General features: G+C 51.2%; 2 protein-coding genes, 1 long non-coding RNA gene and 1 pseudogene across 5 annotated transcripts in view; all 4 read right to left on the bottom strand.

Annotated features, from left to right (window-relative positions):
* Nucleotides 1–74,292: 74,292 nt before the first annotated feature.
* On the bottom strand, nucleotides 74,293–93,480 carry LOC139263086 (E3 ubiquitin/ISG15 ligase TRIM25-like). 3 transcript variants are annotated; one of them, XM_070878622.1, is made up of 7 exons: nucleotides 92,825–93,476; nucleotides 91,904–91,999; nucleotides 89,634–89,864; nucleotides 89,400–89,422; nucleotides 76,809–76,942; nucleotides 76,165–76,299; nucleotides 74,293–76,016 (listed from the first exon to the last, which is right to left on the bottom strand). In XM_070878622.1, the coding sequence occupies exons 1-7, from the start codon at nucleotides 93,383–93,385 to the stop codon at nucleotides 75,487–75,489; spliced, it is 1,710 nt and encodes a 569-aa protein (XP_070734723.1). In that variant the 5' UTR covers nucleotides 93,386–93,476; the 3' UTR covers nucleotides 74,293–75,486. The 3 variants fall into 3 exon arrangements, with proteins under 3 accessions (XP_070734723.1, XP_070734724.1, XP_070734725.1); XM_070878623.1 differs by lacking the exon at nucleotides 91,904–91,999 and having other exon boundaries at nucleotides 92,825–93,480; XM_070878624.1 differs by lacking the exon at nucleotides 76,165–76,299.
* Nucleotides 74,293–206,639, bottom strand: LOC139263087 (uncharacterized). The gene is made up of 2 exons (XR_011593039.1): nucleotides 206,494–206,639; nucleotides 74,293–74,964 (listed from the first exon to the last, which is right to left on the bottom strand). It is a non-coding gene; the product is annotated as an uncharacterized lncRNA (long non-coding RNA).
* Nucleotides 206,640–245,037: 38,398 nt separating this feature from the next.
* LOC139263084 (uncharacterized) overlaps nucleotides 245,038–288,358 on the bottom strand; it is a 192,003-nt gene continuing 148,682 nt past the window's right edge. The window contains exons 5-6 of the mRNA XM_070878621.1: nucleotides 245,433–245,567; nucleotides 245,038–245,283 (exon numbers count right to left, since the gene is read on the bottom strand). Of these exons, the coding sequence (XP_070734722.1) occupies nucleotides 245,240–245,283; nucleotides 245,433–245,567 (179 nt within the window). The 3' untranslated portion in view covers nucleotides 245,038–245,239. The remainder of the gene's footprint in view (nucleotides 245,284–245,432; nucleotides 245,568–288,358) is intronic.
* Nucleotides 265,884–278,518, bottom strand: LOC139263083 (E3 ubiquitin/ISG15 ligase TRIM25-like; annotated as a pseudogene).

Below are 288,358 nucleotides of genomic sequence, written 5' to 3'. Positions count from 1 at the left end.
TCAGGCAGCAGGAGGGGAGAACGGAGAGGGACATTCACCCAATACCTGTGGCCCTGGGGCTTAGCCCGGTCAGACAGCAGGAGGGGAGAACGGAGAGAGACATTCACCCAGTACCTGTGGCCCTGGGGCTTAGCCCAGTCAGGCAGCAGGATGGTGAACAGTTTGTGGGGTAGATGGGGACAGTGCACCACCACCTGTGGCGTCGGGTTGTGACTCGGCTTGGCAGCAGGGAGAGGTGGGAGTGACACCAGTACAACAAGGGCCGGGACCAGGGCCGATGTGCCCGGTACGGCAGCAGAAGTACGGTGCGCCCACTCTCGGTGGGGCAGCAGGGCCCCTCGAAAGTAACTTCGTGGTCCCCACAGCACCCAGCAGCTTCGAACCATGGTAGCCCACCTGGACAAGCTCACCCATAAAGGGGACCCTTCGGTTCACTTTATGGAAATAGACCAAGCGGCAGGCATCAAAGAGTGCGACGACTCCAAAACGGCAAAAATGCTCCTATTCTCCCTCGACAGTAGATTGTACCAGTCTCTCTCCACAAACACCAATAGGGGGCAAAGTACATCTGCGGCCATCCAGGAAGAAATCGTGGAGGCTATGGGCCTCAACGATGGTCGTCCCTTCTCCCGAATGGAGAAGACAATGCAACAGGCAGGGGAAACCCCACAAGCTTTCTCAGACAGGCTGTGGCCTGTCTACAAGAGTGCCTGCAGTGGGACACTCAACCATGATCACTTGACCTGGGATGAGAGGGCACACTGGTTCCGGAGCCTGGTGGCAAACAGCTTGCCATGAGTAAGGGCCAAAGCCGAGCTGTGATTCGATCCTAGGGATCCCAACACCACCGAGGAGTCAGTGATTAGGCAACTAACTCTGGCTTTTAGGAGCGGCCGAGGGACGGAGGAGAACCCACCCAAGGGGACGGTACTTGAGTTAAGGCCCCACCAAGCAAAGGGGGAATGGCACCAGGAAGGGAGTATCTCTTCCAACACCAAACATATCTGCTTTGGGTGAGGGAAAAATGGGCAGTGGAGAAAGGATTGTAGGTACCCTTGGAAGGATAACGTTGGGGGAACAGTGGCGGGTGACCCTCCATCTATGAGTGTGGCCTTGGTGGCGATGTGTTCTGGGGACTGCGCCTTGCTACAGTCTGCTCCTTCCGGCTCGTGGCAGTTGGTGCCATCGGGTGCCGGAGAGATGGAGCCGATCAGGGGCAGGGTATCGATACCGGTGCCATTGCCCTGCTGAGGTCACTTGCTCTGCAGCTCGTGTGTGTCGGCTGTTTGTGGCCACACTCCATGGTGCATGACTCTGGTCCCCGGGACACAGGCTACAGCATCGGGTAGCTCGCTGGACCTGTGTGCTCCCGATGGGTGTCTACCCGCTGCATTGGCTGCGTACAGTTGAAACTCTGTATCGCACAACTTTTCGGTACTTCTGCTGGGCACTTTATGGGTCCGAATGCGATCGCGCGACTTTTTCTCGCTGGTTGTATGTGCACAGTTCAGTTCAATTACACATTTTACATAATCAATTACATTTTTTCCTCTGACTTACAATTACTGTTACATCGCTTCAGTATGTGGAACTGTCCCTTTAGTTGCAGTGGGTTGCAGGCCTCCTTTAAGAGAGCCTTGCTTTTTTTTTACCCCAATCCGCTTCTCCGTTTGGTGCCACATGTTGCTCCATCAGCGCTGCACCCCGTGGTCTGACCGCGGCCATCTTTGTCTTTAGCGCCTCACCTCGTGGTTTGGGCGCCATCTTTGCTCCATCCACAATGTCGACTGCAGTGATCCTCTTCTCCCCAGGTTCTGCCTCTGAAACTGGGAAGTCGCCTTTGGATCCGATTTTCTTCCTCCGGAGTCCTGACACTGGAGCCTGGAAGGTGCGTTCGGGTCGTCTCAGCTGGATCATCTCCCCGCAGTCGTGCTGAGTGGTCCGTGCCTTGGGTGCCGTGCTGGTCTGCTCTCCGGTGCCGGGTCCACCCTGAGGTGAGGGCTTGCTTTGTTTCTGAGCGCATAGGACGTCGATCGGTAGAGGGGTGAAGTCTTCGCATTTCCAATGGATCTTCTCCATCCATCTTTTGCTGAGCAGAGTTGGTCCATCACCTGCAACAATCCACAGGGGTAACTTGTGCACCGCGCCATCATGGAGTACATTTACATTTGCACTACCAACGACTGGAATAATTTCATCGGTGTAGGTGCGCAGCTTTGCCTGAACCGGGACCAGCTCGGGTCGTTCAGCCTGATTGTCCCATAGCCTCTCAAAGGCTCCTTGGTTCATCACTGACTGGCTCACCCCCATGTCCACTTCCATGAAGACTGGAACTCCCTCTATCTCGACTTCCATCTTCAGCGGGGAACACTCGGTGGTGCAGGTAAACATGCTATGTACCTCCCCGTGGGACAGGGTTGCCTCTCTGACTATCGATTCATAATCCATGCTGGATTCATGGCCATCTGCAGACTCTTCATCAACACAGTGAGTCATATTTCTTTTACACATTCGCTGGAGGTGGCCCTTTGTGCTACAGCCTTTGCATACATAGTCTATAAAATGACACTGGTGAGCCCTGTGATTCCCTCCGCAACACCAGCATGGTGCTACTCGATTAGCCCCCTCGGCGGACTCGGGAGCCTGTTCTCTCTTCCCTGAGAGGGTTTGCGCTCTACAGTCCAGCCTCTAAACGGCGCCATTCTGTGCACAGTACCTACTGGGTTTGAGTCCTGAGGGTAAGACATCTGCCTGGAGCCGCAGGTCGAGGTTGTGAATGACTGGCTCACAGAGATGGCCTTCTGCAGTGTGACTGTGGTATCTGCCAACAGTAGCTTATGAAGAAGGCCCTCGTGGCCAATTCCAATTCCTCCTGACCCGCTGCTGAAGTTGTATCACAGAATCATACAGTACACAAAGCCATTCGGCCCATCCTGCCTGTGCCAGCAGCTGTTGACACAATAGAACTTTACAGCTCAGATTGTACCCCTCACGTTTCTGTTCACTACACAATGAGGGATATTATGACCAAGAATCCCCCTCCCTACACCTCGAGTGTCCTTTTACCGTGCAGTCCCACTTCACTGAGTGCCCGATTGTTCTGTCCCGAGCTCCCCAACTTTCCACATGTTAAAGTCTGAGTGTCCGAGCTCTGGCTCTAATTGGGCCGCGAGGCTGCACACCATGGAACCTTGGGGGCGGGAGGCACAAATGTAGTGAAGTCTCTGCTCTCAGTAAATGTCGCTGGTGCTCTCGGATCCAGAGGTTGTGGGTTAAGATTTATCCACCAACAAGGCAGCAGTGCTGAGAACAGCCCTTTCCAGCCCCGGCCCACATCATTCACACATTACAACACAGTCAATGAGAAACACAAGCCCACACAGTGGCTGGGCTTCATGGGCCGGATCGCCAGGGCTGACCATCCACATTCCTGCCATGAAGTAGTAGACTGGTCCCCCTGTGTTAAAGAATGTTTCTGCCAGTTCAATATTACTGACAGCTGCTTGTTTCTTTAGGAACGGCACCAGTCTGATTTCACTCATCATTCCTCCCAAAGACCAGATCTCACCAGCAGCAAAGATGTTGACAGATGAGTTTATCACTGCCTCAAACATCCAATCTCGAGTGAACCGTCTGTCTGTGCTGGGGGCCATTACGTTTGTGCAGCAGCATCTTAAACTACACAGTAATGGTCAGTTTACAGCGTTATGTAAAATTCTCCTCGGGGTTGGTGTGGTTTATGGTGGGTGATTGGAGCTCCGGGTTCCAGTGACCCTGTCAGCACCAGCAAGTGCTCACAGTATGTGTTCACATTAAAGTCAGCTCTTGTGTTGGAAGTTACTTAAGTCCCTCCCCATGGCTCAGTGGGTAAAGTGTAACTGGCCTGATGTGTTGTCGGTGAGTTCCACATGGCCTCTTGTCATTAAACTAGGGCAGGAACAAAGACTCAGTCAGTGTTAAATTTCCATTTATAAATGACTTGGATGAAGGAACAGAGAGCGGTATATCCAGCTTTGCTGACCACACTAAGTTAGGAGACACAGTAAACAGTGGAGATGGGAGCAGAAAGCGGAAGGTTTGTTGAATGGAAGCTCAATGATTAAAGGTGAGCAGAAGGTGCGTGGTCACTGGTGTGGGGAGGACATCAGGGGAGGGCTGAGTCCGGCTCGGCTTCTTGGTATCCTGCAGGGGGAAGTCAGCCTCACGGCAGCCGTGTCTCTTTATCAAAGCCCCGGACCTGAGGATTAGATTGAGCATTTGGTGAAGAGTAAAGCTGGGAATGTGGCATTGGACTTGATGTCTCCAACATCCCAAGCTGGCTGGCACATTGCAAGCTCGTGTGTGGGGCCATTCCACCTGCTTCATGCAATGAATGAAACTCGGGGGCTGCTGCTTGAAGAATGGTCCTCTGAGAATGGCCAGTTTCAGAGGCAAGCAGTTAAATGCTGACGCTCCGTCACTCCCAACTGGTGGGTGTGATGTGGGCCCACACGACTGTAACCGTGCATTCACACCGATCATAGTGAGTTCTGCTGTTAACTGACGCTCGCACCGAGCTCCTGTTATCGGCTGTTTGCCCAGCGAGGGCTGAAGCCCACGCTTCTCAGTGTCCAATCACCAGCTAGTGACTATCTTAACAATATAAGAACATAAGGAGCAGGAGAAGGTCATACAGCCCATCGAGCCTGCTCCACTGTTCAATAAGATCACGGCTGGTTTACATCCTCAACTCTACTTTCCTGCCCGATCCCTAGATCCCTTGATTCGCCTAGAGTCCAAAAATCTGTCTATCTCAGCCTTGAATATACTCAACGACTCAGCATCCACAGCCCTGTGGGGCAGAGAATTCCAAAGATTTACAACCTTCTTAGAGAAGAAATTCCCTCTCAGTTTTAAAAGTGTGGCCCCTTATTCTGAGACTATGTTCTTTCGTTTTAGTTTCCCCTATGAATGAAAATATCTTCTCTGCATCCACCTTATCGAGCTCCCTCATTATCTTATATGTTTCGATAAGATCACTTCTCATTCTTCTGAACTCCAATGAGTATAGGCCCAATCTACTCAACCTCTCTCCATAAGCCAACTCTGGAATTAACCTAGTGAACCTTCTCTGAACAGTCTCCAATGCAAGTATATTCCACCTTAAATACGGAGACCAAAACTGTACTTAGTACTCCAGGTTTCACCTCACCAATACCCTGTACAGTTGTAGCAGGACTTCTCTGCTTTTATAATCTATCCCCCTTGCAATAAAGGCCAACATTCCATTTGCTTCCTGATTACTTGCTGTACTTGCATACTCACTTTTTGTGTTTCATGCACAAGGACCCCCAGATCCCTCTCTACTGCAGCACTTTGCAATTTTTCTCCATTTAAATTATAATTTGTTTTTCTATTTTTTCTGCCAAATTATCCACATTATACTCCATCTGCCAAATTTTTGCCCACCCAATTAGTTTGCCCCCCCCCCCCCCCCCAGGGCACAGAGCCCCCCCACCCCAGGACACAGCCCACTCCCCCCAGGGCACAGAGATTTTTTGTGTCCTCCTCACAATCTGCTTTCCCACCCATCTTTGAATCATCAGCAAACTTGGCTACATTACACTCAGTCCCTTCATCCAAGTCATTAATATAAATTGTAAATAGTTGAGACCCCAGCACTGATCCCTGCGGCACCCCACTAGTTACTGTTTGCCAACCGGAAAATGACCCATTTATCCCAACTCTCTGTTTTCTGTTAGTTAGCCAATCCTCTATCCATGCTAATATATTACCCCCAACCTCATGAACTTTTATCTTGTGCAGTAACCTTATAGGCAGTGAGTTCTAGACTACCACCATCCTCTGGGAAAAGAAATTTCCCCTCATATCTCCTCTCAACCTCCACCCAATTACTTTAAATCTATGCGCCCTGGTTGTTGACCCCTCTGCCAAGGGAAACAGGTCCTTCCTATCCACTCTATCCAGACCCCTCATAATTTTATACACCTCAATCAGGTCTCCCATTTGCCTCATCTGTTGCTAAGAATACAGACTCAGCATTTCCAAGCTTTCTTCATAGCCAAAATTTATCAGTCCAGGCAACATATCCTCCTCACAGCTTACTGTCCCACCTAGCTTTGTATCTTAAGCAAACTGGGATACATTGCACTGGGCCCAAGTCATTAATATAGACTGTAAATAGCTGAGGCCCAAGCACTGTTCCTTGCAGCATCCCACTAGTTACAGCCTGCCAACTAGAAAATGACCAGTTTATCCATACTCTCTTTTCTGTCGATTAACCAAACTTATATCCATGCTAATATATTACCCCCAACCCCATGAGCCCTAATATTGCGTAGCAACCTTTTATCAAATGCCTTTTCGAAATCCAAACAAACTACATCCACTAGTTCTCCTTTATCTACCCTGCGAATTACAGCCTCAAAAAACACTAAGAATTTTGAAAAGAAGATTTCCCTTTCAAAAACCTTTGTTGATTCTGCCTGATCATACCATGATTTTCTAACTGCCCTGTTGTCACTTCCTTATAATGGATTCCACCATTTTCCCTATGACTGATGTCAGGCTAACTGTGCTACAGTTCCCTGCATTCACTCTCTCTCCTTTCTTGAATAGCGGTGTTATGTTTGCTCCCTTCCAATCTGCTGGGACTGTTCTAGAATCCAGGGAATTTTGGAAGATCACAACCAATGCATCACTATCTCTGCAGCCTCCTCTTCTAGAACCCTAGGATGTAGGCCGTCAGGTCCAGGGGATTTGTTGGTGTTTAGTCTCAATAGTTTCTCATGTACTTTTTCTCTACTGATAGTAATTACTTTAAGTTCCTCACTCTTATTAGCCCCTTGGTTCCCATTATTTTGGGTCTGCATTTTGTGTCTTTGACTGTGAAGAAAGATACAAATTATTTGTTTGAAGTCTCTGCCATTTTTTTATTCACCAATATAATTTCACTGTCCCAGCCTCTACGGGACCAACGCTTACTTTTGTTACTCGCTTTCTTTTTACATACTTGTAGAATCTTTTACGAGTAAGTTCCATTTGGGCTCGAGTTGGCTTTAACTTGACTTGCCTGACATTGGAAGATTGCAACCGGCAGCAATTGTTGGTAAAATCGACAATTTGCTATCTGGGCGCGGCAGTTGTAGTGAGTGTCACGCATTGGTTGGGAACTCGAGAACCTCTGACTGAAGTTCCTCCCTCCTGACCGCTGTCTCTGATGAACCAGATCCTCTCACTATCCAGGGAGAGGGAATTCCCGTCTTGGACTCAAGTACAGTTCACCACACCAATAAATAGATTGGTTTAAGGATGCGACTGCTGCCAACGAACTCGAAGTTGTGTAGAAACATTCTGTGTATGTGCGCTTCCGGCTCATTGAGGGAGCGGGCTGATTAAAAAACGTTTTAAATGCCGGGGGTGGGGCTCTGTGCCAAGGTGAAGCTCTGTGCCCGGGGGGGGGGCTCTGGGTAAATGCCGGTGGAGGGGGGGTTCTGTGCCCGGGGGGGGGGGCGCACAGTGCCCGGAGGGAGGATCTGTACCTGAGGGGGGGGCTCTGTGCCCTGGGGGGGGGGCTCTGTGCCTGGGGGGGGGGCTCTGTGCCCTGGTGGGGGGCTCTGTGCCCAGGGGGGGCTCTGTGCCCGGGGGGTGCGCACAGTGCCCGGGGGGGGCTCTGTGCCCTGGGGGGGCTTTGTGCCCTGGGGGGGGGGCTCTGGGGGTTCTGTGCCTGGGGGGGGCTCTGTGCCCAGGGGGGGCTCTGTGCCCTGGGGGGGGGCCGGGGTGGGGGGTGGTGCTCTGTGTCGGGGGGGTCGGGTGGCTCTGGGGAAATGCCGGGGTGGGGGGCGGGGGGTCCTTGTGCCCGGTGGGGGGGGCGGGGGTGGCTCTGCGGAATAAAAACCCGATGTTTCCGGTCTCAGATTGATGCGCAATCGCTTCGGTGCAGCTTCTGGTCATTGGCAGCAGTCACTCTGTTTGTGGGAAGAATTGATTATTTATTTAGCCTCAAGTTTCCTCATGTAACCGAATCTCACGTCAGGTGCCCGAGTTCAGGATCGACAGCCATACGACAAAACAGCCCACTGCACAGCATTAATAGCCACATTTTCCAGTTTACCCGCACCCACACGATCGACTCGGGTCAGCTGACCCAGTCAGGAGGCTTCATCGGCACAGACTGCCTCAGGACTGGTTTATGTCCCATTTTCCTTCGCACCAATGTCCCATCATATCCCACAATGCCATTTCCTGATTAAATTCACTCAATTCCTCAATCGTAAACCTTAGCCTGGGGCTTTGTCCATTACACATTGACTTCTGTGGTGTTCAAAATCCACCAGTTCCAGTCTGGCCTGCATTCTCATTCTGCACTTATTCAGAAATCACCCTCAATGTGGTTAGTCTGGTCTCAGTTCTTACACCCTGACTGGGCCTCCGTCACGGAACATGTTTGTTGGATATCTGTTTGTTCCTGTCAGTTTCCACAGCACTCGGGAGATTACAGTCAGAGGTTTGTCCTGCTGCAACAGGAAGTGGCCTTTGCTAAATCTGTCACTGCAGCTTTGGTTGGTATCAGGAGGAAATGAGTAGAGGCCACGTTTTACATACATCCTGTGTAGGTTAATGGGCCGATTCAGCATCTCTCAGAACCACTCAGATTCTCAGAGGAACAAACAAAATACAGCACCGAAAGTTTAGCTTGGAGATCACTGGAAGGCTCATTTGGTAAAGTCAGTATTTAACTCAAATGTACAGGAAGATCCCAGAATCTATTGCATGACAAGCGAACTGATAATGGTCCATGGTTCAGCCTGCCTGGCTGTAAATGGGACTTTGAGTGGTAAACCTGTCACTCAATGCTGGCATTCGCCCACTTGGTTCCAGATAGTCCTCTCAATCCTTGCCCTAATGGTTAGGCTGGTCTTAGCTGGACAAGCAGCAGTATTGGTCCCAGTGCTCTGCTGGGGAGTTGCACCATTAACTGGTTGACTTCCAGCATTATCCCTGCGCACACTTGGGGATCTTTAAGCCTCGGCCCTGCCAGCCTTCGCCCAGCTCTGTGGACTGGAGTGAATGGGGTGTGTCCTTACAGGTAGAGTGTGTGCTCTCCATATCAGGCCCACAGAAACTGCCTGGGTGGATTCCTCAGTTTGGTTTGGAGACGCTTAACCATGGTGATTGGTTTCAATGTACATCAAATACTCACCTGCCCAAGTACATCAATGGAAATGTCACTCCATGATTTAATGTGACTGAGCATTTGGACAGGTGTGAGCTGATCAGAGAGAGCCAGCACGGACATGTAAAGGGTGCGTCATTTCTAGTGAACCTAGTTGCGTTTTTTTGAAGTGGTTCCAAATGTGGTAGATGAGGGAGTGTCTGTGAATGTTATTGATATGGAATTCCAGAAGACATTCAACAAGTTCCCACATAAGAGACTTAACAAAACTGAGCCGCAGGGAACTGGAGGCACCCTACTAGTTTGGACAGGGAGTTGGTTCGAGGGTAGGAGACAGAGCGTAAGATAATGGGCATGCTCTCAAATTGGCAGGGTATGATTAGTGAGGGCCCCAGGGATCTTCCAAGCTTCTCACTATATGTAAACATGACTTGGATAAAGGAATAGAGAGCCACTTATCCAAGTTTGCTGATGACTCTGAGTTAGGTGGTACAGTAAGTAGGGCAGATGGGAGTAGAAAGTTGCAAAGGGACATTGAGAGATTACGCGAGTGGGCAAAACTGGGGCAGATGGAGTTCAACGTGGAAAGTGTGAGGTCATCCACTTTGGAGCTAAGAAAGATGGACCAGAGTATTTTCTAAATGGCGAGAAGCTAGAGACTGTGGAGGAGCAAAGAGATTTAGGGGTTCAAGCCCAGACATCACTAAAAGCTCGTGCATGGGTACAACAATAATTAAAAGGCTAATGGAATGTTGGCCTTGAGCTTGAGGCTGCAATACAAAGGCTGGAAGTTATTTCCAGCTGTGCAGAGCTCTGGTTAGGCCACATCTGGAAAACGCTGTTCTGTACTGGGCACTGCATCTCAGGAAGGATACATTGGGCTTGGAGGGAGTGCAGTGCAGATTCACCAGAATGATACCGGGGCTAAAGGGTTCAATTATAAGGACAGGTTGCACAGACTAACTTTATATTCCCTCAAGCATAGAAGATTGTGGGGTGATTGAATCAAGATGATTAAAGGATTTGAGAGAGTAAAAAGCAAAGAAACACTTGTAGTTAGATAACGTCTTTCATGACCACCACACACCGGACATTGGCTTTACAGCCAATGAAGTACTTTGTGAAGTGTAGTCACTGTTGTAATGTAGAATACACAGCAGCCAATCTGTGAACAGCAAGCTCCCACAAACAGCAATGCGATAATGACCAGATAATCTCTTTTTTTTGTTATGTTGATTGAAGGATAAATATTGACCAGGACACTGGGGATAACTCCCCTGCTCTTCTTTGAAATAGTGCCATAGGATCTTTGATGACCGCCTCAGTTTAACATCTCATCCAAAAGACAATACCTCTGACAGTGCAGCACTCCCTCAATACTGTACTGGAGTGTCAGCCCAGGGATATGCCTTCTGCTGGGGGAGTCCAGAACAAGGGGGCACAACAGTAAAATTACAGCTAGGTCATTTAGGGGTGATGTCAGGGAGCATTTCTTCACACAAAGGGGTGTGGAAATCTGGAACTCTCTCCCCCAAAAAGCTGTTGAGGCTGTGGGTCAACTAAAAATTTCAAAACTATAATTGATAGAATTTGTTAGTCAAGGGTATTAAGGGTTGTGGAACCAAGGCATGTCGATGGAATTAAGATACAGATCAGCCATGATCTAAATGAATGGCAGAACAGGCTCGAAGGGCTAAATGGCCGACTCCTGATCATCATCATCATTATAGGCAGTCCCTTGAAGTGAGGATGACTTGCTTCCACACCAAAAAGGAATGAGTTCACAGGTGTTTCAATGAAGGACCTAATATTCCAGATCCCGAACTACATCTTCGAGGGTGGAAGATGCCTGTGCTTGGATTTTTTTAATGTGTGGTGGCCGTTGCACACCAGCCACCACCTGGGCTTGACAGAGCTAGGTCTTGGTCCAGTGGCAAGGATTACCCAGGACTAACTGGAGACCAGCTCTGCTGCACGGACCGAGCGCGCACACATATCGCAGTGTGGGCTGGCCTGTGCTGCCCCTGGGCCCTCACACCTTCTGGGCCCCAGACTCATGCCTCTCCTGGGCCCCGGTCACTTCCTTCATAAAACACTTGCGCACCTTCGCCCCTCCTGATCCTATGGTCTTATGAACTGCCTCCTTATCCCCTTGTACTACAAGATGGACATAAAGAATCCCACAGCACTATTCGAAGAAGAGCAGTGAGTTCTCCCCCATGTCCTGACCAATGTTTATTAACCAACATAACTAAAACAGATAATCTCATTGCTGTTTCTGGGACCTTGCTGTGCCCAAATTGGCTGCCACGTTCCCTACCACTACTTCAGAAAGTATCTCATTGGCTGTAAAGTGCTTTGAACATCCTGAAGCTGTGAAAGGCATTGTGTAAATGCAAGTCCTTTGTTTTTTGTTCGAAACAGATATCCTGCCATACCTCATGGACTTTCAAGGTGTGGAATACCAGGGAGAGGAGGACCACTTTCCTGCCTGGATGAGTACGCTGTGGCCTAGACTTGGTCTGGCTACAGGTGCTGATCCCTCCAGCATCAACCCAAGGAGTGAAGATCCACAGCGCAATAATCAATCCCTGCCTTAGCACAGACAGTTACACACCTTGTGATACTCGAAATACATTGGAGAGGGTGAATTTAAATATAAAATAACTGTTTGATTTGTCAGTGTCAATACAGCAGCAACACCAAACCACATTGTTCCTAATGCCAGTTTGGACTCATCTTTGGAGACATTTTATTTCAAATAAAATTTACTTGAATGGAACTTGTCATTTATTCGAGCTTTTAGTGATGAAGAATTGAGATTTCTTCACCTCCATATGTAGAAGCAAATAATAAAAACGGATTGCTATCGAGCTTCCTTTTTGCAGGCAGAATGGATCTGCGGCTCTGAGCTCACTGTTTCTCTATTAAAACAAGTCAGTGTGAGTGAATTGTGCCGTGTATGAGCCCATTGACATGGGGGCTATTGAGCTCTGACTGTATGTGAGGGGGACAGGGGAGAATAGGCCTTTGGCATGTAAGTCATTTCAGTTAATCTCTGAAATAAAGCAGGGGAACAAATTTTCTGATTTGTGACCAATAATTTTATGGCCTGCACCTTTGTGGAGGGAGAAAGGAAGGCTCCTTCACAAGGTATATATATCAAACAAGGGGGAGTTTTAAATAACATTCTTATCATGTATCCAACATGGTTACTGCTTGTACTATTACAAGGTGTGCCACCAGAGGGCACCGCAGTGGGAGACTTGCAGGTTACCTGTACAGGTGTGCCTGCCATGGTATAAAAGGCAGGCCACCAGGTGTGATCCTCACACTGGAGTTATCAATAAGGTCACTACAGTTCAAGTACAACACATTGCCTCATGGAGACATTGTCAAAGCATCTAAAGATATAATAATTAGCGACGAGATTCCGGACCTTCACGCAAAAATGGCTACCCTTGGCTTGTTGCAGCAGTTTGCCGATGGTGATGATTGGGACGCCTTTGTGGAAAGGCTCAACCATTTCTTCACTGCAAACGACCTGGCAGGCGACAATCCAGCCACACTGACCAATAAGCGCAGAGCTATCCTGCTAATCAGTTGTGGGCCCACTGTCTATGGCCTCGTCAGGGACTTGCTGGCACCAGCGAAGACAATGACCAAGATGTATGAAGAGCTTGTAACGCTGATCCAAGAACAACTCAAGCCCAAGGATAGCATCCTCACAGCCAGACACCGGTTTTACACCCACAGGCCGCCCGAAGGCCAGGAAATCGCGAAATACGCTGCAGAACTCAGGAGGCTGGCGGCACCGTGTGATTTCAGCGACCACCTCACCGAAGCGCTGCGGGATATCTTTGTTATTGGAATCAGCCATGAGGGCCTTCTTCATAAGCTACTGTCTGTGGATACCACAGTCACACTGCAGGAGGCCATCTCCGTGAGCCAGGCATTCATGACCTCGACCTGCGGCTCTAGGCAGATGACTCATCCTCAGGACTTAAACCTGGCAAGTACTGTGCACAGAGTGGCACCTTTTAGAGGCTGGACTGTAGAACGTGAGCCTTCTCAGGGAAGTGAGAACAGGCCCCCGAGTCCCTTAACTCAGAATCCGCTGAAAGGGGCTAACCGAGTAGCTCCATGCTGGCATTGCGGAGGGAATCAGCGGGCTCACCAGTGACACTTTAAAGACTATGTATGTAAAGGCTGTAGCACAAAGGGCCATCTCCAGAGAATGTGTAAAAGAAATATGACTCACTGTGTTGATGAAGAGTCTGCAGATGGCCATGAATCCAGCACGATTATGAAACAATAGTCAGAGAGGCAGCTCAGCCCCATGACAAGATATATAGCATGTTTACCTGCACCACCAAGTGTTCCGCATTGAGTATGGAAGTCGAGATAAATGGCGTTCCAGTCTTCATGGAAGTGGACACGGGGACGAGCCAGTCAGTAATGAATCAAGAAGCCTTTGAGAGGCTATGGGACAATCAGGCTGAACAACCCAAGTTGGTCCCGGATCAGGCAAAGCTGCGCACCTACACCAATGAATTATCCCAGTCATTGGTAGTGTAGATGTAAAGGTACTCCACAATGGCGTGGTGCACAAGTTACCCCTGTGGATTGTTGCAGGTGATGGACCAACGCTACTAGGAAGAAGGTGGATGGAGAAAATCCATTGGAGTTGGGAAGACTTCATCCCTCCAGCGATCGACGTCCCCCATGCTCACAGGCAAAGCAAGCCCTCACCTGAGGGTAGACCCAGCACCAAAGAGCAGACCAGCACCGCACCCGAGGCACGGACCGCTCAGCACGACTGTGTGGAGATGATCCAGCTGAGACGACCCAAACGCACCTTCCAGGCTCCAGTGGCAGGACTCAGGAGGAAGAAAATCAGATCCAAAGGCGACTTCCTAACTTCGGTGGCAGAATCTGGGAAGAAAAGGATCACCGCAGTCGACATCGTGGATGGAGGAAAGATGGCGCCCAAGCCACGAGGTGATGCGCTGAAGGAAAAGATGGCGGCGGCCAGACCACGAGATGCAGCACTGATGGATCAACACGTGGCACCAACATGTGGAGAAGAGGATTGGAGCAAAGATAGCAAGCTCTCTTAAAGGAGGCCTGCAACCCACCACACTTAAAGGGACAGTTCCACATTTTCAATCAATGTAAGAGCAACTGTGAGTTAGATGTAAAATGTGCAATTGATGATCAGAGTTGTGTACATGGAATAAGCAAAGAAAAATCGCGCGATCGCGATCAGAGCTTCAGGTTATTTACAATGAGTAATGAAACATTGTGCGATATTGGATTTCCACTGCATTCAGTCAATGTAGCGGGCAGACACCCATCGGGAGCACACAGGTTCAGCGAGCTACCCAATGTAGTAGCCTGCGTCCCTGGGACCAGAGTTATGCACCATGGAGTTTAGCCACAAGCAGCCACAAGCTGAAGAGCAAGCGATCTCAGGAGGGCAATGGCACCGATATCGATACCCTGCCCCTGATCGGCTCCACCTCTCAGGCACCCGATGGCACCAACCGCCACGAGCCTGAAACCACGCTAAGGCGCAACCCCAGTTCTGATCGCCACCAAGGGCATACCCGGGAACGAAGGGTCACCTGCAACAGTTCTCCCAAATGGGACCGGGCCCAGCCAGGATCCCAAACCAAATACTGGCCAGGCAAGCGAGCCAGCAGTTCCCCTTGCACTGCTAGCCAACTGCTCCTCAGGGGACAGCAGCGACCCAGGGCGTAAGGAAAGGACAGGGAGGTCACAGGCCAAAGGGTATAATTAGGAGGAGGAAAATAGAATATGAGAGTAAGCTTGCAGGGAACATAAAAACTGACTGCAAAAACTTCTACAGATACCTGAAGAGAAAAAGATTAGTGAAGACAAATGTAGGTCCCTTACAGTCAGAATCAGGTAAATTTATAATGAGGAACAAAGAACTGGCAGACCAATTGAACAAATACTTTGGTTCTATCTTCTAAGGAAGACACAAATAACCTTCCGGAAATACTAGGGGACTGAGGGTCCAGCAAGAAGGAGGAACTGAAGGAAATCCTTATTAGTCAGGAAATTGTGTTAGGGAAATTGATGGAATTGAAGGCCGATAAATCGCCAGGGCCTGATAGTCTGCATCCCAGAGTACTTAAGGAAGTGGCCCTCCTAGAAATAGTGGATGCATTGGTGGTCATTTGCCAACATTCTGTCGATCTGGATCAATTTCTATGGATTGGAGGGTAGCTAATGTCACCCCACTTTTTAAAAAAGGAGGGAGAGAGAAAACAGGGAATTATAGACCGGTTAGCCTGACATCGGTAGTGGGGAAAATGTTGGAATCAATTATTAAAGATGTAATAGCATTTGGAAAGCAGTGACATGAACCATTCAAGTCAGCATGGATTTATGAAAGGGCAATTAAGCTTGACAAATCTTCTCGAATTTTTTGAGGATGTAACTAGAAGAGTGGACAAGGTGTAGCCAGTGGATGTGGTGTATTTAGATTTTCAAAAGGCTTTTGACAAGGTCCCACACAAGAGATTAGTGTGCAAAATTAAAGCACATGTGATTGGGGGCAATGTATTGATGTGGATAGAGAACTGGTTGATAGACAGGAAGCAAAGAGTGGGAATAAACGAGTCCTTTTCAGAATGGCAGGCAGTGACTAGTGGGGTACCGCAAGGTTCAGTGCTGGGACCCCAGCTATTTACAATATACATTAATGATTTAGACGAAGGAATTGAATGTAATATCTCCAAGTTTGCAGATGACACTAAGCTGGGTGGCAGTGTGAACCGTGAGGAGGATGCTAAGAGGCTGCTGGGTGACTTGGACACGTTAGGTGCGTGGGCAAATACATGGCAGATGCGGTATAATTTAGATAACTGTGAGGTTATCCATTTTGGTGGTAAAAACAGGAAGGCAGATTATTATCTGAATGGTGACAGATTAGTAAAAGGGGAGGTGCAACGAGACCTTGGTGTCATGGTACATCAGTTATTGAAAGTTGGCATGCAGCTACAGCAGGCGGTGAAGAAGGCAAATGGCATGTTGGCCTTCATAGTGAGAGGATTTGAGTATAGGAGCAAGGAGGTCTTACTGCAGTTGTACAGGGCCTTGATGAGGCCAAACCTTGAAGATTGTGTACAGTTTTGGTCGCCTAATCTGAGGAAGGATATTCTTGCTATTTTGGAAGTGCAGCAAAGGTTCACCAGACTGATTCCCGGGATAACAGGACTGACATATGAAGAAAGACTGGATCGACTAGGCTTATATTCAATGGAATTTAGAAGAATGAGAGGGGATCTCATAGAAACATATAAAATTCTGACGGGATTGGACAGGTTAGATGCAGGAAGAATGTTCCCGATGTTGGGGAAGTCCAGAACCAGGGGTCACAGTCTAAGGATAAGGGATAAGCCATTTAGGACCGAGATGAGGAGAAACTTCTTCACTCAGAAAGTTGTGAGCATGTGGAATTCTCTACCACAGAAAGTTGTTGAGGCCAGTTCCTTAGATATATTCAAAGGGGAATTAGATGTGGCTCTTACGGCTAAAGGGATCAAGGGGTATGGAGAGAAAGCAGGAATGGGGTACTGAAGTGAATGATCAGCCATGATCATATTGAATGGTGGTGCAGGCTCGAAGGGCCAAATGGCCTACTCCTGCACCTAATTTCTATGTTTCTTTGTTTAACAGAAATCTCACGTGACACAGTTGCACAATCATGGTACCCTTGTTGACTTTGTCTTTGTATTCAACATGATTATTAAAATCCGGGTGTACCAGAGATAGCTTGGTCTTAATATCTCTTTTCATCATGAGTTCAGCAGGCGAGACTCCTGTGAGCGTGGGGGTCTTGTCCTGTAACTCGGCAGTATGCAGTCCAAGCGGGCCTGCAGTGACCCTTGGGTTACTCGCCTCAGGAAAAGAGTGTTTGAAGACCAGGCCCTCTAAACTGCCATCAACCTCATGGTCTACAGGGCTGTAGTAATACCAGCCCTCCTGTATGGCTCAGAGACAGGGACCATGTACAATAGACACCTCGAGTTGCTGGAGAAATATCACAAACGATGTCTCCGCAAGATCCTACAAATCCCCTGGGAGGACAGATGCACCAACGTCAGCGTCCTCACTCAGGCTAACACTCCCAGCATTGAAGCACTGACCATACTTGATCAGCTCCGCTGGGCAGGCCACATAGTCCACATGCCAGACACGAGACTCCCAAAGCAAGTGCTCTACTCAGAGCTCCTTTATGGCAAATGAGCCAAAGGTGGGCAGCAAAACACTACAAGGGCACCCTCAAAGTCTCCCTGATAAAGTGCAACATCCCAACCGACATCTGGGAGTCCCTGGCCCAAGACCGCCCTAAGTGGAGGAAGTGAATCCGAGAGGGCGCTGAGCACCTCGAGTCTCAACGCCGAGAGCATTCAGAAATCAAGCGCAGACAGCGGAAAGAGCGTGCGACAAACCAGTCCCACCCACCCCTTCCCTCAACGACTATCTGTCCCACCTGTGACAGAGTCTGTGGCTCTCGTATTGAACTGTTCAGCCACCAAACAACTGACTTCAGGAGTGGAAGCAAGTCTTCCTTGATTCCGAGGGACTGCCTATGATGACTCTCCTCATGCTTTGCTTGATAATTTGTACTGCAGGCTTGAACGGTGCTGACCTTACATGTTTTATGCCATTAAGTTTCACAAATTCCTGAAACTCCTGACTGGTGAAGCACGACTGATTGTCACTCACTACTATGTCAGGCAGACCATGTGTCGCGAACATGACATTGAGATTCTCTACGTTTGCCATGGGCATGCTGGATAACATGATTATGCATTCTATCCATTTCGAATAAGCATCCCCCACCACTAAAAACATCTTGCCCAGGAAGGGACCTGCAAAATCTACATGGATCCTGGACCAAGGTTTGGATGGCCATGACCACAGACTCAGCGGCGATTCCGCTGGTGCTTTGCTGAGCTGCATGCAAGTGTTGCACTGATGCACGCATGCTTCCAGCTCAGAATCAATTCCTGGCCACCATCCGTGGGACCTGGCGATGGCCTTCATCATCACTATACCCGGATGTGTGCTGTGTAACTCATGCACGAACTTCTCTCTCCCTTTCTTGGGCATTACAACGCGATTGCCCCACAATATGCAATCTGCTTGAATAGACAGTTCGTCCTTGCGACAAATGTACTGCAGGGTGACTTGGACAGGTTAGGTAAGTGGGCAAATGCATGGCAGATGCAGGTTAATGTAGATAAATGTGAGGTTACCCACTTTGGTGGCAAAAACAGGAAGGCAGACTATTATGTGAATGGTGACAGATTAGGAAAAGCAACGAGACCTGGATGTCATGGTACATCAATCATTGAAAGTTGGCATGCAGGTACAGCAGGCGGTGAAGAAGGCAAATGGCATGTTGGCCTTCATAGTGAGAGGATTTGAGTATAGGAGCAGGGAGGTCTTACTGCAGTTGTACAGGGCCTTGGTGAAGCCACACCTTGAATATTGTGTATAATTTAGGTCATTCTTGCTATTGAGGGAGTGCAGCGAAGGTTTACAGACTGATTCCCGGGATGGCAGGACTGACATATGAAGAAAGACTAGATCAACTAGGCTTATAGTCAATGGAATTTAGAAGAATGAGAGGGGATCTCATAGAAACATATAAAATTCTGATGGGATTGGACAGGTTTAATGCAGGAAGAATGTTCCCAATGTTGGGGAAGTCCAGAACCAGGGGTCACAGTCAAAGGATAAGGGTTAAGTCATTTAGGACCGAGATGAGGAGAAACTTCTTCATTCAGAGAATTGTGAACCTGTGGAATTCTCTACCACAGAAAGTTGTTGAGGCCAGTTCATTAAATATATTCAAAAGGGAGTTAGATGTGGCCCTTACGGCTAAAGGGATCAAGGGGTATTGAAAGAAAGCAGAAATGGGGTACTGAAGTTGCATGATCAGCCATGATCATATTGAATGGTGGTGCAGGCTCGAGGGGCTGAATGGCCTACTCCTGCACCTATTTTCGATGTTTCTATGTTTCTATGTACGGTTTGGCCTCCTCGCACATTTGCTTAGGTATGGCAGACCAATCCATCTTTGAGGATGCAACCCTTTACCACCGACAAAATCGGGTGCTGGCTGATCCAGGTCTTAACTTGTTGAGCTGTGACAGGGGTTCCTTCACTCTCAAAAGCATCCATGATTAACATTTGATCCGCCGGTTGTGACTTTTCCACCTCCGGTGTGGGCAACTGGCTCAAAGCATTGGCTCAATTCTCTGTGCCAGGTCTGTGGTGAATGACATAATCATAGGCAGATAATGTCAGCACCCACCTTTGGATGTGAGATGAAGTATTGGTATTGATACCTTTGCTCTCGGAAAACAATGAAATGAGTGGCTTGTGATCAGTCTCTAATTTGAACCTCAGACCGAACAGGTATTGATGCATCTTTTTGACACCATACACACATGCTAAAGCTTCTTTTTCTACCATGCTGTAGGCACTTTCCGCTTTAGACAAACTTTTGGATGCATACGCGACAGGTTGAAGTTTCCCCAATTCATTGGCTTGTTGGAGTACGCAACTAATTCCATATGACGATGTGTCACAGGCCAAAACTAAACGTTTACATGGGTCATAATGTATCAGCAGCTTGTTCGAGCAAAGCAGATTGGTGGCTTTCTCGAAAGCTTTGTCTTGCGATGCGCCCCAGACCCAGTTGTCGCCTTTTCTCAATAGCATGTGCAGTAGTTTTAGTAAGGTGCTCAATTTAGGTAGGAAATTACCAAAGTAGTTGAGTAGACCCAGGAAGGAACGAAACTGCATCACATTCTGCGGCTTGGCCTTGGTTTTCACGTCAGTAGGTCTGATGCCATCAGCGGCGATTTTCCTCCCGAGGAATTCGACCTGCGGTGCCATGAAGACGCACTTCGAGCGTTTCAGTCTGAGTGCCACTCTTACCAAACACAGTAGTACCTCTTCCAGGTTGTTCAGATGTTCCTTGGAGTCATGACCGGTGATCAGGATGTTATCTTGGAACATGACGGTTCTGGGAACGGACTTCAGTAAACTTTCCATATTCCTCTGGAATATTGCTGCAGCCGAGCGAATTCCGAAAGGGCACCTGTGGTAAATAAACAGTCCTCTGTGCGTGTTAATGCACGTAAGTCTCTTCGACATCTCGACCAACTCTTGTGTCATATAGGCCGACGTCATGTCCAGTTTTGTGAACGACTTCCCTCCGGCTAACGTCGCAAACAAGTCATCAGCCTTCGGTAACGGGTACTGATCTTGTTTTGAAATCCTGTTGATCGTAGCCTTGTAGTCTCCACAGATTCACTTTTCAGCACAGGAACAATGGGGCTGGCCCATTCATTAAATTTGAATTCGACCGGTGATATGATCCCTTCACACTGATGTCTGTCCAATTCAATTTCGACCTTCTCCCTCATCATATACGGCACTGCCCGAGCTTTATGATAGACGGGTCTTGCACCTGAGTCTACATGGGGCACCTTGGCACCCGTGAAGTTGCCGATACCCGGTTCGAACAGCGAGGGGAACTTGCTCAATACTTGGGCACATGTATTTTCCTCCAATGATAACGCCTTTATGTCGTTCCAGTCGCATCTGATTTTCTCCAACCAGCTCCTGCCGAGCAGCACTGGGCCATTGCCTGGAACAATCCACAGCGGTAACTCGTGAACCGCACCGTTATATGACACATTAATTTGTGCACTGCCAATCACCTTTATCAGTTCTTTGGTGTACGTGCGCAGCTTGGCGTTAACAGGGCTCAGCCTGGGCCTCACAGTCTTAGTATCCCACAGCTTATAAAATGCCCTCTCGTTCATGATCGATTGACTCACCCCGTGTCCAGTTCCATGGATATCGGTATCCCGTTAAACTTCACATTAATCAAAATTGGTTTACTCTTGGTTATGAAGAAGTACAGTCCGTACACTTCCTCCTCTGGCATCTTGGATTGCGTATCTGGATCTAGGCTAGTCTGACTCTCATCCTCCACGTGGTGTGTCGCAGCTCACTTGCTCATCTGCGGACACTTACGCTGGAGATGTCCCACTCTCAGTCTTTGCAACTATATTGCTTAAATCGGCACTGCTGGTGCCGATGATTTCCCCCACGGAGAAGTCGGATTCATTCCCGTTGGCAGACTTTGGGCAGCCACAGGTTTCGCGAACACAGCCGGATAGGCCCTGCCAAGTGCCGCTCTGCCGAATGCCGAATCAATCGCATTTACAGTACTTGCCGAGGTTCAGTTCTTTACCACTATTTGCTTTAGACACCTGTCCGTCGTCATGCATGATTGAGCGATCTGGATGGCCCTTTTTAAATCCAACTCCTCCACTGCCAGAAGTTTGCGCAGGATCACCTCGTAGTTGATACCGATAACAAAGATGTCCTGCAGCATGTCTGCCAACACTATCCCGAACTTGCACGGTCCTGCTAGATGTCTCAGGTCGGCAACGAATTCTGCCGTGCTCTGGCCCTCCGATCAAACGTGTGTATAAAACCTGTATCTTGAGATGATGATGCCGCCGTCTGGCTTGAGGTGCTTCCGAAACAATGTACACAACTCCTCGTGTGTTTTCTCTGTTGGATCACTAGGCATGAGTAGATTCTTTATCAGACCGTAGATCTTTGAACCCGCACACAGTGAGGAACACGGCCCGGCACCGATCTGCATCGTCGACCCCCTTCATTTTATTGGCCACGAAGTACTGGTTCAAATGACTCACAAAGTCTGCCCAACCTTCTCCCTCCACGAATCGCTCTAAAAATCCAATCGTGCTCATTTTGCAAACAAAGGTTCTTGTATTCTCGTCGCCAAATGTTATGTATGCAATAAAGGTTTAAACTGTGTACTATTTAAATAAGCAAGGTTAAACCTTGGCTCTGCTTTATTTAGGCCCAAAGTGCCTGACTCTCAAAATGGCTGGCCTTTTATACCTGAGCAGCACCATATACGTGCTGCTCAGTGGCCTCCAACAATGACACCGTCTGGTGGCTACAAACAGAATGTACATACATGATAGGTTTGTGTCGAGACAGTGCGAGGAAGCTGACATTTTAAACGCTGGGTTAATGATCCAGCAAACTGGACAGATCCAGTGTGGGGGTGGTGTGTGGGGTTTTTGCAGGCAGGGGGCGATTTTGGGGAGTGAGGAGGTTGAGGGGTTGTTTGTGGGTGGGCAGGGTGTTGGGGGAGCGGGGATGTGGGTGGAGTGGGGGAGCCGGGGCAGGGGGAGGTGTTTCTGAACCACAGCAATTGAAGAGAAGCAGCAACAAGAATGCGGTTGTTTTAAACAAATGGGCTGGATTTTCAGCTTTTGGGATTTGGGGGGCAGTAATGGCGGTGGGGCGATCCTGATGCCACCTGGGAAAAGTTTGCAAAATGAGGTTCCATGATCGGGAGCGTTAATCAGACGTTACACAACAGACTTTGTGCGCCCCAGCCGAAAAAAAGTTTTGTTGATTTAAGGAACTTCAGTGCCGCAACATAACGCTGTGTATTGTAGGGTTTTATTCTGTGGAGGGAGATCTTGTTACTTTGTTGCAGCAACATTTCTGATTCGTCCTTTGCCGTTGGTGCCTTGTGTATCATCCAATGCTCACCGGAGTGTGCCTTTATGGGGCAGATAGCGTGTTCAGTATTAGCTCCATCCCTCAGTTTCCTCCATTTAGGAGAACTGGTCCATTATGGGCGGTCGATGTGTGACTCTTGGTCCGGCAGTATCTCCACGCTGCCTCCCCTGGGGATCAGGTGGTTATCCAATGGGGGCCTCGCCAGGCTCCTCTTCCTTGTCCTCCTCCTCCTCCTCCTCCTGAAGTGGGCCTGCAATCCCCACTGGCAATGCCTGGCCCCTCATGATGGCCAAGTTGTGCAACATGCAGCACACTACAATAAATTCAGATACCTGATGATGGGAGTATTAAAGGCTGCCTCCAGAGCAGTGTGGGCATTGGTCTGCCTGTGGGAGATGGCATATCTCCGTCAACACTTCCTTTCGGAAGTGCAGCGTTCTCACACACTGCTCCTCAGAGAGCTGGAGGTCTGAAGGTTGGTGCCTGTAAACCCGTGGGGGGGTAAGCCTTCCTCCCCAGACATCTTCGGCCTCCACTCATCCATGGGCCGACATGGCCAAGAGCCCTTCTTCTAGCTTGACACCACCTGGCAATAGCATGGAGCATGATACGCTGGCGAACTAGTAATGCCCCCATTAAATGTTCTCACTTACCTTGTAAGGACACTATAATGGCAGATAAAAGTGCCGTTTGCAAGTCGGAGCTTCACGCAGCGTGCTGTGCACAACCGTTGCAATCAACGTGAGCTGCGATGTAGGATCCCCCTCCCTCCATTTAAAAATGCTGCCAATACCGCCTGCTGCATCCTGGGAATGCCTGGTTTTTCAGACATTTCCTGGGGCAGGCGTTAAATGAGGCATTGGGCCTAATTTTGCATTCAGGGCGCTAGCGGAGCATTGCACGACGATTGATGTCATGATCTGAGTAAAACTAGAGGGTGGGGAGGGAAGGTTTTCCACCACCGCAAACCATGAGCCGAATTTACCGGCTGGGCACTAAAAGCTGGACGCCCAACGTTAGGCCTGGAAACCCCATTTATCACCCGTCCGGGGCACAAACAGAGACACAAACTAACCGAAAATCCAGCCCAGACTACAGATCGGTTGAAATAGAATATTAAAATCACACAGGAAACAGAATCATTTCGCCTTGCAATGTTAGGCCAAGAAACAGCACAGAGTGGGCAGGATATCAGTCCTGGGACTGGTGATATAAGGGTCACAGCCCAGAGTGAGCAGGATATCAGCCCTGGGACTGGTGATATAAGGGTCACAGCCCAGAGTGTGCAGGATATCAGTCCTGGGACTGGTGATATAAGGGTCACAGCCCAGAGTGTGCAGGATATCAGCCCTGGGACTGGTGATATAAGGGTCACAGCCCAGAGTGGGCAGGATATCAGCCCTGGGACTGGTGATATAAGGGTCACAGCCCAGAGTGTGCAGGATATCAGCCCTGGGACTGGTGATATAAGAGAGTCACAGCCCAGAGTGTGCAGGATATCAGCCCTGGGACTGGTGATATAAGGGTCACAGCCCAGAGTGGGTAGGATATCAGTCCTGGGACTGGTGATATAAGAGAGTCACAGCCCAGAGTGTGCAGGATATCAGCCCTGGGACTGGTGATATAAGGGTCACAGCCCAGAGTGGATAGGATATCAGCCCTGGGACTGGTAATATAAGGGTCACAGACCAGAGTGAGCAGGATATCAGCCCTGGGACTGCTGATATAAGAGAGTCACAGCCCAGAGTGGGCAGGATATCAGCCCTGGGACTGGTGATATAAGGGTCACAGCCCAGAGTGTGCAGGATATCAGCCCTGGGACTGGTGATATAAGGGTCACAGCCCAGAGTGTGCAGGATATCAGCCCTGGGACTGGTGATATAAGGGTCACAGCCCAGAGTGTGCAGGATATCAGCCCTGGGACTGGTGATATAAGGGTCACCGCCCAGAGTGGGCAGGATATCAGCCCTGGGACTGGTGATATAAGGGTCACAGCCCAGAGTGTGCAGGATATCAGCCCTGGGACTGGTGATATAAGGGTCACCGCCCAGAGTGGGCAGGATATCAGCCCTGGGACTGGTGATATGAGGGTCACAGCCCAGAGTGAGCAGGATATCAGCCCTGGGACTGGTGATATGAGGGTCACAGCCCAGAGTGTGCAGGATATCAGCCCTGGGACTGGTGATATAAGAGAGTCACAGCCCAGAGTGTGCAGGATATCAGCCCTGGGACTGGTGATATAAGGGTCACCGCCCAGAGTGGGCAGGATATCAGCCCTGGGACTGGTGATATAAGAGAGTCACAGCCCAGAGTGAGCAGGATATCAGCCCTGGGACTGGTGATATAAGGGTCACAGCCCAGAGTGTGCAGGATATCAGCCCTGGGACTGGTGATATAAGAGTCACAGCCCAGAGTGAGCAGGATATCAGCCCTGGGACTGGTGATATAAGGGTCACAGCCCAGAGTGAGCAGGATATCAGCCCTGGGACTGGTGATATAAGGGTCACAGGTGGCTGAGACAGGAGGGGGAGGATTGTTCAGATGACAGTTTATCAGAAAGATTGTCTATCCATTTTAAGCTCAGAAATGCTGACATGGTAACCTGGAAGACCAGGAAAAGCTGACCAGCAACTTCAAAAATGCTGACAGAGCCTCAAAAGGCTGAGAACTCCGGAATGGCCCTAATTACAGCCCCTGACATGTGAAAACAAGTAGTTATGTGGGCTGTGGAACCTAAGCTGTTGGTATAACCAAAAAATACAATGTAGGAAATGAAACAGCTAACTCACCAGATAATCTGTTTCAAAAATTCTCATCCTTGTTTTCACATCTCTCCGTGGCCTCACCCCTCCCTATCTCTGTAATCTCCTCCAGACTCACATACCTCCAAGATATCTGCGCTCCTCTAATTCTGGCCTAAGATACCCTGATTCCAATTGTTCCACCATTGGTGGCCGTGCCTTCAGCTGCCTGGGCCCTAAGCTCTGGAATTCCCTTCCTAAATCTCTCCACCTCTCTTTCCTCTTTTAAGACGCTTCTTAAAATCCACCTCCTCTGCCCTAATAGCTCCTCCTGTAGTGTCAGATTTTGTTTTGTAACCCTCCTGTGAAGAACTTTGGGATGTTTTACTACATCAAAGACGCTATATAAATACAAGTTGTTGTTGTAGTGATGTTGGCTGAAGGCTAATTATTGGCCAGGATACCGGGGAGATCTCCCCTGCTCTTCTTCCAATAGTGCTGTGGGAACTTTTCGTCCATCTGAGAGGGCAGGTGGGACCTCGGTTTAATGTCTCATCAGAAAGATGGCACCTCCGACAGGGCAGAACTCCCTCAGTGCTGCACTGGAGTGTCAACCTGGATTATGTGCTCAAGTCTCTGGAGTGGGACTTGAACCCACAACCTTCTGATCCAGCGACGAGAATGCCAGCCACTGAGCCATGGCAAATGCCTTAACGTGTAAACATAGAGTAGATCAAAAATAGTCAACCTTTCCAAGCTGAGGAGACAAGAGAAGAAATGGTAAACCACATGCCAGGCCTGCCCACCGGAGAGAAAGGGCCCCTCCCCCATACTGAACAAATTAGGACAACTCTTGTTACTAGTTGCAGGGAGATGTATCCCCCATCCCGCTCTGGTTAACCCTCCCACAACCAACATGGGGACATCTGCCCATCAGAACGAGTGATGTTCTCCTTGGCCTGGGGAACTGGGGCAGTAACAGGTTACCTTGGGGCCTGTTCTCGAAGAGTCTCTCAGCACAAACTGGAACCAGAGAAGCTGCCTCGGTCCATCAACCTGCTCTGCTCCCAGTGTAGGAAGCCGGGTTTAGTGATACATTCCTCCCACAGGCACCGTGCAGTCAGGATGCACAGTGGCTCCGTGAAATATCCATGGACTCCCATTGAGTGTGTGGATTCAGCACCTGAATATGGAATGAGCTGTTAGAGTATCAGTGTGAAAATACCTTTCATTGTCTTTTGTCCCCTCCACAAACTCCGTTCGCTAGCCACTGACTCTATCCCTCTCCCTACCTTATGTCTGAGGCTGAACCAGACTGCTCACAACCTTGCTGTCATATTTGACTCTGAACTGAGTATCCAACAAATATCCACTGTATAACTAAAACCACCTATTTCCCCCTCTGTAACATCGCCCGTCTCTGCCCCTGCCTCGGCTCATCTGCTGCTGAAACCTTCATCCATGCCTTTGTTACTACGAGACTTGACTAGTCCAACGCCTCCCACATTCTAACCTACGGAAACTTGAGGGCATCCAAAACTCAGCAGCCCGTGTCCTAACTCTACCAAGTCCCGTGCACCCATCACCTCTGTGCTCGCTGAACTATATTGGCTCCCGGTTAAGCAATACTTCGTTTTCAAAATTCTCAACCTTGTTTAAAAATTTCTCTGTCAAGAATGTAGACGATGTATACTAACTGTATAGTGACACAAGGTGTGCCACCAGGGGGCACTGCGGTGGGAGACCTGAGGGTCACCTGCATAGGTGTGCAGGGCCCAGTATAAAAGGCTGCCCACCATGCTTGTGCCTCACTCTGGAGTTACAATAAATGGGACTAAGGTCACAACGACTCAAGTACAATACTAGACCTCGTGGAGTCATTCATAAGAGTATTAAAGACATAACACCCTCCATGGCCTCACCCCTCCCTATCTCAGTAATTTCCTTCAGTCTCACAACCTCCCAAGATATCTGCACTCCTCAAATTCTGCCCTCTTGAACATGACTGATTATAATTGTTCCACCATTGGTGGCCGTGCCTTCAGCTACCTGGGCCCCAAGCTCCGGAACTCCCTGCCTAAACCTCTCGAGCTCTCTACCTCTCTCTCCTTCTTCAGATGCTCCTTAAAATCTACCTCTTTGACCAAGCTTTTGGTCACCTGCCACAATTTCTCCTTATGTGTCTCGGTGTCAAATTTGTGTATTACAACACTGCTGTGAAGCACCTTGGGACCTTTTACTACATTAAAGGCACTATATTAATACAAGTTGTTGTTGTTAATTGTAAAATAATTTGATAAAACACTTTGCCGATGTACTGTTAGAGATTCAGATTGAGAGATAGTAAGTGAAACCATTGTACACAAAAATAATTACTTGTAATCTACACTGTATTCCATTTATAGATTATTTCTGTAGTTTAAAAAACGAATATTGAAAGACTGTAAAAGGCTGACAGTGGATCTGTACAAGGGGTGACATAAATTACATAGAATTTACCACAGAAACAGGCCATTGGGCCCAACAGGTCTGTGCCGGGGTTTATGCTCCACACGAGCCTCCTCCCACCTCACTCCATCTCACCCTGTCAACATATCCTTCTATTCCTTTCTCCCTCACGGACTTATCCAGCTTCCCCTTAAATGTATCCGTGCTATTCACTTCAACCACTCCATGTGGCCGTGAGTTCCACCTTCTCACCACTCTCTGGGTAAAGACGTTTCTCCTGAGTTCCTGATTGGATTATCAGGGACTATCTTATATTCATGGCCCCTAGTTCTGGACTCCACTCCAAGTGGAAACATCTTCTCTGCACCAACTCTATCGAACAGTCATTTTCCAACAGTCTATCGACTCTGGATCAGTTCCTATGGACTGGAGGGTAGCTAATGTAACACCACTTTTTAAGAAGGGAGGGAGAGAGAAAACGGGTAATTATAGACCAGTTCGACATCAGTAGTGGGGAGAATGTTGGAATCAATTATTAAAGATGAAATAGCAGCACATTTGGAAAGTGACAGGATCAGTCCAAGTCAGCATGGATTTATGAAAGGGAACTCCTGCTTGACAAATCTTGCAGAATTTTTTGAAGATGTAACTAGTCGAGTGGACAAGTGAGAACCAGTGGATGTGGTGCATTTGGACTTTCAAAAGGCTTTTGACAAGGTCCCACAGAAGAGATTGGTGTGCAAAATTAAAGCATATAGTATTGGAGGTAATGTACTGACGTGGATTGAGAGCTGGTTGGCAGACAGGAAGCAGAGAGTCGAGATAAACGGGCCCTTTTCAGAATGGCAGGCAGAGACTAGTGGGGTACCGCAGGGCTCAGTGCTGGGACCCCAGCTATTTACAATATACAGTAATGATTTGGATGAGGGAATTGAGTGTAATATCTCCAGGTTTGCAGATGACACTAAGCTAGGTGGAAGTGTGAGCTGTGAGGAGGACGCTAAAAGGCTGCAGGGTGACTTGGACAGGTTAGGTGAGTGGGCAAACGCAGGGCAGATGCAATATAATGTGGATAAATGTTAGATTATCCACTTTGGTGGCAAAAACACGAAGGCAGAATATTATCTGAATGGCGGCAGATTAGGAAAAGGGGAGGTGCAGCGGGACCTGGATGTCATGGTCCATCAGTCATTGAAAGTTGGCATGCAGGTACAGCAGGCGGTGAAGAAGGCAAATGGTATGTTGGCCTTGATAGCTAGGGGACTTGAGTATAGGAGCAGGGAGGTCTTACTGCAGTTGTACAGGGCCTTAGTGAGGCCTCACCTTGAATATTGTGTTCAGTTTTGGTCTCCTAATCTGAAGAAGGATGTTCTTGCTATTGAAGGAATGCAGCAAAGGTTCACCAGACTGATTCCCGGGATGGCAGGACTGACATATGAGGAGAGAATTGATCGACTGGGACTGTATTCACTGGAGTTTAGAAGGATGAGAGGGGATCTCATAGAAACATATAAAATTCTGACGCGACTGGACAGGTGAGATGCAGGAAGACTATTCCCGATGTTGGGGAAGTCTAGAACCAGGGGTCAAAGTCTAAGGTTAAGGGCTAAGCCATTTAGGACTGAGATGAGGAGAAACTTCTTCACTCAGAGAATTGTTAACCTGTGGAATTCCCAACTGCAGAGAGTTGTTGATGCCAGTTCATTGGATATATTCAAGGGGGAGTAAGATATGGCCCTTACAGTTAAAGGGATCAAAGGATATGGAGAGAAAGCAGGAAAGGGGTACTGAGGTGAATGATCAGCCATGATCTTATTGAATGGTAGTGCAGGCTCGAAGGGCCGAATGGCTTACTCCTGCACCTATTTTCTATGTTTCTATGTTTCTATGAACCTCGTCATCATTTAAAGAGCTCGATCAGGTCACCTCTCGGTTTCTCTTTCCTTTCCTGAACACCCAATAAAAAAGGAGAACACGAAAGAATGCAAACGGACAAAGAGCCTCGTGTTTCGAGGAACGAAGGACTGATTTGTTGTGTTCTGCACTCCATTCCAAACCCTGGGCACAGATATCTCCGGTCCAGGTTTTGTGTCTTCTTGGTAAAATAAAGGCTGGAATCTGTGTTCAGGCATTGCGACAGTGAGATTAATTTTAAACCCAAATACTGTGCACAAACCACAAAACAGCAAATTACTTCAGCCCCCCAACTATAGACATTTTACATCTTCTACAGAAACCCTGAGCTGTGGAGCTGTGTCAATGGACTGTTTCTGCTCTGTTCATGGCCCGATCTCAGGCTGTTTGTTTATAACCCCGGTGGGTAAACCTCTATCGGGACTGAGGCAAAATAACCAGACAGGCCGGGAGCTACAACAACTGCATTTATATAGCGCCTTTAACACAGTAAAACATCCCAAGGAGCTTCACAGGGAGCGTTATCAGACAACATTTAACATCGAATCACAGAATGAGACATTCGAACAGGTGAACAAAAGCTTGGTCAAAGAGGTGGGTTTTAAGGAGCGTATTAAAAGGAGGAGCGAGTGGTAGAGAAGCGGAGAGCTTTCGGGAATTCTGGAGCTTAGGGCTTAGGCTGCTGAAGGCACGGCCACCAATGGTAGTGCGATGTTAATCGGGGATGTACTGGAGGCCAAAATTAGAGGGACGCAGAGATCTCGAAGGGTTTTCGGTCTGTAAGAGGTTACAGAGATAGTGAGGGTAATTTAGGTGAGTGAGCACAGGGGTGATGGGGAAATGGAACTTGGTGTGAGTTCGGATACGGGCAGGTCAGTGAGCACAACAGTGATGGTTGAACGGGACTTGGTGTGAGTTAGGATACGGGCAGGTCAGTGAGCACAGGGGTGATGGGTGAACAGGACTTGGTGTGAGTTCGGATACGGGCAGGTCAGTGAGCTCAGGGGTGATGGGGGAACGGGACTTGGTGTGAGTTAGGATACGGGCAGGTCAGTGAGCACAGGGGTGATGGGGGAACGGGACTTGGTGTGAGTTAGGATACGGGCAGGTCAGTGAGCACAGGGGTGATGGGGGAACGGGACTTGGTGTGAGTTCGGATACGGGCAGGTCAGTGAGCACAGGGGTGATGGGGGAACGGGACTTGGTGTGAGTTAGGATACGGGCAGGTCAGTGAGCACAGGGGTGATGGGGGAACGGGACTTGGTGTGAGTTAGGATACGGGCAGGTCAGTGAGTACAGGGGTGATGGGGGAACGGGACTTGGTGTGAGTTAGGATACGGGCAGGTCAGTGAGCTTAGGGGTGATGGGGGAACGGGACTTGGTGTGAGTTAGGATACGGGCAGGTCAGTGAGCACAGGGGTGATGGGGGAACGGGACTTGGTGTGAGTTAGGACACGGGTAGCAGAGTTGTGGATGAACACAAATTTACGGAGGGTCGAAGGTGGGAGGCCGGGCAGGAAAGTGTTGGAATATTGAAGTCGAGAGATAACAAAGGGATGGATGAGGGTTTCAGCAGCAGATGAGCTGAGGCAGGGTGGAGACGGCGATGTTACGGAGGGGGAAGTAGTCGGTCTTGTTGATGGAGCGGATACAGGGTCAGTAGGTCATCTCAGGGTCACATAGTGAGAGAAAAGTACTTTCCGCAGGCTTTTCAGTAAGTTGTTCTTGTCGGCAGTGTGTGTAACTGTCCGTGTACACCGAGGGCAGGAGACATTCCGTCTACTGAGGTTATCTTATGTTCTGGGTCAGAGCCTGGGAACCTGGGCTGACTGTGTCTGCCTATCTGGGAATGTGGGAGAGTGTTTAGGAGGCTGCTTGGTGCGGGGAGACATTGAAATCTATTGACATTGAAAGTTTACAAGGCCGACGTGAAATCTCGTGTGTTAGAGCAGGGGTTCCCCACCGGGGGTGAGCGGCCCCCTGGGGGTCCGTGAGAAGGTGTCGAGGGGTCCGCCATAAAAAGGCTTCCACGGACTGAAGCTGGTGTTCCACATCAGTGAGTGGGCCCAGAATGGTGCTCCACCCAGTGGCTGCCCCGGGAACTGCAGCTATAAACATGTCCCATTGAGCAGAGTTTCAGTCTCTGGTTTATTCACTTTAACACAGTCCCCGAGTGTTCCTCGCCCTGAACCACACCGGGGTAGGGAACCCACCCACCCACAATTCCCCTTCAGTGGGCCGCCGATATGATCGGGTCTGGTGAACAAGGAGAAGCAGATTAAACTATCGCTCCATTTATATTGTGTTTCTCGAGGTCACACCTGATACTTTCTGCCTCGACTGCAAAATGTCCCCAACAGAACATTGGGATTTACAGTCACGGGGTGATGAAAGTCTCTGTCACACAACTGTTCAATCTCCCGAATATAAAGAAAAGCAGAACAAGAGTCTCCGAGCCCAGTGGCCCCTTAGAATCAATATTAAAGTCATGTGATACTGAGGGCAGCTCCATACAAAGAAAGGCAACATGTGGAGGGAGAGTAAAGCAGGAATTGGGACTCCTCAGATCCCTCGAGGAACTGTGACAGTTGAAGACACCAACACATTCATTTCGAGCCGGACACTGCAGTGCCGGAGCAGAATGGGGGAGGGATAACTGAGAGATCAATGGTTCCAGTAAACCAGTGTCAACAAACAAATACAGGCCCCAGATACGGATTCCAAACTCTCTCCCTGACAGACAGACTCACTGACCTGACTGCAGAGAGTTTAGGGGCATGTTGATAGAACCAGGTATTACGGACCCCCAAATGTGTCCAAGTGTCCCCCTGGAGTTTCCCCAGCGTCCCGGGATCGTTTCCCAGTACTGAGCACTGGGATGGTTCTCGCTGGTTCAGTCTCCAGGCAATGCCTCCAGCGGCTGTCCTCCCCAGTCTCAGAGTTTCCCCTTTAGCCATAAGATGGGGCAGCTGTCTTCAGCGCGGTGGGTGGGGTTACACAGGGCCGATGGCAGGGTGTCAGCCATCTTGGTGTTCTGGGTGTTTAAATCCAGGGCCATTTACCAGGCTCACTCACCACCAACTACCACATGGGAAATACACGGCCTCATGTCAGGGGGTTTAGCAGAGGGGTCCTCACCTTGGGACTGATTCTTCCTCACGGTTACTCTGTTATGTATGTATGTAAACCTCACCAATATGTAAGACTTGCCACTAGGGGGCACACCTGTGGGAGACCTAAGGGTCACCTGTGCACCCAGGGGCAAGCAGGTATAAAAGGTGATTCACCATGCTGCTTCTCCACTCTGGAGTCTGAATAAAGAGACCAAGGTCACAACAGTTTCAGCTTGTGGTGCAGTCCTGTGGATTTATTCTGAATATAACAAATTGGTAACGAGCAACGGATCACGAACATTCACGCAGTAATGGCTGCCATTGGTATTCTTGAGAGATTTGTTGAGGGTGATGATTGGGAAGCCTTCATTGAGTGCCTCGACCAATACTTTGTGTCCAACGAGCTGGACACGGCTGAGATGGCGATCAAGCGCAGGGCGATTCTCCTCACCGTATGTGGGTCTTCGATATATGGCCTCCTCAAAAATCTGCTGGCACCGGTCAAACCAATGTTCAAGACTTACACAGAGCTGTGCACAATGGTTCGGGAACACCTCAAGCCAAAGGAGAGCTCCTTGGTGCATGTATCACTTTTACACACACCATCGCTCCGAGAGCCAGAACGTGGCGAGTTTTGTCGCCGATCTAAGGCGCCTTGCGGGACAGTGCGAATTTGCAGGATCCTTGCGGGAAATGTTGCGGGACTTTTTCGTGCTTGTAATCGGCAACGAGGTCATTCTTAGCAAACTGCTATCTGCCAAATCCCTGGATCTGAGCAAGGCCATCATGATAGCCTAAGCCTTCATATCCACAAGCGATAACACAGAACAGATATCTTCACAGAATCGAAGCTCACCGGCAAGTACTCGGCATAAAATAATGTTTTCAACAGGCAGAACTGTAGAGGACAGGGCCCACATGACCACAGAGGCCAGACCTAGGCCTAGAGTGACTCAGAGTCCGTCGTGGGCCGTGAATGCATATCCCTTAATACCATGTTGGCACTGCGGGGCAGTCATAGAGCTCTTCAATGTTGATTCAAGCCCTATGTGTGCAAGGGCTGTGGAACAATGGGGCAACTCCAGCGAATGTGTAAACGACCTGCGACTCACCACGTGGCAGAGCCAGGGGAGGACAACCGATCCAGCGAGGATCACGCTGAACGAGCAGGAGAGGCAACTCAACGTGAGGATGAAGAGGAAGTATATGGGATACACACCTTCACCAAAAGCCCTCCAATAATGTTAAAAGTTAAATTAACGGCATTCCAGTCTCCATGGATCTGGACACAGGGGCGTGTCAATCAGTAATGAGCCAGAAGGCATTCGAGAGGCTGTGGGGCGACAGAGCACAACGACCCAAGCTGATCCCGATTCAGGCAAAGCTGCGCACCTACACCAAGGAACTGATACCAGTTATTGGTAGTGTGGACATAAGAGTATCCCATGAGGGAGCGATGCATGATTTACCACTGTGGATTGTTTCAGGTGAAGGGCCAATGCTGCTTGGTAGAAGTGCATGGGGAAGATTCGATGGAACTGGGAAGACCTCTGTGTACCTTCTCTGGCGAGCGACGTCTCCCCTTGCTCAAATGCTGAGCAAAGCCCCAGCTTCAGCTGAACCAGGCATCGAAGTGCAGATCCATTTGCAGATCCCCGAGGCACAGGCCGCTCATCACGACCACGAGGAGGTGAAGATCATCCGAGCAGCGGTACAGGCACGGTACTCACCACCCAAAGCCGACGACCTCTTCGCGATGATGGAAGAGGCTCCAGGTCAACCAAGCATAGTGGGACTCTTGCCGAAATGATCCGAATGCATCTTCCCGACGCCAGAGGCAAAATCTCTGGGAAGGAAGATCGCGGCAATCGGCATCACGGACACGGATGAGAATGCGTCCAGACCACGGGCGAGAGTGCGTCCAGACCACGGGACGAAAGTGTGTCCAAACTATAGGACAAGAGAACGTCCAGACCACGGGACGAAAGTGCGTCCAAACTACAGGACGAGAGAGCGTCCAGACCATGGGATGTCGCCGCAATGAAATAGAGGTATGTGTTGCCCAGCAAGGAAGACGACTGGGTTTGGAGCAAAGGTAAAGCGGTGGCCGCTGAGAAGGCCAGGAACCCATTACATTCCAATAAGTTGTTTGCACTACGTAACCCTTGTGAGCATTCTTTCATGGCCAATGATGCACTATCATATGGGGTCGGGGGTACCTTACAACAAGCCAAAGTAGCCGGCGAACCCCAACCAGTTGTGTTTGTATCTAACAAAGTATTTGTAGCAAGTGATGTGTTATCACACGGGGTCGGGCATGTTGTACAGCAAGCCAAAGTAGCGGGTGAACCCCAACCAGTTGTGTTTGTATCTAACAAAGTACTTGTAACAAGTGATGTGTTATCACACGAGGTCGGGCATGTTGTACAGCAAGCTAAAGTAGCGGGTGAACCCCAACCAGTTGTACATTATCCAATAAGTTAACCAAGGCAGTAGCTCGGGTTCACAGGACAAAAGAGACATACCAAAGAAGGTCCCAATATTTGCTCGAGTCAGACAAGCCGCCCATCCCACAGTTTTGGGAGAGCAGAGGCACCACTATTGATGCGTTGTTTCGAGAATGTTTAACACTGCCTGTGCACTGTAACATGATCCGCCACGGGCCAGGCACTGAGAACGGCGCTAATGTCCTCAGTTGGCTGGTGTTGCCCACCACTGGGGTGGAAATGGCGCAGCCTGCAGACCTACTCGTTGTCGTGGAAGTGCTAGAAAGTGAGGGGTCAACCGTAACGGCCCCCCAGTTTAGGACCTGGACCAGCCAGGATCCCACGTTACCGCCGACCAATAGTGAACCACCAGACGGGATGTTGCAGCTTATCCGTCGCAAAGACAAAAGGCTCATCCCATCAGTTTGTCCCCAATGGGGCAACCCTGCAATGTTGGAAAGAAAGGCAGGTGGTCCGGGGGCCTCCATACCATGGTCCAGGATCCACTGGGACCACGAGGCCTCCGCCACTACTGAAAGTCTCAAGGCCATATCGACCATCCTGGGCTTGCCAGACCTTAGGGTCAGCGACAATAGACCAGAGCAGGCAGCCCAAATCACAAAGCCAAGCACCACGTGTCACAGTAGACTCCCTACAGACCCGGCTATCTCGGGTGCTACACAGTCACCAGACAGAATCACTCAGAACCGAGCCCTCCGTATGCTATCAGCAGAGAATATACCATGATCGCACGGCTCCTCCACGCAACATCAGCATAAATGATGTAGTCCATGTTCAGGGCCCAGATAGGCCGCTAGCACTGTATTAGCCAAAGCGGCGAATGGAGTATGTGTGATGAAAATGGAGCATTTGATTGTGAAACCATGTACTGGGCAAATGCAGAAAGCATTTGGACCAGACCAAACTTCGAACTACAGATATCAGGAACCAGTGTGAAAGGACCTGACCCCCAGCGACCCACTACCACAATCAACCTCACCGTCAACCACGAGGATGAACCCACCATGTCAGGACTTCAACCCAGGCGATCAACCCAGGGGCGTGGGGCACCACATCACCTCAACTTGTAAATAACTTGTACATAAGACTTTGGGGGGGAGTGATGTTATGTATGTATGTCAACCTCACCTATATGTAAGACTTGCCACTAGGGGGCACACCTGTGGGAGACCTAAGGGTCACCTGTGCACCCTGGGGCAAGCAGGTATAAAAGGTGATTCACCATGCTGCTTCCCACTCTGGAGTCTGTATAAAGAGACCAAGGTCACAACAGTTTGAGCTTGCAATACAGTCCTGTGGATTTATTCTGAACATAACATACTCGATCACAGTTTGCTTTTCCCCAGAGTCTTTCCTCCATGAAACCAGTTCCCTTGTTTGCCTGAAATCTCCCTCCTAACTTGTCCGTGGGCTGGGTAAATGGAGCAGAGGGAGTCCTTCTCCTGTATATCTGGGAGTTCAGGTCTCCAGGCCCCGACAGAATTGTTGCTCAGCACCAGCAACAAGTTTCATATTCAGTTAGTGAAATAAAGAAAATAATAAATATATGTGTTTAATTGTGGAACTCATTACTATACAGAAACAATCCCTGTGTTGTCTTACAGGGGTCGGTGGGATGTTTATAACATCGGAGGGGCCTCAGCAGCAAAAAGGTCATGACCCCGTGTTAGAGGACTCTGGGAGTGGAATTGGATTCCCTCGAAGCAAGGCCGCTGCCAGATTGATCACCTCGTAACCTTGTGGCATTAGTCAGGTTGTAGACCCACAGCTCATTCACTGTCTCATTGTTAGAACCATTGCATTTTAACTCCATTCCTTCTTGTATTGTAGTTTGTGTAATACGTGTAATAAACATCTACACTTTGGAACAAGGCTCCCTCTGGGATCCGAGTATCACAGGCCGATCAATAGCCAACATTTGGGGCCCACGTGGAGCGAGAGGAGCTGTCCCAGTATCTGGGCCGTGAATGTGTTGGGTTTGTTATACCTGCTAACGTGTTGTTTGGTGGTGGAAGACCTGTGTAATAGTCCTGGGGCAGTACCGCTGTGGGTTTACCCAATCCCCGGGTGGGTTGTTTAACGGCTGACATAGATTCTCACTCACACACCCACGAGTTTATTTTAATATTTCAATCAATAATAAGGGATGGTGGATGAAGTTAATAGTTCGGGGAAGGTGGGAGGACAGGCTGGAACAACTCTGGGAGATAAAACAAATAAATATGTCCAGGAGAAGCGAGGAACAAAGCTGCCTACTTTGGGGAGCTTTTAAATCATTCAGTGGTGTGGGACTTGTTGCTGACGATACGTTTGTGGAAAGTTGGTTTCGAGGCCTGATTGATGAGTCCCCGATTGTCCAGTGACTCGCTGTAGAGGGTTTGGGAAACGCTGCAATCGGAGCTTCTCAACAGACAGACAAACACTGCGGTAAATTGGTGTCCTCAATGATACCGTGATTGACGAGATGTCCAAACCCAAGTATCTTATTGCCGTTGAGGCAATGTCCAACATTTCCAAGAGGTCAGAGGAAACGCAGTGACATTCCTGGGTTTTCTCTTCGGCCGGAATTTTAATATGGAGGAGGAGGAGCTAGAAAGTGATGGGGAAACCCGGGAGAAGGGGTTTCTCACAGGCCCTGCCTCATTTAACTGCAGAGCCTGGTTTGTATTTCAAAACTCTGCTTTCCACCGGCAGCCAGACAGATGGAGAGGCTGTGGGCGGGTAGGCGTGGGGCACTAGGCCGCAGAGAGGATGGAGGGAGGGAGTGGTTTTGGCGACGGAAGATGGGATTTTTTGGATGATTTAAAGCTTAAATTTTGTTGGTGAAGGATTCAGCCAGCCGACAGAGAGACTTTGGAAGTTTCTGACTTTGGAAAAAAGCTACAAAATCCGAGGTAAAATACAGCACACGGTGTGAACAGCTAGAGATTAAAATGACAGGTGTATTGGGACATTTGGGAGAATATAGACATGACCGGGAACATTTTAAAGCGTATGTGGATTGGCTAGAAATGCATTTCACTGCAAATAACATAATCTAAGTTTCAGACAATGCAGTCAGGAACCGGGCTTCATTGGAACATAATAAAGCGATCTTCTTATCGGAGGCAGGTCCAGCATATTCTTGTAAATCTGCTTGTGCTTGACGAGCCAAAGGACACAACGCTTAAAGAGATTTTAACGAAGCTGGAGCAGCACGATAACCCCAAACCGTTAGAAATTGCTGAAAGCTATCGTTTCGGGATTCGGAATCAAAAGGCTGATGGAAGTATCAGCGATTACATCGTTGCATTAAAGAAGCTATCGATGCACTGTAATTTTGTTTGTGGGGTGAAAAATGATGCGATCAGAAAGAAGTTATTGACGACGGATGACTTGACTTTTGAGATTGCTTGTCAGACAGCGAGGTCGATAAGCATGGCCGAATAATGTTCCCGAGAATTAAATAATAATTATGGTCGTCAGTCAACCGAGGTAAATCACCTGCAGGTTCAAAGTAAAAGACGGACATGGCCGAAAGTCTCAGAAACTGGAAATTCTACCAGAACATCGAAGTCGTGCTATAGGTGCCTGGGACAACACATTGCTCAAAGTTGTCCATACGTGAAGGCAGAATGTTTCTTCTGCGGGAAGACTGGGCATCTTGCGAAGGCATGCCGACTGAAGGGTGTACCAGATTTTAAAGCCAAGAGTCCAGCGTTCAAGTGGAAATCCAAAGAGACTACATAGCATGGAAGAACAACAACAGGACGAGGAGATGTTAGAGTTACACGTCATCAGGAGCACGTCATTATCGGAAAGCATCAAAATCCACATAGATGTTGCGGGATTCAAGATACCAATGGAAATTGACACGGGTGCATCCGTGAGTGTAATACCGGAGTCACTATGCCGTGACAAACTGCAGAAATCCAAGATAGAGCTGCGAGGCTACTCGGGAGAGAAAGTTCCTGTAGCAGGCCGTATCACCGTACCGGTGAAATATAAAGATTCAGTTTTGAGAAGATCTGACCACCTGTCGGTGTTGTGAACAAATCTTCTATATTCAGCAATGTATTGGGGACATTACCCTCTAGAACCTGGTTTACGGTTACCTTATAATCACCACACAATCTTACCTTATCATCGGACTTAGGTACAACAACAATGGATGTAGCCCAATTACATCGATCTATCTTACTTAAGGAAGGATATACTAGCATTGATGAACTGCCAGTCACAGCTGAAGAGATTGGTAGAGCAACCAAAGGTGACCCAGTGATGTCAAAGGTGTATGAGTATATTGCAAATGGATGGCCAAACCAGATAACAGACAAAGATACACATCCATTCTTCATTCGTAGGAATGAATTATCAGTCGATAAAGATTGTATCATGTGGAGTGCAAGAGTGGTTATACCAAATAAATTCAGGTCCAAATTATTAGGAGACCTCCATGACCAGCACCTGGGAATGTGTTTGACCAAGAGTTTTGCACGCAGTTATTTATGGTGGCCAGGTCTTGATAAAGATATAGATTACATCGTGAGTCAGTGTATGACATGTCAATCGGTAAGCAAGCAACCACCACCAGTACCATTACAGCCATGGAAATGGCCTCCCAGAGTGTGGCAAAGGCTACATATTGATTTTGCTGAGTTCGAAGGACAACAATTGTTCATTGTGATTGATAGCCATTCGAAATGGGTTGAGGTGTTTCCAATGTGGAAAATAACAAGTAAAACATTGGACATTTTACGAAAATGATTTTCTTCATTTGGCCTCCCTGAAGAAATTGTTTCGGATAAAGGACCACAATTTCATTCAGAAGAATTTGCACAATTCACGAGCAAAAATGGTGTGAAACATACCAAGGTTCCACCATACCATCCTGCTTCAAATGGTGCAGCAGAGCGCAATGTACAAATTGTAAAACGTGCCCTCATAAAACAAATGTTAGATCCAAATCCAAGGAAACGACAATTGTCATTGGATCACAAATTGGCTAATTTTTTGATTACATATCGAAATACTCCTCATACTACTACTGGTCGAACACCAGCAGAGATGTTTCTCAAATGACAGCCATGAACCAGATTCTCGTTGTTAAAGCCAAATTTGGCGCAGTCCGTAGAAGAGACACAATTAAGACAGAAAGAGAATCATGATAAAGGGAGACTAAAAGAGAGAAGTGTGAAATTAAACCAGAAGGTGAGAGTGAAAAACCATCACCATAAATGGTTAAAGTGATTACCAGGAAGAGTGCTGAAGATATGTGGTCCTCGCACATATTTGCTAAAGATGTTTGATAATGGACAGGTTAGGTTTGTTCATATTGATCATATTTTACCTACAGACATGGAAGGAGTTGAAGGTGGGAATGATTCAATTATTTCTGACTCATCAGATAGTTTTGATATTTCAGTAGCAAATCCTAAATCCAATATACTGGAAACAAATCCAGGAGAGAATCAGAATGAAAGTCTGAGTCCAAGTCAGGGAAACAAAGAGCTTGAAGTTAGAGTGAGTGCAAATGAAAATCAGGGAAATTCCGTGGTGGAAAACGTTCCTCAGGATGAGCCAAAATGAGTGTGAAATCGACACCATGCTTGGAAGGTTCTGTTCGAGAGCGAAGGTATCCTCTTCGAAACATAAAACAAGTGGTGAAGTTAAATTTGTAAATATGGAAAAAAAAAGTTTAGATCCTGTGTTATTTATAAACATGAAAGTTATGTATGATGTTTGTCATGATGGCTTCTTCATTAAGGAGGGAGAAATGTAATGTCTGTAAGCTTGTAATGTTTGTAGCTCCACACTGTGGATGTGGACGTATTGTGTACTGCAAGTGCAGGGTTAATAATAAACAGAACTGGGCAGATTTCAGGAGACTTCTGAGAAGAATAGCCTGCCATGTTAGAAGCTGTGTGTGCTGTGCTCTGTGAAGATATCACAGGGGACTAGAAGGGTGTCGGGGTGCAGGGGTGGGGTGAAAGTATTGGGGCCGGAGTTTTCGGGGCAGGGCGGGGGGTGAAAGGATCAGGGGCGGAGTATTGGGGAAAGGAATGGGGCTGAAAATAGGAGGTGTGGGGGGAGTGATTGGGGATGGAGCACCAACAACAACAACAACAAATATATATATAGCGCCTTTAATGTAATAAAATGTCCCAAGGCGTTTCACAGGATTGTTATCAAAGAAAACAAAAATTTGGCAGCGAACCAGACAAGGAGATGACCAAAAGCTTTGTTGAGGAGGTGGGTTTTAAGGAGGGTCTTAAAGGAGGAATGAAGTGGAGAGGAGGAGATATTTAGGGAGGGAATTCCAGAGCTTAGGACCCAGGCAGCTGGAGGCACCACCACCAATGGCGGAGCATTTCAAATCGGGATGTTCAAAAGGCCAGAATAGGTGGAGCACAGAGGTCTGGGGGATTATAGGGCTGGAGGAGATTTCAGAGATAATGAGGGGCGAGGCCAAGGAGGGATTTGAAAACAAGGATGAGAATATTAAAATCGAGGCGCTACTTATCTGGGAGCCAATATCGGTCAGCGAGCACAGTGGAGATGGGTGAGTGGGCCTCAGTGCGAGTTCACACACGGCCTGCAGAGTTTTGGAAGACCTCAAGTTTATGGAGGATAGAACGAGGGAGGCCGGCCAGGAGTGCATTGGAATAGTCAAGTGTAGAGGTGATAAAGGCATGGATGAGGGTTTCAGCAGCAGATAAGTTGAGTTAAGGACGGAGGCGGGCGATATTACGACGGTGGAAATGGGCAGTCAGTGTTAGAACGGATATGAGGTCGGAAGCTCAATTCATCATCAAACGTGAGACCGAGGTTGCGATCAGACTTGGTCAGCCTGAGACAGCTGTCGGGGAGAGAGGTCGCATCAGTGGAATGGAGTTTGTGACGTGAACCAAAGGCAGTGGCTTCAGTCTTCCCCATATTAAATTGGAGGAAATTTCTACTCATCCAGTGCTGGATGTCGGACAAGCAGTCCGATAGTATAGAGACGGTGGAGGGGTGAGAGAGGTGGAGGAGGGGTAGAGCTGGGTATCATCAGCGTACATGTGAAAACTCACCTTGTGTTGCCGGATGATGTCACTGAGGGGCAGCATGTAGATGAGAAATAGGAGGGGCCAAGGATAGAACCTTGGGGGACACCAGAGGCGACAGTGTGGGATCGGGAAGAGAAGCCATTGCACTTGATTCTATGGTTATGGCTGGAAATATCGGAATGAAACCAGGCGAGTGCCGTCCCATCCAGCTGGACGATGGTGGAGAGGTGTTGGAGCAGAATTTTGTGTCAAAGCTGCAGATGAGGGAAAGATTACTTTTGTCGCAGTCAATGAGGATGTGATGTGTGAGCGAGGTAAGAGCAGTTTCAGTACTGTGGCAGGGGCGGAAACCTGATTGGAGGGATTCAAACAAGGAGTTCTGGGAAAGATGATCACGGATTTGGGAGGTGACAACACGTTCAGGAACTTTGGAGAGGAAAGGGAGGTTGGAGATGGGGTGATAATTTGCAGGCACGGAGGGGTCAAGGGTTGTTTTTTGAGGAAAGGGTGATGACGGCAGATTTGAAGGAAAGGAGGACAATACCGGAGGAGAGAGAACCGTGAACAATATCCGCTAACATGGGAGCCAGGAAGGAACGTTGGGTAGTCAGTGATTTAGTAGGAATAGGGTCGAGAGAGCAGGAGGTCGGTCTCATGGACAAGATGACCTGTGAGAGGGCAAGAGGGGAGATAGGAGAGAAATATGCAAATTTAGGATTAGGGCCGGGGGAGGGGAGAGGAAGTGAGGTCCGGTGGAACAGAAGAGGGGAGAGGAAATGAGGTCCGGCGGGCCGGGAGAGGGGAGAGGAAGTGAGGTCCGGTGGGCCGGGGGAGGGGAGAGGAAGTGAGGTCCGGTGGGCCGGAGGGGGGAGGGAATCGAAAGCAGAAACAGGTGAATGGATGTTGTCGAACTTTTAACAAAGAAGTCCTGAGCTCCTCACATTTATTGTTGGAGGTGAGGGAGGAGGAGGCAGGGGAGGGTGGTTTGAGGAGATGGTTAGTGGAGAAGAGAAGCCTGGTGTTATTTTTGCCGCCTGGGTGATGTTAGAATAGTGGACAGTTTTAGTGATGGAGAGCAGGACCCGGTGGTGCTTTACATGATCTGCCAAATCTGGTGATGGATGATTAGACCAGTTGTTTGCCAAAGACGTTCAAGTCTGCGTCCCTTGGAGTTAAGGGAGTGGAGATGAGGGGTATAGCAGGGGGAATGACTAAGGTGAGAGAGTGTAATGATTGTAGTGGGACAAGGGCATGAACGGTGGTGGAGAGGGTGTGATTCAGTAAGTCAGTATCTGTAGAGATGTCTTGGAGAATAGTACGCCAAAGGCCAGGTAGTTGGGAATTAGAAAGTGCAGCGGTAAGGGACTTGAGGGAGAGTTTTTCCCAGGAGTGGATACAGAAAGAAGTGGGTTTCGGAGCAGGGAGGGGAAAATGGGTCGAGAGTGAGATAAGGAAATGGTCGGAGATCCCCTCATCGGTGATGGTTACGGAGGGGATAGCGAGGTCACATGAGATAATAAGATCGAGGGGGTGGCCATGTATATGGGTGGGGGAGTTGACATGAAGGGAGAGATTAAGGGAGGAAAGGAGGACAGTGAACTCAGAGGAGTGAGAGCAAGATGAGTTGAGATGGAGGTTGGAATCACTGAGGATGAGAAGTCGCTCGGTGCAGAGGCAGAGGGAGGAGAGCAGAGAAGATATCACATTGAGAAAATTGGTGTGGTATTTGGGTGGACGGTACAGAATAAGGATTTTAAAAGAGAGACGTGAGGGGTGGAACAAGGTGAGTTGCTCAAAGGAGGAGAAGTTGCCGGAGGAGTAGGGAGACAGACCGAGGTGTGATTTAGATATAAGGGCTACATCACCACCGCGGCGGTGTGACCGTGGAATATGGTGGTACGTATAGTCAGGTGGGGAAACTTCACTGAGGGGAAAGGTCTCATCACCCCTCAACCATGTCTCCGTCAATGACATGATGTCAACTTGATCATCCACAATACGGTCATGGCTGACAAGGCCTTTATTTACAAGTGAACATACATTATAAGGGAAATGTGGAGGGCGAGGGAGGGGGGAAATCAGAGACCTCGGGGGGTGAAATCGGAGGCCTCGTGGTGGGGGGGGAAATCGGAGGAATCGGGGAAGGTTTCCGATGGCAGTGGGTGGGTGAGGCAGGGACTATTGCCTTTACACTTACCTCCTGGATCCAGCAGTCCAAGCCTCACTTTAGCTGGTGGGTTACCTGAGGCCTGAGAAACCCCACCAGCCAGAGTTACATTTGAAATGGTGCTTAAAACCTCCCTCTTTGACCAAGTGTTTGGTCGCCTGTCCCAATGTCTCAGTGGTGATGGGTGAATGGGATTGAAGGCTGGGAATGACCACAATTTGGCCTGTGTGCCAGCATCACTGTGTACAGTGAAAGAAAGAACTTGCATTTATATAGCACCTTTCCCCACCTCCGGATGTCCCAAAGTGCTTTACAGCCAACGAGTTACTATATTCCCCACTGGATAGTCCTGCATTAGACAGGCCGACACTGCCAGAAACTGTGAGTGCAGCACTGTCAGACTTTAGCATTGATGCCCACAGCAGGGGGCTCCAAGATAAAGCACGAAGGGGCGAGAGAACTGAAAGGAAGGGAATAAATCCCGGAGAAGGAAAATCAGAAAGCCGCTGAGCAAAGGGCATTGGGCAGCAGTGGAACGGAATCCAGAGCAGGATGGGGACCAGCAGAAACCAGCAGATCGCAGCTAACTCAGCAGGGAGTGAACAATTCCCAGCAGGGGAACCGGAATCTGAAACCGCAGCAGGCTCGGCACTACAACAACAACTGGTCCTTGAGGAGACAACGTCCCGTCTTCAAACTGAGGACCCCCTCCATCGTGTGTGTGGCACTATATCCGTCTAGTTAGACAGCATCCAGGCTTGGGCTGATAGGTGGCAAGGAACATTCGCACCACACAAGGGCCAGGCAATGACCATCTCCAACAGAGAGTGTCCAATCACCTCCCCTTGACATTCAATGGCATTACCATCATCGAATATCCCATCAACATCCTTGACCAGAAAATTAACGACCAACCACAGAAATATGGTGGCTACAAGAGTAGGCCCGAGGTTTGGTATTCTGTGACAAGTGACTCAGCTCCTGACTCCTCAAAGCCATTGGCTGTTGGATCTCTTGGCTCGGCCTATAGCTTGCTACATACGCTGTTTAGCATGCACGTAGTCCTGTGCTGTCTCGATCTCCGGGCCTCACCGCTCCCCCTGCACCTGGGTCCCGACCCCGCCGCTGGTCTTGGGGAGCAGAGGTCGGGACCGGCGGGGAGTGGAGATCGGGACTGGCAGGAAGCAGCGGAGGAACGACGAGGTCGGAGCCCAGGATCGAGGTCGGGGCCCAGGAGTGGTGAGGTCGGAGCCCAGGATCGAGGTCGGGGCCCAGGAGCGGTGAGGTCGGGGCCCAGGAGCGGTGAGGTTGGGGGCTCAGGATCGAGGTTGGGCCCAGGAGCGGTGGGGTCGGGACCCAGGAGCGGTGAGGTCGGGACCCAGGAGCGGTGAGTTTGGGGCCTCTGGACCCAGACCTTACTCTGTCAAGCCCATGTGGTGGCTGGTGTACAACAGCCACTCCACGTTAAAATAATTCACACAGGCATCTTCCAACCTTCAAAATGAAGTTCGGGGCCTGGAATGTCAGGTCCCTCCTGGAAACACCTGAGAACTCTTTTGTTTTTGGTGTGGAAGCAAGTCACCCTGGATCCCGAGAGCCTGCCTAATACTATACTATACTAGTCCTGTGCTGTATTTTCACCAGATTGGCACCTCATTTTCAGGTATACCTGGTGCTGCTCTGGGCATGCTCTTCTGCATTCCTCACAATTTCACTGACCAACACCCGCTTTGAGTGAACCTTCTGGGACCTTCATGTGTGAGGCTGGGCCCCCGTGGACAGCGCGGTAACTGAGCTCAGTCCTTTCCTCACCGGCCATCCAGACAGGTGACCTTCCCAGCAGGAGTGGCCGGATAACCATCAGGAGAGGGGAGCCCCTGCCCGGGTTGGGTTTATTTAATTGGTCCCCAACCTCTCTCTGTACAGGCTGTAAACGGCCAGCTCAGCACAGATCAGCAATTGAAGCTGTAACTTTGCTGGTCTGTTGCTAAACTGGGCAATGTCTGTGCTCACTAGGCCGTGTTTAACATGGTTTACAAAGAAAGGCTGTTTTAAAATCTTTCTACTCAGTGAGTGAAGTTGCACCGTTACCGGAACATTGCAGCTTTCACTCAGAGAAGGAACTTTGTTTCCTTTTGGTTTTCACTTCGATCTGAATTTCTTTATAACCTTCAAAAAACACGGTGGAATTTGTAGGAGGATAAAATCCTGAAATCTGAACATCCTGAGAGTGAGTGATTGTGAAATCTGGAGCCCCAGTGGGTTTCCAGTCTCACTGTGAGCAGATATTGCTCTGGTTTTTGGGAGATCAGAAAGGCTCTCCTGTCTGTGGATGGATTCAGGTCACACCTGATCCACAATAAACCGGGGACACAACAGTTTCACTGGGCAGGGAATGGGCTTTGTGGACTGAGGGTATTTTTAAGCTACATGTTTATTATAATCTTTCCTCTCTCTCCTTTTCCCTTCCCTCTCTCAATCTTTAATGGTTCATTTCCACCCTCTTCCCCCTCAGAAGGCAATAACCCAAAGTCCAGTTACAGCCCAACAGGCCGTGGTTGCCCCAGTACCTCCCCCTCCCATGGCCAGCATTGACATGTCAGCTTGGACATCGAGGACTGGCAGGATATTGGACCGTGGGGAGCACCACAGCTGAACCCCAGCCTGTTTTTCTCTCTCTTTCACTCTTTCCAGATGAATGCCACACTCTCTATTTCTTTCCAGGCCAGCATCGCACTCTCTCTCTCTCTCGCTCACTATCTCACGATCTTTCTCCCGCTCTCTCTCGTCTCTCGGCTGAGACGTTAATTCGAGGTCCCAGCTGCCCTCTCAGGTGGATGTAACAGATCTCACAGCACTATTCGAAGGACAAAAATAATCCCTCAATCGACATCACTAAACCATATTATCTGTTCAATATCTTATTGCTGTTGGTGGGAGCTTGCTGTGCGCTAATTGGGTGCATTGTTTCCGACATTACAACAGTGACTACACTTCAAACAGTGTTTCATTGGCTGTGAAGCACTTGGGACATATAAGTGGAGTGGGACTTGAACCCACAACCTTCTGATCCAGAGGCGAGAGCACTGCCACTGAGCCGAGGCAAATGCCTTAATGAGTAAACTCTGAGCAGAACAAAAGTGGTCAACCTTTCTCACTGGGTAGACAGGAAAGGAAATGGTAAACCACATGCCTGGCCTGCCCACCAGAGAGAAAGGGCCCCCTCCCCGACACTGAACAAATTAGGACAACTCTTGCTACTAGTTGCAGGAAGATGTATCCCCCATCCCGCTCTGGTTAACCCTCCCACAACCAACATGGGACATCTGCCCATCAGAACGAGTGATGTTCTCCTTGGCCTGGGGAACTGGGGCAGTAACAGGTTACCTTGGGGCCTGTTCTCGAAGAGTCTCTCAGCACAAACTGGAACCAGAGAAGCTGCCTCGGTCCATCAACCTGCTCTGCTCCCAGTATAGGAAGCCGGGTTTAGTGATACATTCCTCCCACAGGCACCGTGCAGTCAGGATGCACAGTGGCTCCGTGAAATATCCATGGACTCCCATTGAGTGTGTGGATTCAGCACCTGAATATGGAATGAGCTGTTAGAGTATCTGTGTGAAAATACCTTTAATGGGACAATTACTGCACCAAGTGTTTTGCCGATGTAGTGTTAGAGATTCAGATTGAGAGATAATGGGCTGAATATTCCGGCCTCGCTGGGTCTGTACGAGGTGCACATGGACCCGGCGAGGCCTCGCAAAAGCCGGCTGTCGGGGCGCGAGGCGCATGCACCGAGAATCGGCTTTTCCCATCGGTCAAGATTTTGCTGGACAGATCCTCCTTATCCCCGGGAGAAGGACATCCGCACGGACTATTTGTCCAACTCATGCCCAGTAAATGTCCTTCAAACTTTTACACCTGGTAAAAGCAGGCGCATAGCTTACTTTTAGCAGTGTAAGAGTTTTCAAACATATAAAAGTAACATTTAAGCACTTATTTTTATATCAAAAACCCTGTCCATTAAGGAAAGTTTATTTTGAACCCTGTAAAAACACTAATAAAAATTCCCAAAAATATTTTTTCTTAAACATTTAATGAAATTTAATTTCTATTAATTTTAAATCTATGAGGTGTTTTATTTATTGTGCTGTGTTTTGGTGTTTTAGCATTTTTTCTCATTGATAGTAATGGGAGTCCGTACAAACAGAGCTCCCATTTTTATCAATGAGAATACTGCATCGTGATTGGTGGTCCAGGCCCTGACTCCGGCGTGTACGCTGTAAGGGTTACTAAATGCCTAGTCCCCCGTTACACGGTTCTTGATGTCAGGATTTATAAAGAACAAAATTACACACGGCAGTGTTTTGGCTCAACCAAAATTAGTTTGTTTTATTGAACCTACACACAACTCCCTCCCCAATATAAATCACTACGGTCTGTGGTGGGACTAACACACCCACAATACAAACCCCTACGAGAAGGTCACTTACATCGGCACAACTTGACAGGGTAAACCCCTCCGCGATTTGACTGTTACATATAAAGTGACCCAGACCCAATCACAAAGCCCTTCTCTGGCTGGAACAAACATACAATCACCAGTTCCTCGGTCGTCTTCTGAGCTTGCAGCTGGTGTCCCGAAGACTGGTTAATGGCTGCTTCTGTACTGCTGTGTTCTGCTGCTGCGTGCCTTCGAAAGTGGCTCTTCTTTATACCAAAAACCAACTAACCATCTTGGAACAGATTTAACACGATGGCCGCATCAAATGTGATCTCTTGATGGCTAATTGTTGCCCATCGAGAGTCATTGTTCATGATTGTTATGAGGTCCTTTGCAAGGCTGGTTTTCTATTAGTATTCATATCCGCGTGGCTCAGGGTCCGCTCCATTGTCTCGGCCGACCCCGATACCATCACCATCATCATCGGCAGTCCCTCGAAATCGAGGAAGACTTGCTTCCACTCTAAAAATGAGTTCTCAGGTGACTCAACAGTCCAACACGGGAATTACAGTCTCTGTCACAGGTGAGACAGACATTTGTTGAGGGATAGGGTGGGTGGGGAGTCTGGTTTGCCGCACGCTCCTTCCGCTGCCTGTGCTTGGTTTCTGCATGCTCTCGGCAACGAGACTCGAGGTGCTCAGCACCCTCCCGGGTGCTCTTCCTCCAATTAGGGCGGTCTTTGTCCAGGGACTCCCAGGTGTCGGTGGGGATGTTGCATTTTATCAAGGAGTCTTTGAGGGTTTCCTTGAAATGTTTCCTCTGCCCACCTGGGACTTGCTTGCCGTGTAAGATCTGTTCAACCTTCGTCGCCTCCAGGCCAGATCCAAGGCCGTCCCATCCTCTGTCGTCGAGCTACAACACTTGTGTCTGCGCACACAGAGGCTGAACTCCAAGTCACCATCAACATCTTCACCGAGGCATACAAATCATGGGCCTTACGCTAAACATCCGTAAGACAAAGGTCCTCCACCAACCTGACCCCGCCACACAGCACTGCCCCCCAGACATCAAGATCCACGGCGCGGCTCTGGACAATGTGGACCACTTTCCACACCTCGGGAGCCTATTATCAGACAAGGGCAGACATCGACAACGAGGTTCAACACCGCCTCCCGTGCACCAGCGCAGCCTTCGGCCGCCCGAGGAAGAGAGTGTTCGAAGATCAGGCCCTCAAATCTGGCACCAAGCTTTTGGTCTACCCTGATACCAGCCTTTCTGGAGCCACAGTCCAGGGTACATTCTTTAAACAATGTAACCCCTAAAGGTAAATGAGTATCTAAATGTTCCTGTATCTTTTCAGGCAGGAAACCATTGAAGGTGCGAATGTCTCTCTTCAGCTGCCATTGTCTGGTTCTCTACGTTGCTCCGGGACCACCAGGAACTTTCCTGGATTTTTTTCGGGTTGGAGGCGTTTGTGCGAAGGAAGCCTCCGGCCGCAATTTCCCCCATTATCTGATCATGATCACATTGCTGTTTGTGGGACCTTTCTGTGCACCATGTTTCCTACGTTAAAAAACAAAGCCTTGCATTTATCTAGCCCTTTGCCGCTATTGATATTGAAAGTATATAAGGCAAACATGAAATCTAGTGTGTTAGAGCAGGGGTTCCCCACCTGGGGGTCCGTGAGAAGGTCTCGAGGGGTCCGCCATAAAACGGCTTCCACATCAGTGAGCGGGCCCAGAATGTTGCTCCACCCAGTGGCTGCCCCGGGAACTGCAGCTATAAACATCTCCCATTGAGCAGAGTTTCAGTCTCTGGTTTATTCACTTTTACCCAGTCCCCGAGTGTTCCTCGCCCTGAACCACACCGGGGTAGGGAACCCACCCACCCACAATTCATCACAATCGGTCGAAGAGCTGACAGGGGAGATAAATTCGCCATTGCACACCAGAGCTGGGGGGCCATAATGAAAATGCCGGCGCTAAATGTAACCGAGTCAGTCGCCGAACTCCGATTCAGATCCTGGGATAAGCCGAGTCTTAAAGGTGCACCTAGTAATGTATCTATTAAAGTTTTCAAAATCACTTTTTCTCAAGCTGAACTCTTATGTCTGTCTGCCGCTGCAAACTGGGAGGCTCACCACCGTGCTGTGTGTAAACGTTGCACTGACTGTGACCTCCGAGGGAAGTGCTTCCTCATCCCTTTAAGTAGCCACCAGTTACTGACTCTGAAGCCTGGACCTACTGTTTTTACAGACGTTGTTCCTGGCGGCCGTTAAATGAGGCGGCCGCACCTAATTTACCGACCGGGGCACAAGTGTGGGTGTTGCACCAAGAATACGCCATGATCGGAGTGATCGGCAGCAGCTGGGCGTTACTGGTTTGTGCCCCCGGTGAGCCTCAAATGGATTTTTGGTCGGGGCGCTAAACGCTGTGTGAGAGAAAAATTTGGCATTAGGGGTACCAGTGGGACAAGCGTTAAAGTGCTGGTTCCTGCACCGACCCATAAGGAGGTAAAAGGCCTCGCTTTGGCCTTGTACATTCCAGTACCAAGGCTCCAGAAGTTATCACTTCAATAATATTCCGACAGGATACGATGTGAGAACCTAAACAGACATTGATAAGACCTTGCGAAGAGTCTCGAGGCAGACTCACGGCATCAAGGAGAATCAACAAATTCTGACCTAATGAAGTCATTCTAGACACGGCCTAAGGTGGTCACAAGGGTCTTGGCCTGTCAATCCAAAGTAGCACTAATATGGTAATCCAATTAGAGAAGTAGCACTGATAAGGTAGTCCAATTAGAGATCTAGGGAGACCTTATCAGGGAACGGAGGGGTTTTTGAAATGTATAAAAGTTGTATAATTGTGCTGTTCGGGGAGCATTTCCACACAGGCGGCTGTGATGAGAGGTGTTCCCGAACGTTCGTAATAAAAGATTGTTATACCTTGCCATCCGTCTCTGTCTGCTAACTCCGGGGGCTGGTACATGGGTTGGGGCGAGCGTCGACCCTCTATATCATGGTGCAGGGACAAGACATATTGACCCAAAGCGTGGCAGTACGAGTGTACGGAGCCAAGGGAAGACATATAGATATAAATAATGTCCTGCATACCTAACACGAATTAAAGGGAATGCCCAAGATCCTCATAGCCCTGAAGAAAATGGGTAACACGGCTATTCGTAACTACGTAATGCCATAAAAAAAGCTGATAGTGACTATCTTAAGTGACATATGGATCCAAAAAAAATAGAGTCGGCCAAACAATTAATAAGCTTTGTTGAATAAAAAGAGACTTTTGTGAATGTCTGTCGTTGAGTGAGAGTCCTTGTGTGATTTTTTTGACTGTGGAATGAATTTTTCCTGTATCTGAAAGCTTGTTTGGTGTTGTCCTATATGTAGGAAGTTTTACGTTAGAAAAGCAGGTGTGGAATTATTCGGATGGAGTGTGGAGGAAAGATGACAATGTAGTGGACCCGAAATAAAAGATTGGCATTACAAAATTTGAATTGGGATTTTGAGATATTAAGAGAAGGCACAGCAAAATACTGAGATGGATTCAAACTAAAAAAAAATATTAAATTAAATCTGATCTCTTAAAAAAGCTGGAGGAATAAAACTAAAAGGTTTGGAAACAATCTCGAAGTACCTTCAGGGATCAGGTCAAAATCTTGGGTGAGTAGCGAGCTATCTGCAAAGGTGTAAAAGGGACTTTTGAAAAAAAAAGTTAAAACGGCAAGCTTTAGCAGTTTAGAAAAACAGTTTACATTGTAACGGCCTTGAAACTGGAACATTTGAGATAACGAAAAGCAGCCCCCAAAGCCTACGGTCTAGACTCCGTTCTAGTTATGGAAAAAAAAAGATTAACTCACAACTTTGAAAGAAAACAAATTGAACAAATTTGAAAGAAAAAGTGTCTTCGATTGTCTGATGATTTTAAATTAACAAATTTATGGAGACACGAGCCCTCCGTGTAAAATGCAAAACCTAATTTGAAGAAAGGAGATCTGAAAAAAAAAGACGTAACGTACTAAATAGGTGCTGAAAAAAAGGGGGTGTTTGCGATGGAAAAAGACACAACTTACTAAATACTAGTTGATAACGGCTGCGAGAAAGATATTGGTTTAATTGAAAAAAAAGAATTTGAAAAGGTAAAAGACACTCTCCATTGATAATGATTTTAAATTACGAGAAAAGTTTCACTGCAGTTTGAAAGAGTTCCAAAATGGACGTTGTTAGCAAGAAAAGTCCCGAACAGTCTAAACAAGCAAGAGGGTTTTGAAAATAATGAGGAGAAAAGATCTAAACTATGTGAACTCAGCACAGAAAAAAAAACTGGGAATTAGAGAATCTTACTGAATTTTAAAATTCTTACAGAAAATGGAACTGGCACGGAAGTTTAGATTTTGTGCTGAGAGAGAAATAAAACACAAGATTTGCCCAGTGAACGGGACCATAAAAAAAAGTAAAATGTTGGAATGTATAAAGCTTGTGTGAGAATTGGATTTCAGTAAACAAAATAGCTATTAAAAATGTGTGGTCTCATTTAAAATCAAAAAAAAAATCTTTAGCAAGTACTTGAATTAGAAGTTAAGAAAAAATTGGAGTTTAATCTAAAACGCTGTCCTTCCTGATGAGAAGACTTTTATTATGACGGCTTTACTAATGATTTCTGCTGTTTTAACGGATTCCTAATTTCTAAGCAAGTTTTGAAGGCACAAAGACTTTAAAAAAATGATTATGCAAAGTCACGTAATGACATCAGGCCTTATTACAAACCTGTAAAGGAGTTAACCCTTTGCATTGACAGCTGTTTTATACTGGACATTATTAATTTGGATTTCATAATAGAATAAAAAAGACTCACCTGACAGACACAGGAAATGGTGGGATAGTCAGTATAAAAATAAAACAGAACTAGCCTATGTAATAATACTCGCCTGATACAAATAAAAGATACTCAAACAAAACAAATTCAAGAGTTAAAGGCTAAGATAAATAAGCTGGAAGAGATTTTTTTTAAATGGGACCAGATGGATCGTGCAATGTGCAGCCATAGCACCATCACCTATGGCAATAGAGCCAATGTACCCCACGGTGGGTAAGTGTAATCCACAAACCCAACCTAACCCTTACCTCCGATTTCACAGAGTGACCTCGACATGCATGGATAAAAGATGAGTAGACCAGAACCTAACACCTGGTGATGACCAGGCTATCTGTTTAAAACTTACAGATAAAACACTCACCGAGATAGGACCGCAGCGGCTACTTCGAACCTTACGACCCATGCAAGCATTAGATAATGCAGACGGACTAGGAGAGATATAGCACACGCAGGAAAGACACAGCTACATGAGATGGGGCTTTGTTTAATTTAATTGACAAAATATGCATCCCAGCAGCCAAGGACTGGAGCAAGGACAGAACTTATTTTAACGCATGGCTATGCTATGGGTGCCAGTAGATTCCGAGGACAGGAGCAAGTTCACAGGACCAAAAGGGGAAGGGCGCAGAAATCCAACTGGATGGAATGTCAGCTCTGGAAGCTCATGCCTGGGCGGATGAAGTTGCAAATCAAGCAGCCAAATCCACCCTGCAAGATACAGAAGGGTGGGAACAGAACGGAGCAAAAAGGGGGGTGGGACCCCAGGATGTTTAGGAAAACTGGCCAGTGGGATAAAATAAAGGTCCGGCTGGGACACCAAACACGCCCAAAGGAAGCCCTACCGCTGCCCCGACAACCACCCTGGGGACAACAACTCTTCCCAGCACAACCACGCAAGTCCCCCATAAGCCCGTCCATAAAGACTGGAGCCAAAGCGGGGCTAGTAATAAAAGAATCTAAAGAAAGGATATAATTTGGGATGGGTCAGCGACGACTTAACCTAAACCTAACGGATATCATTCTTCCTAGCTTCTGTGGTAATGAAACTATAAGTCTGTACCAGAACCTGACACAACGGATCCTCGAAGGCCCGGAATCCACTACCCTGAGATTTAATGTCAGAAAGGGAACAGGACAAGGTTGAACACAAAGGGGAATACTGGAAACACTAGGCACGGGTTATGCGGCAGGGGTTACGACGATGAATTCCAGAGACCTGTATGCAATAGACGACCGGGTTAACAACTTAACGTAAATCTTGAGGGGTTTACTGGGGAGGGAGTTGGATAACCAAGCCCTACAAGCGCGGTTGAAGATGGCGCGGAAGGGGAACTGTTACAGGTGGCCCATACATTACAGAAACATGCCAAGACAATAAATTTGATCCACGCAATGGGGAACGACATAAGTAAACGATTACAAGCTGAGATAGTTTGCTCCAGGTATGGGGCCTGGATTAAGTGAAGTACAACATAACTTGGAGCAACTCCAGAATGGGGACATACCAGATTGGATCCCAAACAGCATACTTAACAACTGGACTCTCGATAAAAAAATGAATAACACGTGCGAGGTACGAAGGAATAGTCACGCATGGATGTCAAATTTCAGATGTATTACTGGGCGTGTGAATATGATCGGATTTGTGTTGTCCATACCACAGTATGATGTAACAAAGGGAGACCCCTTATACCAGATCGATAATATCGGTGAAGTAAGAAACCAAACTCGGTTGCGTTATCATCAGCCTGCCAGACAGGTGATTAAAATTAACAATAGTACCAAGGGCATTGACATAACCGACTGCTATAAAATTAACTAAGTGGTTTTATGTTGAGGTACGCCACGAATGACGAATGATGATTGCAGATTCCACCAAACAAATGGATGCATGCTAAGTATCACTCCTCGCGAACACAATTCTGAAACAATCACTGCTCCACAAGGGAATGGAAATTTGGTGCATGAGCACAGGAGCAGCCAACCCGACGATTAAGACCAAGGGAGGAGTCACCCGCTGTGTCATCACCAACCCTGACTTCTGTTTCAGGCCCATGGGAAAATAGACATAAATGGATACCACATACATCCCGAGACAACGGAAATCATCCACGGAATGGTCACGGATACCCTCCGAGAAGGGTACAAGGAGGCAGTATGGGAATCGCAAGAAAAACAGATACCCGAATTAAGTGAGGAACGATTGGTGCACTATCCAGCTGATGGAAGAAATAGACAAACCTACAAAGAGACACGAGCGCGATGCTGGCCAACCAGCCTTGGTACTCAAAACTGTGGAACATTGGACTTAATATTCAGATCCACCCATGGATAAGAATTATATCACATGCACTTGTAGTAATACAAGGCCTGATCCTGATAATACTGGTAGGGCTAACCTGTGCACGAATTAAACAGGCCAAACGATATGTCAGGGCACACACTATGATTAACGCCATAAGGGATGAAAATTTAAGCAGTCCTACAGGAAGGACTTACCTTATATAACTCTGCGGGAAAGGTCTCAGGAGGTTCCGAAGCTTGGGAGATGGCCACCCAGGTGAACGGACCTATCTGGAACTTGCCTACAAGGAGATAGTTATCAGGAAATATGGCCAGCTTGGCGTATAGCCAAGGGCCAAAAGGGGGGAAATGTAAGAGAAATTTGGCATTAGGGGTACCAGCGGGACAAGGGTTAAAGTGCTGGTTCCTGCACCGACCCATAAGGAGGTAAAAGGCCTCTCTTTGACCTTGTACATTCCAGTACCAAGGCTCCAGAAGTTATTAATTCAATAATATTCCAACAGGATACGATGTGAGAACCTAAACAGACATTGATAAGACCTTGCGAAGAGGCTTGAGGCAGACCCACAGGCATCAAGGAGAATCAATAAATTCTGACCTAATGAAGTCATTCTAGTCACGGCCTAAGGTGGTCACGAGGGTCTTGGCCTTTCAATCCAAAGTAGCACTGATAAGGTAGTCCAATTAGAGATCTAGGGAGGTCTTACCAGGGAACGGAGGGGTTTTTGAAATGTATAAAAGTTGTATGATTGTGCTGTTCGGGGAGCATCTCCACTCACAGGTGGCTGTGATGAGAGGTGTTCCGGACGTTCGTAATAAAAGATCGTTATACCTTGCCATTCGCCTCTGTCTGCTAACTTCGGGGGCTGTTACGTGGGTTGGGGCGAGCGTCGACCCTATATATCAGAGGGCCCGCTCGTGGGAGGAGAAGCCTTCCTATTTTCCCCCTAAACGCTGCACTCCCGGTCGGTAACCTCTTACGTTCCCATTAATGCCCCCTCTGGGCACTAACTGAGGCGTTAGACAACTGAAAATCCAGCTCTTTGTGCCTTTAACACGGATCCTGTGGATTTATTCTGCCATCAAATAAAACTTGCACAAAGATCCGAATACAATTAAATTCTGGCAGATAAATTTCCGCTCCTCTTTGACTTTCAATTCTACAAACATGAGCCGTGAAGGCACAAAAATGACCAATTATTTTGCATCCTAAGGAATTGAAAACCTGTTAAAACAAGCAGGAATCCTCAGTAACATCACTATTAACATTCCTATTTCTGTCAGACAATTCTGTTGGGAGAAACAATGTTTAGTTTGTTCATCTCATGTTAGAAAGAGTCGGGTTTTCTTGGCCTTGTACCCACAATTCAGATTTAACCCCATTTAATAAATCATTGATCATTTATTTACGAGGGGACAAAACCCTTCATTTTATTAACTCTGAGCGAGTTAGTGCTGCCCAACCATAAGATGACTCCAGATTGTTGCCATAGAGACGGCGGGAGATCCTGGGATTCCTGTTGATTCACTTTTACCCTGACCACAGTCACTCACAGGATCAAAGGACGCTGTCAGTTTGCTAACGGCCGACACATTCCAGCACAACCAAGATGCCTTGGACTGAAATAGTCTTCTTAGATCCGAAACTTAGCACAGCTCCAGTCACATTAATTACTCAACATTAACCCCTTATCCACCTTAAATCACTGTCCCCGGCAAGCTGAGAAATTCAAAAAGGGCAAGGTTTTTTAATGTGATGGGGCCGAAATTCAGTGCAGCCAGAAAGCTGGTGGTGTTAAGGGTTTTTCCCCGATTAGTGCCACAAAGTTTGCAGCAGCCATTGGATCCAAATTCAGCTTTTTGACCACAAAAAGTGTTCCAGTCTTATTAGCCCTTCAAATCTGAAAGTTTTCAGTCTTAACTGGGCCTCTGAGCCATATAGGAGGGCGGGTATCACTACTGCCCTGTCGACCATAAGTTTGGTGTCAGATTTGAGGTCCTGGTCTTCAAAAACTCTCTTCCTGAGGTGACCGAAGGCTGTGCTGGCACACTGGAGGCAGTGTTGGACCTCGTCGTCGATCACTGTCCTCGCTGATAGTAGGCTCCCAAGGAATGGAAAATGGTCCACATTGTCCAAGGCCTCACTGTGGATTTTGATAACCGGGGGACAGTGCTTGTCACGGGGTCAGGTTGGTGGAGGACCTTTGTCTTATGGATGTTTAGTGTAAGGCCCATGCTTTCGTACACCTGGGTGAAGGTGTTGACGATGGCTTGGAGTTTGGCCTCCGAGTGTGCGCAGACACAAGCGCCGTCTGCGTCCTGTAGTTCGATGACAGAGGACGGGACGGCCTTGGATCTAGCCTGGAGGTGGCGGAGGTGGAAGAGATTCCCATTTATTACCACTCGGAATGAGCCCTGGATTGAGATTTCAGTTTTCTCTCTGTGAATCTCGGGATCTCTATTTCTCTCTCTCTCTAGTTTTTCCCCCTTTTCTCTATTCTTATTTCTCTCCCAATCCAATTTCCTCATTCTGTTTCTCATTGCCTTTCCTCACTTCTATCTCTTTCTTCTTTCTCTTTTGCTCTCTCTTTCTCTCCCTTCGCTCTTACACCCTCTCTTTCCCTATCCCCCTCTCCTTCGTTCTTTCCCTTGCTCTCTCCCTCTCTCTCACCCTCCCTCCCTCCCTCTCTCAGCCTCTCTCTTTCCCTTTCCCTCTCTCTCCTTCCCTCCCTCTCTCCCCCTCTCTCTCCCTCCCCTTGAGTGCGGATTCAGGGCTGAACTCCTCCGGCCCATTGAAGAGGCTCCTGGACTTGTTGCTGTGCAATGCGGAGCTGGCTCCAGGATCTCCCCCAGATGATCCCTTACCGGACTTCTCTGTCAGACCGACTCAGCTGCTATTACTTCGAGGACTCCGGGAGCTTCCAACCCATCCTCAGGTTTGGACCTTACCTTCTTGTCTCTCTCCGCTCCCACGGCTCTGAGATCTCTGCCATTCTGCACCGGCCCTAAAAGCTGGTGGGGGCACCGTCAGCTGAAGGGCCGGCTTTTTCATGCTGAAAATGGGTCTGGGGGGCAGAGCGACAGCGGTGCACACTTTTAGCGCGTCGCTACTGCCGCAAGCCCCACACCACCACGAGAGTCGGAGGTGGCCCACAACAATGCAAGACCTCGTGGGCCCAATCTAAGTCGGGGTGGCCAGTTGAGCCCAAAGCAGTGGCCGCCACAAACGGACAGTTTTGGTCCTTCCCGGGATCATAAATTTTGGTGCCATGATCTCATGTCCGTAACTGGAGAGTTTGCATATAATTTACAAGAACCAGAATTTCACCATGGCCACAATAAAAGTCTGGTTTTCACAATTTGATAGGTTAGTTAACCGCAATATCTCTAATTTAATTCAGCAATATCTTAAAAGTCAACACAAGACAGCACAGCAAATCCCCAGTAAATTACATCATCTTTCTTTGCGTTCTTTCTTCAGGCCCCTCTCCAAATGACTGCAAGAAATACTGAACATAAATGAAGAAAAAGTAACTGTCCACAGTGAAACAAAGTCCGTGTAACATTCGTACACAGAAGGGGTTAACAGGGGGCGGAGCTTCCCACTGAAACAGTTCATCACAGACACAGGCTTTTTACAGAAACACTCCACGGAAAGTGACAGAAACTGGCAGCCTTTTGCTTGAACCATTGTCTTCTCACAACAACTTTACTTTCTTTCGCTCTGTGAGGTTTTAATCTCTGTAAGGGGAGCTTGGGGTGTGGGTTCGAATCCACACTCCCCTTGCTTTCTGTACGTGTGATTTATGAGGGTGGGTGAGTAATGAGGCACCAGACACAGTGGGTAAGAGTACAAAATGGCTAATGTTGTTTATTTAGAATAGCAAACACAAAGATAGAGGGCATAGGAAGAGGTCATAAAATAGCAGTAATGGCAACATCTCATTCAACAACCCGAAAAATCTCGCAACAGGGAAGGGGAAAACAAGAGGTTAAAACATCCCACTCACACACAACCACACCTCCCACTCCCACCCTTCCTACCAATTCCTCTCCTAAATAGAGTCTGTGAGGGGGTTTGGCCTATACTCACAATCCTATCAACTCCGGGGTTCTGTAGCACTTATTTCAGCTCGGGGTCCCTCTGGGGTGGGTTTTATGTTATTGTTCAGTTTTCCTCTTCGATATTGCGTCGGTTTCTTCTATCTGCCTCTGGGTTATGGTCAGACTACAGCTGTGAATCCAGGTTATTGAACCAGGAGTCCAGGTCTGCACAGCTCTGCGTGCCCCAGCCTGATGCTTCGGCTATTCTCTCCCTGTCCAGTGTGTTCAGGGCTAACAGCAGCACCTGCTGCCACTTACCGACCAGGAGGTTGGCTCCTGGGTTTTTAGTCTCGACCAAAATCAAAGTTTGCAAAACTCTCTCAGCTCCTTCCCCCCAACAGCCAGCAGCCCTTTCAAGAACTGACCCCAAACTGTTTTTCTCCACAACTCCTGCAAGTCTTTTCCTCTCCACACCTTTCCTCCCCAACTCTGCCCAGCTCCTTTTTGGTCCACAACTCCCTTTTTCCACAACTCCTTTTCGGGTGGTTCTGTGTCCTATATTTGTATTCAATTCAGTTCTGGTCTTTTCGCGCTCAAACCCAGTGGGCGGTCCATTGTGTAAGTTTGGGCGGGGAGATAGCTTTGAATATTTAATCAGAAGATGTCACAGGTACACGCAGGTGTGAGGACCAGGGTAATGTTTCAGCGCACATAGGTGCCGGGAAGTCTGTGGGTCCTTTGTTATAGTCCTGGGAGTCAGTGGGCCATTCCTGCAGTGATCCATAGTTTGGATTCAGAGCTATTGTCCATATTAATTAGGGAGATAATGGCCCACATTCGTAGTTTGATTGGGGGTGGGGGAGGGGGAGTCATTTTCAAACTGGGCCGGGGAGTCCTTATTGGTTGAAGATTTCCCCACTTCAGGCCTGACTCGACCCCTGATTGGCCTGCCAGAATGCACTTTTCCCCCATTGGCCAGTGCCTCTGTCTCGCTTGTGAGCCAGACTCCACAATGTCTGTATCCACCCACACGTTTCCCAGCCTGCTTTTACTTGGCCAAAAATATTCATTTAGTATATGGAATGATCCCATGTTAGTTTTCTTGTCCTTACAGTGTTTCAAATGCGGCCGAGAATTTTCAAACCTAACACTCCCCCATTAAAACACTCTGTCTCAGGGTGTTTTCAAAATGTGGAGCTAAACCTTTTCCCTCTCACAGAGCCAATCTTCCCCAAATCTTACCTAAACCCACAATAAACATTAAAATGCACCAATGGTATTCATACATTTGGAATCAATACAATACTGAAAATGTAAAATCTCAACCAATGCCCTTCACCAAAATCATAATAGCACATAATATCACACATCATAGTATGACACTGTTTTTTTTGTTGTTGTAGGGTGAAGTAATATTTCTGGGATTTTGTACTGCTTTGAACAGATCTGTCAGGTGCACTGGTAAAACAAATGGATTGTGGTATCCGAAATGTGCTACATAATTGTCCGTGTTATTAATCATTGATGCCCCGGTGTTGAAACCAGTAAAAACATCATTCCAGATCCCTCTTCTGTGTCTTTTCGGTTTAATGTTGTCTCTGGGTTGTAGACGGTACAGCAAAGTCTTATTCAAATAGCCAAAATCGAGCTCGTAGAATGTCCTGAACATTTCTCGAAGGAGAGCCTGGTAGAGGCGTTCTGTCTCTTTTGGGCACCACTCAGGTAGGTGCACCTTGGTAAGGTTTAGGATGACGGAGGCCATGGCGTAGTGGACCCCCCGGTATAGCAGCTTGTCCGTGGGAACCAAAACCAAACCGTTCTCTGGTCCCTGGGTGGTGGTAGGGCATCTGCCCTTGTCAGTTGGTTCGGTCGGGGCTGTGGGCAGGGGTTGTCTGGGGTGTGCGCTTAACTCGGTGGCGTGGATGGAGCTGGGGTGGCTTACTATGCATGCGACCATGCTCCGGTCCCATCCCATCCCCTCCCCTTCATCCCGCTACTGTCGGGAGAACGCTAAGGAGATGCCTGCTGGGCATATCTTCTCTGATCCCCACCTGCACACATACACTCCTAACTCCGCCTCCCACCATTTATCCCAACACACATTCACTCCCCGCTGGGTGCCCGTGATGGTCCGGTAGGTGCTGTTGTCTAGTCTCTCCCAATCCGCTGTCAGGTTTCCCATGTCCTTGCTCAGCTCCATGAGCCACCACCACCTTCCCACCGGGATGTGCCCCTTACAGGTCAGGCAAACCCTCTTCCCAACCACTACCCTAACCTGGGATGCAGTCACCTCAATGCTGGGGCAGGAGACTGATGCTTCCCCATACGTGACCCCGGGATGGCTGGAGTATCGAGAGGAATTAGACCCCACCCACCCTGGCCACCTTCCCCTGTGGGTATGGTCGGTGCCTGCCCCCCTGAGCATCCAAAAACAATGCCTTCTTCAGTCTCTCCCCGGTAGCCAATGCACATTCTGATGTAGGTGCACAAGCACCAGATTTTCCTCATCTACTGTTCCTCTTCTGAAAGACAACATCTCATTTGGTTTCTGCACCTCACAGTACCCCTGCACGGGTTTAAACTGTGTGTGCTTATCAAGTCAAGTCATTTCAACTAATTGGTTGAACCGCAAACAGCAACAAACCCTTAAAAAAACAAACAACCTTACACAAAAGAGGAAGTGAGAAAAAAGTCAAGGGGTTTCACCGACTAAACCCTTGAAAAAACAAACAACCTTACACCAAAAGAGGAAATGAGAAAGAGTCAAGAGGTTCCACGCTCCCCCATCCTATTGGCTCAAAAACCTCACTGTAACACTCCTTATATTGCAGAGGCCACCTGGGCCCCACTACACTCGAGAAAACTTTATATATATCTGTACACACCTACTGCTCTCCTTTTTAATCTGCTTGCCACCCTTCCCGGGTGGCTGTGCTAATCCCTGGGATACACCTTGGTTTTCCTTTTATGCGGGGGAATGTAGGGGGAAGACCACCTCTCCTTTGGCCTCTTAGGCCGGACCGACCTCCGCGGCCCCTCTGTCTCTCCTGCCAAGGTGTCCCCGAGCTTCGGGTGGTGCTTACTGGGCTGGTACAGCCCCTCACCCCCTCCAGGGATGGCTCACTGCCCTCGGGAGCAACGAAAATCCCCCCAGCAGGCTCCTCACTGCCGGGGACTCCCGTATCCTCTGGGGTTGTACAAGGGTTCCACCCAAAACCACTCGCAGCTGATACTCTCACAGCGTTTCCTCTGTTCTTCCAGGGACCACTCGCTGCTGGGACCCGCCGCCACTATCTCGCTTGCAGGCTCTGGGCTGTCCGCACCGAAGGCTAGGCTAGCTCCAACAGGCTCCTCACTGTCAGCGGCCCCTTCCTCTCGTACAACCCCTTCCCTGTCAGGTGACCTTGGCTGCGGGGTCACATCCAGTGACTGGCTGCCTGCCCTGCACGGCCCTTTTCCCCTCGTATCTCTCGGGAAAGTAAAACAGGCTGCGAGGGACGGTGTCACCCTTGGCTGTGGAGTCCGAGCAGATCTCCTAACGGATGGAGGTGAGTCCTCGTCCCATATGTAAGGTGGGAATCCCCCTTCCTGTGGGTCCCAAATCTGTGGGTAGTTTGTACCTGTGAAGCAACTCACTGCTCCTTGTGGTGGGATCGGTGGGGCTGCAGTGGTGGGCTGGGGGCCTGGGCTTCCCGTCGGGATTATCCCTCTGGGCTGTCCTTTCCCACGAGGTTTTTCCTTGTTGAGGTTAAACAGTTCACATTGGTTAATGTGAAACCATTTAACCCGGCAGGGCATCTTGACCGCGTATACCATGGGGCTTGCCTTGTCGACAATGCTGTAAGGCCCCATGTATAGTGGCTCAAAGACTCCCATCCTGGCAAAGTTGCGGACCATGACCTGGTTCCCCACCTGCCACTCGTGGTGTTTGCTCGGTTCCAGCAGCAATCGGTTGGTCTGATGCTGCTTCCCCATGTTAGTGGCCGCCTGCCAGTGAATCTGCTTGAGGTGCTCCAACAGACTCTTGGTAAAGCGGTCCCTATTCACCTCGATTACCTGAGCTTCCATCAGGACCGGGGCAAGTACATGGGTGGGGGTTCGCATGGCTCTTCCAGTCATGAGCTCGTATGGGGAATACCCCGTGCTTTTCGACTGGCTGGCCCGATCCCCATCAAAACCTCTCCACCCACCTCTGCGGGGAATCCCCAATCTCCTTCCTGAGTTTTTCTTTCAAGGTCCTATTCATACGCTCCACTAGCCCCGAGGACTGGGGGTTGTAGGCGACGTGCCACTTTCCCTTAATCCCCAGCACCTCAAGGGTTGCCTGCATGACCTGTCCCGTGAAGTGGCTCCCCTGGTCGGACTCCACGTACTGTGGAAGTCCCCACCTGGAGAACACCTCCCTAACCAATATCCTGGTGGTCCCTGCTGCTGTGGCTGTTCGGCAAAGGAAGGCTTCAACTCACTTTGTGAAAGTGTCCACCAAAACCAGGCAGTACCGGTACCCTCCTTTAGCCACAGGTCGGGGCCCTATGTAATCGATTTGTATCGATTGCCATGGTCCCTCTACCCTCCTTGCATGTCCTAGAGACACCTTTCTTTTCTGGTGATCTGGATTATTGGTTGCACAGACAAGACAGTTCGCGCAAAATTCACGAGTGTCTTCCCGCAGCTGGGGCCACCACCCGACCTGTTCCACCCATTGCCAGGTGACCTCCAGTCCGGGGTGTCCAGCTCCAGGGCCTGCGTGGGCTAGCTGAAGGAACTCCCTCTGGTGCTGCTGGGGCATTATCCACTGCTCTCCTTTAAACAACATCTTCTCCCTAACATGGATGCCTGTGCCTCCGTACGGTCCTTCGACCTTTTCTCCCGCAGTCAGCTTGTCCATGACGGACTTGAGGACGGGATCTCGTGCCTGCACCTGCTGGAGGTCTGGGGCCAAAGCCACCCCTGTGCTCCCTTGTGTCCCTGTCCGCCCCGGATAGCTGCTATGGGGCCTGCCTCGAGTGGGTTCCACTTGGTTCCTGTTCGGGCTCCCTCTTTGGCCAGCTGATCTGCCTTTTGGTTCCCCGCAGCCCTAGGCTCATGTTTGTTATGGGCCTTTACTTTGTAAATGCAAATGTCTGCCCCGGTCCCTGCTGCCTGCATGATGTGACTAAAGTAAATGTTGGTCCCTGAGAAGATGAGAGGGGGGATTTAATAATGGGAAATGTGGAAATGGCTGAGACCTTAAACAATTATTTTGCTTCGGTCTTCATAGTGGAAGACACAACCATGGCAAAAATTGCTGGTCACGGGAATGTGGGAAGGGAGGACCTTGAGACAATCACTATCACTAGGGGGGTAGTGCTGGACAGGCTAATAGGACTCAAGGTAGACAAGTCCCCTGGTCCTGATGAAATGCATCCCAGGGTATTAAAAGAGATGGCGGAAGTTATAGCAGATGCATTCGTTATAATCTACCAAAATTCTCTGGACTCTGGGGAGGTACCATCGGATTGGAAAACTGCTAATGTAACGCCTCTGTTGAAAAAAGGGGGCAGACAAAAGGCAGGTAACTATAGGCCGGTTAGTTTAACATCTGTAGTGGGGAAAATGCTTGAAGCTATCAATAAGGAAGAAATAGCGGGACATCTAGATAGGAATAGTGCAATCAAGCAGATACAACATGGATTCATGAAGGGGAAATCATTTTTAACTAATTTACTGGAATTCTTTGAGGATATAATGAGCATGGTGGATAGAGGTGTACCGATGGATGTGGTGTATTTAGATTTCCAAAAGGCATTCGATAAGGTGCCACACAAAAGGTTACTGCAGAAGATAAAGGTACGCGGAGTCAGAGGAAATGTATTAGCATGGATAGAGAATTGGCTGGCTAACAGAAAGCAGAGAGTCGGGATAAATGGGTCCTTTTCAGGTTGGAAATCGGTGGTTAGTGGTGTGCCACAGGGATCGGTGCTGGGACCACAACTGTTTACAATATACATAGATGACCTTGAAGAGGGGACAGATGTCGTGTGACAAAATTTGCAGATGACACAAAGATTAGTGGGAAAGCGGGTTGTGTCGAGGACACAGAGAGGCTGCAAAGAGATTTGGATAGGTTAAGCGAATGGGCTAAGGCTTGGCAGATGGAATACAATGTCGGGAAATGTGAGGTCATCCACCTTGGCAAAAAAAACAGTAAAAGGGAATATTATTTGAATGGGGAGAAATTACAACGTGCTGAGGTGCAGAGGGACCTGGGGGTCCTTGTGCATGAATCCCCAAAAGTTAGTTTGCAGGTGCAGCAGGTAATCAGGAAGGCGAATGGAATGTTGGCCTTCATTGCGAGAGGGATGGAGTACAAAAGCAGGGAGGTCCTGCTGCAACTGTATAGGGTATTGGTGAGGCCGCACCTGGAGTACTGCGTGCAGTTTTGGTCACCTTACTTAAGGAAGGATATACTAGCTTTGGAGGGGGTACAGAGACGATTCACGAGGCTGATTCGAGAAATGAGGGGGTTACCTTATGATGATAGATTGAGTAGACTGGGTCTTTATTCGTTGGAGTTCAGAAGGATGAGGGGTGATCTTATAGAAACATTTAAAATAATGAAAGGGATAGACAAGATAGAGGCAGAGAGGCCGTTTCCGCTGGTCGGGGAGACTAGAACTAGGGGGCACAGCCTCAAAATACGGGGGAGCCAATTTAAAACCGATTTGAGAAGGAATTTCTTCTCCCAGAGGGTTGTGAATCTGTGGAATTCTCTGCCCAAGGAAGCAGTTGAGGCGAGCTCATTGAATGTATTCAAATCACAGATAGATAGATTTTTAACCAATAAGGGAATTAAGGGTTATGGGGAGCGGGCGGGTAGGTGGAGCTGAGTCCATGGCCAGATCAGCCATGATCTTGTTGAGTGGCGGAGCAGGCTCGAGGGGCTAGATGGCCTACTCCTGTTCCTATGTTCTTATGTTCTTATGTTCTTATGTTCTTATGTGCTGCAGTTGGGGTTTTATGGCCAGGGGCTTACCGTCTGCAGATGTATACCCGCGACGGGACCAGATGGCTCGGTACTCCGTGCAGGCATTGCAGGTGAACATACTATCTGAAAAGATAGTACAGGGCCGTGGGAATTCATCGGGGTGGGTGACTACATACATGACTGCTGACAGTTCAGCATGCTGGGCGCTCATGGTGGTTGGGAGCTTTATGGCCCTGGCAATGCCTGCCTGGGGATCATAAATTCCACACCCTGTGAGCCTTTTCCCCGCCACCACCGTGCTGGACCCGTCAACGTAGATCTCCCAGCCGTGGGGATGGATCCCCGCCCGGAGCCCTATGTCCACGTCCCAGACCCCCTCAACGGAGCAACGGTGGGCTTTCCCGGGGCATGTTGGCTGCCAGTCAGGGCTCACACATCCCTTTTACTCACAAATCCATCTGTGAGAGCAGGAGGGTCCAGCGAGCAATGCGTATGCTGCTCACTGTCCCATCCTTAATTCTCCCATCCAGCAGCATCTGAGTTGGGGTGTGATGAGTGAGGAGGGTGATTGGGGACACTCCTGTAAACACCTGCAACCACTTCACAGCCCAGTGGGTGGCCAGCAGATGCATTTCACTGTTTGAGTTACCCCTCTCAACCTCAGTGAGGACCCTGGAGGAGTAGACCACCGGCCTCAGCTGGCCGTGCTGCTGTTGCATCAGCACAGCTCTTAAGCTATTCCCGCTGGCTACTACCTCCAGGAAAAATTCCTCGCCCTCATCTACCGCTCCCAGGGCCGGAACTTTCTGCAGGTCTCCCTTGAGGCGGGTAAACGCTGCATCACAGTCCTCATCCCACTCCCACTCCACGCCTTTGCGCAGGAGCCGGAGTAGGGGGGCTGCAATGGCTGCGTAATCCTCAATGAAGTCCCTGCAGTAACCGGTCAGACCTAGGAATGACCTCACCCCTGTAACTGTAGTCGGAGCCAGTAACTCCTGAACTGCCCTCCTCTTAGCCTCATCAATGACTCTCTCCCCTGCCCACACAGTCAGCCCCAGGAATTTTACTTCTGTCTGGCCGATCTGTGCCTTCTTAGGGTTTACTTTAAAACCCTCCTCGTGCAGCAGTCCCAACAGCTCTGTCAGCAGGGGACCGTGCTGTTCCTCCGAATCGGAGAATAGCAGCAGGTCGTCCACATACTGGACTAGCTGTCTGGGTCTGCTGAACTCTTTCAGGCAGTTGGCCATACACTGATGAAAAATGCTCAGGCTGTTGTGGAAGCCCTGGGGAAGACAGTTCCAGGTATACTGCTGTCCTTTGAATGTAAAGGTGAATTTGTACTGGTCCTCCCACCACAGCGGGGTGGACCAGAACCCATTCGAGATGTCCAGCACTGTAAAGACGGCTGCGGACGTGGGGATGGCTGTGACTAGGTCGGCTACAGCTGCCACTGTGGGCGCACAGGCAGGGATATTTTTATTGAGGACTTGGTAGTCCACCGTGGCCCTCCAAGAATTGTCTGTTTTCCTAACCGGCCAAAGTGGAGAGTTCACATGTGTGGCTATTGGTCTCAACACTCCCTGTCTGACTAGATATCCCAATGCAACCTCTAGGTCTGCCTCAGCCTCCCTGGGAAAATTATACTGCTTCTGGGGCTTAGACATGGGGTCCCCATCTACTCTGACCTCGACCCCATTTACCCGTCCACAGTCGTGCTTATGCCTGGCAAATGCCGCCAGGTTGGCCCGACAAAAGCCTGATAGATCATCGGGGTGCCGTCTACCAGAGCGCCGAGGTCATATCCCTCCTTCGGCTTTACAATGCAGAGGGAACCCTTCCCCTGCTTCCCCTGGATGACTGCTGTACCTTCCCCCTCCCCGGTGTCAACTGTGCCCCACAGACAGTGGTTCCTCAGGTCGACCAGAATTTTCTGGCCGCTGAGGAAATCTGCCCCTAGGATGCCTTTACCCACTCCCTCCCATGGCAGAAGGACACACTTCCACATGGTGTGGAGGGTGCCTATGTGTATCTGCAGTGGTTTGGAGAAGAAGCCCTCGCGTTCTTCTCCAGTGAAGCTGGTTAGGCAGTAGGGGATCCCACTGGATAGGGGTGAGGTGGTCGGGTCGTCTACATGAACCAGGGTGCACGAGGCCCCTGTGTCCAGCAGATACTCCCCCCGGAGCCCCTCAACCCCCATCATGGTCTGCTCCATGCATCATAGGTGACCGGGCAGAGGTACACGGGTTCCTCGGGATCTAGTCATTGGGGGGTGTTGGTCTGGGCCTGAGGGACTTCTTCCCCGGTCATGGCTGTGACCTTCCCAGTTTGGGTAAGGAGTGCCTGCAGAGCTGCGAGGAGACCCTCGAGTGGGGCGGCAGGGCTGGGCACAGCTGGTTTGGGAGGGCTTGCGGCCGCGGGGACTGGGGCTGAGGTTGTGACCTGTGGACCTCTCTTTTCCTGCCTCGGATCCCGCCATTCCCTCCTCATGTGTCCTGTTTTCCCACACCCGTAGCAAACCACCTCTCTGCCTGCCTTCCAATTCCCTTCTTACCTCCACTCTCTCTTATCAGAGCCGGGGCGGATCTCACACACCTTCCCCTTGGTGGGTTTCTCCCCCCCGATTCTGTCATTACGAAAAGAGAGGGTCAGCTGCCTCAACACCGTCTCCTCTGTGGCTTGGGGGTCTCTGAAATCGAACCACAGGTTGGCCTGGGCGCGCAACTCAGGTAGGCTGTTTGCCACCAGTGCACGCAGCCAGCGACCATGTTGATGTGCATCCAGCTGGGTTCGGTCCAAATTTCCCCCATTGGCTTCCGCATACACTGGCCACAGTCGATCAGCGAACGCCTGGGGGGTCTCCCCTGGTCTCTGAACAGTGGCCTGTACCTGGTTGAATGGACAGCCATCGTTCAACCCCATGGCCTCCAGGATATCCTCCTGGAGAGCGGCCACTGTTCGCTGACCCCTCTTACACTCAGCAGAGAGAGCCTGACACAGGGCTGGGTCCAGTGAGAACAGGAGCAGTTTGCAGTCATTTATGTCTCCTACCTGCTCTACTTCCATAAAGTGGACAGAGGGGTCTCCTTTTTGGGTCAGTTTATTCACATGGGCTACCATCTGCCGCATCTGGGTCGCACTGTGGGGAACCACGTATTGATTGGTTCTGTAGGGGACCCTCAGCCTGACCCACTGTGGGTGGTCTGAATCTACTCTGCCTGATGGGGCACATTGGGGCTGGTCCCGGAGGTTTAGATTCCAGCATTTCACCCTGCCTCTCCACCAGGATCCCCAATGTGGCTGTGGGAGAGGGCCTGTAGGATTCTTCCTCCCTATCCTCCTCCCTACAGCCTGTTTCACTATGCTCCCCCTTCCGCACCTCGGCTGGGCTGATAAGGCACACCACTCCTTTACTGGGTGCCTTGCTTTCAGCCCAGCCAAGGGCTTTTGCCTCAGCTGGGGCCAGAGCTTTGGTGTCGGGCTGGGTGGGGATTCGAGTCTCGGGCACTTCCAGAACTTTTGCTCCGGCTAGAACAAGGGCTGCTTTGGCTTCAGCCAGAGCCAGGGTGAGCCGATCAATTTGTTCCTGAAAGGAACAATGATCCACCTCTGCCCTGCTGTGGCACGCCTGAAGCGCAGCCTGTAGCTGGAGACTCTTACCCTCTTCCAACCTTCCTGGTTCTGAGCCTGGGCAAGTTCCTCCTGCAATCCCCTGACGTAACCTTTTCCCTCAGTTACCTGGGACTGAAGGTACTCTCTGTGGTTGCGATAGCTTTCTCCATCCCTCTCTCGTTCCTGCCTCTCCCACTTGAAATCCTGATCCAGCTTTTCCCTTTCTTTGCTGGTCTTTACCAGCTCCTCTCTCTGCTCAGCTAACTCTGTCTGCAGTACTTCTACCTGCCTGTCCAAGACCTGTATTTGCTTCCGAAAGCAAATCAGCCACACTGCCTTTTCCACTGATCTTTTATGATCTTTACTCTAGGTCCACCTGGCTGCTGCGTCCTCAGGCCGTTCAGCCCTCAGCAGCGCCTGCACCCACTTCCTTGAGTAGTTTATCCTTGCTGTTACATACCTAGCAATCCTACCCTCCATTCTATACTCCTCTCCACCAAGACTGACTGTTCCTTACCCTCACTCAACGCACGTCCCCTACTACCTGGCTCACCATTGTAAGGGGAGCTTGGGGTGTGGGTTCGAATCCACACTCCCCTGAGGTTCTGTACGTGCGATTTATGAGGGTGGGTGAGTAATGAGGCACCAGACACAGTGGGTAAGAGTGCAAAATGGCTAATGTTGTTTATTTAGAATAGCAAACACAAAGATAGAGGGCATAGGAAGAGGTCATAAAATAGCAGTAATGGCAACATCTCATTCAACAACCCGAAAAATCTCGCAACAGGGAAGGGGAAAACAAGAGGTTAAAACATCCCACTCACACACAACCACACCTCCCACTCCCACCCTTCCTACCAATTCCTCTCCTAAATAGAGTCTGTGAGGGGGTTTGGCCTATACTCACAATCCTATCAACTCCGGGGTTCTGTAGCACTTATTTCAGCTCGGGGTCCCTCTGGGGTGGGTTTTATGTTATTGTTCAGTTTTCCTCTTCGATATTGCGTCGGTTTCTTCTATCTGCCTCTGGGTTATGGTCAGACTACAGCTGTGAATCCAGGTTATTGAACCAGGAGTCCAGGTCTGCACAGCTCTGCGTGCCCCAGCCTGATGCTTCAGCTATTCTCTCCCTGTCCAGTGTGTTCAGGGCTAACAGCAGCACCTGCTGCCACTTACCGACCAGGAGGTTGGCTCCTGGGTTTTTAGTCTCGACCAAAATCAAAGTTTGCAAAACTCTCTCAGCTCCTTCCCCCCAACAGCCAGCTGCCCTTTCAAGAACTGACCCCAAACTGTTTTTCTCCACAACTCCTGCAAGTCTTTTCCTCTCCACACCTTTCCTCCCCAACTCTGCCCAGCTCCTTTTTGGTCCACAACTCCCTTTTTCCACAACTCCTTTTCGGGTGGTTCTGTGTCCTATATTTGTATTCAATTCAGTTCTGGTCTTTTCGCGCTCAAACCCAGTGGGCGGTCCATTGTGTAAGTTTGGGCGGGGAGATAGCTTTGAATATTTAATCAGAAGATGTCACAGGTACACGCAGGTGTGAGGACCAGGGTAATGTTTCAGCGCACATAGGTGCCGGGAAGTCTGTGGGTCCTTTGTTATAGTCCTGGGAGTCAGTGGGCCATTCCTGCAGTGATCCATAGTTTGGATTCAGAGCTATTGTCCATATTAATTAGGGAGATAATGGCCCACATTCGTAATTTGATTGAGGGTGGGGGAGGGGGAGTCATTTTCAAACTGGGCCGGGAAGTCCTTATTGGTTGAAGATTTCCCCACTTCAGGCCCAACTCGACCCGATTGGCTGCCAAAATGCACTTTTCCCCCATTGGCCAGTGCCTCTGTCTCGCTTGTGAGCCAGACTCCACAATGTTTGTATCCACCCACACGTTTTTCCAGCCTGCTTTTACTTGGCCAAAAATATTCATTTAGTGTATGGAATGATCCCATGTTAGTTTTCTTGTCCTTACAGTGTTTCAAATGCGGCCGTGGATTTTCGAACCGAACACCTCTGTCTTCATTGTAACTTTGGACAAAGGGAGGGGTGAACTGACGCAGAATACAGGGGGATAGTGTCATCGGGGCACCAGTCGACAGTCCCAGATTACTGCATCTGTCCCCGCTGGTTCCAAGCCCAAAACCATCCCACATTCCAACCTCTGCCTACACTTACAATCATAGAATGGTTACAGCACAGAAGGAGGCCATTCAGCCCATGCGGCACTCTGCAAGAGCACTTCAGTTAGTCCCAATCTCCCGGCCTTTCCCCGCATTCCTGCAAACTGTTCCCTTCAGGTACTTATCCAATTCTCTTCTGGAAGTCACGATTGAGTCTGCCTCCAGCACCTTTTCAGGCAGTGAATTCCAGATCCTAACCATTCACTGCGTCAAAACAGGATTTATCACAAGTTTATAAATAACCCATGGACCGTTTGGCCCCTTTTGTATCATCATCTTCATAGGTGGTCCCTCGTATCAAGGATTACTTGGTTCCACGCCAAAAAGGGATGAGTTCACAGGTGTTTCAATGAAGGACCTAATATTCCAGGTCCCGAATTACATGTGGAAGGGTGGAAGATGCCTGTGTGTGGATATTTTTAATGTGTGGTGGCCATTGCACACCAGCCAACACACGGGCTTGACAGAGCTAGGTCTTGGTCCAGTGGCAAGGATTAACCAAGACGACTGGAGACCAGCTTTGCTGCACAGACTCAGTGCGCACAACATATCGCAGTGTGGGCTGGCCCTTGCTGGCCCCGAACTCACGCCTCTCCTGGGCCCTGATCACGTCGCTCCACAATCTCTAGCCGCTCCTTCGCCCTGACCTCGCCGCTCCTGCTGTACCTGCCCACGCTCCAATCACTGACCTGGGATATGGTGACATCCAATCCAGTCGCCCGCTTCACAACCGTCACCCTTCTGCACGAGTACACGCTATACCTTGCAGTGGTGTGCACCACACTGCTCCTCCTTTAAGGCCCCGACCTGCTGATGGTCTCTGCACCCTTTTGTATCAGACCCCTCATCAAAGGGACTCGAAGCCATTTAAATACATCTCTGTATATGACCGCGTCCAATGCAAATTGTGATGCTTGAAGAGCGAGGATACATTTCTCTGAAGTCTCATCTAGTTCAGAGTGTGATAATGGCCAGGGCAGAATAATATACTGTAACGCGGCAGTGTTAAATGTCAGAGAAATACAGGTCGCCATCCTAAAATCCCTGTCCCAAATATGCCCCTTGATCTGAGATGCCAACTGTTAGGGAATGGATGTTCTTATATATAAATTAATCAGATATTCCACGTAGTAATAGGGTTCAAAAGCATTTATTGACTTTCATACGAATTAAGCATAAAATGATTATTACCAATAATTACCCATATACAATGATAACTATTATTACCAATAATCACCTATATGCTTGAGACGCTTGTGGTACAAGACCGGAGAATATCACTGGGCCACAGGTTTCGAGCTCGAGGGGATCAGCTGGCCAAACCTTGTCGAATTCTGAAGTATCTATTGTAACAACCCTCTTTTTATCCCTTTCTTTCACTCTCGCTACGTGAGGGTCCACGTGTTTCAAAGTATTACTTCATCCAATTAGTTGCAGTAACTCCAGTTTTAACAAGAATAACTTCCCATAACTTGACTCACTCCCGGATTTTCCAGATCTGTGGCAGGTGCCTTTTCAAGGCTGGAACTAACAGAGAGTTTTGTGGCCTCTCCTTATCAGTGAAAACTCTGTCGGACTGGAATCCCTTTCACTGAACATTGCTCACAGAAACTCCCTGAAACCACAAGTTAATATGGAGAATTTAACTGTGATTGATGCAGTCCTGCCTGTCACTAGTATAATTCACGACTGATATTAACCCAGATGTGCTCATCACTATTGTGATTCATCACAGAGATTAAAACCACTACAATTATAGAACTAAAGTACTAAAATTCTACAACTGAAGGGGACAATCAATTGTAACTCTAGGAATTGCAGCAAACTGACCAAAAGCAGCTGTGTTTAGCGTCAGTGACAGACCCTTACAGAGAAAAGCACAAAGACCCCACGGATCCTTAAAAGCAGCAAGGCACCGAGCTCCTGACATCATCAGAGGGGGACCCGGGTATGACATCATCGGAGGGAGGGACCCGAACGTGACATCATCAGATGGCACCGGAAATGGCGTCATTGGGGGTGGGACCCGACTTGAAAGCATCAGAGATGCAGACCCGGAAATGACATCATAGAGGGGCAAGGCTGGAAGTGACATCGTCAGAGGGACAGACCCGGAAGTGACATGCAAGAGGGGAACAGGAAATGACAGCATTCCAACCCACCTCCACCGACCTAGAAGTGACATCATCAGAGCCACAGTTCTGGAAATGACATAATCTGTGACCCCAACCCGGAAATGACCCGTTGAGGAGGGCCACCCGAAACCGGAAGTGATATCGCAGTATCCCCGAAACCGGAAGTGACATCACCGAGTCTCCGATATCGGGATTAATTTAACAGTTTTAGGGATTTGTTCCGACAATAAAATGCTGGAAACACGGGTTCAGTGAATGTGGTGTGAAATGTGTGTAAATGTGTCAGTGAGTCAGTGACCTGGTGAAATGACACAGTCCCAGCCTCGTAGTCCAACTGAACCCGGATCCTGCTCCCAGACCGGAAACCTCGGAGTCGAGTGAACCGGGAATTGTGCCGGGCCCTGAGAGAAACACAAAGATCACCACAATAATATAAACCCCAGGATTTACTGCTGCCCCCAAGGTAAGACCCTCCCCCCTCCCTCTCTACACTCCCACACACAATCCCTATTCCCCAGTAATTCCCATCAGTCTCCACATCCCAGGAATGGGATCCTGAGGAGAAGCTCTGGGAGCAGAGGACTTGGGGTTGGTCTTTAAACCTCTCTGGGTGAGGTGGGTAGGGCTGTTTCTGTCCAGTCCAAGTTACTGATCTCAGATCATCAGACAGAACCAAGTTCCAGTTTGCTGTCTTTGGATCCAGGCCCATCGGTGACCTTTGCCCTGGAGAGGAGAGAAGAGATTGGTCAGACAGGGTTATTCCACTCAGATCAATGATTGACAGCTGCAGGGTCGGAGTGTCAGTATTTCCCAGACAGTGCCAGCCCCATATTACCAGTCAGTGTGATCCCGTTTCAGATTATAAACACACCTTGGGATATTCCCGTTCTCCCTCTGATCCCAGTCGACTGCTTGATGGCGATCAATGGGACAGGGGCTGCCCCAGAGGAGCTGTGTGGGGGAGGAGTTACAGTCGATGGGCCCCTGTATTCGGTGGAAGCTGGCCCTGTAAACAAAGCTCACGGTGATTGGGAATTATGACACAGCGAGGTCCCACCTCCTTCATATTGCTCGATGGGGGGGTTATATATTCCATACTTATATATTCCTACATTACAACAGTGACTACACGTCAAAATAGAACTCCATTGTCTGTAAAGCACTTTGGGATTCCTGAGGTTCTGACAGGTGCTATATAAATGCAAGTCTTTCCATCTCTTACTAAACTCTTTAATAATACTGGCAGCCATTGAGGGTCGGTGTCCCTTTAAGGGCCACTCTGATTGGCAGTGTGTAACCCCGCCCCTACCTGGCCCACGGTGGGTGAAGCTCTGGCCCATTACAGTGAGGAATGTTTAAAGCAGGTGTCACTGGGGACTGAGGATTAATCTCAGGCTCCTGATCCACAGACACAGGGAGCTGATATTAAAGTTCGGGATATTCCCAGCTGTCTGAACACAACTAACCCCACCTGCTCTCGGTGCCTTATATTGGAGAAAAGCTGCACCATCTTACTGATGATTCCCAGTATGTCTGAGTGGTACTTTTCCCATCCATTCAGCCTCTCCTGGATAAGTTGCGATATATTGGACAGGTTCAGGGCGAGCGCTGGAACATCTGGGTCTGTGACTCTCTGAGTCTCCGTCACTCTGGAATGAAAGAGGAGAGAATGTTTTATCAGTGGGGACATTTCACATCAGAAACCCAAAGGGGATCGAGTGATCAGTGCAACAAGCTGCCCCTCTTCTAATGCTCGGACTGACACCCCGCAGCAACCCATCTGGAAAATGGCAGAATCCCGGGATTTGCCGTCTCCCTACATTCACACTGATCTCCACACGTGCAGTGGGATCCTGGTTTGCCGCCATTTCAGCTCAGTTTGTGATTTTCAAAGCCGTCTGTGTTCAGTCCAGTTTCTCTGTACTGGAGCCTCATCTTTCCATTATTGATCATTATTATTATCCCGAGGGTCTCCAGTCTGTGCCCCCCCTCTCTGCAGGAACACACTCACTACAATCATGTGAAGTGAGGAGAGGAGAAGGAACAGCCTCCCAGGGACCTGGGGTGGGTGGAATTCCCTCACAGTCGTTTCAATTTTAACCTCGCGCCCCCCGACAGGCGGGAGAGGGTCGCGGCTTAAAAGATCAGAGTGACTATTTGCACCGTGTTGTTTCTGCGCCTGTGTCCTCTGGACTCTGCCCCCGACGCCTTTCGCACAGGCGCAGACTCCTCGGCCCTGGAACCGGAAGTGGGCCCCACAACGAGCACGTTGTGCTGCTGTGCTGCTGGTCTTCTGACGGGTCAGTATAGAGGCCGCTGCTCAAACATTTCCTGCCGCTGAAGCCTGGGGCTGGATTTGCTTCCAGCTGTTGCATTATTGGGAACATTTTCGTGGCCTTCTGTAGGAGGAGAAACATCGGCAGTAGTGTGAGAGAGAGATAGCGGGGAGAGAGAGACAGACACGGGGAGTGACAGAGAATGGATAGGGGGGGGGGGGAAGAGACATGGGGGGGTTGAGATAGACACACAACATGGGGGTAGGAGAGAGAGACACGGTGGGGGACAGAAACACACGGCGGGGAGTGACAGACACAGGGAAGAAGAGAGAGACACGGGGGAGAGAGAGACAGAAAGAACGGGGGTGAGGGAGAGAGACACGTGAAGGAGGGGAAGATAGACCCTGGGGGGGAGGGGGGAGAGAAAGAGAGGCACTGGGGAGTCGTGCAGCAGGGGAGTGAGACATAGGGTGGGGTGGGGAGGAGATAGAGACACGCGGGGGTAGAGAGAGTCATGGGGGGGAAGATAGAAAAAGGACAGGGGGACAAAGAGAGACAGGGGGGGGAGAGGAGGGGAGACATGGGGGGGAGGGGGAGACACGAAGGGGAGAAAGACACGGGAGGGAGGGGGAAACGGGGATGGGAGAGAGAGAGCGACAAGAGGGAGGGGAGAGAGAGAGACAAGGGGGTGGGAGAGAGAGTGATGGGGTTGGGGGGGGAGAGAGAGAAAGGTCGGAGGTACAGAGAGAGAGACGGGGGGGGGGGGTGGAGTGTTGAGAGAGAGATGAGGGCGAAGAGGGAGAGAGAAACACGGGCGGGGGGGGGCGAGAGACACAGTGGGGAGAGAGACAGATAGGACAGGGGGTACAGAGAGAGACGGGGGAGGGGGAGATAGACACGGGGGGGATGGGGGAAGAGAGAGAGGTGGGGGTGGGGGGGAGAGAGAGAGAGAGCCGGGGGTGGGGGAGAGAGAGAGAGAGCCGGGGGTGGGGGAGAGAGAGAGAGAGACACTGGGGGAAGAGACGGGCGACGGGGGTACAAGACACAGGGCGGTGGGGGGAGAGAGACATGGGAGGGAGCGAGAATTATGGGAGGGGGAGAGAGAGAGAGAGAGAGACAACTGGGGGAAGAGACTAGCCGGGGGGCAGAAACGGGGGGGAGAGAAAGAGGCACAGGATGGGCGAAGGGGAGAGAGACATGGGGAGGAGAGAGAGAAAGGACAGGGACACAGAAAGAGATGGCGGAGAGAGAGAGAGACAGGGGGGAGGGGGAGAGAGACACGGGCGGGTGGGGGGGGGAAGAGAGGCACTGGAGGAGAGATAGAGATACGGGGACAGGGGGGAGAGACAGGTGGGGGGGGGGGGTGATGGATGAAGAGACATAGGGAGGGAGAGAGCCACAGGGCTGGGAGAGTCATGGGGTGTGGAGAGAGCGACATGGGGGTGGGGGGTTGATAGAGAACGACTTGGTGGCGGGGAAAGAGAGAGAAAGGACGCAGGGGAAGAGAGAGAGAGACACGTGAGGGCAGTCGGGGAGGGAGAGAGACACACACTCAGGGTTGGGGGGAGAGAGAGACACATACACAGGGGAGGGCAGGGCGAGAATGGGGGAAGATACACAGAGAGGGGGAACAGGTAGAGAGACACGGGGGCAGAGATAGTCATGAGGGGGGGAGAGAGAGGAAAGAAGGTGGGGGGGACGCGACAGGAGAGAGAGACATGTGGGTGGTGGGGGGAGACTGACACGGGGACAGGGGTTGAGAGAGACGCGGGGGGGTTGGAGAGAGATCGACATGGGGGCAGAGGGGGAGAGAGACATGGGGGTGGGCGACGGAGAGACCTGGGGAAGAGAGAGAGACATGGGGGGGGTGCGAGGGATGATTTGGGGGGAGAAAGAGACACGGGTGGGGGGGAGAGAGACATGGGGGCAAGGGTTGAGAGAGATTCGGGGCGGGGGATTGGAGAGAGACACGCACATGGAGGGGGTGGCGTGGGGGGCGAGAGACACGGAGGGGGAAGGAGAGAAAGGACGGGGGGGACAGAGAGGGAAACGGGGGTGGGAGAGAGAATCATGGAGGGGGAGAGAGAGACGGGGGTTGAGAGAGAGAGAGATGGGAGGAAGAGGGAGAGAGTATGTGGAGAGAGAGAAACACGGGGCGGAGGGGGGGCATGAAAAAGTGCGGGAGGGCAAGAGACACGGGGGGAGAGAGACACGGGGGGGAGAGAGAGACACGGTGGGGAGAGGGAGAGAGACACGGGGGGGGAGGGAGAGAGAGAGAGGGTGGGGTGGGGGGGGGGAGAGAAAGAGAGAGACGGTGGGGTGGGGGGAGAGAGAGAGAGAGAGAGAGAGAGAGAGCAACATGGGGGCAGGGGTTGAGAGAGACACGGATGGGGGAGAGAGACAGAAAGAACGGGGAGGGGGAGAGAGAGACACCTGGAGGAGGGGAAGATAGACCCGGGGGGGGGAGGGGGGAGAGAGAGAGAGACACTGGGGGGTCGGGCAACGGGGGAGTGAGACACAGAGCGGGGTGGGGAGGAGATAGAGACACGGAGGGGGGGGGGGGTGGAGAGAGACATGGCCGGGGGGGGGGAGGGAGTCATGGGGGAAGATAGAAAAAGGACGGGGGGACAGAGAGAGACGGGGGGAGGGGAGACAGGTTGTGGTGAGAGAGAGACACGGGGGTGGGGTGAGAAAGCCATGGGAGGGAGGGGGAAATGGGGGTGGGAGAGAGAGTCATGGGGTGGGGGGGAGAGAGAGAAAGATCGGAGGGACAGAGAGACAGGGGGGGATGAGAGAGAGAGACACGGGGAGGAGAGAGAGAGACGGTGGGATAGGGGGAGAGAGTGACATAGTGGTAGGGGTTGAGAGAGACAAGAGGGAGGGAGAGAAAGACATGAGGAGGAAGAGAGAGACATGGGGGTGGGAGAGAGAGTGATGGGGTGGGGAGAGAGAGAGAAAGGTCGGGGGGGCAGAGAGAGACAGAGTGAGTTGAGAGAGAGATAGACACGGGGGAGGGGAGAGAGATGGGGGCGAAGAGGGACAGAGGGAGAGAGAGACACGGGGGAGAGAGAGACACGGTGGGGAGAGAGACACGGGGGTGGGCGAGAGACACGGTGGGGAGAGAGAGAGACACGGGGGAGAGAGAGAGAGACGGTGGGGTGGGGAGAGAGGGAGAGTGACATGGGGGCAGTGGTTGACAGAGACACTGGAGGGGAGAGAGAGAGAGAGGGAGACACTGGGGGGTCGGGCAGTGGGGTAGCGAGACACGGGGTGTGGGGGGGAGGAGATAGAGACACGGCGGGGGAGGGAGGGTTGAGAGAGACACGGTGGGGGAGAGAGACAGAAAGGATGGGAAGGGACAGAGAGAGACGGGGGAGGGGGAGAGACACAGGGGGAGAGAGACACAGTGGGAGGGGGGAAGAGAGAGAGAGAGAGACGGGGGTGGGGGTGGGGGAGAGAGAGAGAGACACTGGGGGGTCAGGCGGCAGGGGAACGAGACACAGGGCGGGGGGGAGGAGATAGAGACACGGAGGGGGGGGGGGTGGAGAGAGACATGGCCGGGGGGGGAGGGAGAGAGTGTCATGGGTGGGGGGGGAAGATAGAAAAGGGACGGGGGGACAGAGAGAGAAAGACGGGAGAGAGAGAGGCACGGGGTGGGAGAGCGACATGGGAGGGAAAGAGAATCATGGGGGCGGGCAGAGAGAGACACACATGGGAGGGGGGAGAGAGAGAGAGACAAGCGGGGGGAGACTGGGGGAGGACAGAGACGGGGAGAGAGAAAGAGACACGGGACGGGCAGAGGGGAGAGAGACATGGGGGAGGGGGAGAGAGACACGGGGGGAGGTGAGAGACACTGGAGGAGAGATAGCGATACGGGGGGGAGAGACAGGTGGAGGGGAGGGGTGGGGGTGGAGGAAGAGACATGGGGGGGAGAGAGCCACGGGGATGTGTGTGTCATGGGGTGGGGAGTGACATGAGGGCTGGGGGTGATAGAGAACGATTTGGTGGCGGGGAAAGAAAGAGAAAGGACGGGGGAAGAGAGAGAGAGAGAGAGACACGTGAGGGTGGTCGGGGGAGGGGAGAGACAGACTCAGGGAGGGGGTGAGACACACTTGGGGAGGGGAAGAGGGAGCGACGGCGGGGGAGAGAGACACGGGAGAGAGAGAGATGGGGGGGGGAGAGAAAGAGAGCGAGACACACACAGGTGAGGGGCGTGGCGGGTGGGGAAAGATACACAGAGAGGGGGAAGAGGTAGGGAGACATGGGGGGGGAGAGAGAGAAAAGATGGGGGTGAGGTGGGGCAAGAGACACTCGAGGGGAGAGAGAGACAAGGCGGGGGGAGAGACTGACACGGGGGCAGGGGTTGAGAGAGATACGGGGGGGATGGAGAGAGATCAACTTGGGGGCAGAGAGACACGGGAGGAAGAGAGGGACGCGGTGGGGGGGCCGCAGAGAGAGAGATGCAGGAGAGGGGGGAGAGAGAGATGCAGGGGGGTAGATATTCACGGGAGTGGGGGAAGAGAGACACGGGGTGGGCAGAGAGACACAGGAGCGGGGAGGGAGATATGGGAGTGGGGAGAGAGACACATGGGAGTGGGGGGAGAGAGATACATGGGGGGTGTTAGAGAGATACGGCGGGGAGAGTCATGGGGGGAAGAGAGAGACATGGGCGGTTGGGGGTGACAGCTAGAGGCAAACGGGGGGAAAGAAAGACACGGGGGCAGAGGGTGAGGCAGACACGGGGGCAGGGGGAGAGAGAGAGACATGGGGGCAGAGGGGGAGAGAGAGATATGTTGGCGGGGATAGAGAGAGACACACACTCAGGGTGGGGTGGGGGGATGTACGAGGCTTGGGGAAGAAGAGGGAGACATGTGGGGGTGAAATAGAATGACATGGGGGAGGGGAGAGAGAGACACACACTCGGGGCAGAGGAGATGGGAGGGATGTCGGTGGGGGGGGGGAGACTGAGAGAGACACGAGGCGGGAGAGAGAGATGGGGGGAACAGAGAGACACTGGGAAGGGGAAAGAGAGACACGGGGGGCATGGAGAGAGGCACGGGGGGGAGCGCAAGACACGGGGGGAGCGCGAGACACGGGGGGCATGGAGAGAGACACGGGGGGAGCGCGAGACACGGCTGGGCATGGAGATAGACACGGTGCGGGGGGGCGCGATACATGGAGGCATGGAGAGAGACATGGCGGCGGGGAGCGCGAAACACGGGAGGGGGTGGGGAGAAAGACACGGGCATGGAGAGAGACGGGGGTGGGGGGAAGAGACACGGGGAGAGAGATACAAGTGCGGGGAAAGAGACACGTGGAGGGGGAAGAGGAAGAGAGGCACGGGGCAGAGATCGTCATGGGGTGGGGAGAGAGACGGTTGGGGCGGAGGGGGGAGGGACTGACATCGGGGCAGGGGTTGAGAGAGACGCGGGCGGTTGTAGAGAGACCGACATGGAGGCAGAGGGTGAGAGATGCGGGGGTAGGAGAGGGAGAGACCTGGGGAAGAGTGAGAAGTGCGGGGGGGGGGGGCGGGGAGAGAAACATGGGGGGGAGGAGAGAGATGGGTGGGGGGGAGGGAGAGAGAGAGAGAGAGAGACAGACAGTGGCGGGGGGCGAGAGATGGGTGGGGGGGAGAGAGACACAGTGGGGGGGGGAGAGAGACAGCATGAATGGGGAGCGAAAGACATGGGGGAGAGGGGAGACAGACACGGGGGAGGGGGAGAGAGACATACACATGGAGGGGGTGGTGAGGGGGGGCGAGAGACATGGAGGGGGGAAGAGAAAAAGGACTGGGGGACAGAGAGAGAGAGAGACGAGGGAGGGAGAGGGGGAAACGGGGGTGGGAGAGAGAATCAGGGAGGTGGGGGGGGAGAGAGAGTGATGGGGGAGGGGGAAGAGAGATGGGGGGGCGGGAGAGAGACATAAGGGCAGGGGTTGAGAGAGACATGGGGGAGAGAGAGAGAGACAAGAGGGAGGGGGAGAGAGACATGGGGGGGGATGGGGAGATGGACCCGGGGGTGGAGGGGGGGAAGGGGAGATAGACACGGGGCGGGGGGAGGTGAGAGACACGGGAGGAGAGATAGAGATACGGGGGAGGAGAGACAGGTGGGGGGGGAAGGGCGGAGGAAAAGACATGGAGGGGGGAGAGAGCCATGGGACTGGGAGAGTCTTGGGCTGGGGAGAGAGCGACATGGGGGCGGGGGGGGGGGGGGGTGATAGAGAACGACTTGGTGGCGGGGAAAGAGAGAGAAAGGACGGGGGAAGAGAGAGAGAGAGACACACATGAGGGTGGTCGGGGGGAGAGAGAGACACACTCAGAGTGGGGGGGGGGACACGCACTCGGGGAGGGGGGGAGAGAGAGACACGGGTGGGGAGAGAGAGAGACACACACAGGGGAGGGGGAGAGGGAGATACACACTCGGGGAGGGGGTGAGGGGGAAATACACACTCGGGGAGGGGGTGGGGGGGGGAAGCGGGAGAGGCGGCGGGAGATGGAGACATGGGGGAGAGAGAGACACGGGGGGAGCGGAAGATAGAGAGACATACACGGGGAGGGGCGTGACGGGGGGAAAGATACACAGAGAGGGGGAAGAGGTAGAGAGACACGGGGGCAGAGATAGTCATGGGGGTGGAGAGAGAAAAAGGACAGAGGGGGGAGGTGGGGCAAGAGACACGCGAGGGGAGAGACATGGCAGGGGGAGAGACTGACACGGGGGGGGATGGAGAGAGATCGACATGGGGGCAGAGGGGGAGAGAGAGACACGGGGGGGCGGCGGGAGAGAGACAAGGCGGGTAGAGAGAGACACAGGGTTGAGAGAGAGACACGGTGGCGGTGAGAGACACGGGGAGAGCGAGGCACAGTGGGGGGCGGGGGAGAGAGACATTGGGTGGGGGAGAGAGACACGGTGGGGGGCGGGGGAGAGAGGCATGGAGTGGAAGAGAGAGTCATGGAGGGGGGAGAGAGATTGACATGGGGGCAGAGGTTGAGGGAGACACGGGGGCAGGGGGAGAGAGACACGAGGGAGGGGAGAGAGAGAGACACGGGGGAGGGTGAGAGATCGACATGGGGCAGAGGGCGAGAGAGAGTGACATGTTGGCGGGGATAGAGAGAGACACACACTCGGTGTGGTGGGGGGCGGGGGAGAGAGACATGGAGTGGGAGAGAGAGTCATGGGGGGGGGGAGAGAGAGTCATGGGGGGGGAGAGAGACACGGGGGGGGTGGGGGGGACAGCTAGAGGCAAGGGGAGGAGAGAAGGACACGGGGGCAGGGGGCGAGAGACACGAGGGAGGGGGAGAGAGAGAGACATGGGGGAGGGAGAGAGATTGACATGGGGGGCAGAGGGGGAGAGAGAGTGACATGTTGGCGGGGATAGAGAGAGACACACACTTGGTGTGGAGGTGGGGGGGCGCATAGGAGGCTTGGGGAGGAAGAGAGAGACACGGTGGGGTGAAATAGAATGACATAGGGGAGGGGCGTAAGAGAGACACACAGGGGAGGGGGAGAGAGAGATACACACTCGGGGTAAGGGAGAGGGAGGGGCAGTGGTGGGGGGGGGAGACAGAGAGAGACACGAGGAGGGAGAGAGAGAGACCGGGGGGCGGGGGGGGGGAACAGAGAGACACAGGGGTTGGGGAGAGATAGACACGGGGGCGGGGGAGCGCGAGACACGAGGGGCGTGGAGATAGACACGGGGGGGAGCGCGAAACTCGGGGGGGCGTGGAGATAGACACGGGGGGAGTGTGAAACATGGCGGTGGTGGGGAGATAGACACAGCGGGGAGAGAGAGAGACAAGTGGGGGAGAAACATGGAGAGAGAGACACGGGGGGTGGGGATTGGAGAGAGACATGGTGGAGAGAGAGACACACACACATGGAGGGGGGGGAGGGGGGCGAGAGACACGGAGTAGGGAGGAGAGAAAGGACAGAGAGAGAGACGAGGGAGGGAGAGGGAACTGGGGGTGGGAGAGAGAATCATGGAGGCGGGGGGAGACAAGGAGGGTTGAGAGAGACACACGAGGGAGGAGAGAGAGAGATGGGAGGAATTGGGACCGAGGGAAAGAGCCACGTGGTGAGAGAGAAACATGGGGCAGGGGAGGGGGCAAGAGACACGGTGGGGGAGAGAGGCTCATGGGAGGGAGTGACAGACACGGGGGAGGGGGGAGAGAGAGAAACACTGGGGGGTCGGGCGATGGGGGAGCGAGACACAGGGCGGGGTGGGGAGGAGATGAGACACGCGGGGGTGGGGAGAGACAAGGGGGGTAGAGAGAGTCATGGGGGAAGATAGAAAAAGGACGGAGGGACAGAGAGAGACGGGGGGAGGGGAAACGGTTTGTGGGGGGTGGGGGGTGGAGAGAGAGACACGGGGGTGGGGGAGGGGGAAAGGGGGTGGGAGAGAGAGTCATGGGGTGGGGGGGAGAGAGAGAGAAAGGTCTGGGGGACAGAGAGACGGGGGTGTTGAGAGAGAGAGACATGGGGGAGGAGAAAGAGAGAGAGAGAGAGATGGGGGCGAAGAGGGACAGAGGGAGAGAGAAACACGGGGCGGGAGGGGCGAGAGACATGGGGGAGGGAGAGAGCCACGGGGCTGGGAGAGTCATGGGGTGGGGAGAGAGCGACATGGGGGCAGGGGGGTTATAGAGAACGACTTGGTGGCGGGGAAAGAGAGAGAAATGACGGAGGGGAAGAGAGAGAGAGAGAGACACGTGAGGGTGGTCGGGTGTGGGAGAGAGACACACACTCAGGGAGGGGGGAGAGGGAGACACACACTCGGGGAGGGGGGTGGAGAGTGAGAGACACACACTCGGGAAGGGGGGAGGGGGAGGCACACACTCAGGGAGGGGGGAGAGGGAGACACACACTCGGGGAGGGGGGAGAGGGAGACACACACTCGGGGAGGGGGAGAGGGAGAGGGAGAGACGGCGGGGGAGAGAGACACGGGGGGAAAGATAGAGAGACACAAAGGGAGGGGAGTAGCGGGGGGGAAAGATAGACCGAGAGGGGGAAGAGGTAGAGAGACACGGGCAGAGATAGTCATTGGGGAGGAGGAAGAGAAAAGGTGGCGGGGGGTGAGGTGGGGCGAGGGACTCGCGAGTGGAGAGACTGACACAGGGGCAGGGGTTGGAGAGAGATCGACATGGGGGCAGAGAGAGAGAGAGACACGGGGAGGGTGGAGAGAGAGACACGGTGGGTGGGGAGAGAGAGACACGGTGGGTGGGGAGAGACATGCGGAGGGGAGAGAGAGACACGGGGAGGGTGGAGAGAGAGACATGGGGAGGAGAGAGAGAGACACGGGGGAGTGGGAGGAGAGAGACACATGGGAATGTTAGAGAGATATGGCGGGGAGAGTCATCGGGGGGAAATAGAGAGACACGGGGGGTTGAGGGGGGGGTAACAGCTAGAGGCAAAGGGGGCGCGGGAGAAAGACACGGGGGCAGGGGGAGAGAGACACCGGGAGGGGGAGAGAGAGTGACATGTTGGCGGGGATAGAGAGAGACACACACTCGGGGTGGTGGGGGGAGGTGATGGGAGGCTTGAGGAGAAAGAGAGAGACATGGGGGGGGTGAAATAGAATGACATGGGGGAGGGGGAGAGAGAGACACACAGGGGAGGGGGAGAGAGAGACACACACTCGGGGCAGGGGAGAGGGAGGGATGGCGAGGGGACGGTGGGGGGGAACAGAGAGAGACACGAGGGGGGAGAGAGAGAGAGAGAGAGACACACACACACGGGGAGGGGCATGGCGATGGGGGAGAGATACACAGAGAGGGGGAAGAGGAAGAGAGACACGGAGCAGAGATAGTCATGGGGCGGGAGAGAGAGAAAGAACGGGGGGACAGAGGGAGACGGGGAGTGGGGGGGGAGAGAGAGAGAGACACGGAGTGGGGGGGGAAGAGAGAGAGACATGGTGGGGGGGAGAGAGAGAGACATGGTGGGGAGGGAGAGACTGACACGGGGGCAGGGGTTGAGAGAGACGCGGTGGGGTTGTAGAGCGATCAACATGGGGCAGAGGGGGAGAGAGACACGGGGGTATGAGAGAGAGAGACCTGGGGAAGAGAGAGAGATGCTGGGGAGGGGGGAGAGAGAGACACGGGGGGGGTGCGGAGGGGGCTGCTGAGACGGGTGGCGGGGAGAGAGAGACACGGGGAGGGGAGAGAGAGACGGAGGGGGAGAGAGACACGGAGGGGGGGGGAGAGAGACGGAGGGGGAGAGAGAGAGACACGGGGTGGTGGTGGGGAGAGAGAGAGAGACATGGGGTGGTGGGGGGGAAAGAGAGAGACACGAGGTGGTGGAGGGTGAGAAGGACACACACACATGGCGGGTGAGTGAGAAGAGGGAGAGAGGCATGGTGAGAAAGGGAGAAAAAGGGCGGGGGAGAGTGACACAGGGAAAGAGAGAGAGAGAGACACAGTTGGGGGGGAAAGAGAGCGACATGGGGAGGAAGAGAGAGATACGGGGGACAGAGAGACACGGGGGGGGGGCGGAGAAAGACATGGGGGGTAGAGAGAGACACGGGGAGGGAATGATTGAGAGACGGGGGAGAGAGACACGGGGGTGGGAGAGAGAGAGACACGGTGGGGGTGGGGGAGCAGCTAGAGACAGGGGGTGGAGAAAGATGGGGGGCAGAGGTTGAGAGCGACATGGGGGAGGAGGGTAGGAACACATGGGGGGGAGGGAGAGACGGTGGTGGAGTAGAGAGACACGGGGGGCAGGGGGAGAGGGAGAGACATGGCAGGGTGAGACAGAGACACACGGTGAGGAAAGAGAGCCACATGGCGGCAGTGGGGAGAGAGAGACGGGGGAGAGAGAGAGACGGGGGAAAGAGAGAGATGGGGGGGGGGAGAGAGACGGGGTGGGGGGGGAGAGAGACACGGGGGGGTGGTGGGGAGAGAGAGACACAGTGAATGTTTTATCAGTGGGGACATTTCACATCAGAAACCCAAAGGGGATCGAGTGATCAGTGCAACAAGCTGCCCCTCTTCTAATGCTCGTACTGACACCCCGCAGCAACCCATCTGGAAAATGGCAGAATCCCGGGATTTGCCGTCTCCCTGCATTCACACTGATCTCCACACGTGCAGTGGGATCCTGGTTTGCTGACACTTCAGCTCAGTTTGTGATTTTCAAAGCCGTCTGTGTTCAGTCCAGTTTCTCTGTACTGGAGCCTTATCTTTCCATTATTGATCATTATTATTATCCCGAGGGTCTCCAGTCTGTGCCCCCCTCTCTGCAGGAACACACTCACTACAATCATGTGAAGTGAGGAGAGGAGAAGGAACAGCCTCCCAGGGACCTGGGGTCGGTGGGATTCCCTCACTGAGTGTCCAGGGACACTGCCATTACTGGGACATCTTAGCACCCACTCATTTCTCGGTTCGTGGATAGAATGAGCCAATCACAACACATTTTACTGTCACCCTGACACTGGGACCTGCCCCTCTCCTCATTCTCCATGGACTGGTTGATAGAACAAGCCAATCACACAGCACTTACTGACCCAATGGAATAAAGCTGTCACTGACACACATGGAGCCTTTAGGAAGCCTCGGTTAGATACAGGTCACTGCAGTTTTCTCTCTCTCTCACTTCCTGTCTAACAGCTTCCTGAGAAGCTCGACACACCAATGGAACAGCCCATGTCACTGCCATTTTCCACAGGCTGCCTGAGCCAAGAACCCCTCAGATCCCAGTTACACATCACTCAATATTCCCACCATTTGAAAGCTCCTTATCTGGGAAGGTTTCCAAGCCGTGATTCTACTTTCACTCTTCTCCCAGATACAGGTGAAGGTTCCCTATCAGCAGCAGGTAGTGTGTGATGGAGAGGGACTTACCTGGAAAGGAGCTGCTTCGAGTTCTGTGAATAAAGAGAGGAGATCAAATCAGTCAACGAACAAACCAACACCCAATGGAAGCAAACGGTGAATTTGGGATTGAGAGCAAAGAGTTCAGTGTGTAACAGTAGGTGGGGCCAGTCCCCAACAATCTTCAAACAATTCAGCCCTCACACCAGCCTCACAGAAAGGCCCCATTCCCCAGCCATGGCCCTGTTTATATTGAAGATGTACCTGAAGAAAGGAGAGAGGGTCCCTCTGTAGCAGACTCTGGGTTTCTCCATCTATTAATGTAATCTGTTCCATCCTCTTGTTTAATGCTTCAGAACAGTTTCTAATCTGTGCGAGAGCTCGGAGCCCCTCCTCATCGATCAGTTTCAGTGCATATTCTTCATCTTCTTCCAGCTGTCTCCTCCATTCAGAGAAGCTCTTCGATAGCTTTCCTTTCAGCTCCTTGATTCGTGTCTGAAACCCAAACCAATTCTCATTACAAACGGCCCTTCCACACAGTGTTACCCTGAGCACACGGCACTTTCCAGGGACGGGACAGTTTGTTTAGATCACCACTCGATCGCCCGTTAAAGATAGACAAGCAGTGGGGGTGTCTACTGGCAGTGGGGGTGTCTACTGGGAGAGGAAACAGAGTTTAACCAGTGTTACCTTGAGCCTTGAGCCTAAAAGAAGGAGCGCTGTGTTTAGACTGTGTGTGGCACTGCCACCTGGTCCACCCACACCTGGAGTGATGGCAACAGTTTTGGTGCCCACACCTGGTGAAGGAGATCGAGACTCTGGAGAGGACGGGGCCAGAATGACACGTAGTCTGATGGAGTTTAGTTCTGAGGATCGGCTCCAAGAGGTCGGGTGATTTAGAGAAAGGCAGGCCGAGAGGGACTTGATTGAGGTGTTTAAAATGATGGAGGGATTATTGGACTCACTCGTTGAGTGACGCACTGGAGATGGATCGGGATGGTAGGACTAGAGGGCCTGTGTATAAAATCCATAGGCACAGAGTTAGGTTGGAGGCCAGAGCCCTCGATCTCTGGACAGACTCCCTGAACATTTGGTGGGTATGGAGTCACTACCACCCTTTAAAAGGGAGCTGGGGAGGAATTTCCCCGAGCTTGTCCTAAATTGGCTGCAGGTGTTTATTCTCTCTCGGTTTGCCTTTCCCAGGTGAGTACATGGTTCGGGGTGGATCAGTGGTGTGTGTGATTGAACCCTGTCTGCATGGGGCAGGCTCGCTGGGGCTAATGGGCTTTTCTTCCTTTTCCTTTCTATGTTCCTATGATACAGGCTTCAGGGCAAGTCTTCACCTGCCAGCCTCTGGCTGTGTGTGTCTCAGTAAATCCAGTGCCCAAGTGATGTAATAATATTCCCTGGGAGGGGCAGGTAGAGTTAAGCAGCTCCCCTCACATCAAACACACGGGAACTCCGTGTAATCAGTGACTCGGCCCCAAAACAAAAAAAAACAGTTAAATCAAGTGCCCCCGATCTTGGGGACACTCCAAACACTTATCACGGCCCTTTTTATATTTTTTTTGTATTTTGTTGTGGTTTGTTTGGGCCCTAAAACTGTAAATTTACAAGTGCCCCCTATCAAAGGGGAGAGGGAACTAAAACCCGGCAATTAAAGCAAATTAAACTTGAAAACATATAAAATCAAATTAAAATTTGGTTGCCGGGGGTAATAATGCACTTCAGTCCCTCCGGCGCCCACCTCTCGCGGAAGGCCGCGAGCGTACCGGTGGACACTGCGTGCTCCATCTCCAAGGACACCCTGGCCCGGATGTACGCACGTAAGAGAGGCAGGCAGTCGGGTTGAATGATCCCTTCAACCGCCCGCTGCCTAGACCGGCTGATGGCACCCTTGGCCGTGCCCAGGAGCAGTCCTACGAGGAAGCCCTCGGACCTACCCGCTCCCCTCGGCACAGGGTGCCCAAAGATCAGGAGTGTGGGACTGAAGTGCAGCCAGAAATTGAGGAGCAGCCCCTTTAAATAATGAGACAGGGGCTGCAACCTCGTACATTCAATAAAAATGTGGAACACGGACTCTTCCAGGCCGCAGAAATTGCAGGCGACCTGGGAGCCCGTGAACCCGCTTAAAAATTTATTGCACGGGATTGCTCCGTGCACCACCCTCCAGGCCAAGTCCCCGATAAATAGTGGGAGGACTCCCGCGTAGAGTGCACTCCATCGGGGACCCCCGCCTCCTCCGGACGGCAAGATGTAGTGCCATGGCGTGTCCGGACGGCAGACGAGGATGGCAAAGTTGAGGGTGTGCAGGAGCAGCCCGTACAGGAAACCCCTCCGCACAGAACTGAAAGGCACGGAGGGGATTTCCCCGAGGCGGCTCAAGTTGTGAGGCGCCGGCTCCCGAGGGAGGTTTCGGGGCTTGACGCATCGGCCCCAACACAACCAGCCTGGTTTGGAAGCCTGTTTCTGATGTGTTCATTGACTCAGCGGGGAGACAAACCCTTTCTAAATCCAGCTCCACTTTTCCCGACCTTTATTTCAGCTTCTGATCTCCCCAAGTCTCGCTGTTTGCTGGAACAATTCTGCTGGACTCCCCGAAGCTTCTCGGTTTCTCTCTCCAATTCTTCCTGTAAAGGTAATTGGAAAACCGTTAAAACGGATTGAAACTGGAATTTAACCGGGAAATGATTGTGTTCCGTGAGTGAGCCCACTGGGGTGGAGTGAAAGTGGTTTGGGGGGGTCTCAGTATCTGGGCCCTGAGCACAAATATTGCCTTCTGTGGCTCTCAGTAACGAGGCGCTCCCTGCCCTGTATAAACTGAGTGACCACACACACACCGGCTTCTTTTCACAATGACACAGCGTGTGGTGCATTCTCACACGGACTCAGCTCCTCCATTTCCAGAATCAGCCCAGGGGAAAGGGAGACAGACTCAGACACACCAGCAGTTCTCAAACAGCAATTCCCTCTTGTTGTGAGGAACAGTTTATCTACCCACCCCCTGAGTCTCCCCCCATGGGTGTCCCTCACTCCCCCCACCGGTGATGGCCCTCTCCCTGCTGCTCAGGGGGCAGAATCCCCCAGCATTACCCAGGGCTACAACATGCTCTGCTCTACAGCCCTGTGTCATGGAGTGCCAGTTCTCACAGGTGCCCACACAGTGAATTACTGAGCTCTGCAGTGCCCTCCCCAGGAGGGGTTGAGTGTGGGTGAGGGGCAGTCACCCTGGGCCACTCTCACAGTCCTCCCATGCCCACCCTGTTCTCTCAGACAGACTGTAAGAGAAAGGGGAGGGAGCAAATCTGACGGACATAAAACAAACACCCAGACCTGGGACAGGAAGAAAACACTGGGCTCAATCAGCACTGTCTGCAATCAGTTCCAATTAATGTTGGTCATTAACAGGAAAACTCTCGCTCACTGTATTTAATATCAGAAATTGTGTCACTCACCTTAATTGCAGTGTGTGCCTGATCCAAACTCAGCAGTGTGTGGGATTTATGTTTCCCGATTATTGTACAGGAAACACACACACACTCTGCATCATCTTTACAGTAGAACTCTAGGATCTTCTTATGGTCCGGACACTGCCTCTCCGTAAGGTCAAACACAGGCTCGATGAGGGTGTGATCTTTGTAGGCCTTTTTCTGTAAATGTGGCTTTAAATGAAGGGAGCAAAACGATATTTCACATTTCAGACACGTCTTCACAGCTTGAGATGGATTATCATCACAGTATTCACACATGACATGGGCTGGATCAGCAGGAGGCTGTGATCGGTTGTAATTTTCCACGATATTACACAACGTGAAGTTTTTCTCCAGACTGGGCCTGGGGTTGAATTTCCTACGACATTGAGGACACTCAAACCCTGCTGGGCGTGCTGTCTGGGCCCAAACTCCCTCAATACATTTCACACAGAAACTGTGCAGACAAGGTAATCCCACAGGATCCTGGTACACATTGAGACACACAGCACAGGTTAATTCAGCCTCTAAAGCTTCAAGCTCCATTGTTACAGCTCCTGAAGTCGTTTCACGCAGTGTCGGAGAGAGTGAAGAACCAGAGCAGGAAGTAAAATACTGATAAACAAGCAGGGAGTGACAATGTTAGTTTCACTTTCATGACTCACTTTGGCTGAAGATCAACCTTTCAGGCCTGCAGTAGCAGTTCCCAACCACAATCAGAAAAACAAGATTATAATTTTACAATCTGGAGCAGAATACAGCAAGCTGGGCTCAGTAAACACAGACCCAAAACTGATCAGCTCAGACCAGACCCAAAATAGTTTAACACAACATAAGAAATAGAAGCAGGAGCAGGCCATACGGCCCCTCGAGCCTGCTCCTTCATGCAATAAGATCATGGATGATTCGATCATGGACTCAGGTCCACTTCCCCGCCCGCTCCCCATAACCCTTTATTTCCTTATCGGTTAAGAAACTGTCTATCTCTGTCTTAAATTTATTCAATGACCCAGCTTCCACAGCTCTCTGAGGCAGTGAATTCCACAGATTTACAACCCGCTGAGAGAAGAAATTCCTCTTCATCTCAGTTTTAAATGGGCAGCCCCTTATTCTAAGATTAGGCCCCCTAGTTCTAGTCTCCCCTATCAGTGGAAACATCCTCTCTGCATCCACCTTATCAAGGCCCTCAATCTTATACGTTTTGATAAGATCACCTCTCATTCTTATGAATTCCAATGAGTAGAGGCCCAACCTACCTTTCCTCATAAGTCAACCCCCTCATCTCCGGAATCAACCTAGTAAACCTTCTCTGAACTGCTTCCAAAGCAAGTATATCTTTCATAAATATGGAAAGCAAAACTGCACGCAATATTCCAGGTGTGGCCTCACCAATACTCTGTATAACTGTTGCAAGACTTCCTTGCTTTTATACTCCATCCCCTTTGCAATAAAGGCCAATATACCATTGGCCTTCCTGATCACTTGCTATACCTGCATACTAATCTTATGTGTTTCATGCACCAGGACCCCCAGGTCCCGCTGTACTGCAGAGCTATGCAATTTTTCTCCATTTAAATAATAACTTGCTCTTTGATTTTTTTCTGCCAAAGTGCATAACCTCACACTTTCCAACATTATGCTCCATTTACCAAATTTTTGCCCACTCACTTAGCCTATCTATGTCCTTTTGCAGATTTTTTGTGTCTCCCTCACACAATGCTTTTCATCCCATCTTTGTATCGTCAGTAAATTTGGCTACGTTACACTCAGTCCCTTCTTCCAAGTCGTTAATATAGATTGTAAATAGTTGGGGTCCCAGCACTGATCCCTGCTGCCCCCCACTAGTTACTGATTGCCAACTGGAGAATGAACCATTTATCCCGACTCTCTGTTTTCTGTTCGTTAGCCAATCGTCTATCCATGCTAATATATTATCCCCAACCCCGTGAACATAAGAACAAAAGAAATAGGAGCAGGAGTAGGCCACCTGGCCCTTCGAGCCTGCTCCGCCATTTAATAAGATCATGGCTGATCTGATCATGGACTCAGCTCCATTTCCCTGCCCGCTCCCCATAACCCTTTATTCCCTTATCATTCGAAAATCTGTCTATCTCCGCCTTAAATATATTCAACGACCCAGCCTCCACAGCTCTCTGGGGCAGAGAATTCCATAGATTTACAACCCTCTGGGAGTAGAAATTCCTCAGCTCAGTTTAAATGGGCAGCCCCTTATTCTGAGACTATGTCCCCTAGTTTTAGTTTCCCCTATTGTAAAACCCTGTCCCCTCAGTACAGATTCACACGAGGCATGTAGTGAAGTCAAGGTCACTCTGGACCTGCACCTTTATTTCACAGCTCTGGAATGCTGCACTTGCCTGAGACCTGTCCTTATATACCTCTCTCTTGCAAGTGCACCCCTGGTGGTAAGGTATGCTGGTGGTTACAGGTCATATCTTATTACAGTCATGTATAGCATGTTAGGATACAGTTATATATAATAATGTAAGATACATGACATCACCCTCCCCCAAGGTCTTATTGTCTTTATAGGTTCAGTCTCTCAGGTGGTCTACGCTCTCGCGTGGAGCGTCTGAGTTGTGGTTCAGTTGTTTGCCTTGGTGTCTGTTTTTCTTTGGGTGTGGTTGATGGTATCTCGCCTGGGCTGTCTGTTTCGATTGGTGTGATTGTTGTTGACTTGCCTGGGCTGCCTGTTGGGATTGCCCTTTCCTCAGGTTGTTCCCTCTGTCTGTCCACCAGGTGTGGTGCGAGTTCCACATTGTAGTCTGCCTCTGGTTCCGCAGTGTTGTTGGTAAATCTGCTTTTGACTTGGTCTACATGCCTCCGTCAGGTTTTGCCATTGTCCATTTGTACTACCAGTAGCCTGTTTCCTTCCTTGCCCGTTACTGTCCCTGCAAGCCATTTGGGACCCCTGCCATAGTTTAGTACAAATACTTTGACCCTATCTCATTCCATCTCCCCCTCGAAAATCCTGACATGGTACTCAGTCAGCTTACGGCGCTTTGCCTCAACGATTTCGTGCATGTCTGGGAGGATTAATGACAGCCTTGTTTTTAAAGTCCTTTTCATCAACAGTTGCGCCGGGGGGGGTCCCAGTCAGTGAGTGCAGACGAGATCTGTATGCCAGCAGCAGTCGCGACAGGCGACACTGCAGCATGGGACCTTGGATTTTAAGCATGCCTTGTTTAATGATTTGCACTGCTCTCTCCGCCTGGCCGTTGGATGCCGGCTTGAACGGTGCCGTCTTGACGTGATTTATGCCGTGGTCAATTATAAAGTCTTGGAATGGTGAAGCACGGACCATTGTCACTGACCAATATGTCAGGGATTCCGTGCGTTGCAAACATGGTTGCGAGGCTCTCCACAGTGGTGGAGGTTGTGCTCGAGTTTAAAATGGTGCATTCGATCCTCTTTGAAAATGCATCTACAACTACGAGGAACATTTTGCCCATGAATGGGCCCACATAGTCTACGTGCACCCGTAGTCTCCCTGGGGGCATTGCTGAGTTGGGCACAAATGGTGCACCTTCGGACACAGAGCTCCAAGTCCGCGTCAATACTAAGCCACCAGACGTGATATCTGGCTATGGCCTTCATGAGAACGATCCCCGGGTGCTCGCGGTGGAGCTCCCGGACAAATGCCTCTCTGCCTCGCAGAGGCATAACTACTCAGTTGCCCCACATCAGGCAGTCTGCTTGTAGTGATAGCTCATGCATGCGTCTATGAAAGGGTTTGATCTCCTCGGGGCAGGCATCGCGAGCCTCTGCCCAGTCACTGGTTAAGACACATCTTTTTACTAAGGACAACGTGGGGTCGCTGGCCGTCCAGGCTCTGAATTGGCGAGTCGTCATGGGCAAACCTGTGGACTCAAAGGCATTGATTGGGGCCTGGGTGCCAGGCGAATTGCTTCTGTTTTGGACTCTGTTGGGCGGATTCCATCAGCGGCAATCCTTCTGCCCAAAATTTCAACCTCGGGTGCGAGAAACAGGCACTTGGATTTCTTGACTCGTCGGCCTACCCGATCCAACCGCTTTCGCACTTCCTCCAAATTACGGAGATGGGAGTCGGTGTCCCTGCCCGTGATAAGTATGTCGTATTGAAATACATCCGTCCCCGGGATGGACTTGAGCAGACTCTCCGTGTTGCGCTGGAATATGGCAGCTGCCGACCTGATGCCGAATGGGCATCGATTGTACATGAAAAGGCCTCGATGTGTGTTGATGGTGGTGAGTAGCTTGGATTCCTCGGTCAATTCTTGCGTCATATACGCAGATGTGAGGTCTAATTTTGAGAAAAGTTTACCTCCAGCCAATGTGGCAAATAAGTCCTCCGCTCTGGGCAGCGGGTACTGGTCCTGTAGGGAGACTCTGTTTATGGTAGATTTGTAGTCCCCACAGATTCGTACAGATCCATCAGGCTTCATGACTGGGACGATGGGACTTGCCCAGTCGCTAAATTCCACAGGTGATATAATGCCTTCCCGCAGAAGCCGGTCTAGTTCGTGTTCAATCTTTTCCCTCATCATATAGGGTACAGCTCTGGCCTTGTGATGGACCGGTCTAGCATCCTGTGTGATGTAGATTTTGACTTTGGCCCCTTTGAAAGTGCCCACACCTGGCTGAAAGAGATGTTCAAATTGCTTTATAACTATTGAGCAGGAGGTCCGTTCCTCTAATGACATGGCATGGACATCATCCCATTTCCAGTTTAGTTTTGCCAGCCAGCTTCTCCCCAGCAGTGCTGGGGGGTCTCCGGGGACAATCCACAGGGGAAGTCGGTTCCCTGTCCCTTTGTGTGTGACAGAGAGCATGGCGCTGCCGAGGACTGGTACGATTTCTTTGATTTCGGTTCTTAGTTTGGTGTCGACCTTGTGAGTTTTGGTCTGTCTCTTTTATGCGGCCACAGTTGTTCAAATTGTTGAACGCCCATGAGAGATTGACTCGCTCCCGTATCCAGTTCCATGTTGACAGATATCCCGTTGAGTAGGACCCTCATCATTATAGGAGGCGTCCTGTTGTAGGAGCAGCGGCCATTGATCGTTTTGACCCATCAGTGTCCCGGGTACTGTCCCCACCATCTTCCGGTCCGCTTTCCGATCCATCCGATTCGTATACCAGCCAAGCTGCCGTTTTTTTGCACCTGCGGGCCAAATGCCCTGTATATTCACAATTTCTGCAAACAGCCTGCTGAAATCGACATCCCCTTGACGAGTGTCCACCCCCACACCTCCAGCACAGACCTGGTCCATTGTTCAAAGTGTTCCCAAAGAATGAGCTGCGTCTGGCTGATCTCTCTTGAGCTTCTCTCAGTTTGTAGTTGATTGCTCGCATTGTGGGTTGGCGAGGTGTGAACGGCCGTTCCTGTGGCCCTTGATGGCTTCTGCCTGCTGTCGAGAGCCTATTCTCCCGGTTTTGTCTGTGTGTGGGGGTAGCAGCTTATTTAGTGCTGTGAACTTCTTGTTCCGATATTTCGTTAGTTGCCGTACCTCCATTGTAAATCAACCTCGTTTCTTCTTCCCCTACCAAGAATGTATGTGCAACCAGTGCTGCTGCCTCTAAGGTCAGGTTCTTGGTCTCTATGAGCTTTCGGACTATGCCTGCATGGCCTATTCCTTCAATGAAAAAGTCTCTCAGCATTTCTCTCCTCAGTTCATCGGAGAACTCACATAAACTAGCCAACCTCCGAAGTTCCGCCACGAAGTCGGTATGCTCTGGCCCACACAGCGTCTGTAGTTGTAGAACCTGTGTCTGCTCGCTGGCTTCAGGTGGTCTCTTACCAGTGTGCTCAATTCTTCAAACGACTTGCTTGCTGGTTTCTCAGTTGCCAACAGATCCTTCATTAAAGCGTATGTTTTCTCTTGTCTGCCTTATCGTCGCCTAACCAGTCTTTGGTTACAAAGCTTTGCTGGAGCCTTTCTATAAAGTCCTCCCAATTGTCTCCCGCATTGTACTTTTCATCTGATCCGTTGTTCGCCATTCTGTGGATTCTGTAATCCCGTAACTCGTCGCCACTATAAAGTCCTGTCCCCTCAGTACAGATTCACACGAGGCATGTAGTGAAATCAAGGTCACTCTGGACCTGCACCTTTATTTCACAGCTCTGGAATGCTGCACTTGCCTGAGATCTGTCCTTATATACCTGTCTCTTGCAAGTGTACCCCTGGTGGTAAGGTATGCTGGTGGTTACAGGTCATATCTTATTACAGTCATGTATTGCATGTTAGGATACAGTTATATATAATAATGTAAGATACATGACACAAGACAATGGCATGTAGTTTTGGTATGAAGATGAACGGACTATAAGAAAAAGATGCAAAAATACACAAGGGTGTTGGAGGTTGGAGTTTTGGAGGTTGGAGTTTTGGAGGTTGGAGTTTTGGAGGTTGGAGTTTTGGAGGTTGGAGTTTTGGAGGTTGGAGTTTTGGAGGTTGGAGGTTGGAGTCAGCTTTTTGCACTGAGTTGTAGAGTTGAGTTAAGAAGGTGGGAGTCATTTTTCGTTGTGGTTGAGTTGAGTTCAAGTGGAGTTGAGTCAGCTCTTCACAGGGCGCTCGCTCTGGGGAAGGTATGCTTAACTCCAGCTTAGGAGCCAACCGAGAGGCAAATAGAAGAAACCGACGCAACATCGAGGAGGGAAACCGAACTGACCAACAACGTAAAACCTACCCCAGAGGGACTCCGAGCAGGAATAAGTGCCCCCCCAGAACCCCGGAGTTAATAGGATTGTGAGTATAGGCCAAACCCCCTCACAGACTCAATTTAGGAAAGGAATTGGTCAGAAGGGTGGAAGTGGGAGGTGGGGTTGTGTGTGAGTGAAATGTTTCAACCTCTTATCTTCCCCTTCCCTGTTGCGAGAATTTTACGTGTTCTTGAGTGAGATTGTGCCATTACTGCTATTTATGACCTCTTCCTATGCCCTCTATCTTTGTGTTTATTATTCTAAATAAACAACATTAGCCATTTTGCACTCTTACCCACTGTGTCTGGTGCCTCATTACTCACCCACCCTCATAAATCACACGTACAGAACCTCAGGGGGGTGTGGATTCGAACCCACACCCCAAGCTCCCCTCACAATGGCGAGCCAGGTAGGAGGGGACGTGCGTTGAGTGAGGGTGAAGAGACAGTCAGTCTTGGTGGAGAGGAGTATAGAATGGAGGGTAGGATTGCTAGGTATGTAACAGCAAGGATAAACTACTCAAGGAAGTGGGTGCAGGCGCTGCTGGAGGCTGAACGGCCTGAGGACGCAGCAGCCAGGTGGACCTAGAGTAAAGATCATAAAAGATCAGTGGAAAAGCAGTGTGGCTGATTTGCTTTCGGAAGCAAATACAGGTCTTGGACAGACAGGTAGAAGTACTGCAGACAGAATGAGCTGAGCAGAGAGAGGATTTCGTAAAGACCAGCAAAGAAAGGGAAAAGCTTGATCAGTATTTAAAGTGGGAGAGGCAGGAATGAGAGAGGGATGGAGAAAGCTATTGCAACTGTAGGGGAGGATGAAAACCACCTCATTTTACCCAGAAGGAAAAGGGCTGTGGGATCAGTCTGTACTGTGAATTGAAACCGATGGAAGGAAAACTTTGGGACATAAATGAATGGAGACCAGCCCCCGCCCCCCCCCCCCCCCGCCAGTGGTTGGACTCATAGGAAAGGGAATTTAATTTGGAACTATCTACCAGAAAGTTTGAAATCCTAAAGTGCACATGGAAGAAACTACGAACTTTAATCGAATTTGGGATTTTTTAAAAGGTGTATGTTGGGTCTGCAAGAAAAGGGGTGGAGTCAATATCAAAAGGGCCAGTTTGGACATTGGAACTAATCAAATTGTCTGGGAACTGTATACCCTCGAAACTTGCCCCTTGAAATATTAGCATTTAAACAATGCCACATACATATTCCAACACCTTTTTTCATCAGGCATAGAAATATCTGGCTCAGGCCAGACTAGCACAATGGCTACAGGAGGCCAATGCAATCAACACCTACTCAAACCTTGAGTAGGTTATCAGTGGAAAAAAAAACCCCAATCTAAAACTGCTGCATTTTTCAAATTCAAAAAGTCCACCAATGAGAAGAATCGACTTCAGCAGGAGAGGCGGACTGGATAATCTGGCTATAAAAAAAAGGGTTTCTGACGTAGTGAAAAAGAAGTGATGATTTTCCCTGTCCTCGTCATCCAACAACCACAACCAGCAAGCCTCTCGACACTGAAGGAAAACCAGTGTCCGAAGGCACCGAAGATAGAAGAAACAAACCACCAGACTGCGGAAGGCACAGTAGTGAGTATAACCTCTGGTCCCCAGAACTCCCAACTCAGTTAGGCCAGGAAAGGTGGGAGGTTGGGCATTGTACTGCTAAACTAGTGTAAAGATTTTCGTTGGGTCCGTTTTAGTGGGATTTAGGGGGATTGTTTTGTTGGTGTATTGCTGTTTGTTGAGTTACTCCTTGTCAAATAAATTGGAAGCCTAAAGTTCCTCTTGGAATCACCTTGTCTCAGTTCTATTGTATTACATTTCCTGATCGTGAGTCTTATGTCAGAACCGTGTAAGGGAAGCTCGGAGCGCCTCGAAAATGCTCAACTGTGTGTTACTGGCTAGGGAAGAAGGGGTTAGGAGTGTTTGACACTCACAGGTGCCTCACAGGCTAGGCATAAGCTGTGGGGACGCACGAGTCTCAAAACCCCCTTCATAAACTGTGGACACAGTCTCTCCAAGGGTGCTCTTGCAGCACTCAGGGTACCTCACACGCCAGGCATAAGCTGTGAGGGCAGAAGCCCAGAGAGAGACACCCAAGGCACAACAACCCCGTGAAAACCCCTTACAGAACATGGCGACCCAGATGGGACATAAGCAAACAGGAGATGTTAATATAACAAATGAGGTGATAAGAGAGGAAACTAAAATAGAGGAGAGAATTTCCTCATACATTTTGGGCAAGGTGAACCTCACCAAACCTTGGGTGCAAGCCCTCACTCGGGCAGAGCGCCCAGTGGATGCTGCTGCTCAGTGGACAGCAGGGAAGGACCACAACCACAGGGTGGAAAAGGCCATCTGGCTTATCTGCTTCACCCGCCAAGTCCGAAAGCTCGACCAGCGGGTGAAGGACTTGGAACAGAGTCTTCAGAAATCAGAGGAGCTCTCTGCTATCCGGGCTGTGGTTGGGGACAACCTGCTGGCCAAATTAGCTGGGGAGCAGCAAAGGAACCGGCAGTTGGAGGAGACCTTCTGAAATAGCCGGGACTATCTTCAGTGTCAGGTCACTGAGGGCAAGGGTAGTGAGGGGTCCCTCCAGGAACAGAACTCTCGGTACACCCAGAAAATTTGAGAACTGGAGAATAAATGAAAAGACGTACAGGCAGCCTATAAAGTGGCCAGTAGCAGTGAGTTTGCAGATCACGGTCCCTGCCAGGAGAGGATTAAAACTCTCACCCACGCTCTATCCCAGGCAAAGGGGATGGTCGCCCTGATAGGACCCGGAGGGTCCACAGGGGACAAAGGAGAGTATTGGGGGGTAGAGGAGAATCCAAAGGCAAGAGGCGCCCGACCACCTCCTGAGGCACCGGTGGTTTGTCCGGTGGGGTACCAGGAGGAGCGGGGCATGCAGGTAGTAGCATACCCAGGGCTGGGGGCAGGACCAATGTGTCCCGTTTGGCAGCAGGGATGTGAGGCTCTAGCCGAGGGTCAGTTAAGGGCTGGATCAGGCGACCAGGCACTGTCTGCTGCACTGGGTATGGTGGGACAGCCGGAGGTAGAGGGACCAGCGCAGAAAGATCCTGAACCAGGGCGGATGTGCCCGGTCAGGCAGCGCAAGTACGGTCCTCCACAGGGAGGTGGCCAAGGTCGGGGAGCGCTGGAGAGCGACTTTATTATTCCCCATGGAGTTCAATCACTCAGGGCCATGGTGGCCCATTTGGCCAAACTCAGTCGCAGCGGGGACCCGTCTATCCATTTCATGGAGGTGATGCAGGCAGGGGAAATTAATGGGTGTGACGAGGAAGAGACAGCCAAGCTGCTGCTCTTCTCTCTGGACAACAAATTGTACCAGGCCCTACCGGCAGAATGCCGGAGGGGACAGCATACATTTACTGAGGTCCAGAGGGCCGTCCTTGAGGCTATGGGCTTCGATGACAGCAGTCCTTTCGAACGGGTCGAAAGGACAAGGCTGCCCCGCCTCCAAGGCCGCCAAACCATAGAAGGCGGCCAAGGCTGGCGCCGCCGCCACCCCTCCCCCTATTTGCGTCCGCGTGCCGGGAGCCGTAGGTGCGCGGGCATCGTCGGGGGCCTTTCTTTTCATGGCCTCCGGCTGGGGGGAGGGAGAGCGTCCGATCGGAAAGAAGGCGCGGAGGAAGGCGAAACATCTTGAGGCGGGTCCCCTCAGTGCGCCAGACAATTTGATCACTGCGCTCAGCCCAACCCTGTTACCAGTGAGCGTGGGGTGCCCTGAGCCCGTGCCCGAGCCCTTGACCAATATCACAGAGGGGCTCGGGCGCGGGCAAGATAAGAAAAAGGGGGGAGTGGAGCGGGAGGCCTCGGCAGACATGGAGGTCTCCCTGACTCCGCACCCCCCCAGGAATAAAAGGAGGCGCCGCTCCAATGAGGCGGAGGGGGAACAACATCCCTCCGCGGAGGAGTCGGTGCCCGCCGCGTGTCCCGCGTCCCCCACCAGCGCCCCCAAACTGTGCCGTAGGTGAGAGGAGTCTGTCCCCGGGGAGGGTGAGACAGTCGAGGCTGCCCAGCCTCTGCCTCCCGGGGATGGCGTGGAAGATCTGCCTGTCGTGGGGGGCGTGGGACCAGCGGAGGAATGCGTTGCCGCCGGGTCGAGCGTCCCGGGGACTGAGGCGGGCGGGGCTGAAAAGGCCGAACCTGAGCCCGCCCAGCTATTAACCAACTTCCCCCGGGAGTCGCTCGGCCCGGAAGTAACAAAATATGTTAACAATTTTAATGATTCTGTATACGCTGGGCCGGGGGGTGGTGGCGGGGAGTGGGAAGAACAACAACCCTCACCCCCTACTTTGGAGCTGGGGTACTTAGAGGACCTGGAGAATTTCTTTGGCCGGGTCTCTCCGCGTTCCCCGGCTCCTGGGGCGGAGGAGGAACCCCTTCCGCTGTCGCTTCCTGACCCAGCACCACTTTTAAAAGATCCCAGTGGGGACTCCTCTGCCGACGATCCTGGGGGTGGGTTTGGGGCAGAGCCAGGGCCGGATGGAGCGGCCGGGCCGTTTGCCGTACCTCGTGTGGCCGACGGGCCGGCTGCTGGCGGTGACCTCCCGGAGGGGGACGGGGACTCGGTGGAGGACGAGGGAGAAGATCTCGAGTCCATCGCCAGTGAGGCAGTGGATCTCCTCGTGTCCGCCGCTGAGTCCCCCCTCATTTCTGCAAAGGAACTCCGGGACTTTTTGGTCCAGAGCCAGGGTCGCCGTAACCGAGCCCATCTGGCCCTGGAAAAATGGTCCGAGCCGGGGCTGCTCGTCGCGTCCGTCCGCGCCGCCGCTAAAACCATGGCCGCGGGCGGGCCCTTATCAAAGGCGCAAGGCCTTGAGCTGCGCCGGTCAAAGGGTTCCTCGCTGGGCTGCTGAAGGAGTGGAGGTCAACAAACGACTCCACTCCCCCACCCACAATACGTTAGGTAGAGGTTGCACTATGCTTTTGTCATGAAGATAACCATAGCCAGCCTCAACATCAACGGCGGCAGAGAGGCACGCCGTAGATTTAACAATTTTTCGCTCCTGTGGGAGGGGAAATATGTGGTGTGCTTCCTGCAAGAAACCCACACCATTCCGGGAGACGAAGCCACGTGGCTCCTGGAATGGCAAGGAGAGGTCCGCATGAGCTACCTCATTACAACTTCTTGTGGGGTGGCCATCTTGTTGGCCCCGCATTTTCAGCCGGAGATCTTGGGGGTCGAGGAGCCCACGCCAGGCCGCTTGCTGCACGTCACGGTTCGCCTGGGGGACGTGCCGCTCCATCTCGTGAACGTGTACGCCCCTCAGCCCGGCACGCAGCAAACGCGCTTCTTCGAAGAAGTGTCTGCTCTTCTTGGCTCCGTCGACGTCGGCGACTGCATTGTCCTCGGGGGGGATTTTAACTGCACCCTCGAGGCGAGGGACCGCTCCGGTGCCCCGCAGAGCATGACGGCGATGGAGAAGTTGAGGGACCTGGTCGGGTCCTTCGACTTGGTGGATGTCTGGCGAAATCTCCATCCTGACTCCAGCGCCTTTACTTGGGTGAGGCCTGGAGTAGGATGGTCTAGAGTCGACCGCCTTTACGTGTCTCGGGCGTACGTTTCCTGCGTCCCGGCGGCCTCCATGCGGCCGGTGCCGTGTTCGCACCACCACCTGGTGTGGGCGGAGCTCGCTTCGCTCCGAGCGAGGACGGGGTCCGCGTACTGGCACTTTAACAACCGGCTGCTGGAGGACGTGCGGGTCCAGGACTCGTTCCGTCGATTCTGGTCCGACTGGAGAAGGAAGCAGGGGGGCTTCCCCTCCTTGAGGCTATGGTGGGACGTGGGCAAGGCTCACGTCCGCGTCTTCTGTCAAGAGTACGCGAGGGGTTCGACCAAGAGCCGGGCGGCCAGGGTCGGGCGCCTAGAAAAAGAGGTGCTCGAACTGGAGTCCCGTCTCGGTCAAGTCGTCCAGGACCCGGCCCTGCGGACGGTGTACGAAGCGAAGAAGGCCGCGCTGAAGGACCTGCAGCTCGTCGGGTCCCGAGGCGCGTTCATGAGGTCGCGGATCCGGTTCCTGCAGGATCTGGACCGCGGCTCCCCCTTCTTCTACTCGCTGGAAAAAAGACAGAGTGTCCGTAAGCAGCTCTTGACGCTGCTGGCCAACGACGGCTCTCTCGTCTCGGATCCGGAGGGCGTCAACAACAGGGCCCGTGAATATTACGGGGCTCTGTTCTCTCCGGAGCCGTCCAGCGAGGAAGCGCGTAGAGTTTTGTGGGAGGACCTGCCGAAGGTCAGCCCGGAGGGCGCCGAAAATCTGGAAGCTCCGCTAAGCCTGGCGGAGCTGACCGGCGCCCTCGACCGGCTCTCGAGGGGAAAAGCCCCGGGGCTGGACGGGCTGACCGTGGAGTTCCACAGGGCGTTCTGGGACGTCCTGGGGAGCGACTACGCGCGGGTCCTGGGGGAAAGTCTGGCGACTGGGGAGATGCCCCTCTCTTGGCGCAGGGCAGTCATCGTCCTGCTGCCTAAGAAGGGCGATCTCCGCCTCCTTAAGAACTGGCGCCCGGTCTCCCTCCTCAGCACGGAATACAAAATCTTCGCCAGGGCGATGTCTGCTCGTCTTGGCGCCGTGCTGGACCACATGATCCACCCCGACCAGTCCTACACGGTCCCGGGCCGGACAATCCACGATAACATCCATCTGGTCCGGGACCTCATCCATCATTCCCAGGAGGCTGGTCTGTCGGTCGCCTTCCTATCTCTCGACCAAGGGAAGGCGTTCGACAGGGTGGATCACGACTATCTGTTCGGAACTCTGCGCGCTTTCGGGTTCGGAACGCATTTCGTCGCCCGGATCCGACTTTTGTACGCCGCCGCGGAGTGTCTGATAAAGGTTAACGGGTCCTTGACGGCGCCTCTTCGCTTTGGGAGAGGGGTGCGCCAGGGATGCCCCATGTCCGGCCAGTTATATGCCATCTGCATGGAGCCTTTCCTGTGCCTCCTGCGGACGAGGTTGACGGGACTGGCTCTGCAAGGGCCGGGCGTGGAGGTCGTCCTCTCGGCTTACGCCGATGACGTGCTCCTCGCGGTAGAGGATCCCGCTGACCTGCGGAGGATGCGTGAGTGCCAGGAGATTTACTCGGCCGCATCCTCTGCCAGGATCAACTGGGAGAAATGTTCCGGACTCCTGATAGGTCAGTGGCGGGTGGACTCCCTGCCGGAGGAGCTCAGGCCTTTTGCTTGGAGCACGACCCATGTCCTCTATCTGGGAGTCTACCTTAGCCCCGACGAGGAAGCCTGGCCGGCGAACTGGTAAGAGCTGGAGGCCAAGATCGCCGCTCGCCTAGGGCGCTGAACAGGACTGCTCCGAGTGCTGTCCTACAGGGGTCGAGCGCTAGTCATAAACCAGCTGGTGGCCGCCATGTTGTGGTACCGGCTGGTCACTTTGACCCCTCCCCCTGCGTTTGTCACCAAGATACAGAAGAAGCTGGAACAACAGGAAGCACTGGGTCTCTGCCGCAGTCTTGAGTCTCCCGCTTGGGGAGGGCAGTCAGTCGTTGGTGTGCGTCAGCACCCAGCTCGCGACTTTCCGGCTTCACACCCTGCAGAGATACCTTTACGTCAAGCCCCCTCCTAGGTGGCGTGCTCTGGCGATGTATTTCTTCCGCCAGCAGCACGGCCTCAACTACGACACGCAGCTCCTCTTTGTGAGCTTGGGGGGGCGTCAGGACCGCCCTCCGGGAGCTGCCTGTCTTTTACAAGGAACTCACCAGGGTCTGGAACAAAGTCTCCACCAAGCGCAGCTCTCCACTGGCTGGAGTAGCGGCTGTCCTGCAGGAGCCGCTGCTCGGGAATCCGTACCTCCACGACCGAGGTTTTAGGTGGCGGTCGGACGAGAGGGCTGTGGCTGGTGAGGTGACCAGGGTCAGGGACCTGCTCGATGGCGGAGGAGCGGGCTGGATGGCGCCAGACACGCTGGCGCGGCGCCTAAATTCCGCCAACGTCCGCCGCGCAGCCGATGCCATCGAGTCGCTAAAAACAGCTCTGGGCCCTGACTCCGTTAGGTGCATCGAGGAGGCTCAAGCACGTGGGGAGATCCCGTCCGAACTGACCCCCGTCCGGACGGAATTCCTCATCGGCGCCAAACCCCGGAACCTCCCTCGGGAGCCGGCGCCTCACAACTTGAGCCGCCTCGAGGAAATCCCCTCCGTGCCTTTCAGTTCTGCGCGGAGGGGTTTCCTGTACGGGCTGCTCCTGCACACTCTCAACTTTGCCATCCTCGCCTGCCGTCCGGACGCGCCATAGCGTACCATCTTGCCGTCCGGAGGAGGCGGGGGGCCCCGATGGAGGGCACTCTATGCGGGAGTCCTCCCACTATTTATAGGAGACTTGGCCTGGAAGGTGGTGCACGGAGCAGTGCCGTGCAATAAATTTTTAAGCCGGTTCACAGGCTCCCAGGCCGCCTGCAATTTCTGCGGTCTGGAAGAGTCCGTGTTCCATGTTTTTATGGAATGCACGAGGTTGCAGCCCCTGTTTTATTATTTAAAGGGGCTGCTCCTGAAATTCTGGCTGCACTTCAGTCCCACACTCCTGATCTTTGGGCACCCTGTGCGGAGGGGAGCGGGTAGGTCCGAGGGCCTCCTCGTAGGACTGCTCCTGGGCACGGCCAAGGGTGCCATCAGCCGGTCCAGGCAGCGGGCGGTCGAGGGGGTCGTTCAACCTGACTGCCTGCCTCTCTTCCGCGCGTACATCCGCGCCAGGGTGTCCTTGGAGATGGAGCACGCGGTGTCCACCGGTACGCTCGCGGCCTTCCGCGAGAGGTGTGCACCGGAGGGACTGGAGTGCATCATCACGCCCGGCAACCAAATTTTAATTTGATTTTATGTTTTAAAATTTAATTTGTTTTAATTGCCGGTGTTTTTAGTATCCCCCTCCCCTTTTATCGGGGGCACTTGGAGAAAAAAATATGATTTTAGTGCCCAAAAAAACTTTAAAAAAAAACAAAAACACAAAAACAAAACACAAAAAAAAGGGCCTTGGAAATGTTTGGTGTGCCCCCCAGATCGGGGGGACACAATTTAATGATTTAATGTTTTAGTTTCCTCCCAAAAGATTTCTGTGGACAAGCACTCCTTGTTCCCTTTGTTCATTTCCACTATTAAGTGGCCTACGGCTTAATGTATACACCCTTTCCTTATCAGCCCTCCCAAAATGCATCACCTCACACTTATCTGAATTAAATTCTATTTGCCATTGCTCTGCCCACCTGACCAGGAGATTGATATCCTCCTGCAGTCCATGACTTTCCTCTTCATTATCAACCACACAGCCAATTTTAGTGTTGTCTGCAAACTTCTTAATCATACTCCCTATATTCAAATCTAAAATGTTAATATATACCACAAAAAGCAAGGGACCCAGTACCGAGCCCTGCGGAACCCCACTGGAAACATCCTTCCAGTCACAAAAACATCCATCAATCATTCCCCTTTGCTTCCTACCTCCAAGCCAATTTTGGATCCAACTTGACACATTAACTTTCATAACCCGTCTACCATGTGGGACCTTATCAAAAGCTTTGCTAAAGTCCATATATACTGCATCGTACGCACTACCCTCATCGACCTTCTTGGTTACCTCATCAAAAAATTCAACCAGGTTAGTCAGACACGATCTTCCCTTAACAAATCCGTGCTGACTGTCCCTAATTAATCCTTGCCTTTTCAAATGCAGATTTATCCTGTCTTGCAGGATTTTTTCCAATCATTTTCCCACCATGAGGTTAGGCTGACAGGCCTGTAATTACTCGGCCTATCTCTTTCTCCCTTCTTAAACAAGGGTACTACATTAGCAGTCCTCCACTCCTCCAGCACCATGCCCAGATCCAAAGAGGACTGGAAAATGATGGTCAAGGCCTCTGCTATTTCCTCTTTTACTTTGCTCAATAGCCTGGTATGGATTTCATCTGGGCCTGGGGACTTAGCTACTTTCAAAGCTGCTAAACCTCGTAATGCTTCCTCTCTCACTATATTTATTTCATCCAGAATATCACACTCCTCCTCGATAGCAGTATCTGCATTGCCCCTTTCCTTTGTGAAAACAGATGCAAAGTATTCGTTAAGAACCCTCCCAACATCTTCCGTCTCAACACAAAGATTACCCTCATGGTTTCTAATAGGCCCGACCCTTTCTTTAGTTACCCTCTTACTCTTAATCTATTTATGGAACATCTTTGCATTTTCCTTAATTTTAAGGATTCCTTCTTTAGTTTACTCACAGCCTGAAGTCATTGTTTGTCTCCTTGAAGACTTTTCCCTGATATTCTGAAGAAGAATTATCTCTTCGGTTATAATTTGATGAAATTTAAGAACTGAATTCTGTGAACAAACCCTTTTTGATCTCCACAGATTCGGATCAATTTACAAACTGAGTTCCGGAAACAGATGGTTCTAAGCTCCACAGATCCTGATGAGATTCAAAACTGAGTTGCATGAACAACTGATCTCCAGAGATTCTCAAGACTTTGGTAAGCTTTGAACCAACCTGCCCCTTACCTGTTGAGAGCTTTTCAGCATCTGCACTTCAGCTGCTGGTGAAACCCACCTCCCTCTGGGTTGCCATGGTTATCACTGTGATGTCATGTGACAAGCTCCTCAGTTATAATGTGGAGGCTGTTGTAGGGCCAAGGTTGAGAGCCCATATAAGGACTGCAGGCTGTTTGAGGCTGGCTGGGTTTAAGCACAGACCTGAGATGCATTGTGGGGGGTGGGGGGCAATTCTAATCTAAGCCGCCCGTCGGAAAACTGAGGGGATCTGGTGCCGCGCTGGTTTCACACCCCGCCTGATCTCGCTCTCATTGCAGTCACTGTACGGAGCATAAACACCGGCATCTGATGGGCTGAATGGCCCGTTTCTGTGCTGTAAATTCTATGGCGGTAAAATTCGCCTGGTTTGCACCTCCCATTAGCACCTGTGAGGGCGGTAACGGGGCACTAAGGGGTTACCGGCCGAGCGAGGCGATTTCACCGAAGCCTGTGAAATTCCCTGGCGGTTTTGCGCTGGCGCTAACACTTAATGCCTCGCCCTCTTGCGCCCAGTAGATTGTGCCGTTATCCGGTGAGCAGCGCCCTGTCAGTGCCCTGGATGTGATACTCGCTCCCGCACCCTGCAACATCACCGGGCCTCAACCACAGCAGCTGCAGGAGGCATTGTCACCTCGGCCGGTCGCTTGGGGAGCGATATTTAAAGGCAGTGGTGGTCAGGTAAGGCAAACTTCATATCTCTCCTCAGACTGGTGCCTCCTGATTTCTTGTGAACCTGCGATTTCTCAGCTCTGCAATCTCTGAGAGTGCTTGAGGCTGCTATGTGCATAGCACAGATCCCGTGTCCCGACAGACACAGCATCAATATTGATGGAACCCATCATTGGCCCGGCCCTGTAAGTGAGGGAAGGGGCCTGTAAAGATGGCAGTGCTGCACTGAACATTGCTCAGCACTCGGCCGCTCCCACACCTCTCACACACTTTCGCTCTCGAAGGGAAGAGGTAGCACTTGTTTTAGTGTTCCACTTCCCTCTTGGAGCACTAAAGCTGAAGGAGCAGCAAATCATTTTCGCCTGGCAATACATTTTTCCTGCTTCAAAAGTTATTGCCCCAAATGCAATCTCCAGCTCTGTGTAAATGTTGATTCATTTCCCCGTATCCTGCACTCTGCAGTCGGCCATTTTGTGACACTGATGAAGTGGGGGAGGGAACGGTGAGCTGTTAGAGCAAAGCTGGTTAAAGGGGCATTGAGCCGATTGTCCACAGTTTGCAGTGACAGCACATTTCAATAATTACCATAAGATCCTGACATCGTTCTGGGGTTGTGACAATAGCTGGTGTAACGTGGAAGGCCAGAAAGTTGTCTGCAGCCCAAATTTAAAGAGATGCACTTCCTTAATGGCAACTCATCTTTTATGGGAAGGGGTTAATTTTAACCTCACCCCACCAGAGGGAAACATATGTGATCAGATTGGCCACCAGAGGTTGTGGTGGTGAGTGAGGGAGGGGTGGTGAGTGGTGGAGGGGCGGTGCGTGTGGGAGGGGTGAGTGGGAGAGGGGTGGTGAGTGAGGGAGGGGTGGTGAATGGGGGAGGGGTGAGTGAGGGAGGGGCGGTGCGTGTGGGAGGGGTGAGTGGGGGAGGGGTGGTGAGTGAGGGAGGGGTGGCGAATGGGGGAGGGGTGAGTGAGGAAGGGGCGGTGAGTGAGGGAGGGGCAGTGATTGAGTGAGGGGTGGTGAGTGGGGGAGGGGTGGTGCGTGTGGGAGGGGCAGTGAATAGGGGAGGGATGAGTGGGGGAGGGATGTGTGGGGGAGGGGTGAGTGGGTGAGGGGTGAGTGGGGGAGGGGTGAGTGGGGGAGGGGTGAGTGGGGGAGGGGTGAGTGGGGGAGGGGCAGTGAGTTGGGAAGGGGCAGTGAGTGGGGGAGGGGTGGTGCGTGTGGGAGGGGCGGTGAATGGCGGAGGGGTGAGTGGGGGAGGGATGTGTGGGGGAGGGGTGAGTGGGGAAGGGGTGAGTGGGGGAGGGATGTGTGGGGGAGGGGTGAGTGGGGGAGGGGTGAGTGGGGGAGGGGCAGTGAGTGGGGGAGGGGCAGTGAGTGGGGAAAGCCACTTTGATTAATCGGAGATACTGTTGCCAATGGACACAGAGGCGTTCTGTGCATGCGCGGCTACCTGTTCGCAATGTCACTCCGTGCGCCCGGGTGAAAACATTTGCACAAATGTCGGTGCAGTTTGTCAGTGCCGTTTGCACAAGTGTCGGCCGGGTCCCTCCGACGCTGAAACTGCTTTGGATCGAGCCGAGGGCCTGTGCTCAATCAACCCTCGATCTTGGCTACAAAAGGAACTCCCCGAAAGCCTCAATTACCAGCTGCAATCAACCACACACAGTGTCCCCATCACCACAAGGTGTCCCCATCACCACACACAGTGTCCCCATCACCACATACAGTGTCCCCATCACCACACACAGTGTCCCCATCACCACACACAGTGTCCCCATCACTACACACAGTGTCCCCATCACCACACACAGTGTCCCCATCACCACACAGTGTCCCCATCACCACACACAGTGTCCCCATCACCACACACAGTGTCCCCATCACCACACACAGTGTCCCCATCACCACACAGTGTCCCCATCACCACACACAGTGTCCCCATCACCACACACAGTGTCCCCATCACCACACACAGTGTCCCCATCACCACACACAGTGTCCCCATCACCACACAGTGTCCCCATCACCACACACAGTGTCCCCATCACCACACACAGTGTCCCCATCACCACACAGTGTCCCCATCACCACACACGGTGTCCCCATCACCACACACAGTATCCCCATCACCACACAGTGTCCCCATCACCACACAGTGTCCCCATCACCACACACAGTGTCCCCATCACCACACACAGTGTCCCCATCACCACACAGTGTCCCCATCACCACACACAGTGTCCCCATCACCACACACAGTGTCCCCATCAGCACACACAGTGTCCCCATCACCACACAGTGTCCCCATCACCACACACAGTGTCCCCATCACCACACACAGTGTCCCCATCACCACACACAGTGTCCCCATCACCACACACAGTGTCCCCATCACCACACACAGTGTCCCCATCACCACACACAGTGTCCCCATCACCACACACAGTGTCCCCATCACTACACACAGTGTCCCCATCACCACACACAGTGTCCCCATCACCACACACAGTGTCCCCATCACCACACACAGTGTCCCCATCACCACACACAGTGTCCCCATCACCACACACATATCCCCATCACCACACATACTGTCCCCATCACCACACACAGTGTCCCCATCACCATACGCAGTGTCCCCATCACCACACACAGTGTCCCCATCACCACACACAGTGTCCCTATCATCACACACAGTAAGTATCCCCATCACCACACACAGTATCCCCATCACCACACACAGTGTCCCCATCACCACATACAGTGCCCCCATCACCACACACAGTGTCCCCATCACTACACACAGTATCCCCATCACCACACACAGTGTCCCCATCACCACATACAGTGCCCCCATCACCACACAGTGTCCCCATCACCACACAGTGTCCCCATCACCACATACAGTGCCCCCATCACCACACACAGTGTCCCCATCACCACACACAGTATCCCCATCACCACACACAGTGTCCCCATCACTCACACAGTGCCCCCATCACCACACAGTGTCCCCATCACCACACACAGTATCACCATCACCACACACAGTGTCCCCATCACCACATACAGTGTCCCCATCACCACACACAGTATCCCCATCACCACACACAGTGTCCCCATCACCACACACAGTGTCCCCATCACCACACACAGTGTCCCTATCATCACACACAGTAAGTATCCCCATCACCACACACAGTATCCCCATCACCACACACAGTGTCCCCATCACCACATACAGTGCCCCCATCACCACACACAGTGTCCCCATCACCACATACAGTGTCCCCATCACCACACACAGTATCCCCATCACTACACACAGTGTCCCCATCACCACACACAGTAAGTATCCCCATCACCACACACAGTAAGTATCCCCATCACCACACACAGTGTCCCCATCACCACACACAGTATCCCCATCACTACACACAGTATCCCCATCACCACACACAGTGTCCCCATCACCACATACAGTGCCCCCATCACCACACACAGTGTCCCCATCACTACACACAGTGCCCCCATCACCACACACAATGTCCCCATCACCACACACAGTGTCCCCATCACCACATACAGTGCCCCCATCACCACACACAGTGTCCCCATCACCACATACAGTGTCCCCATCACCACACACAGTATCCCCATCACTACACACAGTGTCCCCATCACCACACACAGTAAGTATCCCCATCACCACACACAGTAAGTATCCCCATCACCACACACAGTGTCCCCATCACCACACACAGTATCCCCATCACCACACACAGTGTCCCCATCACTACACACAGTGCCCCCATCACCACACACAGTGTCCCCATCACCACACACAGTGGCCCCATCACCACATACAGTGCCCCCATCACCACACACACTGTCCCCATCACCACACACAGTATCACCATCACCACACACAGTGTCCCCATCACCACACACAGTATCCCCATCAGCCGTGCAGTGTAGGAGACTCTATTGCAGGTACAGCTGAGCTGGCAGCATTTCAGATCAATGCCAGCTCTCAGATTTACTCGTCTGCCTCCCTTGAATCCCCATGGCCTCTTAAAGCTCCCAAACATAAGGCAGCAGACCACTGTGCCAACAGAAACACTGGAATGTTGTTCTGGGAACATTCCCGGTGAGCTCCCAGATTTCAGGTTCGGTCAGACCCCACACCCCACCAATGGTCCTGTTAATCTGTGTGGCTGTGCAGCGCTCTGGAGGTCCTGGGCAGGCCGGTCCCCAGCCTTTGACGGGAAAACTGCACGTGCTGAAATTTAAAGAAGCAGCGCACCCCCAAAAGTCAGGGGGGACATTTTACACCACACCCCCTCCCCCCGAGGCTCCGCAGCAAGTTGTAAAACCAGCACTGTATGGACAGCACAGTGCTGCACGGGGACAAATAAGGAGCTGATGCTTCCCAGTAGATTGTGTCGGCTTCTACTTGAGCTGGGTCCTGAATGTTTGCTTCATTTAAAGGTTCTGGTATATCGAACAATATCCGGGGGATAAAACCCCTGTAGCAGAGTGACTGCTGCCAATGAGCCGGAAGCTGCACAATGCCCACTTCCAGTTCCTTACATCATCACCCGTGCCACATTTCTGAATGCACAAGATTGCCAAAACTTCCACACAGGTGTAAAAATAGGCAAAATGTGATATTTCCAAAAATATTTGCGCGTGTGCAAATTGTAAATTCCCACGAAATGGTCAAAAGATGTTGCTAACCGCCAGCTCCCCTCCGATTGGCGAGTTTGTAAAACAAACTGTCCGCTCATTGGTTCATTTCCCTGCTCATCATTCTGACCCTGGCATGGACAATAACATCGAGCAAAACGGTAAAAGAATGTTGTGTGGCCTGGGTTTGTGACTGGATGTGTCTGCAGCGATTTTAGAAAAATAATATACACAGAAGGAAGGTCATTTCTGTTATGTTGAACTTGAAGCAGGGATGACGTTACTGCCTCCTGTGATTGGCTGCTGGGGTCACATGGGCTGGGTCAGGGGTCCACAAGTTGGTTTGTCACATAGTCCTCGTTTCCCCATTGGTTTTCTGTCAGTAGTCTCCGCCCTGCTCCCCTGTATGATTGGAATAGTGTCAGATACCCCTTGTGCATGTGCACAGACCTCCATTGCCATGTGGTGGGCGGAGCGATTGAACGTCATGTCCTTACTACTGCAGTGAAATTCATCGGGATTTATCTTGGTGAGTAAAGTGTTTTTGATTTCAGCTTCTACGGATGGACAAGTACCAGCTGCACAACTGCTTTGTTTCATTGGCAGCAGTCGGTTCCAGCGCAGACAACCTCGTGACCGACTACTCAGCCAGTGGCTTTTCCAGGATTTATCTTGGTAAGTAAAGTGTTTTTTGGATTCAGGCTTCTATGGACGGACGAGAACCAACTGCAACCCCTTTCTCTATATGTATAATCTACATATGTAAAAATATAAAACAACGAAGAAAGGAACTAAAGATCCACATTTGTGCGGCTGGGGTGTAAACGGGTTTCTTAAAAAATAGAAAAATGGAAGAAATGTGAGAGACTTGCCTCAGTAATGGGAATGGACACTGGAGATAAGAGCAAAATACTTCCAGCACAACCCAACTTGCTTGCCTCCAGGGTCCCGGCCCACCTGTCCACGAGAGCGCCCTTTATCTACCCACTGATTGGAGGGCTGGGCGCCAGCTTCCCTCCCATTTGTAGGGGAGGACGAAAACCCCCTCATTTTACCCAGAAGGAAAAGAGCTGTGGGATCTGTCTGTGCCGCAATGTGAATTGAAACCGAGACGGTTTGACCTTGGCAGAGCACTGATTGGACGGGGGAGGACACTGGAGGGCCAATGGTGGGACAGAGTCAGCCCGAAGCATGGGGCTTTCAAGCCAATGGGAGAGCACTTGCTCGAAAACTGTGGGACTGACTCATCACCATTATCGGGCTATTGTCTTCCCCATGTTTACACTGTGGAGGGAAATTATGCAGACCTTCAGAAAACTAGGGAGCCCAAAACAAACCAAGGGCCTACACAATGGCTACAGGAGGCCAACACAATCAACACCTACTCAAACCTTGAGTAGGTTAACATCAGTGGAAAAAACCCGCAATAATCTAAAACTGCTGCATTTTTCAAAATCGCAAAGCCCATCAACGGGAAGGATCGATTTCAGCACGGGAGGCGGACTGGATAATCTGGCTATAAAAAGGGGTTTCTGACCCAGTGTGTGTTCTGCTCTGCTCTCGTGATCCAACAACCAGGAAGCCTCTCGATACTGAAGTAAAAACAGTGTCCGAAGACACCAAAGATAGAAGAAACAAACCACCGGACTGCAAAAGGCACAGTAGTGAGTATAACCTCTGGTCCCCAGAACTCCCAACTCAGTTAGGCCAGGAATGGTGGGAGGTTGGGCATTGTACTGCTAAACTTGTGTAAAAATTTTCGTTGTGTCCGTTTAGTGGGATTGAGGGAGATTGTTTTGTTGGTGTATTGCTGATTGTTGAGATACACCTTGTCAAATAAATTGGAATCCTAAGTTCCTCCTGGAATCACCTTGTCTCAGTTCTATTGTATTACATCTCCCGATCGTGAGTCTTATGTCAGAACAGTGTAAGGGAAGCTAGGAGCGCCTCGAAAATGCTCACTGTGTGTCACTGGCTAGGGAAGAAGGGGTTAGGAGTGTTTGACACTCACAGGTGCCTCACAGGCTAGGCATAAGCTGTGGGGACGCAGGAGTCTCAAAACCCCCTTCATAAGCTGTGGACACAGTCTCTCCAGGGGTGCTCTTGCAGCACTCAGGGTACCTCACAGGCCAGGCATAAGCTGTGAGGGCAGAAGCCCAGAGAGAGACACCCAAGGCACAACAGCACTCCCCGAGAACCCCTTACAAAACATGGTGACCGCGGCAGTACACAAGCAAACAGGAAATGTTAATATAACAGATGAGGTGATAAGAGAGGAAATTAAAATAGAGGAGAGAATTTCCTCATACATTTTGGGCAAGGTGAACCTCACCAAACCTTGGGTGCAAGCCCTCACTCGGGCAGAGCGCCCAGTGGATGCTGCTGCTCAGTGAACAGCAGGGAAGGACCACAACCGCAGGGTGGAAAAGGCCATCTGGCTTATCTGCTTCACCCGCCAAGTCCGAAAGCTCGACCAGCGGGTGAAGGACTTGGAACAGAGTCTTCAGAAATCAGAGGAGCTCTCTGCTATCCGGGCTGCGGTTGGGACAACCTGCTGGCCGAATTAGCTGGGGAGCAGCAAAGGAACCGGCAGTTGGAGGAGACCTTCCGAAATAGCCGGGACTATCTTCAGTGTCAGGTCACTGAGGCCAAGGGTAGTGAGGGGTCCCTCCGGGAACAGAACTCTCGGTACACCCAGTTAATTTGGAAACTAGAGAATAAATTAAAAGACGTACAGGCAGCCTATAAAGTGGCCAGTAGCAGTGAGTTTGCAGATCACGGTCCCTGCCAGGAGAGCATGAAAACTCTCACCCACACTCTATCCCAGGCAAAGGGGATGGTCGCCCTGATAGGACCTGGAGGGTCCACAGGGGACAAAGGAGAGTATTGGGGGGTAGAGGAGAATCCAAAGGCAAGAGGCGCCCGACCACTTCCTGAGGCACCGGAGGTTTGTCCGGTGGGGTACCAGGAGGAGCGGGGCACGCAGGTAGTAGCACACCCAGGGCTGGGGGCAGGACCAATGTGTCCCGCTCGGCAGCAGGGATGTGAGGCTCCAGCCGAGGGTCAGTTAAGGGCTGGATCAGGCGACCAGGCACTGTCTGCTGCACCGGGTATAGTGGGACAGCCAGAGGTAGAGGGACCAGCGCAGAAAGATCCTGAACCAGGGCGGATGTGCCCGGTCAGGCAGCGCAAGTACGGTCCTCCACAGGAAGGTGGCCAAGGTCGGGGAGCGCTGGAGAACGATTTTATTATTCCCCATGGAGTTCAATCACTCAGGGCCATGGTGGACAATTGGCCAAACTCACTCGCAGCGGGGACCCATCTATCCACTTCATGGAGGTGATGCAGGCAGGGGAAATTAATGGGTGCGACGAGGAAGAGACAGCCAAGCTGCTGCTCTTCTCTCTGGATAGCAAATTGTACCAGGCCCTACCGGCAGAATGCAGGAGTGGGCAGCGCACATTTACTGAGGTCCAGAGGGCCATTCTTGAGGCTATGGGCTTCGATGACGGCAGTCCTTTCGAACGGGTCGAAAGGACAAGGCAGCTCGCAGGGGAAACCCCGCAGGTGTTTGCGGACAGGCTGTGGGTGGTATACCATGCAGCCTGTGGGGAGCTCCTCGACCGGGCGAATCTTTCCGCGGTACAGACTGGCCGCTGGCTGAGGATGCTGGTGGCAAACTGCTTGCCCCGGCTCAAGGCCAGGGCAGAACTGTGGTTCGATTCCCGGGACCCCAACCTCACCGAGGAAGCAGTGGTCAGGCAACTGGCACTGGTCCAACGGAATGGAGGAGGGGAGGAGGAGAAAATCTCCAAAGGTCGGTAAATGAAGTAAAATCCAACTCGATTCCCAAAAGGGAATGGCACCAGGAGGGTGGCCGCTCGTCTGATAAGGAGGGAGTGTGCTACGGGTGCGGGAAAGCTGGGCATTTTAAAAGGGATTGCAGGAGCCCAGTAAAGAGATAGGAGGGGAGAAGTCCTTCAGGAGCCGCCCAGAGTGGGGGAAGTGGAGCGAGCTCCTCAACATCCCTTGACGAGATAGTAGCTGCAGTGAGGACAGCGCTGGAGGGGACTGGGAAGGTAGCCACGGCAACAGGCAGGGAAGCACCAGCAACCTGCCAGTACAGAGGCCATGACTAGCCCAGACCCAGCCTGTGTACCTGTGCCCACTAGAATACGACCCCTGGGGACGACCCTGGGTCAAGATGGAGGTTGAGGGTGTATTGGGTACTTACCTTTTGGACACTGGTGCTTCCAGCCGATAGTCCATTCGGAGGACCCCGCAACCTCACCTCTATCAAACGGAGTGCCGTATCAACTAGTTGGGTTCACAGGAAATGAGAAGGCTGGGTTTTTCTCAGTCCCGCTTGCAGTTCGTTTAGGAGCACTCCAAACACAATGGAAGTGCGTCCTGATGAACTGGGAGCAGGTAGGAAAAGGGATCTTGGGGGCTGATTTTATCATCGCTCGCCAGATCCTAGAAGTCTTGAGGAATCACTGTCTATGGGGCACAGTGGGCACAGGAGCAGAGGGAGAAGTCATGGTTATTGATAAGAAACAGGGAAAAGGGACTCTGTGTACAATGAAGCCAAAAGGGGGTTACGACCTGGAGGTTCTGGTCGGTAACACCCCGGCCGAGTACCGGGCCTATGTGCAAGCAAATCTTGCAGCATTTGCCACCCATAAACACGATTGTGGGAGAGTCACAGGAGTGGAGGTTAGAATAGATGGGGATCCCATGTCCTGCCCGCAAAAGCAGTCTGGCTTTCCCCGAGAGGCAGAAGCAGACTTGGAGACAGCTTTAAGCTCGCTTGTCGAGCAGGGTGTTTTGAGACCCATAGCCACCCATGTCAACTCCCCGCTTTGGCCGGTTAGGAAACCGGACAATTCTTGGAGGGCTACGGTGGATTATAGGGTGCTCAATAAAAACATCCCAGCTTGTGCCCCCATAGTAGCGGCGGTTGCAGATCTGATAGGGGAAATCCCTGCATCCGCAACGATGTTCACAGTGTTGGACATATCCAACGGGTTCTGGTCTATCCCTGTACGGAGGGAAGACCAGTACAAGTTTGCCTTCACCTTCCGGGAACAGCAGTATACGTGGAGCTGCCTCCCACAGGGCTTTCATAATAGTCCCAGCATCTTTCACCAATGCATGGCGAACTGCTTAAAAGGCTTCAGCCAGCCACACCAGCTGGTCCAGTATGTGGACGACCTGTTGTTGTTCACAGATAGCAGTGAGGAACACGGTCTACTGCTGGCCGAACTGCTGGTCTTACTGAAGGAAGGGGGTTTTAAAGTTAACCCCAAGAAAGCCCAGATAGGTCTAGGAGAAGTAAAATTCCTGGGCCTGACGATAAGGGCAGGAGAAAGGGCTATTGATGAGGCTAGAAGAAAGGCAGTGCAGGAACTCCCTGTCCCTAGGGATGTGTCGGGGGTAAGGTCTTTCCTGGGAATCACTGGCTACCGTAGGGACTTCATCGAGGACTATGCAGCAACTGCCGCCCCTCTGCTCAGACTCCTACACAAGGGGGTCGAGTGGGAATGGGACGAGGGCTGTGAGGCAGCATTTGTCCGTCTTAAGAGAGACCTGCAGGTAGCACCAGCCCGAGGGGCAATTGATGGGGGGAGGAATTCTTCCTGGAGGTGGCAGCCAGTGGTGACAGCTTAAGTGCAGTGTTGCTCCAGGAGCGAAACGGTCAGCTGAGACCAGTGGTGTACTCCTCCAGGGTCCTCACGGAGGTAGAAAAGGGATACTCCAATTGTGAGAGGCACTTGCTTGCCACCCACTGGGCAGTAAAGAGAGCTCAGATCTTTACTGGAATATCCCCCATTACACTCCTCACCCATCATACACCGACGCAGATGCTGTTGGATGGGAGGATTAAGGACGGGACAGTGAGCAGTGCTAGAATCACTCGCTGGACCCTCCTCCTCTCCAAAATGACTTTAAAGGTCAAGGGCCTCTGCGAGCCCAGGCTCGCAGCAAATTTAATCTATTCAGGGCAGCCGCATCGATGCTCTGTGGAGGGAGTATGGGACATTAACTTTGGATTTCGGGCAGGGATACACCCCACAGGCCGCGAGATCTACGTTGATGGCTCCAGTTCAGTGTCCGCGGGTACAAGACTCACGGGCTGCGGAGTTTGGGATCCCAAGGCAGGAATTGCCTTGGCTCTTAAACTCCCATGCACCCTGAGTGCCCAGCAGGCGGAACTCTCGGCGGTGATGTATGTGGTCACACACCCCGAGGAATTCCCTACCCCATACACGATTTGCTCGGACAGCATGTTCACTTGCAATTCGTGTACAGAGTATCTGGCGATTTGGTCATGCCGGGGGTACACCTCTGCGGATGGGAAGCCCCTTGTGACCAAACCCCTGCTAGAAAAGATCGTGGCTGCAATGGGAGAAACCAGGGATGTATATATCCATAAGGTAAAGGCCCAATCCAAAACTGAGCCACGGGGGGAAGGTAACCAGCAGACAGACCTGCTGGCAAGGGAAGGTGCTCATACAGGTCGCCTATGGGACCCATACGAGGCAGGCAGGATAGCAGCAGCAAGAAGCAAGCCAGGGACACAAGGGAGCGTAGGGGCGGCTGCGGCCCCGGACCTTAAAGTAGTCCAGATGCAGGAACCGATCCTGAAGGCCTTGGCTGCTATAAAAAGGGGGGAAAAGGCGGAGGGCCCATACAGTGCTGTAGATATTGCTGTGCGGGAAGGCATGTTGTTTAAAGGGGACAAATGGGTAGTGCCGCCACAACACCGGAGGGAATTCCTTCAGCTGGCCCATGAGGGTCCAGGTGCGGTTCACCCTGGGCCGGAATCTACCTGGCAACGGGTAGAAAAGGCAGGGTGGTGGCCAGACCTCCGGGAAGATGTCTGCAACTTCTGTGCGGGCTATCTGGTTTGCGCTGCAAACAACCCAGACCCTCAGAAAAGGAAGGCGTCTATGGGACACGTCAGGCGGGTAGAAGGACCATGGCAGTCGATCCAGATCGACTACATCGGACCCCTACCTGCCGCCCAGGGAGGTTATAAATACTGCCTCGTCCTGGTGGATGTGTTTTCCAAGTGGGTGGAAGCCTTCCCTTGCCGAACAGCTACCGTGGTGGGGACTGCAAAAATCCTGGTGAGGGAGGTGTTCTCTCGGTGGGGTCTACCTCAAATCGTGGAGTCCGACCGGGGAAGCCACTTCACCGGCCAGGTGATGCAGGCCACCCTAAAGGTGCTGGGGATAAGAGTCAAATTGCATGTCGCCTACAACCCTCAGTCCTCAGGCCCCGTAGAACGCCTGAACCGGACCTTTAAGGAAAGGCTGCGCAAGGAGACGGGAGACTCACCGAACAAGTGGGTGGAGGTCTTACCGTTGGTCCTCATGGGAATCCGGGCCAGTCAGTCAAAGAGCACAGGGTACTCACCCCATGAGCTGATGACGGGCCGGATCATGAGAACCCCAGTGCATGTGTTGGCGCCGGTTCTCACCGAAGGGCAGCTCCGAGAGGTGAACTGGGACCGGTTTGTCAGGAACCTGTTTGAACACCTCAAACAAATTCACTGGTAGGCTGCTAGTAACATGGGCAGACAGCATCAGAGCAACCGATTGCTGCTAGAACCCAGCAAACACCATGAATGGGAGATAGGGGACCAGGACATGGTGAGGAACTATGCTCGGGTCGGGGTTTTTGAAGCATTATATATGGGACCATACAGCATAGTCGACAAGGCTAGCCCTATGGTCTATGTTCGACTGTCTCGCCGGGTGAAGTGGTATCACGTTAATCAGTGTAAATTGTTTGACCCCAAAAGAGGTAAAAAAACAGAGGGGACGAGCAAGGGAAGGGAATCAGGCACTGGGGGAAGAACAGGCCCCGGTGGATTTGGAGGCTCCGGAGGAGGCAGCGGGCCTCGAAGCTCTACAGCCGGGGTTGGTTCACTGCTCCTGTAAGGCTATCCCACCACTGGGTAGAGGTTCGCAGCCCACGAACAGAAGTAGGGAGAAAGGCTCTACCATTAGCAAGGTTCAAGGGGAAGCTGAACCTCCCATGGTGGATCAGCTGGGGCTAGCCCAAGAGTTGGAGGAGATGGCATTGCAGCCCATAACGTGGGACTCTGCACCGACAGTAAGGAGGAGTAACAGAGTGCCACAGCCCAGGGCGCTGTGGTCCCCTGTTTACTTAGCCTCCCGCTCCAGACCGATCCGGGGCTCGGGAGGGCCTTGGAGGGCAGCACAAGACTCATTAAGGGGGACCATATGAGCCCCTCAGCGGAGGGCATCCTGGTCCCCAGGGTACGGTCAGCCGAGTGGTCGACGACGCCTGTACAGTGACAGGATATAGCCTGGCCACCCGGGGACGGGTGGCGGTGTGTATATTTTCCCTTCCTGTTTTGTTACTTTGTGTTGTGAGTATATGTGTTTAGGTAAGGCAGTGACGGTTGGGTACAGCAATTTTGTGTTTGGAACATGTAAGTGGGCCGAGCCTGGAGAGGTCTCTCAAGGCAAGGCCATGTTCTTCTTGCCTTTCAGATGTCAACACCTTCCTACTGGACCTTAGTGATGCTGGTATCGCTAAGGATCAGCACCGGGCACCGAGGGGACACCGAGGACTCCCTAGTTTTCGGATGCTCCGGGGGCAGAGCGCCGACAGTGACCACAGGAGAAGGGACTCCGGCGGCGGATGGCCGGATCACCTACTCCCACGAGGGGAAATGGCCTGGGTGGTTGGGATCGAACTCCACCAAGTACTCCAACCATAAGGACTTTACCTACGGAGAGGCCTCCATCCCCTGCCCGGAGATCACTGTGGCCACTTCCAGAGTGAGAGTGGCAGACTTGTATAAACAGTGGGATAGGGCCGAACAGGGCAGGCAGAGGCGTGGCACTTTAAATGATATTTTCACGGGGTTTAACACCGGGGCGTCCGACATAAACAGTTTGGATAACATGCAGCTGGCCCTCCAGATAAATGGGTTAAAGAATCAGCTGCGCAAAGTCCTGGGGGACGAGAATACCGTAGTGGGATCCGCGCTCCACGAAGAGGTGGCAATGATGATTCACACAAAGGAGATTATCTCTCAATTGGAGGCACAGGCCAGGGCTGTAAACGCCTTGATTCGGGAGGGTAGAAACGCCTCCGATCAAGCCGCCCAAAATGAAGTGTGCGTGCTCTATGGGGCCTGGTTGCTGGGAGAGGGACGGAGTAACCTCGAGGATCTGAGACAGGGACAGGTCCCCTCCTGGATCAGCAACCAGCACTTAGCAGCACTGCACCCTTATGATAATGTTTTGAGTCCTTGCCAACTTCGTGTAGCGTCGGAAGCCTACCCGGTACCGGTGGACTGTGGAAAGTCAAATCATACCACCATGAGTGTGGTGGTCAGGATGCCCGTGATGGGGGCGTCCCCACGACCAGCACCCCTGTACCGAGTGGAGAATGTGGGAGTCATTCGTGGAGGGGTGCATGTTCGATTCCAAGAGGTCCCACCTTATGTCATAATGTGGGAGCACACTGTGACAGGTACAGACCTCTCGGGTTGTCGGAGCAGGGGAGCACAGGTAATCCTGTGCCCCCCACCACTTGAAGACTTTTGCAAGGCCACAATGCGGGTTCAGCACTGCTGGGGCAGAGCCCATCAATTGCACAATGGAGGTAATGGCCCCTAACCACATGCCTCCACAGGTAGCATATGTAGGCGATGGGACATATTGTGTCACCACAAGTGCCCAACGGTATGAACACGGACCGGGAAGGTGGTGTCCAATACTGTACAGCAGCTTTTGCTTTAAACCCAGGGCAGAAGTTCAAGTGGCACACACCAGAATCACACCCATCCCTGAACCTTCCACGATTCACCTCACGGTACAAAACAACCTCAGCCATCTACAATAATATGTCGCCCAGTTTTGGCTATCCCATTGCCCCACTAACTGAGAAACTTACAGCCCTCCTCCAGGCAGTGGATTTGTCTCAAAAACATTTTTACACCATGGAGCAGAAAACTGAAATTCTAGCAGGGCAGATTGCCCAGATTAAACCCCCAGCATGGTGGGATTTGGGAATACGGGCAGACATACCTGCATGGATCCGGGTGGGATCGCATGCCTTAGTAATCGGCCAACTCCTGATTGTAGCTTATCTGCTAGTTACAAGCTGTAAGCTGAGGAGAAAAAGAAAAAGAACGCAGTTCCTCAGGCTACTACACAGCCAGGAGAGCCATTGCTAAACACTCAAGCTGTGTAAACAAAGCTTGACCGTGACACTTAGGCGGTTTTGTTATTCCCAGGGATGACTGCGTTTTTCATACATTGCCCCTGGGGAGTTAGCAGGGCAGGTTTCTTTGTTTTACGTTTGAGACTGAAATGAGACTCAATGTACAATTACTGCTGTAACCTTAAGTACATATATGTATGTTGCTGTCGTGTATTGTAACCTGTTGGATTTCTGTGTTTAGTAGCGCGTTAAAAGGAATTACGATATATATCGATGGGATCAGTTTAGAGTTAAATTGGGGAAAGTTGGGCAATTTGGGAGACCTAGGGTTTTCTCACCACCCTGAACTTTGACACACTCGAGTGGTGTCTGACTGTGTCAGATGGGGGATTATGTAGGGGAGGACGAAAACCCCCTCATTTTACCCAGAAGGAAAAGGGCTGTGTGATCAGTCTGTGCTGTGAATTGAAACCGATGGAAGGAAAACTTTGGGACACAAATGAATGGAGACCCCCCCCGCAGTGTTTGGACTCATAGGAAAGGGAATTTAATTTGGAACTATCTACCAGAAAGTTTGAAATCCTAAAGTGCACATGGAAGAAACTACGAACTTTAATCGAATTTGGGATTTTAAAAGGTGTATGTTGGGTCTGCAAGAAAAGGGGTGGAGTCAATATAAAAAGGGCCAGTTTGGACATTGGAACTAATCAAATTGTCTGGGAACTGTATACCCTCGAAACTTGCCCCTTGAAAACATTAGCATTTAAACAATGCCACATACATATTCCAACACCTTTTTTCATCAGGCATAGAAATATCTGGCTCAGGCCAGACTAGCACAATGGCTACAGGAGGCCAATGCAATCAACACCCACTCAAACCTTGAGTAGGTTATCAGTGGAAAAAAAAAAACAATCTAAAACTGCTGCATTTTTCAAATTCAATAAATCCACCAATGAGAAGAATCGACTTCAGCAGGAGAGGCGGACTGGATAATCTGGCTATGAAAAAAAAGGGTTTCTGACGTAGTGAAAGAGAAGTGATGATTTTCCCTGTCCTCGTCATCCAACAACCACAACCAGCAAGCCTCTCGACACTGAAGGAAAACCAGTGTCCGAAGGCACCGAAGATAGAAGAAACAAACCACCAGACTGCGGAAGGCACAGTAGTGAGTATAACCTCTGGTCCCCAGAACTCCCAACTCAGTTAGGCCAGGAAAGGTGGGAGGTTGGGCATTGTACTGCTAAACTGGTGTAAAGATTTTCGTTGGGTCCGTTTTAGTGGGATTTAGGGGGATTGTTTTGTTGGTGTATTGCTGTTTGTTGAGTTACTCCTTGTCAAATAAATTGGAAGCCTAAAGTTCCTCTTGGAATCACCTTGTCTCAGTTCTATTGTATTACATCTCCTGATCGTGAGTCTTATGTCAGAACCGTGTAAGGGAAGCTCGGAGCGCCTCGAAAACGCTCAACTGTGTGTCACAGGCTAGGGAAGAAGGGGTTAGGAGTGTTTGACACTCACGGTGCCTCACAGGCTAGGCATAAGCTGTGGGGACGCACGAGTCTCAAAACCCCCTTCATAAGCTGTGGACACAGTCTCTCCAGGGGTGCTCTTGCAGCACTCAGGGTACCTCACAGGCCAGGCATAAGCTGTGAGGGCAGAAGACCAGAGAGAGATACCCAAGGCACAACAACCCTGTGAAAACCCCTTACACAACCACAGGGAGTACCTTCAGTCCCAGGTAACTGAGGGAAAAGGTTACGTCAGGGGATTGCAGGAGGAACTTGCCCAGGCTCAGAACCAGGGAAGGTTGGGAGAGGGTAAGAGTCTCCAGCTATAGGCTGCGCTTCAGGCATGCCACAGCAGGGCAGAGGTGGATCATTGTTCCTTTCAAGAACAAATTGATCGGCTCACCCTGGCTCTGGCTGAAGCCAAAGCAGCCCTTGTTCTAGCCAGTGCCAAAAGTTCTGCCCGAGACTCGAATCCCCACCCAGCCCAACACCGAAGCTCTGGCCCTAGCTGAGGCAAAAGCCCTTGGCTGGGCTGAAAGCAAGGCACCCAGTACAGGAGTGGTGCGCCTTATCAGCCCAGCCGAGGTGCGGAGCGGGGAGCATAGTGAAACAGGCTGTGGGGAGGAGGTTAGGGAGGAAGAATCTTACAGGCCCTCTCCCACAGCCCCATTGGGGATCCTGGTGGAGAGGCAGGGTGAAATGCTGGAATCTAAACCTCCGGGACCAGCCCCAATGTGCCCCATCAGGCAGAGTAGATTCAGACCACCCACAGTGGGTCAGGCTGAGGGTCCCCTACAGAACCAATATGTGCTTCCTCACAATGCAACCCAGCTGCGGCAGATGGTGGCCCATGTGAATAAACTTAACCAAAAAGGAGACCCCTCTGTCCACTTTATGGAAGTAGAGCAGGTAGGAGACATAAATAGAAACATAGAAACATAGAAAATAGGTGCAGGGGTAGGCCATCCGGCCCTTCGAGCCTGCACCACCATTCACTAAGATTATGGCTGATCATTCCTTCAGTACCCTGTTCCTGCTTTCTCTCCATACCCCTTGATCCCTTTAGCCGCAAGGGCCATATCTAACTCCCTCTTGAATATATCCAATGAACTAGCATCAACAACTCTCTGCGGTAGGGAATTCCAGAGGTTAACAACTCTCTGAGTGAAGAAGTTTCTCCTCATCTCAGTCCTAAATGGCTTACCCCATATCCCCTGGTCCTGGACTTCCCCAACATCGGGAACATTCTACCCACATCTAACTTGTCCAGTCCCGTCAGAATCTTATACGTTTCTATGAGACCCCCTCTCATCCTTCTAAACTCCAGTGAATACAGGCCCAGTTGATCCAGTCTCTCCTCATATGTCAGTCCTGCCATCCCAGGAATCAGTCTGGTGAACCTTCGCTGCACTCCTTCAATGACAAGAACGTTCTTCCTCAGATTAGGAGACCAAAACTGAACACAATATTCCAGGTGGGGCCTCACCAAGGCCCTGTACAACTGTAGTAAGACTTCCCTGCTCCTATACTCAAATCCTCTTGCTATGAAGGCCAACATACCATTTGCCTTCTTCACCACCTGCTGTACCTGCATGCCAACCTTCAATGACTGATGAATCATGACACCCAGGTCTCACTGCACATCCCCTTTTCCTAATCTGCCGCCATTCAGATAATATTCTGCCTTCGTGTTTTTGCCCCCAAAGTGGATAACCTCACATTTATCCACATTATACTGCATCTGCCATGTATTTGCCCACTCACCTAACCTGTCCAAGTCACCCTGCAGCCTCTTAGCGTCCTCCTCACAGCTCACACCACCACCCAGTTAAGTGTCATCTGCAAACTTGGAGATATTACACTCAATTCCATCATCCAAATCATTAATATATATTGTAAAAAGCTGGGGTCCCAGCACTGAGCCCTGCGGCACTCCACTAGTCACTGCCTGCCATTCTGAAAAGGACCCGTTAATCCTGACTCTCTGCTTCCTGTCTGCCAACCAGTTCTCTATCCACATCAGTACATTACCCCAAATACCATGTGCTTTGATTTTGCACAACAATCTCTTGTGTGGGACCTTGTCAAACGCCTTTTGAAAGTCCAAATACACCACATCCACTGGTTCTCCCCTGTCCACTCTACTAGTTACATCCTCAAAAAATTCCAGAAGATTTATCAAGCATGATTTCCCCTTCATAAATCCATGCTGACTTGGACCAATTCTATCACTGCTTTCCAAATGTGCTGCTATTTCATCCTTAATGATTGATTCCAACATTATCCCCACTACTGATGTCAGGCTAACTGGTCTATAATTACCCGTTTTCTCTCTCCCTCCTTTTTTAAAAAGTGGTGTTACATTAGTCCATAGGAACTGATCCAGAGTCGATAGACTGTTGAAAAATTATCACCAATGCATCCACTATTTCTAGGGCCACTTCCTTAAGTACTCTGGGATGTAGACTATCAGGCGCTGGGGATTTATCTGCATTCAATCCCATCAATTTCCCGTACACAATTTCCCGCCTAATAAGGATTTCCTTCAGTTCCTCCTTCTCACTGGACCTTTGGACCCCTCGTACATCGGGAAGGTTATTTGTGTCTTCCTTTGTGAAGACAGAACCAAAGTACTTGTTCAATTGGTCTGCCATTTCTTTGTTCCCCATTATAAATTCACCCGAGTCCGACTGCAAGGGACCAACATTTGTCTTCACAAATCTTTTTCTCTTGACATATCTATAGAAGCTTTTGCAGTCATTTTTTATGTTTCCGGCAAGCTTCCTCTTGTACTCTATTTTCCCCCTCTTAATTAAACCCTTTGTCCTCCTCTGCTGTATTCTAAATTTCTCCCAGTCTTCCAGCTTTTTCTGGCTAATTTGTATGCCTCTTCCTTGGATTTAACACTATCCTTAATTTCCCTTGTTCGCCACAGTTGAGCCACCTTCCCCATTTTATTTTTACTCCAGACAGGGATGGACAATTGTTGAAGTTCGTCCATATGATCTTTAAAGGTTTGCCATTGCCTATCCACCGTCAACCCTTTAAGTATCATTTGCCAGTCTAATTTCGCCAATTCGTACCTCATACCATCAAAGTTATCTTTGCTTAGGTTCAGGACCCTAGTTTCTGAATTAACTTTGTCACTCTCCATCTTAAGAAAGAATTCTACCATATTATGGTCACTCTGCCCCAAGGGGCCTCGCACAACAAGATTGCTAATTAGTCCCTTCTCATTACACATCACCCAGTCTAGGATGGCCAGCTCTCTGGTTGGTTCCTCGACATATTGGTCTAGAAATCCATCCCTAATACACTCCAGGAAATCCTCCTCCACCGCATTGCTTCCAGTTAGGTTAGCCCAATTAATATGTAGATTAAAGTCACCCATGATTACTGCTGTACCTTTATTGCACACATCCCTTATTTCTTGTTTGACGCTGTCCCCAACCTCACTACTACTATTTGGTGGCCTGTACACAACTCCCACTAGCGTTTTCTGCCCTTTGGTATTCCATAGCTCCACCCATACCGATTCCACATCATCCAAACTAATGTCCTTCCTTACAATTGCATTAATTTCCTCTTTAACCAGCAACGCCACCCCGCCTCCTTTTCCTTTCTGTCTATCCTTCCTAAATGCTGAATACCCTTGGATGTTGAGTTCCCAGCCTTGGTCAACCTGGAGCCATGTCTACGTGATGCCAATCACATCATACCCGTTAACTGCGATCTGCGCAGTTAATTCGTCCACCTTATTCCGAATACTCCTCGCATTGAGGCACAGAGCCTTTAGGCTTGACTTTTTAACACACTTTGACCCTTTTGAATTCTGCTGAAAAGTGGCTCTTTTTGTTTTTTGCCTTGGGTTTCTCTGCCCTCCACTTTTACTATTCTCCTTTCTATCTTTTGCTTCTGTCTCTATTTTATTCCTCTCTGTCTCCATGCACAGGTTCCCATCCCCCTGCCATATTAGTTTAACTCCTCCCAAACAGCACTAGCAAACACTCCCCCTAGGACATTGGTTCCGGTCCTGCCCAGGTGCAGACCGTCCGGTTTGTACTGGTCCCACCTACCCCAGAACCGGTTCCAATGTCCCAGGAATTTGAATCCCTCCCCTCTGCACCACTGCTCAAGCCACGTATTCATCTTCGCTATCCTGTGATTCCTACTCTGACTAGCACGTGGCACTGGTAGCAATCCCGAGATTACTACTTTTGAGGTCCTACTTTTTAATTTAACTCCTAGCTCCCTAAATTCGTCTCGTAGGACCTCATCCTGTTTTTTACTTATATCGTTGGTACGTATATGCACCACGACAACTGGCTGTTCACCATCCCTTTTCACAATGTCCTGCACCCGCTCCGAGACATCCTCGACGCTTGCACCAGGGAAGCAACATACCATCCTGGAGTCTCGGTTGCGGCCACAGAAACGCCTATCTATTCCCCTTACAATAAAATCCACTATCACTATCGCTCTCCCACTCTTTTTCCTGCCCTCCTGTGCAGCAGAGCCCGCCACGGTGCCATGAACCTGGCTGCTGCTGCTCTCCCCTGATGAGTCATCCCCCTCAACAGTACTCAAAGCGGTGTATCTGTTTTGCAGGGGGATGACCGCAGGGAACCCCTGCACTACCTTCCTTGCACTGCTCTTCCTGTTGGTCTTCCATTCCCTATCTGGCTGTGTACCCTTTACCTGCGGTAAGACCAACTCGCTAAACGTGCTATTCACGTCATTCTCAGCATCGTGGATGCTCCAGAGTGAATCCACCCGCAGCTCGAGTTCCACAATGCAGTTCATCAGGAGCTGGAGGCGGATACAGTTCCCGCACTCGTAGTCGTCAGGGACAAATGACTGCGATGAGGCCGAACGGAGCAAACTGCTCCTGTTCTCACTGGACCAGCCCTGTGTCAGGCTCTCTCTGCTGAGAGCAAGAGGGGTCAGTAAACAGTGGCCACTCTCCAGGAGGATATACACCCTACTCCCCTCTTTGGCCATGACAGTGCCGGGAAGCCACTTGGGACCTTGTCCATAGTTCAACACAAATACAGGATCATTAATCTCGATTTCGCGTGACACATTTGTGCGATCATGATATGTATTCCGTTGAAGCCACCTGCTCTCTATCTGTTCGTGTAGATCAGGGTGGACTAACGAAAGCCTTGTCTTAAGTGCCCTTTTCATGAGCAGTTCAGCAGGGGGAACCCCAGTGAGCGAGTGGGGTCTCGTGCGGTAATTAAGCAGGACTCGGGATAGGCGAGTACAGTGAGCCTTCAGTTACCCTCTTCAAGCTCTGCTTGATTGTTTGCACTGCTCTCTCTGCCTGACCATTGGATGCTGGTTTAAACGGGGCAGATGTGACATGTTTGAGCCCATTACGGGTCATGAACTCTTTGAACTCGGCACTGGTGAAGCACGGCCCATTGTCACTCACAAGGACGCCAGACAGGCCTTACGTGGCAAACATGGCCCGCAGGCTTTCAGTGGTGGCAGCGGACGTACTTGCCGACATTATCTCACATTCAATCCATTTGGAGTATGCATCTACAACCACTAGGAACATTTTTCCCAAGAATGAGCCTGCATAGTCGACATGGACCCGAGACCATGGTTTGGATGGCCAAGACCACAACCTTAGTGGCGCCTCCCTGGGTGCATTGCTTAACTGTGAACATGTGTTACATTTGTGCACGCAGGATTCGAAGTCTGCATTGATACCGGGCCACCACACGTGGGATCTGGCTATCGCCTTCATCATTACAATGCCTGGGTAGGTACTGTGGAGATCACTAATGAAAGTGTCCCTGCACTTTTTTGGTACCACTACCCGATTACCCCATAGAAGGCAGTCTGCCTGAATAGACAGTTCATCCTTGCGCCGCTGGTACGGCTTTATTTCTTCCTGCATTTCTAATGGGACACTAGACCAGCTCCCGTGGAGCACACAGTTTTTTACTAGGGACAGTAATGGGTCCTGGCACATCCAGGTTCTAATCTGTCGGGCAGTGACAGGTGATTGCTCACTCCCAAATGCTTCCATTACCATAACTAAATCTACGGGCTGTGCCATCTCCACTCCTGTGGTGGGCAACAGCAGCCGACTGAGAGCATCGGCACAGTTTTCTGTGCCTGGCCTTTGGCGGATGGCGTAGTTGCATGCGGACAATGTGAGCGCCCATTTCTGGATGAGTGCCGATGCATTCGTATTTATCCCTTTACTTTCAGAAAAGAGGGATATCAGTGGCTTATGGTCGGTTTCCAATTCAAATTTGAGCCCAAACAGATATTGATGCATTTTCTTTTCCCCATAAACACACGCTAACGCTTCTTTGTCGATCATGCTGTCGGCCCTCTCAGCCTTAGACAGACCTCTAGATGCATAAGCAACCAGTTGCAATTTCCCAGATTCATTAGCTTGTTGCAATACACACCCGACACCGTATGACAATGCATCACATGCTAGTACCAAACGCTTACATGGATCGTACGACACAAGCAATTTGTTTGAGCATAACAGTTTTCTAGCTTTTACAAAGGCATTTTCTTGGCTTTTACCCCATACCCATTCATCTCCTTTACGCAGTAAAGAGTGCAGTGGTTCTAACAGTGTGCTAAGACCCGGTAAGAAGTTACCAATGTAGTTCAGGAGTCCTAGAAACGACCGCAGCTCTGTCACGTTCTGTGGTCTCGGTGTGTTCTCGATTGCCTCCGCAGTCGAATCGGTGGGCCTGATGCCGTCCGCCGTGATTCTTCTCCCCAGGATCTCCACCTCAGGCACCAGGAAAACGCACTTCGAGCATTTTAATCTGAGCCCCATGCGATTAAGTCGACTAAGAACCTCCTCCAGGTTCTGCAGATGCTCGACGGTGTCCCGACCTGTAACCAAGATGTCGTCCTGGAAGACCATGGTGTGCGGGACCGACTTCAGTAAACTTTTCATGATCCTCTGGAATATCGCCACAGCTGATCGAATCCCAAATGGGTATCTATTGTAAATGTGCGTGTTGATGCAGGTGAGGCCCTTCGATGATTCCTCCAACTCGTGCATCATGTAGGCCGAGGTCAAGTCCAGCTTCGTGAATGTTTTTCCTCCCGCCAGGGTCGCAAATAGGTCATCTGCCTTTGGTAGCGGGTATTGATCCTTCAGGGAGAAACGATTGATAGTTACTTTGTAATCACCATAGGTTCTGATGGTGCCGTCGTCCTTTAGGACTGGAGCAATCAGACTGGCCCACTCGTTGAATTCGATCGGCAAAATGATGCCCTCTCGTTGCAGCCGGTCCAGCTCGATCTCCACCCTCTCTCTCATCATGTACGGTACTGCTCTCGCCTTGTGATGGATGGGTTGCGCTCCCGGAATCAGGTAGATCTGCACTTTTGCCCCTTGGAATTTCCCGATGCCTGGTTCGAACAGCGAGGGGAACTTGTTTAAATCTGGGCACATAAACTGTCATCGACGGACAGTCATCCCAGCTCCAACATATCTTCCCCAGCCAACTCCTGCCGTGCAGTGTGGGGCCATCGCCTGGTACCACCCAGAGTGGTAACTTGTGCACTGCTCCATCATAGGAGACCTTTACAGTAGCACTGCCGATTACGGGAATCAGTTCCTTTGTGTACATTCTCAGTTTAGTACGAATGGGAGTCAGGGCTGGCCTTGAGGCCTTGCTGCACCACAATATGTCGAAAGTCTTTTGGCTCGTTATGGACTGGCTTGCGCCTGTGTGCAGCTCCATTGACACCGGGAGTCCATTTAATTCAACCTTCAGCATTATCGGGGGACACTTTGTGGTAAATGTGTGCACCCCATATACCTCTGCCTCCTCAGTCTGAGACTCTGGTTCGTTGTGATCCACTGTGGATCTGTCCTCCTCTGCAACATAATGGTTTGCAGGATTAGCAGGGTTTGCAGCTCGCTTGCATATACGTTGGAGGTGTCCCATTTTTCTACAGCCCTTACAAACATAGCCTTTGATGCGGCATGAATGGAAATGATGATCACACCTGCAGCGCTGACAAGGTGTTAATGGCCTTGCATTCATCACCCTTGATGGTGGACTCTGAGACATCTGTGAACGTGCAGCTGCAGGCATGTGGGGCCTGCCCTGTATATTACGATTCGAAAACAACATTACTTTGTTCACAGCACTTGCAGCAGCACTCGTGTGCTGAGAGATTTGTTTGGTATTGTCACTGGTGGCGATGAATGCCTGGGCTATCGCTATGGCTTTATTCAAGGTTGAGGTCTCCACAGTCAAAAGTTTGGGAAGTATTACTTCATGGCAAATACCAAGTACAAAGAAGTCCCTGAGCATGTGCTCCAAATGTCCTTCAAATTCGCAATGTCCTGCAAGGCGTCTTAGCTCGACGACGTAGCTCACCACTTCCTGGCCTTCAGACCTCTTGTGCGTGTAGAATCTGTACCTCGCCATTAGAACGCTTTCCTTCGGGTTTAGATGCTCCGGACCAGTGTGCACAAATCATCATATGACTTCTCTGTGGATTTCGCTGGAGCAAGTAGATTTTTTATGAGGCCATACGTTGGTGCCCCGCAAACGGTGAAGAGGATCGCCCTTCGTTTGGCAGTGTTCGCTTCTCCTTCCAGCTCGTTGGCCACGAAGTATTGGTCGAGTTGCTCCACGAAAGTTTCCCAATCATCTCCCTCGGAAAATTTCACCAGGATGCCCACTGTTCTCTGCATCGTTGCGGTGGGGTTCGTCATCTGTATCTCATCGTCAGTTGTTATATATTGAATAAAGAGTCTGACCAGATACTGTGAGCTCAAAGTAAGGTGTCACCGCAGTCCATTATTACAGGTCTCCAGAGTGCCTCTCCAGCCTGTGAGGCCTCCTTATGTACAGGTGCTCCCAAGGGATTGTGGGATCCCTTGGGACTCCAGGGGATGAGCCCTCTGGTGGTTAAACAAGGAATTTACAGGTTTACATATATAACAGTAAGTTCATGATTCAACCACGGCAATATATCTGACAGAGGTAATATATGCTCTTGGGTAATGTCTTACATCATTGATTATTTAGGTTGCAAGTGTAAAATATCTATAACCATTGACTAAATCACGGCTACAATCTCACTTAATGATCTAATTTTAAAAATAATCTCTCTAACTGAGACAGACCCTGAAAACAACAAGTGAGAGACTTGCTCTCTGCCTTATCTCCCGAGGTTTCTCTCTCTCTTGGAGCTGGCGAGCAGCCAACAACATGCGAGAGACTCGCGTTTCTCTCTCTCTCTCCCTCTCTCTCTGTGTCGGAGCTGGCGAGCAGCCAACAACATGTGAGAGACTCGCGTTTCTCTCTCTCCCTCCCTCTCTCTCTCTCTCTCTCTGTGTCGGAGCTGGCGAGCAGCCTGTTTTGAAATTAACCCTTTCAATCCCACACACAGATGTACATTGGAAATTTCCAGCTCCAAGTCCTTCTCTTGGTGTTTTTAATGGTTCTCACCTATTCCTCAGGTAGGGAGGGTTCAGAATGTTCAAACTCCCCCTCGTCCTTTAATCAAAGCACCAATTCCAAGTTCTGGGTTTTCTGTGACAGTCTCTTAATGAACCGTTTGAACCGACACCCTGCACCAATTAGACTGATGAGGACAATTATCTGGGCTGTGACAAAACTCACTGATATTATTCTAGCCCCTGGGTGCTGAGCTGTGTTGTAAACCATCTCCCACCATGCATGGTTCCCAAGGGTAGACATCTTTTCAGATGTTGGGATGTTTTACTACGTTACAGGTGCTTTATAAATGCAAGTTGTTGTTGTTGTGCTTTGATGAAAAGGTTTTCTCACTCTCCAGGTTATCTGATCCAAAGATCGGGGGGTGTCTGCGGGTCTGTGCTTATCTCCCCCTGTACGGTCCCAGCAAGTTGTTGTTCTTCAGGCAGGAGCCGAGACTGTAAGTGTAGGCAGGTTATTCAACAATGGGAGGCATCTTGTCTGATCCTAATCCCATCCACATGTACACTTCCCCCTCCCAAGCCCAGTCGAAACTGAGACCAGTTTCAGTCCCATACCACTGCCCTAGTTGGGATCAGCCCCAAGACCTGTGGTCTGTGTGACTCAGTACCACACCCGGCGGTTCATTTACCCACTGAGCCCAGGGAAGCTCTGAATATCACAATTAAATGGCATGAAATCATAATTCTCTGTGAAACATTAAAACTCTAATTTTTTCTTCTTGCAAATGATTCAATCCAAGTCCCTGTCTGTTCCCCCTGCTCTAACCCAGCCTGGGAAGCTGGATTCTGGGTCTCTCTGACCACAGACAATGCCGTCCTGTTATCGGGCAGCAGGAAGCAGGACCGAGTTAACATGAGGTCAGTTGTTCCTCTTCCTGAGATCTGCCTATCTGTCACGCACCAGCCCAAACAAGGCAGCAAAGCCTGATTAAACTTTCCACACCCAGACAGGATTTATGCTCAGTCTGTTCGTTTAAAGCAGAAATTGAGAAATGAATGTTGTTTAAACCCAGTGTAGAGCTGATGGGATATGACGGGATATTTTGAGAACTTCATGTCTGAAAATATGCCTTTGGTCATCGGCATACACGGCATCTAACGAGGTTCGGGTCTCCCCAATACTTCAAAGGGAACTATTTTTAAACTGAGAAGCCTCAGTAAAGGGGCCAAGTTGTGAAGCTCATTGTCCAGGTGTTGGTGAGGTCTTCACAAAGTGTCCCAGAAAGTCTCCCGATGTGTTTCAAAAGTCCTCCTCAAACCTCCAGCAGCAAGTTAACAGTAAAAGGTGATATACCTTTAAGTAGTGCTCGAAATGCTCAGCAAGGACTAGTTTACTGACAATCAGCTGGTCGCTGTTAGGAGAGGGTGTTGGGATAAGCGCTCGCCACCAAAGTTCCGAGCAGCCTCCTCAATGAGTCCTGGCCGGCAATTTCAGTGACAATCAGCAGCTTAACAATCCTCCGGGAGGCCGTTCCTAGCGCCGGCTAAACCTCCTTTACCAACGCTAAATGCTGTTCATTTCAGCTCACCACTCCATCTTGGCCACATCAGAGACTCTTTCGCACCTAAAGTACCCAGGGAAAATCGCCCCCTTGAACTTTAACCTCTCACTTGACCCCAACCCACCCGTTTTTGGGAGTTAGGATTCAGCCCCCAGAGTCAGCATCAAGCTCTCCCAGGTCAGTCACAGCACAGTGAAGATTCTCTCGCCTGTCCCAACCTCAGAAGAACATCCCCTACTGCACCATTGTGGATTTTATATCCCCATTTCCCACATCACCCATCCTGAAGCCTCGCTGAGTGCGGCAATTCGGGACAAATTCGGGAGAGTTGTGTGTTGTAGGCCCGTGCACACTAAGAACTCGTGCTGCCCTTTTCACACCGGACCCTTGCAGTCAGCAGAAAGAGGAGACTTCCATCTTATCAGCCTGCGCTGGATGTGAACCCAGGTCCCAGAGGGGAAAGGTCACTGTCTGACCCACTGCAGGACCCAGTGCCCCTAAAGTATGGGAGGAGACGATTGAGGAGGATTCTTGCGATGATTTTCCCTGCGGCAGACGGCAGGGAAACTCCTCTGTAATTATCGCAGTCGGACTTGTCTCCTTGCTTGAAGATGCTCATGATTACGGCGTCTCTGAGATCCCCTGGTACACTGTCCGTGGAATAGGACCTTGAGTGCTTGGGTCGTAAGTGGTCTCGACTTCACAAAAAAATCCACGCGTGTCATGATTGTTGGCTAATTGTTGGATCTCCTGTTATTTCTGAAGCAGTGTTGCACTGGGAGACAACAGCTCATTCAGTCTGCAGCTTATTACACATTGGGTCATTATTAACCTTGCAGTTCATGCTGCTCTGTAAAGGCAGATTACATAAAGATATAGCTCCCAGATAGGGAGGACACAGCCTCCTGATAGGGACTGGGTCAGGATCACCGAGTGAGAAACTGCTCCCTAAAATAAGGGAAACTGGAACAATTGCAATCTGTTTTATGGGAGAAATACACTGTTTTTTCTACACAATACAACATCAAACAATGATTTCAGATTCAATCTGATTGGGTTTTGTTTATCCATAACTGATCAATAGAATGTAGCTGTGGTGAAACTGTTCCCCACTATTTGCTGTCACTCTGACCCTGGTCCTGGGTCCTTGATCTCAGTCCCAGGCTGCTGACTTTCAGCATCCAATGCACACAAGCAGATCCTGGGCCCCGAACATTGACTCTCCATATACAATGGGAACACCTTGGTGTGTCTGTCACAGGTCCAGGTTTTGGGGCATTTGGATTTGAGAATCCAGCAGCAGAACCAAAGTGCAGAAAACAAAAGAGGAACAAAAAGGAAAATAACACAATCTGAAGAGAAAGTTGAAGCAGAAGGAAAAGGAATTGCAGAGTCAGAATGGGCCTAAGCCGGCACTCCTCACTGACTGCACTTTGGCTTTGTACACACACAACTAAATGGTCGGGTTACACAAGAGATAATGATGCCAATGAACACCTTGCCCTGTGAAACCATAAACCAAACCAATAAAAGCCGCTCGCTTCAGAAGTTCCAACACAAGTCGACATGTTTCAGGTCAAATACTGATGTTTATGTCAGTCAGTATTAACTGTACTATTCAAGTGAAGTGGTCATCATAGACGGTCCCTCGAACAAGGATGACTTGTTTCCACACGAGTTCACAGATGTTTCATTGAAGGACCCAATATTCCAGTCCTGAAATCCAATTGAAGGGGTGGAAGATGCCTGTGCGTGGATTATTTTAACGTGTGGTGACCATTGCACACCAGCCACCACACGGGCTTGACAGAGCTAGGCCTTTATCCAGTGGCAAGGGTAAATCAGGACGACTGAAGACCTGCTCGGCTGTACGGACCTAGTGCACACACATATCGAAGTGTGGGCAGGCCAGTGCTGCCTCTGGGCCCTCGGCTCTTCTGGGCCCTGTGCCTTCATTTGCTGCACCTCAGCCACGATCTCTCGCCGCTCCTCCGCCACGCTCTCGCTCCACTCCTCCACCACAAAATCATTCACCGCCCCTCCGCCTCGATCTCGCGCCACTCCTCCACCACAAAATCATTCACCGCCCCTCCGCCACGCTCTCGCGCCACTCCTCCACCACAAAATCATTCACCGCCCCTCCGCCACGCTCTCGCTCCACTCTTCCACCACAAAATCATTCACCGCTCCTACGCCACGATCTCTCACCGCTCCTCCGCCACAATCTCGTGCCGCTCATCCGCCCTGACCTTCCCGCTCCTCCGCTGTACCTGGGCCCCGCCGATGTTCCTGCCCAAGCTCAAACTGGCGACCTTGGTTTTGATGACGTCACCCAGTCGCGCACCTCAAAATCGTCGCACACTTGGAGCAGCTAGCGCTGGAAGTTGTAGTGGTATGTTCCAGCTCTTTTATAGCCCGACCTGCGGAGGTGTTCTCTCACAGGTCGGGGGGCCATGATGTTCTAGGCCTGCTACTCCAGCTCTTTTATAGCCCGACCTTCTTGTGGATCATCTATTAAGCCATCCGAGTGGTGGAGATAGTGTTGATCCTCTCTGTACATATTGAAAAGGACTTCTTTGCATGTTTGGCGGGTTCCTGCCCCATCAAAAATACCTTTGTATCACTCCAGCGCTGTGCTGGCAATGGCCCAAATGATAAACTGGCTTCTCTTCTCTGACAGAAGTGAAGTGGTTTTAGTCTGCTAACTGTATCATATACTGTGAGGTTCAAGGTCCTTTTACACAAGACTTCTTTTGTGTAAATTGTGACTGTATTTTGAACAAAGCAAGTTCTGCATCAATTGCTCCAAGAGGAAGGTCCTGATGCTTTTGATACTGTGGGCTGGAGCTTAGCCAGGTTTGCCACCGGGTTTTTGCCGCGATTTGCCGCTCCGCGGCGATAACCCGGTTGGCGGGATCCTCGGGTGTCTCTTTGCGGCGGCGCTTTCAAGTACCGCCGGGGAGAGGTGCGCCAACATGCAACGCCGTGTAATGCCGCGGATTGTTTTACCGTCGTACTTAAAGCTCTCTCCACCCCGCCCAGAATACCGACAGGGTCAAACCTGTCGCTGCAGCCCTGCCCTGTACGTATGAAGACCTGCAAAAAAGATCAGTTAAAGTTTTTATTTTTGAACTTATTTTTCAGCGATTTAGTAGGTAAGGGTTTTGTGAATGTTTTTTGCAATTGTTTTTGTTTTTCAGTAATTTTGGCGTAAAACTGCCGTTTTCACCGAAAACCAAAAATCCAGCCCTGTGGGTCTGATTGAATTTTTTTTAAAAAGGCTTCATCACGGAGACACAATATCTGGGTGGTTGTTTTGGCCTCCTGTCCAGGGGAAATGGTGCGGTAGTGCCCCAATAATAGTGGTCAGTGACCTACGACCCCGATGCCTCCATCGCTGTGGCCACGGCAACGTCCCCCGGGCCTCCCACTGGCAGCCCGAGCGGCCTCTGAGTCAGGTGGGAGGCCTGTCTAAAATGTAACTCAGGGTCCTCTGACGTGCAGAGGATTCCGATTGCCATTATTGGACAGAACTGGATGATGTAAATTCCTGGATTCTTTTACCTCAATCTGGTTCAGTAAAATTACTGAGTCGAATACCTCTTGTGCTTTGAACAAAGCAGTCTTTATTACCGGCCAGTAAGACCTATCAGACAGAAGATATACTCTCTGGATAGAGCGTACACACTCCCTACGGATAGGTGAAGTTACATCGTAAAGCGTTAACAGTTATACAGTTTTGAAATCAGATAACAAAATACAAATGGATTGACAGTCTAACTCAGCCACTCATTAGTCAATCTATATGAGATGTTTTTCTTGAAAGCTCAAGCATTGCCTCTAAATGTTCCAATCTAGTGGTGTGACTATTAGCTGAGACCTTGCAATTCTGCAGATTTATTTCATGTTACAATTAGATGTTATTGGCAGGAGTAGTGACTTGAAACCTTGAGACAGACTGTTAGCTATGCTGATGTTGCACTATTTGCAATCTGACATTCTCCCAGCTATTCTTCCATGGCTTATACATTTTCATATATCCCGTTTACTTTACTGTCCTTAATTCCATATATTCCGTTCAGATATCCACAGAGTGTGATCCCAGTTCAGGCCAAAGATTGCAACTAGCTGGCAGCCTGGCTGAAGAGGATCCGGTGGGAAAGTTCCTTTTTATTTGTGTGGGGCTGGGAGACTCCTCCCGGCTCCACAAACCCAGCCTGAGCTGCTGCCGCTCCGCCCTCACAACGGACCTTCCTTCTCCTGGGCCCGAGGCCGGTCGGGCCGTCGCTATTTCAGCAGCTTGGAGCCGGCGGGTTACCCCGGGGAGCTCGATCTCCGGACACACACCATTGTCCCGATGCTAATGGAGCCCGGCTCGCAAAACCACACTTCCTGTCCTGTGCACAGGCCTGGTCTCCATATTATAACACGGTATAAAAGCAACAGACCAAAACTCACAAGGGTCGACACCAAACTAAGGACCTATACCAAAGAAATCGTCCCAGTCCTTGGCAGCGCCATGCTCTCAGTCACACACAAAAGGACAGTGAACCGACTTCCCCTGTGGATTGATCCCGGAGATCTCCCAGCACTGTTGGGGAGAAGCTGGCTGGCTAAACTAAATTGGAAATGGGATGATGTTCACGCCATGTCATCAGAGGAACGGACCTCCTGCTCAACAGTTCTAAGTCGATTTGAACACCTCTTTCAGCCAGGTGTGGGCACCGTCAAAGGGGCTAAAGTCAAAATCTACATCACACAGGATGCTAGACCGGTCCATCACAAGGCTAGAGCTGTACCCTATGTGATGAGGGAAAAGATTGAACATGAACTAGACAGGCTTCCAGTGGAATTTAGCGACTGGGCAAGTCCCACTGTTCCAGTCATTCAGCCTGATGGATCTGTACGAATCTGTGGGGATTACAAATTTACCATAAACAGAGTCTCCCTACAGGACAAATACCCGCTGCCCAGAGCGGAGGACCTATTTGCCACATTGGCTGGAGGTAAACTTTTCTCGAAACTAGACCTCACATCTGTGTATATGACGCAAGAACTGACCGAAGAGTCTAAGCTACTCACCACCATCAACACACATCGAGGCCTTTTCATGTACAATCGATGCCCATTCGGCATCAGGTCGAAAGCTGCTATATTCCAGCGCAACATGGAGAGTCTGCTCAAGTCCATCCCTGGGACGGTTGTATTTCAAGACGACATACTTATCACGGGTAGGGACACCGGCTCCCATCTCCGCAATTTGGAAGAAGTACTAAAGCGGTTGGATCGGGTAGGACTAAGAGTTAAGAAATCCAAGTGTCTATTTCTCGCGCCCGAGGTTGAATTTTTGGGCAGAAGGATTGCCGCTGATGGAATCCGCCCAACAGAGACCAAAACCGAAGCAATTCGCCTGGCACCCAGGCCCCGGAATGTCTCGGAACTGCTCGCCTTTCTTGGGCTGCTCAATTACTTTGGGAACTTTATGGAGAACCTAAGCATGTTGCTGGAGCCTCTCCACGTGCTACTCAGAAAGGGGTGCGATTGGTTTTGGGGGGACGCCCAGGAACGCGCCTTCAATAAGGCACGCAACCTTCTATGTTCCAACAGTGTTTTGGCTTTCTTTGATCCATGTAAAAAGCTAGTTCTCACATGTGATGCATCAGCGTACGGGGTCGGGTGCGTTTTACAACATGTCAATAGTGCGGGTAAATTACAACCCATAGCTTATGCCTCCAGGTCACTTTCGCGGGCGGAGCACGGGTACGGTATGGTGGAGAAGGAGGCGCTCGCGTGTGTGCACAGTGTCAAAAAGATGCACCAATACCTTTTCGGGGCCAAGTTCGTGTTAGAAACTGACCACAAGCCCCTCACCTCCCTGCTATCCGAGAGCAAGGCAATAAACACCAACGACTCGGCGCGCATTCAACGGTGGGCACTCATGCTGACGTCCTACGACTACACCATAAGGCACAGACCAGGCATAGACAACTTTGCCGACGCGCTTAGCAGGCTACCCCTGGCGACCACGGAAGGGTCTGACGAACAGGACTGTGAGATAGTCATAGCAATCAATGCATTTGAGTCCACAGGTTCGCCCATGACGGCTCGCCAAATCAGAGCCTGGACGGCCGGCGACCCCATGTTGTCCTTCGTAAAAAGATGTGTCATAACCAGTGACTGGGCAGAGGCTCGCGATGCCTGCCCCGAGGAGATCAAACCCTTTCATAGGCGCATGCATGAGCGATCACTACAAGCAGACTGCCTGATGTGGGGCAACTGAGTAGTCATGCCTCTGCGAGGCAGAGAGGCATTTGTCCGTGAGCTCCACCACGAGCACCTGGGGATCATTCTCATGAAGGCCATAGCCAGATCCCACGTCTGGTAGCCTGGCATTGACACGGACTTGGAGCTCTGCGTCCGACGGTGCACCATTTGTGGCCAACTCAGTAATGCCCACAGGGAGGCTCACCTGAGCCCCAGGCCCTGGCCCACCAAACCGTGGTCGCGGGTGCACATAGACTATGCGGGCCCATTCATGGGCAAAATGTTCCTCGTAGTTGTAGATGCATTTTCAAAGTGGATCTAATGCACCATTTTAAACTCGAGCACCACCTCCACCACTGTGGAGCGCCATGCAACCATGTTTGCAACGCACAGAATTCCGGACATATTGGTCAGTGATAATGGTCCGTGCTTCACCCGCTCAGAATTTCAAGATTTTATAATTGACCACGGCAGAGATCACATTAAGACGGCACCATTCAAGCCGGCCTCCAACGGCCAGGCAGAGTGAGCAGTGCAAATCATGAAACAAGGCATGCTTAAAATCCAAGGGACCACGCTGCAGGGCTGCCTGTTGCAACTGCTGTTGGCATACAGATCTCGTCCGCACTCACTGACTGGGGTTCCCCCTGCCCAACTGGTGATGAAAAGGACTTTAAAGACAAGGCTCTCATTAATCCTCCCAGACATGCACGAAATCGTTGAGGCAAAGCGCCGTAAGTTAACCGAGTACCATGAGAAATTTGAGGGGGAGGTGGAATGAGATAGGGGACAAAGTGTTTGTACTAAACTATGGCAGGGGTGCCAAATGGCTTGCAGGGACAGTAACGGGCAAGGAAGGAAACAGGCTACTGGTAGTACAAATGGAAAATGGCCAAACCTGCCGGAGGCATGTAAACTAAGTCAAAAGCAGATTTACCAACAACACTGCTGAACCAAAGGCAGACTGCAATGTGGAACTCACACCATACCTGGTGGACAGACAGAGGGAACAACCTGAGGAAAGGGCAATCCCAATAGACAGCCCAGGCGAGATACCAGCAATCACACCGAAAGAAAAACAAGCATCAAGGCAAACAACTGAACCACAACTAAGACGCTCCACGCGAGAGCGTTGACCACCTGAGAGACTGAACCTATAAAGACAATAAGACCTTGGGGGAGGGTGATGTCATGTATCTCACACTACTGAACACAACTGTATCTTACCATGCTCTACATGACTGTAACTAGATATGACCTGTAACCACCAGCATATATTACCACCAGGGGTGCACTTGCAGGAGACACTGGATACCTGTCCCAGACAAGTATATAAAGCCAGGTCTCAGGCAAGTGTGACATTCGAATGCTGTGTAATAAAGGTGCAGGTCCTGAGTGACCTTGACTTCAACATGTGCCTCGTGTGAGTCTGTACTGTGGGGACAGGACTTTAGAAACCTTAAATTGAAATGAATGCATTCAATCACCACATTCACGCTTTCATGCACCTTAAAAATACTGATCCCTGTAATGGGTTCTGAACTCCAAAAGCTTTGTGTGAGAATCCCAGGTCATGATCCCAAGGATTACTCACACAGTGTAAATAACTCGCTGTCTGTAGTGGCCACACACAGAAAACCAGTTTCAGCATTTGACACAAAAGTAAAATACTGCGGATGCTAGAATCTGAAATAAAAACAGAAAATGCTGGAAATCTGACGAAGGGTCATCGACCAGAAACTTAATTCTGCTTCCTCTCCACAGATGCTGCCTGACCTGCTGAGATTTCCAGCATTTTCTGTTATTATTCATTATTTGATAATTTAATCAAACACTCAGTCTGCACAATTACTTCAAATCAGTTCAATACCGAAAACAGAGGGACTCAATATCTCAAAACTAATACACGTGTGTGTCCATACATAGAGAGCACAAGGAACAAACTGAATACAGCTTATGCTTACAGAAAATACATTAAAATGCTTCAGATACTCCCTACATCACGGACAGGACTACAGAGGGTTAAACAGCTTTTAGCTCTGTGAGGGGAAAGAGGGCGGAGCTGACACCAGAAACAAACATCACACAGACACATTTTGAGAGAGACTTTCAAACAAAAGAAAAGCTGCAGCTTGTTAAACATTCGCAGCATTCTTAATCTCAGTCCCTCAGTAAATGGGCACGGTGGGACAGTGATTGTGTTACTGGGCCAGTAATACAGGGGCCTGCACTGAGAATCTGGAGATGGGGGTTCAAATCCCACCGTGGCAGGGTGTGAATTTCAATTTAAATAAATAAATTGTGAATAAAAAGCTATCAGGTTGTTGTAAAAACCCATCTGGTTCACTGATGTCTTTTGGGGAAGGAAAGCTGCCGTCCTTTCCCGACCCGGCCTGTATGTGACTCCAGACACACAGCGATGTGGTTGACTCCTAACTGCCCTCTGAACGGGCCGAGCGAGCCACTCAGTTGTATCAAACCGCTACGAGAAGGTATAATAATGGCCCAGAAAGTGTAATCGGAGTCTTCCTGCGGGTGGATACGTCCCACCCAAATTATTTTTACAAAAGTACCTGGTGGTCCCGGAGGAAGGTAGACTTGTGGTCTGAGCCATCCATTCGCAGCCCAGTGTGTGGACCCACACATCCCAGGAACGTAACCGCAACCGAGGATCACGTGGGCCTGGACCACCACTGAACATGGAGTGTTCTCATTGATAATAATGGGAACTCCGTTTGTTCGAGCTCCCATTACTATCAATGAGAATACTCCCCAAAAACACAGAGACACAACACAATAAATTTAAAAAAACACCTCACATGTTTAAAATTATTTGAAATTTCATATAATTAAAGGTTTTAGGCCAGAATTAATTTTTTTGAATTTAAAAAAAAATGTTTTAATAGGGGTAAAAATAAATTTACCTTAATGGACAGGGTTTGTAATCTAAAAATTAGTGATAAAATTTAATTTTTCGATCTTTTAAATCTCTGACGCAAAAGAATTTGAAGGACATTCGTTGGACAGGAGTTGGACAAATAGTCCAAATCTTTGAGCGTGAATGTCCTTCTACTGGGATGCAGCGATCTATCAAAAGACATTTTCACAGTTCGCAAATGCTGGTCCGCGGTGTACGCACATCGAGCACACTGTGACCCGGCCCTTGGGGGGCCTCTCCGGGTGTGTGTACACCGTGACCCGGCCCTTGTGGGGCCTCTCCGGGCGTGTGTACATCGTGACCCGGCCCTTGTGGGGCTTCTCCGGGTGTCTGTACACCGTAACCCGGCCTTTGTGGGGCCTCTCCGGGCGTGTGTACATCGTGACCCGGCCCTTGTGGGGCCTCTCCGGGCGTGTGTACATCGTGACCCGGCCCTTGTGGGGCCTCTCTGGGTGTGTGTACATCACCCACACCTGTAGAGGCTACAATTTATGGTCCAATAATAAAACCGACAGCCACGAAGTCTCATGGCATCAGGTCAAACCTGGGCAAGGAAACCTCCTAGCACCCTCCCTCAGCTGATCAATCTGTGCTCCTCCATGTTGAACACGACTGGGAATCAGGGGCACAGAATGTACTCCGGGACCTCAATGTCCACCACCAAGAGTGGCTCGGTAGCACCACTACTGACCGAGCTGGCCGAGTCCTGAAGGACACAGCTGCCATACAGGGCTTGCGTCAGGTGGTGAGAGAACCAACACGAGGGAAAAACCTACTTGACCTCTACCTGTCGCAGATACATCTGTCCATGACAGTCCTTGTGGAGATGAAGTCCCATCTTCACACTGAGAGCACCCTCCATCGTGTTGTGTGGCACTACCACCATGCAGCTAGACAACAGCCAGGCTTGGGCAAGAAACATTCGCACCACACGAGGGCCAAGCAATGACCATCTCTAACAAGAGACTGTCTCATCTCCTTCCCTTGACAATCAATGGCATTGCCATCATTGAATTCCCCATCAACATCCTGAGGGTCACCATTGACCAGAAACTTATTTGAACCAGCCACATAAATACTGTGGCTACAAGAGTAGGCCAAAGGTTGGGTATTCTGTGGCGAGTGACTCACCTCCTGACTCCTCAAAGACTTTCAACCATCTACAAGGCACAAGACAGAGGTCCGATGGAATACTCTGCACTTACCTGGATGAGTCAAGGTCTTGTTGCATGTGGGCATGGACTGCGCCATTATCTGAGGTATTGTGAATGGAACTGAACACTGTGCAATCATCAGCGAACATCCTCACTTCTGACCTTATGTTGGGGGAAGGTCATTGATTAAGCAGCTGAAGATGGTTTTGAGCCTAGGACACTGCCCTGAGGAACTCCTGCAGTGGTGTCCTGGGGCTGTGACGATTGACCTCCATCAGAACTTTGTCTCCACACGGATTGTGAGCTGGTTACTCCTACCAATACTGATAGGTGTGATTTTGTGAGTATGACCATGTCAGGCTGTTGCTTGACTAGTCTGTGGGGCAACTCTCAAAACTTGTGTATAAGTCTCCCGATGTTAGTGAGGAGGAATTTGCGGGGCGACTGGGCTGGGTGAGTCTTTGTCGTGTCTGACTCCGATGCGTAGGTTGAAGTCGAGTGGCCGGTCCCATTTTATTCCTATTATGATTTCTTTTTATAACTGAGGGGCTTGGGGGCCATTTCAGAGGGCAGTTGTCAGCCACATTGCTGTGGGAGTGGAGTCACATATAGGCCAGACCGGGTAAGGACGGCAAGTTTCCTCCCTGATGGACATTAGTGACCCAGTCGCATTTTTACGACAACCCGATATCTTCATGGTCACCAGTACTGATACCAGCTTTTTATTCCAGATTTATACAATTATTTTTTTTTAGCTGAATTCAAATTCTCAAACTGCCATGGTGGAATTTGAACTCACGTCTCTGAATTATTAGTCCACACCTCTGGAATCTGACACCTCGAGTACTGTGTCCAGTTCTGGTCAGACCCACCTCGAGTACTGTGTTCAGTTCAGGTCAGACCCACCTCGAGTACTGTGTCCAGTTCTGGTCAGTCTCACCTCGAGTACTGTGTCCAGTTATGGTCAGTCCCACCTCGAGTACTGTGTCCAGTTCTGGTCAGTCCCACCTCGAGTACTGTGTTCAGTTCTGGTCAGTCCCACCTCGAGTACTGTGTCCAGTTCTGGTCAGTCCCACCTCGAGTACTGTGTTCAGTTCTGGTCAGTCCCACCTCGAATACTGTGTCCAGTTCTGGTCAGACCCACCTCGAGTACTGAGTCCAGTTCTGGTCAGACCCACCTCGAGGACTGTAAGGTTCAAAAATCCACGGCCGCATTTTCTTTTGGAATAACCTAAGGACAAGAAAACTAATATGGGATCGTCCTATACATTTTAAATGAACATTTTTGGCCAAGTAAAATCCTCAGACCAGGCAGGCTGGGAAACGTGTGGGCGGATACAGACACTGTGGAGTCTGGCTCACAAGCGAGACAGAGGCACTGGCCAATGGGGAGAAAGTGCATTCTGGCAGGCCAATCAGGGGTTGAGTCAGGCCTGAAGCGGTGAAATCCTCAACCAATGGGAGCTACCCGGCCCAGTTCGAAAATATGACTCACCCCGAATCAAATTATGAATGTGGACCATCATCTACCTCATTAATATGGACAGTGGACAATAGTCCTGAGATCACTGCGGTGATGGCCTATCAAAGGGGAGGCCCAAACCGATTGACTCCCAGGACTGTTACAATGGACCAGCAGACTTTGAGGCACCAATGTGCACTGAAACAATACACCTGTCCTCACACTTACCTGTACCTGTGACATCTTCTGATTAAATAGTCAAAGCTATCTCCCCGCCCAAACTTACACAATGGACCACCAACTGAGTTTGAGCGCGAAAAGGCCAGAACTAAATTGGATACAAATATAGGACCTACAGAACCAGAGGGGAGAAGCAGCTGGAGCAGTAGGAGAAGGAGTCGAGGAGCAGTAGCAGTTACAGACAGACAGAAACCGAGAGAGAATGGAGACGGACTGTTACCGGCTGGGAAACCTACCATCGAACGGGCCCTGGACTCGACTTGTGTGCAGAATATACAACCCAACTACCGAGAGGCCCAACAGCGTCTCAAGAAGCCGAGCCGCACACCGAACAACGCTCCGAGGCCAACCAGCTGAAGAACCGGAGACCGAAGTAACTGGGAGAGGCAACATTCACTCCAGCTACCCCGTAAACCAACCATCCTAAGGCTAAAAAAATAACTGTCAAAAGGGATCTAAGTATTATCCTGGGGTTTCTTTTCCCAACTGTCAGCTGAGGTCAGTCAGGTAAAAAGCTGGGTGGTGGTGGTGTTGGAAATGTCTTGTGAAGATAAAATTGTGTTCGGTTTTCGTTGTGTCCGTTTCTTCCCATAGATTTCATAGTTTATAAGTGTGTGTCAGATATGTGTTTTGATGAAGTTTGACCTTGTTGGAAACTTACCGTGGCTAATAAATTAGATTTCGCCATTTTTTTTTTATCCAAGGACCACTTGTCTCTGAGTGTTTTGTTTTCCCTTGTGGAAGCTCATAATCCACCAAAATTCTGAGGTTAGAACCAGATAGAGGTGCTAGGGCGCTTCGAAACCGCCAGTTTAGTGGTCAGCGAGCCATAAGCTGCTGGACCGTCCCCTAGAAGGGACAGAGAGGCCCAATACACCAACAGCCACCAGACCCCCGTAATTGGGCAGAGCAAAAACCCCCTACACTCATGGCGAGCCAGGTAGGAGCTCAGTGGGAGAATGAATTACTACCTCAGAGAGGGTGGTACTGGAAAATCTGAAATGGAGGAGAGAATCACGCAATATGTTTTCTCGAAGGTCAATTTTGCCAAAACATGGGTTCAGAACCTGACCAGGGCACCACGTCCAGGGGACCCGGCAGCCCAGTGGACAGAAGGGCCTACACATAACAAAAGGGTAGAAAAGGCAATTTGTCTGATATGTTTAACTAGGCAGGTTCGGGAGTTAGACCTCCAGGTAGGAAAATTACAGGAGGAATTAAAGGATGCCGTTATAACCTCAGTGGCCACGGGGGCCGAGGGTACTAAGGTCACAGAAGAGTTAATAGAGGCAAGGAATAGAATGGCACGGTTAGAGGAAACGTTCGGCAACTATCAGGAGTACCTGCAGAGTCAGGTCACGGTGTCACGGGCTACGGAACAGAAGTACAGGGAGCAGAGTGCAGCTTATGCCCAGTAGGTCCAAGAGCTTCAGGTCCAATTAAGGGATTTGAGCACAGCCTATAAAGTTAACACCGAAATAAGCCATGAGAAGGCAGATCATGTGCCCTGCCATAAACGGATCCAATCCCTCCTCCAGGCTCTGTCCCAGGTAAAGGGGGCAGTCTGTCTGTTGGGGCCCAGGGAGACAACCAACGAGTCAGGGTATTGGGGAATGGAAGAGGATCCGGCGGCAGAGGACAATCGACCACCTCCTGAGGCATCGGTAGTGTGTCCGGCAGGCCTTTCGGAGGATCAGAGGGTGCAGCCCAAGAAACTCACAGGGCATGGGATTGGCCAGGTAGAGCCGGTCCAGCCAAAGGGGTATGGGACACCCGCAGAAAGGGTCGAGTCTGCAGATTTAAATTCAGAGGCAGTTGAGGCTGAGGAAAGAGGGGAGCCAGTGGTGGTGTCTGCCGCGGGACCGATGTGCCCAGCTGTGCAGAGGAAATACGGTCCCCCACAAGGTGCACAACCCCAAGGACCGCTGGACAGCGAGTTTATCATTCCCCATTCAGTTGCTGCATTAAAGGCCATGGTGTCACATATCCCAAAGCTCACTAGACTGGGAGATCCGTATGCTCACTTCCTGGAGATAGCGCAGGCAGTGGACATGAACACATGCGATTACGCGGAAGCAGTTAAAGTGCTCCTTTTTTCCATTGACGGGAAGATCTACCAGGCTCTTCCCCCAGATTGTCGCGGGGGACAAAGCACCCTCGCAGCACTACAAAGGGCTATCCTAGAGGCCATGGGGTGGAACGAAGGGAGTTCCTTTGAAAGGATAGCGAAAACACGCCAGTTAGCAGGAGAGGCTCCACAGATATACGTGGAAAGGTTATGGCTGGTCTCCAGCACAGCATGTGGGGGCCTGCTTGTCAGAAACAACCTGACAGTGGAACAAAGGGAAGCATGGTTTCGCACCATAATTGTGAACAGCCTGCCCAGTGTCAAGGAAAGGGAAGATCTCTGGTTCATCCCAGGATACCCCAATCTCACCAAAGCCATCGTGACAGGCAGACTGGCTGCCACACGGCGGCAGGATGGGGAGGAAGAGGGGAAGCCAGAGAAAACAGTAAAAGGCCGGGTGCATGCGGTGCAACCCAACCAAACCCCCAGGAGAGAGTGGCATCAGGAGGGTGGACATCCTCCCGATAGAAGGGGGGTGTGTTACGGGTGCGGTAAGCCTGGCCACTACCGCAACAACTGCAGGGCCAACCCCTACCGCGTGAAAGAAGTAAAAACACCCACGGAGGTGAAACCGGGTAATGAGAAAGCGGGTGCCACAACAGTGTTTGAAACCGCTGTAGAAACCCTCAGGCAGCTGCTGACAGGTCCCGGCCGTATCAATGTCGCGGTGGGTAGAGAGATCCCCACAGCTCCCATACGGCAGGAACCATGACAAGCACCCACCAAGCCTGCCTACCTGTGTCCGCTGGACTATGACTCGTGGGGAAGACCGTGGGTAAAAATGGAGGTGGAGGGGAACCAGGGAACTTACTTGTTGGACACGGGGGCTTCAAGCACCCTTGTCCACACAGAGGGCCCGGCCTCCTCGCCCCTGTCCAGCGGTGTGCCCTACGAGCTAGTCGGCTTCACAGGGAACGAAAGAACAGGATATTTTTCGATCCCACTGACCCTTAAGTTGGGAGCACTGACCACCAAATGGAAGTCCGTCCTGATCAGGTGGGAGCAGGCTAACAAAGGTATCTTGGGGGCAGACTTCATTATAGCCCACCAGATCCTGGTGGATCTGCTTATGGGGAACAGTGGACCCAGGTACAAACAACGAGGTCATGCTTATAGAAAGGATACAAGACAAAGGGGCTCTGTGTACTGTGAAGCCAAAAGGGGGTTATGACTTCGAGCTTCTGGTCAGGGACACCCCGGCAGAGTACAGGGCCTATGTGCGAGCCAGTCTCGCAGCATTTGCCACCCACAAACACGACTGTGGGAGAGTCATCGGAGTAGAGGTCAGGATAGATGGGGATCCCATGTCCCGACCTCAGAGGCAGTATAACTTCCCGAGAGAGGCAGAAGCCGATTTGGAAGTGGCACTGAGCTCACTGGTGGAGCAGGGTGTGTTGAGACCCATAGCCATGCACGTGAACTCTCCCGGACAACTCGTGGAGGGCCACCGTGGACTACCGGGTACTCAACAGAAACATCCCGGCTTGTGCTCCTACAGTGGCAGCAGTGGCAGACCTGATCAGGGAAATCCCTGCGTCTGCAAACACCTTCACAGTCCCAGACATTTCAAATGGCTTCTGGTCTATCTGTGTGAGGAGAGAGGACCAGTACAAGTTTGCTTTCACCTTTAAGGAACAGCAATATACTTGGAGCTGCCTCCTTCAGGGATTTCACAACAGTGCCAGCATCTTCCACCAGTGCATGACGAACTGTTTAAAGAGCTTCAGCCAGCCGCAACAGTTGGTGCAGTATGTGGACGACCTGCTCCTTTTCACTGACAACAGTAAAGAGCATGGTCCCCTGCTGGCAGAACTGTTGGCTGTGCTCAAGGAGGGGGGTTTTAAGGTCAACCCCAAGAAGGCCCAGATAGGGTTAAAGGAAGTAAAATTCCTGGGTCTAACACTCAGGGCAGGGGAACGAGGTATAGATGAGGTCCGAAGGCAAGCCGTGCAGGAACTCCCGGTACCGACCACCGTATCCGGAGTCAGATCTTTTTTAGGGATCACAGGCTACTGTAGAGATTTCACAGAAGATTATGCAGCAACCGCAGCCCCTCTACTCAGGCTCCTACACAAAGGGGTCGAGTGGGAGTGGGATCAAAGCTGTCAAGCTGCATTTCTTCAGTTGAAACAGAACCTGCAGAAGCCACCTGCACTGGGGGCTATTGATGGGGGAAAGGATTTCTATTTAGAAGTAGCAGCCAGCGGGGACAGTCTGAGTGCAGTGCTTTTACAGGAAAGGCACCGACAGCTGAGACCGGTGGTGTACTCCTCTAGAGTCCTTGCAGAGGTGGAGAAGGGGTAATCCAACTGCGAAAGGCATCTGTTAGCCACTCATTGGGCTGTGAAAAGAGCACAGGTTTTCACAGGAGTATCCCTATCACACTCCTCACCCATCACACCCCGACCCAGATGTTGCTGGATGGGAGAATAAAGGATGGAACAATCAGCAGTGCCAGGATCACTCGCTGGACCTTCCTCCTCTCCCAAACGGCCATCAGGGTCAGGGGCCTCTGTCAGCCCAGGCTCGCAGCTAACCTCATTTATGCAGGGGAGCCACACAGATGCTCAGTAGAAGGGGTTTGGGACACCGACTTTGGATTTTGGGCAGGGGTACATTCCACAGGCCGCGAGATCTGCGTCGATGGATCCAGTTCGGTGTCCGCGGGTACAAGACTCACAGGTTGCGGAGTTTGGGACCTCGAGGCAGGCATATCCTTGGCGCTTAAACTCCCCAGCACCCTGAGCGCCCAGCAGGCTGAACTGTCAGCAGTGAAGTACGTGGTGACATACCCCGAGGAATTCCCCACCTGGTACACGATTTGTTCGGACAGTATGTTTACTTGCAATTCGTGTACAGAGTATCTGGCTATTTGGTCACGCAGGGGGTACACATCCGCAGATGGGAAGTTCCTGGTCACCAAACCCCTGCTAGTAAGGATAGTGGCAGCCCTAGGGAACATTAGGGATGTCTACCTCCACAAGGTTAAGGCACATTCTAAGACAGAGCCCAGGGCAGAGGGTGACCAGCGGGCGGAGCTCCTGGCCAGAGAAGGAGCCAAGACAGGTCGCTTCTGGGACCCGTATGAGAAAGGCAGGGTGATAGCAGCTAGAGGCAAGCCAGGGAAACAAGGGAGCACAGGGGTAGCAGTGGCCCCGGACCTGAGAATGGTTCAGGTGCAGGACACCGTCCTCAAGGCTGCCATAGCAACCATCCTAAGTGGAGGAAAGGCAGAGAGCCCATACAGTGCCTCAGATATAGCTGTATAAGGAAGGGATGCTGTTTAAAGGGGATAAGTGGGTGGTTCCAGCACAACACCAGCGGGAGTTCCTACAAATGGCCCATGAGGGTCCAGGTGCAGGACACCCCGGGCCAGAGTCCACCTGGCAGAAGGTGGAACAGGCAGCATGGTGGCCAGATCTCCGGGACGACGTCCGTGATTTCTGCGCAGCCTGTCTGGTGTGTGCAGCCAACAACCCAGACCCCCAGAAGAGAAAGGCATCCATGGGACACATCAGGCGGGTAGAGGGACCATGGCAGTCGATCCAAATCGACTGCATAGGGTCCCTACCAACCGCCCAGCGGGGGTACAAGTACTGTCCAGTGCTGGTGAATGTATTCTCCAAATGGGTCGAAGTCCTCCCTTGCCAAACAGCTACTGCATTGGGGACGGCCAAGATCCTGGTCAGGGAAGTGTTCTCAAGGTGGGGTCTGCCGCAGTTTGTGGAGTCCGACCAGGGAAGCCGCTTTACTGGCCAGGTGATGCAGGCCACCTTTAAGGTACTGGGGATTAAGGCACGGTGGCATGTGGTGTACAACCCCCAGTACTCAGACCTGTAGAGCATCTCAACCGCATCATCAAGGAAAGGCTCTGCAAGGAGACACGGGATTCACCCAACAGATGGGTACAGGTCTTGCCACTGGTCCTCATGGGGATCCGAGCCAGTCAGTCGAAAAGCACAGGGTATTCACCCCACGAGCTGATGACTGGGAGACCCATGAGGACCCCAGTACACACATCGGTGCCGGGTCTCACTGAAGGACAGCTTCAGGAAGCTAACTGAGACCGCTTTGCTAGGAATCTGCTGCAACAGCTGTAGCAGATTCACTGGCAGGCAGCCACCAACATGGGAAGACAGCACTTTAGTAACAAGCTGCTGCTGGAACCCCATAGCCACCACGATGGGAAATAGGCGACCAGGTCATGGTATACAGCTTCACCAGGGTGGGTTGTCCGAGCCACTGTACATGGGGCCCTACAGTATAGTGGACAAGGCAGGCCCTATGGTTTATGCGGTCCAATTACCCCGCCGGGTAAAGTGGTACCATATGAACCAATGCAAGCGGTTCGACCCTACTAGGGCAGGAAAAAGGAAGGCTCCCACAGGTAAAAAAACCTCACGGGAGGCAGAGGGAAGGATGTGGAGGCTGTAGCAGAGGTCAACCCCGGCCCCGAAGCCCCACAACCCGGAATAGTCCACTGCCACAGTAGGACCATCACACAGCAGAGTGAAGTGGCACAGCCTGATAGGCAGGAAAGGGACTTAGCACAGGAGAAGGGAGTCCTGTGCAGTATAACGACAGGGCAGATAGAGAAAGGGATAGAGCAGTGGGAGGACCAATGGGTGCAGCCCGTAACATGGGACTCCGCGCCCCTGGTTAGGTGTAGTTCCAGAGTGGGGCCTAGGATACCTTGGTCTCCCGCATACCTTCCCGCCCGTCCCAGAGTCAAACGAGAAAAGAAACACAAGAGTAGGAGACTCTGTGCGGTAAAAGGGACACCACCGAAAGACCCGGGAAAGATCCCAGAGACCGAAGGGCTCACAGAAATGGAAACAGGACATTTGAAAGAAGTCCTCCTGCAAGCCCTACAAAAGGGGGCAGTCCGGCTCCTGGGGCAAGGTCAGCAAGATGGCCGACAAAGCCAAGTCAGTATCAGAGACTGACCTGGCCACCCGGAGATGGGTGACATTGTATATAGCCCGGTGTTCTGTATATAGTTGAGGAGATTTTAAAGTGAGGGGATGATGTTTTTTTATTTTGTGATGTTACTCCAGTTGAGCCTGAAGAAGTCTCAGGCAAGACTGTGTTCAATCTTGTGTTCCAGAAGATGCTCCGGACCGTCGCGATGTTATTTACCTACCTGGGGACCTGCACCGGACAGAAACTCCACATCGAGATGTCTTTGACATACGGGTGTTCCGGGGCCAGGGTGCCAATCGTGACCACGGGAGAAGGGATCATGGAGGCAGAAGGCCAGGCCACCTACTGCCACAAGGGGAGATGGTCTGGGTGGTTGGGTTCGAATTCCACCCAGTATTCGAGCCACGAGAGTTTTACCTATGGGGAGGCCTCCATCCCTTGCCCCGAAATCGAGATGGCCACGTCCCGGGTTAGGGTGACAGAGGGAAGGAGAGTGTGTTTAACGTGTGTTGGGACATACCTGGTGGTGGCTCAGGAAACTGAGCACGGACATCAAGGAGAGCAGCTCAGACTGGGAACGTCTGAGCAATGACACCTACCGGACGATCACAGGGTCACCGGTGGTGGGGGTCACTGTGTGTTGAGAGAAATGGTGGGCCTATGATCAGGGGATCGATACTTGCCTATGGGGGTTGGCCCAGGTGTGCCCAGCGGGTTTGTCCATTGCCTTTGCCAGATGGTGGAAGGACTCGGGGAAGGGGATGGAATGGGATCACAGCAGGGAAGCCTGTGTGCTCCCTCGCTTCCGGGTACCAGTCAATGCCACCGAGCTGCTGGCTCAGGTGAAGAAACCCCTGCCCACGCCCAAGCCCATTGACAGTTATGGATGTCCGCCCACCACTAGGGGACCTGGGAATGGGTTAGTGTTAGTACCGACAGATAAGTTAGTATACCAGGGAGTACATTATACTGTTGCTTCAGTAATTCTAAACCTGACAGAAGTACGCCTACCTGTTTTCTGCCCCAGAGAAACCGAATTGTTGTACCAAGCTCTACTGAAGAAAATGTTCAGGAGCTTCTACGAGCTGGACTTTGGGGACGTCAATGCTTTAGACCTGTATAGACAAGGAGATACAACCGAGCGGGGCCAACAACGCAGGGGGGTCATCAATGACGTTTTCACCGGATTTAACACTGGGGCATCCATCATGAGCAGCCTGGATGATGTGCAGCTGGCCCTACAGATCAATGGGTTAAAGTCACAGCTGCACAGCATCCTCGGGAAAGAGAATAATGTGTTGGGTTCCACACTTCACGAGGGGGTGGCTATGGCTGGGTATCTGAAAGAAATTATTGCCCAGCTAGAGGCTCACGCCCGGACAATAAACACCTTGATCTAGGAGGACCGGCTGGCCTCGGATCAGGCTGCACAGAACGAGGTGTGTGTACTCCATGGGGCCTGGTTGCTGGGAGATGGATGGAGCAATTTGGAGGACCTTCGGCAAGGTCGGGTCCCCTCCTGGATCAGCAACCAGCACCTGGAGGCACTACACCCATACAGCAGCACCCTCAATCCCTGCCAACTCCACGTGGTGTCGGAAGCCTATCCTGTCCCTGTTGACTGTGGGAAATCCAACCACACTATTATGGGTGTAGTTGTGCGAATGCCAGTGATGGGGCCATCCGCCAAGCCAGCAGCCCTGTACCGTGTGGAGAACATTGGAGTCATTCGTGGAGGGGTATACATCCGTTTCGCAACAGTCCCACCCTATGTCATTGTGTGGGAGCGCGCAATGAGGGGTACAGACCTATCTGGCTGCCGTAGCCGGGTAGCACAGGTCATCCTGTGTCCTCAGCACTTGAACGCCTTCGGGAGGCCACAGTGCAGGTTTAGCACTGCTGGGGCAGAACCTATAAATTGCACGATGGAGGTGATGGCACCTGGCCATGTACCTCCACAGATAGCATATGTAGGTGGTGGGACGTATTGTGTCACCACAACTGCCCACCAGTATAGACACGGCCCGAGTAAGTGGTATGCTATTCCGGACAGCAGTTTTTGCTTTAAACCTAGGGCAGAAGTTCAAGTGGCCCAGGAAGGGATCATCCCAATCCCAGAACCCTCCATGGTCCACCTCACGGTACAGTATAACGCGAGTGATCTGCAGAACTATGTTGCCTATTTTGGGTACCCCATACCCTCACTACCTGAGAAACTCACCGCCCTGTTGAAGGCAGTGGATCTCAGCCAAAAACATTATTACATCCTACAGCAAAAGACCAAAGACATAGCCCTCGAAATCGCGGACATACAGTCACCAGCGTGGTGGGAATGGGGTAGGAGAGTAGATATCCCGGTTTGGCTTCGAATGGCCTCCCACACACTGGTGATTGTACAACTGGTCATTGTCCTATGTCTCATCATCAATGCCTGCAGATCAAAAAGAGCCCGAATAGCACGGGGTTATCTTAAAATATTCCAGAAACAACAGAAGGACAGCCCAGTCGAACACACAAGAATGCCATTTTGTTTCCAGGTGGTTTTAAACAAAAGGGAACGTCTGGTTTACCGTAGCACCACGAAAGCCCGTACCTGGAAACTGACTGGCACTGTCAACTACGTAAGCTGTTCAAACTATCCATGACAGAACACAATACGGACTTACTTATCACAGATATACATTTGTACAATGTAAATACATCTGTTCGATAGACTGTGATGGCGGAAAAATCTTTCAAGGAACGCAAGGAACACGCGACATGATGTGCTATAATTATGTACTTAACTCTATGTAACTAAAAGCAAAATGGTACCTTGTTTGTAGTTTACCTGTAAAGGAGCGTGGGTAATGCACAAATTATGGATAGAAACATTGTTTGTGCACTTTGGTTTATGCGGGTCTATAGTTTAGAGTAATTATGGGGATGGCTGACACTTGGGGAGCTCGAGGATTTTCTTGCAAACCTTTTGACACATTCCGTCTATATCCGGGTGTGTCAAGATGGGGGAGTGTAAGGTTTGAAAATCCATGGCCGCATTTTCTTTTGGAACAACCTAAGGACAAGAAAACTAATATGGGATCGTCCTATACATTTTAAATGAACATTATTGGCCAAGTAAAATCCTCAGACCAGGCAGGCTGGGAAACGTGTGGGCGGATACAGACATTGTGGAGTCTGGCTCACAAGCGAGACAGAGGCACTGGCCAATGGGGGAAAAGTGCATTCTGGCAGCCAATCAGGGGTTGAGTCGCGCCTGACGCGGGGAAATCCTCAACCAATGGGAACGACCCGACCCAGTTCGAAAATATGACTCACCCCGAATCAAATTATGAATGTGGACCATCATCTACCTAATTAATATGGACAGTGGACAATAGTCCTGAGATCACTGCACTGATGGCCCATCAAAGGGGAGGCCCAAACCGATTGACTCCCAGGACTCTTACAATGGACCAGCAGACTTTGAGGCACCAATGTGCACTGAAACAATACACCTGTCCTCACACCTACCTGTACCTGCGACATCTTCTGATTCAATATTCAAAGCTATCTCCCCGCCCAAACTTACACAATGAACCACCAACTGAGTTTGAGCGCGAAAAGGCCAGAACTAAATTGGATACAAATATAGGACCTACAGAACCAGAGGGGAGAAGCAGCTGGAGCAGTAGGAGAAGGAGTCGAGGAGCAGTAGCAGTTACAGACAGACAGAAACCGAGAGAGAATGGAGACGGACTGTTACCGGCTGGGAAACCTACCATCGAACGGGCCCTGGACTCGACTTGTGTGCAGAATATACAGCCCAACTACCGAGAGGCCCAACATTGTCTCAAGAAGCCGAGCCGCACACCGAACAACGCTCTGAGGCCAACCAGCTGAAGAACCGGAGACTGAAGTAACTGGGAGAGGCAACATTCACTCCAGCTACCCCGTAAACCAACCATCCTAAGGCTAAAAAAATAACTGTCAAAAGGGATCTAAGTATTATCCTGGGGTTTCTTTTCCCAACTGTCAGCCGAGGTCAGTCAGGTAAAAAGCTGGGTGGGGGTGGTGTTGGAAATGTCTTGTGAAGATAAAATTGTGTTCAGTTTTCGTTGTGTCCGTTTCTTCCCATAGATTTCATAGTTTATAAGTGTGTGTCAGATATGTGTTTTGATGAAGTTTGACCTTGTTGGAAACTTACCGTGGCTAATAAATTTACTTGTCTGTTTTTTTTTTATCCAAGGACCACTTGTCTCTGAGTGTTTTGTTTTCCCTTGTGGAAGCTCATAATCCACTAAAGTTCTGAGCTTAGAATCAGATAGAGGTGCTAGGGCGCTTCGAAACCGCCAGTTTAATGGTCAGCGAGCCATAAGCTGCTGGACCGTCCCCTAGAAGGGACAGAGAGGCCCAATACATCAACAGCCACCGAAGACCCCCGTAATTGGGCAGAGCAAAAACCCCCTACAGTACTGTGTCCAGTTCTGGTCAGTCCCACCTCGAGTACTGTGTCCAGTTCTGGTCAGTCCCACCTCGAGTACAGTATCCAGTCTGACCAGTCCCACCTCGCGTACTGTGTCCAGTTCTGGCCAGTCCCACCTCGAGTACTGTGTCCAGTTCTGGTCAGTCCCACCTCGAGTACTGTGTCCAGTTCTGGTCAGTCCCACCTCGAGTACTGTGTCCAGTTCTGGTCAGTCCCACCTCGAGTACTGTATCCAGTTCTGACCAGTCCCACCTCGAGTACTGTGTCCAGTTCTGGCCAGTCCCACCTCGAGTACTGTGTCCAGTTCTGGCCAGTCCCACCTCGAGTACTGTGTCCAGTTCTGGTCAGTCCCACCTCGAGTACTGTGTCCAGTTCTGGTCAGTCCCACCTCGAGTACTGTATCCAGTTCTGACCAGTCCCACCTCGAGTACTGTGTCCAGTTCTGGCCAGTCCCACCTCGAGTACTGTGTCCAGTTCTGGCCAGTCCCACCTCGAGTACTGTGTCCAGTTCTGGTCAGACCCACCTCGAGTACTGTGTCAAGTTCTGGTCAGTCCCACCTCGAGTACTGTGTCCAGTTCTGGTCAGTCCCACCTCGAGTATTGACTCCAGTTCTGGTCAGTCCCACCTCGAGTATTGACTCCAGTTCTGGTCAGTCCGACCTAGCGTCTACAGCATTCACCTTGCGGAATGGGAGGCACTAATGATGTTAAGTTTACTTTCTCATCTGGAATCTCTTCTCAAAACATGTTAAGATTGGGGGTGAATTTCACACTTAAAAACTGAAATATATATATTTTTGTTAGGCCAGGGTATGAAGGGTTAAGGAACTAAGGCGGATGGATGGAGTTAAGATACAGATCAGCCATAATCTGGATGAAAGGTGGAACAGCCTCGAGGGGCTGAATGGCACACTCCTGCACCAGATCTCACCAGCAGCAAAGATGTTGCCAATGAGTTTATCACTGTCTCAAACATCCAATCTCGAGTGAACCGTCTGTCTGTGCTGTGGCCATTATGTCTGTGCAGCAGCATTTTAAACTACACAGTAATGGTAAGTCTTTATCTGGATCGACTGGGCCTGTATCCACTGGAGTTTAGAAGGATGAGAGGGGATCTCATAGAAACATATAAAATTCTGACGGGACTGGACAGGTTAGATGCAGGAAGAATGTTCCCGATGTTGGGGATGTCCAGAACCAGGAGACGTAGTCTAAGGATAAGAGATAAGCCATTTAGGACTGAGATGAGGAGAAACTTCTTCATTCAGAGAGTTGTTAACCTGTGGAATTCCCTACCGCAGAGAGTTGTTGATGCCAGTTCATTGGATATATTCCCTTACAGCTAAAGTGATCAAAGTGTATGGAGAGAAAGCAGTAAAGGAGTACTGAGGTGAATGATCAGCCATGATCTTATTGAATGGTGGTGCAGGTTTGAAGGGCCGAATGGCCTACTCCTGCACCTATTTTCTATGTTGCTATGTTTACAGCATTATGCAAAATTCTCGTCAGGGTTGGTGTGTTTTATGGTGGGTGATTGGAGCTCCGGGTTCCAGTGACCCTGTCAGCACCAGCAAGTGCTCACAATGGGCCCCAGTTTCCACATGATTTGCGCCTGATTTTTAGGAGCAACTGGTGGAGAACGGATTATCTTAGAAATCGCAATTCTCCACATTTTTTTTTCTGCAGTTCTTGTCAGCAGTGGAACAGTTCTACTTTGGAACAGAATTTTTTCTTCAAAAGGGGGTGTGTCCGGCCACTGACGCCTGATTTCAAAGTTTCCACAGTGAAAACGTACTCCAAACTAAGTTAGAATGGAGCAAGTGAACATTTTTGTAGAACTGAAAAAACCTTTCTACACATTAAAAAATCAGGCGCAGGTTACAAATTAGGCGTCCAGAACGAGGTGGGGGGGGAGTAGGGGGGGGGGGGAAGGGAATTCATTAAATTCTACATTAAATCCTTATTTATACTTCTACAAATATTATACAAATAAATCCAACCTGAATAAACATTTATAAGCAAAGAAAAGATTAAATAAACCATCTTCCTACCTGTGTGTAAGTGCTTCAGGCACAGAGAATGCTGCAGTCAGCCTGAGGCGCCCGTTCTTCCCGCGGTGGGGGGGAGAGGCGCCCGTTCTTCCCGCGGGGGTGGGGGGGAGGGGAGAGGAGGCGCCCGTTCTTTCCCGCGGGGGAGGGGGAGGCGCCCGTTCTTCCCGCGGGGGTGGGGGGGAGGGGAGAGGAGGCGCCCGTTCTTCCCGCGGGGGAGGGGGAGGCGCCCGTTCTTCCCGCGGGGAGGTGAGGGAGGGGAGAGGAGGCGCCCGTTCTTCCCGCGGGGTTGGGGGGGAGGGGAGAGGAGGCGCCCGTTCTTCCCGCGGGGGTGGGGGGGAGGGGAGAGGAGGCGCCCGTTCTTCCCGCGGGGAGGTGAGGGAGGGGAGAGGAGGCGCCCGTTCTTCCCGCGGGGAGGTGAGGGAGGGGAGAGGAGGCGCCCGTTCTTCCCGCGGGGTTGGGGGGGAGGGGAGAGGAGGCGCCCGTTCTTCCTGTGGGGGTGGGGGAGGCACCCGTTCTTCCCGCGGGGAGGTGAGGGAGGGGAGAGGAGGCGCCCGTTCTTTCCCGCGGTGGGGGGAGGAGGCGCCCGTTCTTCCCGCGGGGGAGGGGGAGGCGCCCGTTCTTCCTGTGGGGGTCGGGGGGAGGGGAGAGGAGGCGCCCGTTCTTTCCCGCGGGGGGGAGAGGAGGCGCCCGTTCTTCCCGCCGGAAGGGGAAGGCGCCCGTTCTTCCCGCGGGGGTGGGGGGGAGGGGAGAGGAGGCGCCCGTTCTTTCCCGCCGGAAGGGGAAGGCGCCCGTTCTTCCCGCGGGGGTGGGGGGGAGGGGAGAGGAGGCGCCCGTTCTTTCCCGCCGGAAGGGGAAGGCGCCCGTTCTTCCCGCGGGGGTGGGGGGGAGGGGAGAGGAGGCGCCCGTTCTTTCCCGCGGGGAGGGGGAAGGCGCCCATTCTTCCCGCGGGGGTGGGGGGGAGGGGGAGGAGGCGCCCGTTCTTCCCACGGGGAGGGTGAAGGCGCCCGTTCTTCCCGCGGGGGTGGGGGGGAGGGGAGAGGAGGCGCCCGTTCTTTCCCGCGGGGTGGTGGGGGGAAGGAGACAGTGAGAAGGCTGCAAGTGGCTGATATGCTGATGGCAATGTGCTTTTATTAAAAAAAATGTTCAAAAATTAAACAGTTACGAAGAACAACAAAAATGGCCGAGTGCCAATGTTTCCTTCACACTGAGCATGCGCGAACGCTCCAACGCGCACGCGCAGCATTGCCGGCAGGAAAAAAACTAATTTAAATAGTACCCGCCCCCTCCCACTTACAAAATCGGTGCGAGTGTAGGCTCCGCCCCCCTGGGCGCCGCGCCAAACAGACAAGGAGCTGCAGAACGCTCCAGAATCGCGAGTTTTTTTTTAGGCGCCGTTTTAGGCGCGAAAAACGGGCACCCAGCTTGGAGGGGCGCCCGTTTTTTATCGTGTGGAAACTTGGGCCCAGTATGTGTTCACATTAAAGTCAGCTCTTGTGTTGGAAGTTACTTAAGTCCCTCCCCATGGCTCAGTGGGTAAAGTGTAACTGGCCTGATGTGTTGTCCGTGAGTTCCACATGGCCTCGTGTCATTAAACTAGGGCAGGAACAAAGACTCAGTCAGTGTTAAATTTCCATTTATAAATGACTTGGATGAAGGAACAGAGAGCGGTATATCCAGCTTTGCTGACCACACTAAGTTAGGAGACACAGTAAACAGTGGAGATGGGAGCAGAAAGCGGAAGGTTTGTTGAATGGAAGCTCAATGATTAAAGGTGAGCAGAAGGTGCGTGGTCACTGGTGTGGGGAGGACATCAGGGGAGGGCTGAGTCCGGCTCGGCTTCTTGGTATCCTGCAGGGGGAAGTCAGCCTCACGGCAGCCGTGTCTCTTTATCAAAGCCCCGGACCTGAGGATTGGATTGAGCATTTGGTGAAGAGTAAAGCTGGGAATGTGGCATTGGACTTGATGTCTCCAACATCCCAAGCTGGCTGGCACATTGCAAGCTCGTGTGTGGGGCCATTCCACCTGCTTCATGCAATGAATGAAACTCGGGGGCTGCTGCTTGAAGAATGGTCCTCTGAGAATGGCCAGTTTCAGAGGCAAGCAGTTAAATGCTGACGCTCCGTCACTCCCAACTGGTGGGTGTGATGTGGGCCCACACGACTGTAACCGTGCACTCACACCGATTATAGTGAGTTCTGCTGTTAACTGACGCTCGCACCGAGCTCCTGTTATCGGCTGTTTGCCCAGCGAGGGCTGAAGCCCACGCTTCTCAATGTCCAATCACCAGCTAGTGACTATCGTCTTGGGAGGGGCAGACCGGTAAGTTCTATTTGGGCTCAAGTTTGCTTCAACTTGACCTGCCTGGTGTTGGATGATGGCAACCAAGTCAGCAATTGGTGGTTAAATCAATAATTTGTTATCTGAGCTCGGCAGTTCTCCAGGTTACTGATAATTGTCCAGCCTGCCTGGCTGTTAATGGGACTCTGAGTGGTAAACCTGTCACTCAATGCTGGCATTCACCCACTTGGTTCCAGATAGTCCTCTCAATGCCTGCCCTAATGGTTAGGCTGGTCCTAGCTGGACAAGCAGCAGTATTGGTCCCAGTGCTCTGCTGGGGAGTTGCACCATTAACTGGTTGACTTCCAGCAGTATGCCTGCACACACTTGGGGATCTTTAAGCCTCGGCCCTGCCAGCCTTCGCCCAGCTCTGTGGACTGGAGTGAATGGGGTGTGTCCTTACAGGTAGAGTGTGTGCTCTCCATATCAGGCCCACAGAAACTGCCTGGGTGGATTCTTCAGTTTGGTTTGGAGATTCTTAACCATGGTGATTGGTTTCAAAGCACATCAAATACTCACCTGCCAAGTAAATACATTGAAATGCCTCCCTATCCTCGTATTACAAGGTGGAGATCACTCTCGTGTGGGTATCCAGCTAGATATGTTTTCAGATAGTCCTTGGCACAATGTGATTTGCGCTGATTGCTCAGTCTCTGAAAGGACCCAGGAATTGTGGTGAGTATATTACATGCAGCGGACTGGACCCTCGAGAAGTCTCTGATAGCGGTCTGGAAGTTACCAGAGGCAATAAAATTGAGAGCAGTGGTGACTTCCAGTCACTGGTAATGTGTGGCCGCCAGGTCCAGCAGGGAGCAGGTCTTCTTCTCGGACCCTGCAGATGTCTGAGACCACCTGACCTGACCCTGTTACGTGGGTCGTGCCTCCTGTGACCTTGGCCCCTCTGTTGGTCTGTTCTCTGCTGATCTGCTCCTCTCTCCCATGCTCATCTCTCCTGTGAGGGAAAGAGGCACACATGGGGAGAGAGAGGGACGCAGATACATGGAGAGAGAGAGAGAGGCACAGACACAAGGAGAGCGAGGGAGGGAGAGGCACAGACACACAGGGAGAGAGAGTGAGAGAGAGGCACAGACACACGGAGAGAGAGAGAGAGGCACAGACAGAGAGAGTGAGAGTGAGAGAATGAGAGGCACAGACACACGGAGAGAGAGGGAGGGAGAGGCACAGACACACAGGGAGAGAGAGTGAGAGAGAGGCACAGACACAAGGAGAGTGAGGGAGGGAGAGGCACAGACACACAGGGAGTGAGAGTGAGAGAGAGGCACAGACACACGGAGAGAGAGAGAGAGAGGCACAGACAGAGAGAGAGAGAGTGAGAGTGAGAGAATGAGAGGCACAGACACACGGAGAGAGAGGCAGACACAAGGAGAGCGAGGGAGGGAGAGACACAGACACACGGAGAGAGAGAGTGAGAGAGAGGCACAGACACACGGAGAGAGAGGCATAGACACATGGAGAGAGAGAGAGAGAGAGGCACAGACAGAGAGAGAGAGAGAGAGTGAGAGAGTGAGAGGCACAGACACATGGAGAGAGAGAGAGAGAGGCACAGAGAGAGAGAGAGAGAGAGAAAGGCACAGACACATGGAGAGAGAGAGAGAGGCACAGACACACGGAGAGAGAGAGTGAGAGAGAGGCACAGACACACGGAGAGAGAGGCACAGACACATGGAGAGAGAGAGAGAGAGAGGCACAGACAGAGAGAGAGTGAGAGAGTGAGAGGCACAGACACATGGAGAGAGAGAGAGAGAGAGGCACAGACAGAGAGAGAGTGAGAGAGTGAGAGGCACAGACACATGGAGAGAGAGAGAGAGAGGCACAGAGAGAGAGAGAGAGAGAGAAAGGCACAGACACATGGAGAGGGAGAAAGAGGCACAGACACACGGAGAGAGAGAGAGACAGACACAGGGGATCAGAAGGATTCGGTTATTTGACTAAAGGGTCTTGCGAGGGAGCTTCACACAAAGACTGGGGACAGGATTTGAGAATAGAATCATTTTGATTTGAAGGTTCTGCAGTTTGCTTCAACAACTTTTAAGGAAGCCCCTCCCAGTTTCAGCACCACAGGACAAACCAGATTCTAGACATTCCTCACCGATAAACATGCTGTAAAATACTTCTCATGGGTTACTGGAATATGTCACCTTGTTTGTCTTCCTCCTATCGCTCTCCACCCACATCCCCTTCCACCCCACCCCCCCACAACCCGACCTCCTTCTGTGTCCGCCCCGAGAAAAAACTCTCCCGACTCTCTTACAACTGCACTTGTGAACTGCCAACTGTCCAGTCTTTGGCCCTCCATTCACCGTAATATTTCTGCAGCTACAGATCTGCTCTAGTACACCCTCACCACCAACTTTGATGCCCTCGTCCCTATTAAAACAATTACTCTCTCTCACCCTGGCCTTTCCCCCTGGTACAGCTCCCATGTTCTCTCACATTGTTAACAGTTCACTCTCCTCAGGTACTGTCCCCCCTCTCCCTCAAATCTGCCGTCATCACCCCCTCCTCGACCCCTCTGATGCTGCAAACTACCGTCCCATCTCCAACCTCCCTTTCCTCTCCAAAGTCCTTCAATGTGTTGTCGCCTCCCAAATCCGTACCCAGCTTTCCCGCAATTCCATGTTTAAATCCCTCCAATCCGGCTTAAGCACCTGGTGCAGTACCGAAACGCCACTCATCAAAGTCACAAATTACATTCTTTGCGACTGTGACAAATGCAAACTATCCCTCCTCCTCGTCTTGACTTGTCTGCAGCCTTTGACATGGTTGATCACTCTATCCTTCTCCAATTCATCTCCATCGTCCAGCTGGGTGGGACTGCACTCGCCTGGTTCAATTCTTATCTATCTAAACTTAGCCCGAGAATCACCTGCAACAGCTTCTCTTCCCGCCGCGGCATCGTTACTTCTGGTATCCCCCAAGGATCTATCCTTGGCCCCCTCCTATTTCTCATCGACATGTTGCCCCTTGGTGACATCATCCAAAAACACAGCATTAGTTTCCACATGTACGCTGGTGACACCCAGCTCTACCTCACTACCACATCTCTCGATCCCGCCATGGTCTCTAAATTGTCAGACTGCTTCTCCAATTGAATATTGGGAAGACCGAAGCAATTGTTTTCGGTCCCCGCCACAAACTCCATTCCCTAGCCAGTGACTCCATCCCTCTCCCCAACTTTTATCTGAGGCTGAACCAGACTGTTCGCAACCTTGGTGTCATATTTGACCCTGAAATGAGCATTCAACCATATATCCACAGCATAACTAAGACCGCCTATTTCCACCTCCGTAACATCGCCCATCTCTGCCCTTACCTCAGCTCATCCGCTGCTGAAGTCCTCATCCATGTCTTTGTTACCTCTAGACTTGACTATTCCAACGCATTCCTAGCTGGCCTCCCACATTCTACCCTACGTAAACTAGAGGTGATCCAAAACTCGGCAGCTCGTGTCCTAACTCGCAGCAAGTCCCACTCACACATCACCCCTGTGCTCACTGACTTACATTGGCTCGCGGTTAAGCAAGGCCTCAATTTCAAAATTCCCTTCCTTATTTTCAAATCCCTCCATGGCCTCACCCCTCCCTATCTCTGTAATCTCCTCCAGCCCCACAACACCCCAAAACGTCTGAACTCCTCTAATTCTGGCCTCCTGAGCATCCCTGATTATAATCGCTCAACAATTGGTGGTCGTTGCCTAGGCCCTAACCTCCAGAATTCCCTCCTAAACCTCTCTGCCTCTGAAAACCTACCTCTTTTACAAAGCTTGTGGTTACCTGCCTTAATATGTCCTTCTGCGGCTCAGTGTCAAATCATTTCTCTCCCAGCACTCCTGTGAAGGGCCTTGGGTCGGTTCACTACGTTAAAGGCGCCATGTAAATACAAGTTGTTGTTGTTTGTAAAAAAGACAATTTATGAAAGTGGATCTTTTTGAATGAAAGGGATTTAGAAAGTTTGTATCAGTCTGGATTCTGATTTAGTCGCACTGACATTCAAATCTAGTCCCGGAAACAGAAAACCAAGGACGCTCCTTAAACTGTTTGTGTGATGTAGTTACCATGGGTAATCTGTCAGAATGGTCTTGTGTATTTCTGACACAGTATCAATGCAATGAGGTGTTTGTGTGTGAAGGCAGGTCTCAGGCCCAGCACAGTCACTGTTAGTGTTTGTCTCTCGTCTCACTTCATACGCCCAGAAACCAGGAGAAGTGGAATCAGAACAAGTTCTCTCTGTGTCCTGGAACGCATGTTGCTGTCACCCTGGTCTTTCATGGAGATTTGTTTGTAGGTTGGAGAAATGTTTTATTCCACAATTAGATGAAACTTTGACCCAAAGGAAGCTGCCAGACCCTCATCAACCATTTCCTGTTAATCCACATTTCTCTTCTCTTTGTCAAAAGCTGAAACTCCAGAAAGACAAATGGAGATGTTTTCAAACACCTTTAATGGGTCAATTCTCACCTTGGTGTTTGGATTTAGAATGGCACCTGTACTAAAGAAAGATTTGCATTTATATAGCACCTGTCATGACCACCAGATGTCTCAAAGCACTTCACAGCCAATGAAGTACTTTTGGAGTGTCGTCACTGTTGTAATGTGGGAAATGCGGCAGCTAATTTGTGCACAAGCAAGTTCCCACAAAAAGCAATGTGATAATGACCAGATAATCTGTTTGTTATGTTGATTGAGAGATAAATATTGGCCATGACACCGTGGATAACTCCCCTGCTCTTCTTCGAAATAGTGTCGTGGGATCTTTTGCATCCACCTGAGAGAGCAGACTGGGCCTCGGTTCAACGGCTCATCCGAAAAACGGCACCTCTGACAGTGCAGCAGTCCCTCAGCACTGCACTGGAGTGTCAGCCCAGATTTATGTGCTCAAATCCCTGGAGTGAGACTTGAATACACAACATTCTGACTCAGAGGGCAGCCACAGCTGATCTGCTCTGCTGGACAGTATTCACATCTGTATCAAGGTGACACTTCATGACTCAGTATGGAACTGGCCTGAGTCCTCATAGAGTGACACAGCACAGAAGGAGGCCATTCGGCCATTGTGCCGGTGCTGGCTCTGTGAAAGAGCGATCTAATTAGTCCCACTCCATGGCTTTGTGTGCGCCTCATGTGAACTCCGCCATGTACCTGAACCAAATGGGATTCCACTCCCTCAATGTGCTGCTGGTGTGTGACCACAGGCAGCACATCACGCAGGTCAATGCCCGGTATTCTGGCAGCAGTCATGATGCGTTCATTCAGCAGCAGTCCTTTGTGCCAGCTGTATTTCAACCACCACAGCAAACCAAAGGGTGACTACTGGGCGACAAAGGTTATCCACTCATGGCACGGCTCACAACTCTGTCCAGAACCCACACACACCTGTACAGCAGGCCGACAACGAGAGCCATTCCTCCATTGGTGTCCTCAAGCAATGCTTCCACTGCCTGGACCGCTCGGGAGGAGCCCTGCAGTACTCGGCTGAGCGGCTCTCAAGATTTGTCATGGTATGCTGCACGCTGCACAACCTGGCCAACATGAGAGAACAGCCCTTGGCACCACGTATCAGGCGAGTAGCTGAGGAGCAGAAGCACGAGGAGGAGGAAGAGGCAGGTAGGCTGCAACCTAGACAGCCCCTTTCTGCCCAGGCTCCATGTGAACACATAATTCATGAGCGACCCCAGTAACCTCAACCCCAATTCCCCATTCACCAACAGTCCCACACTCCTTACCTTTCCTCAGTCACTGACCATCACATCGTCCTCTTTCTCACAATGGCAAAAATAAAAGCCAGCACAAAATACACATTCCAATCCAAATTTATAAATTAAATCATGCTACAGTGCATACAAAATAAACTAATGACCCTTGTACATTCCCTTAGTGCCTCTTCCGTGTGCCTTTGCCTGTCCTAGTGCTCCTACAAAGTGCTTCCCCAGTGGCTGTAACATGCTGGTGGAAGGCTGCTGACTTTCAGTGGAGAAGACTGCAGATGGCCTTGGAGGGCGACCTCGAGCAGCTCTGGGCCTAGAAGGCCTGGCTTCAGACTGCACCATCCAGCCCTGAGCTGCTGTAGTCTGGGCTGGTTGGCTGACAGGTAACAGTAAGGGCACTGACAGAGTGGCAGGGCTGGGAGCACAAATCCTGTCATCCTGAGAGAGGACGGCAGGTTCGTACTCCATGGAGCCACTGCCCCTCCCCCGGGGCGGAGCCTCAGCAATCCTCGTACTCTGTTGGAGAACAGATTGCTGGAGTGCTGTGACACCCTTGAAGCCCCTTTACACACTGGGACCCAGAGCCATGAAGACAGCAGTCTGAGCTCCCACTGCAGCACTCAGATGTTGGGTGAATGCTGCTTGTGCTAGAATGGAAGCTGAGACATCAGATGCTGCATCATGGTTGTCTCCACAGGTGGTTGAGGGAGGAGGCCACCTGTTCCACATTGGAAAGGATGGGCTTCGAGCTCTGCACAAAGCCCTGTGCCAGGTGAGTGCTGGATGAGGCGAGTGATGCAGTACGTAAGGCACGGCATTTGAAGATGCACTCACTGATCTTGACAACTTATGTGCGATTATTAAACCTCTTCCAGCATTGCATCCAGGTCCTTGGGGCTACACTCCTGGCATTGCCCTCCGCTGCTATCTCTTCCCACTGCCTTCTCATCGTGTGTCTGGAGGGCCTCTGACCCCCTGAGGATACAAGGCCTCTCTTCTTCTTTCCACTTCTTCCAGTGCAGCATCCAGAAACCTTGGTGTACGCACTCTCCCATGGTCAGCCATTGTTTATTCCTCCACAGCACAATGTTCAGAATGATCTCAGCACCATCAGCAACAACAATGCACCTTCCCTTTAATAGATGCAGACTAGTTTTAAGTAGCGCTCACCACTTGTGATATTGGACCCCCTGCTGATGCGAGCAGCCAATGAACAGCGCGGGGAGTGCTGGCTGCACACAGCGATCGTGGGAAGGAGAAGGCAGCACAAAGTTAGTGTGGTGTCTCTGCACCTTGTTACAAACTCACACGAGGCATATATATATCAGACACGGTCACTCTGTGATCTTCACTTTATTCCCAGGACCAAAGAATGCTGACCCTGGGTGGAATCTCCCCTTTTATACCTGGAAGCCCAGGTGAGGAGTGTCTCCTGCAAACTCACCCACTGTGGTCAGGGTGTGCATTTCAAGGGTACAGGGACAGTGTGCATGAGTTACAGTTACATAACTATTGTCATTGCAAGATGGTGAAATACATGACATCACCTCCCCCTTTAAGTCTTTTAATTTCAGAGGTTAAGTCTATCGGGTGGTCGACGCTCTCTCGTGGAGCGCCGCAGTTGTGGCTCTGGTGGCTGAGCCTCAGCACGCATCTCTGTCACTTGAGGTGATTCCGGCCTGTCCGGGCTGGCCGCAGGGACTGTGCATGCTGAGGGCTGTCTTTGTTGCTCGTACGCTGGCAGTGGTGTGGGTGCTATCTCATCTTACTCTTCTTCCGGTTCCTCCGTGTCTATGCTGAACCTTGTCTTTACTTGGTCCAAGTGTTTGCGGCATATCTGCCCATTGTTTAGTCTGACCACCATGACCCTGTTTCCTTCTTTGCCAATTACGGTGCCCTCAAGCCATTTGGGTCCCAAAGCATGGTTAAGAACAAATACCGGGTCATCTATTTCTATACACCTCCCCCTTGAGCCTCGATCATGGAGCTCGGTTTGGGACTGTCGCTTGCCCTCAACAATGTCTGCCAGGGCTGGGTGAATCAGGGACAGCCGCGTCTTGAGCGTGCGTTTCATGAAGAGTTCCGCTGGCGGGACTCTCGTGAGCGAGTGTGGCCGGGACCTGTAGGCCAGCAGGAGGCGCGATAGGCGGTACTGAAGGGAGGGTCCTTGGATGAGTAGCATGCCCTGCTTTATGACTTGGACCGCCCGTTCCGCCTGGCCATTGGAAGCCGGCTTGAATGGCGCTGTCCGGACATTCTTGATCCCATTGTCCGCTGACCAGGATGTCCGGCAAGCCGTGGGTCGCGAAAACATACGCAGACTCTCCACTGTGATGGATGTCGTGCATGAGTTCAATGTGATGCACTCGATCCACTTCGAGTATGCATCGACAACGATCAGGAACATCTTCCCCATGAACGTGAATACGTGACCATGGCCTGGTGGGCCAGGGCTATGGGCTGAGTGGAGCCTCCCTGGGGGCATTGCCCAGCTGGGCACACGTCATGCACCTGCGAACCCAGTGTTCCAGGTCTGAGTCAATCCCCAGCCACCATACATGTGACCGGGCAATGGCCTTCATTAACACGATGCCAGGGTGCTCGCTGTGGTGTTCCCTGATGAACTCTTCCCTTCCTTTCTGGGGCATGACTACCCGGCTGCCCCATCACAGGCAGTCGGCTTGGATGGAGAGTTCGTCCATCCATCTCTGAAACGGCCTGACTTCCTCGGGGCATGCCCTGTGTGTGGGCGCCCAATTCCCAGTCAGGACACATTTCTTCATCATGGATAGGAGGGGGTCCCTGTTGGTCCAGAGTTTGATCTGGCGGGCTGTGATGGGGGAGCCCGCAGTGTCAAAAGCCTCAACGGCCATGACCATCTCAGCGCTTTGCTCCGACACCCCCTCGGTGGTGGCCAGTGGGAGCCTGCTGAGTGATTCAGCGCAATTTTTGGTGCCTGGCCGGTGCCGTATGGTGTAGTCATACGCAGCCAGCGTGAAGGCCCATCGCTGTATGCGAGCTGACGCATTGGCATTGACAGCCTTGCTGTTGGACAACAGAGATGTTAACGGCTTGTGGTTCGTCTCTAGCTTGAACTGTCGACTGAAAAGGTACTGGTGCATCTTTTTCACACCGTACACACACGCGAGTGCCTCCTTCTCGACCATGCCTTTTCCATGCTCTGCCTGGGAGAGCGACCTGGAGGCATAAGCCACCGGTTGGAGTCGGCCGTCATCGTTACCCTGCTGCAATACACACCCAACCCCGTAGGATGACGCATCGCATGTTAAAACCAGTTTTTTACAGGGGTCATACAAAGTCAACAGTTAGTTGGAACACAGCAGGTTCCTCGCCTTATTGAAAGCCCATCCTTAACAATCCCCCCAAAACAACCTTTACGGAGGAGCATGTGTAACAGCTCCAACAATGTGCTTAAGTTCGGCAGAAAGTTCCCAAAATAGTTCAAAAGTCCCAGGAATGATCACAACTCCGACATGATGCCGGGCCTGGGCGCCCGGCGAATCACCTCAGTTTTTGATTCAATGGGCCGGATCCCGTCTGCAGCAAACCTCCTGCCCAGGAACTTGACCTCTGGGGCCAAAAACACGCACTTGGCCTTTTTCAGCCGCAAGCCTACCCGATCCAATCGGCGTAGCACCTCCTCCAGGTTGCGGAAGTGTTCCTCGGTGTCTCGACCCGTTATAAGGATGTCATCTTGGAATACGACCGTTCCAGGGATGGACTTGAGCAAGCTTTCCATGTTTCGTTGAAAGATAGCCGCTGCCGAACGAATGGCAAACGGACACCTGTTGTAGACAAATAATCCTTTGTGCGTCGTGATGGTGGTCAGAAGCTTGGAATCTTCCGCCAGTTCCTGAGTCATGTAGGCCGAAGTGAGGTCCAGCTTCGTGAACACCTGCCAGTGTGGCAAAGAGGTCCTCCGCTCTCGAAAGCGGTTATTGGTCTTGCAGCGACACTCGGTTGATGGTGGCTTTGTAGTCGCCACAAATCCTAACCGAGCCATCTGCTTTGAGGACGGGAACAACTGGACTTGCTCAGTCGCTGAATTCAACGGCCGAAATTATGCCCTCTCTGAGCAGCCTGTCCAGTTCACTTTCTATTTTTTCACGCATCACATACAGCACCGCTCTGGCTTTGTGGTGCGCTGGTCTGGCGTCCGGAGTGATGTGTATTACTACTTTAGTGTTCTTGAATGTTCCGATACCGGGTTGAAAGAGTGACTCGAATTTTTGCAATACCTGCGAGCATGAACTTCCCCCCATTTCCAATTCATCTCAGCTCACCAACTCCTCCCCAAAAGCGCGGGGCCATTTCCCGGAACAATCCAGAGTGGCAGCTGGTTCTGTAATCCATTATGCGTTACCACCAAGTTTGCACTGCCCAGCACTGGGATTATCGCTTTGGTGTACGTACGTAGCTGCGTCTCAATGCGTTCCAGTTTGGGCCTGCTAGCTCTGTGTGGCCATAGTCTCTCAAATTGTTGGGCGCTCATGAGTGACTGGCTAGCTCCCGTATCCAGCTCCATGTGCACCAGGATGCCATTCAGTAAGACTTTCATCATCATGGGTGACGTTTTAATGTATGAGCTGAGGACGACAGCCACATGAACTCTCTGAACTTCAGCATCCATGGTTGTTCCCCAGGCCTCATCCTGCATTGCAGACCCCTCGTCTGGTTCCTCTGTCTCACAGACTAGCCTCGCGACTGCTTTTTTGCACATCCTGGCCAAGTGTCCATTGACATTACAAATCCGATAGGTGTAAAGCTGGAACCTGCAGCTTTTGGCAGTGTGTCTACCCCCACACCTCCAACATGAGCTGAGATTGCTGTTAACAAAAGGACTATTCCCAGGCATTCCTCTCTGATGGCCCGTTTGACTGTTTCTAAGCACTCTGAATGGACCCATCACGGGATGCATTGTTCCTCGTGATGGTGTGAATTGCCGATCCCCTTTCCATTGTCCCTGTTGCAGGCCCACCCTGAAGCTTGTTGCTGCCTAGGCGGTGTTGAATTGCCCTTGCCTGCCTGCGGGCTTCTGTATTACTTTTACAACATTGACTCCCTGGTTCATCGCAATGTTAAAACCAGGGCTGCATGCGTAAATTAGCTTGGTCTCCTCTTCCCCTGCCATAAAGGTCTGAGCTATCAACGCCGCCCCTTCTAAAGTCAGGTCCTTGGTCTTGAAAAGCTTCCTGAAAATGCCGGCATGAGTAATGCCCTCGATGAAAAAGTCCCTTAACATCTCCCCCCTGCAGGCATCGGAGAACTTACAGAGACTGGCCAAACACTGCAGTTCCACCACGAAGTCCGAGACATTTTAACCCTCCCGACACCGGTGAGAGCAGAACCGGTGCCGGGCCATGTGCACGCTACTTGCCGGCTTGAGATGCTCACTGATCAGCTGGCTGAGCTCTTCGAAGGACTTGTCCACTGGCTTTTTGGGTGTGAGCAGGTCTTTCATCAGCGCATACGTCTGTGGACCACAGCTGATCAGTAGATGCGCCATCCGCTTGTCAGCCGCTGTCTCTTCCAGCCAGTCCTTTGTGACAAAGCTCTGATGGAGTCTTTCCACAAAGTCGTCCCAGTCCTCACCCACACAGTAACGTTTCTCTGTGCCACCGGTGGCCATCCTCATGGTTCGGTGATTCCCGTTTCTCGTCGCCAGATGTGGTGTCTCTGCACCTTGTTACAAACTCACACAAGGCATAGATATATCACTCTGTGACCTTCACTTTATTCCCAGGAACAAGGAGTGCTGACCCTGGGTGGGACCTCCCCTTTTATACCTGGAAACCCAGGTGAGGAGTGTCTCCTGCAAGCTCACCCCCTGTGGTCAGGGTGTGCATTTCTAGGGTACAGCGTGCATGAGTTACAGTTGCATAACTATTGTCATTGCAAGATGGTGAAATACATGACAGTTAGCATCCTGCCTGCATTGCAATCAATGGCCGTGGGGTCATCGCCCATTGCGATCCCTGTGCCTGTTTTCAGGGGTTGTCCAATTTATCCCTTTCAAATAAAGCCAGGGGCCAATTTTCGGATTTGTGACCAGTATTTTTGGCTTCAGTGATGGGAGCAGGGCAGACTCTTGACAAACCTTTTTTAAAAATAATATCTATATTTTTTTATATTTGTATATATTTTTTAAAAGGGGGAGGTTGAGCATCATTCTGACTGCTGCTAGGTATTGCCAGGATGTATGCTAGCGATATCTAGTGGTGGTAAAAGGTACTGTATCCCTGAGCAAGTGTTGTACCTGCGGTGGTCTCCAGGGTTTGAGACAAGAGTTCCCATTGTGTTGTATAACAAAGGGCTTCCTCTGGCTGCTCGGGAGTCGAGAGCTGGTCAGTTCTAACTTTGGGACGTGTGCTGGTTTTGATCTGGATGGACGTGTATTGTATTAACTCAGGATCTGCTCCATATTGGGGTGTATTGTGGGTATAGCATGAACTTGAACTGGGCTGACCCTTGGGATCATGCTGCGGGATGCAGCCTCTGCCGCACAACCTGCAGCTTAAATCGGGAAATTGCTGTCTGTGTATTTCAGTGAAACAGCCCCAAATTCTAGCAAAGGCAGCCAGGCCCCATCACCCACTCATCAAACACAGGATCACATTTCCACTGGGGTTTGGGGTTGTGTCGAGACAGTGCGAGGAAGCTGACATTTTAAACCTTGTGTTAGTGATCCAGCAAACTGGACGGACACAGTGTGGGGGGGGGCGGGGGGGGTGAGGGGAGGTGGGGGGGCAGGGAGGGCGAGGGGAGGTGAGGGGAGGTGGGGGTTGAGGGGGGAGGAGGGGAGGAGAGGCTGGGGGAGGAGATGGTGGGGAAGGTGGAGACAGAGGGGCGGAGAGCGGGGTGGCTGTTACTGAACCAGATACTTGAAAGGAAGCAGGAACAGGAATCTGATATTTTAACCAAACTGTGGACGGGTTGAAATAAAACATTAAACCACACAGAGCAGTGAGGCCACATTAGCAGCAATGCCAACACCACCGTGTCATAAATCAGGAGGCAAACTCTTAAAAAAATCATGAGTTGGTATTTTTTAAGTGTATAAACCTCATTATTTAATCTTTAACAGGTCACAGCTCTGTCCAAAAAGTATATTACTGCATCTGAAAATACTTCACAAATATCTTTTTTAAAATCCTACCCGTTATCATCACTCTTTGTGAGTTGGGTAAATTTCCATTCAAAATAAGGTGGGCAGAACAGTGGAATTTATCCAGAGAAACATAGAAAACATAGAAAATAGGTGCAGGAGTAGGCCATTCGGCCCTTCGAGCCTGTGAGGTAATGCATTTGGGCAAGGCCAACAAGGCAAAGGAATACACAATAAATAGTAAGACACTAAGAAGTGTAGAGGAACAGAGGGACCTTGGACTGCTTGTCCACAGATCCCTGAAGGTAGCAGGACAGGTAGATAAGGTGGTTAAGAAGGCATAAGGGATACTTGCCTTTATTAGCCGAAGCACAGAATACAAAAGCAGGTAAGTCATGCTTGACCTGGATAAAACACTGGTTAGGCCACAGCTAGAGTACCCCGTGCAGTTCTGGTCTCCACATTATAGGAAAGATGTGATTACACTAGAGAGAGTACAGAGGATATTTACGAGGATGTTGCCTGGACTGGAGAATTTTAGCTATGAGGAAGGATTGGACAGGCTGGGTTTGTTTTCTTTGGAACAGAGGAGCCTGAGGGAGACCTAATTGAGGTGTATAAAATTATGAGGGGTCTAGATAGAGTGGATAGGAAAGATCTATTTTCCTTAGCAGAGGGGTCAACAACCAGGGAGCATAGATTTAAAATAATAAAGATTTAGAGGGGATTTGAGGGGAATTTTTTTCACCCAGAAGGTGGTGGGGCTGGCGGGGGATGGGGAGGGGGTTCTGGAACTCACTGCCTGAAAGGGTGGTAGAGGCAGAAACCCTCAGCACATTTAAAAAGTACTTGGATATGCACTTGAAGTGCCGTAACCTACAGGGCTATAGACCAAGAGCTGAAAAGTGGGATTAGGCTGGATAGCTCTCGGTCAGCCGGCACAGACACGATGTTCCGAGCCGAATGGCCTCTTTCTCTGCTGTAAATTTCTATGATTCTGTGATTCTAAATCGCATGTCTTGCGAATAATTCATGAGCTGGCATGAGAGTTTAGGTGCTTACATTAGATTTTATACGATAAATTACTATAACTGGAGCAGCTAGCCAACAATACACAACGTCTAGGTGTCAGCCCTGGCTCAGTGTCTCTCTCTCACCTCGGAGGCAGAAGGTTGTGGGCTCCAAAGACTTGAGCATAAAATCTCGGCTGACACTCCAGTGCAGTACTGAGGGAGTGCTGCTCTGTCAGAAGTACAATCTTTCAGATGAGACGTTAAACCAAGGCCCCATTGGCCTTCTCAGGTGGATGTAAATGATTGCCCAGCTTACTTTGAAGAGCAGAGACCTGGTCAATATTTCGCCCTCAACCACCATCACTGAAACAGATGATCTGGTAATTATCACATTGTTATTGGTGGGAGCTTGCTGTGCGCCATTGGTGGCAGTATTTCCCAACTTTGTAACAGTAACCACACTTCTAAAGTACTTCATTGGCTGTAAAGCGCTTTGGGACATCCTGGGGACGTGAAAGGCGCTATAGAAATGGAAGTCTCCCTTTCAATGATGCCCAGGTGCAGGTCTGCCTGCTATTGACACCAATATAAGGTGCAGGGACAATGGGCTCGACTTTCCACCACATCGCTGGGCTAGTGCCCATAAATCGCCCAAAATGGCCTGCTAACACTCATTTTGACTGAAAAATAGAAAGTTGGGCTGGAACATCGGTGAAAAATTGTCCTCCCAACTTTCGGCTCACATCGCCGAGGTGATCGCTCGCACACCACCGGGTGAATCTTTCGGCACATCGCCGGGCTCATCGCTCGCAGAGAACATCACTGGAGAATCATTGCTTTTCCCTGGCCTTCCTCACAGAACTCAGCCCTACAGACGCCATTTTGGATGTCGGAGGAATGGAGAAGGCTGCTAAAACAAGGGGCTTATAATTTGTGAGTTATTTAAGGGTGTTTTACAGATATATCCACTCATATTTATACTTACATTTATAATTGCATTTATTTTAGTAGAAAGGACAGTTTAGTAGTATAAAGGACATTTCTATCAACAGTGATAGTAATAGTGATAGTGATGGGGCCTGAAGCTTCTCTACCATTACTTGTAACTGCTCACATGCTGGCGTCTGATGTGGAGTTAAGTGAAAGGACCAATCGAAGAGGTGGCAGACTATTGCAGAGGTGGAGGAGGCGAACGTACAGCCGACGAACTTACAGGGAAAAGCAATCTTACCTCAACTTGTCTGATAACGCGTGACTTAGGAGGCTGCGCTTCCGGAAGGAGGTCATCGATGAGATATGCCAGCTCATCAAGGGGGATCTCCAGCCTCCCAGCACCATCTGGACCACACTGCCCGTTGAGGTAAAGGTTACTGTGGCACTATTCTTCTATGCATCTGGATCCTTTCAGGCTTCAGCCAGCAACATCTGTGGTATCTCTCAGACCACACACTGCTCCATTCGACAGGTGACTGAAGCCCCTTACGCTCGCAGGATGGACTTTACAAGCTTCCCTCTGGCCAGGGAGGCACAGAACGGGAGGGCTTTGTGTTTCTCGAGAATAACAAACTTCCCCAAGGTATAGGGAGCAATAGACTGCATGCACATCACCCTGAAAGCCCCATGACAGAACACGGAGGTGTTTCGTAACCGCAAGGGATTCCACTCCCTGAATGTGCAGCTCATTGTCCACCACAACCAAATAATCATGGCAGTAAATGCTACATTTCCAGCTAGCATCCATGATGTTCACATCCTGCGTGAGAGCGCTGTATCTGACCTGTTTGACAGTCAGCCAGAAAGGTTGGATGCTGGGGGATAAAGGATATGGCCTTGCCAATTGGCTCCTGACCTCCCTGCATAATCCCCAGACGGAAGCCAAAAAGTGTTACAACGAGTCACATAGCTTCATGCAATATCGTCGAAAAGACAATTGCAATGCTGAAGCAGCACTTCAGATGCTTGGACCACTCTGGAGGCAGCCTACAGTACCACCCGAACCAGGTCGCTGAGTTTATTGTGGTGTGCTGCATGTTGCATAACCGAGATATAAGGAGAGGACAACAATTGCCAGTTAAGGCTGCTGGTCCACCTCTGGAAGAAATAGAGAAGGAAGAAGCAGATGAGGAGGAGGAGGAGGAGGAGGCTGGTGAGGACCTCGGAGAGGACAATCAGCCTGGCGATGAATCCATGGTCCCACCCCCCTCCGGAAGAGTGGAGAAAGCCCGTGGGAATTACGCAGCTGCAAAGCTGTTGTGTCAGCAGCTATTAAATGAACGCTTTGCATGAACTTACATTGGGGACAGTGACAGTTACAGTTACAGTGAGACAACAGTTGCATTTGTGGTGAGTTACGTTTTACCCTTGCCTGCTCTGGCCTGACCATTGTTGTACAACAGTTGCATTAATGTTTTAACTAAACTTAGTGATTATAAGACAATGCACAACATTTGTAAAATTCAATGAAACATTTTATTAATTTAACAAAATCATTTTTATCAACCGCTGCCCCCCCGCCCCCCCCCCGCCCCGCACTGTAAACCAGCAAATGAATGTAAACACAGTAACAACGATATTAACAGCAATATAAGATAAAAATAACAAAAACAGCAATAACAACAAGAAAAATTACACCCCCCCCACCCCGCCCCCGCTCCCGACGTGAGGCCATGTTTCCCTCCAGATCCTGGTCCCCCCATGTGTCCTAGCCCTACCCGCCCGTTTTTGTCCTTGGGGAGCGAGATGAGTCTGGCATGCAGCGGGCAGTGGCAAGACTTCCTGCCGTGGTGGTGGTGATGGTGGTGCGATCGGCTGTTGCGGGGGTGTTAGAGGTGAATACGAAGCTGGGCATTGTCTTCATAGTCAGAAGGAAGTGCTCCCTCCTGACTCGCTTGAGTGCTTGGGCTTGTGCTTGGACCAATCACAGCACCTTGGGGTGCAGTGCCGTGCTCAGTAAACAACGCATGCCGCAAGGCATTGGTGGCGGCGGTCAGTGCACGCATCTCCTCAAGCATCTGCTGCACTACCTCCGCTTGGGCAGCAGACACCTGGGAAATGTCCCGCGTGAACTGAGCAAAAGCCTGGAGATGCTCGCACCTTATCGCCACCGTCTCCTCGCACAGGGAGATCAAGCCCTCCAACCGATCGTCCATAGGAGGCGAGTGCTGAACTCGCTGACCCGACCTCCGTGGGGCCAGTGTGCGCACTATTATGTGCCTTGGCATTGCTGGCTGCACGCTGCTTGGTCCCGGTATCTCTTCAGTCACAATAGCGAAATGCAAAGTGGCCTCAGGTTCATCCCCCTTTATGGGCTCCATAACATATTCCTCCTCCTCCTCCTCCGGTTCGGTGCTCGTATCCTCCTCCTCCTCCTGTTTGTCACCACCCGTGGTGAATGACACCTGCATGGGTGCAGGTGTAGGTGTTGCCTCCACTTGCGCCTCCTGTTGACCATCAAAGCACAACTGAGCTTATGAGAACAGAAGGGTACACATTACCGAGAGACGTCACATATTAATGCATCATGTGGATTTCACTGCTCCAGAAAGCTGTCGCGGCTGCATCAATCGCAGATGGACAGAATAAGGGGGTGAGGGTTTATGGGGGGCGCACAGAGAAGGGGACAGCTGGCCAGGTGACCTTCCCCTGCTCTTTATTGCTTATGTTCTTATGTTGTTAACCTGAGAGTAGGACAAAGGCTGCATGCAGCAAGTGACATGATTCGTATATTGCATTATAATTGCATGACGTGACATTACTTTAAAACTGTTTGAGACATTACTCATGTGATGCATAGCAGGGTTCCACAACACCACGGGTGGTGGCCGAGCGACTCTGCGTACCCACAAGCGCGGCTGCACGCTCCTCAAGGTCAGTGAGCTGCTACACCTGAGCAGGACCCCCTCCGGTGCACCTCTGTTCTGACCGGTTGTTCGATATCTTCTTCTGCGAACGGGAAAAGAGCATGGCATAAGCCCTACCCACCAATGTTTGTCCCTGGGGACTGAGACAAGTCTGGCGTGCAGTGGGCAACAGCAAGACTTCCGGCCGTGATGGGGGTGATGATGGCGCGATCAGCTGTTGGGGGTGTTGGAGGGGACGATGAAGCTGGGGCATTGTCTTCCGAGTTGGAAGTAAGTGCTTCCTCCTGAGTCATACAGGAGGGCGGGTATTACTGCAGCCCTGTCGACCATGAGCTTGGTGGCAGTTCTGAGGGCCTGGTCTTCAAACACTCTTTTTCCTCAGGCAGCCGAAGGCGCACTGGAGGCGGTGTTGAATCTCGTCATTAATGTCTGCTCTTGTTGATAAGAGGCTCTTGAGGTATGGGAAATGGTCCATGTTCCAGGGCCATGCCCGGACCGGGGTCAAACAGGGCTGCGTCATCACCCCAACCCTCTTCTCAATCTTCCTCGCTGCCATGCTCCACCTCACAGTCAACAACCTCCCCGCTAGAGTGGAACTAAACTACAGAACCAGTGGGAAGCTGTTCAACCTTCGCCATCTCCAGGCCAGGTCCAAGACCACCCCAACCTCTGTCGTCGAGCTACAGTACACGGACGACGCCTGCGTCTGCGTACATACAGAGGCTGAACTCCAGGACATAGTCAATATATTTACTGAGGCATACGAAAGCATGGGACTTACACTAAACATCCGTAAGACAAAGGTCCTCCACCAGCCTGTCCTCGCCGCACAGCACTGCCCCCCAGTCATATTTATAATTACAATCTTCATCAACACAATATAAAATCTGGACTTACTCTTGCTGAAACGACCAGGCTGTTCCAGCACTTCCGGCACTGGTGAGGCCGCCTCACCTCGTGGGACCCCAAGCAGACGATGTCCGCTATTTGCGCCCAAATGTTCCGGCACGCTCGGGGTGGAGGTTTCCCACTGCCATCCCGGGTTCATTCGGCACTTTCTGGACAAGGGCCTCATCGGAAAAGGGCTTTGCCCTCTTCACACCCCCCTCCACGCTGTCTGATGAAGACATCTCTTGTTTTTATTTTCTTCCAATCTATCTCTCGAACTGGTTTTATCTCTTTTTTCTCCATTTGCTTCTCTCTCTCACTCAGCTTTCCTTCTCTCCTTTCTCTCTCTCTCTCTCTCTCTCCTCGTCCACAACGGCCTTCTGCGCATGCACCTGACCTCCCGACACGGGGGAAAAGCTGGCCACCAAAAAAAACACATGCACAGAAGGCCGTTGCTCGGGAAGTTTTGCCTTCCACATCTCTGGGCCTGTTTCACATCGCTGGGCTTCGCTGGACTATCGCTTCATCCATTTCACTTTGCTGGGCTATCACTGAGCCGAAAGTCATGTTGCAAACAATGGGCGATGTACCAGTGATCATGAAGGCTGACACATCGCCAAGGCTGGAACATTGGCCATTTTTTGGGCGATAGCCAGCAAAGTGGAAAGTCAAGCCCAAAGGGCGGTTGCTCACTCCGCTGAAAGGGTTGCCTTGTATTGGGGCTGATCCAATGATGCAGGGCCGCCCCTTCTCCGGGATGGAGGAAGGTTGCGAAGGAGAGTTGCCTCGGGAAACTGTCACTCGGAGATGGGGGCGGGCGTAGTCATGTGGCCGCACCACCTGACAGCCGAAGCGCTGGGGTAGATGGGAAAGAGCGCGCGATGTGGCGGCGCCATCCACTGAGCCCGGAGCACGCGCAGTCTGATTGTCCCGGAGAGAGGGAGGGCGGCGGGAGAGCGGCCCCGCGGGAGGGAGGGAGGCAGGGCCCAGAGAGAGGCACGGAGCACCGGGGGGGTCCCAGAGAGGGACACGGGGCTCCGGGGGGTCCTAGAGAGGGACACGGGGCTCCGGGAGGGCCCAGAGAGGGTCATGGGTCTCCGGGGAGGCCCAGAGAGGGTCACGGGGCTCGAGGGCGGGGAGAGGGTCACGGGGCTCGAGGGCGGGGAGAGGGACGCGGGGCTCGGGAGCGTGGAGAGGGACTCGGGGCTCGGGGGCGGGGAGAGGGACACGGGGCTCTGGGGTGGGGAGAGGGACGTGTGGCTCGGGGGCGGGGAGAGGGACTCGGGGCTCGGGGGCGGGGAGAGGGACTCGGGGCTCGGGGGCGGGGAGAAGGACACGGGGCTCGAGGGCGGGGAGAGGGACGTGTGGCTCGGGGGCGGGGAGAGGGACGCGGGGCTCGGGGGCGGGGAGAAGGACACGGGGCTCGAGGGCGGGGAGAGAGACGTGGGGCTCGGGGGCGGGGAGAGGGACGTGGGTCTTGGGGGCGGGGAGAGGGACACGGTGCTCTGGGATGGGGAGAGAGACACGGGGCTCGAGGGCGGGGAGAGGGACACGGGGCTCGGGGGCGGGGAGAGGGACACGGGACTCTGAGATGGGGAGAGAGACACGGGGCTCGAGGGCGGGGAGAGGGACACGGGGCTCGGGGGCCCAGCTGGCTGCTGGGGAGGGACACGGGGACCGGACCGCGCTGTAACAGAGCGGCAAAGACCCGCCGGGAGACGTCTCCACACAGAGGGATTGCCGCCGCACTGGGCGCTTCTGCCCCTCACTGCAAATGACCCCGCCCCGCCTGAAACCTTTATTGTTGATTGGCTGGCTTCTTCCCGCCTCTGTCCCCTATTGGTCGGCGATAACCAATGGGTTCCGGGCTCACGCGGGGACAGTTGGATTAAAATCTGAAGCTGTTCCCGGCGGCGTGCTGTCAAACCGCCCGTTCTCCAACAGCAAAAGCGGCACTTTTTACAGGTGACTCCCGGCACCGTCCATGGGGCAATTTTATACATGGAACATGGCGGGAGTTGGCATCGCTGCATTGGGCCAAAGGCAGTGTGTGTGAAGGCAGGCGGGCGCTGGGCTGGAGCGGGATTGGATTGTTGGACGGACAGTGATTGGGGAATCGATGGCAGCAAAGGACAGAGTGAGGCCTTGTTGAGGAGCCTGTTGACTGAAATCTCCTGGTGGAAGATGTAGTGTATGCAGCACTCAAATCACTGACGCCACACGGTCTGGTGTTGTAGTAACTGCTGTGACCTCAGTCCTTTATTGTGTAACTCCAGAGTGTCTCTCAGGTGTGGTGGGCAGCCTTTTATACTCTGTACCTTCAGGTCTCCCACCACAGCGCCCTCCGTGGTGCACCATTGTACTTATACATTTAATGTACCTGGACAATACACAACATCTCACTCACCCCCAGCTCCAGAAGCCATTGCCGGTGACCTCGGCCTTGTTCGTCCTGGTTGATTTGTGAGTGTGAGTCCATGAAGTCCATGACCATCCACTTCCCTCTTCTCCCCCATGTAAAGGTTATGCTTGCGATCCGGTGCAAGTCTGTGGTATTTGCAGTCCTTACATGGCTGATGAAGTACACAAGCATAAGCTCCAACAGAAAACAGGTCTACATGGACAGTACATTTGTATGGAACATATAATATGTGGTACAGATGTTGCAGATACACTGAACAGTTATTTAATCCCAGCTCCTCTGGGTGAAGTGCGGTGGCGGTATACTGCCCCTTTTTGCCCGAGGTAACAGGCTGCGCTGAGACAGGGTATCACAACTAGTGCGTTGCCTCTGTTCTCAGAAAGTGATCGATTAGTGGCTCATCTGCAGCCGCTGAACCATTGCATGAATCACATAAATCGAGAATCGCATTGGTCCATTAATCATGTTAGTCTCGGCTCCATTTACCCTTTTATTGCACCTTGTGGTATTAACTCTTTTCGTAATACATATCCCTTATTTTAAACACAGGACCCATTCAGCGTCAAAATATTAACTCTTATCATAACTCACATCATCAGACTAATCACATTGCTCATTTAGACTCGATCTTGCCTTACAAAAGTCTCTTTGTGGGGCCCACCACGGTGTAAAGCCCTTTTAAGACTCTCGGGTGCATGTCCCTTTTAAGACGCTATCTTGTGGTTCCTACGAGGCTTCCCTTGGGCGGCGCCATTTTAGTTGCTCTGCTTGTCTTTGTCTGCAGAGCTCTGCTGCCACGAGTCTCGCCACCATCTTGAGCTCGCTGACATGACGTTTCACTCTCTGGAATAGAAGGATTAAAGAGGAAAGAAGAAAGGAAAATGGCCAAGACAATTTGATCGTGGCTCTTTGGATTCGATCAGTCATGGTCCCTGTGAGAGCGGCCTCCGTATTTGCTGCCGTATCCGCCGCTCTGGCTCTTGTACCCACCCGAGTAGCTGTCGCGTTCCCCCGAGTCATACCTGCCACCGCCGTAGCCTCCGCTCCGGCCGTTGTCCCGGTAACTGCCGCCTCTCCTCTGACCACCGTAGCCGCCACCACTGCCGCTGCTGTCCCGGCCTCCACCGTAGCCGCGACCACCACCTGACTTTTTCTCCGTGTGGACGCCCCCCCCCCCACCACCCCCGGATTTGTCGGCCATCGATGGATTTCCCGTTCATCGCCTGCAGCGCGTCACCTGCTCACACCTCAGCGATCGGCCCGCACTTGAAAAACTGCTCGATCAGGGTCTGCTCGTCTGTGTGGGGATTTCTCCTCCAGCTCGGTCGGTGCTGCTCTTTGGGAACCCGGGGAACAGCAGTCTGTGGAGGAATGAAGTCTTTCCAGCTCCCACAGACCTTCCCCATTCATCTCCTGCCGAGAAGTGTCGGCCCATCGCCTGCAATGACCCACAAAGGTAAACCGTGCGTCTCGCCCCCGTGAGATACCTGCCAAGAACAGGTATCAGTTCCCTGGTGTAGGAACGCAGCTTTGCCGTGACCGGGACCAGCTTGGGTCGTGCAGCTGGGTTGACCCACAGTTTATCAATAGTTTCCTGACTCATCAACGACGGACCCGATCCAGTATCCACTTCCATACTCACTGGGACTCCGTTAATCTTGACTTCCATAATCACTGGGGGCGAATCGTCGGTACACGTGTACAGTCCAAATAACGCCTCACCTTCTTCTGCCTGCTCCTCGCTGGAAAATGAACCCTCTACCCTCTCCTCAGCCACACGGTGAGTTAGGTTTCTTTTACACACACACTGAAAGTGGCCTTTCGTGTGGCAGGTATTGCACAGACACTCCGCAAACCTGCACCGGTGAGTCCCATGGCTTCCTCCGCAGTGCCAGCATGGTGCTACTCGATTAGCCCCCCTCGGTGGACTCTGAGTTCCAGGACCCCGAGATCCGTGCTCTCTGCCCTGGGCAGAGCCACGTTCTGTAGTTTTGTCCGTGGTGGGCGCTATCCTGTGGATAGTGCCTGCTGGGTTCGAGACCGTGTGGATCATCTGCTGGGGCTGCACGTCGAGGTCATAATTGCCCGGCTGATGTTGATGGTTTGCTGCAGGCTGACTGTAGGTTCAGTGGATAGCAGCTTGTGGAGGAAACCCTCATGTCCAATCCCCATAACAAAGACGTCTCGCAACGCGTCGTCAAGATGTGTGCCAAAATCACACGGCGCCGCGAGTGTCCTGATGTCCGCAGCATATTTAGTGACATCCTGGCCCTCGGGTCTGCAGTGGTGGTAGAATTTGTGCCGGGCCGTGAGGATGCTCTCCTTCGGTTTCAGTTGGTTACAAATGAGTTCAACCAGCTCCTCATATGACTTGTCCTTGGCGCTCGCGGGTGCCAGCAAATCCCTGACGAGACGGTAAACCTCATCACCACAACTGGACAGCAATATTGCCTTATGCTTCTCTCTCAGTGCGTCCGTGTTCCCCGTCAGGTCGTTTGCTGTAAAGTAGTACTCGAGCCTTTCCGTAAAGGCCTCCCAATCATTGCCCACCGTAAAATCCTTTAACGAGCCCAGAGTAGCCATGGTTACGGGAAGCTCGTCCGTGTCCTCATCGTCAATGTGGTGTATGTAGCACTCAAATCACTGACTCCTCGCAGTCTGGTGTTGTAGTAACTGCTGTGACATTAGTCTTTTATTGTGTAACTCCAGAGTGCCCCTCAGGTGTGGTGGGCAGCCTTTTATACTCTGTCTCGCAGGTACTTTCAGGTCTCCCACCACAGCGCCCTCTGTGGCGCTCCATTGTAACTATACATTTAATGTACCTGGACAATACACAACAGATGGGAGCTGGGATTCCGGGCCGGCCTGAAGCCCTCACTTGTTCATACAATCCGGGAAAGCTCATTAGGATCCTGCACTGGATTGCAGCACTTGGCTCACATTTCAATAATGAAAGCTCCAAAGTGGAGAGAAGTTCTGTAAGTTGGAGGTGTGACAATCAATGTACATTTTCACATTGCACACAGCACATTGTTCTGAGTGACTGCTGGCAACATGCTCGGCATCGATGTTGGAATCAGTCCCATTTCTGCTGATCTGTGGAGTCCTTTATTGGGGAAGAGGAAGGTAGTGATTTTCCTCATTAATCAGCACGGCTGGGATTGTGTTGGGATGTGGTCTTCTGATAATGGGGGACTTCAACTATCCTAATATAGACTGGGACAGTAATGGTGTAAAGGGCGGGGAGGGGGAAGAGTTTTCAGGAGAACTTTCTTGACCTGTGCCTTTACAGCCCAAATAAAAGAGAATCCAAAAGTCTTCTCCAGGCAAATACATAGTAAACGGGCAGTAAGTGGTGGTGCCTATTAGGGACCAAAATGGAGACCTATGCTCGGAGGCAGCGGGCACTCAATGAATACTTTGCATCTGTCTTTACTAAGTAAGAAGATGCTGCCAAAGCCATAGTGAAAGAGGAGGTAGTTGAGCTACTGGATGTGATAAGCAGGTACCAGAAAGGCTGGATGTACTTAAAGTAGTTAAGTCACCAGGACCGGATGGGATGCATCCAAGGATGCTGAACATAAAAAATAGGAGCAGGCCACCTGGCCCCTCGAGCCTGCTCCACCATTTAATAAAGATCATGGCTGATCTGATCATGGGCTCAGCTCCACTTCCCTGTCTAGTCCCCATAACCCTTTATTCCCTTATCGCTCAAATATCTGTCGATCTCCACCTTAAATATATTCAATGACCCAACCTCCACAGCTCTCTGGGGTAAAGAATTCCATCGACTTACAACCCTCTGAGAGAAGAAATTCCTCCTCATCTCAATTTAAAATGAGCAACCCCTTATTCTGAGACTATGTCCCCTAGTTTTAGTTTCCCCGATGAATGTCAAATTTAGGGGCAATCAAAATCAGTAAAAACCTGTTGATGTTTAAAATGCAGGTGTTTATATCGGGGGAAGTAAAGGTGCTTACTGTACCATTCACACTGGGGCATCCAGTCTGTCTGGATTCAAACCCAGATAAAAGGGCAACTTTCCCAATCACTGCACCAAATCCCAATCCCTGACCCCACCTCGACTCCCACCCCCAACAACCAATCCACAAACCACAGCCCACCCCACCCAACACCCCAACCCCCACTACACCCAACACCCCAACCCCCACCCCACCCAACACCCCAACCCCCACCCCACCCAACACCCCAACCCCCACCCCACCCAACACCCCAACCCCCACCCCACCCAACACCCCAACCCCCACCCCACCCAACACCCCAACCCCCACCCCACCCAACACCCCAACCCCCACCCCACCAACACCCCAACCCCCACCCCACCCAACACCCCAACCCCCACCCCACCCAATACCCCAACCCCCACCCCACCCAACACCCCAACCCCCACCCCACCCAACACTCCAAGCCCCACCCCACCCAACACCCCAACCCCCACCCCACCCAACACCCCACCCAACACCCCAACCCCCACCCCACCCAAAGCCCCAACCCCCACCCCACCCAACACTCCAACCCCCACCCCACCCAACACCCCAACCCCCACCCCACCCAACACCCCAACCCCCACCCCACCCAACACCCCAACCCCCACCCCACCTAACACTCCAACCCCCACCGCACCCAACACCCCAACCCCCACCCCACCCAACACCCCAACCCCCATCCCACCCAACACCCCAACCCCCACCCCACCCAACGCCCCAACCACCACCCCACCCAACTCTCCAACCCCCCACCCCACCCAACACCCCAACCCCCACCCCACCCAACACCCCAACCCACACCCCACCCAACACTTCAACCCCCATCCCACCCAACACCGCAACCCCCACCCCACCCAACACCCCAACCCCCACCCAACACCCCAACCCCCATCCCACCCAACACCCCAACCCCCACCCCACCCAACAACACAACCCTCACCCCACCCAACACCCCAAAACCCACCCCACCCAACACCCCAACCCCCACCAAACACCCCAACCCCCATCCCACCCAACACCCCAACCCCCACCACCCCAACCCTCACCCCACCCAACACCCCAACCCCCACCCCACCCAACACCCTAACCCCCACCCAACACCCCAACCCCCACCCCACCCAACACCCCAACCCCCACCCCACCCAACACCCCAACCCCCACTCCTCCCAACACCCCACCCCACCCAACACCCCAACCCCCACCCCACCCAACACCCCAACCCCCACCTCACCCAACACCCTAACCCCCACCCAACACCCCAACCCCCACCCCACCCAACACCCCAACCCCCACTCCTCCCAACACCCCACCTCACCCAACACCCCAACCCCCACCCCACCCAACGCCCCAACCCCCACCCCACCCAACACCCTAACCCCCACCCACCACCCCCTGCCCTCTCCCACCACCCTAGAATGTTGAGCATTCCTGGTTCCTTTCAGAGATTCAGCAAGTACTCGAGGTGGGACTGACCAGAACTGGACACAGTACTCGAGGTGGGACTGACCAGAACTGGACACAGTACTCGAGATGGGACTGACCAGAACTGGACACAGTACTCGAGGTGGGTCTGACCAGAACTGGACACAGTACTCGAGGTGGGTCTGACCAGAAGTGGACACAGTACTCGAGGTGTCAGATTCCAGAGGTCTGGACTAATAATCCGAAGATGTGAGTTCAAATTCCACCACGGCAGTTTGAGAATTTTAATTCAGTTAAAAATAATTGATTAAATCTGGAATAAAAAGCTGGTATCAGTACTGGTAACCATGAAGCTATCGGGTTGTCGTAAAAATGCAACTGGGTCACTAATGTCTGTCAGGGAGGAAACTTGCCGTCCTTACCCGGTCTGGCCTGTATGTGACTCCATTCCCACAGCAATGTGGCTGACGACTGCCCTCTGAAATGGCCCCCAAGCCCCTCAGTTATATCAAACCGCGACAAGGAAGCATAATAGGAATAAAAGGGGACGGGCCACTCGACTTCAACCTACGCATCGGAGTCAGACACGACAAAGACACACCCAGCCCAGTCGCCCCGCAAATTCCCCCTCACTAACATCGGGAGACTTGTACACAAGTTGTGAGAGTTGCCCCACAGACTAGTCAAGCAACAGCCTGACATGGTCATACTCACAAAATCACACCTATCAGTATTGGTAGGAGTAACCAGCGCACAATCCGTGTGGAGACAAAGTTCCATCTTCACACTGAGGACCCCCTTCAGCGAGTTGTGTGGCAGTACCACCGTGCTAAATGGGATCGATTCTGATCAGATCTGGCAGCTAATAAACTGGGCATCCATGAGGCTCTGTGGGCCATCAACAGCAACAGAATTCTATTGCAACACAATGTGTAACCTCCTGGCCCGGCATATTGCTCAGTCCACCATTACCATCAAGCCTGGTGACCAATCCCGGTTCAATGAGGAATGCTAAAGAGCATGCCTGGAGCAGCACCAGGTATACCTGAAAATGAGGTGCCAATCTGGTGAAAATACAGCACAGGACTAGTATAGTATAGTATTAGGCAGGCCCTCGGGATCCAGGGTGACCTGCTTCCACACCAAAAACAAAAAAGTTCTCAGGTGTTTCCAGGAGGGACCTGACATTCCAGGCCCCGAACTTCATTTTGAAGGCTGGAAGATGCCTGTGTGAATTATTTTAACGTGGAGTGGCTGTTGTACACCAGCCACCACATGGGCTTGACAGAGCAAGGTCTGTGTCCAGTGGCAAGAAGGTCCGAGACAACCAGAGACCAAGCTCCGCTGCACGATCCAAGTGCACACACATACTCCGACTGTCCCTGGGATTCATAGCATGCAGTGTGGGTCTCACAGCCGCATTGTTGGCCCGTGCTGCACCTTCCGTGGGCCCCGACCCCGCTGCTGGTACTCGCTGCACCACTCCTGGGCCTCGACTCCGCTGCTGGGCCCCGACCTCGATCCTGGGCTCTAACCTCGATCCTGGGCCTCGACCTCGATCCTGGGCCCCGACCTCGATCCTGGGCCCCGACCTCGATCCTGGGCCTCGACCTCGATCCTGGGCCCAGACCTCGATCCTGGGCCCCGACCTCGATCCTGGGCCCTGACCTCGATCCTGGGCCCCGACGTCGATCCTGGGCCCCGACCTCACCGCTCCTGGGCCCCGATCTCGATTCTGGGCCCAGACCTCGATCCTGGGCCCCGACCTCGATCCTGGGCCCTGACCTCGATCCTGGGCCCTGACCTCGATCCTGGGCCCCGACCTCGATCCTGGGCCCTGACCTCGATCCTGGGCCCTGACCTCGATCCTGGGCCCCGACCTCGATCCTGGGCCTCGACCTTGTCATTCATCCGCCGCTCTCTGCTTCCGATTGGCAGCCCCGACCTCCGCTCCATATCGATGCTGGTCCTGACCTCTGCTCCATGTTGGTCCCGACCTCCGCTCCACAACGTCTGCGATCGCTGACCCCCGCTGGTCCCGACCTCTGCTCCCCAAGACCAGCGGCGGGGTCGGGACCCAGGTGCAGGGGGAGCGGTGAGGCCCGGAGATCGAGACAGCACAGGACTACGCGCATGCTAAACAGCGTATGTAGCAAGCTATACGCCGAGCCAAGAGATCCAACAGCCAGTGGCTTTGAGGAGTCAGGAGCTGAGTCACTTGTCACAGAATACCAAACCTCGGGCCTACTCTTGCAGCCACCATATTTCTGTGGTTGGTCGTTAATTTTCTGGTCAAGGATGTTGATGGGATATTCGATGATGGTAATGCCATTAAATGTCAAGGGGAGGTGATTGGACACTCTCTTGTTGGAGATGGCCATTGCCTGGCCCTTGTGTGGTGCGAATGTTCCTTGCCACCTATCAGCCCAAGCCTGGATGTTGTCTAACTAGACGGATATAGTGCCACACACACGATGGAGGGGGTCCTCAGTTTGAAGACGGGACGTTGTCTCCTCAAGGACCAGTTGTTGTTGTCGTGCCGAGCCTGTTGCGGTTTCAGATTCCGGTTCCCCTGCTGGGAATTGTTCACTCCCTGCTGAGTTAGCTGCGATCTGCTGGTTTCTGCTGGTCCCCATCCTGCTCTGGATTCCGTCCCACTGCTGCCCAATGCCCTTTGCTCAGCGGCTTTCTGCCTTTCCTTCTCCGGGATTTATTCCCTTCCTTTCAGTTCTCTCGCCCCTTCGTGCTTTATCTTGGAGCTCCCTGCTGTGGGCATCAATGCTAAAGTCTGACAGTGCTGCACTCACAGTTTCTGGCAGTGTCGGCCTGTTTAATGCAGGACTATCCAGTGGGGAATATAGTAACTCGTTGGCTGTAAAGCACTTTGGGACATCCGGAGGTGGGGAAAGGTGCTATATAAATGCAAGTTCTTTCTTTCACTGTACACAGTGATGCTGGCACATAGGCCAAATTGTGGTCATTCCCAGCCTTCAATCCCATTCACCCATCACCACTGAGACATTGGGACAGGCGACCAAACACTTGGTCAAAGAGGGAGGTTTTAAGCACCATTTCAAATGTAACTCTGGCTGGTGGGGTTTCTCAGGCCTCAGGTAACCCACCAGCTAAAGTGAGGCTTGGACTGCTGGATCCAGGAGGTAAGTGTAAAGGCAATAGTCCCTGCCTCACCCACCCACTGCCATCGGAAACCTTCCCCGATTCCTCCGATTTCCGCCCCCACCACGAGGCCTCCGATTTCACCCCCGAGGTCTCTGATTTCCCCCCTCCCTCGCCCTCCACATTTCCCTTATAATGTATGTTCACTTGTAAATAAAGGCCTTGTCAGCCATGACCGTATTGTGGACGATCAAATTGACATCATGTCATTGACGGAGACATGGTTGAGGGGTGATGAGACCTTTCCCCTCAGTGAAGTTTCCCCACCTGACTATACGTACCACCATATTCCACGGTCACACCGCCGCGGTGGTGATGTAGCCCTTATATCTAAATCACACCTCGGTCTGTCTCCCTACTCCTCCGGCAACTTCTCCTCCTTTGAGCAACTCACCTTGTTCCACCCCTCACGTCTCTCTTTTAAAATCCTTATTCTGTACCGTCCACCCAAATACCACACCAATTTTCTCAATGTGATATCTTCTCTGCTCTCCTCCCTCTGCCTCTGCACCGAGCGACTTCTCATCCTCAGTGATTCCAACCTCCATCTCAACTCATCTTGCTCTCACTCCTCTGAGTTCACTGTCCTCCTTTCCTCCCTTAATCTCTCCCTTCATGTCAACTCCCCCACCCATATACACGGCCACCCCCTCGATCTTATCATCTCACGTGACCTCGCTATCCCCTCTGTAACCATCACCGATGAGGGGATCTCCGACCATTTCCTTATCTCACTCTCGACCCATTTTCCCCTGCCTGCTCCTAAACCCACTTCTTTCTGTATCCACTCCTGGGAAAAACTCTCCCTCAAGTCCCTTACCGCTGCACTTTCTAATTCCCAACTACCTGGCCTTTGGCGTACTATTCTCCAAGACATCTCTGCAGATACTGACTTACTGAATCACACCCTCTCCACCACCGTTGATGCCCTTGTCCCCCTACAATCATTACACTCTCTCACCCAAGTCATTCCCCCTGCTATACCCGTCATCTCCGTTCCCTTCAATGCAAGGGACGCAGACTTGAACGTCTTTAGCAAACAACTGGTCTATTCATCCATCACCAGATTTGGCAGATCATATAAAGCACCACCGGGTCCTGCTCTCCATTACTAAAACCACCCACTATTCTAACATCACCCAGGTGGCAAAAATAACACCAGTCTTCTCTTCACCACTAACCATCTCCTCAAACCACCCTCCCCTGCCTCCTCCTCCCTCACCTCCAACAATAAATGTGAGGAGCTCAGGACTTCTTTGTTAAAAGCTCAAGAACATCCGTTCACCTGTTTCTGCTTTTGATTCCCTCCCTCCCTCCCCCGGCCCACCAGACCTCACTCCCTCCCCCCTCCGGCCCACCAGACCTCACTTCCTGTCCCCTCCCCCGGTCCACCAGACCTCACTTCCTCTCCCCTCCCCCGGCCCACCGGAGCTCACTTCCTCTCCCCTCCCCCGGCCCACCGGACCTCACTTCCTCTCCCCTCCCCCGCCCACCAGACCTCACTTCCTCTCCCCTCCCCCGGCCCACCGGACTTCACTTCCTCTCCTCTCCCTTGACCCACCGGACATCACTTCCTCTCCACTTGCCCCCGGCGAACCTAAATTTGTATAGTTCTCTCCTATCTCCCCTCTTGCCCTCTCTCAGGTCATCTTGTCAATGAAACTGACCTCCTGGAAACATAGAAACATAGAAAATAGGTGCAGGAGTAGGTCATTCTGCCCTTCGAACCTGCACCACCATTCAATAAGATCATGGCTGATCATTCACCTCAGTATCCCTTTCCTGCTTTCTCTCGATACCCCTTGATCCCTTTGGCCGTAAAGGCCATATCTAACTCCCTCTTGAATATATCCAATGAACTGGCATCAACAACTCTCTGAGGTCGGGAATTTCACAGGTTAACACCTCTCTGAGTGAAGAAGTTTCTCCTCATCTCAGTCCTAAATGGCTTACCCCTTATCCTAAGACTATGTCCCTGGTTCTGGACTTCCCCAACACCGGGAACATTCTTCCTGCATCTAACCTGTCCAGTCCCGTCAGAATTTTATGTTTCTTTGAGATCCCCTCTCATCCTTCTAAACTCCAGTGAATACAGGCACAGTCGATCCAGTCTCTCCTCATATGTCAGTCCTGCCATCCTGGGAATCAGTCTCGTGAACCTTCCCTCAATAGCAAGAACGTCCTTCCTCAGATTAGGAGACCAAAACTGAACACAATATTCCAGGTGAGGCCTCACTAAGGCCCTGTACAACTGCAGTAAGATCTCCCTGCTCCGAAACTCAAATCCCCTAGCTATGAAGGCCAACATACCATTTTCTTCATCGCCTGCTGTACCTGCATGCCAACTTTCAATGACTGATGTACCATGACACCCAGGTCTCGTTGCACCTCCCCTTTTCCTAATCTGCCGCCATTCAGATAATATTCTGCCTTCGTGATTTTGCCACCAAAGTGGATAACCTCACATTTATCCACATTATACTGCATCTGCCACTCGTTTGCCCACTCACCTAACCTGTCCAAATCACCCTGCATCCTTTTCGCGCCCTCCTCACAGCTCACACCGCCACCCAGCTCAGTGTAATTTGCAAACTTGGAGATATTACACTCAATTCCATCATCCAAATCATTGATGTAAATTGTAAATAGCTGGGATCGCAGCACTGAGCCCTGCAGCACCCCACTAGTCACTGCCTGCCATTCTAAAAAGGACCCGTTTATCCCGACTCTCTGCTTCCTGTCTGCCAACTAGTTCTCTATCCACGTCAGTACATTATCCCCAATACCATGTGCTTTAATTTTGCACAGCAATCTCTTGTGTGGGACCTTGTCAAAAGTCTTTTGAAAATCCAAATACACCACATCCACCGGTTCGCTCTTGTCCACTTTACCAGTTACATCCTCAAAAAATTCTAGAAGATTTGTCAAGCAGGATTTTCCCTTCATAAATCCATGCTGACTTAGACCGATCCCATCACTGCTTTCCAAATGTGCTGCTATTTCAGCTTTAATAATTGATTCCAACATTTTCCCCACTACTGATGTCAAGCTAACCCATCTATAATTACCTGCCTTCTCTCTCCCTCCCTTCTTAAAAAGTGGTGTTACATTAGCTACCCTCCAGTCCATAGGAACCGATCCAGAGTCGATAGACTGTTGGAAAATGATCACCAATGCATCCACTATTTCTCGGGCTACTTCCTTACGTACTCTGGGATGCAGACTATCAGGCCCCGGGGATTTATCGGCCTTCAATCCCATCAATTTCCCTAACACAATTTCCCGCCTAATAAGGATTTCCTTCAGTTCCTCCTTCTCACTCGACCCTCGGTCCCTTAGTATTTCGGGAAGGTTATTTGTGTCTTCCTTCGTGAAGACAGAACCAAAGTATTTATTAAACTGGTCTGCCATTTCTTTGTTTCCCATTATAAATTCACCTGAATCTGACTGCAAGGGACCAACGATTGTCTTCACTAATCTTTTTCTCATCAATATCTATAGAAGCTTTTGCAGTCAGTTTTTATGTTCCCAGCAAGCTTCCTCTCATACTCTATTTCCCCCCTCCTAATTAAACCCTTTGTCCTCCTCTGCTGTATTATAAAATTCTCCCAGTCCTCAGGTTTGCTGCTTTTTCTGGCCAATTTATATGCCTCTTCCTTGGATTTAACACTATCCTTAATTACCTATCCGCCGTCAACCCTTTAAGTATCACTCGCCAGTCTATTCTAGCAAATTCACGTCTCATACCATCGAAGTTACCTTTACTTAAGTTCAGGATCCTAGCCTCTGAATTAACTGTGTCACTCTCCATCTTAATAAAGACTTCTACCATATTATGTTCACTCTTCCCCAAGGTGCCTCGCACAACAAGACTGCTCTCTCAACCCTATTCCTACGAAATCGCTGACTACCCAACGTTCCTTCCTGGCTCCCATGTTGGCAGATATTGTTCATGGTTCTCGCTCCGGTATTATCCTCCTTTCCTTCAAATCTGCCGTCATTACCCCTTTCCTCAAAAAAACAACCCATGACCCCTCCGTCCCTCCAACCTCCCTTTCCTCTTCAAAGTTCCTGAACATGTTGTCACCTCCCAAATCCGTGATCATCTTTCCCAGAACTCCTTGTTTGAATCCCTCCAATCAGGTTTCCGCCCCTGCCACAGTACTGAAACTGCTCTTACCTCGCTCACACATCACATCCTCATTGACTGCGACAAAAGTAATCTTTCCCTCGTCTGCAGCTTTGACACAAAATTCTGCTCCAACACCTCTCCAACATCATCCAGCTGGATGGGACGGCACTCGCCTGGTTTCATTCCGATCTTTCCAGCCGTAACCATAGAATCAAGTGCAATGGCTTCTCTTCCCGATCCCACACTGTCACCTCTGGTGTCCCCCAAGGTTCTATCCTTGGCCCCTCCTATTTCTCATCTACATGCTGCCCCTCAGTGACATCATCCGGCAACACAAGCTGAGTTTTCACATGTACGCTGATGATACCCAGCTCTACCCCTCCTCCACCTCTCTCACCCCTCCACCGTCTCTATACTATCGGACTGCTTGTCCGACACCCAGCACTGGATGAGTAGAAATTTCCTCCAATTTAATATGGGGAAGACTGAAGCCACTGCCTTTGGTTCACGTCACAAACTCCATTCCACTGATGCGACCTCTCTCCCCGACAGCTGTCTCAGGCTGACCAAGTCTGATCGCAACCTCGGTCTCACGTTTGATGATGAATTGAGCTTCCTACCTCATATCCGTTCTAACACTGACTGCCCATTTCCACCGTCGTAATATCGCCCGCCTCCGCCCTTAACTCAACTTATCTGCTGCTGAAACCCTCATCCATGCCTTTATCACCTCTACACTTCACTATTCCAATGCACTCCTGGCCGGCCTCCCTCGTTCTATCCTCCATAAACTTGAGGTCTTCCAAAACTCTGCAGGCCGTGTGTGAACTCGCAGTGAGGCCCACTCACCCATCTCCCCTGTGCTCGCTGACCGATATTGGCTCCCAGTTAAGTAGCGCCTCGATTTTAATATTCTCATCCTTGTTTTCAAATCCGTCCTTGGCCTCGCCCCTCATTATCTCTGTAATCTCCTCCAGCCCTATAATCCCCCAGACCTCTGTGCTCCACCTATTCTGGCCTTTTGAACATCCCGATTTGAAATACTCCGCCATTGGTGGTGGTGCCTCCAGCTGCCTGGGTCCTAAGCTCTGGAATTCCCTCCCTAAATATCTCCGCCTCTCCACTTCATTCCTCCTTTAAGACCCTCCTTAAAACCCACCTCCTCAACAAAGCTTTTGGTCATCTGCTCTAACATCTCCTTATATGGCTCGCTGCTAAATTTTTGTTTTCTTTGATAACAATCCTGTGAAACTCCTTGGCATGTTTTATTATATTAAAGGCACTATATAAATATTTGTTGTTGTTGTTGTTGATGCTCCGTCCCCAATCACTCCCCCCACACTTCCTATTTCCGGCCCCGTTCCTTTCCCCAATATTCCGCCCCTGATCCTTTCACCCCCCGCCCTGCCCCGATATTCCGGCTCCAATCCGTCCATCCCCCGAAAACTCCGGCACCAATACTTTCACCCCCCCCACCCGACACCCTTCCAGCCCCCGACCACACCCCGTTCCCCACCCGATCCCTCCCTCCATCCTCTCTGCGGCCTAGTGCCCCAGGCCTACCCGCCCACAGCCTCTCCATCTGTCTGGCTGCCGGTGGAAAGCAGAGTTTTGAAATACAAACCAGGCCCTGCAGTTAAATGAGGCAGGGCCTGTGAGAAACCCCTTCTCCCGGGTTTCCCCATCACTTTCTAGCCCCTCCTCCTCCATATTAAAATTCCGGCCGAAGAGAAAACCCAGGAATGTCACTGCGTTTCCTCTGACCTCTTGGAAATGTTGGACATTGCCTCAACGGCAATAAGATACTTGGGTTTGGACTTCTCGTCAATCACGGTATCATTGAGGACACCAATTTACCGCAGTGTTTGTCTGTCTGTTGAGAAGCTCCGATTGCAGCGTTTCCCAAACCCTCTACAGCGAGTCACTGGACAATCGGGGACTCATCAATCAGGCCTCGAAACCAACTTTCCACAAACGTATCGTCAGCAACAAGTCCCACACCACTGAATGATTTAAAAGCTCCCCAAAGTAGGCAGTTTTGTTCCTCGCTTCTCCTGGACATATTTATTTGTTTTATCTCCCAGAGTTGTTCCAGCCTGTCCTCCCACCTTCCCCGAACGATTAACTTCATCCACCATCCCTTATTATTGATTGAAATATTAAAATAAATTCGTGGGTGTGTGAGTGAGAATCTATGTCAGCCGTTAAACAACCCACCCGGGGATTGGGTAAACCCACAGCGGTACTCCCCCAGGACTATTACACAGGTCTTCCACCACCAAACAACACGTTAGCAGGTATAACAAACCCAACACATTCACGGCCCAGATACTGGGGACAAAGACACAGCTCCTCATAGAATCATAGAAAGTTACTGCACAGCAGGAGGTCATTTGGCCCATTGTGGTCTGTGCCATATCTGGGAGTTCAGGTCTCCAGGCAGGGTAAATGGAGCCTAATAGCACTTTCCAGCTCTTGGTCCGTAGCCTTTAGGTTACAGCACTTCAAGTGCACATCCCAGCACTTTTTAAATATGATGAGTGTTTCTGCCTCTACCTCAGGCAGTGAGGCCCAGACTCCCACCACCCTCTGGTTGAAAACCTTCTCCTCAATTCCCCTCTAATCCTTCTGCCAATTACTTTAAATCTATGCCCCCTGGATATTGACCTCTCTGCTAAGGGAAATCGGTCCTTCCTATTCACTCTATCTCGGTCCCTCATAATTTTACACAACTCAATCAACTCTCCCCTCAGCCTCCTGAGTTCCAAACAAAAACAATCCCAGCCTTTCCAATCTTTCCCCATCGCTAAAATCCTCCAATACCAGCTCCACGTGGGCCCCAAATGTTGGCTATTGATCGGCTGTGATACTCGGATCCCAGAGGGAGCCTTGTTCCAAAGTCTAGATGTTTATTACACGTATTACACAAACTACAATACAAGAAGGAATGGAGTTAAAATGCAATGGTTCTAACAGTGAGACAGTGAATGAGCTGTGGGTCTACAACCTGACTCATGCCACAAGGTTACGAGATGATCAATCCGGCAGCGGCCTTGCTTCGAGGGAATCCAATTCTACTCCCAGAGTCCTCTAACACGGGGTCATGACCTTTTTGCTGCTGAGGCCCCTCCCGTGTTATAAACATCCCACCGATCCCTGTAACACAACACAAGGATTGTTTCTGTACAGTAATTAGTTCCACAATTAAACATATATATTTATTATTATTTTTGTTTCACTAACTGAATGTGAAACTTGTTGCTGGTGCTGAGCAACAATTCTGTCAGGGCCTGGAGACCTGAACTCCCAGATATACAGGAGAAGGACTCCCTCTGCTCCATTTACACGGCCTACGGACAAGTTAGGAGGGAGATTTCAGGCAATAAAGGGAACTGGTTTCACGGAGGGAAGACGCTGGGGAAAAGCAAACTGTGATCGAGTAACCGTGAGGAAGAATCAGTCCCAAGGTGAGGACCCCTCTGCTAAACCCCCTGACATGAGGCCGTGTATTTCCCATGTGGTAGTTGGTGGTGAGTGAGCCTGGTAAATGGCCCTGGATTTAAACACCCAGAACACCAAGGTGGCTGACACCCTGCCATCGGCCCTGTGTAACCCCACCCACCGTGCTGAAGGCAGCTGCCCCATCTTATGGCTAAAGGGGAAACTCTGAGACTGGGGAGGACAGCCGCTGGAGGCATTGCCTGGAGACTGAACCAGTGAGAACCATCCCAGTGCTCAGTACTGGGAAACGGTCCCGGGACGCTGGGGAAACTCCAGGGGGACACTTGGACACATTTGGGGGTCCGTAACCCTTGGTTCTGTCAACATGCCCCTAAACTCTCTGCAGTCAGGTCAGTGAGTCTGTCTGTCAGGGAGAGAGTTTGGAATCCGTATCTGGGGCCTGTATTTGTTTGTTGACACTGGTTTACTGGAACCATTGATCTCTCAGTTACCCCTCCCCCATTCTGCTCCGGCACTGCAGTGTCCGGCTCGAAGTGAATGTGTTGGTGTCTTTAACTGTCACAGTTCCTCGAGGGATCTGAGGAATCCCAATTCCTGCTTTACTCTCCCTCCACATGTTGCCTTTCTTTGTATGGAGCTGCCCTCAGTATCACATGACTTTAATATTGATTCTAAGGGGCCACTGGGCTCGGAGACTCTTGTTCTGCTTTTCTTTATATTCGGGAGATTGAACAGTTGTGTGACAGAGACTTTCATCACCCCGTGCCTGTAAATCCCGATGTTCTGTTGGGGACATTTTGCAGTCGAGGCAGAAAGTATCAGGTGTGACCTCGAGAAACACAATATAAATGGAGCGATAGTTTAATCTGCTTCTCCTTGTTCACCAGACCCGATCATATAGACGGCTCACTGAAGGGGAATTGTGAGTGGGTGGGTTCCCTACCCCGGTGTGGTTCAGGGCGAGGAACACTCGGGGACTGTGTTAAAGTGAATAAACCAGAGACTGAAACTCTGCTCAATGGGAGATATTTATAGCTGCAGTTCCTGGGGCAGCCACTGGGTGGAGCACCATTCTGGGTCCACTCACTGATGTGGAACACCAGCTTCAGTCCGTGGAAGCCTTTTTATGGTGGACCCCTCGACACCTTCTCACGGACCCCCAGGGGGCCGCTCACCCCCGGTGGGGAACTCCTGCTCTAACACACTAGATTTCACGTCGGCCTTATACTGGTTCAGCCCCAACTGGAGCACTGTGTCCAATTCTGGGCCCCACACGTTAGGAAGGATGTGAAGGCCTTCGAGATAATGCAGAAAGATTTATGAGAATGGTTCCAGGAATGAGGGACTTCAGTTACGTTGATACACTGGAGAAGCTGGAGTTGTTCTCCTTGCAGCAGAGAAGATTGAGAGGAGATTTAATAGAGGTGTTCTAAATATGAGTGGTCAGGACCGAGTAGATCGAGAGAATCTGTTCCCATTGGCAGAATGGTCGAGAACCAGAGGACACAGATTTAAGGTGATTGGTAAATGAACCAAACGTGACGTAAGGAAAAACTTTTTTACGCAGCGAGAGCATGCAGAAAACAGGCACAGACTGCGGAAGGAGCGTGCGGCAAACCAGTCCCACCCACCCTTTCCTTCCCACCTGTGACAGAGACTGTAATTCCCATATTGGACTCTTCAGTCACCTAAAACTCACTTTTAGAGTGGAAGCAATCTCCCTCGATGTCGAGGGACTGTTATGATGATGATGGTTATAATCTGGAACGTACGGCCTGAAAGTGTGGTGGAGGCAGACTCAATTTTATCTTTCAACAGGGAGCTGGAACAGTATCTGAAACAAAACAATTTTCAGGGTTACGGGGAGAGGGCGGGGGAGGGGGACTAGTCGAGAGTCAGCACGGGTTCGACGGGGCCAATGGCCTTCTTCTGTGCTGTAACCATTCAATGATTCTATGATGGACTGCATCCCAGAGTACTTAAGGAGGTGGCCTTGGAAATAGTGGATGCGTTGACAGTCATTTTCCAACATTCCATTGACTCTGGATCAGTTCCTATGGAGTGGAGGGTAGCCAATGTAACCCCACTTTTTAAAAAAGGAGGGAGAGAGAAAACAGGGAATTATAGACCGGTCAGCCTGACATCGGTAGTGGGTAAAATGATGAAATCAATTATTAAGGATGTCATAGCAGTGCATTTGGAAAGAGGTGACATGATAGGTCCAAGTCAGCATGGATTTGTGAAAGGGAAATCATGCTTGACAAATCTTCTGGAATTTTTTGAGGATGTTTCCAGTAGAGTGGATAAGGGAGAACCAGTTGATGTGGTATATTTGGACTTTCAGAAGGCGTTCGACAAGGTCCCACACAAGAGATTGATGTGCAAAGTTAGAGCACATGGGATTGGGGGTAGTGTACTGACATGGATTGAGAACTGGTTGTCAGACAGGAAGCAAAGAGTAGGAGTAAATGGGTCCTTTTCAGAATGGCAGGCAGTGACTAGTGGGGTACCGCAAGGTTCTGTGCTGGGGCCCCAGCTGTTTACACTGTACATTAATGATTTAGATGAGGGGATTAAATGTAGTATCTCCAAATTTGCGGATGACACTAAGTTGGGTGGCAGTGTGAGCTGCGAGGAGGATGCTGTGAGGCTGCAGAGCGACTTGGATAGGTTAGGTGAGTGGGCAAATGCATGGCAGATGAAGTATAATGTGGATAAATGTGAGGTTATCCACTTTGGTGGTAAAAACAGAGAGACAAACTATTATCTGAATGGTGACAGATTAGGAAAAGGGGAGGTGCAAAGAGACCTGGGTGTCATGGTACATCAGTCATTGAAGGTTGGCATGCAGGTGCAGCAGGCGGTTAAGAAAGCAAATGGCATGTTGGCCTTCATAGCAAGGGGATTTGAATACAGGGGCAGGGAGGTGTTGCTACAGTTGTACAGGGCATTGGTGAGGCCACTCCTGGAGTATTGTGTACAGTTTTGGTCTCCTAACCTGAGGAAGGACATTCTTGCTATTGAGGGAGTGCAGCGAAGGTTCACCAGACTGATTCCCGGGATGGCGGGACTGACCTATCAAGAAAGACTGGATCAACTGGGCTTGTATTCACTGGAGTTCAGAAGAATGAGAGGGGACCTCATAGAAACATATAAAATTCTGACGGGGTTAGACAGGTTAGATGCAGGAAGAATGTTCCCAATGTTGGGGAAGTCCAGAACCAGGGGTCACAGTCTAAGGATAAGGGGTAAGCCATTTAGGACCGAGATGCGGAGGAACTTCTTCACCCAGAGAGTGGTGAACCTGTGGAATTCTCTACCACAGAAAGTAGTTGAGGCCAATTCACTAAATATATTCAAAAAGGAGTTAGATGAGGTCCTTACTGCTAGGGGGATCAAGGGGTATGGCGAGAAAGCAGGAATGGGGTACTGAAGTTGAATGTTCAGCCATGAACTCATTGAATGGCGGTGCAGGCTAGAAGGGCCGAATGGCCTACTCCTGCACCTATTTTCTATGTTTCTATGTTTCTATGTTTCTATGATCCTGAGAGTGAGTGATTGTGAAATCTGGAGCCCCAGTGGGTTTCCAGTCTCACTGTGAGCAGATATTGCTCTGGTTTTTGGGAGATCAGAAAGGCTCTCCTGCCTGTGGATGGATTCAGGTCACACCTGATCCACAATAAACCGGGGACACAGCAGTTTCATTGGGCGGGGGATGGGCTTTGTGGACTGAGGGTATTTTTAAGCTACATGTTTATTATAATCTTTCCTCTCTCTCATTTTCCCTTCCCCCTCTCAATCTTTAATGGTTCATTTCCACCCTCTTCCCCCTCAGAAGGCAATAATCCAAAGCCCAGTTACAGCCCAACAGGCCGTGGTTGCCCCAGTACCTCCCCCTCCCATGGCCAGCATTGACATGTCAGCTTGGACATCGAGGGTGGCAGGATATTGGACCGTGGGGAGCATCACAGTTGAACCCCGGCCTGTTTCTCTCTCTCTCTTTCCAGCCCGCTCTCTCTCTCTCTCTCTCCAGCCCTCTCTCTCTTTCTCTCTCTTTCTCCCGCCCGCTCTCTCTCTCTCTCTCTCTCTCTCCAGCCTGCTGTCTCTCTCTCGCTCTCTCTCTCGCCCACTCTCTATTGTGCTGAACTGTGGAAGGGAAATGATGAACTGAAACACACTGAAATAGAAAGCAAGAAGGATGTAATGAGGTGAATTCCTGCGCTGAATCAGGGTCCTGGAACAGCACCACCTGGTGTCCAGGCTCCGCCACTACCTGTTCCTGGGAGACAGAAAGAACTTGTATTTATACAGAACCTTTCACAGCCTCAGGCCGTCCCAAAGTGCTTCACACTCAATGATGTGCTTTTGAAGTGTAATCTGTTGTAATGTAGGGAACACAGCACCCAATTGGCTGGATAATCTGTTTTAGTGATGTCACTTGAGGAATAAATATTGCCCAGGACACCGGGGAGAACTCCCCTGCTCTTCTTCAAATCGTGCCATGGGATCTTTTATGCCCACCTGAGAGGGCAGATGGGGCCTCGGTTTAATGTCTCATCTGAAAGACGGCACCTCCAACAGTGCAGAGCTCCCTCAGTACTGCACTGGAGGGTCAGCCTAGAATTCTACCCACAGACACAGGCCATTGGGCCCAACAGGTCTGTGCCGGGGTTTATGCTCCACACGAGCCTCCTCCCACCTCACTCCATCTCACCCTATCAACATATCCTTCTATTCCTTTCTCCCTCACGGACTTATCCAGCTTCCCCTTAAATGTATCCGTGCTATTCACCTCAACCACTCCATGTGTCCGCGAGTTCCACCTTCTCAGCACTCTCTGGGTAAAGACGTTTCTCCTGAGTTCCTGATTGGATTATCAGGGACTATCTTATATTCATGGCCCCTAGTTCTGGACTCCACTACAAGTGGAAACATCTTCTCTACACCAACCCTATAGAACCCCGTCATCATTTAAAGAGCTCGATCAGGTCACCTCTCGGTTTCTCTTTCCTTTCCTGAACACCCAATAAAAAAGGAGAACACGAGAGAATGCAAATGGACAAAGAGCCTCGTGTTTCGAGGAACGAAGGACTGATTTGTTGTGTTCTGCACCCCATTCCAAACCCTGGGCACAGATATCTCCGGTCCGGGTTTTGTGTCTTCTTGGTAAAATAAAGGCTGGAATCTGTGTTCAGGCATTGCGACAGTGAGATTAATTTTAAACCCAAATACTGTGCACAAACCACAAAACAGCAAATTACTTCAGTCCCCAACTGTAGACATTTTACATCTTCTACAGAAACCCTGAGCTGTGGAGCCGTGTCAATGGACTGTTTCTGCTCTGTTCATGGCCCGATCTCAGGCTGTTTGTTTATAACCCGTCCCCCGGTGGGTAAACCTCTATCGGGACTGAGGCAAAATAACCAGACAGGCTGGGATCTACAACAACTGCATTTATATAGCACCTTTAACACAGTAAAACATCCCAAGGAGCTTCAAAGGAGTGTTATCAGACAACATTTAACATCAAGCCACAGAACGAGACATTCGAACAGGTGAACAAAAGTTTGGTCAAAGAGGTGGGTTTTAAGGAGCGTATTAAAAGGAGGAGCGAGTGGTAGAGAAGCGGAGAGCTTTCGGGAATTCTGGAGCTTAGGGCTTAGGCTGCTGAAGGCACGGCCACCAATGGTAGTGCGATGTTAATCGGGGATGTACAGGTGGCCAGAGTTAGAGGAACGCAGAGATCTCGAAGGGTTTTCAGTCTGAAGGAGGTTACAGAGATCGGGAGGGGCGAGATCATGGAGCGATTTCAACACAAGGATTAGAATTTGAAAATTGAGGTGTTGCGGGACTGGGAGCCAATCAGTGTCCTGGGAATTTTTGGGGGGGTCTGCACTGCCCCTTTAATGGTCCATTCAGAATACCGCCATTATACGATGTGTCCATTAAACGCCGGCGGGCCGGAATTCGTGGGATCTTCAGAGAGCTGCTCAGTGAGCACAACGTAAAGGGAACATTGGAGACTATGTAGGTGAGTGAGCACAGGGGTGATGGGGGAACAGGACTTGGTGCGAGTTAGGATACGGGCAGGTCAGTGAGCTCAGGGGTGATGGGGGAACAGGACTTGGTGCGAGTTAGGATACGGGCAGGTCAGTGAACACAGGGGTGATGGGGGAACAGGACTTGGTGAGTTAGGATACGGGCTGGTCAGTGAGCTCAGGGGTGATGGGGGAACAGGACTTGGTGAGTTAGGATACGGGCAGGTCAGTGAGCTCAGGGGTGATGGGGGAACAGGACTTGGTGCGAGTTAGGATACGGGCAGGTCAGTGAGCACAGGGGTGATGGGGGAACAGGACTTGGTGAGTTAGGATACGGGCAGGTCAGTGAGCTCAGGGGTGATGGGGGAACAGGACTTGGTGCGAGTTAGGATACGGGCAGGTCAGTGAGCACAGGGGTGATGGGGGAACAGGACTTGGTGAGTTAGGATACGGGCAGCAGAATTGTGGATGAACACAAATTTACGGAGGTAGAAGGTGGGAGGCCAGGCAGGAGAGTGTTGGAATATTCAAGTCTAGAGGTAACAAAGGGACGGATGAGGGTTTCAGCAGCAGATGAGCTGAGGCAGGGTGGAGACGGCGATGTTACGGAGGGGGAAGTAGTCGGTTTTGGTGATGGAGCGGATACGGGGTCAGAAGGTCATCTCAGGGTCACATAGTGAGAGAAAAGTACTTTCCGCGGGCTTTTCAGTAGAATAGGCCTTTAGATTGAAAGTTGTTCTTGTTGGCAGTGTGTGTAACTGTCCGTGTACACCGAGGGCAGGAGACATTCCGTCTACTGAGGTTATCTTATGTTCTGGGTCAGAGCCTGGGAACCTGGGCTGACTGTCTGCCGATCTGGGAATGTGGGAGAGTGTTTAGGAGGCTGCTTGGTGCGGGGAGACATTGAAATCTATTGACATTGAAAGTTTACAAGGCCGACGTGAAATCTAGTGTGTTAGAGCAGGGGTTCCCCACCGGGGGTGAGCGGCCCCCTGGGGGTCCGTGAGAAGGTATCGAGGGGTCCACCATAAAAAGACTTCCACGGACTGAAGCTGGTGTTCCACATAAATGAGTGGGCCCAGAATGGTGCTCCACCCAGTGGCTGCCCCGGGAACTGCAGCTATAAACATGTCCCATTGAGCAGAGTTTCAGTCTCTGGTTTATTCACTTTAACACAGTCCCCGAGTGTTCCTCGCCCTGAACCACACCGGGGTAGGGAACCCACCCACCCACAATTACCCTTCAGTGGGCCGCCTATATGATCGGGTCTGGTGAACAAGGAGAAGCAGATTAAACTATCGCTCCATTTATATTGTGTTTCTCGAGGTCACACCTGATACTTTCTGCCTCGACTGCAAAATGTCCCCAACAGAACATCGGGATTTACAGGCACGGGGTGATGAAAGTCTCTGTCACACAACTGTTCAATCTCCCGAATATAAAGAAAAGCAGAACAAGAGTCTCTGAGCCCAGTGGCCCCTTAGAATCAATATTAAAGTCATGTGATACTGAGGGTAGCTCCATACAAAGAAAGGCAACATGTGGAGGGAGAGTAAAGCAGGAATTGGGACTCCTCAGATCCCTCGAGGAACTGTGACAGTTAAAGACACCAACACACTCATTTCGAGCCGGACACTGCAGTGCCGGAGCAGAATGGGGGAGGGGTAACTGAGAGATCAATGGTTCCAGTAAACCAGTGTCAACAAACAAATACAGGCCCCAGATACGGATTCCAAACTCTCTCCCTGACAGACAGACTCACTGACCTGACTGCAGAGAGTTTAGGGGCATGTTGACAGAACCAGGTATTACGGACCCCCAAATGTGTCCAAGTGTCCCCCTGGAGTTTCTCCAGTATCCCGGGATCGTTTCCCAGTACTGAACACTGGGATGGTTCTCGCTGGTTCAGTCTCCAGGCAATGCCTCCAGCGGCTGTCCTCCCCAGTCTCAGAGTTTCCCCTTTAGCCATAAGATGGGGCAGTTGCCTTCAGCGCGGTGGGTGGGGTTACACAGGGCCGATGGCAGGGTGTCAGCCACCTTGGTGTTCTGGGTGTTTAAATCCAGGGCCATTTACCAGGCTCACTCACCACCAACTACCACATGGGAAATACACGGCCTCATGTCAGGGGGTTTAGCAGAGGGGTCCTCACCTTGGGACTGATTCTTCCTCACGGTTACTCTGTTATGTATGTATGTAAACCTCACCAATATGTAAGACTTGCCACTAGGGGGCACACCTGTGGGAGACCTAAGGGTCACCTGTGCACCCAGGGGCAAGCAGGTATAAAAGGTGATTCACCATGCTGCTTCTCCACTCTGGAGTCTGAATAAAGAGACCAAGGTCACAACAGTTTGAGCTTACGATACAGTCCTGTGGATTTATTCTGAATATAACAAATTGGTAACGAGCAACGGATCACGAACATTCACGCAGTAATGGCTGCCATTGGTATTCTTGAGAGATTTGTTGAGGGTGATGATTGGGAAGCCTTCGTTGAGTGCCTCGACCAATACTTTGTGTCCAACGAGCTGGACACGGCTGAGATGGCGATCAAGCGCAGGGCGATTCTCCTCACCATATGTGCGTCTTCGATATATGGCCTCCTCAAAAATCTGCTGGCACCGGTCAAACCAATGTTCAAGATTTACACAGAGCTGTGCACAATGGTTCGGGAACACCTCAAGCCGAAGGAGAGCATCTTGGTGCATGTATCACTTTTACACGCACCATTACCCCGAGGGCCAGAACGTGGTGAGTTTTGTCGCCGATCTAAGGCGCCTTGCGGGACAGTGCGAATTTGCAGGATCCTTGGGGGAAATGTTGCAGGACTTTTTTGTGCTTAGAATCGGCCACGAGGTCATTCTTAGCAAACTGCTATCTGCCGAATCCCTGGATCTGAGCAAGGCCATCATGATAGCCTAAGCCTTCATATCCACAAGCGATAACACAAAACAGATATCTTCACAGAATCGAAGCTCACCGGCAAGTAGTCTGCATAAAATAATGTTTTCAACAGGCTGACCTGTAGAGGACAGGTACCACACGACCGCAGAGGCCAGACCTCGGCCTAGAGTGACTCAGAGTCCGCCGTGGGACGTGAATGCATATCCATTAATACCATGTTGGCACTGCGGAGGCAGTCATAGAGCTCTTCAATGTTGATTCAAGCCCTATGTGTGCAAGGGCTGTGGAACAGTGGGGCATCTCCAGCGAATGTGCAAACGACCTGTGACTCACCACGTGGCAGAGTCAGGGGAGGACAACCGATCCAGCGAGGATCACGCTGAACGAGCAGGAGAGGCAACTCAACGTGAGGATGAAGAGGAAGTATATGGGATACACACCTTCACCAAAAGCCCTCCAATAATGTTAAAAGTTAAATTCAACGGCACTCCAGTCTCCATGGAACTGGACACAGGGGCGTGTCAATCAGTAATGAGCCAGAAGGCATTCGAGAGGCTGTGGGGCGACAGAGCACAACGACCCAATCTGATCCCGATTCAGGCAAAGCTGCGCACCTACACCAAGGAACTGATACCAGTTATTGGTAGTGTGGACATAAGAGTATTCCATGAGGGAGCGGTGCACAATTTACCACTGTGGATTGTTTCAGGTGATGGGCCATTGCTGCTTGGTAGAAGGTGGATGGGGAAGATTTGATGGAACTGGGAAGACCTCTGCGTACCTTCTCGGGTGAACAATGTCTCCCCTTGCTCAAAGGCTGAGCAAAGCCCCACCTTCAGCTGAACCAGGCATCGAAGTGCAGATCCATTTGCAGATCCCCGAGGCACAGGCCGCTCATCACGACCACGAGGAGGTGAAGTTCAACCGTGCAGTGGTACAGGCGCGGTACTCACCACCCAAAGTCGACGACCTCTTCGTGACAATGGAAGAGGCTCCAGGTCAACCAAGCAGAGTGGGACTCCGGCCGAAGCGATCCGAATGCATCTTCCCGACGCCAGAAGCAAAATCCCTGGGGCGGAAGATCGCGGCAATCGGCATCACGGACACAGATGAGAATGCGTCCAGACCACGGGCGAGAGTGCGTCCAAACTATAGGACGAGAGAGCGTCCAGACCACCGGACGAAACTGCGTCCAAACTATAGGAAGAGAGAGCGTCCAGACCACGGGACGAAACTGCGTCCAAACTATAGGAAGAGAGAGCGTCCAGACCACGGGCGAGAGTGTGTCCAAACTATAGGACGAGAGAGCGTCCAGACCACGGGCGAGAGTGTGTCCAAACTATAGGAAGAGAGAGCGTCCAGACCACGGGCGAGAGTGCGTCCAAACTATAGGACGAGAGAGCGTCCAGACCACCGGACGAAACTGCGTCCAAACTATAGGAAGAGAGAGCGTCCAGACCACGGGACGAAACTGCGTCCAAACTATAGGAAGAGAGAGCGTCCAGACCACGGGACGAAACTGCGTCCAAACTATAGGAAGAGAGAGCGTCCAGACCACGGGCGAGAGTGTGTCCAAACTATAGGACGAGAGAGCGTCCAGACCACGGGCGAGAGTGTGTCCAAACTATAGGAAGAGAGAGCGTCCAGACCACGGGCGAGAGTGTGTCCAAACTATAGGACGAGAGAGCGTCCAGACCACGGGACGAAACTGCGTCCAAACTATAGGATGAGAGAGCGTCCAGACCACGGGATGTCGCCGCAATGAAATAGAGGCATGTGTTGCCCAGCAAGGAAGACGACTGGGTTTGGAGCAACGGTAAAGCGGTGGCCGCTGAGAAGGCCAGGAACCCATTACATTCCAATAAGTTGTTTGCACTACGTAACCCATGTGAGCATTCTTTCATGGCCAATAATACACTTTCATTGGGGGTAGTGTGCTGACATGGATTGAGAACTGGTTGTCAGACAGGAAGCAAAGAGTAGGAGTAAATGGGTACTTTTCAGAATGGCAGGCAGTGACTAGTGGGGTACCGCAAGGTTCTGTGCTGGGGCCCCAGCTGTTTACATTGTACATTAATGATTTAGACGAGGGGATTAAATGTAGTATCTCCAAATTTGCGGATGACACTAAGTTGGGTGGCAGTGTGAGCTGCGAGGAGGATGCTATGAGGCTGCAGAGCGACTTGGATAGGTTAGGTGAGTGGGCAAATGAATGGCAGATGAAGTATAATGTGGATAAGTGTGAGGTTATCCACTTTGATGGTAAAAACAGAGAGACAGACTATTATCTGAATGGTGACAGATTAGGAAAAGGGGAGGTGCAAAGAGACCTGGGTGTCATTGAAGGTTGGCATGCAGGTACAGCAGGCGGTTAAGAAAGCAAATGGCATGTTGGCCTTCATAGCGAGGGGATTTGAGTACAGGGGCAGGGAGGTGTTGCTACAGTTGTACAGGGCCTTGGTGAGGCCACACCTGGAGTATTGTGTACAGTTTTGGTCTCCTAACCTGAGGAAGGACATTCTTGCTATTGAGGGAGTGCAGCGAAGGTTCACCAGACTGATTCCCGGGATGGCGGGACTGACCGATCAAGAAAGACTGGATCAACTGGGCTTGTAAAGGAATTTCTTCACCCAGAGAGTGGTGAACCTGTGGAATTCTCCACCACAGAAAGTTGTTGAGGCCAATTCACTAAATATATTCAAAAAGGAGTTAGATGAAGTCCTTACTACTAGGGGGATCAAGGGGTATGGTGAGAAAGCAGGAATGGGGTACTGAAGTTGCATGTTCAGCCATGAACTCATTGAATGGCGGTGCAGGCTAGAAGGGCCGAATGGCCTACTCCTGCACCTATTTTCTATGTTTCTATGTTTCTATATGGGGTTGGGGGTACCTGACAACAAGCCAAAGTAGCGGGTGAACCCCAACCAGTCGTATATGTATCTAACAAAGTACTTGTAGCAAGTGATGTGTTATCACACGGGGTTGGGTGCATTGTACAGCAAGCTAAAGTAGCGGGCAAGTCCAAACCGGTTGTACATGTATCCAATAAGTTAACCAAGGCAGTAGCTCGGGTTCACGGGACAAAAGAGACATACCAAAGAAGGTCCCAATATTTGCTCGAGACAGACAAGCCGCCCATCCCACAGTTTTGGGAGAGCAGAGGCACCACTATTGATGCGTTGTTTCGAGAATGTTTAACACTGTCTGTGCACTGTAACATGATCCGCCACGGGCCAGGCACTGAGAACAGCGCTAATGCCCTCAGTTGGCTGGTGTTGCCCACCACTGGGGTGGAAATGGCGCAGCCTGCAGACCTACTCGTTGTCGTGGAAGTGCTAGAAAGCGAGGGGTCAACCGTAACGGCCCCCCAGTTTAGGACCTGGACCAGCCAGGATCCCACGTTACCGCCGACCAATAGTGAACCACCAGACGGGATGTTGCAGCTTATCCGTCGCAAAGACGAAAGGCTCATCCCATCAGTTTGTCCCCAATGGGGCAACCCTGCAATGTTGGAAAGAAAGGCAGGTGGTCCGGGGGCCTCCATACCATGGCCCAGGATCCACTGGGACCACGAGGCCTCCGCCACTACTGAAAGTCTCAAGGCCATATCGACCATCCTGGGCTTGCCAGACTTTAGGGTCAGCGACAATAGACCAGAGCAGGCAGCCCAAATCACAAAGCCAAGCACCACGTGTCACGGTAGACTCCCTACAGACCCGGCTATCTTGGGTGCTACACAGTCACCAGACAGAATCACTCAGAACCGAGCCCTCCGTATGCTATCAGCAGAGAATATACCATGATCGCACGGCTCCTCCACGCAACATCAGCATAAATGATGTAGTCCATGTTCAGGGCCCAGATAGGCCGCTAGCACTGTATTAGCCAAAGCGGCGAATGGAGTGTGTGTGATGAAAATGGAGCATTTGATTGTGAAACCATGTACTGGGCAAATGCAGAAAGCATTTGGACCAGACCAAACTTCGAACTACAGATATCAGGAACCAGTGTGAAAGGACCTGACCCCCAGCGACCCACTACCACAATCAACCTCACCGTCAACCACGAGGATGAACCCACCATGTCAGGACTTCAACCCAGGCGATCGACCCAGGGGCGTGGGGCACCACATCACCTCAACTTGTAAATAACTTGTACATAAGACTTTGGGGGGGAGTGATGTTATGTATGTATGTAAACCTCACCTATATGTAAGACTTGCCACTAGGGGGCACACCTGTGGGAGACCTAAGGGTCACCTGTGCACCCTGGGTCAAGCAGATATAAAAGGTGATTCACCATGCTGCTTCCCACTCTGGAGTCTGTATAAAGAGACCAAGGTCACAACAGTTTGAGCTTGCGATACAGTCCTGTGGATTTATTCTGAACATAACAAAAATCGATCACAGTTTGCTTTTCCCCAGAGTCTTTCCTCCATGAAACCAGTTCCCTTGTTTGCCTGAAATCTTCCTGCTAACTTGTCCGTGGGCCTTGTTAATGGAGCAGAGGGAGTCCTTCTCCTGTATATCTGGGAGTTCAGGTCTCCAGGCCCCGACAGAATTGTTGCTCAGCACCAGCAACAAGTTTCATATTCAGTTAGTGAAATAAAGAAAATAATAAATATATGTGTTTAATTGTGGAACTCATTACTATACAGAAACAATCCTTGTGTTGTGTTACAGGGGTCGGTGGGATGTTTATAACATCGGAGGGGCCTCAGCAGCAAAAAGGTCATGACCCTGTGTTAGAGGATTCTGGGAGTGGAATTGGATTCCCTCGAAGCAAGGCCGCTGCCAGATTGATCACCTCGTAACCTTGTGGCATTAGTCAGGTTGTAGACCCACAGCTCATTCACTGTCTCATTGTTAGAACCATTGCATTTTAACTCCATTCCTTCTTGTATTGTAGTTTGTGTAATACGTGTAATAAACATCTACACTTTGGAACAAGGCTCCCTCTGGGATCCGAGTATCACAGGCCGATCAATAGCCAACATTTGGGGCCCACGTGGAGCGAGAGGAGCTGTCCCCAGTATCTGGGCCGTGAATGTGTTGGGTTTGTTATACCTGCTAACGTGTTGTTTGGTGGTGGAAGACCTGTGTAATAGTCCTGGGGCAGTACCGCTGTGGGTTTACCCAATCCCCGGGTGGGTTGTTTAACGGCTGACACAGATTCTCACTCACACACCCACGAGTTTATTTTAATATTTCAATCAATAATAAGGGATGGTGGATGAAGTTAATCGTTCGGGGAAGGTGGGAGGACAGGCTGGAACAACTCTGGCAGATAAAACAAATAAATATGTCCAGGAGAAGCGAGGAACAAAGCTGCCTACTTTGGGGAGCTTTTAAATCATTCAGTGGTGTGGGACTTGTTGCTGACGATACGTTTGTGGAAAGTTGGTTTCGAGGCCTGATTGATGAGTCCCCGATTGTCCAGTGACTCGCTGTAGAGGGTTTGGGAAACGCTGCAATCGGAGCTTCTCAACAGACAGACAAACACTGCGGTAAATTGGTGTCCTCAATGATACCGTGATTGACGAGAAGTCCAAACCCAAGTATCTTATTACCGTTGAGGCAATGTCCAACATTTCCAAGAGGTCAGAGGAAACGCAGTGACATTCCTGGGTTTTCTCTTCGGCCGGAATTTTAATATGGAGGAGGAGGAGCTAGAAAGTGATGGGGAAACCCGGGAGAAGGGGTTTCTCACAGGCCCTGCCTCATTTAACTGCAGGGCCTGCTTTCTATTTCAAAACTCTGCTTTCCACCGGCAGCCAGACAGATGGAGAGGCTGTGGGCGGGTAGGCCTGGGGCACTAGGCCGCAGAGGGGATGGAGGGAGGGATCGGGTGGGGAATGGGGTGTGGTCGGGGGCTGGAAGGGTGTCTGGGCGGGGGGGGGTGAAAGTATTGGGGCCGGAGTTTTCGGGGGATGGAAGGATTGGAGCCGGAATATCGGGGCAGGGCGGGGGGTGAAAGGATCGGGGCGGAATATTGGGGAAAGGAATGGGGCCGGAAATAGGAAGTGTGGGGGGAGTGATTGGGGACGGAGCATCAACAACAACAACAACAAATATTTATATAGTGCCTTTAATAGAATAAAACTTGCCAAGGAGTTTCACAGGATTGTTATCAAAGAAAACAAAAATTTGGCAGCGAGCCATATAAGGAGATGTTAGGGCAGATGACCAAAAGCTTTGTTGAGGAGGTGGGTTTTAAGGAGCGTCTTAAAGGAGGAATGAAGTGGAGAGGCGGAGATATTTAGGGACGGAATTCCAGAGCTTAGGACCCAGGCAGCTGGAGGCACCACCACCAATGGCGGAGCATTTCAAATCGGGATGTTCAAAAGGCCAGAATAGGTGGAGCACAGCGGTCTGGGGGATTATAGGGCTGGAGGAGATTACAGAGATAATGAGGGGTGAGGCCAAGGAGGGATTTGAAAACAAGATGAGAATATTAAAATCGAGGCGCTACTTATCTGGGAGCCAATATCAGTCAGCGAGCACAGGGGAGATGGGTGAGTGGGCCTCGGTGCGATTTCACACACGGCCTGCAGAGTTTTGGAAGACCTCAAGTTTATGGAGGATAGAACGAGGGAGGCCGGCCAGGAGTGCATTGAAATAGTCAAGTGTAGAGGTGATAAAGGCATGGATGAGGGTTTCAGCAGCAGATAAGTTGAGTTAAGGGCGGAGGCGGGCGATATTACGACGGTGGAAATGGGCAGTCAGTGTTAGAACGGATATGAGGTAGGAAGCTCAATTCATCATCAAACGTGAGACCGAGGTTGCGATCAGACTTGGTCAGCCTGAGACAGCTGTCGGGGAGAGAGGTCGCATCAGTGGAATGGAGTTTGTGACGTGAACCAAAGGCAGTGGCTTCAGTCTTCCCCATATTAAATTGGAGGAAATTTCTACTCATCCAGTGCTGGATGTCGGACAAGCAGTCCGATAGTATAGAGACGGTGGAGGGGTGAGAGAGGTGGAGGAGGGGTAGAGCTGGGTATCATCAGCGTACATGTGAAAACTCAGCTTGTGTTGCCGGATGATGTCACTGAGGGGCAGCATGTAGATGAGAAATAGGAGGGGCCAAGGATAGAACCTTGGGGGACACCAGAGGTGACAGTGTGGGATCGGGAAGAGAAACCATTGCACTTGATTCTATGGTTACGGCTGGAAAGATCGGAATGAAACCAGGCGAGTGCCGTCCCATCCAGCTGGACGATGGTGGAGAGGTGTTGGAGCAGAATTTTGTGTCAAAGCTGCAGATGAGGGAAAGATTACTTTTGTCGCAGTCAATGAGGATGTGATGTGTGAGCGAGGTAAGAGCAGTTTCAGTACTGTGGCAGGGGCGGAAACCTGATTGGAGGGATTGAAACAAGGAGTTCTGGGAAAGATGATCATGGATTTTATGAGGTGACAACACGTTCAGGAACTTTGGAGAGGAAAGGGAGGTTGGAGATGGGGTGATAGTTTGCTGCGACGGAGGGGTCAAGGGTTGTTTTTTGAGGAAAGGGGTGATGACGGCAGATTTGAAGGAAAGGAGGACAATACCGGAGGAGAGCGAACCGTGAACAATATTCGCTAACATGGGAGCCAGGAAGGAACGTTGAGTAGTCAGCAATTTAGTAGGAATAAGGTCGAGAGAGCAGGAGGTTGGTTTCATTGATAAGATGACCTGTGAGAGGGCAAGAGGGGAGAGAGGAGAGAAATATGCAAATTTATGGTTCGGACCTGGGGAGGGAGAGGAAGTGAGGTCCGGTGGGCCGGAGGAGGGGAGAGGAAGTGACGTCCCGTTGGCCAGCGAGGGGACAGGAGGTGAGGTCCAATGCGCCGGGGGAGGGGACAGGAAGTGAGGTCTGGTGGGCCGGGGGAGGGGGAAGGAAGTGAGGTCCGGTGGGCTGGGGGTGGGAGCGAATCGAAAGCAGAAACAGGTGAACGGATGTTCTCGAGCTTTTAACAAAGAAGTCTTGAGCTCCTCACATTTATTGTTGGAGGTGAGGGAGGAGGAGGCAGGGGAGGGTGGTTTGAGGAGTTGGTTAGTGGTGAAGAGAAGACTGGTGTTATTTTTGCCACCTGGGTGATGTTAGAATAGTGGGCGGTTTTAGTGATCGAGAGCAGGACCCGGTGGTGCTTTATATGATCTGCCAAATCTGGTGATGGATGATTAGACCAGTTGTTTGCCAAAGACGTTCAAGTCTGCGTCCCTTGGAGTTAAGGGAGTGGAGATGAGGGGTATAACAGGGGGAATGACTAAGGTGAGAGAGTGTAATGATTGTAGTGGGACAAGGGCATCAACGGTGGTGGAGAGGGTGTGATTCAGTAAGTCAGTATCTGTAGAGATGTCTTGGAGAATAGTACGCCAAAGGCCAGGTAGTTGGGAATTAGAAAGTGCAGCAGTAAGGGACTTGAGGGAGAGTTTTTCCCAGGAGTGGATGCAGAAAGAAGTGGGTTTAAGAGCGGGAAGGGGAAAATGGGTCGAGAGTGATATAAGGAAATGGTTGGAGATCCCCTCATCGGTGATGGTTACGGACGGGATAGCGAGGTCACGTGAGATGATAAGATCGAGGGGGTGGCCGTGTATATGGGTGGGGGAGTTGACATGAAGGGAGAGATTAAGGGAGGAAAGGAGGACAGTGAACTCAGAGGAGAGGGAGCAAGATGAGTTGAGATTGAGGTTGGAATCACTGAGGATGAGAAGTCGCTCAGTGCAGAGGCAGAGGGAGGAGAGCAGAGAAGATATCACATTGAGAAAATTGGTGTGGTATTTGGGTGGACGGTACAGAATAAGGATTTTAAAAGAGAGACGTGAGGGGTGGAACAAGGTGAGTTGCTCAAAGGAGGAGAAGTTGCCGGAGGAGTAGGGAGACAGACCGAGGTGTGATTTAGATATAAGGGCTACATCACCACCGTGGCGGTGTGACTGTGGAATATGGTGGAACGTATAGTCAGGTGGGGAAACTTCACTGAGGGGAAAGGTCTCATCACCCCTCAACCATGTCTCCGTCAATGACATGATGTCAATTTGATCGTCCACAATATGGTCATGGCTGACAAGGCCTTTATTTACAAGTGAACATACATTATAAGGGAAATGTGGAGGGCGAGGGAGGGGGGAAATCAGAGACCTCGGGGGGTGAAATCGGAGGCCTCGTGGTCGGGGGGGAAATCGGAGGAATCGGGGAAGGTTTCCGATGGCAGCGGGTGGGTGAGGCAGGGACTATTGCCTTTACACTTACCTCCTGGATCCAGCAGTCCAGGCCTCACTTTAGCTGGTGGGTTACCTGAGGCCTGAGAAACCCCACCAGCCAGAGTTACATTTGAAATGGTGCTTAAAACCTCCCTCTTTGACCAAGCGTTTGGTCGCCTGTCCCAATGTCTCAGTGGTGATGGGTGAATGGGATTGAAGGCTGGGAATGACCACAATTTGGCCTGTGTGCCAGCATCACTGTGTACAGTGAAAGAAAGAACTTGCATTTATATAGCACCTTTCCCCACCTCCGGATGTCCCAAAGTGCTTTACAGCCAACGAGTTACTATATTCCCCACTGGATAGTCCGACATTAGATAGGCCGACACTGCCAGAAACTGTGCAGTGCAGCACTGTCAGACTTTAGCATTGATGCCCACAGCAGGGAGCTCCAAGATAAGCACGAAGGGGCGAGAGAACTGAAAGGAAGGGAATAAATCCCGGAGAAGGAAAGGCAGAAAGCCGCTGAACAAAGGGCATTGGGCAGCAGTGGGACGGAATCCAGAGCAGGATGGGGACCAGCAGAAACCAGCAGATCGCAGCTAACTCAGCAGGGAGTGAACAATTCCCAGCAGGGGAACCGGAATCTGAAACCGCAGCAGGCTCGGCACTACAACAACAACTGGTCCTTGAGGAGACAACGTCCCGTCTTCAAACTGAGGACCCCCTCCATCGTGTGTGTGGCACTATATCCGTCTAGTTAGACAAATCCAGGCTTGGGCTGATAGTTGGCAAGGAACATTCGCACCACACAAGGGCCAGGCAATGGCCATCTCCAACAAGAGAGTTTCCAATCACCTCCCCTTGACATTCAATGGCATTACCATCATTGTTAGATCTCTTAATTTCCAATGAAATACGAACTCCGATTGTAGTTTTAATGTCACTTTATTTTGGCAGACAGCAACAAACTCTTGGCTTTAAGCCAGGTCTTTGTCCTTCTGAGACCACATGGTCAAAATGGCTGTACTTATATCTGGATCAATTTACAAAAAGAACTCGCTTTCTTTGTCCTTATTGGCTCAATTAATAGTCTTTTAACCTTTTAATTGGCTCGCTACCCAAGGTCCTAAAATGTCAAGTTGATTGATGACTTAATGCAACATGCTCCCACTCACATAGCATCTCTGACTTGTTGTCTGTGAATTTTCACAGCCTGTCTAAATGCAGCCTGTTTGAATTCTCTATCAATCCCCCCTTTGATTCTTTCACAAACTGAATCATAAAGCATCAGGTATCACTGGTTAAACATTCTACAAAATAATTTCATACATGTGAATATAGTTTCCTTCTAAAATTTGTTGATGTGTTTCGCCACATGTCCGGACTAGTAACTTCCACACAAATTTACACCAACCTGAGTTCCATCGTGGCCACAATGCAAGTCTGGTTTTAGTCGGTTAATTAACCTTATTCCAATTTAATCCAAATCAATATCTTAATTCAACCAGTAAACAACCTTCGCTTAAGCATAACATACCACGTACAGAGGGTCTGCTGGGACCTGCAAGGTGTCTCCCATGTGGGACAGCAGCTACAGCCGCCTGGTCGCAACAACATTTAATCAACATAAACAAACAATATAAAAGTAAAATAATTACAACAAATAGAATTAAAGCTTCCACCAATGAAGTACCTATTGAACCTAGCCATTCAGTGGCTCCACTCCACAAAGTGAATGATGGGGGTTAGTTAAGTTTTTCTACCTCCTTTTGGATATGCTCCGCTAAGTGGGTAATTTCTTCGGAGCTATCTGGGATATACGTGCAACACTCAGTTCCGAGTGGGGCGCAAGTACCTCCCTTTTCAGCCAGGATGTAATCAAGGGCCAGTCTATTCTGTAGGGCTACTGTGCGGATTGCTACCATTTCTGCATTGATTTTAACTAGGGCCTCTGAGGTATCATTGGCTACCCGTTCCACAACGGATGCCATGTTAATGGATTCCCTTGCCAGTCTGGCGGTCCCATACCTGGGGATCAGAATGGCAAAGAACATCTCTGTTTCTGTGATAGCTCTCTTAGGACGGTGTAAATGTTCCGACAGTGACTTTATATGATACATATAAGGCACAATGTAGGCTAAATAGCAGGATCCCATCCAATTCTGGGGCAGCCAAGGGTAGGCCTTGTGGCCACACACCCAATAGGTGCCATTATAGGCAATGAATGTTAGCTGTTTCTTTGTCAGCAACACTCCGGGGCCTGTCCAGGCTTTTCCATCTGTTTTATTCAGAATCCCCATTACGTTAAAAATTCCCACATTGGCCCAGTTTGGACGGTTCCGTGGCTTGATTATATTATAATTCCGGGAGCAGTTACTATACCCCATATTTTGGCCTCCTTTGATGTTTCTAATCAGACAAACCGATTCCCCCGGTCTTCCTATTCCCGTTGTATTCGTGACAACAAAAAATGAGGGCCGTTTGAAATTATTGTAGCACGGTTGGTATCCCCCTTCAAAGGTCGTCAGATTGTAACCCGCTGACTTCCATTTACGTGCCCAGTTTTCCATATCCTGAAACGCATTGCCTGTTTTGTTTTGATTAATTATCCACCCAGCCATTTCCGAGATATTCAAGGGAACTGGCCTCAAGGGAATCCCTCCCTTTGAGTGAATAGGAATATGTGCACACACCCAACAACTAGAAATGTTACCTTGTTTGGCATAAATGTATGACATATATAAAAAGGTATTTACATGTAATTCCCTTGCTACCCTACTATTTCCCTTTGGTGCAGAGGGTCGGCTAGTAAGAAGTAGGCCTATGCCTAGAATACCTACAATCAGTAATACAGTAAATTTATACATTTTGGCAAAAAGTAATTGTCCTTATTAGATTTCAGCTTCAGTTTTAGGTGCTCGTTTAACGTGTGAAGCATGGATCCAGGCTTTCTTTCCTTGGACTTTAACAGCTGCCTGGGTGGTCAATAACACTTGATAAGGTCCCTTTCACTTGGCACCCAAAGGTTCTTTATGCAACTTTTTCACATACACCCAGACTCCCGGGATGATGTCGTGTCCTCCTTCGAGTGGATTACCCTAAGCTGCCGATACCTGTCGGGAAACAGAACTAATAGCATTGGTTAAGTTCTGACAGTATGATAACAAAGTGTCACTCATGAAGTGACCATCAGCTTTCCGTAAATCGATAGTTCCTGGCAGCGACATGGGTCTTCCTGTTATAATTTCAAATGGGCTTAGACCTGTAGTTCTGTTCGGGGTTGTCCTAATGCTACATAGCACTATTGGTCGTGCCTGGGGCCATGGTGTTCCTTCTTGGTGATATTTGGCAAGCCGTTGTTTCACAGTTCGATTCATTCGTTCTACTTGTCCTGATGATTGTGGATGATAAGGACAGTGTAAATCCCCCGTAATGTTCAGTAACCTACAAACTTCTTGGCAGACAGCACCTGTGAAATGTGTTCCCTGATCTGAGTCAATGCTACTCGGGACTCCCCATCGGGGAATGTAATTCTTGCACAAGACCTTTGCAGTGTGATTGGCTGTGGCTCTTTTAGTTGGGACAGCTTCTACCCATCTAGACAATCTGTCAACCATGACAAGAATGTTAGTGTATCCTTGGCATGAAGGAAGAGATATATAATCAACCTGCAGATGCTGGAATGGTCTGACAGGGGCAGGGGGCTTCAGTTGGGGCATTACCGTGATGGATCCAGAATTATTTTTCTGGCAGACCACACAGCGGTCTGTTACGGGCTGGGCATGTTTTTTAAATCCCCGACCCCACCAGCTTTTCTGGAACTGTGCCGTCATCTGTTGTGAGGCCAAGTGTCCCTATGAGTGGATCTGTTGGGCTAAAAAAGGCATAAGTGCTTGTGGCGCGACTGGCTTGTCGGTAACTCTTTGTCTCCAGACACCATCTTCACATAGCTTAATTCCTGCCTCAATCCATGTCCATTTTTCCTCTCGGGAGCACTCACCTTGCATTGTTTGAAGGTCTCGTGTCAGAGTCCTGAGTGCTTTCAATCTGCACATCTGTGTTGGTTCTTCTGGAGGAACGCCCTGTGAGGCGGCATCTTTAGCTGCCTAGTCGGCTAGGGCATTTCCCTGAGCTTCTGTGGTATTTTCCTTGGTGTGGGCCTTACACTTCAGGATGGACACTTCCTGAGGTAATTGTATGGCCTTCAGTAAGTCTCGGACTTCTTTTCCATTTCGGATAGGTGTACCAGCAGCAGTGAGGAATCCTCTTTTACGCCATAACAGACCAAAGTCGTGAGCGACTCCAAAAGCATAACGCGAATCTGTGTAGACATTAGCTGTCTGTCCTTCTGCTATTCGACATGCTTCTGACAGGGCCCGTAACTCGGCCTGTTGTGCTGACGTTCCTGAGGGTAAACATCCTTTTGCCACTACCTCATATAAGGTTGTAACTGCCCATCCTGCTTTTCTGGTACCATTGTCAACAAAGGAGGAACCATCTGTAAACAGGATGAGGTCTGGGTTGTGCAGAGGCTCCTCTGCTGCTAAGGCTGCTTCTTCTGTTTCTTTTAAAATCTCCACGCAGTCATGTTCTTCACATTCTCCCCCCTCTTGCTCCCTCGATTCTGACATCGGGAGCATAGTTGCGGCTGGCCCGGACGATATGGAGATTAGGAGCTTCCAAAACTGCTGTCCAGCGGGTCCATCTAGCTGCCGTCACCTGAGACATTCTATTCATAGACAGCAAAGCGTGTACGGTGTGGGGACACTTGACAATCAGCTTTTGGTCAAGGACTAGACCCGCAGTGGTCATTACCGCTCGACATGTAGCTTCCATGGCCCTTAGGCAACTTCCCCATCGGAGGGCTACTGCATCCAGTTTTGCCAAATAATAGCCAATAGGTCTTTGTCGATCCCCATGTTCTTGTGTCAGTATAGCTGTCATATATCCTTCTTTCTCATGGACAAACAGGGTAAATGGCTTACCACTGTCGGGATTCACAGAGCCGATGCCAAACACAAAACCTTTTTCAAACTCAGGAAGGCCTCTTGCTGATCCTTAGTGAGGGTGATGGCTTCTTTAGAGGCACATTTCCCCTTTAAAATATCATTCAATGGCTGAGCAAGCTGTGTGAAGGAGTCAATCCAATTTCTGTTAAAGTTACACAATCCCAAAAAAGACCTTAGTTCCTGAATAGTGGTGGGTTTTTTAGCAGCCCGAATAGTTGTAGTTCTATCCTGGGTATGTTCTCTCTTTCCTTCTGAAAATCTTTTGTCCCAGGTACACAATCTCTTCTTGGCATATTTGTGCTTTGTCGATGCTGGCTTTATGTCCTTTCAGCCAAAGGTGGTCCAGCAAAGCTCGTAAATCTTGTTCATGCTGGTCTTCCGTGTTTGAAGCTAGCAAGATATCGTCTACATATTGGATGACTGTGGATGACAGGGGAGGTAATTCTCGCAAATGGCTTTGTAAAGCGATGTGGAATACTGTAGGGCTGTTGTGGAAACCCTGTGGTAACCGGGTCCAAGTATACTGTTGTCCTTGGACAGTGAAAGCAAACCACTGTCGAACCTCCGGTGCCAGAGGCACCGACCAAAATCCGTTGGCCATATCTATAACCGAGAAATATTTATGTTCCGGTTTGAGGGCATTAAAAATAGTGGAGGGATCTGCGACCACAGGAGCTTTTTGATCAATACACTGGTTAGCTTTCCTATAATCGACAGTCAAACGCCAAGTCTCATTAGATTTCTGTACCGGCCACACGGGTCTATTGGAGGAGCTATGCGTTTTAATAAGCACCCCTTGTTTCTCCAATTGCTGAATAACCGGTAAGATTCCCGCGATGGCAGTTGGACTGATGCGATACTGTTTAGTGCATGGAGGCTTGGTCCCGGTAAATGACGCAGGCTCCATCTGGAGTAGGCCACAATCGTTCTTATCTTTAGCCCATATCGGGTGTTCCTTCAATTCTTCTTTCTTCAAATTCTAATTGACCATGTCACCCGACCATCCTCGAAATGCAACGATGAATCTATTTGGATTAGAACGTCCATTCCCAAAAGAGGTTGATCTACTGGGCCTATCCAGACCGGCGTGGTTAGTTCATGTGGACCCAGCCCTATAAGTACCGGTGTTGTCCTTTTAATTTCCATTTTATGGCCCCCAACTCCATAGGCTGTACGTGCCCTACCATCCAACGGCAAAAAGTCTCCATATTGTAGGGGTAAGCATGTTAATTCCGCCCCTGTGTCTAAAAGACAGTCCACATCTTTATCAACCACCCTCACAGTTATACATAGCCCATCTCCCCTCTGTTGTATTAGTGCGAGGAGGGGGCTCTAGCCGTTTTTTGCTATCCCAAGTAACTCCTTCTGTTGTTGTATTGTCAGTTGCTTAAATGCTTCTATGAGGTCGTTATCTTGTGACAAGCCTGGTTTGTTGGCTGAATTGTATCCCTGGCTGCGTCCTCTTCCCCAGCAATGACCTTTCTGTTTTGCCCTGCACGTCTTGGCCCAGTGATCTTCTTTCCCACAATAATGACATTTTCCGGGTAATTTTCCGAATGACTGTTTATCGGAATCCTGGAATTTCCATCCCATAGCCTGTACAGCTCGGACTTTAGCTCCCATATCCTGATCTAATTGGTTACATCGATCCACCAATGCTGCAAAGGTAGTTCCTCTACCTTCCCAGTCCAGTAACACTACCTTAAGCATTTTGGACAGTTCTGGCTTTAGACCTGCCACGAAAGCTGCTTTCAGGGGTCCAAACACTTGTTCATCCATTTCCTCATCCGTATTATTCATACCCGAATGTTCTAGCCACATGCATCTAAACCGCTCGTCGTACTCCAGGACCTCCTCTGTTCCTTTCTGTTGGCAGGCTGCAATTTTTCCCCAGTCTGTCTTAGCTGGACTGAAGGCTTGCAGCCAGTGTTTAATCGCCTCCCATCCTGCATTTAATTCTTGCTCATCCTGCCCCAAAGCTTCTTCTACCTTGTCGTGCAATTTTCTTCCCTGTGTTTTTGGCACCATTATGGTCAAAATTTGCACTCCGTCCCAGGGATGAAGTTGATATATATCTATTAAGCGGTCCAATTGGTCCCACGTTTTCACTCCCCCTTTCTTTGGATTGGGCAATTCCTTGGACTATTTATCAATTTTCTCTGGGTCTGCCAGATCATGAATTAAGTATTCTGCATACAGCCTTTTCCTCGTTTTTTTGGTTCCGCCCTCATCCGCAGTCTCTTCTGATTTGACTAAAACTCGTCTTTTTTTAAATAGGGCAAAGCTCACCCCTAATTCTTCATCCTCCGACCCTGTATCGTCGGAGGATTCAGAATCCGTATCTATTCCTCGGTCGTGTCTTCGGGTTTGCGCTTTTAATTTATCCAAACATGGGTACCCTGGGAATTGACCGATACATTTTCCTTTTCCTATTACTGTCTCTTGACCTAATGATTTTTTCCATTTTTTAATTTCACCTTTAAGATCTTTAACTTCCGCTTCCAGCTTTTCAAGTTCAAGCTTTTTCTGTCGCAGCTGTACACAAACAGCTTGTAATTTGTCCTTTGTACTGGTCAGTTCTCGATCATGTTGGGAACGCATTATAATTTCATTCCGCTTTCGAATCTGTCCCATAACCGCTAGGGACCATCTGATTCGCTCTTTATTTCACATACGGGTCATTTTTCCCAGACCCTTTTAATCTCGTCCAAGGACCATTGTCCTTTGGAGGCTCCGTACTTTTGTTCGATCTTAATACAGGTTTTAGGTAAGTTGAATTGTTGCTCTATGTATTCTTTCAACTGTTCGAGAATTTCATCTATCGAAACCTCAGGTGGTGCCTGCCCACCTTTAACAGTTGTAGGCAATTCTTTGCTCTTATCTCCTGCTGCCATAATACTGATTTCTTTACTGGGGTCTCGAGCCGTAGGCTTTCTAGCTGATCAGTAGGTCAGTGATTAATTAACTAACACACCGCCGAAGTTTAGATGTCTATGGGACCTCGAGCCGACTACCAACCGGAGGGTTCGCTTTCGGAATCGCGTAGAAGGAGAGGTGAATGTAGACTTTTGACTGAGGACTTTTATAAAGAGGAGTCCTTACCTCAGTATGTAGGTCCGATGTCCAAAATTCAGTTTCTTTCCTCAGCGGTCGTGTTCGTGACGCCAAAATTGTTGGATCTCTTAATTTCCAATGAAATACGAACTCCGATTATAGTTTTAATGTCACTTTATTTTGGCAGACAGCAACAAACTCTTGGCTTTAAGCCAGGTCTTTGTCCTTCTGAGATCACATGGTCAAAATGACTGTACTTATACCTGGATCAATTCACAGAAAAGAACTCGCCTTCTTTGACCTTATTGGCTCAATTAATAGTCTTTTAACCTTTTAATTGGCTCGCTACCCAAGGTCCTAAAATGTCAAGTTGATTGATGACTTAATGCAACATGCTCCCACTCACATAGCATCTCTGACTTGTTGTCTGTGAATTTTCACAGTCTGTCTAAATGCAGCCTGTTTGAATTCTCTATCAATCATCGAATATCCCATCAACATCCTTGACCAGAAAATTAACGACCAACCACAGAAATATGGTGGCTACAAGAGTCGGCCAGAGGTTTGGTATTCTGTGACAAGTGACTCACCTCCTGACTCCCCAAAGCCATTGGCTGTTGGATCTCTTGGCTCGGCCTATAGCTTGCTGCATACGCTGTTTAGCATGTACATAGTCCTGTGCTGTCTCGATCTCCGGGCCTCTCTGCTCCTCCTGCACCTGGGTCCCGACCCCGCCGCTGGTCTTGGGGAGCAGAGGTAGGGAGCGGCGGGGAGCGGAGGTCAGGACCGGCGGGGAGCAGAGGTCAGGACCGGCCGGAAGCAGCGGAGGAACCGCAAGGTCAGGGCCCAGGATCGAGGTCAGGGCCCAGGATCGAGGTCAGGGCCCAGGATCGAGGTTAGGGCCCAGGATCGAGGTCAGGGCACAGGATCGAGGTCAGGGCCCAGGATCGAGGTCAGGGCCTAGGATCGAGGTCGAGGCCCAGGATCGAGGTCAGGGCCCAGACTCGAGGTCAGGGCCTAGGATCGAGGTCGAGGCCCAGGATCGACGTTGGGACCCAGGATTTAGATCAGGGCCCAGGATTGAGGTCAGGGCCCAGGATTGAGGTCAGGGCCCAGGATCGAGGTCAGGGCCTAGGATCGAGGTCGAGGCCCAGGATCGAAGTCAGGGCCTAGGATCGAGGTCGAGGCCCAGGATCGAGGTCAGGGCCCAGGATCGAGGTCAGGGCCTAGGATCGAGGTCGAGGCCCCGGATCGAAGTCAGGGCCCAGGATCGAGGTCAGGGCCCAGGATTTATGTCAGGGCCCAGGATCGAGGTCAGGGCCCAGGATCGAGGTCAGGGCCCAGGATCGAGGTCAGGGCCCAGGATTTAGGTCGGGCCCAGGATTGAGGTCAGGGCCCAGGATTTAGTTCAGGGCCCAGGATCGAGGTCGAGGCCCAGGATTGAGGTTGGGGCCCAGGATCGAGGTCAGGGCCCAGGATTTAGGTCAGGGCCCAGGATTTAGGTCAGCACTTAGGATCGAGGTCGAGGCCCAGGATCGAGGTCAGGGCCCAGGATCGAGGTCAGGGCCCAGGATCGAGGTCAGGGCCCAGGATCGAGGTCAGGGCCCAGGATCAAGGTCAGGGCCCAGGCTCGAGGTCAGGGCCTAGGATAGAGGTCAGGGCCCATGATCGAGGTCAGTGCCCAGGATTTAGGTCGGGCCCAGGATCGAGGTCAGGGCCCAGGATTTAGGTCGGGGCCCAAGATCGAGGTCAGGGCCCAGGATTTAGGTTAGGGCCCAGGATCGAGGTCGAGGCCCAGGATTGAGGTCGGGGCCCAGGATCGAGGTCAGGGCCCAGGATCGAAGTCAGGGCCCAGGATTTAGGTCAGGGCCCAGGATTTAGGTCAGGGCTTAGGATCGAGGTCGAGGCCCAGGATCGAGGTCAGGGCCCAGGATCGAGGTCAGGGCCCAGGATCGAGGTCAGGGCACAGGATCGAGGTCAGGGCCCAGGATCGAGGTCAGGGCCCAGGATCGAGGTCAGGGCCCAGGATCGAGGTCAGGGCCCAGGATTTAGGTCAGGGCCTAGGATCGAGGTCGAGGCCCAGGATCGAGGTCAGGGCCCAGGATCGAGGTCAGGGCCCAGGATCGAGGTCAGGGCCTAGGATCGAGGTCGAGGCCCAGGATCGAGGTCAGGGCCCAGGATCGAGGTCAGGGCCCAGGATCGAGGTCAGGGCCCAGGATTGAGGTCAGGGCCCAGGATCGAGGTCAGGGCCTAGGATCGAGGTCGAGGCCCAGGATCGAAGTCAGGGCCTAGGATCGAGGTCGAGGCCCAGGATCGAGGTCAGGGCCCAGGATTTAGGTCGGGGCCCAAGATCAAGGTCAGGGCCCAGGATTTAGTTCAGGGCCTAGGATCGAGGTCAGGGCTTAGGATCGAGGTCGAGGCCCAGGATCGAGGTCAGGGCCCAGGATCGAGGTCAGGGCCCAGGATCTAGGTCAGGGCCCAGGATCGAGGTCAGGGCCCAGGATCGAGGTCAGGGCCTAGGATCGAGGTCGAGGCCCAGGATCGAGGTCAGGGCCCAGGATTTAGGTCGGGGCCCAGGATCGAGGTCAGGGTCTAGGATTTAGGTCAGGGCCCAGGATCGAGGTCGAGGCCCAGGATTGAGGTCGGGGCCCAGGATAGAGGTCAGGGCTCAGGATCGAGGTCAGGGCCCAGGATCGAGGTCAGGGCCTAGGATCGAGGTCGAGGCCCAGGATCGAGGTCAGGGCCCAGGATTTAGGTCAGGGCCCAGGATCGAGGTCAGGGCCCAGGATCGAGGTCAGGGCCCAGGATCGAGGTCGAGGCCCAGGATCGAGGTTGGGGCCCAGGAACGTGGTCGGGGCCCAGGAGCGGTGAGGTCGGGGCCCAGGATCGAGGTCGGGGCCCAGGATCAAGGTTGGGGGCCAGGGTCGAGGTCAGGGCTCAGGGGCGGTGAGGTCGGGGCCCAGGAACGGCGAGGTCAGGGGCTCAGGATCGAGGTTGGGCCCAGGAGCGGTGAGGTCGGGGCCCAGGAGCGGTGAGTTTGAGGCCACTGGACACAGACCATGTGGTGGCTGGTGTACAACATCCATTCCACGTTAAAATAATTCACACAGGCAGCTTCCAGCCTTCAAAATGAAGTTCGGGGCCTGGAATGTCAGGTCCCTCCTGGAAACACCTGAGAACTCTTTTGTTTTTGGTGTGGAAGCAGGTCACCCTGGATCCCGAGGGCCTGCCTAATACTATACTATACTAGTCCTGTGCTGTATTTTCACCAGATTGGCACCTCATTTTCAGGAATGCCTGGTGCTGCTCCAGGCATGCTCTTCTGCATTCCTCACAATTTCACTGACCAACTCCCCCATAGGGTGAACCTTCTGGGACCTTCATGTGTGAGGCTGGGCCCCCGTGGACAGCGTGGTAACTGAGCTCGGTCCTTTTCTCACCGGCCATCCAGACAGGTGACCTTCCCAGCAGGAGTGGCCGGATAACCATCAGGAGAGGGGAGCCCCTGCCCGGGTTGGGTTTATTTAATTGTTCCCCAACCTCTCTCTGTACAGGCTGTAAACGGCCAGCTCAGCACAGATCAGCAATTGAAGCTGTAACTTTGCTGGTCTGTTGCTAAACTGGGCAATGTCTGTGCTCACTAGGCCGTGTTTAACATGGTTTGCAAAGAAAGGCTGTTTTAAAATCTTTCTACTCAGTGAGTGAAGTTGCACCGTTACCGGAACATTGCAGCTTTCACTCAGAGAAGGAACTTTGTTTCCTTTTGGTTTTCACTTCGATCTGAATTTCTTTATAAACTTCAAAAAACACAGTGGAATTTGTAGGAGGATAAAATCCTGAAATCTGAACATCCTGAGAGTGAGTGATTGTGAAATCTGGAGCCCCAGTGGGTTTCCAGTCTCACTGTGAGCAGATATTGCTCTGGTTTTTGGGAGATCAGAAAGGCTCTCCTGCCTGTGGATGGATTCAGGTCACACCTGATCCACAATAAACCGGGGACACAACAGTTTCATTGGGCGGGGGATGGGCTTTGTGGACTGAGGGTATTTTTAAGCTGCATGTTTATTATAATCTTTCCTCTCTCTCCTTTTCCCTTCCCCCTCTCAATCTTTAATGGTTCATTTCCACCCTCTTCCCCCTCAGAAAGCAATAACCCAAAGTCCAGTTACAGCCCAACAGGCCGTGGTTGCCCCAGTACCTCCCCCTCCCATGGCCAGCATTGACATGTCAGCCTGGACATCGAGGACTGGCAGGATATTGGACCATGGGGTGCACCACAGCTGAGCCCCAGCCTTGTTCCCTCTCTTTTTCCCTCTTTCCAAATGACTCCCACACTCTCTATTTCTTTCCAGGCCACTATCGCACTCTCTCTCTCTCTCTCTCGCTCACTATCTCACGATCTTTCTCCCGCTCTCTCTCGCCTCTCGGCTGAGACATTAATTCGAGGTTCCAGCTGCCCTCTCAGGTGGATGGAACAGATCCCACGGCACCATTCGAAGGACAAAAATAATCCCTCAACCGACATCACTAAACCATATTATCTGTTCAATATCTTATTGCTGTTGGTGGGAGCGTGCTCTGTGCTAATTGGCTGCCGTGTTTCTGACATTACCATAGTGACTACACTTCAAACAGTGTTTCATTGGCTGTGAAGCACTTGGGACGTATAAGTGGAGTGGGACTTGAACCCACAAACCTTCTGATCCAGAGGCGAGAGCACTGCCACTGAGCCGAGGCAAATGCCTTAATGAGTAAACTCTGAGCAGAACAAAAATGGTCAACCTTTCTCACTGGGGAGACAGGAAAGGAAATGGTAAACCACATGCCTGGCCTGCCCACCAGTGAGAAAGGGCCCCCTCCCCAACACTGAACAAATTAGGACAACTCTTGCTACTAGTTGCAGGGAGATGGATCCCCCATCCCGCTCTGGTTAACCCTCCCACAACCAACATGGGGACATCTGCCCATCAGAACGAGTGATGTTCCCCTTGGCCTGGGGAACTGGGGCAGTAACAGGTTACCTTGGGGCCTGTTCTCGAAGAGTCTCTCAGCACAAACTGGAACCAGAGAAGCTGCCTCGGTCCATCAACCTGCTCTGCTCCCAGTGTAGGAAGCCGGGTTTAGTGATACATTCCTCCCACAGGCACCGTGCAGTCAGGATGCACAGTGGCTCCGTGAAATATCCATGGACTCCCATTGAGTGTGTGGATTCAGCACCTGAATATGGAATGAGCTGTTAGAGTATCAGTGTGAAAATACCTTTAATGGGACAATTACTGCACCAAGTGTTTTGCCGATGTAGTGTTAAAGATTCAGATTGAGAGATAATGGGCTGAATATTCCGGCCTCGCTGGGTCTGTACGAGGTGCACATGGACCCGGCGAGGCCTCGCAAAAGCCGGCTGTCGGGGCGCGAGGCGCATGCACCGAGAACCGGCTTTTCCCATCGGTCAAGATTTTGCTGGACAGATCCTCCTTATCCCCGGGAGAAGGACATCCGCACGGACTATTTGTCCAACTCATGCCCAGCAAATGTCCTTCAAACTTTTACACCTGGTAAAAGCAGGCGCATAGCTTACTTTTAGCAGTGTAAGAGTTTTCAAACATATAAAAGTAACATTTAAGCACTTATTTTTATATCAAAAACCCTGTCCATTAAGGAAAGTTTATTTTTAACCCTGTAAAAACACTAATAAAAATTCAAATAAATGTTTTTTCTTAAACATTTAATTACATTTAATTGCAATTAATTTTAAATCTATGAGGTGTTTTATTTATTTATTGTGCTGTGTTTCGGTGTTTTCGGGTTTTTTCTCATTGATAGTAATGGGAGTCCGTACAAACAGAGCTCCCATTTTTATCAATGAGAATACTGCATCGTGATTGGTGGTCCAGGCCCTGACTCCGGCGTGTACGCTGTAAGGGTTACTAAATGCCTAGTCCCCCGTTACACGGTTCTTGATGTCAGGATTTATAAAGAACAAAATTACACACGGCAGTGTTTTGGCTCAACCAAAATTAGTTTGTTTTATTGAACCTACACACAACTCCCTCGCCAGTATAAATCACCACGGTCTGTGTGGGACTAACACACACACAATACAAACCCCTACGAGAAGGTCACTTACATCGGCACAACTTGACAGGGTTAAACCCCTCCGCGATTTGAATGTTACATATAAAGTGACCCAGACCCAATCACAAAGCCCTTCTCTGGCTGGAACAAACATACAATCACCAGTTCCTCGGTCGTCTTCTGAGCTTGCAGCTGGTGTCCCGAAGACTGGTTAATGGCTGCTTCTGTATTGCTGTGTTCTGCTGCTGCGTGCCTTCGAAAGTGGCTCTTCTTTATACCAAAAACCAACTTGCAATCTTGGAACAAATTTAACACGATGGCCGCATCAAATGTGATCTCTTGATGGCTAATTGTTGCCTATTGAGAGTCATTGTTCATGATTGTTATGAGGTCCTTAACAAGGCTAGTTTTCTATTAGTATTCATATCCACGTGGCTCAGGGTCCGCTCCATTGTCTCGGCCGACCCCGATACCATCACCATCATCATCGGCAGTCCCTCGAAATCGAGGAAGATTTGCTTCCACTCCAAAAATGAGTTCTCAGGTGACTGAACAGTCCAACACGGGAATTACAGTCTCTGTCACAGGTGGGACAGACATTTGTTGAGGGATAGGGTGGGTGGGGAGTCTGGTTTGCCGCACGCTCTTTCCGCTGCCTGTGCTTGGTTTCTGCATGCTCTCGGCAACGAGACTTGAGGTGCTCAGCCCCCTCCCGGATGCTCTTCCTCCAACTAGGGCGGTCTTTGTCCAGGGACTCCCAGGTGTCGGTGGGGATGTTGCATTTTATCAAGGAGACTTTGAGGGTGTCCTTGAAATGTTTCCTCTGCCCACCTGGGGCTTGCTTGCCGTGTAGGATCTGTTCAACCTTCGTTGCCTCCAGGCCAGATCCAAGACCGTCCCATCCTCTGTCGTCGAGCTACAACACTTGTGTCTGCGCACACAGAGGCTGAACTCCAAGTCACCATCAACATCTTCACCGAGGCATACAAATCATGGGCCTTACGCTAAACATCCGTAAGACAAAGGTCCTCCACCAACCTGACCCCGCCACACAGCACTGCCCCCCAGACATCAAGATCCATGGCGCGGCCCTGGACAATGTAGACCACTTCCCACACCTCGGGAGCCTATTATCAGACAAGGGCAGACATCGACAACGAGGTTCAACACCGCCTCCCGTGCACCAGCGCAGCCTTCGGCCGCCCGAGGAAGAGAGTGTTCGAAGATCAGGCCCTCAAATCTGGCACCAAGCTTTTGGTCTACCCTGATACCAGCCTTTCTGGAGCCACAGTCCAGGGTACATTCTTTAAACAATGTAACCCCTAAAGGTAAATGAGTATCTAAATGTTCCTGTGTCTTTTCAGGCAGGAAACCATTGAAGGTGCGAATGTCTCTCTTCAGCTGCCATTGTCTGGTTCTCTACGTTGCTCCGGGACCACCAGGAACTTTCCTGGATTTTTTTCGGGTTGGAGGCGTTTGTGCGAAGGAAGCCTCCGGCCGCAATTTCCCCCATTATCTGATCATGATCACATTGCTGTTTGTGGGACCTTTCTGTGCACCATGTTTCCTATGTTAAAAAACAAAGCCTTGCATTTATCTAGCCCTTTGCTGCTATTGATATTGAAAGTATATGAGTCAAACATGAAATCTAGTGTGTTAGAGCAGGGGTTCCCCACCTGGGGGTCCGTGAGAAGGTCTCGAGGGGTCCACCATAAAACGGCTTCCACGGACTGAAGCTGGTGTTCCATATCAGTGAGTGGGCCCAGAATGGTGCTCCACCCATTGGCTGCCCCGGGAACTGCAGCTATAAACATCTCCCATTGAGCAGAGTTTCAGTCTCTGGTTTATTCACTTTTACCCAGTCCCCGAGTGTTCCTCGCCCTGAACCACACCGGGGTAGGGAACCCACCCACCCACAATTCATCACAATCAGTCGAAGAGCTGACAGGGGAGATAAATTAGCCATTGCACACCAGAGCTGGGGGGCCATAATGAAAATGCCGGCGCTAAATGTAACCGAGTCAGTCGCCGAACTCCGATTCAGATCCTGGGAAAAGCCGAGTCTTAAAGGTGCACCTAGTAATGTACCTATTAAAGTTTTCAAAATCACTTTTTCTCAAGCTGAACTCTTATGTCTGTCTGCCGCTGCAAACTGGGAGGCTCACCACCGTGCTGTGTGTAAACGTTGCACTGACTGTGACCTCCGAGGGAAGTGCTTCCTCATCCCTTTAAGTAGCCACCAGTTACTGACTCTACAAGCCTGGACCCACTGTTTTTACAGACGTTGTTCCTGGCGGCCGTTAAATGAGGGGGCCGCACCTAATTTACCGACCGGGACACAAGTGTGGGTGTTGCACCAGGAATACGCCATGATCGGAGTGATCGGCTGCAGCTGGGCGTTACTGGTTTGTGCCCCCGGTGAGCCTCGAATGGATTTTCGGTCTGGGCGCTAAACACTGCACTCCCGGTCGGTAACCTCTTACGTTCCCATTAACGCCCCCTCTGGGCACTAACTGAGGCGTTAGACAACCGAAAATCCAGCTCTTTGTGCCTTTAACACGGATCCTGTGGATTTATTCTGCCATCAAATAAAACTTGCACAAAGATCCGAATACAATTAAATTCTGGCAGATAAATTTCCGCTCCTCTTTGACTTCCAATTCTACAAACATGAGCCGTGAAGGCACAAAAATGACCAATTATTTTGCATCCTAAGGAATTGAAAACCTGTTAAAACAAGCAGGAATCCTCAGTAACATCACTATTAACATTCCTATTTCTGTCAGACAATTCTGTTGGGAGAAACAATGTTTAGTTTGTTCATCTCATGTTAGAAAGAGTCGGGTTTTCTTGGCCTTGTACCCACAATTCAGATTTAACCCCATTTAATAAATCATTGATCATTTATTTACGAGGGGACAAAACCCCTCATTTTATTAACTCTGAGCGAGTTAGTGCTGCCCAACCATAAGATGACTCCAGATTGTTGCCATAGAGATGGCGGGAGATCCTGGGATTCCTGTTGATCCACTTTTACCCTGACCACAGTCACTCACAGGATCAAAGGACGCTGTCAGTTTGCTAACGGCCGACACATTCCAGCACAACCAAGATGCCTTGGACTGAAATAGTCTTCTTAGATCCGAAACTTAGCACAGCTCCAGTCACATTAATTACTCAACATTAACCCCTTATCCACCTTAAATCACTGTCCCCGGCAAGCTGAGAAATTCAAAAAGGGCAAGGTTTTTTAATGTGATGGGGCCGAAATTCAGTGCAGCCAGAAAGCTGGTGGTGTTAAGGGTTTTTCCCCGATTAGTGCCACAAAGTTTGCAGCAGCCATTGGATCCAAATTCAGCTTTTTGACCACAAAAAGTGTTCCAGTCTTATTAGCCCTTCAAACCTGAAAGTTTTCAGTCTTAACTGGGGTGTTATTCCCACGGGAAATTCACCCTTAGGGTGATGTGGCAGTTGCCATTGCAGCACCGGCGCGAGGGAACGACGTATAGGTGCAGCTTTGGAGAGGATGGCCGCGGCTCTGCAAGAGTTGACGGAGCGTCTAAGTGCTGTCATATCTGGTGGCTTTCAGACTGTGGCTGCTCACATGCAGTCTCAGCTGGATCCACCCGAGACCCTCAGTGTTGCTTTCGCGGCTGGGCCCACCACAGACCACGGGGTACCTTCCAGTGTGGGGCCACAGCACCGACCTGAGCTCCCTCAGATTTCTGGTGGTGGTATTGTGCCGTCCCTGGTGAGTTATTCAGGCTCCTCGGGCCAGGATACGGATGATGCGCTCCCTCCGGCTCGCAGCATTCCTGACCCCAGACCTGTCACTCCGCCAGTGCCTCCACGCATGGTCTCGCCCGAGCCAAGTCAGACTGAACCCTCCCAGGAGGGTGTTGACCAATCTCCAGCCGGCCCTTCCAGGCCCAAAGCTGCTCGAGGGCGACCTCGAAGGACATCTGCAGCTTCTACACAGGGAACACAGCAGCCTTCCCAGACCCATGAGGCAGCCACAGGGGAGACACTGAGGCCAAGTCGCAGGTTAGGCTCACGTAAGATCATCATAGGCAGTCCCTCGAAGTCAAGGATGACTTGCTTCCACTCTAAAAATGAGTTCTCAGGTGGCTGAACAGTCCAATGTGGGACCTACAGTCTCTGTCACAGGTGGATCAGACAGAGGTTGAAGGAAAGGATGGGTGGGGAGCCTGGTTTGCCGCACACTCCTTCCGCTGTCTGGGCCTGGTTTCTGCATGCTCTCGGCGACGAGACCCGAGGTGCTCAGCACCCTCCCGGATGCTCTTCCTCCACTTTGGGCAGTCTTGGGCCAGGGATTCCCAGGTGCCGGTGGAGATGTTGCACTTTATCAAGGAAACTTTCAGGGTGTCCTTGAAATATTTCCTCTGCCCACCTGGGGCTTGCTTGCTGTGTCGAGGCCCCGAGAAGAGCACTTGCTTTGGGAGTCTCTTGTCAGGCATGTGGACGATGTGGCCCACCCAGCGGAGCTGATTGAGTGTGGTCAGTGCTTTGATGTTGGCCTGATCGAGAACACTGATGTTGGTGCGTCTGTCCTCCCAATGGATTTGCAGGATCTTGCAGAGGCAGCGGTGGTGGTACTTCTCCAGCGCTTTGAGATGTCTGCTGGAAATAGCCCACGTCTCTGAGCCATATAGGAGGGCGGGTATCACTACTGCCCTGTAGACCAGAAGTTTGGTGTCAGATTTGAGTTCCTGGTCTTCAAAAGCTCTCTTCCTGAGGTGACCGAAGGCTGCGCTGGCACACTGGAGGCAGTGTTGGACCTCGTCGTCGATGACTGCCCTCGCTGACAGTAGGCTCCCAAGGAATGGAAAATGGTCCACTTTGACCAAGGCCTCACTGTGGATTTTGATAACCGGGGACAGTGCTGTGTGGCGGGGTCAGGTTGGTGGAGGACCTTTGTCTTATGGATGTTTAGTGTAAGGCCCAGCTTTCGTACGCCTGGGTGAAGGTGTTGACGATGGCTTGGAGTTTGGCCTCCGAGTGTGCGCAGACACAAGCGCCGTCTGCGTCCTGTAGTTCGATGACAGAGGACGGGATGGCCTTGGATCTAGCCTGGAGGTGGCGGAGGTGGAAGAGATTCCCATTTGTTACCGCTCGGAATGAGCCCCTGGATTGAGATTTCAGTTTTTTCTCTGTGAATCTCGGGATCTCTGTTTCTCTCTCTCTCGTTTTTTCCCCCTTTTCTCTATTCCTATTTCTCTATTTCTCTCCCAATCACATTTTATCATTCTGTTTCTCATTCCCTTTCCACACTTCTATCTCTTTCTCCTTTCTCTTTTGCTCCCTCTTTCTCACACCCTCTCTTTCCCTATCCCTCTCTCCCTTGCTCTTTCCCCCTCTCACTCTCCCTCACCCTCTCTCCCCATCTCTCCCTCCCTCCCTTTCTCACCCTCCCTCTCTTTTCCTCTCCCTCCCTCTCTCCCTTCCTCTCCCTCTTTTACCCTCTCTCTTTCCCTTTCCCTCTCACTCTCCCTCACCCTGTCCCTCTTTTTCCCTCCCCTTGAGTGTGGATTCTGGGCTGAACTCCTCCGGTCCATTGAAGAGGCTCCTGGACTTGTTGCTGTGCAATGCGGAGCTGGCTCCAGGATCTCCCCCAGATGATCCCGCACCGGACTTCTCTGTCAGACCAATTCAGCTGCTATTACTTTGACGAGTCTGGGGAGCTTCCGACCCATCCTCCGGTTTGGACCTTACCTTCTTGTCTCTCTCCGCTCCCACGGCTCTGAGATCTCTGCCACTCTGCAGCGGCCCTAAAAGCTGGTGGGGGCACCGGCAGCTGAAGGGCCGGCTTTTTCACGCTGAAAATGGGTCTGGGGGGCAGAGCGACAGCGGTGCACACTTTTAGCGCGTCGCTACTGCCGCAAGCCCCACACCACCACGAGAGTCGGAGGTGGCCCACAACAATGCAAGACCTCCCAGGCCCAATCTAAGTCAGGGCAGTTGAGCCCAAAGCAGTGGCCATTTGATTTTGATGAATGGCCGCCACAAACGGACAGTCATGGTCCTTCCCGGGATCGTGAATTTTGGTGCCATGATCTCATGTCCGTACCCGGAGATTTTTCACATAATTTACAATAACCAGAATTTCACCATGGCCACAATAAAAGTCTGGTTTTCACAATTTGATAGGTTAGTTAACCGCAATATCTCTAATTTAATTCAGCAACATCTTAAAGTCAACACAACACAGCACAGCAAATCCCCAGTAAAGTACATCATCTTTCTTTGTGTTCTTTCTTCAGGCCCCTCTCCAAATGACTGCAAGAAATACTGAACATAACTGAAGAAAAAGTTAGCGTCCACAATGAAACAAAGTCCGTGTAACATTCGTACACAGAAGGGGTTAACAGGGGGCGGAGCTTCCCACTGAAACTGTTCATCACACACACAGGCTTTTTACAGAAACACTCCTCGGAAAGTGACAGAAACTGGCAGCCTTTTGCTTGAACCATTTTCTCCTCACAACAACTTTACTTTCTGACGCTCTGTGAAGTTTTAACCTCTGTCTTCATTCTAACTTTGGACAAAGCGAGGGTGAACTGACGCAGAATACAGGGGGATAGTGTCATCGGGGCACCAGTCGACAGTCCCAGATTACTGCATCTGTCCCTGCTGGTTCCAACCCCAAAACCATCCCACATTCCAACCTCTGCCTACACTTACAATCATAGAAGGAGGCCATTCGGCCCATCCAGCCCTTGCTGCTCTCTGCAAGAGCACTTCAGCTAGTCCCACTCCCCCGCCCTTTCCCCGTATCCCTGCAAACTGTTCCCTTCAGGTACTTATCCAATTCCCTTCTGAAAGTCATGATTGAGTCTGCCTCCAGCACCTTTTCAGGCAGTGCATTCCAGATCCTAACCATTCACTGCGTCAAAACAGGATTTATCACAATGTTGAGCATGGGAAGGTTATAAATAACCCATGAACCGTTTGGCCCCTTTTGTATCATCATCATCATAGGCACTCCCTCGTATCAAGGATTACTTGGTTCCACGCCAAAAAGGGATGAGTTCACAGGTGTTTCAATGAAGGACCTAATATTCCAGGTCCCGAACTACATGTTGAAGGGTGGAAGATGCCTGTGCGTGGATATTTTTAACGTGTGGTGGCCGTTGCACACCAGCCAACACACGGGCTTGACAGAGCTAGGTCTTGGTCCAGTGGCAAGGATTAACCAAGACGACTGGAGTCCAGCTTTGCTGCACAGACTCAGTGCGCACAACATATTGCAGTGTGGGCTGGCCCTTGCTGGCCCCGAACTCACGCCTCTCCTGGGCCCTGATCACGTCGCTCCACAATCTCTCACCGCTCCTTCGCCCTGACCTCGCCGCTCCTGCTGTACCTGCCCACGCTCCAATCACTGACCTGGGATATGGTGACATCCAATCCAGTCGCCCGCTTCACAACCGTCACCCTCCTGCACGAGTACACGCTGTACCTTGCAGTGGTGTGCTCCACACTGCTCCTCCTTTAAGGCCCCGACCTGCTGATGGTCCCTGCACCCTTTTGTATCAGACCCCTCATCAAAGGGACTCGAAGCCATTTAAATACAACTCTGTATACGACCGCGTCCAATGCAAATTGTGATGCTTGAAGAGCGAGGACATATTTCTCTGAAGTCTCATCTCGTTCAGAGTGTGATAATGGCCATGGAAGAATAATTTACTGTAACGCGGCAGTGTTAAAGGTCAGAGAAATACAGGTCGCCATCCTAAAATCTCTGACTCAAATATACCCCTTGATCTGAGATGCCAACTGTTCGGGAATGGATGTTCTTATATATAAATTAATCAGATATTCCACGTGGTAATAGGGTTCAAAGGCATTTATTGACTTTCATAGGAATTAAGCATAAAATGATTATTACCAATAATCAGACATATACAATAATAATTAATATCAATAATCACCCATATACAATAACTATTATTACCAATAATCACCCATGTACAATGATAACTATTAATACCAATAATCACCCATGTACAATGATAACTATTATTACCAATAATCACCCATATACAATGATAACTATTATTACCAATAATCACACATATGCTTGGGACGCTTGTGGTACAAGACCGGAGAATATCACCGGGCCACAGGTTTCGAGCTCGAGGGGATCAGCTGGCCAAGCCTTGTCGAATTCTGAAGTATCTATTGTAACAACCCTCTTTTTATCCCTTTCTTTCACTCTCGCTACGTGAGGGTCCACGTGTTTCAAAGTATTACCTCATCCAATTAGTCGCAGTAACTCCAGTTTTAACAAGAATAACTTCCCATAACTTGACTCACTCCTGGATTTTCCAGATCTGTGGCAGGTGCCTTTTCAAGGCTGGAGCTAACAGAGAGAGTTTTGTGGCCTCTCCTTATCAGTGAAAATACTGTCGGACTGGAATCCCTTTCACTGACTGAACATTGCTCACAGAAACTCCCTGAAACCTCAAGTTAATATGAGGAATTTAACCATGATTGATGCAGTCCTGCCTGACACTAGTATAATTCACGACTGATATTAATGCAGACGTGCTCATCACTATTGTGATTCATCACAGAGATTAAAACCACTACAATTATATAATTAAAGCATTAAAATTCTACAACTGAAGGGGACAATCAATTGTAACTCAACAAATTGCAGCAAACTGACCAAAAGCAGCTGTGTTTAGCGTCAGTGACAGACCCTTACAGAGAAAAGCACAAAGACCTCACGGATCTTTAAAAGTAGCAAGGCACCGAGTTCCTGACATCATCAGAGGGGGAGACCTGGGCATGACATCATCAGACGGTGCCGGAAATGATGTCATTGGGGGTAGGACCAGACTTGAAAACGTCAGAGAGGCAGACTTGGAAATGACATCATAGAGGGGCAGGGCTGGAAGTGACATAGCAGAGGGGAACAGGAAATGACAGCATTTCAACCCACCTCCCCCAACCCAGAAGTGACATCATCAGAGCCACAGTTTTGGAAATGACATAATCTGTGACCCCCAACCCGGAAATGACCTGTTTAGGAAGGCCACTCAAAACCGAAAGTGACATCGTGGTATTCCCGAGACTGGAAGTGACATCACCGAGTCTCCGATACCAGGATTAATTTAACAGTTTTAGGGATTTGTTTCCACAATAAAATGCTGGAAACACGGGTTCAGTGAATGTGGTGTGAAATGTGTGTAAATGTGTCAGTGAGTCAGTGACCTGGTGAAATGACACAGTCCCAGCCTCGTAGTCCAACTGAACTCGGATCCTGCTCCCAGACCCGATCTGTCGGAGGTGAGTGTCCCGGGAATTGTGCCGGGCCCTGAGAGAAACACAAAGATCACCACAATAATATAAACCCCAGGATTTACTGCTGCCCCCAAGGTAAAACCCTCCCCCCTCCCTCTCTACACTCCCACACACAATCCCTATTCCCCAGCGATTCCCATCAGTCTCCACATCCCAGGAATGGGATCCTGAGGAGAAGCTCTGGGAGCAGAGGACTTGGGGTTGGTCTTTAAACCTCTCTGGGTGAGGTGGGTAGGGCTGTTTCTGTCCAGTCCGTGTTACTGATCTCAGATCATCAGACAGAACCAAGTTTCAGTTTGCTGTCTTTGGATCCAGGCCCATCGGTGACCTTTGCCCTAGAGAGGAGAGAAGAGATTGGTCAGACAGGGTTATTCCACTCAGATCAATGATTGACAGCTGCAGGGTCGGAGTGTCAGTATTTCCCAGACAGTGCCAGCCCCATATTACCAGTCAGTGTGATCCCCGTTTCAGATTATAAACACACCTTGGGATATTCCCGTTCTCCCTCTGATCCCAGTCGACTGCTTGATGGCGATCAATGGGACAGGGGCTGCCCCAGAGGAGCTGTGTGGGGGAGGAGTTACAGTCGATGAGCCCCTGTATTCGGTGGAAGCTGGCCCTGTAAACAAAGCACATGGTGATTGGAAATTGTGACACAGCGAGGTCCCACCTCCTTCATATTACTCGATGGGGGGGTTATATATTCCATACTTATATATTCCTACATTACAACAGTGAGTACGCTTCAAAAATAGAACTTCATTGTCTGTAAAGCACTTTGGAATTCCTGAGGTTCTGACAGGTGCTATATAAATGCAAGTCTTTCCATCTCTTACTAAACTCTTTAATAATACTGGCAGCCATTGAGGGTCGGTGTCCCTTTAAGGGCCACTCTGATTGGCAGTGTGTAACTCCGCCCCTACCTGGCCCACGGTGGGTGAAGCTCTGGCCCATTACAGTGAGGAATGTTTAAAGCAGGTGTCACTGGGGACTGAGGATTAATCTCAGGCTCCTGATCCACAGACACAGGGAGCAGATATTAAAGTTCGGGATATTCCCAGCTGTCTGAACACAACTAACCCCACCTGCTCTCAGTGCCTTATATTGGAGAAAAGCTGCACCATCTTATTGATGATTCCCAATATGTCTGAGTGGTACTTTTCCCATCCATTCAGCCTCTCCTGGATAAGTTGCGATATATTGGGCAGGTTCAGGGTGAGCGCTGGAACATCTGGGTCTGTGACTCTCTGAGTCTCCGTCACTGTGGAATGAAAGAGGAGAGAATGTTTTTATCAGTGGGGACATCTCAGATCAGAAACCCAAAGGGGATCGAGTGATCAGTGCAACAAGCTGCCCCCCTTCTAATGCTGGTCCTGACACCCCGCAGCAACCCATCCGGAAAATGGCAGAATCCCGGGATTTGCCGTCTCCCTACATTCACACTGATCTCCACACGTGCAGTGGGATCCTGGTTTGCTGACACTTCAGCTCAGTTTGTGATTTTCAAAGCCGTCTGTGTTCAGTCCAGTTTCTCTGTACTGGAGCCTCATCTTTCCATTATTGATCATTATTATTATCCCGAGGGTCTCCAGTCTGTGCCCCCCTCTCTGCAGGAACATACTCACTACAATCATGTGAAGTGAGGAGAGGAGAAGGAACGGCCTCCCAGGGACCTGGGGTGGGTGGGATTCCCTCACAGATGTCTCGATTTTAACCCCACGCCCCCCGACAGGCGGGACAGGGTCGGGGGTTAAAAGATCAGAGTGACTATTTGCACCGTGTTGTTTCTGCGCCTGTGTCCTCTGGACTCTGCCCCCGACGCCTTTCGCACAGGCGCAGACTCCTCGGCCCTGGAACCGGAAGTGGGCCCCACAACGAGCACGTTGTGCTGCTGTGCTGCTGATCTTCTGACGGGTCAGTATAGAGGCCGCTGCTCAAACATTTCCTGCCGCTGAAGCCTGGGGCTGGATTTGTTTCCAGCTGTTGCATGATTGGGAACATTTTCGTGGCCTTCTGTGGGAGAAAAAACATCGGCAGTAGTGTGAGAGAGAGATAGCGGGGAGAGAGAGACAGACACGGGGAGTGACAGAGAAAGGATGGGGGGGACAGAGAGAGACGGGATGGGGGGGAGAGACACATGGGGGGGAGAGAGAGACACACTCGGGGGGGGGGGGGCGGGAAGAGAGGGAGACACAGATGTGGAGAGAGTGCGACATTTGGGGCAGGGGGAGAGAGAGACACGGTGGGGGAGAGAGAGCGACACACACACAGGGGTGTGGGGGAGAGACAAAGGATGGGGGGAGAGAGAGAGAGACACGGATGGACGGGGTGGGCAAGAGAGACATGGGGGGTGTGGGGGGAGGGAGACACACACAGGGGAGGGGGAGAGACACATGGGGGCAGAGGTTGAGAGAGATACGGGGGGGCGCGATTGGAGAGAGACACGGTGGAGAGAGAAACACAGGCGGGCGGGAAGGCGAGCAAAAGAGCGGGAGGACAAGCGACACGGTGGGCAAGAGGCACGGTTGGGGACAGAGACACACGGTGGGGAGTGACAGTCACGGGGAGGAAGAGAGAGACACGGGGAGAGAACGAGAGATGGTGGGGTGACGGGAGATAGAGAGAGCAACATGGGGGCAGGGGTTGAAAGAGACAAGGATGGGGGAGAGAGACAGAAAGAACGGGGCGGGGGGTGGGGGAGAGAGACACCTGGAGAAGGAGAAGATAGACCCGGGGGGGAGGGGGGAGAGAGAGCGAGACACTGGGGGCGGGGGGGTCGGGCGGCAGGGGAGCGAGACACAGGGCGGGGTGAGGAGGAGATAGAGACAAGGGGGGTAGAGAGAGTCATGGGGGGAAGATAGAAAAAGGACGAGGGGACAGAGAGAGTTGGTGGGAGGGGAGAAAGACACGGGAGGGAGGGGGAAACGGGGGTGGGAGATAGAGTCATGGGGTAGGGGGAGAGAGAGAAAGGTTGGAGGGACAGAGAGACGGGGGGGGGGTTGAGAGAGAGAGAGTCATGGGGTGGGGAGAGAGCGACATGGAGGCGGGGGGTGATAGAGAACGATTTGGTGGCAGGAAAAGAGAGCAAAAGGACGGGGGAAGAGAGAGAGAGAGACAAGTGAGGGCGGTCGGGGAGGAAGAGAGACACACACTCGGGGAGGAGGGGGAGTGGGAGACACACACACTCTGGGAGGGGGGGGAAGACACACACTCAGGGAGGGGGGAGAGGGAGACACGCACTCGAGGAGGAGTGAGTGGGAGACACACACTCAGGGAGGGGTGAGAGGGAGACACACACACAGGGAGGGGTGAGAGGGAGACACACACACAGGGAGGGGGGAGAGGGAGAGAGACACACTGGAGGGGAGAGAGGGAGACACACACTCGGGGAGGGGTGAGTGGGAGACACACACTCAGGGAGGAATGAGTGGGAGACACACACACAGGGAGGGGGGAGAGGGAGACACACACTCGGGGAGGGGTGAGTGGGAGACACACACTCAGGGAGGGGTGAGAGGGAGACACACACACAGGGAGGGGGGAGAGGGAGAGAGACACACTGGAGGGGAGAGAGGGAGACACACACTCGGGGAGGGGTGAGTGGGAGACACATACTCAGGGAGGGGTGAGTGGGAGACACACACTCAGGGAGGGGGGGAGGGAGACACACACTCAGGGACGGGGGAGAGGGAGAGACACGGGGGAAGAGAGACACGGGGGGAGAGAGAGAGAGACACACTAGAGGGGAGAGAGGGAGGCACACACTCGCGGAGGAGGGAGACCCCGAGTGTGTGTCTCTCTCTATCCCCGCCAACATGTCACTCTCTCTCCTCCTCCCTCGTGTCTCTCTCTCTCCTCCTGCCCCCGTGTCTCTCTCCTCCTGTACCCGTGTATCTCTCTCCCCGCCTTTGCCTCTAGCTGTCATCCCCACCCCCCGTATCTCTCTCTTTCCCCTGATGACTCTCCCCGCTGTATCGCTCTAACCCCCCCATGTATCTCTCTCCCCCCGCCCCCCCGTGTCTCTCTTCCCCCCCATAACTCTCTCTCCCACGCCATGTCCCTCCCCCCCCCCCCCGGCCATGTCTCTCCCCCGCCCCCTTGTGTCTCTCTTCCCCCCTGTGTCTCTCTCTTCCCCCCTGCATCTCTTTCTCCCCACCCCGTGTTTCTCTCTCCACCCCCCGCATCCCTCTCTTCCTCCCCATGTCTCTCTCCCCCTCTGCCCCCATGTCGATCTCTCTCCATCGCCCCCCCCCAGTGTGTCTCTCAACCCCTGCCCCCATGTCAGTCTCTCCCCCTGGCGTGTCTCTCTCTCTCCTCACGTGTCCCTCGCCCCACCTCCCCCCCATCTTTTATCTCTCCCCCCCCATGACTATCTCTGCCCCCATATCTCCCTACCTCTTCCCCCTCTCTGTGTATCTTCCCCCCTCTGCCACGCCCCTCCCCTGTATGTGTGTCTCTCTCTCTCTCCCCCCGCGTCTCTCTCACCCCGCCCGTGTCTCTCTCCCCTGCCATCTCTCCCTCTCCCCCCTCACCTTCTCCCCCTCCCCGAGTGTGTGGGGAGACAGAGAGAGACACGAGGAGGGAGAGAGGGAAACGGGGGTGTGAGAGAGAATCATGGGAGGGGGGTGAGAGAGAGAGACACGGGGGAGGAGAGAGAGAGGGATGGGAGGAAGAGGGACAGAGGGAGAGAGCCACGTGGAGAGAGAGAAACACGGGGCAGAGGGGGACAGAGAAAGACAGGGTGAGATGAAAGAAAGAGAGAGACAGGGGGGAGGAGAGAGAGAGAGAGATGGGGGCGAAGAGGGACAGAGAGAGAGAAACACGGGGCGGGGGGGAGGGACACGGTGGGGAGAGAGAGACACAGGGATGGGAGAGAGATACGGTGGGGTGGGGGGAGCGACATGGGGGCAGGGGTTGAGAGAGACATGGGTGTGGGGGACAGAAAGGGGAGGGGGGGACAGAAAGGACGGGGGGGGACAGAGAGAGACGGGGGGGAGGGGGAGATAGACCCAATGGGGAGGGGGAGATAGACCCAGAGGGGGGGGAGAGAGACACAGCGGGAGGGGGGGGGAGTGGGAGAGACACTGGGGGGTCGGGCAGCGGGGGAGCGAGACACAGGCGGGGGGGAGGAGATAGAGACACGGGGGGTGGGGGGGGAGGGTGGAGAGAGATACGGGGTGGGAGAGAGACATGGGGGGAGGAGAGAGCCACGGGGCTGGGAGAGTCATGGGGTGCGGAGAGAGCGACATGGGGGCGAGGGTGTGATAGAGAACGACTTGTTGGTGGGAAAAGAGAGAGAAAAGACAGGGGAAGAGAGAGAAGGGGCGTGGAGGCTTGGGGAGGAAGAGACACACAGGGGAGGGGGAGAGTGAGACACACACTCGGGGCAGGGGAGAGGGAGGGACAGCAGGGGGGTGGGGGAGACAGAGAGACACAGGGGGGTGGGGAGAAAGAGATGGCGGGGACAGAGAGAGACGCGGGGGAGCGCGAGACATGGGGGTGTGTGGGGAGAGAGACACGGCCATGGAGAGAGACACGGGGGGGGGGGGGTGTGGGGAGAGAGAGACACAGGCGTGGTGAGAGACACGGTGGGGGGAGAGAGAGACACGGGCGTGGTGAGAGACACTGTGGGGAGAGAGAGAGACACGGGCGTGGTGAGAGACGCTGGGCGGGGAGAGAGAGACACGGGCGTGGTGAGAGACACGGGGGGGGAAAGAGAGAGACACGGGCGTGGTGAGAGACACGGGGGGGGAAAGAGAGAGACACGGGCGTGGTGAAAGACACGGGGGGGGGGAGAGAGAGACACGGGCGTGGTGAGAGACACGGGGGGGGGGGAGAGAGAGACACGGGCGTGGTGAGAGACACGGGGGGGGAAAGAGAGAGACACGGGCGTGGTGAGAGACATGGGGGGGGGAGAGAGAGACATGGGCGTGGTGAGAGACACGGGGGGGGGGGAGAGAGAGACACGGGCGTGGTGAGAGACGCTGGGCGGGGAGAGAGAGACACGGGCGTGGTGAGAGACACGGGGGGGGGAGAGAGAGACACGGGCGTGGTGAGAGACACGGGGGGGGGGGAGAGAGAGACACGGGCGTGGTGAGAGACACGGTGGGGGAAGAGAGAGACACGGGCGTGGTGAGAGACACGGTGGGGGGAGAGAGAGACACGGGCGTGGTGAGAGACACGGGGGGGGGGGGAGAGAGAGACACGGGCGTGGTGAGAGACACGGGGGGGGAAAGAGAGAGACACGGGCGTGGTGAGAGACACGGGGGGGGAAAGAGAGAGACACGGGCGTGGTGAGAGACACGGGGGGGGAAAGAGAGAGACACGGGCGTGGTGAGAGACACGGGGGGGGGGAAGATAGAGACACGGGCGTGGTGAGAGACATGGGGGGGGAGAGAGAGAGACACGGGCGTGGTGAGAGACACGGGGGGGGGGAAAGATAGAGACACTGGCGTGGTGAGAGACATGGGGGGGGGAGAGAGAGACACGGGCGTGGTGAGAGACATGGGGGGGGGGAGAGAGAGACACGGGCGTGGTGAGAGATACGGGGGGGGGGGGGAGAGAGAGACACGGGCGTGGTGAGAGATACGGGGGGGGGGAGAGAGAGACACGGGCGTGGTGAGAGACACGGGGGGGGGGGAAGATAGAGACACGGGCGTGGTGAGAGACATGGCGGGGGGGAGAGAGAGACACGGGCGTGGTGAGAGACACGGGGGGGGGGGAGAGAGAGACACGGGCGTGGTGAGAGACACGGGGGGGGGGGAGAGAGAGACACGGGCGTGGTGAGAGACACGGGGGGGGGGGGAAGATAGAGACACGGGCGTGGTGAGAGACATGGGGGGGGGGAGAGAGAGACACGGGCGTGGTGAGAGATACGGGGGGGGGGAGAGAGAGACACGGGCGTGGTGAGAGACACGGGGGGGGGGGAAGATAGAGACACGGGCGTGGTGAGAGACATGGGGGGGGAGAGAGAGAGACACGGGCGTGGTGAGAGACACGGGGGGGGGAAATATAGAGACACGGGCGTGGTGAGAGACATGGGGGGGAGAGAGAGAGACACGGGCGTGGTGAGAGACACGGTGGGGGGAGAGAGAGACACAGGCGTGGTGAGAGACACGGGGGGGGGAGAGAGAGACACGGGCGTGGTGAGAGACACGGGGGGGGAGAGAGAGAGACACGGGCGTGGTGAGAGACACGGTGGGGGGAGAGAGAGAGACACGGGCGTGGTGAGAGACACGGTGGGGGGAGAGAGAGACACGGGCGTGGTGAGAGACACGGGGGGGGGAAATATAGAGACACGGGCGTGGTGAGAGACATGGGGGGGGAGAGAGAGAGACACGGGCGTGGTGAGAGACACGGGGGGGGAGAGAGAGACACGGGCGTGGTGAGAGACACGGGGGGGGAGAGAGAGAGACACGGGCGTGGTGAGAGACACGGGGCGGGGGAGAGAGAGAGACACGGGCGTGGTGAGAGACATGGGGGGGGGAGAGAGAGAGACACGGGCGTGGTGAGAGACACGGGGGGAGAGAGAGAGACACGGGCGTGGTGAGAGACATGGGGGGGGGAGAGAGAGAGACACGGGCGTGGTGAGAGACACGGGGGGAGAGAGAGAGACACGGGCGTGGTGAGAGACATGGGGGGGGGAGAGAGAGAGACACGGGCGTGGTGAGAGACACGGGGGGGGTGTGTGGAGAGAGAGACATGGGGGGGGGAAGAGAGAGACAAGGGGAGGGAAAGCGAGACACACACAGGGGAGGGGCGTGGCGGGGGGGAGAGAGAGACACAGAGAGGGGGAAGAGGAAGAGAGACACAGGACAGAGATAGTCATGGGTGGGGGAGAGAGAGAGAAAGGCCGGGGAACAGAGAGAGACGGGAAATGGGGGGGGAGAGAGACAGAGAGACACGGAAGGGAGGGTGGAGGTGGGGTGTGAGACACGTGAGGGGAAATAGAGACATGGTGGAGCGGGGGAGAGAGACTGACACCGGGGCAGGGGTTGAGAGAGACATGGTGGGATTAGAGAGAGATTGACATGGGGGCCAAGGGGGAGAGAGACGCGGGGGTAGGAGAGGAACAGATCTGGGGAAGAGAGAGAGAGATGCGGGGGAGGGGGGGAGAGAGAGAGAGACACGGTTGGGAGTGGGGGGCGGCGGGGAGAGAGATGGGTGGGGGAGCGAGAGAGACACGGAAGGGGAGGAGAGACATGGGGGCGGGGAGAGAGAGGAGAGAGACACGGCGAAGGTGGGGAGAGAGACTCGGGGGAAGGGGAGAGAGACTCGGGGGAGGGGGAGAGATACACGGGAGAAAAGGGAGAGAGACACATGGGAATGTTAGAGAGATACGGGGGAGAGTCATGGGGGAAAGAGAGAGACACTGGGGTGGGTGAGGAGAGAGAAACGAGGGAGGGGGAGAGAGAGAGACGGGGGAGGGAGAGAGATCGACATGGGGGCAGAGGGGGAGAGAGTGACAAGTTGGCGGGGATAGAGAGAGAGACACACACTCAGGGTTGGTGGGGGGCGCGTGGGAGGCTTGAGGAGGAAGAGAGAGACACGGTGGGGGGGAATAGAATGACATGCGGGGGTGGGGAGAGAGAGACAGACAGGGGAGGGGGAGAGAGAGAGACACACACTCAGGGCAGGAGAGGGAGGGACGGCGGGGTGCGGTGGGGAGACAGAGAGAGACACGAGGGGGGAGAGAGAGAGACGGGGTCGGGGAACAGAGAGACACAGGGGGGTGGGAAGAGAGAGACGGCGGGGACAGAGTGAGACGGGGGGGAGCGCGAGACACGGGGGGGTGTGGGGAGAGAGAGACGCGGGCATGGAGAGAGACACACACGGCAGGGGCGTGGCGGGTGGGGAGAGATACACAGAGAGGAGGAAGAGAGACTCGGGGCAGAGATAGTCATGGCGGGGGGAGAGAGAGAGAGAGGACGGGGGAACAGAGAGAGACAGGGAGTGGCGGGGGAGAGGGAGAGAGAGACACGGTGAGGTGGGGGGGAAGTGGGGTGTGAGACACGCGAGGGGAGAGACTGACATGGGGGCAGGGGTTGAGAGAGACGTGGGGGGGTTGGAGAGAGATCGACATGGGGACAGAGAGGGAGAGAGACACGGGGGTAGGAGAGGGAGAGACCTGGGGAAGAGAGAGAGATGTGGGGGAGGGGGGAGAGAGAGAGACACGGCGGGCAGAGAGATGGGTGGGGGGGGGCGGTGAGAGATGGGGGAGAGAGATGGCGGGGAGAGAGAGGAGAGAGACAAGGCGAGGGTGGGGAGAGAAAGACATGGGGGAGGGGGGAGCGACACATGGGAATGTTAGAGAGATATGGCGATGAGAGTCATGGGGGGAAAGAGAGGGACACGGGGGGTGGGCGGGGAGTGACAGCTAGAGGCAAAGGGGGGGAGACAAAGACACGGGGGCAGGGGGAGAGAGACACGAGGGAAGGGGGAGAGAGACATGAGGGCGAGGGAGAGAGACATGAGGGAGGGGGAGAGAGAGAGACACGGGGGAGGGAGAAAGATTAACATGGGGGCAGAGGAAGAGAGAGTGACATGTTGGAGGGGATAGAGAGAGACACACACTCGGGGTGGGGGGGTGCGTGGGAGGCTTGGGGAGGAAGAGAGAAATACGGGTGAGGGAATAGAACGACATGGGGAAGAGGGAGAGAGACACACACTCGGGGCAGGAGAGAGGGAGGGATGGCAGGGGGGGGGGTGTGGAGACAGAGAGAGACACGAGGGGGGAGAGAGAGACGGGGGGGATCACGAGACACGGGGCGGGGGTGGGGAGAGAGAGATACGGGCATGGAGAATGACACGTGCAGGAGGGGAGAGATACACATGGTGGGGTTAGAGAGTTACGGCAGGGAGAGTCATGGGGGGAAAGAGAGAGACGGGGGGGTGGGGGGAGGACAACTGGAGGCAAAGGGGGAGAGAAAGACACGGGGGCAGAGGTTGACAGAGACACGGCGGCAGGGGGAGAGAGACACGGGGGCAGGGAGAGAGAGAGAGACATGTTGGCGGGGATAGAGAGAGACACACACTCGGGGTGGGGGGGGAGTGCGTGGGAGGCTTGGGGAGGAAGAGAGAGACATGGAGAGGTGAAATAGAATGACATGGGGGAGGTTGGAGAGAGAGGCACACGGGGGAGGGGGAGAGAGACACGGGGGGAGAGAGATACAAGAGGGGGGGAGAGAGAGAGACAAGGGGGAGAGAGAGAGAGACAAGGGGGGGAGAGAGAGAGACAGGGGGGGAGAGAGAGAGACAAGGGGGGAGAGAGAGTGACACGGGGGGAGAGAGAGAGACACGGGGGGAGAGAGAGAGACAAGGGGGGAGAGAGAGAGACAAGGGAGGGAGAGAGAGAGACAAGGCGGGAGAGAGAGAGACAAGGGGGGGAGAGAGAGAGAGACAAGGGGGGGAGAAAGAGAGACAGGGGGGGAGAGAGAGAGACACGGGGGGAGAGAGAGAGACAAGGGGGGGAGAGAGAGAGAGACAAGGGGGGGAGAAAGAGAGACAGGGGGGGAGAGCGAGAGACAAGGGGGGAGAGAGAGTGACACGGGGGGAGAGAGAGAGACACGGGGGGAGAGAGAGAGACAAGGGGGGAGAGAGAGAGACAAGGGAGGGTGAGAGAGAGACAAGGCGGGAGAGAGAGAGACAAGGGGGGGAGAGACTGACATGGGTTGAGAGAGACGCGGTGTGGTTGGAGAAAGATCGACGTGGGGGCAGTGGGGAAGAGAGACGCTGGGGTAGGAGAGGGAGAGACCTGGTGAAGAGAGAGAGATGCGGGGGAGGGGGGGGAAGAGAGAGAGACACGGGGGGTGGGGGGTGGGGAGAGAGATGGGGGGAAAAAAGGGAGTCACGGGGCGGGTGAGAGAGAGACATTGGCGGGGGAGAGAGAGACTCGGGGATGAGAGAGAGAGACACGAGGGGCGAGAGACATCGGGGGGAGAGAGAGGAGGGAGACATGGCAGGGGTGGGGAGAGAAAGACATGGGGGAGGGGGGAGAGAGACACGGGGGGAGAGAGACACGGGGGAGGGGGGAGAGAGACATGGGGGGAGAGATAGAGACACGGGGGAGGGGGAGAGAGACACGGGGGACTGGGGGAGAGAGACAAGGGGGAGGGGGAGAGAGACATGGGAGGCGGGGGGAGAGAGACGAGGGGAAGGGGGAGAGAGACACGGGGGAGGGGGAGAGAGACACGGGGGGCAGGGGGAGAGAGACAAGGGGGAGGGGGAGAGAGACATGGGGGAGGGGGAGAGAGACACGGGGGGCAGGGGGAGAGAGACAAGGGGGAGTGGGAGAGAGACATGGGAGGCGGGGGGAGAGAGACAAGGGGAAGGGGGAGAGAGACACGGGGGAGGGGGAGAGAGACATGGGAGGCGGGGGAGAGAGACAAGGGGGAGGGGGAGAGAGACATGGGAGGCAGGGAGAGAGAGACACGGGGACGGGGGGGGGGTGAGAGACATAAGGGGAATTCTATTGGGTTAAAAGAACCTATATGTAATCTATAATCGTTGTGATTGGCTTGTGTCCAGCCGTGATGGGCTGTGTAACTGTAGTAAACTGTTTGTAACTGTTGTGAAACATATAAAAGTGAATGTAACCCTTTGTTCTGTGGAGAGAAGCCTGGACTCAGTCTTGTGATTTCCTCCCCGCTAAGCGTAATAAAGGCCGCATCAGCATTGGAACCGACTCTGAGTGTTGAGTGATTCTTCTGAGAAAACACTAACGCTAACAGTGGCGTAGTCGGCAGGATTTCCCGGAGTCGCTGGACGCCCTTGGAAAAACCCGGGTGAGTATAAAAAAAAACGATTTTTAAGTATAAAGGGTGCGGAAGGTGGAAGCTGGTTGATCGACACGAGGAGACGGTCTAATATCTCAAACGCCTAGCCTGAGCCTGAATTAAGAGGACTTTTGTCCCACGTGACGGCCAGGAACCAAGTAGGCGTAGGGAACACACTTAGACCGTGGGATCGTGATACCGAGAGACATCTTCCGGACCCAGTAGTGTCATTTGAAATACCCCGGAGTAGAACCAAGCGGTGTACAGCGGCTAACGGAATCCAAACCTGTGAACAGGGTCGGACCAACGGGCCGAGCGGTGGTAGGTAGTCGTTAAGGATACGTAGAGCACTGCGGGAAATTGCTTAAACGCGTTTTAAGAATTGTATAAGTTTGTGTAACAGCAGAACTTGTGACCTGACAGTAGCCAAGAGACAGTTTACTACAAGTCGCGCTAGAAAGAAAGCGGACCTCTGAGAGTAGATTCCTAACGGTACTAGTCCTACCCAGGAATGGCCATGAAAACAAGTAAACTCGAGTGGGGACCAGAAGGGTCGCTTACCCGCCACCTGGCGGAAAAACAAAAGAAGCTAATCGAAAAAATGATTAAAGCAGGGTGGAATCCTCAGGAACTAGTTATGTGAGGAATTATTTAGATAAAACTATGAATTCCCTGAAAGGTCATGGATCCAAAAATAGAGCCGGCCAAAACAAGAAGAGAGACTGTTGTAAATGTCTGATCGTTGAGTGAGAAGTGTGTGTGATTTTTGACTGCAGAATGAATTTTTTTTATGTTTTCATGTTCCGAAAGCCTGGTTGGAAGAGGAATGCAAGTGTCTGTTTATTTTAGAAACAGAGTGAAAGTCTTTTTTTAACCCTTTGTAATGTTGTCCTGTATGTGGGAAGTTTTAAGACATTTAAGTTAGAAACGCAGGTGTGGATTTATTCGGATGATAAGTTACGGAGCTAGGAAAATAAACAAATAAAGGATAGGTTTGTTGAGCAAAAGATTTATTTGACACGCTCACTTACTTGCCGAAAGAAAACATGCAATGATTGATTGGGTTGAAAGACATAAATTTAGTCTCGGAATGAGATAAAGAATGCTTTAAAAAAAAAGAGCTTCTAGCAAAAAAAAAAAGTTTTAAATAAAGATTGAAATTACAAAGTTTGAATTGGGATTTTGAGATATTCAGAGAAGACACAGAAAATACTGAGGTGGATTCAAAAAAAAAAATTATTAAATTAAATCTGATCAGGTCAAACTTCTGGGTGAGTGGCGAGCTATCTGCGAAGGTGTAAAAGGGACTTTTGAAAAATGTTAAAAAACAGCAAGCTTTAGTAACGAGTTTGAAACTGGAGCATTTTGAGATAACGAAAGGCAGCCCTCAAACTCTCAAAGCTGGACTCCATTCCAGTTATGGAGAAAAAGAAAAAGATAAAGACGCCACTTTGAAAGTAAACAAATGATTTTAAATTAACAAGTTACGAACCCTCCGTGTAAAATACAAAACCTAATTTGAAGAAAGAAAAAAAAAATGTAACGGACTAAATGGAAAAAGACATAACTTACTAAATACTAGTTGACGTTTGCTGTGAAAAAGATATTGGTTTAATTAGAAGGAAAAAAAAATTGGAATAAGTAAAAAACACTCTACATGGATTCGAATTTTAAATTATGAAAAAGTTTCAATGCAGTTTGAAAAGATTTCCAAAATGGACAGTGTTTATCAAAAAAGTCCCGAACAGTCTAAACAAGCAGGAGGGTTTTGAAGATAACGAGGAGAAAGAGAGAAATAAAAAAAAACAGAATTGAATTTCAGTAAACAAAATTGCTATTGTATGTGTGGTCTTGTTTTAAAACAATTAAAAAAAAAAAATTATTTGGCAAGTACTTGAATTAGAAGTTAAGAAAACATTGGAGTTTACTCTAATGATTAATGCTGTTTTTAACGGATTCCTAATTTCGAAGCCAGTTTTGAAGGCACAAAGACTTTTTTCAGATGATTACGTGAAGTCACGTAATGACATCAGGTCTTCTTACAAACCTGGAAAGGAGTTAACCCTTTCCATTGACAGCCGTTTTACACTGAACATTATTAATTTGGATTTCTTAATAGGAAAAAAAAGACTCACCTAACAGAGGAAACAAAAATAAAAACAGAACTAGCTTATGTAATAATACTTGCCTGATACAATAAAGAAATAGATACTCAATAAAACAAATTGAAGAGTTAAAAGCTAAGATAAACAGGCTGGAAGAGATAACGGGACTAGACGGATAATGCAGTGCGCAGCCATAGCACCATCACCTCTGGCAATAGAGCCAATGTACCCCACGGTGGGTAGGTGTAGTCCACAAACCCAACCTAACGGTAAAGCAGACAGCGATGTTTGGAGGAATAGCTTTGGCCTTGGTCATAATAGGAGTTTGGGTAATATTTAAGTGGGTAAAGACATGGGCGCACGCCCTACAGATTCAGCTCAAAATGGTTCGATTATAACCTTGTGCTTCTGATTTTGCAGGGTGACAGGGACACTCATAGAGCAAAAAACTTAACCCCTGGTGACGACCAGGCCGTCTGTTTAAAATTACAGATAATACTCACCGGAATGGGAATACGAAAGGCGCTACTCGTAATATGGATAGCCCTGCGACATGCACGTACCCTGGGCAACACCGACGGACAGCAGAGCACGCTGGAAATAAACAACTACATGAACTATGGAGTCTTGTTTAATTTAACGGACGGAATGTGCATCCCAGCAGCCAAGGACTGGAGCAAGGACAGGACTTATTTTAATGCATGGTTACAAGTGAATCCTAATAAGAATCCTAATAAGAATAAGAGTATGTGTACAGTGCTCCACGGGTATAAGGAGCAGATGTATTAAACGGAGGGATGTCAAAGGGCCTGATGAATGTACTTTCGGCATAATTTGCACGCCTCCGGGACAATCCCAGCAATCAGTCATCCGCAAGAAGGGAATGGGGCTGTGTGGGTATTACGAGGAGGCGGGGGCGGCTGCAATATCATTGTATGTATGTTTCTCACCCCCTCCGACACCGCGCCCCATAAGAATCACTACATTGCCCGAGGAACTGCCTTGCCCCATAACTACGAAGGGACCAGAGAATGGGATTGTAATGTACAACGAGGGGGAACTGTTGTATGATAATGTTAAACATGAAATTGTGCCTGTTCTGATCAATATTTCAGGCATCCAGATGCCGGAATACTGTACAGAACAGTCAAGGAAGATGTACAATGTATTAAGTAAAGTTGTAATGCAGCAGGCTGCCGATGCAATGGGTGCCAGTAGGTTCCGGGGACAGGGGTTAGCCCCCAGGATGAAGAGGGAAATAGTTAATGATGTTGCTACCGTTTTCAATACAGGGACCTCCGTAGTGAACTCGATAGACATACAAGGATTAAATGAGAGGGTGGAACAGCTTAGAGGGGTGATGAAGGGGTTATTGGAGAGGGTGGAGCAAAACCAGGAAGACCAAGCCAACCTAGGAAAGGAGGGTGCCAAAATTCAGCTGGATGGCATCTCAGTCCTGGAAGCTCACGCCAGAACCATCAATCACCTCATTAATAGAGAACAGGAAGATACAGGGAAAGCAAAGACAGGGGCAACTCTGTCACGCTTATGGTCTGTGGATGGTGGGACAGATCCGCCACAATCTCGACCAGATCCAACGCGGGGAAGTACCCGATTGGATAGACAGTTCGCATTGAGCTCAGTTGGCTAACCAAAGGGGGACACTGGATAATTGTACTCTGAAGGGACTGACCAGAGTATACCCAGCAATTCCAGATTGCCAGATGTAGGACTACCGGGATAGGGATAGTCCTGATGATCCCTATAGCCACGCCGGACTCAGGGCCGTTCCCCCTATACCAACGAGAGAATATCGGAATAATACGGGAAAATGTCTCCATACGCTACTACCTGACCACTACCTCTGCCGTTCGTCGAAACAACATACTTACCGGGATTTCCCTAGTAGAATGCAAGCAAAGGGGGGAGATCACGGTATGCCCTCACCTGGTGGGCCGAGGGGAGCTAGACGAGTGCGGGTTTAACCGAACCGAAGGGTGTGTACTAGAAATAGTGCCCGCACACATGCACTTCGCGAGGGCAGGCTACGGAGGGAAGGGAAGATACTGCGTCTCTACTACTGAGCGTTCATTCCAGTATAATGACCTGCAGTGCCCTATACCACAGCCAAACTTTTGCTTTACACCACTACGACCTGTCGCGATCGGGCAAGCGCATATCACCCAGGTTAGGTGCCGGAAGTCCGAAGTTATTGAGGTAACCGATCAGCTCCATGATCATTTACAGGATTATGACGAACCAGATCAGGTCCTTATCCCACATCTAACCGAAGTATTATGAGAGTTGAGGCTCAGAGTGGGTCAATCCGTAAAGCTCTACCACCAACTACAAACTAAAATCAAAGTACTGGAAGAAGATACCGAGGTAGACTTACAAAGTCAGAGTTGGTGGAGAAAGGTCTGGGACTGGGGAATAAATGTGAACATCCACCCATGGATTCAAATAATTTCACATATACTGGTCGGGATACAATTGATCTTAGCAATAACATGGGGCGTAATGGCCTGCCAGGCATGCAGACACCACGCACAATGAAGACGGACAAATCACCGTTCCCCGGATACTAAACAAGCCTGTTTAATAAAGGGGCAGGAGGATTTGGCCTTTGTCAATTCGATTTAAGCAACCGGGACTCCTGAAACCGCGTGACTGGCCAGCACGTTGAGGCAGGGAGTACCGGGCCGTGCACAAAATCTAATAAAGGTCGAATGGTCGGTTAAAAGGGGACTAGGACTAGTCCCTTTACCGAAAGGGGGAGTTGTTGTCGGAGGTAGGCACCTTTAGAATATACCAGAATACTAGACATTAGGCACCTGCTAGATATATCTAAACGCATATAAGTTTAAAGTGGCCACACATAAAATGGCTGCCCAGGCATGATGGGAAATCAGGTAGTCAAGCTGTGAACTGTTGAATGTTCAATGACCGAGCAATAACCCTGTGAGGCCCACTATAGGAATGCCTTGGATGCAGGATAAGAATAATGAGGAGAGAACCCATCTCCCATATTCAAGGCCATAAACCAATTCATTCCCCAGGAAGAAAGAGATAAGAGAACCCATCTCCTGTAAACAAGGTTATAAACCAATTATTTCTCCAAGAAGAAAGAACTAGTGAGAGAACCTATATCAATCAGCCCAAGCTGACAAGAGACGAACACATGGTTCCTGAGACATAAGGGGAATTCTATTGGGTTAAAAGAACCTATATGTAATCTATAATCGTTGTGATTGGCTTGTGTCCAGCCGTGATGGGCTGTGTAACTGTAGTAAACTGTTTGTAACTGTTGTGAAACATATAAAAGTGAATGTGACCCTTTGTTCTGTGGAGAGAAGCCTGGACTCAGTCTTGTGATTTCCTCCCCGCTAAGCGTAATAAAGGCCGCATCAGCATTGGAACCGACTCTGAGTGTTGAGTGATTCTTCTGAAAAAACACTAACGCTAACACGGGGGAGGGGGAGAGAGACACATGGGAATGTTAGAGAGATACGGTGGGAAGGGTCATGGGGGGAAAGAGAGAGACATGGTGGGTGGTGGGGGGGCGGGGGGCAGCTAGAGGCAAAGGGGGGGAGAGAAAGACATGGGGGCAGGGGGAGAGAGACACGGGGGAGGGGAAGAGAGAGACATGTTGGCGGGGATAGAGAGAGAGACACACTCGGGTTGGGGGGGGTGGAAGAGCGTGGGAGGCTTGGGGGGGAAGAGAGAGACTCGCGGGGGGGAGAGAGACAGGGGGGGAGGAGAGGGACACGTGGGAGGGGAGAGAGATAGGGGGCAGTGGGAGAGAGAGAGGCACACACATGGGGAGTGGGAGAGAAGAGGGAGCGAGGGAGAGTCGCACGGTCAGAAAGGGAAACACGGGGGGAGGGTGAAAAAGGGCGGGGGAGAGTGACACGGGAGAGAGAGAGAGAGACATGGGGGGGAGGGAACAGAGAGCGACATGCGGAGGAAGAGAGAGATATGGTTGGGGGAGGGGGGGAGAGAGAGACACGGGGGAAGGGGGGAGAGAGCGACATGGGGGAGAGAGAGAGAGAGAGATGACGGGGCGAGAGAGAGATGCAGGGGGAGAGAGAGATGCGGGAGGACAGAGACTGATATGGGGGCAGTGCAGGAGAGAGACACGGGGAGGGGGATAGAGAGAGAGAGAGACGGGGGAGAGAGACCCGGGGGAGAGAGAGACGCGGGGGGAGAGAGAGATGCGGGGGGAGAGAGAGAGACGTGGTGGGGAGAGAGAGATGCGGGGGGGAAGAGAGACTGACAGGGGGGCAGGGGTTGAGAGAGGCACGAGGGAGGCGGTGGAGAGACACGGTGGGGGAGAGAGAGAGACACGGGGGGTGTGGGGGGAACAGCTGGAGGCACGGGGGTTGGGGTTGAGAGAGACACGGGGGCAGAGGTTGAGAGAGACACGAGGGAGGGGGTGAGAGAGACGCGAGGGAGTGGGTGAGAGAGACACAAGGGAGAGGGAGAGAAAGACACAAGGGAAGGGGAGAGAGAGAGGGAGAGAGGGAGACACTGGGGAGGGAGAGAGATCGACATAGGGGCAGAGAGGGAGAGAGAGCGACATGTTGGCTGGGATAGAGAGAGACACACAATCAGGGGCAGGGAGAGGTCGGGGAGGCTTGGGGAGGAAGAGAGAGACACGACGGGGAAAGAGAACGACATGGGGGCGGGGGGGGGAGAGAGACACACACTTGGGGCAGGGGAGAGGGAGTGACGGGGGAGGGGGGGAGACAGAGAGAGACATGAGGGAGGAGATAGAGTGAGGGGACGGAGAGAGAGACACGGGGGGGGGAGAGAGAGAGACAGGGTGGGGGGGAGACAGAGAAGAACACGAGGGGGAGAGAGAGACATGGGGAGGGGAGAGAGAGACACACACACTCGGGAGGAGGGGAGAGAGAGACACGGGGGAGGAGAAAGACACTGGGGAGGGAGAGAGATCGACATAAGGGCAGAGAGAGCGACATGTTGGCTGGGATAGAGAGAGACACACAATCGGGGTGTGGGGGTCAGGGAGGCTTGGGGAGGAAGAGAGAGACACGACGGGGAAAGAGAGCGACATGGGGGCAGGGGGTGAGTTTGAGTGACACACGCGCAGGGGGAGAGAGATGAGGGGAGTACCAGAGCGACACGGGGTGGAGAGAGAGACACAGGGGAGGAGCGAGAGACACGTAGCGGGGGAGAGACACACACACGGCGGGGTGGGAGAGGAGAGGGAGAGTGGCACGGTGAGAAAGGGAAACAAGGGGTGGGGGGGAGAAAAAGGGCAGGGGGAGAGTGACACGGGGGGAGAGAGAGAGACACGGGGCGGAAGAGACAGACGCGGGGGGACAGGGAATGACACAGTCGGGGGGGCTAGAGAGAGACACGGGTCGGGGGCACGGGGAGAGAGACACGGGGGAGGGGAGAGAGAGGCAAGTGGGGGGGAGAGAGAGACACGGGGCAGAGAGAGACACGGGGCAGAGAGAGACACGGTGGGGGGAGAGATACGGCGGGGGGAGAGAGTGAGACACGGGGGGATGAGAAATACGGCGGGGGGAGAGAGAGACACGGGGGGGGGGGCAGGGGGAGAGAGATACGGAGGGGGAGTGAGAAACACGGGGCGGGGAGAGAGAAACACGGGGTGGGGGGGAGTGAGAGACACAGGGTGGGGGTGGAGTGAGAGACAGGTGAAAGGTGAGAGAAAGACACACACACGTGGGGGGGTGGGAGAGAAGAGGGAGAGAGGGAGAGTGGCACAGTGAGAAAGGGAAACATAGGGAGGGGGAGAAAAAGGGCAGGGGGAGAGTGACACGAGGGGAGAGAGAGAGTCACGAGGAGGGAGAGAGAGTCATCGGAGGGGAAAGAGAGAGAAAGGACGGGGGGACAGAGAAAGACGGGGGGGAGAGAGACACAGGGGAGGGGGGAGAGGGAGACACGGAGGGGGCGCGGAGAGAGGGAGACGGGGGAGAAAGAGAGAGACATGAGGGGGGGAGAGAGATGGGGAGGGTTGGGGGAGAGACACACAGAGAATGTTTTATCAGTGGGGACATTTCAGATCAGAAACCCAAAGGGGATCGAGTGATCAGTGCAACAAGCTGCCCCCCTTCTAATGCTCGTACTGACCTCCCGCAGCAACCCATCCTGAAAATGGCAGAATCCCGGGATTTGCCAACTCCCTACATTCACACTGATCTCCACACGTGCAGTGGGATCCTGGTTTGCTGACACTTCAGCTCAGTTTGTGATTTTTAAAGCCGTCTGTGTTCAGTCCAGTTTCTCTGTACTGGAGCCTCATCTTTCCATTATTGATCATTATTATTATCCCGAGGGTCTCCAGTCTGTGCCCCCCTCTCTGCAGGAACACACTCACTACAATCATGTAAAGTGAGGAGAGGAGAAGGAACAGCCTCCCAGGGACCTGGGGTCGGTGGGATTCCCTCACAGAGTGTCCAGGGACACTGACATTACTGGGACATCTCAGCACCTACTCATTTCTCGGTTAGTGGATAGAATGAGCCAATCACAATACATTTTACTGTCATCCTGACACTGGGACCTGCCTCTCTCCTCATTCTCCATGGACTGGTTGATAGAACAAGCCAATCACACAGCACTTACTGACCCAATAGAATTGTTATATATCCGGCCAAAGATATACTCTCTGTGTCGTCACTGTATAGTTGCATAAGATGGAGACTTGTTACCTGATGTACTTTCAATAAGGTTTACACTGTGCATATACTATGCTGGCACCACTAGAGGGTGCAACTGGTGGAGACCGGGGTTTCCTGCCCCTGTGGCAGAGCCTGTCCACCAGAGGGCACTTCAGTGGGAGACCCCAAGGTTAACTGCATAGGTGTGTAAGGCCCAGTATAAAAGGCTGCTCACCATGCTTGTGCCTCACTCTGGAGTTACGAATAAAGGACCAATATCACGACAGTTTGAGTACAACACATTGCCTCGTGGAGTCATTCATAAGTGCATTACAGACACAACAGGAATAAAGCTGTCACTGACACACATGGAGCCTTTAGGAAGCCTCGGTTAGATACAGGTCACTGCAGTTTTCTCTCTCTCTCACTTCCTGTCTAACAGCTTCCTGAGAAGCTCGACACACCGATGGAACAGCCCATGTCACTGCCATTTCCCACAGGCTGCCTGAGCCAAGAACCCCTCAGACCCCAGTTACACATCACTCAATATTCCCACCATTTGAAAGCTCCTTATCTGGGAAGGTTTCCAAGCCGTGATTCTACTTTCACTCTTCTCCCAGATACAGGTGAAGGTTCCCTATCAGCAGCAGGTACTGTGTGACGGAGAGGGACTTACCTGGAAAGGAGCTGCTTCGAGTTCTGTGAATAAAGAGAGATCATCAAATCAGTCAACGAATAAACCAACACCCAATGGAAGCAAACCGTGAATTTGGGATTGAGAGTAAAGAGTTCAGTGTGTAACAGTAGGTGGGGCCAGTCAAAGGAACGGGGAATAATCCCACATTTCACTGCACTCCATCCTGGGGCAGCACTAACACTCCGAGGGCAGGGCTCAGGAGGCAGCGACCCTCCGAGGGCAGGGCTGAGGGGGCACCGACACTCCGAGGGTAGGGCTGAGGGGGCATCGACACAACGAGGGCAGGGCTGAGGGGGCACCGACACTCCGAGGGCAGGGCTGAGGAGGCACCGACACTCTGAGAGCAGGGCTGAGGGGACACCAACACTCCGAGGGCAGGGCTGAGGGGGCACCGACACTCCGAGGGCAGGGCTGAGGGGGCACCGACACTCAGAGGGCAGGGCTGAGGGGGCACCAACACTCCGAGGGCAGGGCTGAGGGGGCACCGACACTCCGAGGGCAGGGCTGAGGGGGCAGCACCAATGCTGGGCCCCACCAACAATCTTCAAACAATTCAGCCCTCACACTAGCCTCACAGAAAGGCCCCATTCCCCAGCCATGGCCCTGTTTATATTGAAGATGTACCTGAATAAAGGAGAGAGGGTCCCTCTGTAGCAGACTCTGGGTTTCTCCATCTATTAATGTAATCTGTTCTATCCTCTTGTTTAATGCTTCAGAACAGTTTCTAATCTGTGCGAGAGCTCGGAGCCCCTCCTCATCGATCAGTGTCAGTGCGTATTCTTCATCTTCTTCCAGCTGTCTCCTCCATTCAGAGAAGCTCTTCGATAGCTTTCCTTTCAGCTCCTTGATTCGTGTCTGAAACCCAAACCAACTCTCATTACAAACGGCCCTTCCACACAGTGTTACCCTGAGCACACGGCACTTTCCAGGGACGGGACAGTTTGTTTAGATCACCACTCGATCACCCGTTAAAGATAGACAAGCAGTGGGGGTGTCTACTGGCAGTGGGGGTGTCTACTGGGAGAGGAAACAGAGTTTAACCATGTTACCTTGAGCCTTGAGCCTAAAAGAAGGAGCGCTGTGTTTAGACTGTGTGTGGCACTGCCACCTGGTCCACCCACACCTGGAGTGATGGCTCCAGTTTTGGTGCCCACACCTGGTGAAGGAGATCGAGACTCTGGAGAGGACAGGGCCAGAATGACACATAATCTGATGGAGTTTAGTTCTGAGGATCGGCTCCAAGAGGTCGGGTGATTTAGAGAAAGGCAGGCCGAGAGGGACATGATTGAGGTGTTTAAAATGATGGAGGGATTATTGGACTCACTCGTTGGGTGAGGTACTGGAGATGGATCGGGATGGTAGGACTAGAGGGCCTGTGCATAAAATCCATAGACACAGAGTTAGGTTAGAGACCAGAGCCCTCGGTCTCTAGAACAGATTCCCTGAACATGTGGTGGGTATGGAGTCACTACCACCCTTTAAAAGGGAGCTGGGGAGGAATTTCCCCGAGCTTGTCCTGAATTAGCTGCAGGTGTTTATTCTCTCTCTGTTTGCCTTTCCCAGGTGAGTACATGGTTCGGGGTGGATCAGTGGTGTGTGTGATTGAACCCTGTCTGCTTGGGGCAGGCTCGCTGGGGCTAATGGGCTTTTCTTCCTCTTCCTTTCTATGTTCATATGATACAGGCTTCAGGGCAAGTCTTCACCTGCCAGCCTCTGGCTGTGTGTGTCTCAGTAAATCCAGTGCCCAAATGATGTAATAATATTCCCTGGGAGGGGCAGGTAGAGTTAAGCAGCTCCCCTCACATCAAACACACGGGAACTCCGTGTAATCAGTGACTCGGCCCCAACACAACCAGCCTGGTTTGGAAGCCTGTTTCTGATGTGTTCATTGACTCAGTGGGGGGACAAACCCTTTCTAAATCCAGCTCCACTTTTCCCGACCTTTATTTCAGCTTCTGATCTCCCCAAGTCTCGCTGTTTGCTGGAACAATTCTGCTGGACTCCCCGAAGCTTCTCGGTTTCTCTCTCCAATTCTTCCTGTAAAGGTAATTGGAAAGGGTTTAAAATCACAACCTGCATTTATATAGCGCTTTTAATGTAGTAAAACATCCCAAGGTGCTTCACAGGAGCGTAATCAGACAATAATTGACACTGAGCCAAAGGAGGAGACTTTAGGACAGGTGACAAAATGCTTGGTTGTTGTAGGTTTTACGGAGTGTTGTAAACGAGAAGAGGGAGAGGTGGAGAGACAAACAGGTTTGTGGAGGGAATTCCACAGCTTAAGGCCCAGACTGCTGAAGGGACGGCCGCCAATGGTGGAGCAAATGCAGTCTGGATGCACAAGTGGCCAGAATTGGAGGAATGTCGAGTTCTCGGAGGGTTGTAGGACTGGAGGGGCTAATAGAGATAGGGAGGAGTGAGGCCATGGAGGGATTTGAACACAGGGATGAGAATTTTAAATTCGAGTTGTTGCCAGACCGGGAGCCAATGTTGGTCAGCGAGCACAGGTGTGATGGGAGAACGGGACTTGGTGCGAGTTAGGATATGGGCAGCAGAGTTTCGGAGAAGCTTATGTTTAGGAGGCATAGTAGGAGGCCGGTCAGGAGAGTTTTGGAGTAGTCAAGTCTGGAGGTAACAAAAGCATGAATGAGGGTTTCAGTAGCTGATGGGCTGAGGCGGGGCGGAGACGGGTGATATTACAGAGGTGGAAGTAGGTGGTCCCAGTGATGCAGAGGATAAGGGGTCGGAAGCTCAGTTCAGGGTCAAATCGGCCGCCGAGATTGCAATAAGTCTGGTTCAGGCTGAGACACTGGCCAGGGAGGGGGATGGAATAGGTTGCTAGGGAACAGAGTTTGAGGCCGGGACAATCACTTTGATCTTCCCAATATTTAGTTGGAAGAATTTCTGCTCATCCAGGACTGGATGTGGGACAAGCAGCGTGACAAATCAAAGGCAGTGGAGGGGTGGATAAAGGTGGTGGTGAGGGAGAGCTGGGTGTCTCACCATATATGTGGAATGTGGCGATGTGATTTTTGGATGATGTCGCTGAGGGACATCATGTAGATGAGAAATAGGAAGGGGACAAGGATAGGTCCATGGGGGACTCCAGAGGTAATGGTGCGGGAGTGGGAAGAGAAGCCATTGTAGCAGATCTTTTGGCTATGACTGGATCGGTAAGGGTGGAACCAGGTGAGGGCAGTCCCACTCAGCTGGACAACAGATGACAGGCATTGGAGGAGGATGGTGTGACACTGTGTCAAAGGCTGCAGAGAGGTGGAGAAGGATGAGGAGGGATAGTGCACCAGGGTCATCGTCACAGAGGATGTCATTTGTGGCTTTTTAATCGGCTATTTAAGTGCTGTGGCAGAGGCAGAACCTGATTGGAGAGGTTCAAACATGGAGTTGATGGAATATGGGCACAGATTTGGGAAGCAATAACATGTACAATGACTTTGGAGAGGAAAGGGAGGCTATGATGGGACGGTAGTTTGCAAGGACCGATGGGTCAAGGTAAGTTTTATTGAGGAGGGAGGTGATGATGGCAGATTTGAGGAGAAAGAACCATTTACAATATCAGCGAGCAAGTGGGGCAGGAAGGGAGGTTGGATGGTCAGTAGCTGAGTGGGAAGGCGGGTCTATGGACAACGTGAGCACAGAAAGGGCATGAGGGGAGGTAGAGGAGAAATTAGAGAGAGATGCTAGAGCAGGGGAACCTTGGGGATTGTTTGGAAGGCAAGGGGAAGGGAGGGAGGGGCCAGAGGCAGCTGACTGGATGTTCTCAATACTCCTGACAAAGAGGTCCATGAGCTCCTCGCAAATGTTGCTGGGGTTGAGGGTGGAGGGGGCAGAGGAGAGGGGTTTCAGGAGACTGTAGGTAGTGGAGATAAGAAGCCACGAACGTGCCTCCTTCTGGTTTAACCGCGGGGGTTCGATCTGGGCCCAGTAAGCTGCTCAGGGGAGGCGGGTGGGTTGTTGTGTATCTGTAAAGCATGCACTCCAATGTTCCGCCACCAGGGAGCGCATCCCCTGAAGTCCCAAGGGATCCCAGCATAAGTCAGCCCCTAAGGCCTGTTCCTCACTCTGGAGTGTCTTAATGAAGACTGAGGTCACTGTTACTTTAACCTCCCTGTGTGCAGTCTCATCTGTGTTAGGAACACAATAACTGGCGACGAGTATACGACTCCAACGCAAAGATGCAGCAAACTGTGGGCATCCTGGACAAGTTCTCGGAGGGTGAGGATTGGGAAGCCTATGTCGAACGGCTAGACCAGTACTTTGTAGCCAACGAGCTGGACAGAGAAGGAAGCACTGCAAAAAGGAGAGCGGTCCTCCTCACGGTCTGCGGGGCACTGACCTACAGCCTCATAAAGAATCTTCTGGCTCCAGTGAAACCCACAGATAAGTCGCATGAGGAGCTGTGTACACTGGTTCGGGAGCATCTTAACCCGAGGGAGAGCGTGCTGATGGCGAGGTATCGGTTCTACACGTGCCAGCGATCTGAAGGTCAGGAAGTGGTGAGCTACGTCGCCGAGCTAAGGTGACTTGCAGGACAATGTGAGTTTGATGGCTATCTGGAGCAGATGCTCAGAGACTCTTTTGTACTGGGCATTGGCCACGTGACCATCCTACGAAAACTTTTGACTGTAGAGACACCGACCCTCAGTAAGGCCATTGTGATAGCACAGGCATTTATGTCCACCAGTGATAACACCAAACAAATCTCTCAGCACAAAAGTGCTAGCAATGTTCATAAATTAACTGGAACTGTGTTTGCGAGCAGAAATGTACAGGGCAGAAACCATGAGTCTGCAACTGCCAGTAGGCCTCAGGTGACCCAGATGACTCAGAATCCGCAACAAAGGATGAATGAAAGGCAATTCACAACATGTTGGCATTGTGGAGGCTTCCATTCAGCCTATTCATGCCGCTTCAAAGAGTATGTTTGCAAGAGTTGTGGAACAATGGGGCACCTCCAACGAGCTGCAAGCTCTGCAAAACCTGCTAACCACCAGAGGAAGATCGTTCCATGGTGGATCAAAGCAATTTCGAGCCTCAGAGGAGGAAGATGCTGAAGTACACGGGGTGCACACATTTTCGACGACATGTCCATCTACAATGCTAAATGTAAAATTGAATGGCTTACCCGTAGCCATGGAACTGGACACTGGTGCTAGCCAATCCATCATGAGTAAAAAGATGTTTGAGAGACTGTGGTGCAACAAGGCACTCAGACCAGCCCTGAGCCCCATCCACACAAAACTGAGAACATACACCAAAGAGCTCATCACTGTCCTGGGCAGCGCCATGGTCAAGTACGAGGGCACGGTGCATGAACTGCCACTCTGGATTGTCCCGGGCGATGGTCCCACACTGCTTGGAAGGAGCTGGCTGGGCAAAATCTGATGGAACTGGGCTGACATCCGAGAGCTATCACATGTCGATGATGCCTCATGTACCCAGGTTCTTAACAAATTTCCTTCCATTTTTGAGGCATTGGAAACTTTTCTGGGGTGAAGGTGTGGATCCACTTGGTCCCAGAGGCATGACCCATTCACCAGAAGGCGCGAGCGGTACCTCACATGATGAGGGAGAGAGTGGAAATAGAGCTGGACAGGCTGCAACGCGAGGGTATCATCTCCCTCGTGGAATTCAGCGAGTGGGCCAGCCTCATTGTTCTAGTACTCAAAAGTGATGGCATGGTCAGGATTTGTGGCGATTATAAAGTGACTATTAATCGTTTCTCGCTGCAGGACCAATACCCGCTACCTAAGGTAGACGACCTATTTGTGACGCTGGCAGAAGGCAAGACATTCACCAAGCTCGACCTGACTTCGGCCTACATGACGCAGGAGCTGGAGGAGTCTTCGAAGGGCCTCACTTGCATCAACACGCACAAGGGACTGTTCATCTACAACAGATACCTGTTTGGAATTCGGTCGGCTGCAGCGATCTTCCAGAGAAACATGGAGAGCCTACTTAAGTCGGTACCACGCACAGTGGTTTTTCAGGACGACATATTGGTCACGGGTCGAGACACCGTCGAGCACCTACAAAACCTGGAGGAGGTCCTAGCGACTGGAACCCATAGGGCTGCGGCTGAAGAGGTCGAAATGCATCTTCATGGCAACAGAAGTGGAGTTTTTGGGGAGAAAGATCGCGGCGGATGGCATTCGGCCCACAGATGCCAAGACAGAGGCTATCAGGAACGCGCGCAGGCCACAGAACATCACGGAGCTGCGATCGTTCCTGGGACTCCTCAACTATTTTGGTAACTTCCTACCGGGGTTAAGCACACTCTTAGAGCCCCTATATGTGTTATTGCATAAAGGTGAGAACTGGGTATGGGGAAAAAAAACAAGTAATTGCTTTTGAGAAAACCAGAAACATTTTATGCTCCAACAAGCAGCTTGTATTGTATAACCCGTGTACAAGACTTGTGCTAGCGTGTGATACGTTGTTGTATGGAGTCAGGTGTGTTTTACAACAAGCTAACATTGCAGGGAAGTTGCAACTTGTTGCCTATGCCTCCAGGAGCTTGTCTAAGGCCGAAAGGGCCGACAGCATGATTGAGAAAGAAGCATTAGCGTGTGTGTTCGGGGTAAAGAAAATGCATCAGTACCTGTTTGGCTTCAAATTTGAGCTCGAAACCGATCACAAGCCCCTAATATCCCTGTTCGCTGAAAACATGGGGATAAATACTAATGCCCGCATACAAAGGTGGGCACTCACACTATCAGCGTATAACTATACCATCCGCCACAGGCCAGGCACCGAGAACTTTGCGGATGCTCTCAGTCGGCTACCATTGCCCACCACGGGGGTGGAAATGGCACAGCCTGCAAACTTGTTGATGGTGGCGCAGCTCGCAGACTTGTTAATGGTCATGGAAGTGTTTGAAAATGATAAATCACCTGTCACGGCCTGCCAGATTAGGACTTGGACCAGCCAAGATCCTCTGCTGTCCCGAGTAAAAAACTGTGTAATGCATGGGAGCTGGGCCAACATCCCGTTGAAATGCAAGATCCAATCAAGCCGTTCCAGCAGCGCAAGAATGAGCTGTCCATTCAGGCAGACTGCCTGTTGTGGGGCTACCCAAAAAGGGCAGGGAAACGTTCATCTCGGATCTCCACAGCACACACCTGGGTATAGTAATGGTGAAAGCGATAGCCAGATCCCACTTATGGTGGCCCAGTATCGACTCTGACTTAGAGTCCTGTGTACGGCAATGCAGCGTGTGTGCTCAGTTGAGTAACGCGCCCAGAGAGGTACCACTAAGTTTGTGGTCCTGGCCCTCCAGACCATGGTCGAGGATCCATGTCGACTATGTGGGCCCGTTGCTCGGTAAAATGTTCCTGGTAGTGGTGGATGCTTTTTCAAAATGGATTGAATGTGAAATAATGTCGGGAAGCACCGCCACCACCACCATTGAAAGCCTGAGGGCCATGTTCGCCACCCACGGCCTGCCTGACATACTGGTCAGTGACAACGGGCCATGTTTCACCAGTGCCGAATTTAAAGAATTCATGACTCGCAATGGGATCAAACATGTCACCTCGGCCCCGTTTAAACCAGCCTCCAATGGGCACGCAGAGCGGGCAGTACAAACAATCAAACAGAGCCTTAAACGAGTCACAGAAGGCTCACTCCAAACCCGTCTGTCCCGAGTACTGCTCAGCTACCGCACGAGACCCCACTCGCTCACAGGAGTGCCCCTGGCTGAGCTACTCATGAAAAGGACATTTAAAACCAGACTCTCGTTGGTTCACCCCAACCTGCATGATCAGGTAGAGAGCAGGCGGCAGCAACAAAATGTAAACGATGGTCGCGCCACTGTGTCACGGGAAATTGATTTGAATGACCCTGTGTATGTGCTAAACTATGGACATGGTCCCAAGTGGATCGCGGGCACGGTGATAGCTAAAGAAGGGAATAGGATGTTTGTGGTCAAACTAGACAATGGACAAATTTGCAGAAAGCACCTGGACCAAACGAGGCAGACTGCCCTGAACAACCCACAGCAGACACCACCTTTTTCGAGCCCACAACACACACCCAAAGGATCAGGGACACCACCCCGGACCAGGAAATTGAACCCATCACGCCCAACAGCCCAGCAAGGCCAGGCTCACCCAGCAACCCTTCAGGGCCAACAACATGCCAGCCCAGCGAGGGCACAGCCAACACACCAGAACAGACATTTGTACCAGGGAAAGAAAGGCTCCCGACCGCCTCACCTTGTAAATAGTTTTCACTTTGACTTTGGCAGGGAGTGATGTTGTGTATCTGTAAAGCATGCACTCCCATATTCCGCCATCAGGGAGCACATCCCCTGAAGTCCCAAGGGATCTCAGCATCCCTTGGGAGCACTGTATATAAGCCGGCCCCTAAGGCCTGTTCCTCACTCTGGAGTATCTTAATAAAGACTGAGGTCACTGTTACTTTAACCTCCCTGTGTGCAGTCTCATCTGTGTTAGGAACACAATATGGGTAATTATAATATTTAAATGAGGTTCCATGCCTCAGATTTGGGCAGTGATTGGATTTAACGGCTGCGGGCCATGTATTCCGGGGCTCGGGAATCCCCACAGCTGCAGGGAGGAAGGAGCTGCCAGATCCAGCAGGGAAGTGTTTTTCCAGCACTGCGCGTGGGCCTGGAGGGGCAGGAGAGCTTCTCCCAGACCCTCAAACAAACCTGCGGCAAACTATCCCCCACCCCGCCCATCTTCAGACAACGCCACCCCCCCCGCCCACCATCCCGCGCCCCCCACAAAATCTCTCTTCCCCACCATCTCTCTGAGCTGTGGCTGAATGGGTCGCACACTCGCCTCTGGGTCAGAAGGTTGTGGGTGTAAGTCTCACGCCAGGAACTAAAACAAATCTAGGCGGACATTCCAGTGCTGTGCTGAGGGAGCGCTGCACTGTGGGAGGTGCTGTGTTTAGGATGAGATGTTAAACCGAAGCCCCGTTTGCTCACTCAGGTGGATGTAAAAGATCCCATGGCACTATTTTGAAGAAGAGCAGGGAGTTATCCCCGATGTCTTGGCCAATATTTATCCCTCAATCAACATAACCAAAACACATTATCTAGTCATTATCACATTGCTGTTTGTGGGAGTTTGTTGTGTGCAAATTGGCTGCCATGTTTCCGACATTACGACAGTGACTACACTTCAAAAGTACTTCATTGGCTGTAAAGCGTTTTGAGTTGTGCTGTGGTCGTGAAAGGCGCTATATAAATACAAGTCTTTCTTAATTTCTTTCTTCCCTCACCATCTTTCTCAGTCCCCCATCTGTCTTCTGCCCCCACCATCTCTCTCTCCCCCGCCATCTCTCTCTCTCCCCCGTCATCTCTCTCTCTCCCCCACCATCTCTCTCTCTCACCTGCCATCTCTCCCTCTCCCCCGCCATCTCTCCATCTCCCCCGCCATCTCTCTCTCTCACCCGCTATCTCTCTCTCTCACCCGCCATCTCTCTCTCTCACCTGCTATCTCTCTCTCTCACCCACCATCTCTCTCTCACCCACCATCTCTCACTCCCACCCACCATCTCTCTCTCTCACCCGCCATCTCTCTCTCTCACCCGCCATCTCTCTCTCTCACCCGCCATCTCTCTCTCTCACCCTCCATCTCTCTCTCTCACCCACCATCTCTCTCTCTCACCCACCATCTCTCTCTCTCACCCACCATCTCTCTCTCTCACCCGCCATCTCTCTCTCTCACCCGCCATCTCTCTCTCTCACCCACCATCTCTCTCTCTCACCCACCATCTCTCTCTCTCACCCGCCATCTCTCTCTCTCCCCCGCCATCTCTCTCTCTCACCCGCCATCTCTCTCTCTCCCCCGCCATCTCTCTCTCTCCCCCGCCATCTCTCTCTCTCCTCCGTCATCTCTCTCTCTTACCCACCATCTCTCTCTCTCACCCACCATCTCTCTCTCCGCCGCCATCTCTCTCTCTCCCCCACCATCTCTCTCTCCACCACCATCTCTCTCTCCCCCACCATCTTTCTCTCCCCGCCATCTCTCTCTCTCCGCTGCCATCTCTCTCTCTCCCCCGCCATCTCTCTCTCTCCCCCGCCATCTCTCTCTCTCCCCCAGCATCTCTCTCTCTCTCCCCCAGCATCTCTCTCTCCCCCACCATCTCTCTCTCTCCCCCACCATCTCTCTCTCTCCCCCACCATCTCTCTCTCTCACCCACCATCTCTCTCTCTCCCCCGCCATCTCTCTCTCTCCCCCGCCATCTCTCTCTCTCCCTCGTCATCTCTCTCTCTCCACCACCATCTCTCTCTCTTACCCACCATCTTTCTCTCTCCCCCGCCATCTCTCTCTCTCCCCCGCCATCTCTCTCTCCCCCGCCATCTCTCTCTCCCCCGCCATCTCTCTCTCTCCCCCACCATCTCTCTCTCCCCCACCATCTTTCTCTCCCCCACCATCTCTCTCTCTCCCCTGCCATCTCTCTCTCTCCCCCGCCATCTCTCTCTCTCCCCCGCCATCTCTCTCTCCCCCACCATCTTTCTCTCCCCACCCTCCGGCATCTCATCACTCCCACCCTCTTTCTTCCTCTCCCCACTACCTCTCTCCTCCCCTCTACCTCACTCAACCCCGCCACCTTTCTCTCTCTTGCCATCTCTCTCCCCACATCGTCATCTCTCTTCCCATCCGCCATCTCTCTTCCCATCTGCCATCTCTATCCCCATCCGCTGTCTCTCTCCCCACCCGATGTCTCTCTCCCCCCGCTATCTCTCTCTCAACCATCTCTCACTCTCCCCCCCACCCTCACAATCTCTCTGCCATACTCTGAGCCCCACCCAGCCCGCAACGGGACCACCCCCACTGTTCCCCGGCTCCTACCTTGCCCCGCAGGATTTCCCGTCTGGCAGTGCTCAGCCTCTCCATGTGGCTGTCTACATGGCGGGAAACAGAGTAAAACAATTCGAATGAAGTCCTGCCGTTAAATTCGGACATTAGCATCCCAGAATTTCCGGGTTTGCCGGCCATTGACAGGGCTCCTGCTCCCTCCCCACCTCCCTGGGAATCTCGGGGTCTCAGTATCTGGGCCCTGAGCACAAATATTGCCTTCTGTGGCTCTCAGTAACGAGGCGCTCCCTGCCCTGTATAAACTGAGTGACCACACACACACCGGCTTCTTTTCACAATGACACACCGTGTGCTGCATTCTCACACAGACTCAGCTCTTCCATTTCCAGAATCAGCCCAGGGGAAAGGGAGACAGACTCAGACACACCAGCAGTTCTCAAACAGCAATTCCCTCTTGTTGTGAGGAACAGTTTATCCAGCCAGCCCCTGAGTCTCCTCCCGTGCGTGTCCCTCATTCCCCCCACCGGTGATGGTCCTCTCCCTGCTGCTCAGGGGGCAGAATCCCCCAGCATTATCCAGGGCTACAACATGCTCTGCTCTACAGCCCTGTGCCATGGAGTGCCAGTTCTCACAGGTGCCCACACAGTGAATTACTGAGCTCTACAGTGCCCTCCCTAGGAGGGGCTGAGTGTGGGTGAGGGGCAGTCACCCTGGGCCACTCTCACACCCCTCCCAGTGCCCACCCTGTTCTCTCAGACAGACTGTAAGAGAAAGGGGAGGGAGAAAATCTGACTGACATAAAACAAACACCCAGACCCGGGGCAGCAAGAAAACACTGGGCTAAATCAGCACTGTGTGCAATCGGTTCCAATTAATGTTGGTCATTAACAGGAAAACTCTCCCTCGCTGTATTTAATATCAGGAATTGGGTCACTCACCTTAATTGCAGTGTGTGCCTGATCCAGGCTTAGCAGTGTGTGGGATTTATGTTTCCTGATTATTGTACAGGAAACACACACACACTCTGCATCATCTTTACAGTAGTATTCAAGGATCTTCTTATGGTCAATGCATTGTCTGTCTGTAAGGTTAGCAATAGGCTCAATTAGGGTGTGATCTTTGGAGACGTCTTTCAGCAGATGTGGCTTTAAATGAAGGGAGCAAAATTATGTTTCACATTTCAGACATGTCTTCACAGCTGGGGTTGGATTCCCGATGCAATATTCACATGCGACAGAGCCTGGATCAGCAGGAGGCTGTGATCAGTTGTATTTTTCCACGATATTACACAATGTGAAGTTTTTCTTCAGACTGGGCCTGGGGTTGAATTTCCGCCGCCACTGCGGACAGTCAAACTCTCCTGGGCTTGCTGTCTGGGCCTAAACTCCCTCAATGCATTTCAGACAGAAACTGTGCTGGCAGGGTAATCCCACAGGATCCTGGTACACGTGGAGACACACAGCACAGGTTAATTCAGCCTCTAAAGCTACGAGCTCCATTGCTACAGCTCCTGAAGCAGATTCACACAGTGCCGGAGAGAGTGAGGAACCAGAGCAGGAAGTGAAATTCATATAAACACTCAGTGGAGGGAGTGGCAATATTAGTTTCACTTTGATGACTCACTTTGGCTGACGATTAACCCTTTCAGGCCTGCAGTAGCACTTCAGAACCGGAATCTGAAAAACAAGATTGTAATTTTACAATAATGGCCTAGAAATCCTGGTCAGCTGGTTCCCGTGGACTCGACAGAAAAAGGTAAAAAAGATTTGCACCTACCTCTTCCTGCTGCACCCAGCAGCGATCCCGGACCTGAGGCCTCCACTCACTGTGCATCAGAGCGCGTGCACGCCAGGACGTCCGTATGCTGGAGCTGGAGACACATGGATCTGGGCAGTCAATCCCAGGTACAGTATTTTCTCATTCGTAATATTGGGAACTCCGTAAGTTGGAGTTCTCATTATTATGATTAAACCCACACCTCCACACCCACAACACCAAGACACAAATAAAAAATAGAAAAAAAAATCACATATTTAACAGTAAGTTAAATTAAAGTTAATAAATGTCTTAGAAAAAAAATATTTTTCCAATTTTTTAAAAAGGTTTTTAATTATGGTTTAAAATAAACTTACCTTAGTGGGCAGGGTTTTTAACATTAAAATGTGTTTTTTAAATTTTATTTTGTTATGTTTTTATGTTTTAAAACTCTTACGGCTGTAAAAGTCGACTATGCACCTGCTTTTATCAGGGGCAAGAGTTTTCAGGACATCCACTGTGCAAGATACGGATAAATACACAAACTTGACCATGCGAATGTCCTGGCTGTGGCGATACGGACAACCTGTCAAACCAGAGCCAGATAGATCGGAAAAACGGTTCTCAGCGCATGCGCATTGTGCGCTGAAAATCGCCTTTTGTGATGCCTTCCCGGGTCTGTACACACTCCGTACACACTCCGTGCGGACCCGGGGAGGCCGGAAATTCTGGGCCAATCTGGAGCCAGAATACAGCAAGCTGGGCTCAGTAAACATAGACCCAAAACTGATCAGCTCAAACCAGACCTAAAATAGTTTAACAAATTAAAACTGGTATAAAGAGGAAAAATAACCTTTACAAAACCTGCAGAGAGGAAGCGAAAGGAGCTCTCTGAGTGGAATAGAAAAATATAGAAGAAGTTAAAGGTTCATCAGAGGGTCAAAGAGAGATGGAAAAGCAAAGCAGCAGAGGCTCCAAGTCTCAGTAAACTCAACACGAAACATGTCCAACCAACGCAGAGCTGCAGCAACAAAGACAGAATAATGTTGGACCACAAATCCAAAACAGGAGAATCCAGTCAAAGGACGTCAGGATCAAACTGTACAGGGCTCTAGTCAGTCCCACCTTGAGTACTGTGTCCAGTTCTGGTCAGTGCCACCTCAAGTACTGTGTCCAGTTCTGGTCAGTCCCACCTCGAGTACTGTGTCCAGTTCTGGTCAGACCCACCTCAAGTACTGTGTCCAGTTCTGGTCAGACCCAACTAGCGGTCTACAGCATTCACATTGGGGATGGGAGGCACTAATGATGTTAAGACTACTTTCTCATCTGGAATCTCTCCCCAAAACTTGTTAAGTCTGGGGGTCAATTGCAAACTTAGAAACTGACATTGATATTTTTTTCGACCAGGGTATGAAGGATTATGGGACTAAGGTGGTAGATAGAGTTAAGGTACAGATCAGCCATGATCTAATAAGAACATAAGAACATAAGAAATAAGAGCAGGAGCAGAGCCTGTTCTGCTATTTATTACGATAATGGCTGATCCGATCATGGACTCAGGTCCACTTCCTTGCCCACTCCCCATAACCCCTTATTCCCTTATCAGTTAAGAAACTTTCTATCTCTGTCTTAAATTTATTCAATGACCCAGCTTCCACAGCTCTCTGAGGCAGCGAATTCCACAGATGTACAACCCTCTGAGAGAAGAAATTCCTTCTCATCTCAGTTTTAAATGGGCGGCCCCTTATTCTAAGATTATGCCCCCTAGTTTTAGTCTCCCCTATCAGTGGAAACATCCTCTCTTCATCCAATTTGTCAAGCCCCCTCATAATCTTATACGTTTCGATAAGATCACCTCTCATTCTTCTGAATTCCAATGAGGAGTGGCCCACCCTACTCAACATTTCCTCATAAGTCAATCCACTCATCTCCGGAATTAACCTAGTGACCTTTCTCTGAACTGTCTCCAAAGCAAGTATATCCTTTCTTAAATATGGAAACCAAAACTGCACACAGTATTCCAGGTGTGGCCTCACCAACACTTTGTATAACTGTAGCATGTCTTCCCTGCTTTTATACTCCAACCCCTTTGCAATAAAGGCTAAGATTCCATTGGCCTTCCTGATCACTTGCTGTACCTGCATACTAACCTTTTGTGTTTCATGCACCAGGTCCCGCTGTACTGCAGCACTTTGCAATTGTTCTCCATTTAAATAATACCTTGCTCTTTGATTTTTTTTTCTGCCAAAGTGCATAACCTCACGCTTTCCAACATTATACTCCATCTGCCAAATTTTTGCCCACTCATTTAGCCTGTCTATGTCCTTTTGCAGATTTCGTGTGTCCTCCTCACGCATTTCTTTTCCTCCCATCTTTGTATCGTCAGCAAACTTGGCTACGTTACACTCAGTCCCTTCATCCAAGTCATTAATATAGATTGTAAATGTTGTGTATGCATGCCTGTAAAACTGTTATGCAACACTGAATGTACCCTTACACTGTACACACCTTGTCTGTACACCAGAGGGTGCTGCTGTGGAGACCTAAGGGTTACTTGCAGTGTAAAAAGGAACACACAGCTTGTTGTCCTCACTCAGGAGCTGCAAATAAAGGACTACAGGTCTACACAGTTTAAGTATCATACCCTGCCTCATGGAGTCATTACTAAAGATGCCTACATACACTACAGTAAATAGTTGGGGTCCCAGCACTGATCTGTGCGGCACCCCACTAGTTACTGATTGACAACCCAAGAATGAACCATTTATCCCGACTCTCTGTTTTCTGTTAGTTAGCCAATCCTCTATCCATGCCAATATATTACCCACAACCCTGTGAACTTTTATCTTGTGCAGGAACCTTTTATGTGGCACCTTGTCAAATGCCTTCTGGAAGTCCAAATACACCACATCGACTGGTTCCCCTTTATCCACCTGTTCGTTACATCCTCAAAGGATTCCAGCAAATTTGTCAAACATGACTTTCCTTTCATAAATCCATGCTGACTGTGCCTGACCGAATTATGCTTTTCCAAATGTCCTGCTACTGCTTCTTTAATAATGGACTCCAACATTTTCCCAACCACAGATGTTAGGCTAACTGGTCTATAGTTTCCTGCTTTTTGTCTGCCTCATTTTTTAAATTGGGGTGTTGCATTTGCAGTTTTCCAATCTGCTGGGACCTCCCCAGAATCCTGGGAATTTTGGTAAATTGCAACTAATGCATCCACTATCCCTGCCGTTACTTCCCTTAAGACCCGAGGATGCAAGCCATCGGATCGAGGGGATTTATCCACCTTTAGTCCCATTATCTTACTGAGTACCACCTCCTTAGTGATTGTGATTGTGTTAAGTTCCTCCCCCCGCTATCATCCCTTGACGATCCACTGTTGGGATATTGTTCGTGTCCTCTACCGTAAAGACTTATATAAAATATTTGTTCAGAGTTTCTGCCATCTCCATGTTCCCCATTACTAATTCCCCGGTCTCCTCCTCTAAGGGACTAACATTTACTTTAGCCACTCTTTTCCTTTTTATAGATCTATAGAAACTCTTGCTATTTATTTTTTATTTTGTGCTTGTTTACTTTCATGGGGCTAGATTTTCCATTATATTTGCATGTATGACGCCCACTTTACACCCATTTTACCGCTGAAATGAAGTTTAATGCCCAGATATCGGCCATTTAGCCACAAAATGGAAACTGACGCCCATTTCTCGGACAATTATTGCCGAGCATTACTTTTGCCATGTACATAACACCGGGAAAAAATAATACCGCCCGCCCACTTTTTTTGGGCGGAATCATCAGAACGGGCGAAACAAATGCCCATAATATGCCCAGCGTTACTTTCCGCACGTAATTAATGCTGAGATTCAATAATACCGACCGCCTACTTTACTTTGTCGTAAACATCACATTTGCCGAAACTAACGCCCAGGAGATAGCCCAGCACTTTCACCACCTCGCACACATCTCGCCCACAATATCGCTCGCCCAAAACACTGCTCTGAAAAAGTGGACCTGTTCTGAATGAATCACAGCGGTGTGGGCGCCATTTTCCAAATCGCAGGTCGCTTCATTCAAAAGGCTGCTTCAACATCGGGGGAGTTTGGATTGACTCTGGAGTTCTTCTCAGGTGAAGTGACCATCTCAACATACATATTTTCAGACTCTGGACTATTGGGGGTTTACTGTAGGTGTCTTTTAGTGTTGAAATTATTGCTTCTGATCAATCGCTATTATACTTTCATTGGAATGGGGCCAGCCATTTCTCAGCCTGCATCGATTAATACGCAGATGCTGCAGAGTGCAAATGGCACAACGTCTAATGCACATCATTATGTCCCCAATGTAAGACGTGCCAGACTGAGGAGGAGGTCCAGACCATACACACCCCACACTTACAGGGAGAAGAGGTCTTACCTCGACGTGTCCGAGCACACCTGCCTTCGGAGACTGCACTTCCACAAGGTGGTGAGCAAGGAAATATGCGAGTTCATCAGGCCAGATATGCCGCCTGCCATCAGGACAACAGTGTCGGTCGAGGTCAAGGTCACCGTGGCACTGTCTTTCTATGCGTCCGGTTCCTTTCGGGCCTATGCGGTCGACATTTCCCCCCTGTCTCACCATGCCACACATCGCTGCATTAGACAGGTCACGGAGGCCCTGTACGTGCATAGGATGGACTTTATCAGCTTCTCCGTTGTGATATATTCACAGAGCACAGCACAGACCGTTTCCTAAGATGGCAGGCTTCTCTCTCGGAACTCTCCGGAAAGCTGCCTGTTCTGTTGAATGATTAACTATACAGTTGCAGTACACAATACGTCCACATCCCCAGTGTGGCGCTGCAAGCATTACAAGCTTACTGACATTACACTTCTCCTTAATGAAAAAGCCATCATAACAAACATCATAAATAACTTCATTTTTATACATATTTACAAATTTAACTTTACCACTTGTTTTCTGTTTCGAAGAGAATAACTTCGCTCTCGAACAGAACCTTTCAAACAGGGTATTGATTTCACACTCATTTGAGGCTCATCCTGAGGAACGTTTTCCTCCATGAAATTTCCTTGATTTTCATTTGCACTCACTCTAACTTCAGGCTCTTTGTTTCCCTGACTCGGACTCAGGCTTTCATTCTGATTCTCTCCTGGATTTGTTTCCAGTACATTGGATTTAGGATTTGCTACTGGTATATCAAAACTATCTGAAAAGTCAGAAATAATTGAATCATTCCCACCTTCAACTCCTTCCATATCTGTAGGTAAAATATGATCAATATGAACAAACCTAACCTGTCCATTATCAAACATCTTTACCAAATATGTGCGAGGACCACATATCTTCACTACTCTTCCTGGTAACCACTTTAACCATTTATGGTGACGGGTCTTCACTCTCACCTTCTGGTTTAATTTCACTCTTCTCTCTTTTAGGGGCTTATGGTCCGTAACGATGGTAAATTTACGACCATACAAGTATTTGTGAAACTTCTTGACCCCAAAAATTAATGCCAAAGCTTCCCTTTCAATTTGCGCATAATTTTTCTCACTGGCACTGAGAATGCGTGAAGCAAAAGCAATTGGTCTCTCCTCCTCACTACTTAATACATGAGAGATTACTGCCCCAACTCCATACGGAGAGGCATCACATGCTAGCTTAATCTCCTTAGATATGTCACAGTGAACTAACATGGTGCTCTCTACCAATTTGTTTTTACACTCCTTGAATGCTGTTTCGCATTCTTTTGACCACTTCCACTGGACCTGTTTTTTCAAAAGTTCATTCAGTGGATGTAATACTGTAGCCAAATTTGGTAGGAACTTTCCATAATAGTTCAAAAGACCCAAGAATGAACAAAATTCAGTGACATTCTATGGAGTGGGTGCATTTCTAATTGCATCCAATTTTTCCATGGTCGGATGTAAACCATCTTTGTCTACTCTGTACCCTAAGTACTCCAGTGAGTTTTTAAATAACTCACACTTACGAGCAGACACTCGTACTCTGTGCTTCTCTAGCCGTTTGAGGACTTCATTCAATATCTTATTATGAATTTGCCTAAACGGTGCTGAAATGAGTATGTCATCCAAATAACATACTACCCCTTCAATACTTTGCAAAATCTGGTTCATCACCCGTTGGAATATGGCAGGGGCGGAAGACACTCCAAACGGTAGCATATTAAATTGATATAGGCCTAGATGAGTATTTATAGTCAAACATGATTTGGATTCCTCATCTAGTTCAAGCTGTAAGTAGGCATTCGTAAGATCCAGTTTTGAGAAGATCTGACCACCTGTCAGTGTTGTGAACAAATCTTCTATATTCAGCAATGTATTGGGGACATTACCCTCTGGAACCTGGTTTACGGTTACCTTATAATCACCACACAATCTTACTTTACCATCAGACTTAGGTACAACAACAATGGGTGCAGCCTAATTACATCGATCTATCTTACAAATAATGTTCTCAGTCTCTAGTCTTTTGAGTTCTTGCTCAACTTTCTCCTTGAGTGCATATGGTACGGAACGTGGCTTGTAGTTAACCGATCTAGCGTCCTTCTGTACCCTGACACTCGCCTTGAAGCCTTGGATCGGACTGCCCGTTTCACAGAACACCTTCAGATACTGCTTGATAACTTCATTCGTTGATGAAAATCTCGCTTCCACAGAGAAAATCTTACTCCAATCCAGCTTCAGTGAGCTCAACCAATTTCTTCCCAGTAAAGCAGTCTTGTCTCCTTTCACTACTATTCGAGGCAAGTTCTGAAATTGATCTTTATATTTCACCGATACGGTGATACTGCCTACTACAGGAATTTTCTCTCCCGAGTAGCCTCGCAGCTCTATCTTGGATTTCTTCAGTTGGAAATCACGCAATTTGTCGCGGTACAGTGACTCCGGTATTACACTCACGGAGGCACCCATGTCAATTTCCATTGGTATCTTGAATCCCGCAACATCTATGTGGATTTTGATGCTTTCCGAATCGTTGTCCGTTAACCTCGTGCTCCTGATGACGTGTAACTCTAACATCTCCTCGTCCTGTTGTTGTTCTTCCACGCTATGAAGTTTCTTTGGATTTCTACTCATAGCTTTGAACGCTGGACTCATAGCTTTAAAAACTGGTTTACCCTTCAGTCGGCATGCCTTCGCAAGACGCCAGTCTTTCTGCAGAAGAAACACTCTGCCTTCATGTATGAACAACTTTGAGCAATGTGTTGTCCCAGGCACCTATAGCACGACTTCGACGCCCTGGTAGAATTTCCAGTTTCTGAGACTTTCGGCCATGGACGTCTTTTACTTTGAACCTGCAGGTGATTTATCTCGGTTGACTGATGACCGTAATCATTATTTAATTCTCGGGAATATTGTTCGGCCATGCTTATCGACCTCGCTGTCTGCCGAATCCCGAAATGATAGCTTTCAGCAATTTCTAACCGTTTGGGGTTATAATGCTGCTCCAGCTTCACTAAAATCTCTTTCAGCGTTGTATCCTGTGGCTCGTCAGGCACAAGCAGATTTACAAGGGTTTCGTATAATGCCGGACCTGCCACTGTAAAGAAAATCGCTTTCTTACGTTCCAACACAGCCCAGTTCTGGACTGCATTGTCTGGAACTTCGATTATGTTATTTGCAGTGAAATACATTTCTAGCCGATCCACATACGCTTTAAAACATTCCTGGTCGTGTCTATATTCACCCAAATATCCGATTACACCTGCCATTTTTAATCTCTAGCTGTTCACACCGTGTGCTGTTTTTTTACCTCGGATTGCAGGCTGCTCTCTCAGAACTCTCCGGAAAGCCTGTTCTGTTTAATGATTAACTATACAGTTGCAGTACACAATATGTCCACATCCCCAGTGTGGAGCTACAAGCATTACAAGCTCACAGACATTACACCCATGACCACGGAGGCTCAGACTGGCAGGGCTGGAGCATTCTACCGCATTGCTAAGTTCCCCAGGGCCCAGGGAGCAATACAGTGCACTCACATCGCCATGCGGGCATCTTCTCAGGACCCAGAGATTTTCGTAACAGAAAAAGATTTCACTCCCTGAAGGTCCAACTATTTGTTGACCACAACCAGATAATAATGGCAGTGAATGCCAAATCTCGGGGCAGCTTCGATGAGACTCACATCCTGTGTGAGAGCGCTGTCTCTGACATGTTTAAGAGTCAGCCACAAGGACAATGCTGGATGCTTGGTGATAACCGATATGGCCTAGCCAACTGGCTGACGACCCCACTGCGTGACACCCAGGTCAAGTTCCTGGGCAGGAGGGTTGCCGCAGACGGGATCCGGCCCATCGAATCAAAAACTGAGGCAATTCACCGGGCAATACGTCGGAGTTACAATCATTCCTGGGACTTTTGAACTACTTTGGGAACTTTCTGCCGAACTTAAGCACATTGTTGGAGCCATTACACATGCTCCTCCGTAAAGGTTGTGAATGGTTTTGGGGGGATTGTCAAGAACGGGTTTTCAATAAGGTGAGAAACCTGCTGTGTTCCAACAAACTGTTAACTTTGTATGACCCCTGTAAAAAACTGGTTTTAACATGCGATGCGTCATCCTGCGGGGTTGGGTGTATATTGCAGCAGGGTAACGATGATGGCTGACTCCAACCGGTGGCTTATGCCTCCAGGTCGCTCTCCCAGGCAGAGCATGGATACGGCATGGTCGAGAAGGAGGCACTCGCGTGTGTGTACGGTGTGAAAAAGATGCACCAGTACCTTTTCGGCAGACAGTTCGAGCTAGAGACGGACCACAAACCGTTAATATCCCTGTTGCCCGACAGCAAGGCTCTCAACGCTAATGCGTCAGCTTGCATACAGCGATGGGCCCTACACCATACGGCACCAGCCAGGCACCGAAAATTGTGCTGAATCACTCAGCAGGCTCCCACTGGCCACCACCGAGTGGGCTTCAGAGCAGAGCGGCGAGATGGTCATGGCCATTGAGGCTTTTGTCCCTGCGGGCTCCCCCATCACAGCCCGCCAGATCAAACTCTGGACCAACAGGGACCCCCTCCTATCGATGAGAAAGAAATGTGTCCTGACTGGGAATTGGGCGCCCACACACAGGGCGTGCCCCGAGGAAGTCAGGCCGTTTCAGAGACGGATGGATGAACTCTCCATCCAAGCCGACTGCCTGTTATGGGGCAGCTGAGTAGTCATGCCCCAGAAAGGAAGGGAAGCGTTCATCAGGGAACTCCACAGCGAGCACCCTGGCATTGTGTTAATGAAGGCCATTGCCCGGTCACATGTATGGTGGCCGTGGATTGACTCACACCTGGAACACTGGGTTCGCAGGTGCACGACGTGTGCCCAGCTGGGTAATGCCCCCAGGAAGCCTCCACTCAGCCCATGGCCTTGACCCACCAGGCCTTGGTCACGTATTCATGTAGACTATGCCGGCCCGTTCATGGGAAAAATGTTCCTGATCGTTGTTGATGCATACTCGAAGTGGATCGAGTGCATCATATTGAACTCGTGCATGACATCCATCACAGTGGAGAGTCTGCGTATGGTTTTCGCGACCCACGGCTTGCCAGACATCCTGGTCAGCGACAATGGCCCGTGTTTTACCAGC

Source organism: Pristiophorus japonicus, chromosome 4 (genome assembly GCF_044704955.1).
Source record: "Pristiophorus japonicus isolate sPriJap1 chromosome 4, sPriJap1.hap1, whole genome shotgun sequence".
In the NCBI taxonomy this organism is placed as follows: Eukaryota; Metazoa; Chordata; class Chondrichthyes; family Pristiophoridae; genus Pristiophorus; species Pristiophorus japonicus.
Note: the sequence above shows the minus strand (reverse complement) of the source record. Positions and strands in the feature narration are given on the sequence as shown.

Excerpts from the sequence above, each read along its gene's own strand:
- LOC139263086 (XM_070878622.1), bottom strand. The coding sequence starts at position 93,385 with ATGGAGCTTGAAGCTTTAGAGGCTGAATTAACCTGTGCTGTGTGTCTC. Across the intron at positions 89,865-91,903 it reads GATCAGAAGCTGAAATAAAG|ACACGAATCAAGGAGCTGAA; the intron begins GTCGGGAAAAGT and ends TTTGGGTTTCAG. Across the intron at positions 76,943-89,399 it reads TCGAAGCAGCTCCTTTCCAG|AGTGACGGAGACTCAGAGAG; the intron begins GTAAGTCCCTCT and ends CTTTCATTCCAG.